The sequence below is a fragment of the Myotis nattereri genome (assembly GCF_964212035.1).
Source record: "Myotis nattereri genome assembly, chromosome: 4".
In the NCBI taxonomy this organism is placed as follows: Eukaryota; Metazoa; Chordata; class Mammalia; order Chiroptera; family Vespertilionidae; genus Myotis; species Myotis nattereri.
The window spans coordinates 38,204,071-38,492,428 of NC_138079.1; the positions used below are offsets into that span (position 1 = coordinate 38,204,071).

The 288,358-nt window shown below is 41.6% G+C and overlaps 3 protein-coding genes and 1 pseudogene across 4 annotated transcripts; all 4 read left to right on the forward strand.

Annotated features, from left to right (window-relative positions):
- Positions 1 to 42,417: 42,417 nt before the first annotated feature.
- FCHO2 (FCH and mu domain containing endocytic adaptor 2) lies at positions 42,418 to 160,539 on the forward strand. The gene is made up of 26 exons (XM_081090047.1): positions 42,418 to 43,014; positions 60,992 to 61,083; positions 70,419 to 70,493; positions 74,385 to 74,526; positions 74,619 to 74,771; positions 83,448 to 83,552; positions 89,935 to 90,033; positions 91,001 to 91,097; positions 111,537 to 111,581; positions 113,378 to 113,450; positions 117,630 to 117,654; positions 123,748 to 123,805; positions 124,070 to 124,245; positions 125,931 to 125,942; positions 126,321 to 126,345; positions 128,029 to 128,071; positions 130,442 to 130,533; positions 135,293 to 135,396; positions 140,033 to 140,162; positions 144,071 to 144,182; positions 147,557 to 147,712; positions 150,390 to 150,522; positions 153,622 to 153,821; positions 154,556 to 154,620; positions 158,490 to 158,654; positions 158,936 to 160,539. Exons 1-26 carry the CDS (start codon positions 42,982 to 42,984, stop codon positions 158,956 to 158,958), a joined length of 2,433 nt encoding a protein of 810 aa, XP_080946173.1. The 5' UTR covers positions 42,418 to 42,981; the 3' UTR covers positions 158,959 to 160,539.
- LOC308518051 (Golgi SNAP receptor complex member 1-like) lies at positions 75,604 to 78,487 on the forward strand (annotated as a pseudogene). Its single transcript has 3 exons — positions 75,604 to 75,621; positions 75,736 to 76,172; positions 78,194 to 78,487. The product of its transcript is annotated as a Golgi SNAP receptor complex member 1-like (transcript).
- A 26,772-nt stretch (positions 160,540 to 187,311) lies between the features above and the next one.
- Positions 187,312 to 197,963, forward strand: TMEM171 (transmembrane protein 171). The gene is made up of 4 exons (XM_081088607.1): positions 187,312 to 188,225; positions 190,716 to 191,422; positions 195,231 to 195,372; positions 197,683 to 197,963. The coding sequence occupies exons 2-4, from the start codon at positions 190,783 to 190,785 to the stop codon at positions 197,876 to 197,878; spliced, it is 978 nt and encodes a 325-aa protein (XP_080944733.1). The 5' UTR covers positions 187,312 to 188,225; positions 190,716 to 190,782; the 3' UTR covers positions 197,879 to 197,963.
- Positions 197,964 to 220,936: 22,973 nt separating this feature from the next.
- TMEM174 (transmembrane protein 174) lies at positions 220,937 to 222,986 on the forward strand. The gene is made up of 2 exons (XM_081090466.1): positions 220,937 to 221,582; positions 221,771 to 222,986. The coding sequence occupies exons 1-2, from the start codon at positions 220,957 to 220,959 to the stop codon at positions 221,874 to 221,876; spliced, it is 732 nt and encodes a 243-aa protein (XP_080946592.1). The 5' UTR covers positions 220,937 to 220,956; the 3' UTR covers positions 221,877 to 222,986.
- The last annotated feature ends 65,372 nt before the right edge of the window (positions 222,987 to 288,358 follow it).

Genomic DNA, 288,358 nt, shown 5'->3' on the forward strand with positions numbered 1-288,358 from the left:
CATTTGCAGAATAAATACTGAATAACCATTTTTATAAGCAGTTGCTCCTCTTTGCATGGTTCTATTCTTCTAAAGGTGTTGAATGATACAGCCATTGCACTGAAGTTTGAGCTGTATGTGTGTGAATTTATAAATACCGTTTTAAAAAATTTCAAATGCATGGTAGCATGCAGAAAGGTTTTTGTTGTGTATGTGTATGTGTGTGTGTGTGTATGTGTATGTATTTTTTTTAACATGTTCTTTCACCTTCTTTCCTGTATTTTGGCTTTGCAAATTTCAGTCTGTAGAGCCTGAAATTAAATGCTGTTTTCATATCCAAAATTTTTTTTAGTTATAAGTTGGATCCAAAGGGGATGTAGCATTTTTCTCTTTTTACTACCATTACTTCGCTGGGAGCTCAAAATTTGCTTCCTAGTTAGTCTCTAAAACCTAATTGGGATAGCTGTTTTACCCTTAAATTCTAGTGATATTCTCTAGTTTGTTTTTTAAATACTTTTCAGAATTTAATATGGGAGATATTTTAATATTCTAGAATAGGTAATATTTTAAATTGAAAGAAAATGGCAAAATTCTTCTCTAAAAGCTTTTAAACAAAAACAACCTTCAATAAAATTATTTGGACCTGTAATTATATGTTGACTGAAAAAGCAATATTGTCACCTGGTTGATTAAAAATTGATTTTAGTTAGGCAGATATGTCACATAGGAATATGCTCATTTGATAATCACTTAACCTGTTTTTTAATTAAAAGGAAATTTAATTTAAACATAGAGAATAAATTAACTAAATATAATTGGCAACCTGAGATTGGGTTGGGGTTTTTTTTTATTCCCCACTCCTCCCCATGAGGTATTGTTTTCCTAATTTATATTTCAGATACTTAGTATAGCATAAGAATTTGCAGAAGCCATTTAAGTTCTTTTGAGGTAAGCTCTGATTTAGCATTCTAATAATACATCATGGGATATATATGTATATATATATATGTATAAGCAACTTAATTCTTGTGGCATAGTCTTAATAGTTTTGAATGTTGACTGAGTGTCTCTGAAATTGTGAGTTTGTCTTTGTTACATTCCAGTGTTTCTGCCTCTTGGCATGCTTAAAGCACGGCTTACTTCATCTGCTCCTTACACACTAAAGTGCTGTTGGTGTGCTCAACTACAGACATAGCCGCTGCTAAGTGATGTAGATTTTCTACTTGAATATTTTTATGTTGTAGGAACCTCAGGAGGTCAGTGTTTACTGTTTTATATATGCCTTCTTTTTCCTGTTTGAGCTTCTCTCTTTGAAGGATTCTAACAGAACAAAAGCTGCTGATCAACCTAAGTTGGAAACAGAAAGTGTATTTAATATAATTTAAATGCATGTTTGGCAGTTCATTTTTTAGTCCATTAGTAAATAAACTTAGTGCCACAGATACTCATTATTCAGGAAAGAATTTTGCTTTTTGTATTGTCTAATCTCATTAATAACTTCATACTATGTAAAAAAAAATCACTTTTTTATATTTTTTGGTTGATTATTTCCCAAATAATCAATATGTAAATAATCTTTAAGAGCCAGTTCTGATGCTTTACATTATTGCTACTTGATTTTGTGACGCAAGTTAGATTTCAGAAGAATAGATTTTAAAACACTTAACCAAGCCATTACATCTTTAAAAACAAAATAAGTAGCATACACTTTGTAATTAACATATTGATAAACACTGTGATTTTTTGTTAAGACTTTTTCATTGATCTGAATTGCTTAAATTGCATATATTGTAAAATAGTATCAGATGTATATTTTAAAATAATTTCCGCTGACTTTCCTCTATTGAAATGCTTTGTCTACTCAGTTACAAAATATTCAGATACAAGTTTTATCTCAGGTGAATACTCTTGTATCCTGTTTGCTTTGGTGACATATGCTTATAAAGGATCATTATACTTATAGTCTTTGTTTTTTAGTGTATTTCATGAAGAATCTTCCCATGTAGTCTGGTTTTCCCTTCCTTATTCTAGCAGACTAGGGTGGTATAAATTCCTCCTGTAGGTTTACCTTGAAAGTGAATTTAATTTGGTCCTCCTTTTCTTCAAACCCTCAAGATAGCAAAGTGGACATTTTTCTATTCTGTATTAAGTTACCCTGCATAACTGAAATGCCAGAATTTGTCTCAAACACTTGAGTTAAATTTAACAGAAATATTTTGCCATAAATAAAAAACAGTGGAGGTGTGTGTTTTTTTCATTGTGTAATTTATATTATTCATATTGAATGTATTAACAGATAACGGTGCAAAAACATTCTTCCCAAGAGAAGAGTGTATCATGCATAACTGCAGTTTAAATCCTTCCTTCAGTAGTACCTTAAAGTACAGCTTTGCTTGAATTACTTTTTGCAAATAGTACAAGGAGGAAGCACTAACTTGCCAGTAGTATTGTTATTGAAGTGTAGGCATTAAAATCTTTAAGAAAACTGGTTTTCAGATTGTTAAAGGCCTGGGATAATCTAGATAAAAAATCAGATCAATAAAGAACTGTGTGACAATATTATCTAGTAGTAATACCATGCAAGAGCATTGTATATCTACTTAGTACCTTTCATACTGTATTAAATATTGTGGTATTTCTGATGTCTCTTAAAAATTAAATTTTACATAAAAGTTTCATTCACTTGTACACCCTCCAGGTGACTTGTGACTAATTTTTCAGTCTTATGTAGATCTTTCCCCCATTGGTATTACATGTATAGAGTTCTTTATCTTTACTCCTAATTACTATACATATTAATTTTAAGGTATGCATTTAAATTATAGCAACTGTTTATTCTGATTTGTATCCCAGGACGTATTTTTCAATGTATGCATGATTTTGAGGGAAGTTAAATGATTTTTTTCACCTCTTGTACATTTTTAAATCAAACCAAATCAGTTTGCCAAGCATTATATCACTAATAAGGAAAATATTGTTTTCCCTTTTATTAGAATTTTTGTTTAGCATAGAATCCCCTTATACTATGGCTTGGAATTAAGCCAACTTTGCTATTTTGCAAGTCTAATTCTGTAACATGGTTAGCCTTCAAGGCAATGTTGGTCCCCTCCTGCTACCAGCCTCATAGAGGGGTTCCACTGTCCTTTCACCATTCACTTCATTACTCTTTTCCTCTGGATATATAACAAAGATTGGATGATTTTTTATGGAGATGATAATTAGACAATACTGTATAATTTTACTTAATAGATTATCTGTGAGAAGAGATGTTTAAACGTGGTTAATGACTTCACTTATAAAAACGTTTTACACTTAATATTCATGTTAATAATGGGTGCAATAATGTAGTAGTTTTAGCTTTAATTATAAATAACTGGATCTTTCTGCTGACAACTTAGGTTGTATGAGTTATGCTTAAAAGCTTTAAATCTGATGTTTCCTGTACCTGCCACACTATGTTAGAATGTGTCCTTCAAACATACCCTCCTGCAACTTCTCAAACTGTACTAAATTGATATTTCTTGAAGTCTAACTCTGTGCTAACAGATCTTCATTTTAAATAGAATACGGTTTTAATTTTTGATAAGCTGCTGAATTTTAAAGAGAGTTTTTTGGGGCCACCAAATATTTTGGATCATGCAGAGAATATATATTGTACTGTAGTAATTTTGTATTTACATTTGTATGATGTGACATAATAGATGTGAATGTTAATCACTGCTTGACTATGTTAATAAAGTTGTTTAACTATAGATGTTTTGCTCTGATTTTTAATGAAGGAAATGAGCTTTCTCTCCCTCCCCCCATTTTGGATTCAGATAGGTCTTTTCTATTGTTTTTGTTGTTCGGGGGAGGGCTGTTTTGGTTTTTTTAGGGGTTTTTTTTTTCCTCTTAGTTTACACATTGGTGCACTCTTCTTTATTGAATATTTTCTTATCTGTGTAGTAATAGTTAAGAACTATTTTCCCCACATTTTAACTCCTATTGATGTGTGTCTCAACAGTTGATTCTACCAGCATTTGGTGGGGGAGGAGGGAATGATAGTGCTCTGTAAAAAATAATTAAAAGGTAAAGTTTGAATAAAGCATTATAAGGATAGATTGCATGAATGTGTATGAATGTATCCTATAATTTTGGGAATTAACATTTATAAAGTACTAGTTTATTCTAAATGTGTTATGTTTCAGGGGAAATATGTGCATAACTGAAGAGTAGTTTGGTTTTTTGAGATTTACATTTTCCAACAGGGAAGGGCCTGAGATTAGATCAGTTTAACCCAGGAAATTTTAAGGGAAATGGGGTTTGGGGTTTTTTTCCCTTTATTACCTGCACGTGAAAATATTTGAGAGAGCTCAGGTGTGTTGGAGATGGGCTGGGGCTGAAACTTGGGTATCATGTCCTAAAATACATCTTCAAGAAATACATCTTCAAGAAAGAGTTTAAGCCGTGGTCGGTTTGGCTCAGTGGTTAGAGTGTCGGCCCTCGGACTGAGTCTTGGGTTCAGTTCCTTGTCAAGGGTGCATACCTGGGTTGCAGGCTCCATCCCCGGCTGGGGTCAGGGTGTGTGTGGGAGGCAACCAATCGATGTTTCACTACCCCTCCCCCTCCTGCCTCCCTTCCACTCTAAAAATCAATGAAAAAGTATCCTCGGGTAAGGATTAAAAAAGAGTTTTAAGACTCCAGAATTTAGGTTGTGGGAGAAGATAATAAAAAGCATAATAGTTAAAGTACAAACTTTAAGTTGTTTTTACTTGATATTATATCTGTTTTTGACACCATTTTAATTTTGTAATGAGTTAATCAACCTGACTCCCAATAGTTTACATGTAACACTTTAGGAATGCTTGGAAAAGTAGCATATGAACTACACAGTTCTGAGTTTGGACTTTCTTATAACTGTAGAGTTGGAATATAGAAACTGCTGAAGCTGTGACTATCATATTGTAATACTTAATCTCAGTCTTGTGTTAACTTGATATAAAACAATCTTCTGAGACATCAACATAGGTCAATGTTCAGTTCAACATAAATTAAAATTTAGAAACTAAACACAATTTCTAAACCATTGGTAAAAGTGATATGGTAAATACTGTTACACTAAGCTTTAGATTTTTGTGCCAGTCATGAATGAAATTCATTTCTATGCAAATAATAGCACTCTTGGTCTGACAATTTAAATTTTATTTTAAAGTATTCCATTTCAAGCTTATGTTGCTTTTTTAAGAACTTCATTAAACAATTTAAAATAAATGAACTATTGTTAGTGAATTTGTACATTTTTATTATCTAAACTTGCCTGTTAATAAATATACGTTGACTTGGTAGCTACACTATATTCTATGAACAATTTAGACAACCATCTTACTGTTGTTGGATATTCACAAGTTATTTCTCCAGAACATCCAATGATACAGCTGATAAGGGGTTAATATCCAAAATTTATAAAGAACTTATAAAACTCAACACACAATTAAAAAATGGGCAAAGAACCTGAATAGACACTTCTCCAAAGAGGACAATATAGATGGCCAAAAGAAATATGAAAAGATGTTCAACATCACTAATCAGAAAAATGCAAATTAAAACCATAATGAGATGTCACCTCACACCTGTCAGAATAGCTATCAATAAATCAACAAACAAGTGTTGGTGAGCATGTGGAGAAAAGGGAACCATTGTGCACTGTTGAAGGGAATACAAATTGATGCAGCCACCGTAGAAAGCAGTATGGAGTTACTTCAGTAAGTTAAAGATGAATTGCCTTATGACCCAGCGAGTCCACTTCTGTGAATATATCCAAAGAAACCTAAAAGAATTCAGAGGTGGGTAAAAGTACATTTACAGTTGTAATACAATAATAAGTAATACAAGAATAAACTTTTGTGTAGTCACAATTATAAACCTTTAAAATCATTTTTTTTTCATTTACACTTGACATACATTATTATGAGTTTCAAGTGTACACCCCAGTGATTAGACCATTGCATAACTTACTAAGTGAACATCCCAATAAATCCCACACCCATCAACACTACATATACTACCAGAACATCATTGGCCACATTCCCTGTACTTTACATCCCCATGACTATTCTGTAACAACCAATTTGTACATCTTAATCCCTTCACCTTTTCACCAATCCCCTCAACTCCCCCCCCTCCCCCCAACCACCACCACCACCATGCAACTGTCAAAGTGTTCTCTGAATTTGTTTCTGTTCTGCTTGTTGGTTTATTTTGCTTTATAGATTCAGTTGTTGATATGTATTGCCATTTTATTCATGTTTTGTATCTCTTTTTTTCTTCTTAAAGAAGACCCTTCAACATGTCATGTAATACTGGTTTGGTGGTTTTGAATCCTTTAGCTTTTTCATATTTGTGGAAGCTCTTAAAGACAGGCCAAAGTGACCTAAGATATCTATATATATAAAAAGCCAGAGACTCTAACGAACAGTCGCTGACACCCACTGGCCAGCGAACTGGCCTGACCCGGGCCAGATCGCCCCCAACACCCTGATCAGGTTGGGGCCAGCCGGCCAACTGCCTTGACTGGCAGAAATTTGGGGTCTGGGGACCTTGGAGTTGCTGCACAGGCAAAGCTCTCCTTTGGCAGAAGTGGACCTGGGATCAGGGTGCTGGAGTCGGGGATGGGGTGGGGAGGCTTTCCTGGTGGCCACAGTAGTCCCCGCAGGCCGCTCACAGCACCTGGGCGTCTGGCCTAGGTCGGAACAGTGGCAGGAATAGGGGTCACAGGGGACAGCGGCACACAGGAGCCAGGAGGTGCGAGGCCTGATGTGGGCTCTTACCCCACCCGCTGGGCCCAGCAGCACCAGCAGGTGGTCTATAGTGCAGTGAGGCACTGGGCAGCAGACGGGAGGGGAAGTGAGCCAGGAGGGCAAGGCCCCTTGCCAGACAGAGCCCTGAGTGGCGTGGGCAGGGCCGGAGCTAGAAACCCGGGGGAGGGTGGGGGGGGGGGGGTGCTGCAGCCCCGCACCTTTTCGGCCTTGGCCTTGGAATTCAGAGGTCAGCCCCACTTCAAGAGAGAGGACTTGGCGGAAAGTGGCAAGGCCACAGGAGGGATAGGAACTGTGGCCATCTTCAGGAAACACAGCTGCCATGGTCTTCGGTAACTATGAACAGATAATCTCTGGTCTCGGTTCTACAGAAGAGGAAGCTCAGACTCAAAGAAGGGAGCCTTCCGCAGCACCTCTCCCACTTCTCAGACCTGAGTCTGTGCAGCATTGTTTTCATTGAAAGTAGAGGACCTAAATGTTTTTAAATCTTTGCTATTTTAGGCAGGAAGAAATTAGCACAGGGAATTAGTGCTTGGGAAATCATCGGAAAGCTAGAGGAGTGGGTATTAGGGTTAGCCCCCAGGAAAGACTCCCTGCCCAGTGGGAGGAGGTGCCCTCTCAGCCACAACTGAATTCTAGGACACTCTGGCACAGCTGTGACCCAGGGATCAGGAAACTGCTGCCCCCGCAAGTGCCCTCCAGCTCCCACAAGACAGGTCACTGGGCACTGCCTCTGCCACAACTGCCTGTGCACAGCCTGAATTCCAGTGCAGAAAACCTCCACGTCTCTGCAAACATGATCACCAGCAGCAAACAGCCCAGACTGCGAGAAGATGCCTCTATCTCACTTCTGCCTTCAAAATATTGTGCAAGCGCATCCAATTGGCAGAAATAAATTCATATCCAGAAACCTAGCTGCAAAGGAATTTGGGCAATTTCAGACTTTCGTCTAGGAGTGAGATCTTGCCAATGTACCTCATGTGCCTGGTATTGATAAAAATGGGGCCCGGCTGGTGGGACTCAGTGGTTGAGCATCGATCTATGAGCCAGGAGGGCATGATATGACTCCTGGTCAAATTTCAGGCTTGATCCTCAGTAGGGGCAGCTGATCAATGATTCTCATCATTAATGTATCTATCTCTCCTCTCCCTCCCTCTGAAATCAATAAATATATTTATTTTTAAATGGGGTCATGCTGTATATATGTGTTATAACAAGTTTTTCACTTCCTAGATCACTGTCTTTTCTGTTAAAACCATACTTAAAGAACATTATTTATCATTAATTTTAATTGATCTCAGAGAGAAGAAGGGAGAGAGAGAGAAACATTGTTCCATTGTTTCCTGCACTCACTGGACTAGGTGTTGAATCTGCAACCTGGGCATGTGTCCTGACTGGCAATCGATCCACCACTTTCTGGGGTCTATGCTGGTACCCTGACCCCAAATTCCAGCCTCCAGAACTATGAGAAAAATACATTTCTGTTTTTTATGCCAAACAAATTTATGATATTTTGTTATGGCTATCTAAGCCAGGGGTCCTCAAACTACAGCCCGCGGGCCACTTGCAAATACAAATATTGTATTTGTTCCCGTTTTGTTTTTTTACTTCAAAATAAGATATGTGCAGTATGCATAGGAATTTGTTCATAGTTTTTTTTAAACTATAGTCCGGCCCTCCAATGGTCTGAGGGACAGTGAACTGGCCCCTGTTTAAAAAGTTTGAGGACCCCTGGTCTAAGCTGACTAATCTATACTAATAAAAGGGTAATATGCTAATTAGACCGGGTTGACCGGACATCTTTCAGTCGTCCTTCTGGACAAAGCCACGGTGGCGGGGGGGGGGGGGGGGGGGGAGGCGGTGCAGAGGTGGTTAGGGGCGATCAGGTCAACAGGGGAAAGCAGTTAGGGGGGATCAGGCTGGCAGGGGAGAGCAGTTAGGAGCAATCAGGTAGGCAGGCAGGTGAGCAGTTAGGAGCTAGCTGTCCCAGATTGTGAGAGGGATGTCTGACTGCCGGTTTAGGCCTAATCCCAACCCCAAGGGGTCCCAGATTGGAGAGGGTGCAGGCCGGGCTGAGGGACTCCTCCCCCACCTCCCCACCCCCATGCACGAATTTCATGCACCAGGCCTCTAATATACTAGTATTTCCCTAAATGATTATCAGCTTGTGGTGTCTACATTTAAAATTAAAAATGTGAACCAAGATGGCGGCATAGGTAAACACCGGAGATTCCTGCCTCACACAACCACTTCAAAAATACAACTAAAAGATGGAACAGACATCACCCAGAACCACAGGAAGGCTAGCTGAGTGGAAATTCTACAACTAGAAGGAAAGAGAAAAGCATACTGAGACTCAGAGGACGCGCAGTGCGGAAGTAAAATACTAAGGTGCGGAGGTGCGCACGGAGCGGGCTGGCGGCTCAGGGCGCGGTTGTCTGTTTCAATAGGGAGGGAATCTCAGGCTCTGAGCTCCAGATCCGGGCGAGTCTCTAGAGACCCAGACTCAAACGAGAGAAGCGGACTGTCTGGCATCGGTCGGAACTCGAGGGCATCTTTCTCTCCGAGGTTTGCAGCAGTTGCTGGGACACAGAGGCAGGGCCTCTGGGGACGGGACTGAGAGCAGCCATAACTGCTGGCTCCGCCCGCCCTGTAGATCCCCGGGGACCTGCCCCGCCCAAGCCCTGCACAGAGCCATTTGCCAGATAGCCTCAGGCAAAGGCTAGATTAGCACCTCCCTAGAGGACAGAAGTTCTCCCACTGCAGACACAGCTGATTCTCACAGCCAGTTGGCCTGGAGGTCAAATCCCCCCCAGTATTACCTATAACTACAACAAGACTGCACACAAAGACCACTAGGGGATGCACCAAGAAAGCATAAAAAATGCGGAGACAAAGAAACAGGACACAAATGTCAGAAATGTAGGATATAGAGTTCAAAACCACACTTTTAAGATCTCTCAAGAACTGTCTAGAAGCCGCCGTTAAATTTAGTAAGGCCCTTGAAAAGACTGGTGAGACCGCCGATAAATTTAGTAAGGCCTTCGAAAAGACTGGTGAGACCGCTGATAAATTTAGTAAGGCCCTCGAAAAGACTGGTGAGACCGCCAATAAATATAGTGAGATCCTCAAGAAATCTAATGAGACCCTTGATGTTGTGATAAAGAACCACCTAGAAATTAAGCATACACTGACTGAAATAAAGAATATTATACAGACTCCCAACAGCAGACCAGAGGAGTGCAAGAATCAAGTCAAAGATTTGAAATGCGAAGAAGCAAAAAACACCCAACTGGAAAAGCAAAATGAAAAAAGAATCCGAAAATACGAAGATAGTGTAAGGAACCTCTGGGACAGCTTCAAGCGTACCAACATCAGAATTATAGGGGTGCCAGAAGATGAGAGAGAGCAAGATATTGAAAACCTATTTGAAGAAATAATGACAGAAAACTTCCCCTACCTGGTGAAAGAAATAGACTTACAAGTCCAGGAAGCGCAGAGAACCCCAAACAAAAGGAATCCAAAGAGGACCACACCAAGACACATCATCATTAAAATGCCAAGAACAAAAGACAAAGAGAGAATCTTAAAAGCAGCAAGAGAAAAACAATCAGTTACCTCCAAGGGAATACCCATTTGACTGTCAGCTGATTTCTCAACAGAAACTTTGCAGGCCAGAAGGGAGTGGCAAGAAATATTCAAAGTGATGAATACCAAGAACCTACAACCAAGATTACCCAGCAAAGCTATCATTCAGAATTGAAGGTCAGATAAAGAGCTTCCCAGATAAGGAAAAGCTAAAGGAGTTCATCACCACCAAACCAGGATTATATGAAATGCTGAAAGGTATCCTTTAAGAAGAGGAAGAACGCCGAAACCGGTTTGGCTCAGTGGATAGAGCGTCGGCCTGCGGACTGAAGGGTCCCAGGTACGATTCCGGTCAAGGGCATGTACCTTGGTTGTGGGCACATCCCTAGTGGGAGATATGCAGGAGGCAGCTGATGTTTCTCTCTCATCGATGTTTCTAACTCTCTATCTCTCTCCCTTCCTCTCTGTAAAAAAATCAATAAAATATATTTTAAAAAAAAAGAAGAGGAAGAAGAAGAAAAAGGTAAAGATACAAATTATGAACAACAAATACGCATCTATCAACAAGTGAATCTAAGAATCAAGTGAATAAGTAATCTGATGAACAGAATGAACTGGTGATTATAATAGAATCGGGGAGATAGAAAGGGAATGGACTGACTATTCTTGGGGGGGAAAGGGGTGTGGGAGATGCAGGAAGAGACTGGATGCCGGGGTCCAACCCCAGCAGGTCCAGGGGTCCCCAAAGGCGTAGATGGAGTCGGCAAAGAAGGAAGGACACGGAGACAGTGTTCAGTTGATCAGCAGCCTAGCCAGGATCTCCAGCCAAGTTCTGGTCTGGATCTCCAGAGAGGTTCTGCTCTGGATCTCCAGCCAGGTTCTGTCCAGGTTCTCCAGCCAGGTTCAGTCACCAGGTTCTAGTCAGGTTCTCTTGCCAATTTCTGTAGTCAAGTTCAGTCCAGGATCTTTTGCCATGTTCTCTCGCTAGGTTCTGTCTCTAGGTTCTGTTGCCAGTTTCTGTCCAGGATCTTTTGCCATGTTCTCTCCAGCGAAGTTCTTCTGTCTCTAGGTTCTGTGTAGGTTCTGTCTTCTTAGTTCTGTCTTCTAAGTTCTGTGTTGTTACATCTGTATTTATACCAGTTTATTCCAATCCTATCAATCTCTATTCCAAAGGTTAGGGCGTTTCTTATCTCCATTCCATGGAGTAAAGATTATGTAGCTTAAGCATGATTGTTCGTAGTTAAAGTGATTAATTACCGGCCTGGCACTTAGTTAAGAGGTTTTATTCCCTCCCTAACTTCAAGGGAAAATCCCTACTTGGGGAAACAACCTTTCTCAGAGACCTTGGTTAAAACACATAGTGCCAAGAAGGTGAGCAAACATTTTAAGAACAGTATGCCATATATGCCAGGTCCTTTGAAACAGCAAGGATGGACCGGCTCCCGGCAACTGGACAAAAATTGTGCACCTATGGATGAGGCCAGTGGGTGGGGAGTGAGGGCGGAGGGTGGGGTGGGAACTGGGAGGAGGGGAGTTATGGGGAAAAAAAGAGGAACAACTGTAATGTGAACAATAAAGATTTAATTAAAAAATAAAATTAAATTAAAATTGAGGCCCAAAAAGATTAGTATGATTTTTTAAATTATGGCTCTAGGAATTAAAACTACCGATTCATGAATAGGCAGCTCAAAAGAACTACCTGGAGACATCTAAATACACGTGAAATAAAAAAATAAATAAATAAATACATGTGAAATCAGTCCAGCAGTTCCTCAATGTTTTAAAATTTTGTTATAACATTACTGAGATGCCTAAGAACGTAATTCTTGTTTATATAAATCAGCCTGTGGTTATTCATTCCCTTAGTACTTAACCTATAGGATCGCCCTTAAATAAATGAAAAGATGCTCAATATCTTCACATTCACTAACTTCACAAAAATTGGAAATACCAGTTGTTTCTAAAGGTAAACCATAGAGGGACAGAACATTAATAATGCCGACTTAGTATAAATACTTCATTTTTTAAAATTAAATCATTGTGTTTTTTTTTAATTAAATCTTTATTGTTCACATTATTGCAGTTCCTCGTTTTTCCCCCCATAGCTCCCCTCCACCCAGTTCCCACCCCACCCTCTGCCCTTACCCCCCGCCACCCACTGTTCTCATCCATAGGTGTACAATTTTTGTCCAGTCTCTTCCCACATCCTCCACACCCCTTTCCCTCCCGAGAATAGTCAGTCCACTCCCTTTCTATGCCCCTGATTCTATTATATTCACCGGTTTATTCTGTTCATCAGCTTATTTATTCACTTGGTTTTTAGATTCACTTGTTGATACATTTGTATTTGTTGTTCATAATTTGTATCTTTACCTTTTTCTTCTTTCTCTTCTTAAAGAATACCCTTCAGCATTTCATATAATACTAGTTTGGTGGTGATGAATTCCTTTAGCTTTTTTTTTTTTTAATCTGTGAAGCTCTTTATCTGACCGAATTCTGAATGATAGCTTTGCTGGGTAAAGTAATCTAGGTTGTAGGTTCTTGCTATTCATCACTTTATATATTTCTAGCCACTCCCTTCTGGCCTGTATAGTTTCTGTTGAGAAATCAGCTGACAGTTGTATGGGTACACCATTGTAGGTAACTGATAGTTTTTCTCTTGCTGCTTTTAAGATTCTCTCTTTGTCTTTTGCTCTTGGCATTTTAATGATGATGTGTCTTGGTGTGGTCCTCTTTGGATTCCTTTTGTTTGGGGTTCTCTGCGCTTCCTGGACTTGGAAGTCTATTTCTTTCACCAGGTAGGGGAAGCTTTCTATCATTATTTCTTCAAATAGGTTTTCAATATCTTGCTCTCCCTCTTCTTCTGGCACCCCATAATTCAGATGTTGGTACACTTGAAGTTGTCCCAGAGGCTCCTTACACTATCTTCATATTTTTGGATTCTTTTTTCTTTTTGTTTTTCCTGTTGTTTTGCTTCTTCATATTTAAAATCTTTGACTTGATTCTTGCGATCCTCTAGTCTGCTGTTGGAACTCTGCATAATATCCTTTATTTCAGTCAGTGTATGCTTAATTTCTAGTTGGTCCTTTTTCATAACCTCGAGGGTATCACTAGATTTCTTGAGGGTCTTACTAAATTTATCAGTGGTCTCACTAGATTTCTAGAGGGTCTCACTAAATTTATCGGCGGTTTCTAGACAATTCTTGAGAAACCTTAAAAGTGTGGTTTTGAACTTTATATCCAGTAGTTTGCTTTCCTCCATTCCTGTCATTTGTGACTTGTTTCTTTGTCTCCACATTTTTTTTATGCTTCCCTGTGTTGATAGAGTGGCTTTCTGTGTTAGGTGACCTGTAGGGCCCAGTGGCTCAGCCTCCCCAGTTACCTGAGGTGGACACTCTTGGTGCACCCCTTTGTGGGCTTTGTGCACAGTCTTGTTGTAGTTAAGTCTTGATTGTTGTAGGTATCACTGGGAGGAATTGACCTCCAGGCCAATTGGCTGTGAGAATCAGCTGTGTCTGCAGTGGGAGAACTTCTGAGATGGAGACACTCTTCTGGGGCAAGACTTGCTTCAGTGGGGCTTTGGTGCTCACTGAGTCTGCCCCCTGAGTGTGTCCCTTATGGATCTGAGGAGTTGTAACCTGGATGGTCCCACTCTGACCACTGGGTACACTGGCTCTTGGATCTCTAAGGAGGTGCTAATTTAGCCTCTGCCTGAGGCTACCCATCAGGAGCTATGGAGAGATTCCTCTTCTTTGTTTGGGGTTTGGAGGTGCCCAGATGAGGCCCAGCTGTGAAGCAATGCAAGCTGCTGTGGGGCCTTGGACCTTCTTTTGGAAGTTCTGGGTCTCTTTGATTCAGCTGCAGTTTGTTAGGTAATTTTCAGATTGCAAAGGACCAGGCCTTTCATATGCAAAAGCCTCTGTGCACAGCTTGGGTGGGGCGGGGTCTCATGGGATCAACAGAGCAGAGCAAGCAGCTATGGCTGCTCCCCAGTCCTACCCTAAGAGGCCCCGTGTCTCAGTGTCCCGGTAATCGCTGCAAGCACCTCTGAGAGAAAGCCACCCTCGAGTCCTGCCTGATACCAGACAGTCCAGTTTCTCCCCATATGAGTCTGGGTCCCCAGAGACTCACCCGGAACTGGAGTTCAGAGCAGTTGGGAGCTTGAGACTCCCTCCTGGTTGAAAAAGACAACCGCGTCCTCAGTTGCCAGCCCTTTCCACGTGCACCTCGGTACCTCTGCACTTTACTTCCGCACCTTCTCTGAGTCTCAGTGCTTTTCTCTTTCCTTCTAGTTGTAGAATTTCCACTCAACCAGCCTTCCTGTGGTTCTGGATGATGTCCGTTTTGTCTTTTAGTTGTATTTTTGAAGTGGTTGTGTGAGGCAGCAATTTCCGGTGTTTACCTATGCCGCCATCTTGGTTTCCTCCTAAATCTTCATTATTGAAAGTATTACATATGTCCTCCTTTTTCCCCCATTGACCCCTTCTAGCCCACCCTTGTCCCCAACTCCAGGCCTTCACCACCCTATTGTCTATGTTCATAGGTTATGCATATGTGCATACAAGTTCTTTAGTTGATCTCTTCCCACCCATCCACCGTGCCTTCCCTCTGAGAGACTGGAATCTTCTGTCTCTGGATCTGTTTTGTTCATCAGTTTATTTTGTTCATTAGATTCCACAAATAAGTGAGATCATATGATACTTTTCTTTCTCCAACTGGCTTATTTCACTTAGCATAAAGTACAACTACTTTGGAAACCAGTTTGTCATTACCAAGTCAAATTGAACATCTGTCTATGCTAAGACTCAGCAGTTCTCTTAGTCATATAACTTACAGTAACTCCTTTATGTGCCAGAAGACACAAGAATCTTCATATCAGCATTGTAATAGCAAAAAATAAAAAGGAAGAACCCAAATGTCCCGCAGGATAGATGACTTTTAAAATAGCACTAAAAAAAGAAGCCAATTTCAGAATACCTATAGAGAAGCCAGTTATATAAAATTCAAAATTTTTAAATAGGGAATCATAAATGTGTAATACAAAATGATTACATCTTGGAAGGAGAGAAGAGGGTACAATCATGAAAAATCTGGGTGGTGGATACATTTTATTGTTACGTAAATGGTACATAAGTATACTCATGTATTTTGCACATAACTTCCTAGCACCAGAGGCCTATCAAGTAACCATCTACAGTCATGCCAACCTTCCTTATTTTTTAGCAAGTCCATCTTTTAAATAAAATCAGTGTGGCTTTATGGTTGAGCATCGACCTATGAACCAGAAGGTCATGGATGATTCCCGGTCAGAGCACATGCCTGGGTTGTGGGCTTGATCCCCAGTGGGGGGTGTGCATGAGACAGCCAGTCAATGATTCTCTCTCATCATTGATGTTTCTATCTCTCTCCCCCTCGCTCACTCTGAAATCAATAAATTATTTTTTTAGAAAAATAAGTAAAATCAGGCCTGAATAAAAAGAAAAAACAGACAAGTTTATGGTTATACTTCAGAAGTGTTATCTCAAGGTGATTTCAATTCAATGTACTTAGAGTGTACTCACAGTGTACTCAGGAACTAAAGATCCACGAGAGCTTTTGTTATTAAACTTCTGAGGTATTAAAATACTTTCTACTAGACCAAATAATATACTATATTCACAATTGTGGCATATTGACTGGTAAACTTCTCTAAGTACGTTATTTTTTACATTTTCACTTTGAAAGCACATTTTTTCATACACACACACACACACACACACACACTAGAGGCCTGGTGCACAAAAATTGGTGCACTCGGCGGGGGGTGGGGGGGTTCTTAGCCCGGCCTGTGCCCTCTCGCAGTCTGGGACCCCTCAGGGGATGACGACCTGCTGGCTTAGGCCCGCTCCCCAGAGGATTGTGCCTAAGCTGGCAGTCAGACTTCCCTCTGGCAGCCCGGGAGCCCTCAGGGGATGTCCACTTGCCAGCGGAGAGCAGGTCTAAGCTGCAGTCAGACATCCTTAGTGCTGCTGAGGAGGCGGGAGAGGCTCCCACAACCACCGCTGTACTGGCAGCCGTCAGCCTAGCTTGTGGCTGAGCAGAGCTCTTCCTGTGGGAGCGCACTGACCACCAGAGGGCAGCTCCTGCATTGTGCGTCTGCCCCAATAGTCATTGTGTGTCATAGTGACCAGTCATTCCCAGTCGTTCTGCTGTTAGGGCCAGTTTGCATATTACCCTTTTATTATATAGGATAGAGCCCTGGTACATGGGTGGGGGCTGGGTGGTTTGCCCTGAAGGGTGTCCTGGATCAGGTGGGGATCCTGCTGGGATGCCTGGCCAGCCTGGGTGAGGGGCTGAGGGGCGTTTTCAGACTGGCCAAACCCCATTCAAGGTGGGGGTCCCCGCTGGGGTGCCTGACCAGCCTGGGTGAGGGGCTGATGGCTGTTTGCAGGCTGGCCAAGCCCCCCAGTCACCCAAGCTCCCAGTGGAGGCTGGCTGGAAGCAGGTATCTGGGATTTATTTATCTTCTAAATTGAAACTTTGTTGCCTTCAGCGGAGGCTACAGCCGGCCAAGGCAGGCAGGAAGCTTGGCTTCCTCCATCGCCTGGGCAACCAAGCCTCCTGCTTGCTCCAGCTCCGTGGCTGCCAGCCGCCATTCTGGTTGGGTTAATTTGCATATAGTCGCTCTGATTGGCTGGCTGGCGTGGTTTGGGGCATAGCAAAGGTGCGGTCAATTTGCATGTTTCTCTTTTATTAGATAGAGGCCTGGTGCATGGGTGGGGGCCAGCTGGTTTGCCCTGAAGGGTATCCCGGATCAGGGTGGGGGTCCCGCTGGGGTGCCTGGCCAGTCTGGGTGAGGGGCTGATGGCTGTTTGCAGGCTGGCCACAACTCCTTCAGGGTGGGGGTCCCCACTGGGGTGCCTGGCCAGTCTGGGTGAAGGTCTGATGGCTGTTTGCAGTCTGGCCAAGTCCCCCAGCGGGGACCCTCATCCCATGAGGGTGTGGCCAGCCTGGGTGAGGGGCTGATGGCTGTTTTCAGGCTGGCCACAGCTCCTTCAGGGTGGGGGATCCTGCTGGGCTGCCTGGCCAGCCTGGGTGAGGGGCTGATGGCTGTTTGCAGGCTGGCCACGGCCCCCAGCCACCCAAGCTCCCAGTGGAGGCTGGCTGGAAGCAGGTATCTGGGATTTGTTTATCCTCTATAATTGAAACTTTGTTGCCTTGAGTGGAGGCTACAGCCGACTCAGGGCAGGCAGGAAGCTTGGCTTCCTCCATCACCTGGGCAACCAAGCCTCCTGCTTGCTCCGGCTTCATGGCTGCCAGCCTCCATCTTGGTTGGGTTAATTTGCATATAGTCACTCTGATTGGCTGGTGGGCGTGGCTTGGGGCATAGCAAAGGTATGGTCAATTAGCATCTTTGTCTTTTATTAGTGTAGGTATATATATATGTGTGTGTGTGTGTGTGTGTGTGTGTGTGTGTGTGTATGTGTGTATTTAATATATTTTTATTGATTTTAGAGAGGAAGGGAGAGGGAGAGAGAGATAGAAACATCAATGATAAGAGAGCCCCCTACTGGGGACTGAGCCCGCAACCCAGTCATGTGGCCTTGATGGAATCGAACCTGGGACCCTTCAGTCGGCAGGCCAACGCTCTATCCACTGAGCCAAACCAGCTAGGGCCCAAAAAATATATTTAATATGTCTTCTTAACACATGTCCTTATCACAAGTGAGACATTCAGAATTTAACTTGTGTTCAAAGGCTCACTCTTTATACGTAAAAAAGAAGGAATTGAGGTTACTAAACCTTTTTTCCCTGTACACTAGGATTTTTACAAACATTTCTGTTTTTGTTAAGCTTCATCCTTTTTGTCAATTGTAGGCATACCCATTTTCTTTAAGATTCTTAGAATTTTCATTTTCTTGAGATCTTCTTAAGACTAGTTTAAATTATACTTGATGTAAAAATCAAAATATTTCCACTAGATGGAGCCATTTACCTAGATTAACCCTGAAATATTAATATTTTTTTTAGGAACATAAGGCATATGCATATAATGAGCAGATTTCCACCCTTTAAGCTCAATTAACGTAAGATTTTACATGAAAATAATCTTGAAAATGTTTTTCTTTAGAGCAATTTTTATTTTTATTTTTTTTAAAATATATTTTATTGATTTTTTACAGAGAGGAAGGGAGAGAGATAGAGAGTTAAAAACATCGATGAGAGAGAAACATCGATCAGCCACCTCCTGCACATCTCCTACTGGGGATGTGCCCGCAACCCAGGTACATGCCCTTGACCGGAATCGAACCTGGGACCCTTCAGTCCGCAGGCCGACGCTCTATCCACTGAGCCAAACCGGTTTCGGCTCTTTAGAGCAATTTTTAAATTTCAATGCCATTCTTCCTTAGAACACAGGTGTCTTCAAGATGTTTCCTTAAGTACAGGTACAGAGTTTATGATTTAAGTTAGACATCACAAACTTTAATGTGCACACATCAGCTGACCATCTGGTTAAAATGCAGATGCTGATTCAGTGAGTCGGGTGGGGCCTAAATATGCATTTCTAACAGGTTCCTAGGTGATGTCATGCTGCGAGTTTATGGACTTTGAGTTAGCAAGGACCTGGAGAACCTGAAGTGATATCAGGACTTAAATTATTTACAGGTGTATTTTGTATTTTGTTTGCTTGAGTGTCTGCAGTGCCCTGAGCAATTCCTGAAATAAAGGTAGGTCTTAATAAATACATGCTGAATGAATGAATGAATGAATGAACTAATGAATAAGAACAATGTTTAAGTGCTTTATGTATATTCACTCATTGAACCTACCTGAGAATCTATAAGGTCAGTTCTATTATTATGCTTGTTCATACAGGAAGAAACTAAAAGTCACATGTAGTAGAATCAGGATTTGAACTCAAATAGTTGAACTTGTCAGTCTGGCTCCAGAGATTATGCTTTTTAAAAAGTCATTTTTAATTTTTCAATTACAGTTGATATACAATATTGTATTCGTCTCAGGCGTACACCCCAGTGACCAGACACCATACAACTCTCCAAGTGATCATCCTGATAAATCCCACACTCTTCTGACACCACACATAGCTAACAGAACATCACTGGCCACATTCTCAATGCTGTGCTTTACATCCCTATGACTATTCAGTAACTACCAATTTGTACTTCTAAATCCCTTCACTTTTTTCACCCATGCCCCCAAGCTCTCTCCCATCTAAAAACCGTCAAAAGTTTCTCTGTGTCTATGAGTCTGTTTCTGTTCTACTTGTTCCTTTATTTTGTTTCTTAGATTCAGTTATGTGTGTTTTTTTATAGATAATTTTTTTAATATATATTTTTATTGATTTCAGAGAGGAAGGAAGAGGGAGAGAGAGATGGAAACATCAATGATGAGAGAGAACCATTGATTGGCTGCCTCCTGCACACCCCACACTGGGGATCGAACCGGCATCCCGGGTAATTGCCCCTACCAGGAATCGAACCGGTGACCTCTTGGTTCCTGGGTCGATGCTCAACCGCTGAGCCACACCCGGCTGGGCTCAGTTGTTGATTGATATGGATTTATTGCCATTTTATTGTTTATATTTTCTTTTTCCTTCTTCTTCTAAAAGAAGACCCTTAACATTTCATGTAATACTGGTTTTGTGGTGATGAACTCCTTTAGCTTTTTCTTGTCTGGGAAGTTCTTTTGGGGGCAGTGGGGGAGGAAGCCCTTTATAAGAACTTCAATTCTAAATGACAGCTTTGCTGAGTAGGGTAATCTTGGTTGCAGGTCCTTGCTTTTCATCACTGAATATTTCTTACCACTCTCTTCTGGCCTACAAAGTTTGTGTTGAGAAATCAGTTGTGAGTCTATGGGAGCTCACTTGTAGGCAACTAAGTGCTTTTCTCTTGCTGTTTTTAAGATTCTTTCTTTGTTGTTAACATTTTGCATTTAATTCTGATCTGACTTGGCATGGGACTCTTTGGGTTCGTCTTGTTTGAGATTCTCTGCACAACCTGGGCATATGCCCTTGACCAGAATCAAAATAAGACCCTTTAGTCTGCAGGCTGTCGCTCTACCCACTGAGCCAAACCAGGTAAGGCAACATTGAATATTTCAGTAAAAATATTTTTTTTATTAAATCTTTATTGTTCACATTATTACATTTGTTCCTCTTTTTTTCCCCCCCATAACTCCCCTCCTCCCAGTTCCCGCCCCACCCTCCGCCCTCACTCCCCACCCACTGTCTTCATCCATAGGTGCACGATTTTTGTCCAGTCTCTTCCCGCATCTCCCACACCCCTTTCCCCCCCAAGAATAGTCAGTCCATTCCCTTTCTATGTCCCTGATTCTATTATAATCAACAGTTCATTCTGTTCATCAGATTATTTATTCACTTGATTCTTAGATTCACTTGTTGATAGATGCATATTTGTTGTTCATAATTTGTATCTTTACCTTTTTCTTCCTCGTCCTCTTCTTAAAGGATACCTTTCAGCATTTCATATAATCCTGGTTTGGTGGTGATGAACTCCTTTAGCTTTTCCTTATCTGTGAAGCACTTTATCTGACCTTCAATTCTGAATGATAGCTTTGCTGGATAAAGTAATCTTGGTTGTAGGTTCTTGGTATTCATCACTTTGAATATTTCTTGCCACTCCCTTCTGGCCTGCAAAGTTTCTGTTGAGAAATCAGCTGACAGTCGTATGGGTATTCCCTTGTAGGTAACTGAGTTTCTTTCTCTTGCTGTTTTTAAGATTCTCTCTTTATCTTTTGTTCTTGGCATTTTAATGATGATGTGTCTTGGTGTGGTCCTCTTTGGATTCCTTTTGTTTGGGATTCTCCGCACTTCTTGGACCTGTAAGTCCATTTCTTTCACCAGGTGGGGGAAGTTTTCTGTCATTATTTCTTCAAATAGGTTTTCAATATCTTGCTCTCTCTCATCTTCTGGCACCCCTATAATTCTGATGTTGGTACGCTTGAAGCTGTCCCAGAGGCTCCTTACACTATCCTCGCATTTTTGGATTCTTTTTTCATTTTGCTTTTCCGGTTGGGTGTTTTTTGCTTCCTCGCATTTCAAATCATTGACTTGATTCTTGCACTTCTCTGGTCTGCTGTCGGGAGTCTGTATAATATTCGTTATTTCAGTCCGTGTATGCTTAATTTCTAGGTGGTTCCCCAATATAACATCGAGGGTCTCATTAGTTTTCTTGTAGATCTCATTAAGTTTATCGGCGGCTTCTAAACAGTTCTTGAGAGACCTTAAAAGTGTGGTTCTGAACTCTATATCTTCCATTGACAATTTTGTCCTGTTTCTTTGTCTCCGCATTTTGTTATGCTTCCTTGGTGCACCCCCTAGTGGTCTTTGTGCGCAGTCTTATAAACCTTGATTGTTGTAGCTAATACCAGGGAGGGTTTGACCTCCAGGCCAAGTGGCTATGAGAATCAGCTGTGTCTGCAGTGAGAGAACTTCTGTCCTCTAGGGAGGTGCTAATCTAGCCTTTGCCTGAGGCTATCTGGCAAATGCCTCTGTGCAGGGCTTGGGCGGGGCGGGTCGCACAGGATCAATAGGGTGGGCCGGAGAGAGCAGTTATGGTGGCTCTCAGTCCTGTCCCCAGGGGCTTCCTCTCTGAGTCCCAGCAATGGCTGCAAACCTCGGAGAGAAAGCTGCACTCGCTCTGACCAAAGCCAGACAGTCCCGCTTCTCCCGTTTGAGTCTGGGTCCCTAAAGACTCCCCCGGATCTGGAGCTCAGAGTCTGCGACTCCCTCCCGATTGAAAATGCCAGCCGCGCCCTCCACCGCCAGCCCGCTCCTCGCACTCCGCACCTCAGAATTTGACTTCAGCACTGCGCCTCCTCTGAGTGTCCGTATGCGTTTCTCTTTCCTCCTAGTTGTAGGACTTCCACTCAGCCAGCGTTCCTGTGGTTCTGGGTGATGTCCCTTCCGTTTTCTGGTTTCACTTTTGAAGTAGTTGTTCAAAGCAGCAAACTCCGGCGTTAACCTATGCCGCCATCTTGGTTCTCTCAGTAAAAATATTTTTATTAAATAGTTTAGGAAGACCCTTGGTTATCTCAAAAGCTCCTATCTTAGGAAAATAAAAGACAGAACATATATAAGTTCAAATTTGTGTACAACCTTTCTCCTTCCTTTTAGATGTTTTTGTTCTCTGTGATCCCAAAGTCCCTGGAACATGTGTTCTCCAACCTCCTCTCCCATGATGAGTAATTAATTAGCCTACCCCAGTACTTTGAAGAAATTCTTATATTTAAATTGCTTTCTTCCTATAGTTCTTTTGAGCCAAATCAAATTTTCACAAGTTTTTGTGTCATCTGGCTTTTCCTACATCTCTCAGCTCACCTTCAACCTTTTCCTCAAAGCTCCTGCCACACTGACCTCTTTGCTCCCCAAACACATGAAATAAGGAAAGCCTTACAGTCTTTGCACACATGATTCAATGTCTGAACTGTTCTCCCCTTTTTATTCACTGGCTCCTTTTGGTTATTCAGATTTTAGTTTGAATATCACCTCCTTACAGGGGCCCTTTGTCACCACCCAACATAACCTACATGTAGTTTCCTGTCGTCTCTCCATTTAACTTTTGTGTATCACTCTTGTTCAGTCATCATGTCTCCTGAATCTCCCCCAATCTTTGACAGTTTCTCAGACTTTCCTTGATTTTGATGATCATACAATTTTAAAAAGTATTGTTCAGGTGCTTTGTGGGATACTTATCCATTTCGAGGTGTTTGATGTTTCCGCATTATTAAACTGGCATTATGGATTTTTTGAAGAATACTACAGAGGTGAAGCATCCTTTTCACTGCATCGTGTGAGGGGATACATGAGAACAGTGTAACTTATCACAAGTGATATTAACTTTGATCACTTGGTTAATGTGATATCAACTAGGTTTCTCTGTAGTAAAGTGACTATTTTTTTCCTTTCCATACTTGGTTCTTTGGAAGTGAGCCATTAAGTCCAGCCCACAATTAAGAGAAAGGGAATTAAACTTCACCTCCTGGAAGGGGAGTGCATACATATTATTATTTGGAAATACCCTCTAAAGAAGATGTTCCCCTTCTCCCTTACTTATTTCTTTATTTAATCATTTATATCCATATATTTGTAATATTCATATCAGCATATAACTCAGGATATTTATTCCTTGGGTATTTGTTTGTTTGTTTGTTTGTTTGTTTATTTATTTACTAGAGAGAGCTATTTGTTGTTCCACTTATTTATGCATTCATTGGTTGATGAAACCCAAGACCTTGTGTATCAAATAGGACCAACTGAGCCACCCAGCCAGGGTCCTTGAGTTATAATCTAATACCATCACTATTTTGTTGCTCAAATTGTTCCAGCTTTGACCATTGGGAACACTTTCAGTTTGGTTTCTGTGTGCTTTTGACATGTCCCATCCTTTTCTTTTTTTATTTTTAGCATTTCCTTACTTTCTGTCATTAAGTGATGCTCCAGGCTCATCATCTATATTTCCTGCCCCAGTCATAGAACCAACTATTTGTCTAAGGAGCCCTGGTTCCTTATTTGGAGAATGGCACTTCAAAACCAAGATCTGGGTGCTGGGTATGCTAACTGTTACTGGAATGTCACTGTTCCTGGCGTCCTCCCAGACAAAGCAAGGAAATAAATGTTTGTATACTAACCCATTTTTCCCCACATATCTAAATTTACAACTGAAGCAGTATATAAAAAGACAGCAGTTGGTGAGTTCAGATTGACATCTCCAACTCTATGCTAGTCTTCACCTTTGCCCCTACTTGCTTATTTATAACTAGAGGCCTGGTGCACAAAAATTTGTGCACTTGTGGGGTGGGGGATCCCTCAGCCCGGCCTGTGCCCTCTCGCAGTCTGGGACCCCTCAGGGGATGACCACCTGCTGGCTTAGGCCTGCTCCCCAGGGGATTGGGCCTAAGATGGCAATCAGACATCCCTTTGGCAGCCCAGCAGCCCTTGGGGGATGTCCATTTGCCAGCGGGGAGCAGGCCTAAACTGCAGTCGGACATCCTTAGCGCTGCTGAGGAGGCAGAAGAGGCTCCCCCCACCACTGCTGTACTGGCAGCCGTCAGCCTGGCTTGTGGCTGAGCAGAGCTCCCCACTGTGAGAGCGTACTGACCACCAGAGGGCAGCTCCTGCATTGAGCATTGCCCCCTGGTGGTCAGTGTGTGTCATAGTAACCAGTCATTCCCAGTCGTTCTGCTGTTAGGGTCAGTTTGCATATTACCCTTTTACTATATAGGATAGAGGCCTGGTGCACGGGTGGGGGCCGGCTGGTTTGCCCTGAAGAGTGTCCCGGATTGGGGTAGGGGTCCCGCTTGGGTGCCTGGCCAGCCTGGATGAGGGGATGATGGCTGTTTGCAGCTGGTCGCACTCCCTTCAGGGTGGGCGTCCCCACTGGGGTGCCTGGCCAGTCTGGGTGAGGGGCTGAGGGCCGTTTTCAGGCTGGCGGGTGACTGAAGCTCCCAACCTCTCCTTTTTTTCTTCTTTTTTATTCTGGGATATATTTACCTTCTATGGCTGTCACTGGAACTGAGAGCCGGCTTTAGCTCTGAGGCTCGGCTCCAGTCTGAGACCTCGGCTGCTGAAAGCAGGTATCTGGGTTTGTTTGGCTTCTATAATTGAAACACTGTTGCAACTCCAGCTTTGAGGCCTGGCTGGCTGAAAGCAGGTTTCTGGGGTTCGTTTGGCTTCTATAATTGCAACATTGTTTCTTAGAGTGCAGCTCAGAGGCCGGCAGCAGCAGCGGCAGGCGGGGAACCTTGGCTTCCTCCATCACTGGAGCAAGCAAGCCTCCTGTTCACTTCAGCTGCCTGGCTGCCAGCTGCCATCTTGGTTGGCAGTTAATTTGCATATCACCTTGATTAGCCAATGGGAAGCATGTCAGAGGTACAGTTAATTACCATGTTTGTCTATTATTAGGTAGGGTTTCTTTCTCTGAAAGTAATAAACCTGCCTCCAATTATCTTCACTGTATTTAATTGTTTGTTCAACCCTTGTAAACATGTAGTTTCAGGATTACTAACCCATACCCTATGAGAAACAACTGACAGTGTTTACTAATGGCTCTCTTTGTCTCCTGCCTTACAATAGCCTGTTAAAACATCATTTTATAAAGTTCATGTAGGTCAGCTTTTTTTTTTCTTACCACCCCCTATAGTGAGGTTATGTCACACACTTGTCATACAATTAGAGTCACTTGTCTCAATCTGCATTTCACACTGTGATCCTCACTCACCCCCCTCCCTCGACTTCCTGGTTCATTTTTAAAAGCTGCATACTGTAAAAGTTCTATGGGTTTTGACAAACATAAAAAATCATTTCTCCACCATCCCAGAACCATACAAAATAGTTCCATCACCCTAAAAAATTTTAATCATGGAAACCTTCGTAGTCCCTTCCTCCAACCTTTGACAACCATTGATCTATTTTTCAACCTTGTTTTGCCTTTTCAATAATGTCATATAAATGGAATTATATAGCCTTTTGAGTCTGGCTTTTTCTCACTGAGCAAATGCTTTTAAGATTCATTCATATTACATGAATCAATGGCTCATTCCTTTTTATTGCTATACTAGTGACTCAGCATGCAAAAATCGCGTGAGACCCAGGACTCTGCCCACGCCACAGGATGGCCCCGAGTCCCAGAGTCCTGCCCTGCAGTGCGCACGCAGCCTCCTGCTTATCGGTCTTTACGGCATGATGGCATGATGACCACAGACTTTTTATATATATAGATTGTATGGATATATTACGGTTTATTCTTTTACTTGTTGAAGAACTTCTTGGTTGTTTCCAATTTTTGGAAATGATGAGTGAAGCTGCGGTGAACCTTGTGTGAACCTGTGTCAACACCAGGTATTCATTTGGATAAAATTAATGGGTAAATGTTACTGTTGTTTAAGCCTCTAAGTTTGGGGGTAACTTATTACAGAGAAATAGATAACATACTTTTTCCCCCGAACCATTCGAGAGTAAGTCGCAGATGCCCTTTATCCATAAATACTTAAATATGTATGTCCTAAAATATTCTCTCATGTGACCATGGAAAAATATCAATATTAGGATCTAATTTGCATCTTTATTCAAATTTTACTCATTGTTCCAATAATGTCTCTTATAGCTAAAGAAAATTACCATATAACTCATTATGCTCAGGTGGCATGTCTCTTCTTTCTTAAAATCTGGTAAGATTCCGCCTGGCTGGCTTGGCTCAGTGGTTGAGCGTCAACCTGTGAACCAGAAGGTTGCAGTTTGATTCCCTATCAGGGCACAAGCCTAGGTTGCGGGTTTGATCCCCAGTGAGGGGCGTGCAGGAGGCAGCCAATCAATGATTCTCTCTCATCATTGATGTTTCTCTCTCTCCCTCCTCCTCCTTTCTGAAATCAATAAAAATACATAGATTTTTGAAATGTGATAAGATTCCTCAGTCATTGTCTTTCATGATAAACCAACTATTTTACAGAATGTCCCACATTTTGGGTTCATCTACTATTTTCTTACTATTGGATTCAGAAATATGCACTTTTGGAAGAAATACTGTTATATTAGGAGACACATTATACCAACCTGTACTGTTATTAGCTATGTCAACTTAATTAAGATGCTATCTACCATGTTTCTTGAATGTGTCGTTTTTATTTCCCCCTTTGTAATTATGTAATAAGTATCTTATGGGCCAATACTTTGAAATTATGCAACTATCCTATTTCTCACTAAACTTTCTTCCTCTAATATTAGCATTTATTTATTATTCTTTCCTGAATCAATTGTCACTATGTGGACTGCCAAATTGGTTTTTCTACATTTTTGGTTGTCACTGTAAGGAAGAGCTTTCTTTACCTACTGTTTATTTATTTGTGTCAATATCAATAAGTGTATCCTTAAAAAATCCTGGCTTTCTATATGTCAAATTAAAATTTGGTAATTTTGGTAATAGGATTTTCTTTTCTCCTCTTTTCTGCCTTTTTCCTCCCCATCTCTTCTCTCCCACCCACAGATTTCAGAGGGCATTTATTTGCTTCAGAGGTGGGCTCAAAGAACTAAAGTAAATAAAAAATCCAGTTGGATTTCTGAATAATTTTTTTTAACCTCTGATATCAACTATACCTTGATACCTTGTAACCTAGGGACTAAATTTTTAAAAGTATCTACCACTGATTGATCTTGTATTGATTAGCAACAGAAAGAAAGAGGTGAGAAAGAAAATTGGTTACTATATGTATTTTTTAAAATATATTTTTATTGATTTCAGAGAGGAAGGGAGAGGGAGAGAGAGATAGAAACATCAATGATTAACATCACTGATCGGTTGCCTCCTGCACGCCCCACACTGGGGATCAAGCCCGCGACCCGGGCATGTGCCCTGACCTGGAATCAAACCATGACCTCCTGGTTCATAGGCCGATGTTCAACTACTGAGCCATGCCGGCTGGACCTATATATATTAGTAACAAGGCAAAGAAAAGACCCTGGGGGGCTGCTACAATAATTTTTCTTTTGCAACTCGTTAGAACACAAGTTGATATGTGAACCATCCTTCCTCCCCTACTCATCCACGTTCTCTTCCAGCTTGTGCCTCGGCATGTTGGACTTCTTCAGCTGGTAAGGTTAACCATACTTCTTTTCCAAAGCTATATTCGGTAGTTGGTCAGTATAGCAGGTACAGTTGGTGCCCACCCAGATCCCCTGCAAAACCACTTAACCATCCCCCAGCTGATGAAGTGTAGGCTGATAACAGCCCACAGTTGCATCCTTCTCCTGAGCATTGCCCTTGACTGATAAGCACTGCCTCACCCAGCACATGTCCCAAAAGAACAGAATCCATGCCAGCAGTCCCCCACCCCGTCACTCACAGTCACCCACTTGGGGAAGGTGTGCTTCCTGTTCCAACTGTAGCTTCTGTGGATGTAGAGGTCTTGTTTCCCAGAGAGGAGTTACTTCCACAGGGAGCCCAGGAAATTTCATTAAACTTAAAAGCGACCACTGCTACTGAGTCACTTGAGGCTTTTCAAGCCAGTAGACCAGCAGGCAAGGGCACATGGCTCTGTTGCAGGCTCCATCCCCAATTTCTGGCCCTGTTGGGGGTGGAGGGGAGGGAACATGAGGGAGGCAACCAATCCATGTGTCTCTCTCACATCAATGATTCTGTCTCTCCCTGTCCCTTCCACTCTCTCTATAAATCAATGGAAAAATATCCTCCGGTGAGGATTAACAACAACAAAAAGTGTTATTTATTTGACTGGCCAATTGGTTCTGGCTGTTTGTTGCTGGGAGCTCAGCTGGGAACCTGTTCCTTCTGTCTCAGTTCCTGACTATATGCACCTCTCCATGGGCTACGGGCTTCTTCCCAGCACAGTGGTTGGGTTTCAAGATCAAGTGTCCTGTTGTACTGCTTTTTATGAGCTAGCTTCTAAAGTCACATAACATTATTTTTACTGTGGTCACAACCCTGCCCAGATTTAAGGAGGAAACACAGATCTCACCTCTCCTTGGGGAAAAATACATTCTGTCACAAGGAAATAGGCTTGCTGTAAACTTGCTTCTTTCATATGACCTGCGACATAGTCTGCTGAGTTTACAGGTGACCCTGCACACCTGGAAAGGACCTGGAGCCATTGCCACCCGCTTGTTTCACAGTGCTTTGGGAATTTTCCATTAGAGGAGAAGCCATTGTATACCTGCCCACACACCTACCTGGAAGCCACCACCACTACTGACTCATTGCAACTGCCACGGAGTTTTCGGGTTTAAATCCTACCTCATGAACTTATGGACTGTGTGACCTTTCTGTGTCTCAGTTTCTTCAACTGTAAACTGAAGATAATAAAACCGACTTCAGGAGACTGCATGAAGATTAAATGAGTTAATTCACGTAAAGGCTCAGAGTAGTGCCTGCCACGTTGTTAACCTAAAGAGGATTCCACTCCAGGGACAGACTACTCTCCTTTGTGGCCATCTGCCCATGTTTCCAGGATGAAGTAAAATTGCTCCTGGCCAGAAAGGACCTTCCAAGTGTTAGGGTCCAAGTAGCATCAACCAAAGAGTCACCTGGAGGAGATCTGGGGCGGACCATCCTCCGCTACACAGCCCTCTCCCCAGGCCTGTGAGACGGGAAAAAGCTCACCTGGATCCTTCTGCTTCTGGCCACCTGCGAAGACATGTGCTACCCCATGCCACTCACTGTCCTCTATCCGGAGGCAAGGGACCTGCTGGGCTGCTCCTCTCTTTCAAAGAAGGAGATGAAAACCAGAAAAGGTGCTTCCAGCAGACCCATATAGTAAGGAATTTTCAAAAAGATAGAAGAAATGGGAATCAATTGGCAGAGCAGAAGAACCTAAAAACCCTTATAGGGAACAGGGCACTTGAGCAGTTAACAAAAGAGAGAAACAATTGAGCCACACTCCTAAAACCCTACCAACTTGCCAACTCCTAGAGTTGCTTCTGCAGCAGCTGGCTCCCCTGTATGGGCTCAGATGACAGCCACAGGTACAACTTTTGAATTAGTTGTTTATCACAGCAGACTCAGAGCAGTGGTGTGCTAAATCCAGGCTCCTGGGAGTCTATGTGCACAACTCTTCCCAACTCCCATTCAGTGATCTTCTGTTGCCAGCTTGAAATTGGCCAAGGTAGGAGAATTTATACTATGAAATTCAGCAAATACTGCAAATCAAGGCTTCCTTCCGCCACTTCAGAGCTGGCTGTTAAATATTTACCAGCATATCACTGCTCCGGCGTTAGCTAAGATTAAAGAAACAGGGCAATGCCCCAAGGGTCAGAAAAACCACGCTAAGAAGAGAAATTACCTACATAGTTTGCCTGTCCCTCCACAATCCCATGAGGCAGATTCCCGTAATCAAAACCTGCATTCACTGCCGGGTAAACAGGAGTTCTCATCTGAAGTGAAGAAATACATTCCAACCATGAACAAAGTCCAGTCTGGACTTGCACCTACAAATAGGAACAGAAAACCAAGAATCAACAAATATTTTTGGGAAACTAAGAGTATAAAAGGAAGCACCAAATTCAACAAACAGAACTAGCTCACACTAAAAACATCTATAGAGTTAATAGAAACAGATTAAGCATAGCTAGTATTACTTAATATATGACAGAGTTACTTAAAAGCATATCACATCCAAAAAATAGAGACAGCTGCTATGAAACAACCAAAATTGATGGAAATTTAAAAATGAGATTGGTAAACTGAATAGTTGGACTGAATATGCAATTATCAAGTTGGAAAACTGAGCTGAGAGATTCTTCCAAAATGGTATTCCAAAAAAAAAGGAAGAAAGAAAAGAAAGGGAGAGAGGAGAGGAGAGGTTAGGGAGAGAGAGAGAGAGGGAGGGAGGGAGGAAGGGTGGGAAGAGAGAGAGAGAAAGAGAAGTAATGTCAAGAGACCTGAAGGATAGATATAATTAAAATTGTAAATATAGAACTTATAAAACTGTGAGACTAAAGGGAGAAAAATTATCAAAGAACATTTCCCAGAACTAAAGAGGGGCTTGGACTGAAAGGGCCTATTAAATGCCAGGCAGAATTTGTGCAAAATTATCTGCTGAAAATATGTAGATATTAACATGACAAACAAAATTAGGTCTTTCTTGCCTCTTTTATTTATTTATTTTAAAAAATATATATTTTTTATTTCAGAGAGGAAGAGAGAGGGAGAGACAGAAACATCAATGATGAGAGAGAATCATTGATTGGTTGCCTCCTGCACACCTCCCACTGGGGATCAAGCTTGCTACTCAGACATGTGCCCTTGACCGGAATCGAACCCGGGACCCCTCAGTCCGCAGGCTGACACTCTATCCACTGCCAAACCAGCCAGGGCCTGCCTCTTCTTTTAGAAACCACCTATAAACAATAAAACTGAGAAACAGTAATGCCAACTCCATAGCTGATGAACTAGAAGGTAACTGAAGCTAAAATAGGAAGGAGGACTGACAAAAGCAGTGAATGTCAGAGATACGGAGAAGCATGGAGCCCAGAGCTACAGGTCTGGGGGAAAAGCCAGCAGAACCCATGACTTTAAAGTGCGTGGCTTCAGACAAAAATCAGTAATTTCCCTTTTGCAACAATAGAGTGACGTTCTGGTGGTGGAACTTCTCTGAACTTAGTTTGGAACTGAGAAAAAGCTGAGGAAGTAGATTTTAGCAAGAAATATCATAGACTAATCATTTTTTCAGGAAGTAGTCTGTTGTTCAGGGAGGTGGGTGGGGGAGAAAGACTGCATTGTGACATCCCTTGTCCTCAAGTGGGCTGCAGAGAAGAAAAACAAAGGAACTGACACACATATAACCCTGGGTTATGGGAGAGGTTCTGCTGACTGTGATTACAGTCCTGGCCTCTCCGTACAAAACTCGAGTAGATAACTAGTCTGGGGGGCGAGGGGGGCTCACTTTCTTTAAAGTTGGGTAAGTAACCTTTTTTTTTTTTTTGAATAACTGTAAAAAGAGACAAGAAGAATGAAAGGGGTTTAAAAAAAAAAAACCACAGGCAAAACAAATGGCAGATGAAGAATGAAGAATTCTCACCATAGAGCAGATAAAAATTGAGACCAAACTGTCATTAATTAAATTTAGAAAAATTATCTCTATAAAATTCATCTATTTAAACAAGAGCACAAAGCAGAAATATTAGTGTTCAGGGATGATAAGATAAAAATATGAAGACAGGTTTTTCTTCATGTTGATGAAACCTGAGACAGCAGGGCCCAGGGAGAAGTGATAAGGCAACAAAAATTGCAGATGTAAACATGATATTGCAAGCAGCACAAAGGAAAATAGGCATTGCCGAAAACACAGTGAGATAGGTGCACAGGGGGCAGGTGATGAAAGAAAAAAAAAACAATAAAATGAAAAAAACTTTAAGCTACAAAAGGATCAGAGAGGAAAATTATAATTTTGAGAGACAAAAAAATGAAAACTCTATTCAGGCCTGATTGGTGTCTTTTATTCTGAACACTAAAATAAGATATAATCTATTCAAGTGAACATATAAGTAATAATTTAAGATCTATTTAAAATATTCCAGAAATAAAAGACTTGTAACAACTTATTGAAGAAACACAACATATCATTGACAAAATCGGCTTGTCCCATACCAAGTCTGTTCTTCCCTTCTTCCAAACAACCAAGACTAAGGCTAGAGTCCCTGAATCACTGTGTGGAGAAGTGTTGTCCTGTGATTTGGAAAGTGTTATAGACTGTTACCCTAAAGAGAAATATATTCCTATTTTGATACTATCATTTCATTTGGGATCTATCATAATTGGCTAGCCTGTCTTAACAGGGTCACAGAAAAAAATGGATGTGCAACATCCAAAATAAGATATATTGTCATAAATTTATTTGACTTCAAAGAAAAACGAACAACATTTATTTTTTAGACAGGTGGGTTGAAAAAGTGATGTAAAAAAGGAAAAACCATTCAGGCTAGTTTAAGATTTCGCTACAGGTTTTTTACTGTGAGGAGACAGTAAAACAATTCTATAAAATCAAGGAAATAAAGTATGACAATAATTACACACAACTGATACTAATCAAATAGTCATTGAAGTAAAAAGAACAGAAAAACATTTTATTTTATTTTATTATTTTATTTTATTTTATTTTATTAATTTAATTTAATTTATTTAATTTAATTTAATTTATTTTATTTTATTTTATTTTATTTATTTTATTTTATTATTTTATTTTATTTTATTTTACTTATTTAATTTAATTTATTTCATTTTATTTAATTTAATTTATTTTATTTATTTTATTTTATTATTTTTTTTAATTTTATTTTATTATTTTATTTTATTTTTTTAATTATTTTATTTTATTTTATTTTTTTATTTATTTTATTTTATTTATTTTATTTTATTTATTTTATTTTATTTTATTTATTTTATTTTATTTATTTTATTTTATTAGTATACACATACTTTAATACCTTTGGTGCTGATGTTTGTGTTTTCCCCAGTTCCACCACCATTTATTTTTTTTGAATCCTCACCTGAGGATATTTTTCCATTGATTTTTAGGGAGAGTGGAGGAGTGGGAAAGAGATAGAGAGAAACATTGACATGAGAGAGACACAACAATTGGTTGCATCCTGCACGCACCCCGACCAGGGCCAGGGATGGAGCCTGCAACCCAGGAACGTGCCCTTGACCAGACTCAAACCTGGGACCCTTCAGTCCGTAGGCCAACACTCTACCCACTGAGCCAAACTGGCTAAGGCCCACCACCATTTTTTAATGTCTGGGTAAAATTCTGATCTGTTTCTTTCAAGTTTAAGTTTATTTATCCCATTTTAAATAGGTAGCACAATCACATGGAATGAAATTCAAAAAGTGGTAAAGCCAGTCTTTTTATTCTCGTTACCTAGTTTCCCTCTTCAAAGGCAATTGCACTCGCTTCTCAACCTTTTGACTAAGATTAAACGCAAAGGCAGTCATAGTTACCAGTTTCTTACATATCTTTCCCAAGATAGCATATGCATACATAAGAAAATAAACACATAATCTGCCTAGATTTATATATATGTATAAAATATTTCTGTATATATGTCAAATGTTTGTGACATATATGTTTGAATCTATTCACAAACATACACAGATATGATTTTACTACAGGCCCGGTGCATGACATTCGTGCATTCAGGGGGGATGTTCACCTCAGCCCTGCCTGTGCCCTTTAGTAGTCCGGGAGCCCTCGGACATCCTTGGCGCTGTGTCAGAGCGCCACCACCACTGCGCTTGCCAGCCATCAGCCCAGCTTGTGTCTGAGTGGCACTCCCCCTGTGGGAGCACACTGACCACCAGGGGCAGCTCCTGCATTGAGCATCTGCCTCCTGCTGGTCAGTGAGTGTCATAGTGACCGGTCATTCCTCAGTTTGGTCGATTTGCATATTACCCTTTTATTATATAGAATTTTTATGCAAATGAAAATATACCATACATTCTGTTCTACATCTTGCTTTTCCCCCCTTATTAATATATTTTGAATATCACATAGTGGTGTGCTGGTAAATATTTTATAACCAGCTGTCTTGTCCCTGTTATGCTCCACAGAGAAGCTAGGATGGTCCTTCTAAATATTAGGCTATGACACCCCTCTGCTGGGAGCCCTCTGATGGCCCCTTACTGCTCTTTGAACAACAACTGAAGGTTTCCTATGGCCTAAGGAAGGTGGCTGATCTAGCCCCTGACTTTTACCTTATTTCCTATAACTCTTACCCATTTGTTCTACTCAAGCCATGCCAACCTCATTGCTGCCTGGTACTTCTTCCTCCAGACATCACATCATTTTCTCCTTTACTTCATTCACCTCCTCAGGCCATCTTTGAACATTCGCTCTACAATAGCTCCTCACCCACCTGTCACTCCCTGTTCCTCTTAATAACATTAATAGCTTGCACTTACTGAATTTATTATATGCTAGGCACTATTCTAAGTGCTTTCAATATTTTATAATTTATGTATTTTAATATGTTTGTATTTATTTTAGAGAGAGAGGAAGGGAGAGAGAGAGAGAGAAAGAGAGAGAGAGAGAGAGAAACATTGATGTGAGAGGGAAATATCAATTGTTGCCTCTGGAACTCACAACCTGGTATGTGCCCTGACCAGGAATGAAACAGGCAACTTTTCGGTGTATGGAATGACACTCAACCAACTGAGCCACACTGGCCAGGGCATAAGTGCTTTTCATATTTTTTTTATTTTTACTTTTTAAATTGACTTTAGTGAGAGAGTAAGAGAGGGTGAGAGAGAAACATCGATGTGAGAGAGAAAGACTGATGGGCTGCCTCCCATACACACCCTGACGGGGAATCCAACCAAAACCTGGGTATGTGCCCTAATCGGGAATCAAACCCAAGAACCTTCAGTGCCTGGGCAATGCTCCAACCAACCAAGTCACACTGGCCAGGGCACTTTTCATATTTTAAATCAGTTCATCCTTCCAACCATTTGGGATAGGTGCTGTTATTATCCCCACTTTTCAGATGTACAAATGAGTCACACAAATTGTTAAGTAACTTCCCCAAAGGTCACAGAACTCATAAGTGTCAGAGCCAGGATTAAAACCCAGGCAGTTTAATACCAGAGCCATATTCTATATAATTTCTCATCTGCTATTTTTAAATACAATGTTATACTGCCCTTGCCCTGATTTTTTTTACTATAGTACTTACCACTATACTATATTTCTACTGACATATATCAGACATTATACTATATATCTACTTATTTATTTTATAGTATTTTACTCTTGCCCATTATTCCTACTGGGCTATAAGATTTCTTCTGAGGGTAAGACTTACCTGTTTTCTTCATTGCTCTATATCACACATCTAAAACAGTGCCAACACACAATTATTGAATGAGTGAATAATGGTATATATCTGTACATATCTATAGACACCTTTTCCCCCCAATATGGGAGCTCATGGATAAAGTGGAAAGTAGGAAATGATGTGATTTTAAGAGTAAAGAAAGGATGAATTCCACCCCCAACCACCAACCCAACCACATACACATGCAAAAATATAAATAAATAAATAAATAAATAAATAAATAAATAAATAAAACCAAGAAAGATGCTACAAAAAACAGTCTATAGGTTTTTATGGCAAAATAGAAACTTAATCTAAAGGATGGATCAATGAATATGGAGGAAAAGAAATATAAGTGAGATTATGCAGAAGGTGACGACAGTTTAGCAACTTTTGTTGTTGTTGTTTGGAGGAGATATATTTGGAGATAGCTTTGAATAAGGGAAAGGATTGGTTTTAGTTGGCATGTGGGAAGTGGGGAAGAAAAAAATAACATACAGTTTTTTGGACCTAAATGAAAAAAAACAAAAACAAAAACAAAAAACAACTAACTGGTGACAGTTTATTCTTGAAACACTTTTTAAAAAAGTATATCAAGACAAATGTCATCCAGAGGAATTGTAAGGCTCGAAATGAAATTTTACTTCCTTACTTTTGGATCTGGCTAGTTTGGCCCAGTCCAATGGACTCCCTGCAAATAGTTCATCAGAATTTTAGTAGTCTTTCTTAAGGATTTTGATAGAGAACATTGTAGTCATGTCTACAAGCTGACTTGGTTGTGTTTCCTTCTGCCTGTAAAAGGGGACTGGTTTTTAATACAATGACCAGATGTCCTGTTTAGGGTGGGACAGCCCTGGAATTTGATTAGAATCTGAGTTTTTAGACAATTATATTTCTAGCATGTTTCAGAACTGACAGTGAGGAGAAAGAAGACTTTTTAAAACAGTAATATAAAAAAATGTGCTTGAAATTTTTATAGGATCCTTATTAGTTAGCATTCAAATCCATTTATAGCACCTGGCTTAACAGAGACAATAAACAAAGAAGGGACTTCTTTTGGAAAGAATGTGACAACTGATGAACACCAGACCACACTTAAAAAACAACACACATAAGAGCTCTGGGTGGATGAATCTAACTTTCACCCTTGACCCTCATTTTCCTTTGACCTCCTCTCTTGCTAGAGGCCCCACTTACTTTCCTTTGTAACATTTTCCTCATGCCTTTGTTAACAGTTGTTTAATACTGTTAATGTTTACCACAAGTTAACAGTAGCTTACCAATTACTACTTGTATGACCTTGGCAATGTACTTAATCTCCTGGAGCATGTCTCCTCATCTGCAAACTCTGGGATAATAATAGTAGTGACCTTATAGGGCTGTTGTGAAGATTCACTGAGATAATACATAAAAGGTGCTTTTACCATGCAGAACTAAAGTTATGCACACAATTATAGTTATTTTTTCCAATGAATTGATCATCCTAGGGAGTTAGCTGGTCCTAGAAGTACTGAGCTTCAGAAATTGCTTGGTACTCCACTATACCTCATGGGCTCACAAACCACTGCACTAATTGAGGAAACTCCCAGTGAATCCAGGGTAATTTCCTGTAAAAAAAGAAAGAAAAGGAAAGAACACAAACTGAATTTTTTTGAGTTATCGTTTAGAACAGTGATTCATTTTTTTTTTAATGTAATAAACTAGAGGCCCATTGCACAAAGAGATTCGTGCAATAGGCCTTCCTTCCCCTGGCTGCGAGCACCGGTTTTTCTCCGGCAACCGGGACCTAGGCCTTTGCTCCACCTACAGCGGAGAAGCCGAGCCTCTTCAGTCTTCAGTCGTCTTCAGTCTTCAGTCTTCAGGCCAGAGCCTTCAGTCTTCACTCTGCACCTGAATATGCAAATTAACTGCCATTTTTTGTTGGGTTAATTTGCATACTCATCCTGATTGGCTGATGGGCGTAATGGAGTGACACCAATTTGCATGTTTCTCTTTTATTAGTGTAGATGTTTATTGGTCACTAACTATAAGTGAGTTATTCTTGTAGGTACATTATTTTGTAATTATCATCTCTATTAGCGTCTTCATTATGGGTCTATATAGATTTTTAATTTCATTTTTAATATATTTTTATTGATTTCAGAGAGGAAGGGAAAGGGAGAGACAGAAACATCTATAATAATAAAAGTGTAATATGCTAATTAGACCGGACATCCTTCCAGACGAAGCCACTGTGGCGGGGGCCAAGGCAGAGGCGAGGCAGAGGCGGTTGCTGCAGAGGCGGGGGCCGAGCCCCTTGCATGAATTTTGTGCATTGGGCCTCTAGTCAATGATAAGACAGAATCATTCATCTGCGCCTCCTGCAAGCTCCACACTGGGGATAGAGCCTGGATCGAGCCTGCAACCATGTGCCCTGATGGATTGGGAATTGAACTGTGACTTCCTGGTTCATAGGTCAAAGGGCAACCACTGAGCCATGCCAGCCGAGCAGATTTTTAATTTCTTAAGAGCACAGACAGTCTTTTCATTGTATTAAAGACTCAATAATTGCTTATTGCCTGAATAAGAGGAGAGAGTTAGTGAAAGTTTTAAGGAAGATTTGGCTCAGTTATACTTATATTTAAACAAAAACAAAGAACAGTGATTGTTCCTTATATCTTACTATGCTATTACATTAAAATAAAATATAATTGTTTAATAATTGTCATGCTCTCAATACTCTAACACATATACATTTTTCCATGTTTCTTTTTCTCTATTTACATGCATATTTTTACATATTTGTAATTTTAATGTATTTTCCATGTCACCTTCTGCCTTTCCACTTAATATTAATGGCAGACATTAATGTAAGTTTTTACATTAGCATCACCTTTATGACTTCCTGTAATTTAGAAATTTCTGTCTTCTGATTTTTGAAACCCATCTTGGGTTCCATGCGATTACTAGCAGTGTAAACCCTTGAACATTTGTAGGTGTTTTTGTGCTTCCTCCATGGACAGAAAGGTAAGAGAGTCCCTGGTAAAGCACATCGCATTCTGGAGGAAGAAATGATGCCACATCAGGGAACACACAGTCATTCCCAGGTGCACGTAGGAGAGAAAGGTATGCCTAGCAAGCTGCTCTGAACAGAGAAGAGTGCGTGGAGGGTGGGCATTAGCTCCATTCTGCAGTTTGATTAATTTGTTCCTATCTCCCTTCCTGCCTGGATACTATCTGTGAAGCTTTTGCTTTTCTTTCTGTCTTGCATAAAGCGTTTGCTTTTAATATGCTGCTATTTGAGTAGGGAAAAACAAGAGAACACTAGGCTTCAGGGATCTGCCTGTTTCTCTTCTGCCTTTCCATGGAGCTTAGGTCTTTTGCCATTTGTTATTGTCAAGTGCAAGATGAGTAGAGAGAAGAACTACGGTGTCTGACACAGGATGCTGTACCTTGAAGAAATTATCAGGGAGCAGGAGAGGTTTATAGGAGCATCTCCTCTGCCATATTCCTCTTGGAAACAAGTGGAAGTACATTTGCAATGTTATATTAAAAATAATGCGAAAATGAGTTTTATTTTATTGCCAACTCTTCTGGGATAGAACTAGTTTTAAATGAAATAATGAGGAAATGACCTTTGTAACTAAATGTTCATTAATGTGCGGTAAGCTGTAAACCAGGTTTGGAAATGGGAGATGAAACTAAGGGATGAAAAGAGGGAAGTTCTCTGGGTGTTTTGCCCTCAATTCTTGGAGACAAGCCATATTTTGTAAACTAGAGAATTTAGATTTAGGTTATGTTGTGTTAATGTCCCCTCTCTTATTTGCCACCACTTACCAAGTTATGCTTGAGCAGTCCAGGTATGCTCTGGGCTATAACATGCATCTTGGGCCCAGTTTAATAGGGACCAACAGCATCCTCTGGAAGCCAACATGTTGATAGCAGGTATAATTAGGGAGAGATTCTAAGAGGAAGATGAATCTGATGATGGAGGCACCCAAAATTTGTAGGCTAAATTGTTTAGGGATCTCTTCCAATGGAAGATCTGCTAGAGCCAATCTTGAATATTATTATTTCAATTTTATTTTTATTACAAAAGGTAGCTTATCCTTTACAAAGTATACTCAAGCCCAAAAGAAATCTTTTGAAAATAGTTAAAAGAATGTAGAAAATTAAATCAAGTAGAACTCAAATAATAATAGTTTTTTAGGTTTTAAGATCTAGCACCAATTAAAAGTATGAGTAAAAGAAGAATGGATTTATTGTATATCTAAAGTCTCATGCACCTGGGCATTTCTATAATAGGCTCAATCATTCATCCATTCTTTCACTGAACATTTACTGAGGGACTGACTCTTAAGTACTAGGTATTATAGGCAGTGAGTGGAACACTGCTGTTATCTATGTCAGTTTTTAATAATTTCAGAATCTCTTTGGATAAGCAAGGGTAAGTGTGTGTGTGGCACAAATACTTCAATGCAAATGAGTGAGCTACCCCTCAGGGCCTTATCTATGCTCTGCCAGAATATATGTGCATCCCTGGAAACCTCACTCGAGAGGACAGAAGGTGGCTGATACCACCCACATTCTTTTTCTACTGCTCCATCCTGTCTGAAATTTAGTAACCTTAATAACTATTTACCATAAAGTCCCACAATTTAAATACCAGACAATTACAGCATATGGTGTTCTGGCCCTAATAAACCTTGCAAATAACCGAAATACACAGGATATTTGTCTTTGTGGCAGGCCTACGTGATATTTACGGGATCAGAGATAAGAGTACAAAGGGAGGCCAGTGTACCACATGCAACCATTTGAATATGTACTACGGTAAATTGTCAGCGTTGGGAGCACAATTTGGAACACTAAGAGAAGGAACATGTGCTTGACACAACCATGCTGTGCAAAACAATCTTTTGCTCTGGGAGCATCTATGGCATTCAAGCCGAGAGGAAGAATTTCACAAGTTAAATATTTGTCTTCTTCTTCTTCTTCTTTTTCTTTTTTTAACCTAAGCACTTCTGCTACTCAGATTCTGCCTGAATTCCACAGCAGCTTATCTCTGAAACGGGCAGCTCTACCACCTACAAATTTTCAGTGCAGTTCGAGTCCACTTTTTGATTTGAAGACACAAGGCAAGAGATAGGAAGTTTTCCCCTGGGGCCGAACAGCTTCGGTTAGGGAGAGGGTATTTATGGTTGTAGGCCAGTGTTCAACATTAGACCAGGAGTGGCAGAGGCACCCAGGTGTTTTTTAAATAAATATGTGCATTTATGATATGTAAGGTTCTTGAAAGCATGGGTCCAGAGTTAAGTGCTTAGTGATACAGGCAATTTAATGCCAACCCCATTTGCATGGAGATCTAGACAGCTGCATTTTTTCCAGAATTTCTTCAGCATGATGAAAGATAGGGCTAGACTAATGGCTTAGAGAATTGTAGCATATTTCTAAGTTTGACTTTCCCCCAAACTAGGTGTTGATGACAATATTATGAAGACTTTCTAAAGGAAGGAAATAGCAAACATATACAAAAAGAGAGCAGTATAGTGAACCACCATGTTTCCATTACCTAGCTAGCTCCAACAATGGATAACTCATGGTCAATCATACTTCATCTATACTCCTAGTCATCCTCCCTCCCTCCATGAGTTTTTAAGCAAATTCTAGATGTCTTATATCACTATATCCTATATGTTTCTAAAAGATATTCTTTTTTAAAAAAATAGATTGATTTTAGAGAGAGAGGAAGAGAGAAATGTCAATTTGTTCTTCCACTTAGTTGTGTGTTCATTGGTTGATTCTTGTATGTGCCCTGACTGGAGATGGAACCCGCAACCTTGGTGTATCTGGTTGGCCTTCTAACCAACTGAACTCCCTGGCCAGGGCTAAAAGATATTCTTAAAAACAAATAGGCCCTGGCCGGGGGGAGCTCAGTTGGTTAGAATATCGTCTGGTTATGCCAAGTTTGCCCATTCCATCCCTGGTCAGGGCACACCAAGAATCAACCAATGAATGCATAAATAAGTGGAACAACAAATTGATGCTTCTCTCTCTTTCTCTCTCAAATTAATAAGAAAATTATATATATATATATATATATATATATATACACATAAAAGATACAGTAGCATTTTCCAATTATTCCCAATTTCAACAAACACTTTATAGTTTCATCCACGTTAGAGGCACCATGTGGTTTTTACTTCTGAGGATGAAAATAATTTCCAATGAAGAAACAGTGTTGTGTTCATGTTGTTTGAAGTCACAAGATCTGAGGAGGTGTGACGTGTTTTTATGATTGAAGCTACCCTGACTGTTTCTGGGGCTTGGTTGGCTTTAAGAGCTGCTGGCCTGGTGGTAGTGAATTAGAGACCTTTCCACAAAGGCTTAATTTCCCCCCCCCCCTTAACCTTTGGAAGCAAGGCGTGGGAAGGGGATTTAGTTTTTCTGTTATGCTGAGGCATGTTCAAACTTGTTTCTTTTTCCAAAATGTGCAAGTTGCTAAGAGAGCCATGGACTTATACGGACAAGTCCTGGCAGCGATTTTTTTTTTAAAGTCGCCTGGGTCAGGGCAATGCGTTGCTTTTGCGTTTGTTCCTGCAGCCGGTTCGCTCCGGGCGGGCGGGCTAGAGGTCATGGACTCGGTGCCCGAGTCTCGCTCAGCTCCAATGGCTCTTTGGCGACACTGGGCGTTTCCTCCTTTTCCGGCCTCGGAAAGTTTTGTTTTGGTTCTTAGTTCCCGGTCAAGGAAAGGCACCCTGTTGACCAAAGGTTTCTCAGAGTCCCCTCCAGGTGGCTCACGGCCAAGTTTCCTCCATTCCAGCTGGCTCAGACTTGGCATCCACCGGGGTCCTCGGGATCCTCGAAGCGGGGGAGGCGAGTCTTGGGGGGAGAAAGAGAGCGGGCAGCCAGGCTACCGGCTCCACGGCCCTTCTCAGCTCAGTCGCTGGGCCAGTACCCATCGCGCCGCAAAGGGTGCGGGCAGCCTCCCCGCTGAGTCCTCGCAGACCAGCTCCCCACCATTCCCAAGAGAACGCTCAGGCGAGCCCCGCCCGCGCCAGGGATAGCAGAGGGGACTAAACCCCGGGATGGGACGCGGGGCGCATGCGCGCCCTGGCCGCGGCGTCCAAGAGTTCGCCCCGCAGCGGCGGCCGCTAGGTGGCGCATGCGCCCTGGAGGGTGCGGGCTGGGCTCTGGGAAGAAGGCGGTGGCGCTGAAAGGCGGGGGCGCCGTGGGGGCCGGGCCCGTGTTTACACAGCGGCGGGCGGGCGCGGACGCAGAACCCGGCGCGGCGGCAGCGGCACGATGGTCATGGCGCATTTCGTCGAGAATTTTTGGGTAAGAGGAGGATGCTGGAAATGGTGTGGGTTTCGGAGTCCAAGGCTTTCTGCGCCTGACCTCGGCCTGGGCGCGCTTGGGGCCGCGGCGGCGTCGGCTCCGCGGGCTGGGCGAGTCCTCGGACCGCCGGCTGCTGGGTCCCGCCTGGATGAAGCCCGGCGGGCGACAAGTCGGCGGCTGCCCGGACTCGCAGGCTCGCAGCCCTAGTGGGGGCAGAGAGGGCTGTCAGCGCGGGCCCCTCCGCCTGGGGCGGGGACGCGGACGAGCCGCCCGCCGCCCGCGCTGGGACAAAGCGCCGGATGAGGCGGGAGACGGGACCCGGCCCCACCGGAGGCTCCGGGCGCCGGGCGTGCTCGCGGCGGGGAGGCGCACGACGGGCCCGCGGCGCGGCCGCTCCCAGCTGCGCGCGGAGGACGAGCGCGGGCCCCGGCCGGGTGGAGGGAGCGCGCCTCCTGCCCGCCCCGCAGGCCCCCATCTGAGCCCTTTGGCCCCCCACCATGTCCACACGAAACCCCGTGCGCGCTGGGGCCGGCGCAGCATTTCCTCTCGGCTTCGCAGTTGGGCTCGCGGTCAGCGCCCAGGACTTTGCCTCTGGGCCTGCCCACAAAGCGTATAAAAGTGGAGTTTAATGTTCCTGGATTCCTGGGGCTTAAGTGCACCGAGGCTTCCCCTTGCCTCGTGCTCCCTCCCCTTCCTCATTCTCTCCACACCCCGCTGGTAGCTCAGTGTTAGGATTAGGTTCTTGTGGGAAGGGCTTCTCCCTCCCGTGGAGTGTGCGCCGCGGTTATTGTTTGCTGTCATGGGAAGTACAGTTCAGCCATGGACAGGAAAGGAACGTGTTTACCCCGGTGTCTCGGGTGAATCTCATTTTATGTCTTGACAGTTGCAAGTACTGCAGTTCCATGTTAAGATTTAGAAATATTTAAAGGAGTAATCTTCCAGCGAATCAGGATTGTGCCTTAAATACTTATTTCTAAGTGTCTCAGGGATGAACTTGTTTAGTAATCAAATCAGTTCATAGTTATTGGTTTTGTATCTACCTTGTTGTCCAAGCAACATAAATACTACACATAAGGTGTCCCCCCCCCCCCCAAAACGTACCATACAATACACCCATTCAACTGTTACAATTCAAGGATTTTTTTTGTATATTTATAGAGTTGTGCAGACATCGCCACAGTGAATTTTAGAACAATTTTATCACTTCAGAAAGAATCCCTGTATCCATTAGCAGTCACTACTCATTTTCCTCATACCTCAGCAACTAATTGGTATATCTTTGCCTCTGCAGATTTATCTGTTCTGAGCATATTAAATAAATGGGGTCATATATGTGGTCCTTTGTGACTGGCTTCTTTTAGCTTGTTTCCAGGTTCATCCATGATGTAGCATGCAAGTGTCAGTACTTGGTTCCATTATATGGCTAAGAATTCCATTTTTTACATATATATATATATATATATATATATATATATATATATATATGACATTTTATTTATCCATTACCAGTGATGGACATTTGGTTGTTTCTACTTTTTGGCTATTATGAATAATGCTGCTATGAACACTTCGTTACAAGTTTTTGTGTGCACATATATGTTCATTTCTTTTGGAAATGGGATTGCTGGTTCACACGGTAATTCTCTGTTTAATATTTCAAGGAGCCACCAAACTTTTCCAGAGTGGCAGCACTATTTTACAATTCCACTATCAATGTCTGAGGGTTCCAATTTTTCCACGTGCTGGACAATGCTAGTTATCTGTCCTTTTCATTACAGTGGATGGATATGAAGTAGTATCTCATTGTGGTTTTGATTTGCATTTCTGTGGTGGCTAATGATGTTGAACATCTTTTAATGTGCTTATTGCTCATTTATGTATTTTCTTTGGCAAAATGGTTAGATTCATTGCCCATTTTTAGATTGGTTTGTCTTTTTATTATTGAGTTGTAAGAGTCTTTTTTTATATTCTGGGTACATGTCTCCTATTAGATATATGACTTTGTAAGTAGTTTCTCCCATTCTGTGGGTTGTCTTTTTCATTTTCTTGATGGTGTACTTTGAAGCACAGACATTTTTAATTTTGATGGTCTTGAAGTCCTAATTTTTCTGTTATCAGTTATGCTTTTGTTGTTTATCTAAGAAGTCTTTCCTAGACCAAGGTCACAAAGATTTGGGGGAGGGGGGAGGGTTTTTTTATAAGAGTTTATTTCAGCCAAACTGGCAACATATGCTGTGGAGCAAGATCTCAGATACTCTCCAAGATCACAAAGATTTAATTCCATTGTTTTCTTCTGTGGGTTTTTATAGCTTTTGCTCTTATGTTTAGGTCTATGATCCATTTGAAGTTAATTTGTGTGTGTGGTAGGAGCAAGAGGTCCAATTTCATTCTTTGCATGTGAATATCTAGTTGTCCCAGCACCATTTGTTGAAAAGCATCCTTTTTTGCCCTAGCTGGTTTGGCTCATTGGGTAGACTGTTGGCCTGGGTTTGATTCCGGTCTCCATCCCCACCCAGTAGGGGGGGCGTGCAGGAGGCAGCTGGTCAATGATTCTCTCTCATCATTGATGTTTCTATCTCTCCCTCTCTCTTCCTCTCTGAAATCAATACAAATATATTTAAAAAAAAGAAAGAAAGAAAAGCATCTTCTCTCTTCATTGAATAGTCTTGGCATCCTTGTCGAAATTGTTGGGCATACATGTATGGGTTTATCTTTGGATTTTTAGTTGTATTCCATTGTCTTACGTTAGTACTACCTTGTTTTGATTACTATAGCTCTGTAGTAAGTTTGGAATCAGGAGTATGAGTCTTCCAACTTTGTTCTTGTTCAGGATTATTTTGTCTATTCTGGATCCCTTGCATTTCCATATGAATTTTTGATTTAGCCTATCAGTTTTAGAATTTAGGTTTTACAATAGCAATTAGCAATCATTTAAATTGACATTCTTAAAATGTTTTGCACATTTTTGATGCATGAATGTGTTTTGAAAGTTGAACTTAATTACAAATTATATACTAGCATTTTAAAGTTATCTTTTGTTTTCTGTTAACTGAGATTTGGACATAGCCTTGTTTGATGTTCTTGGCTATTATGAATAATACTTCTATAAACACATTTGTACAAGTTTGGTGTAGGTATCCTTTTTTGTGTCTCTTAAAAGAGGAATAAATTTCGCCATCTGAAATCTATAGTGAATCTCAAGCCTAATTTATGTTGCAGTCTTTGCCTTCATTTCACTATTGAGTACAAATAGTTAAAATAGACTGTATTTTATTTTACTTTCAAGATTAGGATTGGGGCTGAAAAGCTCTAAATTAGAGCTTAAAAAGCTCCTAAGGAGGGTTAAATGAACTAAGAATGTCTAGGAACTAAATAACTTTTGATAATTTGATAGCTGTCTGTTTAAAACAACAACTTAAAGATTTACATATTTTAGGATCATTTATAAAATAATTTTCTAAAAAATATTTTTTATTCGAGAGAGAGAGAGAGAGAGAGAAATGTAGACTTGTTGTTCCACTTATTTATGCATTCATTGGTTGATTCTTGTGTGTGCCCTGACTGGGAATGGAATGGGCAACTTTGGTGTATGGGAACGGTGCTCTAACCAACTGAGCTACTCGACCAGGGTTTAAAATAATTTCTTAAAATAGAGAACTTACAATTAACTTCACGTTTCTTTCCGAATGTTTAAAGTGACACTGTCAAAACAGAATAAAACTTGTCAGAGTGAGAATCTTTCAAGTTTTCGATTTGTAACCAAACAACCTATTAATTGTTTTTTTGCTCTACATATAAAAAGACAAACCTTTTGTTGTGGCATTTTATTAGAGGAAAGTTTGACTCATCCATTCAAACTTTCTTCAAGCTTTTTTGAAAGCAGCACATCCTGCCTTTAAGTCTTTAAAGTATGGTGTTTCTTAACTTAAAGCAGCGGTTCTCAACCTGTGGGTGACGACCCCTTCACAGGGGTCGCTTAAAACCCTAAGAAAACACATATATAATTACATATTGTTTTTATCTTTTTTTTCCTTTTTTTTTCTTTATCTTTAAATTCTTTATTAGTTAAGGAATTACAAATGTGTCCTCATTCCCTCCCATTAACCCCCTCCCCAACGCCGCCCCCCCCCCCCCCCCCCTCATGCTCTCATCCCCCTGTTGTCCATGTCCATTGGTTTGGCTTATATGCATGCATACAAGTCCTTTGGTTGATCTCTTCCCCTTACCCCCACACTCCCCTACTTTCCCTCTGGGGATTAATAGTCTGATTGCTGTTTCTCTGTCTTTGGATCTGTCCCTGTTCATCAGTCTATGTTGTTCTCTATAGTCCACAATTGAGTGAGATCATGTGGTATTTATCTTTCTCTGACTGGCTTATTTCACTTAGCAAAATGCTTTCCAGTTCCATCCAAGCTGTTGCAAAAGGCAAGAGTTCCTTCTTTTTTACCACAGCGTAGTATTCCATTGTGTAGATGTACCACAGTTTTTTAATCCACTCATCTGCTGATGGGCACTTAGGCTGTTTCCAAATCTTAGCTATGGTGAATTGTGCTGCTATGAACATAGGGGTGCATATATCCTTTCTGATTGGTGTTTCTGACTTCTTGGGATATATTCCTAGAAGTGGGATCACTGGGTCAAATGGGAGTTCCATTTTTAACTTTTTGAGGAAACTCCATACTGTCTTCCATAGTGGCTGCACCAGTCTGCATTCCCACCAGCAGTGCACGAGTGTTCCCTTTTCTCCGCATCCTCTCCAGCACTTGTCATTTGTTGATTTGTTGATGATAGCCATTCTGACAGGTGTGAGATGATACCTCATTGTTGTTTTGATTTGCATCTCTCGGATGATTAGTGACTTTGAGCATGTTTTCATATGTCTCCTGGCTTTCTGAATGTCCTCTTTTGAAAAGTGTCTATATAGGTCCTTTGCCCATTTTTTGATTGGATTGTTTATCTTCCTTTTGTTAAGTTGTATGAGTTCCCTATAAATGTCGGAGATTAAACCCTTACTGGTGATAACATTGGCAAATATGTTCTCCCATGCAGTGGGCTTTCTTATTGTTTTGTTGATGATTTCTTTTGCTGTGCAGAAGCTTTTTATTTTGATGTAGTCCCATTTGTTTATTTTTATTTTTTTAAAATATATTTTATTGATTTCTTAAAGAGAGGAAGGGAGAGGGATAGAGAGTTAGAAACATTGCCGAAACCGGTTTGGCTCAGTGGATAGAGCATCGGCCTGCGGACTGAGGGGTCCCAGGTTCGATTCCGGTCAAGGGCATGTACCTGGGTTTCGGGCACATCCCCAGTAGGAGATGTGCAGGAGGCAGCTGATCGATGTTTCTCTCTCATCGATGTTTCTAACTCTCTATCTCTCTCCCTTTCTCTCTGTAAAAAATCAATAAAATATATTAAAAAAAAAAGAAAGAAAAAAGAAACATCGATGAGAGAGAAACATCAATCAGCTGCCTCCTGCACACCCCCTCCTGGGGATGTGCCCGCAACCAAGGTACATGCCCTTGACCGGAATCGAACCTGGGACCTTTCAGTCCACAGGCCGACGCTCTATCCACCAAGCCAAAGCGGTCAGGGCCCATTTGTTTATTTTCTCTTTAGTTTCCAATGCCCTAGGAGCTGTATCAGTGAAGAAATTGCTTCGGCATATGTCCGAGATTTTGTTGCCTTTGGATTCCTCTGGTATTTTTATGGTTTCCTGTCTTACATTTAAGTCAATTATCCATTTTGAGTTTATTTTTGTATATGGTGTAAGTTGGTGGTCTAGTTTCATTTTTTTGCATGTATCTGTCCAATTTTCCCAACACCATTTATTGAAGAGACTATCTTGGCTCCATTGTATGTTCTTGCCTCCTTTGTCAAATATTAATTGAGAATATTGGTTCGGGTCGATTTCTGGATTCTCTATTCTATTCCATTGATCTATATGTCTGTTTTTGTGCCAGTACCAGGTGGTTTTGAGAACAATGGCTTTGTAATACAGCTTGATATCTGGTATTGAGATCCCACCTACTTTGTTCTTCTTTCTCAGGATCGCTGCAGCTATTCGGGGTCTTTTTAAATTCCAGATGAATTTTTGGAGAGTTCGTTCTAGGTCTGTGAAATATGCTGTTGGTCTTTTAATGGGAAGTGCATTGAATTTATAGATTGCTTTGGGTATGCTTTAATTATGTTCAATTTGTAACAATGAAATTGGGGGTCACCACAACATGAGGAACTGTATTAAAGGGTTGGGGCATTAGGAAGGTTGAGAACCACTGACTTAAAGTTTATGCTACGTTACAAATTCTTTTACTTAATACTATAGTTTAAAGAGAAAAATATATTCGAACTTCCTACACAACAGGTGTTTTGTTGTTAATAAGTCATTTTTTGCCACAAAGTATAGTGCCATTGATAATCAAGCTGAAAATGTTTTTCTTTTCTACTAAAATTGGACAGCAAATAATATTCATAGCAGATACTACACTATTGTCTTTAATATCAGCTGTTAGCTCATCAGAAGATTGTATAACTTAAAAACGATATCAACAAATATTACAATGAGAAAGCGTCTTGATATGCTGTTTCATTCTCTAAGAGTTGAGTACCAGTTAATAATACTTTCGAGATTCTCTATGTAAGCATTGTATTAGTTATTAAATTAGCTTCATGGTTTTGTATAAATTCAGATTATTAAATTCAGGAGTTAAAAATTTTTTTTAAACAAATGGATTTCATAGGTTATAATTATTTTCATATGTTTTTATTGATTTTTTTAGAAAGGAAGGGAGAGATACAATCATTGATGAGAGAGAAATATTGATTGGCTGCCTCCTGCATGCCTCTGACCTGGAATGGAACCTGAGACCTCTTGAGGCATGGGTCTGAGCCACACCTGCTGGGCATAGGTGATTGATAATTATTGAAGGGGTAAAATAAGTAAGCACAACATATTTGATGAAATACCTTATAAATCTCATTTTACATAGTAGAACTAACCTATATAAGCTGTGCAGCATTTTCTGAAAGACAGCAAGTATTCTTTAACATACATCACATTGTGGTAAACTGACATTTTTACTTAGGTAACTTTTTCCAAAGATTATCTCCAATCAGCACATCAAGAATGAACAATTATCTTAGGTATATTTATCCTGAAGTTTTTCCTTATTTCTTTTCCTTATTTCTTTTACTGATTAACCAGTACAAGAATTTCATTCCATTTGTCTGTTGATTTCACTAGTATTGTCATACTTAAGTTTTTAAATAAAATTAGAGCACTTGGTTACATATCTAAAATTTGATATGTGATTACATGGATGAACAGAGGATTAAAATGATTTTTAAAAACCTGGAATTGCGCCCTAACCGGTTTGGCTCAGTGGATAGAGCGTCGGCCTGCGGACTGAAGGGTCCCGAGTTCAATTCCGGTAGAGGGCATGTACCTTGGTTGCGGGCACATCCCCAGTAGGGGGTGTGCAGGAGGCGGCTGATCGATGTTTCTCTCTCATCAATGTTTCTAACTCTCTATTCCTCTCCCTTCCTCTCTGTGAAAAATCAATAAAATATATTCAAAACAAAACAAAACACCTGGAATTGCTATTAATAGGACATTGGAATCCAAACGTTATAATTTTGCTTGATTATTTTATATAAATTTAGTATCTTAGATGAGAGACTAATAACCACATATATACACACACACACACATTCTTTGGGGTTATTTAAAAATGTATGTCTTTAAAAAATTAGTTGAAGTGACCATAGAAACCCAGGATATAGACTTTCTATTACTTGAAATTTCCAAATATTATAGTTTGGAGTACCTGCTTAGGATATGATCCCATCAGATGGCATATTAAAATTCAAAAAGTATATATGTATGTATATTTACATATCTACATGAACAGATTTGTGAAATTTACACAGTTTAGTATTCAAGTTACAAAAGGAAATAAATACAGTATAAAAAAAAATTTCCTTTTCTTCTGTCATCAAGATCTCCCCAAAAGCAATCACTGTTACCAATTTCTTATATAGCTTTCCTGAGATAACCTATGTATATAAAAGCAAGTAACATCCACTAAATTAAAATGTATAATTTTATAACAGCCAGTTAGCCGTGCCCAAATTGTTTTCAACTGCAACAGGCTATGAAAATGCAAACTACAGATTTCATCTAACTAGGTTCAAGTAGACTTGATGGGCAGACATTATAAAATTACAGTATTTTAGATGGCACCAAATTTTTTGAAGTCCTTGGATTTTTGGGTGGGGGTGGGGGTGGAGGGATGGTTATTTTGTATTTTTTTGCCTTAATCTAGGAGGAATTTGAAAGTAAGAAATTAATACTGATTTAGTCTGCATAAATTTAATTCAGGGGAAGGATTTTAGAGCACTGATATGGAAAGGATAAACATTTTCTGTCTGGGTTCTTTTCTGGCCCTGCACACTAAATCCTAAATACTCTAATCCCTTCAGAACTACTTAAATTATTTAGGCAAAGGCATGGGAGAACAGGTATGCTTTGTATCATCCTGCATATTTGGCTAGCCTAAGCCCTTTGGAAGTAGTTTTTTTGAGTCATGGGGTATCTTTTGAAATTATGAAATTCGTCCTGATTTCATAATTCTAGAACAATTAATCCTAAGAAATCCCTATAGAAATACGGTGTTATACAGATTTATAATGGAAAGGGATTAATGGATTGGCTTTTAATTTACCTAGTGTGGAAAAATTAAAGAATATTAGAGTTTGAAGAATTTTAATAACAATTGGGTCCACAGAAGTTAGCATACGTTGGTCAGATATGGGAGAAACAAAAACAGCAACTGAGATGTATAGTTGTATCTATTGATGAAGATGCTAGATAGAGAATGTTGCTGGAATGACCAGTCAGAGAGGATTAAATTGGGAAGTGATTAGTGAACTGTGATGAAGATGAGGCACATAATTCCATCAGTTCTTGAGGCACAAACATGTTCCTTGATGGAATTTCAGGATTAAAAATTACAGCTGGTGTGGCTCAGTGATTGAATGTCCGCCTATGAACCAGAAGATCACGGTTCAATTCCTAGTCAAGGCACATGCCTGGGTATGGGCTAGATCTCTAGTGGGGGTTGTGCAGGAAACAGCTGATCAGTGATTCTCTCTCATCATTGATGTTTCTATCTCTCCCTACTTCTCTGAAATCAATAAAAATATATTTTAAAAAATTATGGAAAATATTGACAAGCATGCTTGCTTGGCTTTAGGGAAGGAAGGTTCAATATAAGTAAAGCAAATTGGTGGTGCTGGGGTCTTAAAACTAAAAAATGTTAGTTTTTAGTTGGGTGAAACAACAGCCAGTGAAGATGGTTTTTCCTTTTAATTATAACCATAATTATGATGTAACTAGAGGCCCGGTGTACGAAATTCATGCTCTGGGGCAGGGGGGCGGGAGGGTTCCTCAGCCTGGCCTTCCTCCTCTCGCAGTCTGGGACCCCTTGCTCCTTAGCACCCACCTGCTTACTGCTCCTTGCCGCTGGCTCACTGCTCCTTAGTGCTCCCGCCACTGCCGCTGCGCTCACCAGCCATGAGTCTGGTTTCTGGCTGAGTGACGCTCCCCCAGTGGGAGCCCACTGACCGTCAGGGTGCAGCTCCTGCCTTGTTCAGTGCGCATCATAGTGACTGGTCGTTCCGCTGGTCTTCTGCCGTTTGGTCGATTTGCATATTAGGGTTTTATTATATAGATAGGTAAAACAGAAGAATACAGAAGTAAAAATTACCTATAGCCTTTCCCTCTATCGGATAGAATCTATCCTCTAAGATACTTAGAAATATGAAATTTTAAATGGGTTCTACTATACAGTTGTTTTTTTAAAGTCTTTTTTTTAAAAAAAATATATTTTATTGATTTTTTACAGAGAGGAAGGCAGAGGGATAGAGAGTTAGAAACATCAATGAGAGAGAAACATTGATCAGCTGCCTCCTGCACACTCCCTGCTGGGGTTGTGCCCACAACCAAGGTACATGCCCTTGACCGGGATCGAACCTGGGACCCTTGAGTCCACAGGTTGACGCTCTATCCACTGAGCCAATCCGGTTAGGGATACTATATAGTTTTGTATCTTATAATTTTCAAATGATACCAAGCATTTTTCTCATGTGATTAAGTATTCTTGAATATGTTTTTAGTGACTCCATAGGTTTCCGTGGAATAGAGAGGCCATAATTTTTTTTAAAAAACCCGTCCCTTTGGACATTTAGGTTACTTCTAGTTTTGTTTTTTCACTTAAGCATTATGAGGACTTGAGATTTAAGTACTAATGTATACAGGATGCCAGTTTAAGTGGTAGCCTTCAGTGTCTATGCAAGTATAGCTTGAAGAGTTTTTGAGAAAGCTGAACTTGTTAAGTTTTATTATTTTCATTTTGAGAGTAATGAAAATTACATTTTTTACAGATTACAGAAAATTTGAAAGATATAAAAATGAAAATTATCTCTCAACTGTTTGCATCTGTTATTTTTGTAGAATCCATATATAATATTTATTAGATGGCTTTAAGGATTTAACTAACTGGGAAGAGGTGAGTTATAATTAAAACTCATCAGTCAACCAACAAATGTGTTTGAGTAACTTTTGCACCTGCGCTGAGTAGTTTTGACTGCTGAGCAGTGCTCATTCTACATACATTTTTTTAAAAAAATATTTTTATTGATTTCAGAGAGGAAGGGAGAGGGAAAGGGAGATAGAAACATCAATGATGAAAGAGAATCATTGATCAGCTGCCTCCTGCATGCCCCCCAGTAGGAACCAGAGCCAGCAACCTGGGCATATGTCCTGACCAAGAATCAACCGTGACCTCCTGGTTCATAGGTCGATGCCCAACCACTGAGCCACATTGACTGGGTTCATTTTTTTTTTTTTTTTATATTTTATTGATTTTTTACAGAGAGGAAGAGAGAGAGATAGAGAGTTAGAAACATCGATGAGAGAGAAACACCGATCAGCTGCCTCCTGCACATCTCCTACTGGGGATGTGCCCGCAACCCAGGTACACGCCCTTGACCGGAATCGAACCTGGGACCTTTCAGTCCGCAGGCTGATGCTCTATCCGCTGAGCCAAACCGGCTTTGGCGTCATTTTACATATTATAATCAGTTTGGTTTTTTTTTGCTTTAGTAATATCTTGTCAATAGTTCTGCAGAATCCTTTTAGTGATCATGTGTGAAAAACAGCTTGAATATGTTTTATTCTTTTTTTCCTAGCAGTTTTTAAGGCAAAAATGGTACTGGAAGGCTGTCATTGTATATTTGTTGAATTCCTATCAAAAGTGTCTAGAACAGTGGTTCTCAACCTTCCTAATGCCGCGACCCTTTAATACAGTTCCTCATGTTGTGGTGACCCCCAACCATAAAATTATTTTCATTGTTACTTCATAACTGTAATTTTGCTACTGTTACGAATCATAATGTAAATATCTGATATGCAGGATGTATTTTCATTGTTACAAATTGAACATAATTAAAGCATAGTGATTAATCACAAAAACAATTTGTAATTATATATGTGTTTTCCAATGGTCTTAGGTGACCCCTGTGAAAGGGTCATTCGACTCCCAAAGGGGTCGTGACCTACAGGTTGAGAACCGCTGGTCTAGAACAGGGGTGGGCAAACTACGGCCTGCGGGCCGTATCCGGCCCGTTTGAAATGAATAAAACTATTGAAAAAAAAAGACCGTACCCTTTTATGTAATGATGTTTACTTTGAATTTATATTAGTTCACACAAACACTCCATCCATGCTTTTGTCCCGGCCCTCCGGTCCAGTTTAAGAACCCATTGTGGCCCTCAAGTAAAAAAGTTTGCCCACCCCTGGTCTGGAAGCTTCTTCAGTAGAGGGGCCATTCGTCAAAGGAGAAAGAGTATCTTCAGAATTGGTTAAATGTTTTATTTTGTTTTTCAGAGAAGTCAAATAAAGTGAGACCATCAGAAATGTATTAATGCTATACTTTGCAGTGACTTATCCAAGGTTAGCTAATAAATGGTAAATGCTAGAGTAAAAGAATATAGAGAGGTAGGAAGTGACATTTATTTATTTAAGCTGTCTGGAGTTCAGAGGAAGGTTAGGCATGTTGTTGTTATTCACATGACAGTAACTCCTGACCTTTCTCTTCCCTCCCCCCCAAATATATATTTTTTTAATTGAAAAAGAAAATGGGTAAAATCAACTTTTTAATTCATACAGTCTACACTTTATCTTTTGCCTACTTTTCAGCTCTTGGACTCATCAAAATTGAAGTGTTTAACTTACTGTTGCCCTTAAAAGATTCTTTGAAGTTTCAAACCATTAACTATAATCTGTGGGGTTTACCCTGGCCAGTAGCTTAGTTGGGTAGCTCAGTTGGTTAGAGCATCATCCTGATATGCCAGTGTTGCAGGTTTGCTCTCCAAGCAGGGCGCACACAAGAAGCAACCAATGAATGCATAAATACATGGAACAACAAATCGATGTTTCTCTCCCTTCTTTTCTCTCTAAAATCAATAAATTAAAAATCTGTGGGGTTTATAGCTTTATGCTTTTCTACTATTTTTGTGGCTCTTAAAACCTAGGTATTTGAATTCCATTTTAGTTAAAATGGGAATTTCATAGCCGTTTAAATAGAGATATTCATTTCTTTTCAAGTGGAAATATGTTAGATTGTATTTTATAATCTATTAAAAAACTTTAGGTATAAAGTTGTGCTACAAAATCAACCAGAAAAAGATAAAGGTGCCTTTGGATTTCTAAAATAAGTTTGATGATTTATTTAAACTTTTTAATTTGATATTTCAAGGATGTCTTACTTGTAGACTGTATTAGGCTAGGAAAAATCTGAACATTTTCAGTGACTTGTGACCTTACTTAGGTTATCTTTTCAGTTAAATTTCAGTTCAGATGATAATTTAGGTCTAAGACAATATGCATAGACCTCATTTTCATATTAAATTGTAGCATGTTACTATATGTATGAGAAAAGGAATCTGGACTGATAATACATCAAACTGTTAACTGTAGTAGTCTTAGTTAAATTGGAGTGGTAAGAGGAAGTATGATTCTGGGCTTTCATCTTCAAAGGATGGCAAAACTTTTTTTTTTACTTCATACTAGGAATATACAAAGATTTAAAAAAATGTTTTCATTGATTTCAGGGAGGAAGGGAGAGGGAGAAAGAGACAGGAACAATGATGAGAGAATCATTGTTGATCAGCTGCCTCTTGCACGCCCCCCCCCCTTCCCCCCCCCCCCTCCCCCGGGAACAAGCCGACAAACCAGGCATCTTCCCTGCCGGGGAAACAAACTCTGACCTCCATGCTCAACCACTGATAACACTGGGCTATCCAGAGTTTTTTAAAACTTATTTATATTGGATTATAGGACAATTTTATTTGCCCTAGGTCGAAGGTAGTGGATGTTCTGTGAAAGTGATACCTCTTTGTAAAGTGCATTAAGATGAGCAGATAAAAGATGCTATCTTGTGCAAACCTTCTTAGCAGTTGTTCTCCTTGGGCCAGCAATGGTGTTAATGTTTTTGTCGGTTAATACTGAAAAGTTTCTCTGCAAGAATTTATTGATTAAAGAAGATAATATTATTTGCTGAACTTTTTGGGTAATGTTATTGAGCTATATTTTACATGCCATGTAATCCACTCATTAAAGTATACAGTTCAGTGGTTGTTGGTAATATTCACAGTCAATTTTGATAATATTTACAACCATCATCAATTTAAAACCATTTTTATTACCTCAAAAAGAAATCCGGTACCGTTTATCATCCCTTACATTACCTCCAACCTCCAAGCAACCTATTAATCTATTTTCTCTTTATTTTTTTATTCTGGACTTTTAAAATGAATGGAATCATTACAGTATGTGGTCTTGTGTGATTGGCTTTTTTCTCTTAGCATAATGTTTTCGGGGTTAATCAGTGTTGTTGCATATATCAGAGCTTTATTCCTTTTATGGCTGAATAATATTCTAGTTCAAGGCTATATCACATTTTGTTTATTCATTTGTCAGGTAATGGACTTTTGGGTTGTTTCCATCTTTTGGCTATTATGATTAATGTTGCTATAAACATTCTTGTACAGATGTCTTTGTGGACATATGTATTTACTTGTTAAACTAATGAATTAACCACCTGAAAAGAAGCTCATCACTGATTAGTAAATACTCTTAAAAATCTAATCACAGGTGTACCTCATTTTGTGCTTTGCTTTATTGCACTTCACAGATGTTGTATTTTTTATAAATTGGAGGCAAGTCCCTCCACCAGCATAAAGCTTACGACTTGTTTTTTTTGCGATACTCAGTTTGTTGCAATGGTCTGGAACTGAACACACAGTATCTCTGAGGTATGCCTGTATGTGGATATGGGGTTTTTTTGTTTGCTTGGGTGGGTGACAATAATGTTCTAACAATGATTGTGGTGATGGTTGCACAACTCTATAAATATCCTAAAAGTTATTACAGTGTACAGATTTTAAATGGGTGAATTATATGGTGTGTGAATTATATCTCAATAAAACTGCTGTAAAAAAGGAATAATTTAAAAATTTGAGCAGAAGGAAAAAAACAGTCATTGATAAGCAAAATTTGATATCAATAGTTGTGGTGTACTTGGAAGAAAATTGCATTTTAAAACTGTCATGATAGCTCTTAACTCTTATATATTGAAGACTTGGTTTATTTTTTTATTGGAAAGTTAGTCTATGCTCATTATTCCACTTTCCAGAAATAATTTGCTGTTATAGTTTGCTGTATATGCTTTTAGACTCGTTTTGTATAAGTACAAGGTGGGGCAGAGGTTTACAGTTGTTCATATGGAAAATAATAAAGTAGTTAATAAATAATAATTCAAGATTAAACTGCGTTTTGCATACTCACAACTATAAACCTACTTTTGCCCAACCCTGTATATACAACATGTTGTTTTTTTCAGAGAAAATGAAATTCGATTAGGGATACTGTTTTGCACCTTCCTTTTTAATTCAATCCAATTTACTTTTTTTACCTAAAAAAAGAAAAAGCAGGATCAGGCCTCCATAGAAGAATGGGTCATTATGATTTCTGCAGTCATCTGTTACCAATGAACATAAATAGCAACCATATTCAACTGTTAGGGAAAGCTGACTTTTCTAACTGAATAAGATTTGACCAATTTAGAAAACAAAATCTTGCTTATATGTAAAACCTTCCTGTACATTTTTCAGCCATTTCCTATAAATCTACAGCTATTTCAAACTGAAATTTAAAAACATATTGCTTTTATTAGGAAGATACCAACTTTCAGAAATTGAGGTAGCAAGAACCAATTTGTTAAGAAAAGACAAAACCAAGCAAAACTACTCTTCAAGAGAAAAAGGGAACCTCCCAACTTCTCTTTTTCTTTCTTTCAAACAACCTTGGGGATCGAGCCCACAACCTGGGCATGTGCCCTTGATCAGAATCGAACCTGGGACCCTTCAGTCCACAGGCTGACACTCTGTCCACTGAGGTAAACCAGCTAGGTCTGGGTGCTGGTTTAAATAGCCCTTCACTCTCAGCTCTTTTCCATTTTTGCCTTTAAATATGCATAATACACTTTGGGAACTCAGATAACCTGGACTTGTTAGAATTATTTGCAAATGAGAAGTAGTAGGTATGTTAGGCGAGAAATTTGGGGCATAAGAGCTTTAGACTTTGGATTTTAAGGTTTTAGATTTCAGGTTTGTTTCTTTCAGGATTCATATTATGAGAGTTGGTGGGTCCTCTAATCATTTGTAATTTCTATATTACAGTCAGATAATGGGATGAATCCATCAGAAATTTCAGGCCTGTTATTATTTGTAACTTTATTTACTAATCTGCGTGATGTTATTTTCACTTGCTATAGACTAGTGATAATGGTAATTTCAAAAAATGTTCTTATTTTGGCTGGAATAAATTTGCATGCAAAAGCCAGGGAAAGTAAAAACTAGAGTTAGATAATAAACTTTATATTTATCTTAAACATGAAAAAGTTGTAGAAGCTAAATGGATATGTTTGGATTCATAAGAGACTGTAGTTTATGACCAGGGCCAGGAGTCGAGCCTGCAACTGAGGTATGTGCCTTGCCCTTGAGCAGAATTGCACCTGGGATCCTTCAGTCTGCGGGCCCACATGCTATCCCTTGAGCCAAACCGACTAGGGCTAATGTTACATTCTTCCTGAAAATTGAAAGTGGCTATTCATAATGTTAAGGATATTATCTCCTTATGAATATAGCTTTTTATTTTTTTTTTAAAGCTTACAGCACCCGGTATTCAAATATGACATTTTAATTGTGTGAATGGCCAACTAATTACTTGGTATATTAGTTGACAAGTTTATTAGGGATCACGTCAACATAACTGGAAGTTCCTATAATATGTTTCCTGTTTTTGGCAAACTTTGGAAAAATTAGGTTTCAGGTTGCATAGCACTTGCTTATGATATTGCTTTTTACTTCCAGTAAATATGTTCCATTCTTTATTTTCACTGAAGGAAAGTAACACTGACATTTGTGAAGAGAGTTGTTGAGCTTGGTTTATTGATAGTCTTTTACTTCACCTATAACATTGATATTTCTAATGTTTTCTTTGCTATGACTAGCTAACTTAGCATTTATTGGATTAAATAACTAAAGGTTTTGTAGGATTGTGTAGTGGTCTGGTTCTCTTAATTTCCCATTAGTTGAGGACTAGCTAATAGACTGTTAATTCTCTTTTTAAAATTTTATCTACTTTCTCACTTCTCAAATTGCTTAAGTTTACTGAAAGACTCATATTAGCAATTATAAAGTAGCTTGTATTCAATGCTTATATGATTAGTAATATGCTGACTTGACTAAGATGTCAAGATTTAGTAATTTTAAAGTACAGACTTTTGAGTTAAATTAGTGATTTTCAACCTTTTTATCTGAGGGCACACATAAACTACTAAAATTCTGCAGCACACCAAAAAATATATTTTTTGTGGATCTGCCAAAAAATAGGTGTAATTTTGATTCATTCACACTGGACGGCTTTTGTTGTGTTGGCTGTTGTCATTTTTTTAATTTTATTTGATGATATAAGGGAAAAGAGGTCAGTTCTCCTGACTAAATAGTCAAGTACTGTATGTTTTAGAAATTCTTGCAGTACACTGATTGAAAATTGCTGTGTTAAATAATTAGGGATCCCTTAATGCCTATTCAAGGAATTGAATTTTGGTATTTAGTAATGTATTTAAAGAGGTCCATGGTTATCTTTTCTAAATTACACTACATATTATTCCTTAAAATTTCAGACTTAATTTCATTAATATACCCTTGAGTGACTATAGATAGAATGCATATATACATGATTGCATCTATGTACATAAAAGCCTAAGCAACCAAATGACTGAATGACCGGTCGACTGGTCGCTATGACGTGCACTGACCACCAGGGGGCAGACGCGCAATGCAGGAGCTGCCCCCTGGTGATCAGTGCACTCCCACAGCAGGAGCGCTGCCCAGTGAGGTTATTGAGCAGCGGCAGCAGCAGGTGCAGTGGTGCTGGGATGAGTGGGAGCAGCGTGGCCCAGCCTGGGCTTGGGCTCCTCCCTGGCCGCCTGCCCCTTCACACACTGCAACATCCCTTGGGGGATGTCGGACTGCTGGTTTTGGCCTGATTTCCGCAGGCCTGCGGCAGTCCGACATCCCGTGAGGGATCCTGGATTGGGAGAGGGTGCAGACCAGGCTGAGGGACCCCACGGGTGCACTAATCCATGCACTGGGTCTCTAGTATGTAATAAGTATAAACTTTATGAAACCTTACAATATCCATTTGATACAGTTTAAAATCTTACAGTGACCAACAATGGTTACATTTAGGAAAGATAGCTTACCTGACTGTTAGAATTGCATATTTGTTAATGTTATTTTGATCTCTCTCTCTCTTTTTTTTTATTAAACTAAAAATCTTTTTAAATTGTAGGGGGAAAAAAATAGTGGCTTTGATGTTCTTTACCATAATATGAAACATGGACAGATATCGACAAAAGAGCTAGCAGATTTTGTAAGAGAAAGGTATGTATTTTTTCATGTCATTTAACAATTTATTACAAGTTAAATTTTAGAATATAAATGAGAAAATTTTGATTGTATTCAAGTACAGTTGTTAAAAGTATACTATAGTTATACTTTTAAGTAATGGTTATCTGTGATCTACACACTGAGGGCTAAATAGTGGCTCTAATTTGCATTGTTAAACTGATTTATATATCACTGCCTGAAAATATTTTTCATTGAATGTGCTAGCAAGGTGATACAATAGAAAAATTGAGGAACTTTGAAGAATGAAATATTACAATTTCTTTAAATAAACATGTCAGTAAAGAAAACACACTAAAATAATTTGAAAAGACTACGTTTTCTGAACTTGTAGTTAAGGGATGGGGAATGTTCAGCCTGCGGGTTGTATAAGGCTTGCGAAATCATTTGGTGTGGCCCTGCCAAAGCATTAGGGGTGAGTTAATGAAATGTTTGACCAAATATAGCAGGCACATTTTTAAGTTGATAGTTTGGCCTGCGAATGATGTTATAAATATCCAAATGGCCCTTGGCAGAAAAAAGGTTCCCCACCACTGTTGTAGTTTAATTATTATTATAACTTTTATTTTTAAAGAGGCCCTAAGTATGTATTTTTAAATTCTGCAAAATTACAAAATATGATTACCTTTAAGACTTTATAATATACTAGTTAATTTAGAAACTATTAAAAATCATTATAATTTTATTTGATTAAAGTTGTTTTATAGTTGGGCCCACTTGATGATTTTTATATGAATACATTTAAAGTCTTTACCTTGATTATAGAGGGATATATGCCTTTAGATACAATACTTCATTTATTCTTTCAACAATATATATCTAATGTCTGCTGTGTGTCAGACCCTTCTTTGGATTCTGGGTGTATAGTGGTAAAGATACAACTTCTGTCTTCATACAGTTAACTGAAAATGGAGAACAAACTTTTTATGTAACACCAATCCTCTTATGGCTTCCACCTACTGGAGTTAAGAGGGAGCCCAAAAGCTCTAAATACTATGGATAAAGCTATCCCTCTCTGGCTTCTATGTCATCATTGGCATGTGTAAAGGAGAGGCCCCAGAACTCTGCATCTCTGACATGTCCCCTAGCCTGCCTTTTGCACCAACACTTGCATCACTACTATAACTACCTTGATACCATTAGGCAGTAGTCATGCCTTTTAACCCTGTTTATATCAGTAACCATAAGAAGTCCAGGACTCCTGGGCCATCTCTTTGCCTAGAATCTAATCCCTTTATGATTCTGTGAGCAGTGAGACAACCCCTCCTTCCACGCCCCCTTCCCTGCTTTATTTTTCTTCATAAAACTAAAGCCATCTAATAGAAGCAACATTTTATTTATTTGTCTATCTTAGAATATAAATCTCATAAGAGTAGGGTTTTTTTTTGTGTGTTGTTTTTGCTTATTACTCTATTTCCTGCGCTTGGGGGAGTGCTTGCCTCTTTAGTAGGCCCTCAATAAATATATTTTTTAAAAATAATTTTCATTTTTCAATTACAGTTGATACACATTATTATATTAGCCTGGTCTGCACCCCAGTGATTAAACATTGCATAACTCACTAAGTGATCACCCTGATAAATCTCACACCCATTTGACACCATGCATAGTTATTATATTATTACCTATATTCTGTGTGCTGTATTATACATTTCTATGACTATTCTGTAACAACCCATTCCCTCAACCCCCTTCCATCTGGCAGCCATCAAAATGTTCTATGTATCTATGAGTCTGTTTCTCTTCTGCTTGTTCATTTATTTTATTTTATTTTATTGTTTAAAATATATTTTTATTGATTTTAGAGAGGAAGGGAGAGGGAGAGAGGGATAGAAACATCAATGATGAGAGAGAATCATTGATCAGCTGCCTCTTGCAAGCTCCATACTGGGGATCGAGCCCACAACCCGAGCATGTACCCTGACCGGGAATTGAACCTCTTGGCTCATAGGTCAGTGCTCGACCACTGAGCCATGCTGGCTTTCATCACTTTGAGAATTTCTTGCCACTCCCTTCTGGCCTACAAAATTTGTGTTGAGAAATCAGCTGACAGTCTATGGGAGCTACTTTGTAGGTAACTAACTGCTCTTCTCTTGCTGCTTTTAAAATTCTCTCTTTGTCTTTAACCTTTTGCATTTTAATTTTGATATGACGTGGTATGTGCCTCTTTGGTTTCATCTTGTTTGGGCCTCTGTGCTTCCTGACTTGTATGTCTATTTCCTTCACCAGGTTAGGGAAGTTTTCTGTCATTATTTTTTCAAATAGGTTTTCAATTTCTCGCTCGTTCTCTTATCCTTCTGGCACCTGCATGATATGAATTTTGGTTGGTACGCTTGTAATTGTCCCAGAGGTTTCCTACACTGTCTTCATTTCTTTGGATTCTTTTTTCTTTTTCACTGTTCTGATTGGGTGTTTTTGCTTCCTTATGATTCAGATCACTATTTGATTCTTGGCTTCATCTACTCTAATGTTGATTCCCTGTAAATTATTCTTCATTTCAGTTAGTGTATCCTTCATTTCTATTTTTTAAAAATAATAATTATTTTTCTTTCTTTATTTTTAGGGAGAGGAAGGGAGAGAGAAAAAAATATAGATGTGAGGAGAAACATTGATTGGTTGCCATACTCACGTGCCCCACCTGGGGGATTGAACCTGCAACCTGGGTATGTGCCCTGACCGGGAATTGAACCTGCCACCTTTTGGTGTATGGGGTGATGCTCCAACTAACTGAGCACACCGGCCAGGACAGTGTATCCTTCATTTCTGACTGTTCCTTTTTATGCTGTTGAAACTCTCACTAAGTTCATTGCGCATCCTTGTAACCAGTGTTTTGAAGTCTTCATCTAGGACCGTGGTCAGCAAACTCCGGCTCGCGAGCCACATGTGGCTCTTTGGCCCCTTGAGTGTGTCTTCCTAAGCCTTAGGATTACCCTAATTAAGTTAATAACAATGTACCTACCTATATAGTTTAAGTTTAAAAAATTTGGCTCTCAAAAGAAATTTCAATCGTTGTACTGTTGATATTTGGCTCTGTTGACTAATGAGTTTGCCGACCACTGATCTAGGAGATTGCTTATTTCCATTTTGTTTAGTTATTTTCTGGAGTTCTGTTCTGCTCTTTCATTTGGGACATGTTTGTCTCCTAAATTTGGAAGCCTCCCTGTGTTTGCTTCGATGTATTAGATAGAGCTGCTATATCTCCCAGATATGGTAGAGTGGCCTAATGTAGTAGGTGTTCTGTAGGGCCCCGTGACACAGCCTCCCTGTCACCCAAGCTGGGCACTTGAGGTGCACTTCCCTCCCCATGTGGGCTGTTTACACCCTACTCTTGTAGTTGAGCCTTGATTGCTGTTGGCACATCAGTGAGAGGGATTTACCCCCAGGCAGGTCAGCTGTAAGGATTGGAGCTGTGCAGGTGCCCACCCCACAGAGCAGGATTTACTTCAGTGGGGCTCTGGCGCTCATTGAATCTGCCCCTTGAGTGTGTCACCTGTGGATATGGTTGGGTGGTGATGTTTCGATGTGGTCTGAGGCTGTCCACTGGGTGGGCTGGCTCTGGAGCCTTCTTGGAGGTACAGGCCAAGGTCAGCCGCTGCCTTTTTATCTGCCTGGTGCCACCCCACATGAGTAACAAAGTAATATGCAGATAGCTGCTATGTGCTGGCCTTGGAGGTGTCCAGGTGAGGCCAAGATTCGAACCAAGGTCCATTCCACCCCTCTTGCCCGTCTCTAAATCCCTAGTTGTAGGACTTTCCTTCAGTCAGATTTCAGGTGGTTCTGAATGATGGTTTTTCTGTTGTTTACTTTAATTTTGCTGTGGTTGTGGGAGGAGGTGAGTACTGCATTTACCTACCCATCATCTTGACCGGAAGTCCAGTAAACATTTTTTGATAGAACGAACCTGTAACTTCATTATCCTAATCCAAGATGATATTATAATCTAATCCATTGTTGTTGCCTGAACTGCAGTGATAGCCTCTGACTGGTCTATCTACATTCATTCTTGTTATCCTGCAATTTATTCTCTGCACTATAATTGGAGTACTTTTTAAAAACTACAGATCAGTTTGTTACTTCTCCAGTTTAAACCATTTCAAAGGCTTCCTGTTGCTCTTAAGGTACGCCTGCATAGTCTGACCTGAAACTGCTTTTCAGATTTTAGGTTACACCAGTCTACTCTTTCCTCTCCAGGGACATTGGCCATATTATTGACAGGCTTCTTCTAGTCCAGGCTTTGTACATGCTTATTCCTGTTTCCACTTAGTTAATACCTACTTATTTTTTGGAGCTCAGAATTGTGCTCATTTTGCCAGGAATCCTTTTATTAATGTCTTGACTAGGTAAAAGCACCTATTATAATCTTTCTCAACATCATATAGCTTTTTCTAGTATTTATAAAATTTTTGATTATTCATTTTTGTTACTTGTTTTTTTGTTTTGTTCCCCTATAAAGGGAACAGTATATAGTATTTTGTGCCCCAGCACCTAGCACAGAGCCTTGTACATCTAGATACTCATATTTCTTGAAAGAGTTAATGAGAAAGAAAGTACTATGCACTAAGGATTTTGCATACATTATCTCATTTAACTCTCAAAACTGTTAAGCTGTCTTGGCCAGTGTAGCTCAGTTGGTTTAGTGTTGTCCCATGCACCAAAAGGTCACTGGTATGATTCCTGGTTAGGGTATATACCTGGGTTGTGGATTCAATCCCTAGCCTTGGGGTGGGTACGGGAGGCAACTGATATTTCTCTCTCACATTGATGTTTCTCTCCCCTTCCCTTCCCTCTCTCCCTGCCCTCCCCCTCCCACTTTCTTTCCCTCCCTCCCTCTCTCCCCCACCCCCTTCTTTCTCTAAAGCAATAAAAACACATTTAAAAAAGAACAAAACTGATAATTTATTTACTGGGGGCCCAATAAAGGTTAAATAACTTCCTAAGTCAGCCATTCAGACTTTTTTCTTGCTCCTTTCTTTCAATAGCTTTATTGAAGTATAACTGACATACAATATACTGTATATAGTTAAATCATATAATCTGATACATTTTGACATATCCATACACTCATGAAATTACCATAATCATGGCAATGAACATACTCATCATCTTCTTTGTAATTCCTCCCTCCTGTCCCTTCCCACCATCCCTAAGCAACCACTCATTTCCTTTTTTTTTTAACCCTACATTTGCTTCTGACACTTAGGTTAGTTTGTATTATCAGTATAAATTGAATCATGCAAGATATACTCTGTTGTCTGATACTTTGACTCAGTATAATTATTTTGAGCCCTAGCCTGTTCGGCTCAGTGAATAGAGCGTTGGCCCACAGACCAAAGGGTCCGGGTTTGATTCCAGTCAAGGGCACGTACTTTGGACGCACATCTAGATACTCATATTTCTTGAAAGAGTTAATGAGAAAGAAAGTACAGGACTGGCCAGAGCCTGTGTGAGAGGCAACCAATACACGTGTCTCTATCACATCGATACTTCTCTCTCAAATTGTATAAATATGTCAAAATGTAATTGTCACTGTTTACAGAAATTTGGATTGTTTTCAGTTTTTTGCTCTTGTAGATAATATTGCTTTGAATATTCTTTTTTAAAAAATATTTTTTTTTGATTTCAGAGAGAAAGGGAGAAGGAGAGAGAGATAGAAACATCAGTGATGAGAGAGAATCATTGATAGGCTACCTTCTGCATGCCTTCCACTGGGGATCGAGCCCACAACCCGGGCATGTGCCCTTGACCGGAATTGAACCCAGGACCCTCAGTTCGCAGGCCGACACTCTATTCACTGAGCCAAACCGGCTAGGGTGCTTTGAATATTCTTGCACATATGTCTTGGTGTACATATGCACATATGTCTTGGTGTACTTATACACATATATATTTATATTAGTTGTATACCCTGCAGTAGAATTGCCAGGTCATAGAGTATGCATATGTATAGGATAAAGAATTTTCCAATGCTCCACTGAGCCAAACCAGCCAGGGCTCTTCTCATTTTCTTGACATCTTTCAAAGAGTAGAAGTTTACATTTTCGGGGGTGGGGGGAGGTTGGGGGTTAATGGGGGGAATGAGGACACATTTGTAATACCTTAACTAATAATAATAAAAAAAAGTTTACATTTTAATGAAGTCCACCTTAATAATGATTTCTTTCACAGGTCATGTCTTTGGTGTTATATCTAAAAAGACATCACTATACCCAAGATCAGATAGGTTTTCTCCTGTGTTATCCTCTGAGAGTTTTATGGTTTACTTTTTTGTCATTGATTTTCTCCAGTTTTACTAGTGTGTGACTAGGTGCAGATATCATTTTATTTATCCTCTCAAGGTTCGTTGGGCTACATGGATCTATGGTTTGATATCTTGTCAATTTTGGAAAATACTCCACATTTTTATCTCTATAGACATTTCTTCTGACACATCCATTCCCTTTTTACACATATGTTAGACTCTTTTGCTGTGTTCTTTTCCTTTATTTTTACATTCTTTTGTCTCTTTTAATTTTATTCCAGGAGATTATTCTCACCTGTCTTCTAATTTACTAATTCTCCCTACAGTGTTACAGTGTATTGAATTTGCTGTTAAACCTCATTCATTGACATAACTTTTTTCAGATATGGAATTTATATCTTTGTTCAAATTTGCTATGGTTTCCTCCACTTTTTTTTTTTAAACAGCAGAAATTTATTTTCTCACAGTTCTGGAGTCTGGCAAGTCCAAACTCTATGTTATAACAGGTTTTGGTATCTGGTGGGAGCTCTCTTCCCAGCTTGCAGATCACTACCTTCTCTCTGTATCTTTAGATGGCAAACAGAGCTGGTTTCCTCCACTTTTAAAAAATGATTTCTAGTTCTCTATGGAAATTTTTGATTTAATCTACTATCTCCTTAAACATAATACATAAACTCATAAGGTCTGAGTTTTTTAATCTCAGTTTTTAGAACACTGCCAGTTTGTCCCTGTTGGGTTTTGTTAATCATGTCTTGTCTCCTACTAGAGGCCCGAAGCACGAAATTCATGTAAGAGGCTCAGCTTTCAGAGCCCTGGCTGCCTTGGCCGGCCCTCACAGCCCCGGCTTTGTCCGGAAGGTCGTTCTGCTACTCAGTCTAATTAGCATATTAGCTCTTTATTATATAGGATATTATATAGGACAGTGATGGCGAACCTTTTGAGCTCGGGTGTCAGCATTTTGAAAAACCCTAACTTAACTCTGGTGCTGTGTCACATTTAGAAATTTTTTGATATTTGCAACCATAGTAAAACAAAGACTTATATTTTTGATATTTATTTTATATATTTAAATGCCATTTAGCAAAGAAAAATCAACCAAAAAAATGAGTTCACGTGTCACCTCTGACATGCGTGTCATAGGTTCTCCATCACTGATATAGGATGTGCCTGTGGTTTTATGAATGTGTATAAACATCATGTAGGATCCAGTATCAGGATTTGAAAAGATATGGGTTGCAGTCCCTTTGAGGTTTTGCTTATTTATGGTTCATCCTTACTCTTGAAGTCTCAATTTGAAGGATTTGGAATTTCCCATAATTCCCACCTTGGCAGGTCTCAGTCTATAGTTGTGTCTCCCTTGCCCTGTGAGGCTGTGAAAAGCGCTGTTCCATTTAGTCTTACCTGCCTCGTGTAGATGCCCCCAAGGGAAAAGCTGCCCTACATGTCTGACTCACTTCTCTGGATATTCTTCTCTTGGATCTTGGCCCACTGATTCTTAACTGTCTCTTTAGCTCTCGGATGCCTTTCAGTCACACACCTCTTCCTCTGTGTTTTTCTAGTTTTCCTCATTGGGAGGATTTTGTCTCAATTCACTATTTCTGGAAATTGAACCACTTCTTATTTCTTGCTGTTAAAACTTATCCATTAAGATACTAATATTTCTTTCTGTATTAACTTTTTAGATGATCAAAGTACTACCTATGTAATATAGTTTATTAAAAGGATAAAAAAGTTAAGGAGCAAAAAACAGTCACAATGCCAACAGTGAGAGGCAGATACTGTGAATAGTTCCTTTTTGTTGGCCTGTTATGGGTGTGGGGTAGGGGAAGAGTTTGGAGATAAGCTTAGTTTGGATAATCTGAGTTTGAGGTGCTCAAGATATTTTAAGTAGAGTTGTGCTTGAGGCATTAAGATATTAAACATGATTTGATGCAAGAGCAGTGTGAGATCTGGATTTGAACATTAAAAGCAGGAAGTTAGTTCAACCTAAGTAAATGGAAGGGCAGTGGTGGTTGTAGGCTGTTCCGCTGTTAAGGGTAGCACAGATTGAGAAGGGACAGGGTAATTACAGAGGTAAGATGGAACTTAAAGTTTTGTAGTGTGAAGAAGGCCAGTATATACAACAAATACTGTCTCATATGTTGTATATGTAGGTTATGTGTCTATGGGAAAAAAATTTTTACCTCATGCTTTTAATGGCTTTGGTTGATCTTTTTTTTTTTTTTTTTTTAATATATTTTTATTGATTTCAGAAAGCACAGGAGAGGGAGGGAGAGAAACATCAATGATAAGAAAGAATCACTGATCGGCTGCCTCCTGCATGCCCCACACCGGGGATCGAGCCCGTAACCCGTGTATGTGCCCGTGACCAGAATGGAACCCACGACCCTTTCGTCTGCAGGCCAACGCTCTATCCACTGAGCAAACCAGCTAGGGGTGATCTTTTTTTTAAAGCCTAAAATCCTATAAGCTGAACAGTAGTTATATAAGGCAATATTACAGTAGGGAATACTTGTTTGTGTTTTAGATTTAATCACAAAATAGATTAAACCTTGAAGTTCAGGATTTCAGACATGCTAATAATTAATATTTAGTATTGTGCAAAAGAGTGTTATTAATCTCTTGTTCTAGTAAATGTGTATAATAATGAAATCACAATGTTGAAAATAAACTATATTAAGTACACTAAGTAGGTATTAAAAACAAATGACTTTCACACTGAATCATTTTACATAGAGAGAGAAAAATACAAGAAGCAGCACTCTTGCATTTCCTGTTTAAATAACCATTGGTACTAAAGGTAAAAAGAGTGGTGACTTCATGTAAGTTTTTTGGTGATATGAATTATTTTAGTTCTATACCAGATTAATTCTTTAAGTAGATGTGCACAAAGGGCCAGAAATTCATGACCACATACTTATTTTTAGCATATACTTGGAATTATCTTTTTGTTTCTACAGTTTTAATTGTATTTTGATAATTTTGCTATGTGTTTGGTAATTAAAGGAAATATTATAATATGAAAATTTTATTTATTTATTTAATTATTTTTTTGGGAAATTTTATTTAATAGAGCCACAATAGAAGAGGCGTACTTCAGGTCAATGACAAAACTAGCAAAATCTGCAAGCAATTATTCACAACTTGGGTGAGTTAATTTCTTTGGAGAACTCTTTTTTTAATGCTGATTTAGGCAGAGTTCTTCAGAATATTAGATTCATTGAGGATATAATAGCTCATAAATGTAAAATATATAATGTACTTATTTATTGACTTGATTGAAAATATAATTGAGCTTGTTGAATTACCGAATACAGTCAAAGTATGTAAAACTTATTTTTTTGCCCTTTATTAAATGACATAGTAGTATAATTTGGACATTATAAATATTAAGTGTAATGCATGTTATTCTAGTTTTCTGTAGGTTCATTTTTTTTCTACCTTCATTTAAATTCTGCTACACAGTGAGCTTTAAAAACTCAATTAAATGATTGAAATGTTAAAATTTGTTTAAAATGTTTGATTATTTATAGACTATCATTAAATCTTTTAAGAAATGTATTCTTTGGAAAATGAAAACTAATAAAAATTTGTTTAAAATGAGATGTGTTCATAGCCATAACAACTCTGGGAAGAATAATTGTATAATTTGCAACATAACAACTCTGGAAAGAATACTTAATCTGATTTAGTTATCTAAAGTTTGGGGAGAGATATTTTAGCTCAGATGTGAAAATAATTTGTGTAACATTTATAAAGATTTTTATAGTGATATTTAGTAAAAGATTCCTCTGTATATGGGTTTCTGATGCATCTGTGAATCCCCTGAAATTTACTGTAAAGTTTTGGGTAGGTATTATTAACTCATTTCTGATGAAGAGGGTCTATACCAGATTGACATATGGTTTTGCAATTCAAAAAACTGGTTAAGGACGACTATTTTATGAAAGTATTCTCTAGTGTCATTGAATGAGTTTAAATAAAAATCTGACTATGGCCTGCATAAAGAGGAGTTGTACTCTTCAGTTCATCCAGACCGTAGTGACACTGTCCATTATATAAGTGCTGATACACACACACACACACACACACACACACACACACACACACATATACTAGAGGCCTATTGCACGAAGAGATTCGTGCAATAGGCCTTCCTTTCCCCTGGCTGCTGGCACCGGTTTGCCTCCGGCACCCGGGGCCCAGACCTTTACTCTGGCCAAGTTCTGGCCGGAGCCGGCCCCGGAAACGTCAGGCTTCGCTGCTTCGCCAACCCCGGGGCTGTGAGGCCTTGCTGCTCCACCAGCCCCAGAGCCGTGAGGCCTCGCTGCTCCGCTGGCCCAGGAAACCTCAGGCGTTGCTGCTCCACCAGCCCGGGGCTGTCAGGCTTCCAGTGGAGCCTACGTATGCAAATTAACCGCCATCTTTGTTGGCGGTTAATTTGCATATCCTGCTGATTAGCCAATGGGAGGCATGTTTGTCTATTATTAGGTAGGATACAACTACTAGAGGCCCAGTGCATGAAATTCATGCATGGGCAGGGTCCCTAGGCCTGGTCGGCAATCAGAGCTGATTGGGGCCTTCTGGCTGCTGGTAGGGCCTCCCCCAGCTCCCGGCTGCCAGCCTTTCTTGATTCTGAACTGCCCCTGGTGGCCAGCACACATTATAGTGAGAGATCGAACTCCTGGTCTCCGAGGAGATCAGACCTAAGCCAGCAGTCAGACATCCCTCTCGCAATCCAGGATCCCTCGCTCCTTACCGCCCATCTACTCGCTGCTCCTTACCTCTTGGCTCACTTCTCTTTAGTGCTGCTGTGGAGGTGGGAGAGGCTCTCGCCACCACCGCTGCACTTGCCAGGCATGAGCCTGGCTTCTGGCTGAGCAGTGCTCTCCCTGTGGGAGCGCACTGACCACCAGGGGGCAGCTCCTGCTTGAGTGTCTACCCCCTCGTGGTCAGTGCGCATCATAGCGACCGGTCATTCCGGTCGTTCCACCGTAACGGTTGCTTAGGCTTTTGTTTCATAGATTCATGTGTGTTATTTAACCAGAAAAAAGTTGTATGTATCTAATTTTTGTAAATGGAATAATAATATTTGAAATTCCTTAAAGGAATCTATATTTAAAGAAATCTTATGTTGAACTGCTTTTCTCTGTAAAGAATCCTTTGGTAAAGTAAAGGGACACTCCTATCTTACCTGCTTTGTGAAATCTAGACTATCATCATGTATCAGGTTTACATGAAGTGATGCACAAGTCTTTTGATGCTGTTGTGAGTGGATTGTTGTAGTGTCTTTTTTTTTCTTTTGAAATTTTCCATCTACTTGCCAGATTTAGGGCTGATGAGATTTTAAAGTGTGAAATGATATCTAATCAGAACAATCCTAAGTGTTTCTTTTTAAAGTATATATTTATTGATTTCAGAGAGGAAGGGAAAGGGAGAGAGAGATTGAAATATCAGTGATGAGAGAGAATCATTGATCGGCTGCCTCCTGCACGCCTCCTACTGGGGATCAAGCCCACAACCTGGGCATGTGCCCTTGACTAGAATTGAACCCTGGACCCTTTAGTCCACAGGTCGACCCTCTATCCATTTAGCCAGATTGGCTAGGGCCAATCCTAACTACTTTAATAAGCTTCTTTAAACTTCTTTACTATTGCTTAAAATGAACATTGTTAGTTAGCTTTCCTACTGGGTAGGAAATGTAGTAATTGGCACAGAGTACATATTAGGATAAGTAATTTCTTTCTCTGTTCTCTTGACTTAGTGATCAGTGCTGCTATTTGCTTTGTTTTTGTTTTTTATTAGAAATTTTGTCATAAAACAAAGCAGATACTGTTGAAAATATCGTAGGGAGTACCTGAGGAAATTATAGGGTAAAGTTATTCTTAGATCATTCTCTATTGACCAAATTTAACATTGGCATTTTAAGTACTATCTAAGCTATTATAACATAGTAAGTAATTCTTGGAAGTACTTGAACCTGCTGAAAATATTAAACTATCAATATTGAGAAAAACTGGTAGGAAAGTATGTCATGCATCCTGAACTATGTAGTAAAAAGGGGACTCTCTTAGTGTTTACTGAAGTACACAGATATAATGACCCTCAAAAGGTTTTAGATAATGGTTGTTTTTTAAAAAATATATTTTATTGATTTTTTACAGAGTGGAAGGCAGAGGGATAGAGAGTTAGAAACATCAATGAGAGAGAAACATCGATCAGCTGCCTCCTGCACACTCCCCCCTGGGGATGTTCCCGCAACCAAGGTACATGCCCTTGACCAGAATCGAACTTGGGGCCCTTCAGTCCACAGGCCGATGCTCTATCCACTGAGCCAAACCGGTTAGGGCTTAGATAATAGTTTTAAAATAATCTTCTATATATATAAAAGCCTAATATGCAAAATGTCTCCTCGGGAGTTCAACCGGGAGACCGGGATTCAATCACTCGCTATGACACGCGCAGACCACCAGGGGGCGGCGCGGAATGAAGGAAGGCCCTAGCAGCCTCTAGGGACCCTACCCATGCACAAATTTTGTGCATTGGGCCTCTAGTTCTTATATAATTATTAATGATGACACTAAAAATTCATGTGCAAGTTTTAACTTTTCCATGTTTAAACTCAAAGGAACTTTCATTTCTGATGAAGTATTTAAAATTTTTTTTGAATCCTCACCTGGAGTTTTTTTTTTTTTTTAAGAGAAAGTAGAGGGGAAGAAGGAAGGGGGGGAGGGAGAGAGAAACATTGATTTGAGAGAGACACATCTGTTGATTGCCTCCTGCATGTGTCCTTTACCCGGGCTGGGGATGGAGCCTGCAACCGAGGAACATGCCCTTGACTGGAAATCGAACCTGAGACCCTTCAGTCTACAGGCCGACACCCTAACCACTGAGCAGCCGGCCAAGGCAGTCATTTAATTTTTCATCTTTTACCTAATTAAAATTGCTGAATATAACATTATTAATTCCATTGGTTCTATTTTGGAGCCTTAATTTTTTTTTCTTTTAGTAAATTATTCCCATATTTTCTTTCCCTTAGAACATTTGCACCAGTATGGGATGTGTTCAAAACATCTACAGAGAAATTAGCTAATTGTCACTTGGATCTTGTTAGAAAACTACAAGAATTAATAAAGGAAGTTCAGAAGTATGGAGAAGAACAAGTAAAGTCTCATAAAAAGGTATCAATTTTTTCTCGATAAAGGATTAATTGGTCAGATATTGAGTGCTTTACAGCTTGATCATTTTTGATGAATCATTTCATACCAAACAGACTAAAGAAGAAGTTGCAGGAACTCTGGAAGCTGTTCAAACCATTCAGAGCATAACTCAGGCCCTCCAGAAATCCAAGGAAAATTACAATGCCAAGTGTGTAGAACAAGAACGTTTGAAAAAGGAAGGAGCTACACAAAGAGAAATAGAAAAGGTAATTATAATAAAAATAAATCCTCTGTGGTTTCAAAGTACTGTCATATACAAGAATGCATTTAATATTCAAGAATGATCTCAGATTTAAGATGAAGACACTGTACCTCTGAGTATTAGTGATATACCTGAATGAAACAGTAGACTTACAAAATATGTTGTGCATGGTAAATAGATTAGCAAATACATAGAAAGGAATGATTTCTTTTTGTCTGTAACACTTTACAGGATATATTTATAAAAGATAATTGATGAGATACTGCTTGGTATAAGATTTAACAATGAGGTAAAACTTTTTGAAGCAAGAAAGGCATAGATACTTGAAGATAAGCTTTAAATACAGGTTGTGGTCAATTTATTGCTGACTTTGAGTACATTTATGTAGTATTGTGGTAAACCACAACCCTTTCCCCACTCATGTTTTAATTGAAAGTAGTTTTTTTCCCCTCCTTTCAAAACAGTTTAACCATTCATTTGTTTGATGTGGTATAGTTTCTATTAGGAATGAGCCATAGGGGGCGATAATTTTAAAAGCTTTGTAAAGTTTTGAAATATCCGTAAAAATTTTAACCATATTACAATTATAATAATTACAGAAGTGTGCATACTTGGGCAGAAGCTAGAAGAGAATATTGAAAAATCAAAAGTTGATAGAATTTGGGTTAATATATTTCCTTTAATGTTGTGCAATAAATAAAAATTGTGAGAGGGAGAAAGATGAGGCATAGTAAGTTCACAGTTTTAAAGTACCCTTAATTTCAGACAGCAATTATGAATAAAATGTAAAACCAAATAACAGGGTCCAAAAAGAATACTACCTCTGTGAACCAAAAATGGAACAGAAACCTGAGGTGGCATGTAGAGACTTATTATGCAGGCTTGTCGGACTCAAAGTCCTAAAATAAGTTAGGCAGTGGATTTTGGCTTTTGTGTGGTAAAGGGGGACTAAATGTTCCATATTTAAGATAATCACAAGGACCAGCAATTACTGGGAAGATCTCAGGAAACAGGCTCAACAGCTGGAAAATGAACTTGACCTGAAACTGGTTACAAGTTACAGTCACAGCAGTGTCCAAGATGGAAGACACGCGGGTATAGCTCTGACACAACACCCTTTTTAAATGGATCAAGCCAAGACAATGTTTGAAACAATGGCAGTTGAGATTAAATAGCTTTTTGGCAAGGCTTACAGTAATAAAAGATAAAATGGTAGAATACACCAACAGTGTGGCTGTCCCCTCCTTGAATGCAGCACTGATGCGTGCATTACAGCGACATAGATATTGCTGGATTATACATGTGAATTCCATAAAACCAAAGCAAACTTTATGGCAGTATGGGAAATGGAGAATCTCATGGGATTAGTACAAAAGGATATGAGTCATATAAAAGTGGGTCTGGAGTAAACAGAAAAACAACTATTTTTAAAATTTATATATATATACAAACACACACACACACATATATATTTTTCCTTTTTATCGAATTTATTGGTGCTGACACTGGTTAACAAATTATACAGGTTCCAGGTGCATAGTTTCACAGCACATCATCTTTACACTGTATTGTGTGTTTACCACCCCAGGTCAAGCCTCTTTTCATCATCATTTATCCCTTCTGTACCCTCAGCCACCTCTCACCATCCTTCTTATCCTTGGCAGTCACCACACTGTTGTCCATGTTCATGAGCTTTTTTCTCTCTTTTTTGCTCAATCTCTCCACCCCCTGCCACCAAACCCCTGGAACACCTGTCTCCTCCCCAACCCGCCCTCACTCTAGTTGTTAGCCTGCTCTCTATGAGTCTTTCTCTATTCTAGTTTGCTTCTTGGTTCATTAGATTCCACATGAGTGAAATTATATGGTACTTGTCTTTCTCTGATTGGCTTATTTCACTTAACATAATGCTCTCTAGATCTATCCATGCTGTTGCAAAGGGTAAGATTTCCTTCTTTTTTATGGCTGAGTAGTCTGTTTTATAAATTCATGACTGCTTTTTTTTTAAATTGATTTCAGAGACAGGAAAGGAGAGGGAGATGGAAACATCAATGATGAAAAAGAATCATCAGTCAGCTGCCTCCTGCATCCCCCTGGGGATTGAGCCCATAACCCAGGCATGTGCCCTGACGGGGAATCAAACCATAACCTCTTGGTTCATGGATCATCCCTCAATCACTGAGCCACACTGGCTGGGCATGACTGCTTTTTTATCCACTCATTTACTGATGGATACTTGGCCTGCTTCCAAATCTTGGCTATCTATAATAATAAAAGTGTAATATGCTAATTAGACTGGATGTCCTTCCAGACGACCTGCTGGACAAAGCTGGGGCTGTGAGGGAAGCTGGTGCCAGCTGGTGGGGGAAGGAAGGCCTACTCTTGTATGAATTTCATGCATCGGGCCTCTAGTTATAAATAACACTGCAGTGAACATAGGGGTGCATGTAGTCTTTCAAATTAGTATTTCAGGTTTCTTCAGATAAATCCCAGAAGTGGAATTGCTGGGTCATAAAGCAATTCCATTTTTAATATTTTGAGGTAACTCCATACTGCTTTACACAGTGGCTGCACCAATCTGCATTCCCAACAGTTCATGAGGGCTCCCTTTTCTCTACATTCTCCCCAACACTTGTTGTTGGTTGATTTATTGATGATAGCCATTCTGACAGGTGTGAGGCTACATCTCATTGTGGTTTTAATTGTCATTTATCTGATGATGAGTGATGTTGAGAATCTTTTCATATGTCTATTGGCCATCTGTATGTCCTTATTGGAGAAGGGCCTGAATAGTTCTTGATATTAACCCTTTATCAGAGATATTATTGGTGACTATGTTATCCCACTCAGTGGGTTGTCTTTTCATTTTGTTGGTTTCCTTTGCTGTGCAAAAACTTTTTAGTTTGGTGTAGTTCCTTTTGTTTATTTTTCCCCCCTTTGTTTCCCTTACCCAAGGAGGTCAGAAAAAAATATTGCTATGAGAAATGTCTGAGATTTTACTGCCTATGTTTTCTTCTAGGATTTTTATGGTTTTGAGTGTGACATTTAAGTCTTTATTTCATGTCGAGTCTATTCTTGTATCTGGTATAAGAAGGTAGTCAGGTTTATTTTTTTGCATGTATCTGTCCAATTTTCCCAACACCATTTATTGAATACACTATCTTTAGCCCATTGTATGTTTTTGCCTCCTTTGTCAAATATTAATTGACTAATGGCATGGGTTTATTTCTGGGCTCTCTATTCTTTTCCATTGATCTATATGTCTGTCTTTATGCCATTACCATGATGTTTTGATTACTAGAGCATTGTAGTATACTGGTAGTTTGATATCAGGCGGCGTGAGTCCTCCAACTTTGTTCTTCTTTATAAAGCTTGTTGTGGCTATTTGGGGTCCTTTGTGGTTCCACATCAATTTTTGGAATATTCTAGTTTTGTGAAATATACCATAAACAACTATTTTTGAACGAACATGATTACTTTCAAAACTAAGGTTGTCTAATAGAAGAGACAATAAGCATTGCTATGGCAACAAAAGAAAATATGACTTTACAGATTAGAATGTTGTAGTAGATTCAGAGCAAAATGAACACTTTGACCAGTCATTTTTCTGCTGTGAACAGCCCGGTCCAGCGAATCAACCTTTTGAAGTGGTGAGACTCGCTCATCCTGGGTGGTGTTATTGGTGTCTATATTTTCCTATTACTGCTGTATGCTTTACATTGATAGGACATCTCCAGGGACTTTAGCGACAATCACTTTCAGGCTGTGATCTGGAATAAGGAAAAATAGGAAAGAGTAATTGACTGTCCTGATAATTAGCCTGACCATTAAAATTAATTCAAGACTAATAGTGATGAACTCTGACATGGTCAGGTTGAACTGAAGCCACAGTTTTTCTGTGCTGTTTTTTCTAACATACACTGTGTTCTGTTTTTAGTTTTGATCAAAGAAAGATCAGAAAAAAAAGATAATCACAAGAGCTCCACTCATTGTATCAAACTATAGGTAGGGAAGAAAAAAGGCTCTTGGGCTGCTAACTAGGGCTAAAGCTTTATGGGAAGTAGGGGTTTGGGGCATACAGTTCTGACTGTGGTTCAGTCAAGCCAAGTAATCAATTCATGACTACTTTGGCCATGTCCCCAGTATTCTTCTGGGGAAGTAATGAAAAATGACTTTTATAAGACTGATAGTAAACTGGGGCTTTGCTGATAGTAAACTTGAAAACTGCTGGATGGGAATGGGTGAGCATAAGGATAGAACATAACACAATTCTAGGAGGTACCATTTACATTGTATTCTATGGAGTTGTCCAGCAGGACTGTTGGAGAGAGAAGAGGCAGGAAAAAACAAGAAACCTCCCATTTGAAATGAGTAAACAACCAAATTTTAGAGCACATCTAAGAAATCTAATACTAAGACAGACACCAATAAATTTAACAATTGGAATAAGAATGCACTCCAGATGATATTTAAATTTATAAAACAGATGAGCAAAAACATTTGTGTGTCGAGATTCAATGAGGTAAGTCAGTATAAACTTACTAGAGGCCCAGTGCACAAATTTGTGCATGGGTGGGGTCTGGCCGGCCCACCCTGATAGGGGCATTGGGCTGGTTGACCGCTGCAGTGTGAGTCATAGCGACCGGTCGTTCCAGTCATTCCACCGTTCCGGTCGCTGGGCTTTTATATATATAGATGTTAAAGAAGATTAAAAAACTAAAAGAAGCATAATGAAATAAGATCTACTAGATAGGAAAGTAGCTAATTATAAAACTTGGAACTGAAAAAATGTGCTATTGAAATAAAAAAAAGGAATAGAGAAGATAAACTGGATTTGATATAGGCAAAGAGAATTTGGACGATATTACTGCGGGAATCCACCCAGCATAATACAGAGAAATAAAGATTACTAACATTCATCTAATATGGAATTCAGAAGGAAAAAATGGAGAGAATGGTGGGTAGGTAGTGTTTGAATATAACAGCTGAGAATTTTTCAGAATTGGAAGAAATTCAAGAGGCCTCAGATTTAAGTACATTTTTGGTATTAAGCATGTTAAATAAAGTTAAATTTAGACCTAGACACCAGAGAAAAAGGTTGTTAAAAGCTACCAGATATTTTTTCCCCCTCACATCTCTGAAATCAGAATGCATTTTCAGTCAATGGTATCATATAATCACTGTTGTTAATGTGGCATTTGTGGTGTAGTTTCATTGCCCATGAGAACTTAGTTGTTATGCCAGGCGGCATGATTGGGCAACTGCATTACTTTGATGCCTCAGTTAACACATCATTTTAAGACCAGTTGAGGAAGGAATAATTCTGACTGTTGTGTGAAAACCTTTTGTTGAGACGTTTTGGTAAGATCAAGAAAATGTAAGCTCCAGTGTTTAAAAGAAAGTCTGGAGATATAGTGGAACACTTTTGCTCTTGATGATATAGAGGATAATATGTGGGGAAAAACAGATATCAGTGATCCCTGAATTGGAAAATAATTGAGTCAGAACCTGAATATGAAGATTTAGGAGTATCTCAAATGATTCATTTTCCTTTCCTTCTTATTCTGTCGTATAGGAGTGGTATAGAGTAAAAACTTACCTCAAAGTAAGTCTAAAATAGCTCTTTGAATAAGTATAAAATAAAATTTTAAGTTATAAGAAAGCATTATTTCATGGTTTAATTGACAGAATTTTTTTATTTTAGTGGTACACAATTAATGGTGTGCTTTACTGTTAATGGTATATTAGATTTAGTAGTAGCCAAATATGTACATTAAGTGTATGTACTAGAATAAGTATGATAATACATCATCTAAATCAACAAAGAGAAGAGGATATTAAAATTTATCAATAAGGAGAAAGGAAATAGAAAGCAAAGTAAAGAAAACTCAAAATAAGTTGTTAGAAATAACTTTAAATATATAAGTCAGGGGTCCTCAAACTACGGCCCAGGGGCCACATGCGGCCCGCCGAAAACATTTATCTGGCCCGCCGGGTGTTTTTGCCGCCGCTGCCTGTCCTGCTTAGCAGCCGACTCGTCCCGGGCCCGCAGTACGCATGTGTGGGATGTCTGAGGGACAGTGAACTGGCCCCCTGTTTAAAAAGTTTGAGGACCTCTGCTATAAGTAACCATATACATATAAATACATTAGATTTCTTTAATTATAAATAGGTTGTCAGGTTGGGGAAAAAATCTTATGTAAGACAACTATAATGTTCAGCAGGAGGAGAATGTTTCATATAATGAGATTATTCTGCAGTTTAAATAAATGGGTAAAATAAGTAAAAGGGTAAACTGGTAGGGGAATACTCTAGCAAAAGAAAAAATACTAGAGGGGGAGGAATAGACAGAATCTTGAAGTTAGGTTCATGGGAGTTATTACCCTTTATTTATGTGTGTGCTAAAATTTCTATTACAAAAGTAAAAAAAGAAGAAAATAAAAAAAGCTAGAATGACCTGAATGGGTACATCTGAAAAGTATAATGTTGAGGGAAGAATATGTAAATTTTGATGCCTTTGACATAGTCTTTAATGTAAGGGTTCTTTGTCAGAAAACCCTTTTTCTTTATTTGCTAGAGGCCCGGTGCACAAAATTAGTGCAAGAGTAGGCCTGCCTTCCCCTAGCTGCCGGCACCAGCTTCCCTCTGGCACCAGGGACCTGGGCTTCCCTCACAGCCCTGGCTTCATCCGGAAGATAGTCTAGAAGGACGTCTGGTCTAATAAGCATATTACACTTTTATTATAGATAAGCATGGGAACAGTAAACACTAAGCCACATGAATGGAATTACCTTTGCAGAACAAATGGAGGGAATGAGACTGGGAAAAAAATGGGGCTGCATTTGTCTGTGTAATATTTAATTTTTTCCAAAAATTTATAAAAGACTATGAGCAAAGATGCAATAAAAAGTTGACATTTCAAAAAAAATTACTTAAAAAATTGTGAGCTACATCCCAGCTGGTGTCACTCAGTGGTTGTGAGTTGACCTATGAACTAGGACGTCGCAGGTTTGATTCCCAGTCAGTACACATGCTCGGGTTTAGGCTGGATCCCCAGTAGGGGGCATGCAGGAGTCAGCCAAGCAATGATTCTCATCATCGATATTTCTATCTCTCTCTTCCTCTTCCTTCCTCTCTGAAATCAATAAACATATTTTTAAAAAGTGAACTATGGGAACATTTACCTATAGTATATACTGTAACATACACATCAAACAGTGAATTGATATGGTGTTCATGTCATTAATGCAAAAGTTTCTTAGCTAAATTAGTTGAAACTTTTTGGAGTTAAAATACTTCTGGGCTAAATACTGATCTTGTGTGTGTGTGTGTGTGTGTGTGTGTGTGTGTGTGTGTGTAGGGACCATTTGAAAAGTACATGGTAACTAGGGATTACACTTAAAGAAATGATTGAGCCTTGATATAAACCAGAAAAGGTTTAATATAAGGTAATAATTTAGATGAAATTAAGGGATTTATTTTTAGTTAACATTTTGAGCAAAGCTGTAGCATATAGTTGTGTCCAAAGGTTGTGAGTTGGTGGCTGAAATACAGCCTGTGGTTCACTTGCCTTGGTGGGGTCGACAGCTCAGAGGAAGGGTGCTTTTTTCTGATTGTTCTGCTCAGAGGTGATGTCATACTAGATGTGTAGTGGGTCTCTGATTTAGATATATTCAAATCCAAGTCTAAGTAAATTTATTTTGCCCTATAATAGATTATTATCATTATTTTAATCCTCACTAGAGGATATGTTTTCATTGATTTTTAGAGAGAGAGGAGGGAGGGGGGGGGGAGAGAGAGAAACATTGATGTGAAAGAGACATCAGTGGGTTGTCTCCCGTGTGAACCCTGACCAGGAATAGAACCCGAAACCTTTTTGGGATACAGGACGATGCTTCAGCAACTGAGCCACCCAGCCAGGACTATAATAAGCTTATTATTAGTATGAAGGTAGTTTAAAAAAAGTGTGCCTAGATCTTTGAATAATTTTTCCTTTGGTAAATTTGAAAACAAATACTATTATGACATAGTATGTGTCTTACCCTTACTCACAAACCTTTATTTTTATAAAACACCATTTAGAAAGCACTCATATTTGTGAAATGTGACTAAGTACTTATTTTATATGTCTATATTTGCTTCATAGGACTTTATTATAAAAGTTATAGGCACTTAAGCGGAAACATTTTTGGTAGTATATCAGTAAATTTATTTACAATGTTCTAATGAATAAAATGAATAAGATATAAGATTTATTTTATTATCAGTAGGTAATCTGTTAAAACCCATCTTTTATTTATGAGAAGAAATGTAGTTATTGCTTTTAAACCATAATTTCCTCATTTAAGAACAAATGCCCCAACTTCCCTTTTAGTAATGACTTTACAAAAGTGGTCAAGTATGTTACTACTAGGACATTTAGTTTCTGTAATTTTATTCTAAGAATTTATGGTATTACTAAGCATATGTACTACTTAGAAAATTGTTTTTACTTAATATAGTATTGGTATTTGGTTCCTATGAGAGATGTTTCTTGCTTTAAAAAAAATAGATGTTCCCAGTACAATTACCTTCTAAAATTGCCTCATCCCTTAACATGCATTAAATTGTTATTTCATTTTAACTTATATCAAGAAAGAAGAAAGGTAATTTTATAGTTCAAAATGTTTTTGTTTTGTTACAGGCAGCTGTTAAATCTAAGAAAGCAACAGACACCTATAAACTCTACGTGGAAAAGTATGCATTAGCAAAAGCTGATTTTGAACAGAAAATGACAGAAACAGCTCAGGTTGGTATTTTTAAGGCTTTAAATCTAAGATAGGATATTTATGTATATTGATTAAATATAATTTTTCTGTCATATACTTCTTTAGTATTAGAAATGTTAAAATGCACATTCTCAATGTTTTAATAATGCTGTTTTAAAAATACACATTTTGTTTTGGAGATTGAGGACCAAGATGCAATAATTATAATATAATGGATTATTCAGAAGAGGCTATTTAAAGAGAATTGGGGAAAATGAGGACATTGGTAAATGATGAATCCAGGCCTTATATATAGATTTTAAAATTGACTTCTGCTTAAGAAGAAAACTGGAAATGACTTCGTGCTGAGGTGCTGAGGATATAGCAGTTAACAAAACAAAACTCTGCTTAAATAAAACTTCCATTTTAGCGAGAGAAGACCGGCAGTAAAAAAATGTCTGTATTCCATAAGCTTGGGGTAATTATATTTGATTTGTTGTTCTTAGAGCCTAATTAAAGGCCTAGGTTTAAGATGGGTGCCTTTTATGAATCATTCCTAAAACTTCCATCCCCACCCTCTTGTCCTCTTGCGCATCCCCCCACTGCCCTGCCCCATAGCACCTTTCATTATATAACATACCATGAATTTTATTTGTTGTATTAGTCAGGATAGGCTGGGTATGCTGAGGTAACAAAGAATCCCCCCCCCCCCCCAAAATCTCAGTGACTTATAGTAGCAAGGATTTATTTGTTGTGCTACTTGTTCTTCATGGGTCAGCTGCATCATCATCACTCTGTTACTGAGGATGGTGGAGGAACGCTCTTCTTAGAACATTATTCTTAGTCGTCATGTCTGAGGGGCTAGAAACATGGTGAAGCACGCGTACCTGCATATGTGTGTGTGTATGTATGTAAAAAATATATATATATATATTAAATTTTGTCTTCTACAAAAATGTAAGTTCTTTGAGAGCAGGTATTGACTTGTTCACTGCTATTTCCTCAGCACTTAAAACAGTTTTCAGATGATGATAGGCACTCAATAAGTGAAAGAAGGACTTAACAAAATCTGACTTTTTGGACTCTAGGGAGTCTTCTCATTGGGAGTGGTGAAGGACTCACATATCAGAAACCAAAGGCTTGCTTGTGTGTAGGCATACATACATCCATCTTTACTTACCCTGTTGTGGGCTCTGTGCTGGGTGTATATTGTATCTACTTAAATAAAACAAGTATCTCCCTGCTCTGGGAGTATAGAGGAGGGAGGCAGACCTTAAATACATGCCTAAATATAAAGTTATAAATTATTACAGTGTTATAAGGGAAAAGAATAGGCTTCCATGAGATAGAATAATAAAAGTTAACCTAATCTGGAGTAGGGAGTTAGGAAAGGCATTTTTTGGAGAAGAGACATTTAAAACTGAGATGAAGAATAAGTAAGAGACTCATTCTAGGGCCAGAGTGTTCCAGGCATTGGAGACCATATAGCTATGAAGACCCAGAGATGTAAAAGGGCTGTCACATTATATAAAGTGTAAAATGCTTGCTGAAACTGAGTAAGGAGAGATGATGGTGAGGCATGAGGTTAGGGAGAACATAGGCAAAGACCAGGCTTAAGTAAGGGTTTGGTTTTCTTCTAAGAGTAATTTGAAGACATTGGAGGGTAGTATGCAAGTATGTGACATGGTCTGGTCCGAATTTTAAAAGATAATTCTTGCATTTTTGTGAAGAATAGATTATAGTGAGGACAAAGGAGAATCAACTCTCCCTCTCCCTTCCTCTCTGAAAGCATCAAAAATATTTAAAGAAATAAAATTCTGTTGTTCTACATTCCTGCCCATGAGACAAAAAATCATTGGAAAAAAAAAAAAAGTCCAGTTTAGAAGGCAGTTAATAGTGAGATGAGAAGGATGAGGGCCAATGTGGTGGCCTTGGAGAACGTGAGAAGTGAATGCATTTGGAGATGGCAGGAGTGGGGTGGATGGAAGAATTCTAGAGAGATCAAGATCTCTTCTGAGTGTTGGCTTGTAAGTCTGTATGGGAAAGACTAGATGAAGAACTGTTGTTAGTTTGAGGAGTCAGAGGGGACCAGATGCTCAGTTTTGAACAGCCTACCTAAGTGGAGACAACAAACGGGCAGTTTTGGAGGACCTAAGTAAGCTGGATTCCAAAAGCTCTGAAAACAAAAAGCGTTTTTCTATAACTCATTTTGCAGCAAAACTTGACTTAAACTGATGTGAGGCTGTTTCTATACTCTTTATTTATATTACTTAGACGAAGTGTACGTGTTTTCTTTTAGAAATACTAACGTTTTTGATAAACAGATGCCACTGCAGACTCTGCTGGTAGTATTATGAAATATATGGTAATAGCATCATATTATCTTTATTTAAAAAATCCAAAATATTGAATTCCCAAACACCTGGTCCCAGAGGTTTTGAATAAAGGATTGTGAGCCTATATAAAATAGGGGCTTGTCAGCACACAAAGCCATGATGACATCACCTTTGTCAGAGTGTGGGAGAAGAAAGGGCCACCCACACTCTGAGAGATTCATCATTGACAATTTGATAGAGGAAGAGATGCTGAAACCCAAGTAGGAGAAGCCAGAAAAGGAAGAAAACTGGGAAGTATGATATCATGGCAGTTGGGAAATGATAATATTTCAAGGAGGGTTTATAGTTAGTTGTGTTAAGGCTCTAATTCTAGTGAGATAAAAAGTTTTAATTTCTATAGCAACTAAGATCATTGTAGACTTCAGCAAGTGCCCTTTTGTCTTCTAAATCAGAACACTCATTTATAAGGCAATTATTGTTGATTTTGTATTAAAATGACTAGTTCCTATCAGTGAAAATATTTTGCCTTTCAATTATTTGTTTAAAAAAACAGGAATTAGAATTAGCTAGAATCAGGGTTTTTTGTTAATAGTACTTTATAAAAGTATTTTCTTTTTTAAAAAAAATATTTTATTGATTTTTTACAGAGTGGAAGGGAGAGGGATAGAGAATTAGAAACATCGATCAGCTGCCTCCTGCACACTCCCACTGGGGATGTGCCTGCAACCAAGGTACATGCCCTTGACCGAAATCAAACCTGGGACCCTTGAGTCCACAGGTTGACGCTCTATCCACTGAGCCAAACCGGTTAGGGCCTTATTATTATTTTTTTTATTAAATATATTTATTAATTTCAGAGAGGGAGAGATAGAAACATCTATGACGAGAGCGAATCATTAATGGCTGCCTCCTGCACACCCCCTACTGGGGATCGAGCTGGCTGGGCTATAAAACTACTTTTAGCATTCATTTTTTTTCTCTCCTTATCCTTATCTTTTGCTTTCTCATTACATTTTCCCCCCAAAATTGGCATTTTAATTGTTTATCCTGACATTTCCAAGATGGGAACAATAATTTATTTGATCAGATATATAAATAGCCATGCTGCTCTTAAGTAAAGATGGTATACTGTGCTAATGCGCTCTCTCTCTCTCTCTCTCTCTTCCTTTCTTACACTGGCAGAATAGATTAACTATTGTTTGTTAATAGACAGTAGACTTTAATTTGGGTTATTTAGAAGTGAAAAGAATTATTATACATCTCCACTTTCCTTTTGTTCCAGCCTAAGCGGTTGACTTAAATCCCAGTAGGAAAGGACCTGTCAGTCTAATGAGTATCAAATTTGGGTGGCAGGACCTATATTTACTAGTGGGGAAGGAAATTGAGTCCCTGGGGTGAAAAAGGTTAGAATGTACTTGGAGTATTTGTGATTTAATTTTTTTCATTTGCGGTGAGAATAAACATGATTAAAAACGTGACTTCTCTTTGTGTTTATGCTTTTTACCACTGTCAGTTAATGACACTTGAAAAACTTGAAACAATATGGAGATTTTGTTCACTTTTAACAGTTTGATGACTAGTTCAAGGAGACTGAGATTTGTTTAAGCAGCACCCCCAGAATAAGGTTTTAGAATTAGAGTGCTTCTCTGTAGATATCTCTAGTATAACAGTACATACAAACAGTGAATTTGAAAGGAGAAAAAAATATCATTTGTTCAAGGAAGTTCACTTATTTATATTCAAATACTTGAGAGTATATTTCCATTGCTGAATTGCTCTGAGTTTAGCAGTCACTAATTTTGAGGATATTTAGCAGTATCTACCCACCAAGAAAACGCAGCACAGTTTCAGAATTGCATTTGTATTATGTGTTGAGTTTGTGTGTGGTTTCATGCTCAAGATTTTTCTAAATAATTAAGGATCTGCCTTATTCACTGTAGCTGTTTCAAAAGAGACTGAAAAGGTAGTACAATTTTCTTGGAATTAGGGGTCATCATATGCAGTTTTGACCAAGCTTTCCTGGATTTTGGTCTACCTATCTATGAGACAATCTCTGGTTCATTAAGTTACAGAAATTTGAGGGTGACTTTTATAATATGAACATAAAGTAGAATCATGCTCCTGCTGAATATTCCTCAGTTCTTAAGACTAATTCAGGATCTTGCACCATTGGTATTCTCATTGACTTGTTCAAAATTAGTCAAAATAAGCACTCTAACTCTGTTATTTCTCATGAATAAAGCTGATTGAAGTGTTTGGATTATTATTGTATTATTGCCCAAACTGTAATTGCACTTTTTTTTTAAGTTCAGAAGCTTAACACAAATATGGACATGATCATTTGGCTTATTGATTTTTGATCATGGAATTCAGTGTTGAAGAAAACTAGATATTAAATATGGGGTGATGGAATTTAATTTGATAAACTAACCAGAGGAAAAAACTGAAGCATTTAGACCTATTTCTTAAAACTGATTTAATTTAGGAGGAGAGGGGGTCAGGAAGGGTAATCAATCAGGCTTGTGCATGGAAATGACAAATGTATTTTCTAGTGTGTTTATTATTTTTTTAAATTTATCTTTATTGTTGAAAGTATTACAGATGCTTCTCTTTTTGTTGTTGTTGTTTTCCCATTGACCCCATCCACTCCACTCCCAAGCCTGATTCACCATACTATTGCTGTGTCCATGGGCTATGCATATCTTACTAATAAAAGCCTAGGTGATCCTCATGCCCTCACGCTGTTACAAGATGGCTGCGTGCACAGTGGAGGCGGGGCCCAGCGGCCACTCCGCACAGCTTCCGCCAGGGTTCTGCGGGCTTCTCTAGTATGCATTATAAGTTGCCCAGTTAATTTCCCCCTCTCCCCCTTCCCTCTGAAATTTTGTTCATCAGATTATTTTGTTCATTAGATTTCACATATGAATGCGATCATGTGATTTCTCTGACTGGCTTATTTTGCTTAGTGCATAATACTTAACAAATGTATTTTGTTTGAAAATGGCTAGTTCAGCATTTCCCAAATCCTGTTTTGAGGAAGATTGTTCTGTGAGATATTAATAGATATTCAGAGATGAAGAAAGACAAACAGGGTGGTTTGGTCAAAAAATTTTGGAAAACACTGGGTTAGGCAAAATAAATTTTGGTATGCAATAATTTTCAGACTTTTTAATATTTATTATGAAGCCAAGTCTAGCAGTAGTTTTCTTATTGGGGAGTAAATACAAGAATAACCCGGGAATTTCTTCCAAACAGCATTCTCACCTCTTTCCACCCCCACCCCCAGGTAGTAGTGGAGGATCTGTGTGTTTTGTAGTTTGAAAACATTCCCCTGGTGATCTGATGTATCCCCACCTTCAGCTGAGAACTGCTAAGAAAGAGTTTATAGACTTCCCAAATTTATTTGACCACAGAATATCTTTTGAAGACTACATATTAACATTTTTGAGGATTAGAAAGACATTTTGAGAGCCTGTGGGCTAGATTGTAAAGTGTTTAGAAGTAAACTACAGTTTTTCAGTTTTTGAAACACTTCTCCCTTGGTTTTTATGACAGACACCCATATCATCTGGGTCTTCTTATTTTCTGACCATGATAATAGGTTTTAATTTGTGTTATGTTCAAACTGAAAAAGTTCATGTTTACCTGAGAAATGGCACAACAAAAAGGTAACTTTTCTCTGTTATATTTCAGTATGTTTACTAAACCCATTTGTCTAGACAGGGGTGGGCAAACTTTTTGACTCGAGGGCCACAATGGGTTCTTAAACTGGACCGGAGGGCCGGAACAAAAGCATGGATGGAGTGTTTGTGTGAACTAATATAAATTCAAAGTAAACATCATTACATAAAAGGGTATGGTCTTTTTTTTTCAATAGTTTTATTCATTTCAAACGGGCCGGATCTGGCCCGCGGGCCGTAGTTTGCCCACAGCTGGTCTAGAAGCATTGCTAAATATTACATAATGAATAACTTGCTAAATTTGGTTAGCTGTATAGAGATAACTTCTAAAAGATCTTTTGATTTTAGTATTTATGTGTATGTGTGTATACATATTTTATATGTTACTTTTTATATTTGTTACTCAGAAATTTCAAGACATTGAAGAAACTCATCTCATTCACATAAAGGAAATTATAGGATCCTTGTCAAATGCTGTAAAGGAAATTCATTTGCAAATAGGCCAGGTAGGTTTTTACTTCATGAACTGATTCATGAACATTTTATGTTCATTTATGACTCTTTAAAAATTCCAAACTCATAACATGATACTGAATTATTTCAGATAAAAAATATGTATTTACAGTCCTAGCCAGTTTGGCTCAGTGGATAGAGCATCAGCCTATGGACTGAAGGGTCCCAGGTTCAATTCTGGTCAAGGCCACATGCCCAGGTTGAGGGCTCAATCCCCCGTAGGAGGCATGCAGAAGGCAGCCTATCAATGATTCTCTCTCATCATTGATGTTTCTGTCTCTCTCTCCTCCCTTCCTCTCTGAAATCAATAGAAATATATTTAAAAAATATGTGTTTACATGTATTAACTGTAAAATAAACTGGATTTTTGATTGGTCATCAGGGATGATAATTCAAATTAATTTTTAAAGTTAACTATGTTCAGTTCTCTTTATGTTAAAATTCTGAAGTTACCAATTTTTTAATATATCTTTTTTGAAGTTTTACTGTTTTAAAATTTAGAACAGCAGCTGTAAGTTATAAAACTTGTACTTAGAAATTTTCCAAAAATGTAAAGGCAGTTTAATGATCACAATTTGGGATGCATTGAAACTTAGTAGAGAAAGATGAAATCTGTTATTCTTTATTATTAAAGATCTAAAACTTTTAATTGCCTGTGCAATTTTTATTTATCATAAGGATTATGTTCCAAAACATTTCAAGAAACAAGAAGCTGCATTTATTTCTAAGGTTGTGCAGCCATATCTAAGGGGTTCATGTAAACAGTGATTGGTACCCATAGTACTACTAACAGTGTAAGATAGGCAACAGACCATGTTTAGTAAATGAAAGTTCTTAAAGGCTCTGGCTCAAAAAATGCACATTTGGTGTAATGAATTTTTATTGCTTTGTGGAAGTTTTGTCTGACAGTAAGAATATGTACAGAAAAAGAAAGAATTTATCTTTATCTCATTTTAATAGGTCCATGAAGAATTTATAAATAATATGGCTAACACTACAGTTGAAAGCTTGATACAAAAATTTGCTGAGTCAAAAGGCACTGGGAAGGAAAGACCTGGTAAGATGATAAACTCTGCAAGGAAATGTATTCATGTTTCCCATCCAGCAACTAATGTGTTTGCCTTTAAATTGCAAAACTGCAAAATGGAGCTTGGGAGATACCTGAAAATTTGTGTCAGATCTTAGGTATCATTTACTTTGTGTCTGATGACATGTTGAAAATTAAGATTTTTGTTTTAACCTTTAGTGGTTAACAATTTAGTATTACTTAAAATGGTTATTATAACCTTTACTAAGTTAATATGTTGCAGTTTATATATTTTTAAAATAAATTAGCAACAGAAGGCCATTTTTAAAACAGAGTAGAGTGCTAACAAGTATTCCCGGCAATTGTGTACCGGTAGACACTGAGGATACAGCAGTGAACAAATGAATACGGGAATCCTGGTTCCTGTTTTATGAACAGATGTTTATAGGTATCCTGAATCTTACTTTTAATAAGCATGTTATAATATATCAAATATAATAAGCTCAGTCCCTTCTCCTGTTTGTCATAGTCTTCCACATTTCTTCAATCTGTTAGTTACTCTACAATATTGGTTTCACAGGTAAAAATAATTCAGTCCAGTAAAGGAAGTATGGTTTGGAATACAGGAAAATAGACAAGTTGTTTTTAGAGAAGTACAGGAACCATTTTTCCTCAGTGCAGTTCACAGAACTGAGGCTTGAAACCAAAATCTTCTTTACTTTATTCTTCCCACATTTCATCAAGTTTCAAGTCATGTTAATTCAATTGTTAGATTTTCCCTTCAGCCCTTCTTTCCATGCTCTCTCTACCTACCTGATTAATTGCAGCAGCAGGTTTCTAAATACTAGCACAGCAATCCACTTTACATGTTATAGCACATTCATGTTTTGACTCTACAATTTTGAACTCGTAATTGTGCTACTCATAAATCTTTAACTTTTTATTATAGACAGAGTGAAACTTAGATTCTGGACTTGGATTCGAAGCCTTTCAGGATTAGGCCTTGACCAGTCTTCAGTCTTATTTTCCATTATTCCTTTTATAGCCACCCTTCAGTGCAGTCAGCCTGAACTGTTTGCTGTTTCCTATACAAGTCCCTTCTTTTCTCTTGGTATCTTAGTTGCCCTATGTCCTTATTCTAGAAAATGTTATATCCCACTCCTTTTCTACCACATGTCTTCCCATTTATTTGTCTAAAGAAAAAATTCTTAAAGAGTCAGGTCACATGTTACTTCCGCCATCAAAAGTGCCAGAGAACTTTAATAGCACTTTTTTTTGGCATTGTTGCCATTACCTTAAATTTTAATAATTGTGTGCCCTAGCTGTTTGGCTCAGTGGGTTAGAGCGTTGGCCTGCGCACCGAAGGGTTTAGGATTTGATTCTGATCAAGTGTATATTATTATATCTTGGTTGCAGGCTCGATCCTTGGCCCTGGTCAGGGCTTGTGCAGGAGGCAACCAATCGATGTGTCTCTCTCACATCGATGTTGCGCTTTCCCCCTCCCTGCTTCTCTTTCCCTCTCTCCCTCTCTCTCCTCTTCCCTTCCATTCTCACTCAAAAAAATCAGTGGAAAAAAATATCCTTGGGTGAGAATTAACAAAAAAATTTTATAATTGTGTGCTTGTGAAGAAAAGTTATATATTTGATTCATCTGTTTATCATCTTTATGTGTAAACAGTACATTTTTGTGATGAATTAGTGACAAAATGGATAAGGTTAGCATATTACGGAGGCTGGAATGAATGGATTTGCTGTTTGAAAAGTTTTGGTCAACAAATAGTAAATTATAGTTAAAGTTTAGTGAGCACTTAATTCTGCTAAGTTAGCCAGGTACTGTTCTAACTACTTTGCAGGCAAACTGATCTTCAACAACTCTTTGAGGGTAGGTTGAGAGAAATGTTGAGAGGTTAAATGATTTACCTAAACTAGTACATGTCAGAGTTGGAATTAAATGCCAGGATTCTAGTTAGTTTACATATATAGAGAGAATAGGATATTGAGATACATAATTATTAAACAACGAGAAACCCTAAAATTCCTTAAAAAGAGATTAAATTATAAGTGAAGAGCAATTAAGAGAGTAAAAACAATTGGGGAACAAGTAGAATTTTATATAGAGCGTTTCCAAGTGTTCATAGAATAAAAGCAAAGATGTATCAGCCGCTTAAAAATGCCTTAGAAATCTAAACAAGATTGGTAGATTTTATCATTATCATTATCAGTATCTCGTTTGCTACGTTATAGTGTAGTTTTCCAAAATGTAGGAAACCAAGCACAGGTGTACAAGGGATCACCATGTATTTTTTTTTAAAAACAGCTGTATGTGAATCTACAATTACCTCAATAAAAATTTCAGTTTTCTTATTTGTGGTACAGCACAGTATTTAGCCCTGTAGTTTGTGGTCCACTCTTTACTAGCATTGAGATCTTTAAGCCTTAATGCCCTCATCTGTAAAGGGAGGATAATAATAGTACTTAACCTCATGGGGTCGTGAGGTTTACATGAGATAATGTTACATTTATTGAGTACTTAATAGATGTTATTTTCAAAAAATTAATACATTCCTAATTAATAGGTAGTTAATAATGGATATTATTTCTTTATAAATTTAAATTTACTGGCCTCAGGATATACTAAGATGTAGAAAATTTCTGAAGCTAAATGGTAAGAGGGAGTCCAAGAATGGTGATGACATGGGCTTGTCTAGAATCACCAGACCCAGAATTAGGTGACTGTTTCAGGATGACTGTTGACATTGTGACTGACTTTCAAAAAGCTGGTCCTAGTACTAACCTTAAAAAAAGGAGGGAGAGTGTGGGATTTATTGGAAAGATAAATATCACTTCTCTAGTTGACTTGCTATGGGTGACTAGTTTTAGCTCTTACACATGTATTTCTTCAGTTTGTGAACACATGAACAAATGAGCCTTGGAACCCATAACGATGAAAATTTTGAGTTTCTCAGAAAAATAGCAATCAATTTTACATGTGGTTGTATGGAATTCATAGACTTAAAGGATTTTGCTTTGTAAGATGTATTCTAACCTTCAATTTGTATACTATTGATTGCTGTTAACATTTTTTTTTCCCTCCTGTTTTGTAAGTGCCCCCTCTGGTGGATGAAGTACTTTTAAAATTAGTTTTAGTCCTGTGGATTACACATTTTAAAAAGAGGCCCAGTTCTTTAAACATTTTGTAAGCCACCCTAGCTGGTTTTGTTCAGTGGTTAGAGTGTCAGCCTGTGGACTGAAGGTTCCCGGGTTGGATTCCGGTCAGGGGCACACCTCGGTTGCGGGCTCGATCCCTGGCCCCTGTCGGCGTGTGTACAGGAGGCAACCAATCTAGGTGTCTTCCTCACAGTGATGTTTCTCTCTGTCTCTACCTTTCCCTTCCATTCTCTCTAAAAAAGAAATCAATGGAGAAAATATCCTTGGGTGAGGATTAACAACAACAACAATGAGAAAGCTTTGTAAATCAAAAAGTTATTTATCTTGTGGTGTAAAATGACTTTTTTTAAAAAAATATTTTATTGATTTTTTGCAGAGAGGAAGGGAGAGGGATAGAGAGTTCGAAACATCAATCAGCTGCCTCCTGCACACCCCCTACCGGGGATGTGCCCGCAACCAAGGTACATGCCCTTGATCGGAATCAAACCTGGGACCCTTGAGTCCGCAGGCTGACGCTCTATCCACTGAGCCAAACTGGTTAGGGCTAAAATGACTTTTTTTTAAGTCAGTTACCTGTTGGAAGATATAACCCCTAACTTCGTCTCCAGTTATTCTGTGTCAAACACTGAGAGCATTGACATTTTTTCCCTATTCGTTGAGACTATTTTATACTAATTATATGCAGTGACATTTTTGTCATTACTTTTTAAATTGATATATAATTGACATATAATATTGTATTAGTTTGTAATGATTTGATATATTGTACTTATTGCAAAATGATTACCAAAATAAGTTTAGTTTAAATATCCATCCCCACACATAGTTACAATTTTTTTTTCTCATGGTAAGAACTTTTAAGAACTACTTTCATACCTTTCAAATACACGGTACAATATTGTTAAGTGTAGTCACCATGCTGTGTATTACATCTCCAGGACTTTTTGACTTTGTAACTGGAAGTTTATAGCTTTTTTACTACTTTCACCCATTTTTTCTAATCTCCCACTCCCCACCTCTGACAACCACTAACCTGTTCTTTGTATTTCTTTTTAGATTCCACATATAAGATTATACAGTATTTGTCTTTCTCTGACTTATTTCACTTAGCGTAATACCCTCAAGTTCCATCCATAGTGTCATAGAACAGACTTTTCTTCTTTGTTATGGCTGAATAATATTCCATTGTATATATACACCACATTTTTTGATCCATTCATTTGTAAGTGGACATTTAGGTTGTTTCTGTGTCTTGGCTATTGTAAATAGAGCTGCAGTGAACACGGGGGGCGGGGGGTGCAGATATATTTTTTGAGATAGAGATTTCGTTTCTTTCAGATAAATACTCAGAATTGCTGGATCTTATGGTGGTTCTACTTTTATATTTTTGAGGAACCCCCATACTGCTTTTGACATTACTTTGTTTAGTATAGTACTGCCTAGGTCTTCTGGAATTTGAGTCACTGTAATTGGATGCTTGAAATATCAAAGCACCTCTCATCTGAAAGGGTCATGAAAAAACAGGTGTTTTCTAATTTTGAATATCTTTTTATGTTCTAATAACATTATCTAGTATTTCTACCTGTTCTCATCTATTTTAGTTGCCAAAGGAGATTAAAGTCCATGTTTTTAAAGTTTCCTGTTTTATAGTCATTCTGCTTAATTAATTAGTTAATTAATTTATTTTATGATTTTAAGAGTATATTTATTAAAGCTGGGGACAGTGAAACAAGTGCCTAAGAAGCAGCAACAGGAGAGAGTCTGGGCAGGGCTGCTTTGGCTCTCTAGAGCTGTTATGGGAAAGAAGGGAGCCAATGTGGGGCTGCTGTCATGTCAGTATACTGGAAAGTCAGAGAAAAGGGGGCTTGGAGACAGGACCCAGGGGGTTAGCCCAGACAAGCAGCCACTCCCCATTGCTCCCCTGGTTGCAAGTCTCATGGAGACCCTTAGAGTTTAGAAGAAAGAAAATTCACTTGAAAAGGAGATTTGTATGGGTGTGCCCCAAGGAGGGCACACCATCTTTCTGTAAAATCTGTATATTGTTTATAATTCATAAAAGTTAAGCAAGTTTTTAATTTATAAGAAACAAAAGGGTAACTTAAAATGAAAAGTTGGTAGGCCAGTTCTTAATATGTTTAGAGAAAAGGTTATGTTGAAATGCTTATTGTATTTTCATTATATAGCAATATAGGTGTATAGCTTCAATTTTTTGACTTCCAGAGATTATACTGTGTTTGAAGATACAAATAGGAAAAGCCTGAGAAAGATAGATATAAAAAATAATCAGCAACAAAGAAAAAGGGAAAAATGATATTTCTGTGGTCAGACTGCTTAAATGAAATTGACTAGTTTAGGTATTTGGAATATTTTGGCTTCTACATTAGGTGTATTATTTTAAAGTATAGGGTAAAGCAAATAATTAAAAAAATAAAATTTAGTGATCTTTTTAGACCCATTAAGGATTTGGAATAATGTCAAACCTGTTAATAGAACTTCTTACCACTACCCTTACCATTTATTATTTTCTTAATCAGAGAAGCAGAAACCCTTGTGTAGAAAGCAAAATTAAAAATAGCTAAGAGCCAGAGACCCATAAACCATACCAGATATCCTGTGATTACTTGGTTTTTCTATTCAATAGTAAGGGGCAGTGACCAGAAAAAGAGGAAAGAAGAATGAATAATGATTAGGGGAGAGAATAATGTAGATTAGCACAAACAGGAGAGTAAAGGAGGAGAGCCCTCACAGGAAATAAAATAGAAAAGCTCTACTCTGTGAAGGAGTACACTTCTACCTATTGTGTCCTAGCCACCTAGGGCAGAGGTGTAGAACTCTGCCCTGTGGGATATATGTGCCATTTGATAATGATTCTTTTATATCTTTTAGAGCAGGAGTCGACAAACTATGACCATTGAGCCATATTTAACTCTGCTTATTTTTGTAAGGCCTATAAGCAAAGAATGGTTTTTCATTTTTAAATGATTAGGGGAAAAATTAAAAGAAGAGTAGCATTTATGATATATGAAAATTACAAAAAACCAGATTTGAGTGTCCATAAAAGATTTTTTTTAACACATTCACATGTTTGTGTATTGTCTGTGGCTGTTTTCACACTACATACAACAGTAGAGTTCAGTAGTTGTGACAGAACTTATGGCCCACAGAGACTAAAATATTTACTGTCTTACTCCACAGAAAGTGTTTGACTACCTGTGTTAGAGAGAACATGTCTTGTGTAGTATAGTAGCAGAGATGTTGTAATACACTAGAGGCCTGGTGCACGAAATTTGTGCACTGGCAGTGGGAGGGGTGGGGGGGGGTGTTCCCTCAGCCCAGCCTGTGCCCTCTCTCAGTCCGGAACCCTCGGGGGATGTCCTACTGATGGCTTAGGCCCACTCCCTCCCCATAGGGGAGCGGGCCTAAGCCAGTAGTTGGACATCCTTAGCGCTGCTGTGGAGGTGGGAGAGGCTCCTGCCACCGCCGCTGTGTTCACCAGCCATGAGCCCGGCTCAGGGCTTCTGGCTGAGCGGTGCTCCCCCTATGGGAGTGCACTGACCACCAGAGGGCAGCTCCTGCATTGAGCGTCTGCTCCCTGGTGGTCAGTGCGCATCATAGCGACTGGTCATTCTGCCATTTGGTTGATTTGCATATTACCCTTTTATGATATAGGATAGGATAGGATAAGATTAGAATTTTGTACCTCATAACCACACATAATCTTTCTTCAACAGCTGATTTTGCTGTTCTTCGGTTCAGAAACCATTTAATTTGACATTCTGTACCAGCTACATCTGCAGTCATATCACAGTAACTGAACCTCATAATACTAATCCTAAATTGTGAACTAAAGATTAAACTGTTTTTGTGCAGGTTTTGTTTAAGGAAAGCTGAATTCTCTAATTTGAAATAGCTATTAAAATGTTAATATATAAACAGTGGCAACAAAATATGAAAAAGTAAGCTGATTATAATTTTTACATGTGCATAATAACAAGGACAGAGTTTTAGTTCTTTTTGCATTATGTAAAAGAAGCTAACTCAAGCCAATTTGAACTTAAAAGGAAATTGATTGGAAACAAACCAAGGTATCCCAAGGATCCAAAATCAGGAATGGAGCCAGGCTGCAGAAAGAAACCCATACCTGTAGGCATACTAGGTATCATTTTTCCTTTATTTACTAGTAACCTCTGCAGAATGGCTTTCTTTGCTTTCTCAGGCACCTCCCAATAATTTTTAGGTACTTTTATTTTTTGTTCATTGCAGTCACAGCTCAGAATTAATCCAGGTTTTTGATCATTTCCAAATTTCTGGGAGAAAGAATCTGGTTCAGGAAATCTTGAGTCAGGTGATCTTTCTAGTCCAGTCAGTTCTGACTAGGTCATTCAGTATATGCATGGCTTCTGCAGCACCTGTGGAGAAGGGGGAAGTAACTAGAGAAAAGTGAGTGAGTATAATTGCCCAAGGTTTTATCAGGATCACAGAGGGTGAAAACATGACTCAGTTTGGGGGTATGAAGGCATTGCCAGATTTTGGATACAGGAGGAGATTATATTTCAACTAGAGACCCGGTGCACAAAAATTTGTGCACTCGGGAGGGAGGGGGGGCCCCTCAGCCGGGCCTGTGCCCTCTCCGCAGTCTGGGGCCCCTCGAGAGATAACGACCTGCTGGCTTAGGCCCGCTCCCGGGTGGCAGAGGGCAGGCCCAATCCCTAGGTGCAGCCCCTGGTCAGGCTCAGAGCAGGGCCAATTGGGGAGTTGGGGCGCCGCCCCGTCATGCACAGAGCAGGGCGGATCGGGAGGTTGCGATGCCACCCTCAGTCACGCTCAGGGTAGGGCCGATTGGGGGGTTGGGGCACCGCCCCCTGTCACACTCAAGGCAGGGTCCATGGGGAGGTTGCGACGCCACCCCCTGTCACGCACAGTGCAGGGCCCATCGGGGGGTTGGGGCTCCATACCCTGTCACGCACAGAGCAGGGCCAGTCGGGGGTTGGGGCACTGCCTCCTGTCATGCACAGAGCAGGGCCCATCAGGGGGGTTGGGGCTCCGTACCCTGTCACGCACAGAGCAGGGCCCATCAGGGGGTTGGGGAGCTCCCCCTGTCACGCACAGAGCAGGGCAGATCAGGGGCTTGGGGCTCCGCCCTCTATCACCCACAGAGCAGGGCCAATCAGGGGGTTGAGGCGCCGCCACTCTCACACTCAGGGCAGGGCTGATCAGGGGATTGGGGTGCCGCACCCTGTCACACACAGAGCCGCAGAGCAATCGGGGTTGGGGCGCCTTTCCCTGTCACGAACAGAGCAGGGCGGATAGGGAGGTTGTGGCCCTGCCCCCTGTCACACACAGAGCCGCAGGGTGATCAGGGGGTTTGGGCGCTGCCCCCTGTCACGCTGATCCCGGTGCTGGGAGGCATATTACCCTTTTACTATATAGGATAGAGGCCCGGTGCACGGGTGGGTGCCGGCTGGCTTGCCCTGAAGGGTGTCCTGGATCAGGGTGGGGGTCCCCACTGGGGTGCCTGGCCAGCCTGGGTGAGGGGATGATGGCTGTTTGCAGCTGGTCACACATCTTTCAGGGTGGGGGTCCCCACTGGGGTGCCTGGCCAGCCTGGGTGAGGGGATGATGGCTGTTTGCAGCAGGTCACACACTCTTCAGGGTGGGGGTCCCCACTGGGTTGCCTGGCCAGTCTGGGTGAGGGGCTGAGGGCTGTTTTCAGGCTGGGGATGACTGAAGCTCCCAACCGCTCCTTTTTTTCTTTTTTTTTCTTTTTATTCTGGGCCAGCTTTAGCTTTGAGGCTTGGCTCCAGCTCTTAGGCCTCCGCTTCTGAAATCAGGTTTCTGGCCTTTGTTTACAATGTTGCGATCCTGCTGGCTGAAGCCGGCGGACTAAAGGAGGTTTCTGGGGTTTTGTTTAGCCTCTGTATTTGTTACATAGTTGCTTAGAGTGCAGCTCAGAGGCCTGCAGCGGCAGGCGGGGAACGTTGGAGTCCTCCGTCACTGAAGCAAGCAAGCCTCATGTTAGTTTCAAGCTGCCTGGCTGCCGGCCGCCATCTTGGCTGGCAGTTAATTTGCATATCTTGCTGATTAGCCAATGGGAAGGGTAGCTGTCGTACGCCAATTACCATGTTTCTCTTTTATTAGATAGGATGCTAAGATTCTGTTTGGAGAACTAGATGAAAATTTGGAAGGTTTCACAGCGACTGAAATTCCATGGTTAAAATTCTGTTTCTCTGATTTAAGAACAGGGTTCTTTTTTTTTTTTTTTTTTTTAATATATATTTTTTATTGATTTTTTACAGAGAGGAAGGGAGAGAGATAGAAACATCGATGAGAGAGAAACATCAATCAGCTGCCTCCTGCACATCTCCTACTGGGGATGTGCCTGCAACCCAGGTATATGCCCTTGATCGGAATCGAACCTGGGACCTTTCAGTCCGCAAGCCGACGCTCTATCCACTGAGCCAAACCGGTTTTGGCAAGAACAGGGTTCTTAATTTTGCCTCATCACTGGTTCTCAAGCCTTGGGTACATATGAGAATCATTTATAGAAATATCTTCCCTTTTCATTTCTCTTTTTAAAAAAAGTGCACTTCTGGTCAGTGTGTTCAGTGGTTAGAGCATTGGCCCCATGCACTGAAGGGTCTGGGGTTGATTTCCTGTCAAGGACACATAACTGGGTGGTGGGTTTGCTCCCTACCCTAATCTGGGCACCTTTAAGTGTGTCTCTCTAGCATATCTCCATCTCTGTCTGTCTCTGTCTGTCTCTGTCTCGCTCTTTCTTCCCCTCCCCTTCCCTCCTCCTGTCCCACCTTCTCTTCCACTCTCTCTGAAAAGCAATGGAAAAAATATCCTCATGTGAGGATTAACAACAACAAAATAAGTATAGACATACAGACAGTGCACTATCCCAGAAATACTGATTTCATTGGTCTAGGATGGGCCTTGGTACCACTATATTTTTTAATTTCTCATCTGCTTGTAATGTGCAGCCATTGTTGAGAACCTGGAGCATTACATCTTTGGATGCTTGTTATAAATGTAGAATCTCAAACCCTATCCCAGTCCTACTGCATCAGAATCTGCATTTCAATAAGATTCGCCCGCAGTTTGTATTCACAATAAAATTGGAGAAGCACTCTCTAGATGTACTGAATATCTGGCAATGGACCGAGAGGTTCGCTAGGTCTGTAAATTTCAAAGTGTGATCCCAGGGCCATGGGAATTTGTTAAAAATGCATATTCCTAAGCACCAACCTAGACCTTCCAAGTAGGACACTGTGGGGGTGGAGCCCAGCAGTTTGTGGTTGAACAAGACCTCTTGTTGATTCTGGTGCAGGAAGCATTGTACTAGAAGTTGGGATTTGGAACCATTGGATTGAGGGAATTTTTTTTTTTATTTTTTATTTTTTATTTTTATTTTTTTTTTTAATTAAATCTTTATTGTTCAGATTATTACATTTGTTCCTCTTTTTTCCCCCCCATAACTCCCCTCCTCCCAGTTCCCGCCCCACCCTCCGCCCTCACTCCCCACCCACTGTCCTCATCCATAGGTGCACGATTTTTGTCCAGTCTCTTCCCGCATCTCCCACACCCCTTTCCCCCCCAAGAATAGTCAGTCCACTCCCTTTCTATGTCCCTGATTCTATTATAATCAACAGTTCATTCTGTTCATCGGATTATTTATTCACTTGATTCTTAGATTCACTTGTTGATAGATGCATATTTGTTGTTCATAATTTGTATCTTTACCTTTTTCTTCCTCTTCCTCTTCTTAAAGGATACCTTTCAGCATTTCATATAATCCTGGTTTGGTGGTGATGAACTCCTTTAGCTTTTCCTTATCTGTGAAGCTCTTTATCTGACCTTCAATTCTGAATGATAGCTTTGCTGGATAAAGTAATCTTGGTTGTAGGTTCTTGGTGTTCATCACTTTGAATATTTCTTGCCACTCCCTTCTGGCCTGCAAAGTTTCTGTTGAGAAATCAGCTGACAGTCGTATGGGTATTCCCTTGTAGGTAACTGAGTTTCTTTCTCTTGCTGTTTTTAAGATTCTCTCTTTATCTTTTGCTCTTGGCATTTTAATTATGATGTGTCTTGGTGTGGTCCTCTTTGGATTCCTTTTGTTTGGGGTTCTCCGCGCTTCTTGGACCTGTAAGTCCATTTCTTTCACCAGGTGAGGGAAGTTTTCTGTCATTATTTCTTCAAATAGGTTTTCAATATCTTGCTCTCTCTCATCTTCTGGCACCCCTATAATTCTGATGTTGGTACGCTTGAAGCTGTCCCAGAGGCTCCTTACACTATCCTCGCATTTTTGGATTCTTTTTTCATTTTGCTTTTCCGGTTGGGTGTTTTTTGCTTCCTCGCATTTCAAATCATTGACTTGATTCTTGCTCTCCTCTGTTCTGCTGTCAGGAGTCTGTATAATATTCTTTATTTCAGTCAGTGTATGCTTAATTTCTAGTTGGTTCCCCAATATAACATCGAGGGTCTCATTAGTTTTCTTGTAGGTCTCATTAAGTTTATCGGCGGCTTCTAAACAGTTCTTGAGAGACCTTAAAAGTGTGGTTCTGAACTCTATATCTTCCATTGACAATTTTGTCCTGTTTCTTTGTCTCCGCATTTTGTTATGCTTCCTTGATGCACCCCCTAGTGGTCTTTGTTCGTGGTCTTATAGTTAAATTTTGATTGTTGTAGCTAATTCCAGGGAGGGTTTGACCTACAGGCCAAGTGGCTATGAGAATCAGCTGTGTCAGCAGTGAGAGAACTTCTGTCCTCTAGGGAGGTGCTAATCTGGCGTTTGCCTGAGGCTATCCGGCAAATGCCTGTGTGCAGGGCTTGGGCGGGGCGGGTCGCACAGGATCAACAGGGTGGGCCGGAGAGAGCAGTGATGGCGGCTCTCAGTCCTGTCCCCAGGGGCTCTGCCTCTCTGAGTCCCAGCACCCGCTGCAAAGCTCGGAGAGAAAGCTGCACTCGCTCTGACCGAAGCCAGGCAGTCCTGCTTCTCCCGTTTGAGTCTGGGTCCCTAAAGACTCGCCCGGATCTGGAGCTCAGAGTCTGCGACTCCCTCCCGATTGAAAATGCCAGCCGCGCCCTCCACCGCCAGCCCGCTCCGCGCGCGCGCACTCCGCACCTCAGAATTTGACTTCAGCACTGCGCCTCCTCTGCGTGTCCGTATGCGTTTCTCTTTCCTCCTAGTTGTAGGAGATTGAGGGAATTTTTTAACAAGCCCTTTATTAAAGTAAATATTCTAGAAATGAAGTGGCATTTTGATGTAACTTACTTGTAAATGACTTGGCAGGCAAGAAAAGAAAAAGAATGTGTGTACTATTAGGTATGTGTTGAGAGAAAGAGAAAGCAAATATGGCAAAAGGTATTATTGTTAGCCCTCATATCATTTTTATAAATGATATGACTTAGGTTCCGAAAGAGAAGGTAACTAGTCCAAGGGTAATCAACCAGTAAAACCAGAACTTGAGCCTCCATGCCCTTTCCATAACACCAAAAGCTGGAGTTTGACGCCCCTTTTCATGTTAGCTTGCCTGGTTGACCATCCCAGGCATGTGGGAATGTGGCTGTGTTGAGTTGCACAGACCCAGGAGCAAGCCTGAGAACATGACATTGACTCTCATTATGAGTCACAGGTGTCTTTCTCTCCTCCCTCTTTCCCTACCCCCTTCACTATCATTCTTTTTGTTAAATTTTGGGGTCTGTGCATGTTTGTTTTGGCTTCTAATTAGAACCAAGTGTTCTGTGGTTTTGGGGATATGCAGGAACATGCTTGATTTGAGTAATCCAGATTTACTATTTGAGTTTTGAGGCTAGTTTTTAATTAGACAAAGTTGTAAACTTGCCCTGTTGGTGACCTGAGATTTAGAAATGATACCAAAACAATGGGAACTATTAAATATTCACCATTTTTTATACTTTCCATCATTCCACAGAATATTTGTCATGATTAAAGATTACTGTTAAATAAATTGTCTTTTTTTTCCCTCTAGCATTTCTTAAAAGTTTTGATACAAATTAGATTGAGATGAATTTTTTTTATAAGAAATTTTTTTTAAAAAAATTTTATTGTTTAAGGTATTACAAATAGTAGTACATATGTCTCCCCCTTTGTTTTCCACATTGACCTCCCCCAGCCTCCCCTACCCCCCCCCCCCCCGCACTTGCCCTCATCCCCCCCACCCCCCTGTGTCTGCACGTCTGTTGGTTGTGCTTATTATGCATGCATACAAGTCCTTTGGTTGATCTCTTACCCGCCCCGCCAACCCTCCTCTACCTTCCCACTGTAGTTTGACAGTCTGTTGGATGCTTCTTTACCTCTATTTTTTTTTAATAATTTTTATTTCTTGAAGTATTACAAAGAGTATTACGTATGTCTCCTTTTTTCCCCCCCTTGAAATTCCCCCGGCCCCTACCCCCTAGTGCAGCCGTGGGCAAACTACGGCCCGCTGGCCGGATCCGGCCCGTTTGAAATGAATAAAACTAAAAAAAAAAAAGACCGTACCCTTTTATGTAATGATGTTTCCTTTGAATTTATATTAGTTCACACAAACACTCCATCCATGCTTTAGTTCCGGCCCTCCGGTCCAGTTTAAGAACCCACTGTGGCCCTCGAGTCAAAAAGTTTGCCCACCCCTGCCCTAGTGTCTTGTGTCCGTTGGTTATTCTTATATGCATGCATATAAGTCAGGCGTTTCCTCTTGTGCCTCTGGCACAGCCTGGATGGGAATGTAAATTGAGTAGGGCGGGGTCTCAGGGAGTCACCAGGGCAGGGCAACTAGCAAAGGCGGAGTCTCCGCGGCTCCTCGCCTCTCTGGGACATCGGGACTTGGCATCCCCCAGTGTCGGCGAGCAGCTGCGCACCAGAGCCTCCCTCGCTTTTTGCAAGGCTGTGCCGCCTCTCCCCGTGGGGCCTGGGGCCTCAGAGACCCGCCCCGAGCAATCCGATTGAAAAAAAACCACGCATCCAATTGCAGCCCGCCTGGCGTGCGACTGTGTACCTCTGTTTTTGGCGCCTCTGTAGCTCCTACTCAGTCTCACTGTGCTTCCTTCTCTCCTTCCAGTTGTAGAACTTCCACTGGGCCAACTTCCCCATGGTTCTGAATGGTGGTTGTTTGTCTTATAGTTGGTAGTTTCAATGATGTTGTGGGAGGCAGCAGTACAGGTCTACTCCCTACGCCGCCATCTTGGTACTACCTCTGTCTATTTTTGTTCAACAGTTTGTAATATTCTTTGGTGGTTAACTTTTTTTATAGCAGTAATTTATTTCTACCTGGTTATTAAAGCATCATATGTAAGAATTGTTTTGCTTTCGATAGTTGACTTTTTGGAGGTCTGCCTTTAATTTCTTCTGCCTTTAATTGATCTCATGATAGCATTTTTAGATAATGTGTAAAGAGCATCAGGAGACAGCCAAAATGGTCTTATTTACTTTTATGCAAACTAAATTGCCCTTGTGACCTAGCATAAAATCTAGGTGCTAAGAGAAGTTACTTATTTTGACAACAGAATTAATTGAGCCTAAAAGTTGAAATTCCAGTTGTAGCAAACTATTCTTTCTGGCTCTCAGTCTGGCTGTGGTACTGTCAAGAAGAGTAACTTGTTTATGATTAAATAGCGGAATGATGGGCAGTGGACAGCGTTTTAGGGAGGTGCTGAATAAACCTTCTACTTCTGAAACAGTTAAGAAGTGACAAGCTGCAAGGGGGGTCAGAGCGTGTGCATTGATATCCAGCTGAGGTGTCAACTGGCACTTGAGCCAGGCATGCAAAGCTTTGCCATGTGAAACAGCATGTGGAGCATACGCAATTTGAAAAGAAAATCTTTTTCATGCATGATTTAATGTATTTTTTAAAGAAGGGTATATTTAGTTTTATTAGACCACAAACTGTGTTAGTATTCTGATCTTTTATAGAAAAGCTTATGTATACATGGTACTCAGCTTAAAATTTTTAATACGTATTTTACAATTTGAGAGGATTTGACATCTTATATTTTAAAAATGTCATTTTGAATGATTTATTGGACATTTTCATATTTCAAATGAATTTTAAGGAATGTTTAGAAAAGATAAAGAGACGAGCCATCAAGATATATCTGGTATAGGAAAAGATTTTGTGAAAAAATATATAGAATTTTGTTTAAAGGGATTAATTTTTATAGAGTTAAGGCATGTTCTTACTATTTTCACAAATATAAAGCTATCCAAAAATCTTTTTTTTAAATCTTTATTGTTGAAAATATTACATATGTTCACTTTTTTCTCCCATTGACCTCTTCTAGCCAATCCCCACTTCCCACCCCAGGCCTTTACCAACCCCTTCACTCCCCTATATCTGTGTCCATGGGTTATGCATGTATGCATACAAATTCTTTGGTTAATCTCTTTCCATCCACCCATCTTTTTCTGCCTTCCCTGAGATTCGACAGTCTGTTCCATGCTTCTATGTCTCTGGATCTACTTTGTTCATTAGATTCCATCTATTGCCGGGGTCCAACCCCAGCAGGTCCAGGGATCCCCAAAGGTGAGGACGGAGTCGGCGAAGAAGGAATGTCACGGAGACAGCGTTCAGTTGATCAGCAGCCTAGCCAGGATCTCCAGCCAAGTTCTGGTCTGGATCTCCAGCGAAGTTCTGTTTAGGATCTCCAGCCAGGTTCTGTGTCCATGGTCTCTTGCTAGGTTCTCCAGCCAGGTTCTCCAGGTTCTCCAGCCAGGTTCTGTAGCCATGTTCCCTTGCTAGGTTCTCCAGCCAGGTTCAGTCACCAGGTTCTAGTCAGGTTCTCTTGCCAATTTCTGTAGTCAGGTTCAGCCCAGGATCTTTTGCCATGTTCTCTCGCTAGGTTCTATCTCTAGGTTCTGAGGCCAGTTTCTGTCCAGGATCTTTTGCCATGTTCTCTCCAGCGAAGTTCTTCTGTCCCTAGAGAACGTTCTGTGTAGGTTCTGGGCCTAGATTCTGTCTCTCTCTCTGTTTTTTGCTGTCTTGTTACATCTGTATTTATACCAGTTGATTCAATCCTATCAATCTCTATTACAAAGGTTAGGGCGTTTCTTATCTCCATTACAGGGAGTAAAGATTATGTAGCTTAAGCATGATTGTTCATAGTTAAAGTGATTAATTACCCGCCTGGCACTTAGTAAGAGGTTTTATTCCCTCCCTAACTTCAGGGGAAAATCCCTACCTGGGGAAACAACCTTTCTCAGAGACCTTGGTTAAAACACATAGTGCCAAGAAGGTGAGCAAACATGTTAAGAACAGTATGCCATATATGCCAGGTCCTTTGAAACAGCAAGGATTGACCGGCTCCCGGCAATCTATGAGTGAGATCATTTGATACTTGTCTTTCTCTGACTGGCTGATTTCATTTAGCATAATACTCTCCAGGTCCCTCCATGCTGTCTCAAAGGGTAAGAGATCCTTCTTTTTTACTGCTGTGTAGTATTCCATGGTATAAATGTGTACTACAGCTTTTTTATCCACTCATCTACTGATGGGCACTTGGGCTGTTTCCAGATCTTAGCTATTGTTAAATTGCACTGCTATGAACATAGGGGTGCATACATTCTTTCTGATTGGTGTTTTGGATTTCTTAGGCTATATTCCCAGGTGATTTACTGGATCAAATGGCAGTTCCATATTTAATTTTCTGAGGAAACTCCATACTGTTTTTCATGAAAATCTTAAAAGAACATCCTATATAATAAAAGCCTAATATGTTAAGTGTCCAGTCGTCCGTTCAACCAATCAAAGCATAATATGCTAATGATATGCTTTGGCTCTCAACCGCTTGCTATGATGTGCGCTGACCACCAGGGAGCAGACAGACCAGTCGACCAATCTCTATGACATGCACTGACCACCAGGGGGCAGATGCTCCGACATGTACGTTAGCATGCTGCTGGGGTCCGGCCTATCGGGACAGAGGGAGATGGGCCAGACATGTCCTGGAGCCCTCCCATGGTCCCTCCCCAGCTAGCCAACTGCCCGCATCCCTCCCCAGCCCCGATCGTGCACCGGTGAGGTCCATCAGCCTGGCCTTTGCCCTCCTGCAATCCGAGACCCCTCAGGGGATGTCGAAGAGCCAGTTTTGGCCTGATCCTGCAGGCCAGGCTGAGGGATCCCACTGGTGCACAAATTCGTGCACCGGACCTCTAGTATACTGTATTTGCTAAGGTGATATTATAAAAGTCTTTCTAGACATATTTTTACATACTTGAAAATAATGCAATTTGTTTGGCATTTATGTTTTGTTTTTCTCTAAGCCAGTAGCCTAAGTATTAGAAATTCTATAAGTGGTTATTGGGCACAAATTATATGCTGTGTTACTGTGTAGGAGAATTTTTGAGTAACCACATTTCTGGTTCTTTTTTTGTAAACTCAGATTTATTTGACAGGTGGTTATATTCTCTCAAGTTTTATTAGTGAGTGATAAAGCTCATAATACATAATATAGCTGTTATTAATTTAGGAGAGTTTTTTGTTTTTATTTTTTTAATATATTTTTACTGATTTCAGAGAGGAAAGAAGAGGGAGAGAGAAAGAAACATCAATGATGAGGGAGAATCATTGATCTGCTGCCTCCTGAACGCCCCACACTGGGATCGAGCCCACAACTGGGGCATGTGCCCTGACTGGGAATCAAACCCGACCTCAATGCTCAACCAGTGAGCCATCCTGGCCAGGCTCTTTTTTTTTTTTTTTTTTTTTTTAATCCTTACCGGAGGACATGCTTGCCGGGGGGGGGGGGGGGGGGGTGTTAGTGTGGGGGAAGGAAACATTAGTGTGAGAGAGATACATCTACCAGTTTCCTTCTATACATACGTGCCCTGACCAGGAATCAAACTGGCAACGTTCAGGTGCATGGAAAAATGCTCCAACCAACTGAACTACTCCAGTTGGGCAGATTTCTCTCATTCTTTATAATATTTACACCAAGTACAAAGTTGCTAATTATCAGATACACACACCAAAATTCTTTACATTTATTGATCTTCCAATTCTTATCTCTTTATCAATCATTAACATAGGCCTTGAAAGGAATCTAAGAACAAGCTCATTACCCTTTAATTTAATGAAATCTTAGCTTTACATAGAGTGGATTTTTAATTCCTAAATTTTTAACTGGGCCATTTTCTTTGACTTAAGTTTATATCATAAGATACCCTAGTAAGGAAGGTATTGCTAATTAATTCATTAGGACCTTGTTTACCAGCTCACTTTTTTTTTTTTTAAATATATTTTATTAATTTTTCACAGAGAGGAAGGGAGAGAGATAGAGAGTCAGAAACATCGATGAGAGAGAAACATCAACCAGCCACCTCCTGCACATCCCCCACCGGGGATGTGCCCGCAACCCAAGTACATGCCCTTGACCGGAATCGAACCTGGGACCTTTCAGTCCGCAGGCCGACGCTCTATCCACTGAGCCAAACCGGTTTCGGCCACCAGCTCACTTTTATGACTTTTATTCTGCTTATCACTAAATGTTAATCTGCTCTATTTGTATAGAGATGAACTGAAGAAGTAAACCTTAGATTGGGAGACATTTTAGCCAATATTTTTAGATGCTCCTAGTTGTAGAGCAATGTTTCTTTCATAATGGAATGATCAATGAGAACTCTGATCATGAATTTGCACACAGTTAAGCTTAATGTCTCAGAAGAAATAGTAGTGAAATCCTCTATTATCTAATCTTCAAACTCTATTTTTAAATATATTGTTATAACAGGTAATTGTTATAACGGAACCAATTACCATTAATGAATTAAAAATTATTTCACAACAATGCTGGACTTGTATAAATGTATGTATTGTAAAGCAGGGCTAAAATGATATTTAGCTTTGGGGATAGTTCGATAGAAGAGTAATTCATGTTTTTGCTACTTTCTCTACTAAAATAATTTGGTATTTTTACATACATGAAATACACCATATTCTATGGCATTTAAGGCTAGTCTCAGCAGGCCTGTCATTTCAGGGCTATTTTAGTTGTTTTCTGATTTCTATTTTATCATCTCCTTTTCTACAATCTATCACTCATGCAACTACTAAATTAATTTTTCTATAAACCTCTTTGCAGGGGTGTGTGTGTGTATGTTTGTGCATGTGTGTTTGTGTGTGTGTGTGTCTTCTTACATGAAAACTCTTCCCATTGCTTGCAAATTGCAGTTTAAATTCCTTAACCTGCTATGCAGCTAAAGTAATGATTTTGAACCTCTTTCATCTCATGGTACATAAACTACTAACATTCTGTGACACAACAAAGATATATTTTTGCTGATCTGACAAAAAATAGGTATAACTGATTAATTCACACCAGACTGCACTAGCAGGGTCACATTCTATTGTTTTAATTGAACAATCTGAGGGAAAAGAGGTCAGGTTTTGCATTTAAAAAAAATTCCTGTGGCACACCAGTGTGCCTCTTACATATAGCACACCAGTTGGAAAGAGCTGAGTTAGATCTGGGTTGTAATTCCAAGCATTACCACTTAGCTAGTATATAATTAATTAATTTGTTCAGTAAATATAGAAAACCTTTTATTTGCCTTTTACAGTGGTGCATGAGACAGACAAGGTCCCAAGCTTACATTCTAGTAGTATTTTATTTACTATCTTGGCCTCCTGTCCTTCCCATGAACACAACCGAGGATTCAGCAACTCCCTCTTACTATGTTTTCTCTCAACTACACTGCAAGCTCCTTAAAAGCAGAAACTGCATGTTAGATCTCTGTGTCTCCAGTTCTGTGAGATCATATATAAAGGGCTTTCAGTAAATTGTCATCATCATAATAAACTAGTCAACTATTTTCACTGTTAAGATTACTTGATTTTTAAAATCATTACTGATATTAACACAGATAACACTGGAACACACATTTCAGAACATTTAAAAAGATACAGTTGGCCCTTGAACAATGTGGGGGTTATGGGTGCTGACCTTCATGCAGCCGCAGATCTGTATATAACTTGACTACCCAAAAACTTAAGTGGTCTCTTGGTATCCATGGTCGGATTGGTTCCCCGACCCCCACAAATACCAAAATCCACAGATGCTCAAGTCCCCTATATAAAATGGCGTAGATCAGTGCATGCAGCCGGCCCTCAGCATCTGCGAACTCCTGTGGATCAAAAACAATACAGGTATTTATTTAAAAAAATCTGCATATAAGTGTCCCTGCATCGTTTAAGCCCATGTTGTTTAAGGGCCAACTTTTATTGTAATGGGATTTGATCTGATTGTTTTCTACTAGCTTTTTCTAGCAGTTGTTTATATATATGCATATACATATTTTTTTAGGCCTTATTGAATTTGAAGAATGTGACCCTGCTAGTGCAGTTGAAGGTAAGTTGACTAGTTGTAATGTGTGATAACTAGCTAATATCTTCTGTTTATTGAACAAATAAAGAGGGGCTGCTATCCATTGCTAGAGCTTGTTTATGGAATGATGTAAAAAATCTTAATGTGGTTTGAAGGCTTGCAGAAACTAATTTTTACTTAATAAATAAACAGGTTAGTCAAAAAGATGATTAGTGATTAGAATATATATTTTAAAAGATTAAATATAACATGCATTTTCTTCAAATATACATTGAGATTGTTTTCTCCATTGACACCCATTTTTAAACATTCTGTTGTCATAAATATGAAACTCATGTATAGTGCTTGTTCTATAGTAGGTAATATTTCAGTAATTAATGAGGTTATGCATTAATGTTAATATTAGTATCATTCAGAATGAGTAATGATTTGACTTGAGAAAGAGTCTACATATACTCTATTTAAATGGATCTTTTTCATGTTATGAAACCCAAGAGATGCCTGCTATTCTTGTCATGTTTTAGAAATCTTACTTTGTCAGCAAACTTCTATTTTTTCTAAGTCCTGTGTAAGAATTTGGAGAAATAGTTTGCTGTCATGTGTAAGTTTACTATTGAAGCAGTCAGGAGCTCTGGGGCCTAGACTTCATATGGTTACTAGCTGTTTGTGAGCAGGAATGATTTCAATTCTCTGTGCTTCAGCTTTCTTTATTGTAAAATGTAGGTAGTAAATATTACTCTGTGAGAATAAAACTGTAGTTGGTTTAAAAAATATAACATGATAAAGGTATGCCGTGGTCGGCAAACTGCGGCTCGCGAGCCACATGCGACTCTTTGGCCCCTTGAGTGTGGCTCTTCCACAAAATACCACATGTGGGCACGCACGTACAGTGGGATTGAAACTTCGTGGCCCTTGCGCAGGAGTCGGTATTTTGTGGAAGAGCTGGTATTTTGTGGACGAGCCACACTCAAGGGGCCAAAGAACCGTATGTGGCTCGCAAGCCGCAGTTTGCCGACCACTGGAGGGAGTTTGTTTTGCTTGAATGCAAGTACATTATTCTAAGACACCTGAATTCTAATCCTGGTTATAGTGTTTACTTAGTCATATAACACTGACTTAAAAAAACAAGAACAAATAATACCCTGGAGTTTCTTCACCTATAAGATGAGAAGTTAGCTTAGGTGTGCTCAAATTCTCAAAGAGGAAGCAGCTAAGCTTTAAGTGCTGAACTCCATCAACAATTTAATAGCACGACTGACCTTTAAAAATTAATTTGTCATGTAAGAAGAGGAGGAAGAACTGCCAGATTAGTCCAAACAAAAATATTTGTTTCTCATTTATGGTAAGGTCCACTCATAATATTGTTTATATTAGAGATAACATATGGATGCCATATTATAAGCTTTCCATGTTATACTATTAATGGATATGTTGAGTCATCCTTTTACTTAAAATAACACATTTATATTTTGTGACCTTCTATTTCCTTATATTTATAATAAAATCTAATATAGCAAATAATGTACTGAATTGGGGAATACTTAGAGAAGAAAAGAGAATTTCATTGATCAAGTGAATCTTCTAAAACCTTTTGGTGAATAATAGGCTATGTTATGTTAATATAAGTCTAAAGAGAATATAACTGATTTCAGTATTAGGGTTTAGCAATAGATATATTCATTTCTATCATCCAAATTTAGTATCGGCAGTTATGAGCAAATTATGTGTCTAGATACAAGATGCATTCATAAATTTAATATATCAGGATCAGTTAATGTTTCTGTAACAATACACATTTTTTAATACACATTTATTTTAAGGTATAAAACCAAGGAAAAGAAAGACTTTTGGCTTGCCAGGAATAATTAAAAAGGAAAAGGATGCAGAGTCTGTGTAAGTATAATAAATATTGTCAGAATACTTTCTTTTGTTAGAAATAATTAAGACCTTTTTTGAATTTGAAAAGTAATTCTCTTGTAAATAGCTCAAATTATATATGGCTAAGCAGCGGTTCTCAACCTGCGGGTCACGAACAATGAAAATACATCCTGCGTATCAGATATTTACATTACGATTCATAACAGTAGCAAAATTACAGTTATGAAGTAGCAATGAAAACAATTTTATGGTTGGGGGTCACCACAACATGAGGAACTGTATTAAAGGGTTGCGGCATTAGGAAGGTTGAGAACCACTGACGGGTGAAAAATACTAACTTCTAAATGTATTTGCCAGCTCCTCTGGTTTTACTTAAAAGTATTCACTTTTCTTATTTTAAAATTTAAGATGAAAACTTTAGTGTCTTATAATTGAAACTTTAAAACTACTCGTATATTATAAAATTAAGTGCATTTTTAGTTATTTTTTTAAAATATATTTTAAATGCATATTTTTAAAAAATTAAAAATGCAGAGCAAACTATGAAATCTTCTAAGTCTTGATGTGCAAGAAAAACCTATAGTCAACAAATTGATGAAAATCCTTCTAGACAATTCTAAGCATGTGAGGGACATAGCAATTATGTACAGGCCATCTTTGACCATATGGGGGCAGCCATCTTGTGTATTGGAGTGATGGTCAATTTGCATACTGGTTGTGACTAATTAGCATATCAAGGCTAATTAGCATATCCCTCTCTTGTGTTGGAGGGTCAATTTGCATACTGGTCATGACTAGTTAGCATATCTGGTGGTGACTAATTAGCATATCTGATCGTAACTAGCATACCCAGTCATGACTAATTAGCATATCTAGGCTAATTAGCATATCCCTCTCTTATTATATAGGATTATTCATTTTTAATACTCACCTGAGAAAATTTTCCTTTTCTCTTTTTGTGTGTTTTTCTTTCTTTTTCTTTTCTTTTTTTTAAAAATATATTTTATTGATTTTTTACAGAGAGGAAGGGAGAGAGATAGAGAGTTAGAAAAATTGATGAGAGAGAAACATCGATCAGCTGCCTCCTGCACATCTCCTACTGGGGATGTGCCCGAAACCAAGGTACATGCCCTTGACCGGAATCGAACCTGGGACCCTTCAGTCCGGAGGCCGATGCTCTATCCACTGAGCCAAACCGGTTTTGGCTCTTTCTTTTTTTTTTTTTTTTTAAATATATTTTATTGATTTTTTTTACAGAGAGAAAGGGAGAGAGATAGAGAGTTAGAAACATCGATGAGAGAGAAACATCAATCAGCTGCCTCCTGCACACTCTCTACTGGGGATGTGACCACAACCAAGGTACATGCCCTTGACCAGAATCGAACCTGGGACCCTTGAGTCTGCAGGCTGACGCTCTATCCACTGAGCGAAACCGGTTAGGGTGAAACCTGGGCCAAGGAAATTTTTCAATTGTTTTTAGGTAAAGTGGAAGGGAGGTAGGGGGAGAGAGAGGAGTGAGGGAGAGAAATATCTATGTGAGAGAGACACACATAGATTGGTTATCTCCTAATCATGTACCTACTGGGCCCGGGATGATCGAGTTACATGCCTTTAACTGGGAAGAGAACCCACCACCCTTTGGTGTGCAGGCCAACGCTTTAACCACTGAGCAAAACCAGCCAGGGCTATATCTATGTTTTTAAATAATTTTTCATGATGAGTAATTTCTCAGTATGATCAATAGGCCATTTGGATATTGTAATATTTTTACCAATGAGAATGCTAGAGCAGAAAATTATCCTTAAACCATTGTACCATGATTGCCTTCTTTCAACACTTCCTGGCAGAAAAAATGTTAGAATTCACTTTGCTTAAAATACCCAAGGTTCTTGGCAGAATTATTCTCATAGGCTCAGGCTTTTGAAATGCCAGCAGTTGTGGAAGAGGGTTCTGGTTAGAGTATGCTCTTCCTGGGGCTTCATCTGCAGGTCACATAGAGCCCGCTGTGAAGGCAAGCAAATGAGTGCTGTGACATAAACACCGCAGAGTTCTGCTTAAAGCCAGAGAACAAACTGTTTGGAAGTTGTACCCTTGCTTTTATATTTAAACTGTACTTTTTAAAAAAGGTAGAAAGTAGAAATGTTCTAACATCTTAATTGATTTGATTCTGTAGAGATTGAATTTATTATTACAGTGCCTTTTCTGGTGGAACATTTCCTCAGAGTATACTTAGGTTTCCTCATTTACCAATAATAAGGAAGCTCTTTTTAAAAATTTGCGATTTTAAGTGGATATAAAGACATGAGATTTGTATTTACCCTGTCCCTTTGGTGCTTCAGTTTGGATTAAGAGCTGTGTAGTCATTCCACACTGTTTTCATTTATTCAGTATATTCCATTATATCTTCCTGTAACAAAAATTTTTAATTTGTAGATTTTTCTGATTGTGCTTAGTCTTTGGTTAGATAGAGATTGCTTATCCTATATGTTAATTTAGTGCTTTTTATTGTTCATTTGGCTCTTAAGGTGTACTTAATGCCTATATTTTCAGTCTGTTAAAGTGGCACATCTTGATGTAATGTGCATTATCTGTCTCAAACCCAAGAATATGTAACTAATCCAAATGCCCTTTAAATATGCACTCTAATTTTTATTTATGAATTTTTAAAGAATGCATGCATAGAACTTTTTCTAATCTTATTCCTCATGACTTCACTGTCTTTAATTTTACATTATAGGTTAATTGAGAAGGTTGTTTTTTATGTTTAGTTTTATATTTAAAGTAATAGTTTTTGCTTATTTATATCCAAAGTCATATTTGTTTATCAGTTAAATCATAAAATACCAGTTCTGAACTACATATTACGTTAGACTAGAACAGTGATGGCGAACCTTTTGAGCTCGGCGTGTCAGCATTTTGAAAAACCCTAACTTAACTCTGGTGCCATGTCACATATAGAAATTTTTTGATATTTGCAATCATAGTAAAACAAAGACATATATTTTTTATATATATTTTATTGATTTTTTTACAGAGAGGAAGGGAGAGGGATAGAGAGTTAGAAACATCGATCAGCTGCCTCCTGAACACCCCCTACTGGGTATGTGCCCGCAGCCAAGGTACATGCCCTTGACCAGAACTGAACCTGGGACCCTTCAGTCCGCAGGCCGACGCTCTATCTACTGAGCCAAACTGGTTAGGGCAAAGACTTATATTTTTGATATTTATTTTATATATTTAAGTGCCATTTAACAAAGAAAAATCAACCAAAAAAATGAGTTCATGTGTCACCTCTGACACGCATGTCATAGGTTCGCCATCACTAGACTAGAAAGTTAATGAAGTCTAACCACTCACTTAACAAATTTGGAGAAAAGTCGTTTTGAAACCTTTTATATAGACTAATTTATAGAAAGTACTGCACTTGGAAATGTCAGTTTTGAAAGTATAGACTTTAAAAAAAGTTTTAAAATTTTATTTTAAAATGTTTTTTTACCATTTTTCTTCTTCCCTCCTCTTCCTCCTCCTCCCTCCTCCCTCCTCCTTCCTCCTCCTTCTCTTTCCTCCTCTTCTCCTTCCTCCTCCTTCATCCTCTTCTTCTTCTCTCCCTCCTCCTCCCTTCCCTCCCTCCCTCCCTCCCTCCCTTTCTTCTTCTTCTTTTTCTTCTTCTCCTCCTCCTCCTCCTCCTCCCTCCTCCTCCTTCTTCCTCTCTCCCTCCTCCTCCCTTCCCCCCTCCCCTCCTCCTCCCTCCCTCCTCCTCCTCCTCCTCCCTCCCTCCCTCCCTCCCTCCCTCCTCCTCCTCCTCCTCCTCCTCTCCCCCCCCCTTTTTTTTTTTTTGCATTTTCTCTCCCTGAAGAATTAAATACCACTAGAAATCTTTGTAGGACTGACAGCTTCCTTGATATAATTCATGTGTATGTTCAAGGAAAAGAAGTACTTTTTAAAGTAGTTTTAAAAACACTTGTGTTGTTTTATTTTGTCATGGATTATGGGTACAGAAATGCCTTCTTTTGAATTTAAAAATCATTTTTAAACATCATTTTTAAAAATCTTCATGAAATAATTTCTCTAAGTATTTTTGTAGCGTTTAAATAAAAGTTATGCTTAAATACCAAGCTAGACACTTTTAATATTGCATTATTTTCAGATAGTTCTGATAGCTTAATGTTTCTAATACTTCGTTTGTTTTAATAGGGAATGCCCAGATGCAGATTCACTTGTAAGTAGATTTTTACTTTGATATAAACAATTTAAATGAGCCTTTTTTTTTAAATTAGGAAATACCCAGCATATTTGGGTTGAGTTGTTTACAAATCTTTTCAAGAAAAATAATAATCATGTTATTGTAAATCCACTATTAAAATTATTTTACAGATGCATATTTGGCTTTATATTGCCAGATGCTTTCCTGTTAAATTGAAGGTGTTTCTAATTACCTTTAAAAAATGGTCATTTTACTTTTAAAATTGGAGTAGTAGCATAGCATATTGCTTTTTGGGGGGGAAGTATGTCAGATCTCAAATCTTTATTTTTAAATATGGTGCTGTTATTAATTTATTCTTAGATCTCTTAAAAATAGTACTTTATCTGTTCATGTATTTAAGTTTTATTTAAGAGATTGATTTTAGAAAAAATAACCATGGTTCGTATTTTCCTGTGCTTTTTATTTTGTTTGTTTTTTTAAATTTGTTTTTCTTACATATTTCTTTATATATAATTAAAGAAGATATCAGATGGAGCTCCCTGTGGTTACAGTGGAAGAGTAGACTTACCAAATGGTATATGTAGTATGTAAACAGCACATTTTTTGAATTGCTCTTTAAACACTGGTTATGTGAAGTGTAGTAGAGCCAAGTTTTCTATCTCCTCTGCTTATTGTTTTTGCTTGCATAACTATTATTTCTTTTGGCCCCAAAACAGTTTGATCTGTTACAGCATAATGATATATCAAAAATAAATAACTAGATATTTTGTGAAACACTGTGTTTTATATTAAGATAAAATTAGTATTTTGTTTCATATTTCAACTTTAAAATAAGAAAACTATCATTTGTTAATAAATTTATAGTGAAAATAATGAAATAGACTCCTAATGAGCTCTAGGAATCATTAGTGTTTTTAGTTATAACATTTACCTTACCACTTACTTACCTATTTTGATAACCTTGATTTATTAATTAATGGAAAAGCCAGCAGATGTTTGACATTTACTTTTATTTTTAAAAAATATATTTATTGATTTTTAGAGAGGAAGGAAGAGGGAGAGAGAGACAGAAACATCAATGATAAGAGAGAATCATTGATTGGCTGCCTCCTGCACGCCCCCTACTGGGGATCAAGCCCACAACCCAGGCATGTGCCCTTGACCGGAATCGAACCTGGGACCCTTCAGTCCGCAGGCCGACGCTCCATCCACTGACCAAACTGACTAGGGCTGACATTTACTTTTAGTACTCACACATTTTATTTCTGAATTAATTATGTATAGTATTTGTTTGATGATTGCAACATTGCATGAAATCCTTTAGTACTTAATGTTTTATTTTATATATATTCCCTTAAAACATTTTTAATTCTCTTAACTCATTGATTCTATTCTATAATGATCACTATGAACCAGTTTTGAACTTTAGTCAGTACTTACCTGGAATTAGAAAAGGACTTTTAAAGAGGACACAAAATTATTATGCCATATAAGAAATGATTGATAAATTTGATTGTGTAGAAATAAAAAAACTTAAAAAATTAGAAAAAATACATCATAGGATTTGAATAACTAAAGATAAATTGACAGAATGTATTTGCAAGACATGTAACCAGGGGCTAATTACTTTCCATTGTAAAGTTTTTATACAAATCCATATAAAAGGTAGGCAAGCACCCAGTAGAAAAAGGGCATTAAGTAAAAACAGGCAATTTTCATAAGACGGAATAAAAATGGTGAGTAAACATAAGAAATGTTCAAAATAGTAGCCTCATTTTGATGTAAATTAGAATGAGATTACTGTGTTCACTATCATGTTGGCCAAAATAGGAATGCATTGGTGGTATCTCCCCGAATAAGAAATACATGTTCTTTTGACCTTGTAATTCTACTGCTATGAATTTACTGTTATCACTATGTTGACAAACTTATATGTGATTACTCAAGATATGCGTAAAAAGAGGGGGATGTGCCCTAGCCAGTTTGGCTCAGTGGATAGTGTGTCGGCCTGGGGACTGAAGGGTCCCTGGTTCGATTCCAGTCAAGGGCGCACATGCCTGGGTTGCAGGCTCGATCCCCAGTAGGGGGTGTGCAAGAGGCAACCGGTTAATGATGTTTGATCATTGATGTTTCTATCTCTCTTTCCCTCTCCCTTCCTCTCTGAAATTAATAAAAAAAATACATTTTAAAAAAAGAGGGGGAGAGATAGAGGTAGAGATAATTGTTTATATTAGAAAAAAGGGGAAACAAATATACATCTGTCAAGATGGAACTGGTTAAATATATTATTAAACATTCACTTGATGAAGTAACATATTATAGTTACCTTGCTCTGTGTCTGCTGACATGGAAAGAGCTTACTACATAAATAAAAGCAAGTATGAACTTTTAAGTAATTGCTGTTTTAAAAATATGAATGTGTGGGTACAGAAGTCCCTCCCATCCATGATTTTGCTTTCTGCGGTTTGAGTTATGCAGTCAGTTGCAGTCAGAAAATAATGGAAAAATCCAGAAATAAACAATTGATAAGTTTTCAATTGCGTGCCATTTGGAGTAGTGTGATGAAATCTCATGCTGTCCTGCTCCTTCCCACTTGAGATTTGAATCATCCCTTTGTCCAGCATATCTACATTGTACACGCTGTTCATCCTTTAGTCTTGGTTGTTATCAGTTTGTAGCTGTCTTGTTTATCAGTTTGACTGTCATAGTATCACTGTGCTTGTGTTCAAGTAATCCTTATTTTACTTAGTAATGCCACATTCACATAACTTTTATTGCAGTATATTTTTATAATTGTTATATCTTATTATTGTTAATCTCTTACTTTGCCTAATATATAAATTAAACTTTATCATAGTTGTGTATGCATAGGAAAAAATGTGTACATAGTATTTGGTACTATCTATGGTTTCAGGCACCCACTGGGGGTCTTGGGATGTACCCCCTAAGTTTTTTTTTGGTGGGGGGCTAGTGTATATGTGTTCTCTTTATAAAAGAGAATGAGTTACAAGACAACTTAATTGTGATTATCTTTGGGGAGAAGGGTTACAGTGGTGCTGAGCAGGGAAAGGAGGCTTTCTTTTTTGTTGTTTTCTATTATTTACAGCTAGTCTTACTAATTAGTAAAAATATTAGTAGGCTACCTTGGAAGGGAAATTGTTTATTTTCTTTTTGGTTTAATGTCTATATAATTTAAAAAATTATTTTGAGGTCCTGTGTATTTTGAAAGTTTACCAAGTAAGTGTGACTTGCTTTTATTTTGGTTTTGTCCAATTCCCCCATTTCAGACAGAGATTGAGAAACATTCCATTGACTTGTGAGCTCTATCCAAATATATATAAATGTATTTTTTTAAAAAAAATTTTTATTGATTTTTAGAGTGAGAGGAAAGGAGAGAGGTAGAGAGATAGAAACATCGATGAGAGATCCTACATGCCCCATTGGGGATTGACTCCACAACCCCAGGCATGTGCCTTGACCAGGAATTGAACCGGTGACCTCTTGGTTCATGGGTTGACACTCTACCACTGAGGCACACCGGCCAGGCCCAATATATATTTTTAAATCATTACCACTATCAACAATCCACCAAAACTACCTTTAAGATTAGTGAGGGAAATAAACTGCTCTTTTCTTCTTCATACTGCTTTTGACTTAGTGCTTTGCCTAAGCATTGTTGGGCCCTAATAGAGAAATTACGGTTGAACGGACCAAAGTGCAGACAAGGAAACTGTTAGGTTGTTGTTTTTTTGTAATGTATTGGGGTGCAAAACATAGAGGTTTTAAATGTACAACTCAAAAAAAAAAATCACCTGCAAATCCCAGATAGAAGAACCTCTGGGAAATTAAAATATCTGGTATGTTTTTAGGGTACTTGGGATTAGGAATAAAGTATTTTGGGAAAAATATTTATTTTGTTTTCTAATGAATCTACTTTTGGCCACGTTTATTTTTAAAGTATTTTTAACTGTTATTTGCATATTAGCAAGCAATATGTAGAAATAAATAAAGTGCTCTATTTTTAGGGTCATAACTACATCACTGGTCATATTTTTATCTATGTAATCTGCTCTTTATCCTATATTAGATTTTTTACTTCTAGAGTTTAATCTAGCCTGTTAACTCACTACTGGCTACATCAGAGTGTTGATTCTGCTTTTAGTTCTCCTTGATCTTGTGCTATGCCTGACTCAGATTAGCAATCCTTTATATTCCTCTTGCTGAGGTTTTAGCAAGTGATTGGAGAAAGAATGGCAAACTTTACCAATTGAAGGATGTTGGCTGCCCAATAATATCTGATATCCTGGCATTTCTTGACAGTCTCTTTTTTTCCATTTTAAAAACTTTTATTTTGAAATCGCTTCTAATTTACAAAAAAAATGCAAGATTAAAATAGTACAAAGAACACTTGTGTATCTTTAACTTTTTACTAATTTGTTTTAACATTTGCATTCTCCCCACGTATGTACATGTTTATGAATGTGAATATATTTTTCTGAAAGTAGCAATGTTCTCTTACCTAATTACAAGAGCATACTCACTCCCTTCTGTATTCCTTCTACTCCATTGCTCTGCCTTGTAGATGACCAACTTTGTGTTTTGATTTATCCTTCCAGTGATTTTTAAAAAAAAATAAAGATTAGCTGATAGGCATGTTTTTTATTTTTCCTTTTTCTTACTTAGAAGATACTATACTATATATTCTTTCATACTTTTTTTTTTTAATCCTCACCCAAGGTGTGAGGATATTTTTTCCATTGATTTTTAGAGAGTGGAAGTGGGTGGGGGGAGAGAAACATCAATTGACCTGAGGGCAGGAGTGTGTGGGGTGGGGGTTAAGAGGGGGAGAAGGATGGGACCTGCAACCCACATATGTGCCCTTGACTGGAATCTAACCTGCGGCCCTCCAGTGCGCAGTCTGACACTCTGACCACTGAGCAACCATTGCCAGGGCTCTCTTTTTAAATAGCTGTACTGTTTTGTGTCTGTACCACAGTTTATTCAACTATGCTTTCCAGTAATATTTGAGGTATAATCTTGATGAATAATTTTGTTGCATATGTATTTTTAAATAGTTGGGGGTGTATCTTTGGGGAAAATTCCTTGAAGTGGATTTCCTGGGTGGAAGATTAAGCACATATGTATTTTTGTTAGATATTATTAAATTTTTCTTTATAGAGGTTGCAATACATTAAGTACTCCATGTTGTTGATAGGTTCTGCGACCTTAAGTGAAACTATATAACTAAATCAATTTCACCATAGGCTAATTGATATAAACAAGAGTTAAGTTCCCATGGCATCTAGTCATTGTTAAAACAAAATGACCTTATTCAAGGACCTGCAGTATTTTGTATTTATAACAGTGAAATATAAGAGTACATTTCCCCCACAGCTTTGCCAACAGTTTTGAAATTCAAAATTCAAGCTTTTGAATTTTTGCCAGTCTCATAAGAGAATAGTATTTTAATGTAGCTTTACTTTTCTTGATAGTCTTTTCTTTCTATTTTTTGTTGTCTATTTTTCCATTAACTTAAGCTGTCAGTCCTCTGATTTAATCATTTCCCTTCCCCAGACACAGTCTTGTGCTTTTATTTTCTTACTTTGAAAATTTGGGTGAATAATGGTTGTCTACAGAACTGCTAGCATTTCTACCTGAACACCTGTTCGATTCCTTTCAGTGTTTCTCCTGTTCATTTTGCAATGCTTTTCTATTTCAGACATCTGAAGCATGGAGTATGATTTGAAGCTAATTAAAAAGAATAATTTCCCCAGAGTATTAGAATTTTGTTAACCTATTGACATTTGATATATGATAGTAATAGTTAAGACTATTTTGCTAATCCTGTATAATAAAAGCCTAATATGCAAATTGCCCTTTTGACTGGGAGTTTGACCTGGGCGCGGGGCCTGCGGCGGCAGGGGGAAGGGAGGCCCCCCTGGCTGGCAGCGACAGGCAGCCAGGGCAAGGGAGGTGCCCTGGCCGGCAGCTAGCAGCCTCTAGGGACCCTACCTGTGCATGAATTTTGTGCACTGGGCCTCTAGTCTCTAATAATATTTTTGTAGTTGGAGCCATCATTACAGAGTTTTCTTTTTCTTCTTTCCATAGAACATTCCTGATGTAGATGAAGAAGGCTATAGTATAAAACCAGAAGCAAATCAGAATGATATCCTTTTAACATTTGGATATTTTTAATGGCATATAAGTAGACAGTCAAAATAATCTATTTAATAAACAGTCTTCAAATTTTTAATTATAATAAAATGACTCCATATTCTTCATTTGACATGTTTTTATTAACAAAAGTTAGTTGTTATATTTCTGTTAAAGTCTATCTTATCTCAAAGGTTTTTGTTACTTTTTTAAATATGTAAACAACTGGTTTTGCATTAAGACAATTTAAAAACTAAATTTTTTAACTGATACTCACATACCAAAGAGAACCATTTCTACTCATCTAGTGATTCTGATTCTGAAGATGAAGAACCAAAGAAGTATCGGATAGAAATTAAACCTATGCATCCAAATAACTCACATCATACAATGGCTTCCTTGGATGAATTAAAAGTATCTATAGGAAATATAACGCTCTCTCCAGCAATATCTGTAAGTAAGAAAATGAGCAAGTTTATACTTAAATAGAAGTCTTTCTTTTTTAATTCCTTGTCTACCTGCATTTGGTTAATTTTAGGAATAATAAAAAGTAAAACATCACTTAGCAGTATTTAAGCATGTTGGATGAGGAAATATTTAATGTATATATATTTTCTTTTTATTCAGCTTTATTGAGGAATATAGTCTATAATTTTTATACAGTCAAATGAACTGAGTTTGGCTTAGTTTGACTTCCTTTTGAAAGTGTATTACAAAGGAAGCAAAAATGTAGAAAATCCACTATTTCTGCCATTTGTTTTATTTTATAAATACTGCTGTATGTCTCAGGCAGAATTTTGTGAACTAGCAGTATTAATCTTTTCCTCATCGAATTTTAAAGTTTTTGTCCATGTTTTGTAAACTTTATGTGGAAGGGAATTTTGTAAAAATGAATTTAAAGATTAAACGATCTCTTTGCATTTTTTTGTTTGTCACTGTAACATTTGTTTTCTATACTTTTCATAGAAGAAAAGGGAAAGATAAGAATTTTTTTTAAAAAAGAATTTTTCGTTATAATTAATTTCTCAGTTCTAAGATATCAAACCTTAATAGCTTTTGAGGGAGAAAAAAATATAATACATCTTTCCATTGATGTCTTACTCTAAATTTAAAAATGTTAAACTATGGGGGGGAAGCATGTGTTGTTGTTTTTTTAGTATATTTGTAGTTATTCATAATTGATTTTAATCTGTTCATCTTGATAATAGAATAAAAGTTCTCACTATTTCATTTTGTTATTTAATTATATATTTTAAGTAGTCTGTATGCATTCATTTGGATAAAAGTTTTTTTTCTCTCATTCACTTTTAGAATTTAATTTTAGAACCTTTTTTCCCAACAAAAAGACAGATTTCTGAAGTGAAGTTTTATTCTACCATTACTAGTGAACATTAAGATTAATGCCAAAGTTAAATTATGATATATATCTGAAGTAGAAAGTGTGAAACCATTCAACATTTTTTAAAATATATTTTTATTGATTTCAGAGAGGAAGGGAGAGGGAGAGAGAGAGATAGAAACATCAATGATAAGAGAGAATCATTGATCAGCTGCCTCCTGCACGCCCCACACTGGGGATACAGCCTGTAACGTAGGCATATGCCCTTGACCAGAATTGAAGCCGGGACCCTTCAGTCTGCAGGCCAACGCTCTATCCACTGAGCCAAACCGGCTAGAGCAACTATTAAAAATTTTTATTCTGTAAGAGCATAACTGATTTAAAATACATATGTAAATAAATCAACTAAAAGCCTAGAGAAATATGTATCAAAATGTTAAGCATCTATTGCTGAGTTGTGAGTTCATTGATGGTTTTAATTTACTCTTTTGTGCTCTTCTTTCTTTTATATCTGTTAAAAAACTGTGAGCACATTAATTTCATTCTCAGAAAATAATCATCATAAAGTTTTTAATTATTAATATGGTTTGTGAAAAGAAGATATTGTGAGTATATTTTTTTGCCCAGTTTGCTTATTTAGCCTAAGTATTTCCCTCTACCCCCCAAACAGTGTATGTGTTTTAAATTGTATAAGTTTCAAGTATGCTTCAGAAAGGAATAGACAAATTATTAGAGTTGGAAAATAGGATTTTTAAATTCTAAAATGATTCTTTTTTTTTTTCTTTCCATGTACTACTAGAGACACAGCCCAGTAAGTGCAAGATTTTATGTTTTTATCTATTGACTTTAAAAAAAAGCACAGCACCATTGTAATGTTTGAACATTGATTTTCAAAATATGTGTTAAATTTTTTAAGTTAGCAAGTCATAAGTTGTTTTAGATATTTAGTCTAATATTTAAAAATATTTTATTGAATGTTAAAAGTAAATGTATTATTTTTTTTACTACAAAACAAAAACTACTGAAAGTTTTTCTGTATATCTTTTTATGTAAATACAGTTTACAATTGAGCAGATATACTAAAAACAACTTAAAATTTAGGTTCCCAGAATTAACATTTTACGAAATATTTCATTGCCAAATTAAATTATTTATTTAATGGCACTTGGTTTTTTCATTTCTGTTTTAGGTGCAGATGAATCGGAATTCGTCTAGTAAGTTTGACATTTTAAGTTGGTTATTTTATTTCTATTAAAATTTATCAGGCAATTTACTAAGCTTGTAGCCTTTTTAGCCTTATATATGTAGTTACAGAAATAGTCCTTTCTCATCATGAGCCTTCACAACAGACTAAGAGGATACTTATTTTATAACAGAAGACAATTTATCTCTTTTAGCTTTGAGACATGTCATAAACTTTAATACCTGACTACAATATAATTTTATATATATATTATTGATTTCAGAGAGGAAGGGAGAGAGATGGAGAGATAGAAACATCAATGATGAGAGAGAATCATTGATTGTCTGACTCCTTGCACGTCCCCTACTGAGGGTGGATTGAGCCCGCAACCAGGGCATGTGCCCTTGGCCGGAATCAAACCTGGGACCCTTTAGTCTTCAGGCCAACACTCTATCCACTAAGCCAAACCAACTAGGGCAATGTTTTTTAGAAATCAGCAAAGCTAGAGAGTAGCTTCTGATTAAAAAGGTTAAACTGTTTAATTGGTATAACACTCCCTCTTGAGCTGGAAGGCCTTTATGAGTAATCTGTAGTTTAACCTATTTTTCAGTCAGATCACAATTGCAATTTCTATTACATGGTTTTTAGGATAGCACTTTATATTAAAAACATTTTGGGGGTGTTAATACCTTGTGCAGAATCATGCATAAAAATAAGGGTTGTGGGGAAGAGTTTGGGCAGCACAATCAAAAGCTATGCAATTTTGTAAACAATGCTTAATCAGCATCAATCCTAATAAAAATTCTAGCTCAATTAAAAATATCCACTAAATTTATAATAAATACTAAACAAAAAGGATTTTTTAAAAAACGGTGAGTAACTTGATGATAGGGGATTTGAAGAAAATGAGGATAAAAGGAGACTGTCGACTTACAAAGATGAGGGCAGTTTGCAAAAAGATGGAGAACAGCAGCACAATAAGCACTTTGAGGCAAAACAAACTCTAAACTGAGCCAAATGGGAGAAGGTGGTGTGAATGGCATCACGTACAGTGAGGTGTTCCTCATGGTTTGTTGCAGTTACCCATGTCGATATAGTTTGTAATCTCCAGCTATTGCTTAATGATGCAAAACATTGAGGTGCACTGAAGGTTTCTTATGAACCAACATGACTTTTGCATTACTGATGCCTTTCCCCTATGTATTAGTTCCTTATGAAATGATTCATGTTACAAAGGTAGCAAAACTAACTGTCTTACAGAGATTTTTGCTATAGATTGTTATACAAATTTTAATTTTTAAAAATAGGATTTTTTTCAAGAGTTGGTAACTACTTTTGGCCAGTAAAATAATCACTAATGATATTCTTAGAATTTGAAAAATGCTTTCATGATCCATCAATTAAAATTCTTGAGTGATACTTACATAAGTATTTAAACATTTGTTCTAATTTTTCAAGTTGCAGCCCATATTTTTCTTTTCAACAGCCATTTTATTTTAATAAATACGAGAAGTCAGTTGATTTGACTTGTCATTTTTTATGAAAGATATTAGAAGAAATAAAGATTTAGCAGAAACTCTAAATCTTATTATTTTAATAGTCTTTACAGTAGAAAACTTGTTAGAGGTTTATTTTTTCTTTTTCTAATTGTTTATATTTGTTATTAATTCCAGAATTTTTAAATTGTTTATTGTAATGAGATAATTTTTAATAGGTGAAGAGTTAACAAAATCGAAATCATCTGCTTCATCCAATGAGTAAGTCCCATGTTTAAATTTTTAAAAAAATCTTTATTTTTTTTAGAGCAATTTTAGGTTCACAGCAAAATTGAGTGAAAGGTACAGAGTTTTTGCATATACCCTGCCCCCACATATGCTCAGCTTCCCCCATCAGAGTAGCACATTTGTTATAATTAATGAACCTACATTGACACATCATTATTACCCGAAGTCCATGGTTTACACTAAAGTTTACTCTTGGTTATACATCCTGCAAGTTTTGACAAATGGATGATAATATGTCCACCATTGTAGTAGTAGTCAGAATAGTATGACTACCCTAAAAGTCCTCTATTTCTTCCACCTTTTTATTCTTTCCTCCCCACTACCTTTAAAGTATCCTTTGTCCTGTTTTCTAGAATTTTATTATCTCTTCAGTTTTAATTCCAGTAGGGTGTTATGAATTACCCTGTTTCCTAAGCTGTCAGATGCCATGTGGAGTTTTTCATTGTTTTAATTATTTCTCATTTGACAATATTTTTTATAATAATGTAAAAAATCCATTCAACTGTATTTTGCCTTGATGGCTTTATTGCTTCTAAATAATTGATAGTATTCCAAGTTCATACATACCTGTATTTCAACTAGTTATTCTCATGAAAAATTTCTTACTTTTTCCCTTCAATTTTGGCTGTGACCTTGTAAAACAGACTGTATACTGCATGAGCTTCAGAGTGAGGAAGTGTCTCAAGTTGAAAAAGGAGAGGCTAGAAGGAATGTTGCCAGCTGTTAAAAAGAAAAAATAATTTAGGCCAATGTGGCATGGGTCTTTTTTCACTTCTGTATCTATCAATAAGAATACTTTGTTTTAATGTTTTCTGCATGATTAAAAGTTAAATAATAAATGGATAGTTTAAAATTATACTTTTCAAGCTAAGCACTAGTTTTATAAGTTTTTAAACTCTGTTTTTAGGAATCATATGCAATTGTAATTCTAGGCTTTATCATGCAAGATGTAGTGTGTCCATGTAGGTGCATGTTGAGATACAAGATATGTGGCTATAGATCATTGTAATGTTTTTATTATGTAGTGGATATGTTTTCTAAGATTTTAAAAGATATTTAAGAAAATAATGGCAGTTTGATACATTAAAATATTGTTTTATGGGGATTACTCTCTTTTTTTACACTTTAAATACATACAATTTTAATGTCAAGTGTACCTCAATAAAGCTGGAAAAAATTTAAAAAGGAGATAGTGGCTAAGGTGGGCTGCTTCAAGACTAGAGGCTATCCTATCCTATATATAATAAAAGGCTAATATGCAAATCGACCGAATGGCGGAACAACCGGTCGCTATGATGTGCACTGACCACCAGGGCAGATGCTCAAAGCTGGAGCTTCCTCCTGGTGGTCAGTGTTGCTCCCACAGGAGGTGCACCACTCAGCCAGAAACTGGGCTCACGGCTAGTGAGCACAGTGGGGAATGGGCCTAAGCTGTCAGTCGGAGATCCCCCGAGGGCTCCCAGACTGCGAGAGGGCGCAGGCTGGGCTAAGGGGACCCCCCAACCCTGAGTGCCTGAATTTCATGCACCAGGCTTCTAGTATTTATATAAAAGTTTGTATTAAAGTAAAGAGCCAGGTGTTGAATCCAGAGAGTAACCAGTACAGTGCATTGATTCCAAGAGGTCAGTGGAAGAAAACTTTGGTTATGCAGCACATAGGTTTTTGAAACTAGGATGTCGATTTCCTTGATGATTTTGTCATTGGCTTGGTTATGTCTCAGAAAGGCAGGTCTGCCCCAGATACTTCACCAGACTGCTTTAGTGTCTCAGGCAGTGGCTTGTCCAAGGGAGAAACCCTGCCCTTGCATGATCTACTGCAGTGATAAGATCTTTGAAGTTTATATCAAGTGTTGGGTTTACTTAATGTACATGAGCAATACTTTTTAAAAAACCCTTTCCTCTTTTTCTTTGAAAATAAAGTATGATCTTACAAAATTTCTAATTTCATATCACTTAAGACCTGGCATTGTTATAGAATTAAGTAGCTGTGTGTCCTTAAGCAGGTTGTTTAGAGACTCAATGCTGCTTTTTTCATTTGTAAAGCTGAAATCATTATATCCATTCTGACAGCCCCTAAGATTGTTAAGAGTATAACAAGGTGCAATTGGTGGGGATTAATCTTCTATCTCTTCCTATCATCTTCACACAATAGATCCTGCTTATAATGGTTAACAAATTGGTTTATTACATTTTTTAAGTTTCTTCACATATTCCAGTGGCAGAACATTCAACTTTTTAATCATATATGTTGAACTATTATAATTCTGCAAAATGATAGTGACTAAATTTTATATTAATAAAATATTCCTTTATTAAAATCTTTATTTTAAAAATATTATGGTAGGAAAGGAACCAGTGATTTACTTGCTTGGGATCCCCTGTTTGGTGGACTTTCTCTTGATTCATCTTCAGCTTCACTAACTTCATCATCATCAGGTAAATATATATATACATACATATATATTTTAAACTGAGGAATTCAGTAGTTTTTCTAATTGATTTATTCATTATGTATTGTTATACTTAATGATCAAAAATGTTTTAACTTGTCCTCAGATCATATTGCCAGATAAAAGTGATTTTATACTGGTTTTATTAACTTAAAGAGCCTATGGCTTAAACCATAAAAATTTAACATATAAATGGGAAAAAACCTGTTGTTTATTTGTAGGCATCAAATCTTATTGCTTATAGATAAAATTCAGCTGTATAGATATGCATAAATGTAAACCAGTGCATTCTTGATGGACATTTACATTAGGTCGAATTTTCTAATATTATGAACATTCATGAATATAACAAGTTTTGTGCACATGTCTCATAATATCCTTAAAATTTTTCAATATAAGATCTATGAGTTACAAGGTATGCTCATTAATACTTATTGCCAAACTGCTTTCCAGAAAGGTTTTAGCAATTCCCAAGTCTGAAAGGACTTGATGAATGCTTTTTAATTGTTTTGGCAAGAATATGTTAAAAGTTTCTCTTTTCTTCAAAATATAAAATCTCATTTGCCTATACTCAAAGCAGGCATCAAAAAACGCATCCTATTTAATAAAAGCCTAACTAAGTGTCTGGTCGTCCATTCAACCAATCAAAGCGCAGTATGCTAATGATATGCTAAGGCCGCTCAACCGCTCACTATGGCGTGTACTGACCACCAGGGGACAGTTGACCAGTTGCTATGATGTGCACTGACCACCAGGGGGCAGACGCTCCCCCGGGAGGTTAGCTTGCTGCTGGGGTCTGGCCAATCGGAACAGAACAAGATAGGCTGGACACGCCCTGGAGCCCTCCTGTGATTCCTCTCCTGCTGGCCAACCTCCCGCGTCCCTCCCCAGCCCTGATCATGCACCGGTGGGGTCCCTTGGCCTGGCTTGTGCCCTCTCGCAATCCAGGACCCCTCAGGGGATGTTGGAGAGCTGGTTTTGGCCCGATCCTGCAGGCCAGGCTGAGGGGGACCCCCCCCCCCCCCCCGTGCACGAATTCATGCACCGGGCCTCTAGTGTTAAATAAAATCACTGCTTGTTCAAAGCAAGGAAATAAAATTTCTCTAAGTTGATCTTCAATCTTCTCTAGGATTTTAGAAATGCCATACATATAGTATTGGGGGTTAAGGGAGTGCTGGAACGGTGGGAAAGAACTTGAATCAATTGAGATTCTGCTATCTCACTCTGCTGGGAGTTACATATGTGTTATTTCACTTCATTAACTGCTGCATGAAGTTTTTATTCCCATTTTATAATATTAGGAACTTCTCTAAGATTATATAACTAGGAAATGATGAAGCATAGATTCAGACCTGGGTCTTACAAATTCTAAAGTCTTCTGCACTCTGGCATTATTAACAAAACAATAAGCCTTGTTGAAACATTTTACTATTGATAATAAAACATCTTACTATTAACAATAAAACAAACACTAGTATTTAAAATTAGACTGTTTAGAAATGAATATTTATTAAAAAAAACATTTTTGTTGATTTCAGAGAGGGAAAGATAGAAACATCAGTGATGAGAATCATTGATCAGCTGTCTCCTGCATGCCCCCTACTGGGGATTGAGCCCACAACCGCATCCGGGCATGTGCCCTGACCGGAACTCTTGGTTCTTGGGTTGATGTTGGCTTAACCTACTGAGCTAGACAGGCCAGGCTAGAAACTAATATTTTAAAACAAATTTTTAGATTGTGTTTTAGGCAACCTGAACCTGAAACAATTTGGAATTTGAAGGGAAAGTGATCTGTACCTAATATTTGTAAAACAGCAAGAGATAGTCAATGGAAAGTTGAACATACTCTGAAGTGTCATTATATCCTTTCTGAATGGGCATTTGTTACTAGTTAGTTTTGTAAAAATAACCCTACTAATAGCTTGTATAAGGAAACTAAAATCGTACAGGAAAACTGAAGTTGTCGTTAGGTCTCTTTTTTGGTTAGTGATAATGTCAGAATGGTGTTTTGTATTTAGAATAAAGAGGGTCCTAAGCAGTGTTTTTCAATTTTTTAAATATTCTTTTATAAATTATTTTTTCAAATCTTTGATAAAAATATTTACATTGGTATCCCAGAGGCTTTAGTTATGTATGCAACTCTGCCCTTTGTTTCTCACAATTTTCTTTAGCAGTCTCTTCATTTTCAAAAAAAGCTCTTTCCTCTTGCTACCTGTCTAAAGAATGTTTTGCCCCTATCACTTTCAATTTCAGGTAAAAAGGTATCATTTGATATTTAGTAGCTAGGATATGATAAAGCACTTACTAACCTTTGATTAGTTTTAAAATTAACTTTGGTATGTATTTTTAACCTTCCTATATAGTCTGAAAAATAATGTCACAAATTACTTTGCCCTTCAAAGAATATTAGTGATATTGATAGAGATAATTATTGTTTCACAGTAATTAACAGCACCACCAGAGAGCACATATCAGTTTCCTTTTGCTTCATGGTCACAAAGTCAGTGATTTCCTTTATTGATGAAGGTGTTACAAGTTCATCTCTCCAGTGTAGCTCAGACAGCATTCCAGAGATTGCATTGGAAAGCTGAGCATCCCTTTGGGTTTCCTGATGCTTTGGATGAGAGATCTTCCAACACCCGCATCTCTGAAGATCAAAGTGGCCCTTGCCATAATGTCACATGTCCTGAAAATTACTGACAGAAGAAGCTAACAGTGTTGCTGATTTTTCTTTTGCATCTTCATCATTGCTTCTCGAGTCTAGATTAGTATTTTCTTTATTTATGTAAAGAATGGTATGGGAAACATGCCTTGTCTATTCTCTTTAGGCATTATCAGAGGGTAGGTTAGCTCCTATCTGCTGTTACTATCCTTCTTATTTACAGGCCACTTCTTATTTCTTCATATACTGTGTCTAATATGGGTATTTCTTGGAAGTGAGCTTCACCATCAACATCACCACTACTCCTACCAAAAATCCACAATTAAGACTCGTAAGCTTGTAAACAATTATAGTAATCTCCTTCAAAGGCTTCTGGAAGCAGTATCTAATTGGCATATGCAGGTAGATTCATTTATAATTAATAGATTCATTTATAAACAGTTGTGTTAGTTTTATTGGCTTTCCTCAAACAGCAATTTTTGATTATTTGAAGAAGCTGAACTTAACACTTCTACTAGGCTTAGTTTTGAGTCAGTCTGAATGCTATTTGGAAAAGCAAATGAAGTTTCAGATGTAAATGTCTGTTATGTTAGTCTCTCACACGTTTGAAATAACTTGAGTATTGGCCAGTGCTGGTTTCATTAATAATGAACATGTCTTTAAAGCAGATGTGTCATAGCACAGGGAAGAGATATGGTCTCAGGTTAGTGCACATTTCTTCCAGTGTATAGCTTAAAGTAGGAGTGCAGCATGAAAGAACTGCTGCTGACTGGAAAAAGGCAGCAGCCTTAGAAACTAACGATTTCTTACCAGCTTTCTACTGTTTTTCTTCAAGCAACCTAAAAGATGCCTATATATGTTATCCCTTCATATGATAGGATTAGATAGCCCCACTGCATTTACTCTCTGTCCTGTGTCAACTACCTCTTTTCTTCAGGTTGCTTCTTACCACCTCCATGTTCTTCCCCTATTCCTCCACTGCTGACCAAGGGCCTCAGCTTTACCTCTTGTTTCCCCATGTATCCTTAGACCATTTCACATATTTTTAACTTTACACATCTGTAAACTTATAAAACTTACTGAAATATATTTCTTCCCATCCATATTATATTCTCCAGTTTCTGAATTATGTTACTTTTGATAATGTATACTTGAATTCCATTCATTAATTTCTACCATGATGAGTTATTTTTAATTAGGAATATGGAGGTTAGTATTTGATTTATAAAATTTCAGAATTTGCAACTGGCATTGAAAAACAGTAAACATTAAATTTATGTAGGATTTAGGGGAGGTTAGATTATTTTCAATACTTAACAAAAATGAATTAGAATGATTTAGGGAAATTTTATTTATTTTTAAATGTATTTTTATTGATTTTAAAGAGGAAGGGAGAGGGAGAGAAAGATAGAAACATCAGTGATGAGAGAAAATCATTGATCGGCTGCCTCCTGCACACCCCCTACTGGGGACTGAACCTGCAACCCGGGCATGTGCCCTTGATCGGAATCGAACCCAGGACCCTTCAGTCCGCAGGCCAACACTCTATCCATTGAGCCAAACTGGCTAGGGCAATTTTTAAAATAAAGATAAATTTAATACTTTTATCACAAAAAATGTTACAATGTGGTTCAATTTAAAAGTCAAATTACAGTTTTAAAGGTAAGTGTTTGATTTAGAGTTCATGTTCCTGTTTTGAAGGTATTGTTTCAAAGGCTTGGTCTTTCATTACTATCTGTAAAGTAGGTGTATGGGCAATAAACTAAAGACCTTAGGCCTTAAATTGTTTGTTTACATCAGCTAATAACTGTATAAATAATTGAAACAGGAATATAACTTATGTGTGTCAGTTTTCTTGAAAATTTAATGATTTTTCTCCAGGAATAATATTGGTAGTTTCAAAAAGAGTGTATTTCATTGATAGGCTCTCAGTATTTCACCAAGTATCTTTAAAAAAAAAACAAAAAAAAACTCTATAAAAATGAACTTTGAATCCTAACAGTTCTCTATAATAGAATGTCTTTTTATGTCAGGATTGCTACATACTAATAATTTTCTTCAAATTTTCTTTTCCCCCCACCAGCCAGGCCCACAACTCCTCTTTCTGTAGGCACCATTGTCCCACCTCCAAGGCCTGCTTCCAGACCAAAGCTTACTTCAGGCAAACTCAGTGGGATTAATGAAATAGTATGTACTCAGGTGTTTCTCTTTTTTAAAAAACTATAACTGTTTTGATTTAAGATGCAAATGATATCTTTCTTTATGCCCCCTTTACAGTTAAATGCTTGGAATTTTCTGCTGGAGTTTTCAAAGTATAGAAGGGTTTTCCCAAACAACAGTTCCTTCATTCCCCCATCTTACCTCATTATCATACCTGTGGAGCAAGACATTGTTTAAGACAAAAAAGATTTTCTGAGAAAGTTGGCACATTATAACAATACCATTCAGTACCCATTGTTTCACAGCTGAAAAGCAGTTTTTATATAATTCTCCTTGGTTCTTATGCCTTAGAAGTATATTGCCAGGAAAGTCCTAGAGGGCATCTAGTTCAGCTTTCTTTATTTTGTATAAAAGGATACTAATTCACATCACTTAATTGACTTCTTTATATTAAATACATATTGCTGTAAAAGAAGAAAAGGAAAAAGAGCATTGGTTGTCAAAAGTTGTCAGATAGTGAAAGAAATTTTATGGGGTCTAGTCAGAGTGAGGCTCTCCCAAATCAGTCTTTTTGCCTCTGATCTAATTGCCAGATTTAATTTCTGAAAGTCAAGCTTAATCTTTTTCTCCTGATATACATATCCAGTGTTTCATGTGATTGAATATGTTAGCTGCATGTACAAGGCTTTTGATGAACTGCCTGCACTACCAGACGAACTGTCCAACTTTCTCTTCTTTGCAGCCTATGTTCCAGCCACTTAAAACTTTCCACTGTTCCCCAAACACATCATGCTCTTTCATACATCCATGTCTTACTATGCCACCTGTATCTGAAATGCCCTCAGTTTTCTTTTAGATCCTGTTAAATACCACCATGTAGATAAACCCTCTGTGATCATTACTTCTCCCCCACTGGATTTGATCATTCTCTTCCTCATACTCATATTTTGCTTATGTTTCTCTTAGTGCACAAATCACATTGTATTTCTCTCCCTCCCCCTAATGAGCCATACTTTCTTTGTGTGTGCCCCCGTTACTGGACTGTGCCATATTTAATTTCATATCCTTAATGCTTTGCATAATGCCTGGCCTATTATGAAATATTTCATGACTAAATGAAAGGCTTGAGCACCAAGCGTTGAAATGGTGACATCTTTCTTTTACATCCCTATTCCCAATGAACAGACTCAGTGGAAGTGAAATGAAGGACTAAATATCAGCTGCTAAGGAGATAGTATTATTTAAGTAATACAAAAATTGTTACATCTTAATAACATGGATGTTTTCCTGCTTACAAGAGCAGTGCCTGATCATGTTGTAAAATTTGGAAAATAGAGAAAACACAAAGAACAAAAAATTCCTTCTATATTTACCACTCAAAAGAGTAACTGCTGTTATATATATATATATATATATATATATATATATATATATATATATGCTTTCATAATTTTTTGAATGCATAGGTACTTAAATATTCAGAGGTAGTAAAATATAGTTGTTAAAAGCACAACTTTATCAACCATTAACTACCTGAGCAACAGTAGGTAGGTTACTTATTTGGAATCTGTTTCACTATTGGTAAAATGAGTATAACGATAATAGGTTATTGTGATACTATATGTAAAACACCTAAGAACATTGTCAAGTGCATTAATTGCTCAAAAAGTTATGAGTAGTATGTGGATATTTTTCTTCACTTGAAAATATTTTGGGAATTCTATATCACGAATTATATAGAATTGAAGTGGTAGAATTCTTTGTTAAGTAATCTTAATGTTGTTAAGTCTATTAAATAAGTAAAAGACTTTAGTAGTTGAATCCTTCACTCTCTGCCTCGGCCTTGAGAGCTTTCTAGAAACCACTCTCTAAGGGACCCAGGGAGCGCATTTGAACTGGCTACATAGCATAAATGCTCTATCTTAGACACTACTGCCAGCATTACATTTCCAAAAAAATTTTAGGAATTTGACATTTAGTTTATTTCCAAGTTTCCATGATAAACAGTGTCTTAATGAATGTCCTTATGTTTACTTCTTTGCAGACATTATTTCATTAAAAATTTAAAGAGTGAAATCCATGAAGTAAATGGAATGCACATTTTTTTTTACAATATATTTTTTACAGAGAGGAAGGGAGAGAGATAGTCAGAAACATTGATGAGAGAGAAACATCGATCAGCCGCCTCCTGCACATCCCCCACTGGAGATGTGCTCACAACCCAGGTACATGCCCTTGACCGGAATCGAACCTGGGACCTTTCAGTTCGCAGGCCGACGCTCTATCCACTGAGCCAAACCGGTTTCGGCTGGAATGCACATTTTTAAGACTCTTGATGATTGTTGCTGTATTCCCCATTTGAAAGGTTATGCTGATTTGAATTCTCTCCAGTTGTACATTGGAGTGCCTATTATCTTGCATGCTTGTATGTGCACTTTTGTCAGAAAGTCTATAACATCTTCCCCACGCTCCTTCAGAGAGCCCTCATTGATCTAGAGCAGTGGTTCTCAAAGTGTGGTCCCAAGACCAGCAGCAGCATTAGCATCTCTTGGGAACTTGTTAGAAATTCACTTTATCTGGCTTCACCCCAGACAAATCAGCAATTCTGGGGAGTGGCCTAGCAATTGTGTTTTCATAAGTTCTCCAAGTGATTCTGATGCATGCTAATGTTTGAGAAGCAGTGCTGTCCAAATAAAAATATAATGTAAGCATATATAATTTCAAATGTTCTAATAGCCACATAAATAAGTAAAAACTTTAAAATGTTTTTATTTCATATAAAAATATCAATTTAACATGTAATCAATATAAAAGTTATTGAGTGTTTACATTATTTTTGTGAATGTACTAAGTTCAAATCCCATTATGTATTTTATAGTTGCATCTCATCTCAAATTTGGACTTGCCAAATTTAAGTGCTAGACAGTGATGCTCTAAAACAAGCAAAAACCACTTGAGCTGTTTTTGCCTCTTCTTAAAAACTTGTAGTAAAAGGCACATTCTAAATTATAGAATTGCAGCCACATTATAGAGGCCATGTTGCCACAGGAGAATTGTCCCTCACAGTAGTTGATTTCAAGACTTTCCTAAGCTTGTTAGTTTCACATCAGCTGTTGAATTTAATATTTTATTTGGTCTCAATACCTTGCAGTACCCCAATCTGAATACAAAATACTAAGATTTTAAGAATAGTTAAGTGGGGGTTTACTGATTGTAAAACACTGGTCAGTACTTTCTAATTTTCATGAAAGTTATATCTGTAAATTTATATTCATGGAATGAAGAGTTGACTAATTTTAGTGTATGAATGTTTATAGGGTTTGTTTGTTTTTCTTTTACCTTTTTTATTTTTTTAATAATGTTTTGTTTTTCTATTAGAGTTGAGGTACAGTATAGTTTCAGGTGCATAACCCAGTGATTAGACATTTATATAACTTACAAAGTGATCATCCCGATAAATCTAGTACCATTTAACACCATACATGTAGTCAATTATAATATTATTGACTGTATTTCCTATACTGTACTTTACATCCCCATGACTATTCTGTACCTGCTAATTTGTACTTTTTTTTTCTATTCTGATTGTTGAAAGTATTACCTATGTCCCCATTATCCTCCACTGTCCTCTCCAAGCCTATCCCCTGCCTTTTGTTTACCAAATTCCTCAAATAGCTAAGGACAGAAACAGCGTCTTGTTCACTGCTTCGTATGTAGTAACTAATCCATGGCCTGATACGTAGTAGGCACTAAGTAAATATTGTATTTGCTTAATTCTTTTATAAACAGGAAAACGTTATTTTTAAGTAAGCTAAATATACCTTATTTTAAAAAGTGGTAACACCTCAGGAAGTATTGCTAATGTATTATTGGAACAATTAGGAATTTGGGAGGGAAAAATTCATTTACCCTGGTAAAAGATAAATGAATTAGAACAGTGTTTTTTATATTTGTTTTTATGTTAAACTAGAAAAGTGGGAAGACAGTAAAATGAAGATTTTCTCAAACCTCTGTATGGTGGTAACTTTCTCAATGAGGAAGTGTTAAAACGAATTATAAAGGAAAATGTGGAGATTTGTAAAGACTAGAAATAAAGGGCAAACAATGGGTTAGTGAAAGCTCAGGTAATACTAAGTCCTCCCAAAACTTAAGCAGACAGTGCTAATATATACAACTCATAAAAGTGGAAATGCCAATTTTTTTTAATCTATCAAATTGGCTAAAAGTTAAATTATTTTCTTCTTCTCCTAAGGCCTATATATTCATTGTTGGCAAGGGTGCAGGGAAATATTGTCTTGTATTTATAAAGTGGTAAAGTCAGTAAACCTTTTGGGAAGCAGTTTGGCAGTAAGTGTGGAAAGTCTTCATACTGTTTAGTCATTTGACTTCTGAGATTCTATCTTAAGCATACTTTTTGAAATACAGAAAATGTTTTATGTACAAAGATTCTCTTGACAGCATTATTTTAAAATAACCTTTTCAGCTTTTAATACAGCCTCAAAAATTATTTGATCTATGCATCTCTAATTTTGAGTTACAAGAAATTCACATTATAAATTTGTTTTAAGTATATTAAAATGAAATATACCTGATACCTAATAATCTTTTTCTGATAATGGAGGAATTGTCTTACCATTTTGATAAATAACTCTTTGTTTTTAAGCCCAGGCCATTCAGCCCACCTGTAACTTCCAATACCAGCCCACCTCCTGCTGCTCCTTTAGCCCGGGCAGAAAGTTCTTCCTCTATCTCATCTTCTGCTTCATTGAGTGCTGCCAATACTCCCACAGTAGGTAAGGGATTATCATGGATTACATGTGAGAGCTGGCATCCAAAGTATGATCAGGCTGAGGGTTTGTTGTTGTTTGTTTAATGGGCTGGTGATGACTTTAACGTTAGAAATTTGGGTTTCCTGGAAACACACCTGGCATTATCAAACTAGTCACATTTTTCTTTTCTTATTCATAGTTTATGTTATCTAAATAGGAGAATTTTAACCATGGTTAACACTGTTAATGCATCAAATTTACCTAAAACGAATACAAAATAACACTGAATATAAACTGTAATTGAAAAAAAAAGCAAATTTATAAACTAACCAATATAAATACTGTAGTTGAGGGCAAAATATAATGTAGCCCTTTCTACTGTGAATTGATACTTGCATTCTTAAGGAAGTTTGTATTTTAAAAACAATTCAATGAAAAAAAAGGTGGGGGGGAGTTTATGTTTGCAATGAATAATTTTTTTTTACAATAATTTAAATTACAAAGATTTAAAAATAGGTATTAAGGCATAGCCATACAAACCTAAACCTCACTGAACAAATTCAGTGGTACATTTAAATGTTGTTCAAGAGTGTTTTATTATACCTTTATCACCCACTGTTAGTACAATAAACAAAGCATAAAGCCACTTAAACACAGGAGCTGTGTTTTGGGAGTAACAACTTCTCATCAAAGTTATAACTGTTCCTATTGCTGCTGCTTCTAAGTAATAATGGGTTTATCCTTGATAATGTATATCTCTGATTTATATTAACTGAACATAATTCAGTAGTGCTCAAAGTGTGGTCCTTGGACCTGCAGCATCTGACTGCATCACTTGGAAACTTAATAGAAACTAAAGGCCCAGTGCACTGATTCGTGCACCGGTGGGTTCCCTCAGCCTGGCCTGCACCCTCTCGCAATCCAGGACCCCTTGGGGGATGTAGTAGTGCACAAAGCGGCAGGCCAGGGAAGAACCCGATCCCGGCTCTGCTGCGCCTGCTGCCACAGCTTGGTAGCACTGCTGTGGAGGCGGGAGAGGCTCACGTCGCTGCAGCTGCGTCACCAGCCCTCAGCCCGGTGTCTAGCACCCATCAATCAGCTGAGTGGCACTCCCGCACACTGACCACCAGGGGGCAGCTCCTGCGTTGAGCATCTGCCCCCTGGTGGTCAGTGCATGTCATAGCGACCAAACAGTCGTTTGGTCACTTAGGCTTTTATATATATATATATATAATCTTTTAAATCAGAAATGCTGAGAGTAGCGCTAGCAGTCCTTGAACAGGCCTTCCAAATAATTCTGATGTATGCTAAGTATGAGAATCACAGCCCTAAGTAAGCTGATTTAAATATGTCTAATTAGATTTTCAAAACACAGGAGAAGTGCCTTTGTGTCTGTGGCCATTGCAAAAATGGCATAAGTAATATAGGCTAAAATGAGATAAAAATGATTTCTAAATGTCTGAACATGATGTTAACCATCTTACTTCATATACCTTTGTGAACATAGCATTTTCCTATCTTTTAATTTTATGTAAACACAATATGTCTAATAAGTTTGTCTTTGCTATAACAGCCAATTTCTTACATTATTTTGTAAATGTGGTTTTGTTAATTTGTTTCTACGGACTCTACATTTTAGTCATAAAATACATAGATGAGGGTCCTATTAGAAATCAGGCAGGTGGCCTGTACCAAATTTAGTTTTAGTTCTTTTCCATTACCCCTAGATTATTCGGAAGGTTTTCTCTTTGTGATGGAAACGTTAATTTTGATTGAGTTGGTACATAGTTTATAGTTTGATTCAGTGTGACCAGTAGAACCACAAGTAGGTAAGTGACTGTGATGATGCAGGCAGGATGTGTGTGGATTTTGTATGACAAAGGTTCTTTAAGGTCTACCTAAAAATTATCTTTCTTTATTATAATGCTTATTCAATTCTTTGCTTAGATACAAATTTTTGATACTTATTGTTTCTTGAAAGTATTTTCTTGCGATATTTTGTTTTATTTAAATATGATAGAAGATGGTAATTTGATTGGGACACTCTCTGAAATTGAAAAGCACTGTGAGACTTCACAAGGTATTGTATCAAAAGCAAATGTATATGTTAACTAATGATCCTAAAGTGTATCTAAAAATACTTTGTTATCTAAAGTTTTCTTTTCCAGCATTGTATGGTGTCTCAGAAATCAAGAATAACTCTTAAGATTTAACTATCTCAATTTTGTACTAATAATGTTTAGTTGCTATACAGGATCTATTGATATCAAATCCCCAATGATAAAAACACAATATCCATCTCCCTGTTCTCTCAACATTGAGAAATATCAATAGGTCTTAACTCTAAAGCTATTGGAACCACAGAAAAATTACAAAAGAAGCAGAAAGAATATGTCAGTTTTAAGGCATTGTTTTCCCATGCCTCCTCAGTAAAGTGTCTGGCACATGTTAGTGGCTAGTAAAATAACTAGTGTGATTTTGTGAGTAAATTTTTATATTACTGGAATTTTAATTTTCATCTGGAATTTTAAGTTTTCTTGTTTGGGTGGGGAGTTACTTTTCCTAGTGACATAGAAGCAGCAGTTCTTGTTGCCAGGTATTTTTCTCACTGAAGAACTTTCTAAGTCAAAATGCCTTCAAATTCTTGAATATCACAAAATCTTCCTGGCCTCTAAAGCTAACAAAAGATCTTTCTTACTATTTGTAGGATCTCAGGTTTAGTTGTGAGGCAGAGAAAGCCAGTACTGATTTTTGTCAGAATTGATTCTCGCCCTTGCTGGTTTATCTCACTGAATACAGCCTTGGCCCACAGACTGAAGGGTCCCAGGTTCAAGTCTGGTCAAGGGCACATACCCTGTACCTTGATTGCAGGCTCAATCCCCGGCCCCAGTTTGGCCTGTGCAGTGTGCAACTAATCCATGTGTGTCTCATAGTGATGTTTCTCTGTCTCTCCCCATCTTTTCCACTCTCTAAAATTCAATGGAAAAATATCCTCGGGTAAGGATTAACAACAACAAAAAAGTCACTCAGTCTTTCACTTAGGTTATCACCTCTGAAATGAAAAATAACTGATGGCTATTAACATTGAGCAACATTCGTATAACAAAAGTGTACATTCAAATTTCAGAGCTATATGTTGACCTAGGTTACTCATTTTTTAAATAAGAATGAATTATAATTATTTTATTGATGTTTACAAATTGCATCACTTTTATAAATTGTATCACATTACATATTAAATGAAGGATAAATGGGAAGAGGACATTAGTAAGGAAAAAATAACCCCAGGGCACTATTTGGTGGGATTTTTTCTATTATGAAGTAAACCAGATACTTAGTTTACATTTTTAAAAAACTTGAACAAATGCATAGATTTAACTTTGTTTACATTTTATTATGATTTTAAAACACTGTGCTTCATTATGATTTTATTCTAAAGGTATCCAAACTTTGTCAGGAAAGTTATAAAAATGTTATTAGTTACATTTATCAAGACAAAGTAATGTGGGAATATAATACAAGTATTAGAGGAAAAAGAGGTAAAAGAAAATAATAAATAAAAAAATCCAGTTTAATGCCCTGATGTATATGATGGGTAGAACCTGAAAGAATTTAGTATCTGAATGATTTTGAAGCCATATTTTAGTAATTTTAGTTCTTCAGATAAAGGACTTTACCTTCTGACATTCTTTAACCCAACCCTTCTGTGTCTTGACATTTAAAAGAAAAAGTCATTGTGACATGTTTTCCTAATTTTTTTTTGTCCTTTGTATTATTTTATGCTATATTTTTAATCCTCAGTTTTTACTTGGGGCGTATTTGAAACCAGTAATGGAGTCGTTTGTGACAAGCTAACATTGTGAATATATCTGTCTTGGTATTTAATAAATATTTTTCGGCAGGATTTAACAAATGAATTGTCTGTATTCTAGGTGTGTCACGAGGTCCCAGCCCTGTCAGCCTTGGAAATCAGGACACCTTACCTGTGGCAGTCGCCCTTACAGAATCTGTTAATGCCTACTTTAAAGGAGCAGATCCCACCAAGTTAGTTTTAAAAAGATACAAATATATGTTTGTGTGCTGGGTGGAGGAGTGAGATGGTCAATTTTAAGAGTTACATTTGAATCTGTGTAAGTTAGGGTTTTCTACTTGTTTTACTTGTTTTTTGCTATCAAATATAATCATTTAAGGATTGTCTTTCAAATTGAAAAATCACTATAATCAGCAGTAGTGATTTTTCCCTCAATTAATATTCTTGCCCAGGCTTTATGACCAGTATGACACATTTGTTGCTTTATATAGCTGTAGAGCAGGATGATGTTTTAGATGGGGATAGACTATGAATCTTGGCCTAATATATATCTTTTGTGAAAGTCTGACATTTGCAAGAGAGCCCTAGAATGCATGTTTAATATCTGAGACCTTATTTTAAGAAAATGATATTTGGGTGAATGACCATCTCTACTTTTCATGGAACATTATTCATTCAACCTACATTCATTCATTAAATATTTGAGCACCTATTATGCATAAGACTGTTACAAGTTTGCATTATCATGTGAGAAAGTTTCTTTGAATATTAGTTTTCTCTCACAATAATGCAAGCTTAGGAGAGAAGAACTAAAGTATCCTCAGCACAGACAGTTTTACACATAGTTGGCACTCAAATACTAGTATTTGATGACTGAATATATATGGAATGAATAATGTTATATTAGGGGTATTGCTACATGCTATGAAGAAAAATAAACCAGGGTAAGGGGTTGGACAATTACAATAGATGGCTACTATTTTAGATAGAATGGTCAACGTAATCCTTTTAAACAGTTGTTTGAAAGACTTTGAGGAGTAAGCCATGCAGGTATTGGAAGGAAGAGCATTCCAGTGAGTGTAAGGGACTGAGGTAAAAGCATGCTTGGCATATTTAAGAAACAGTAAGGAGAGCCATGTCACTGAGTAGAAGCAAGCAAGGAGGAGAGTAGTCAAAGATAAATCCATAGAGGGACCAGTTTAGGTTAGGCATGATGGATGGTAATGAGTTTAAAATTTTACCTTCTTTTAAAAAATGTTTTTATTGATTTCAGAGAGGAAGGGACAGGGAGAGAGAGATAGAAACATCAATAATGAGAGAATCATTGATCAACTGCCTCCCTCACACCCCCTAATGGGGATCGAGCCCACAACCCAGGCATCTGCCCTGACTGGGAATTGAACCGTGACCTTCTGTTCATAGGTCAATGCTCAGCCACTGAGCCATACCGGCCACACTGGAATTTATTTTGAGTGAGGTGGAAAGCCAGTGGAGGCTTTTAAGCAGAGGAGTAATGAGGTTAATGTTTTTGATGGAGCCAGAGTAGATGCAGAGAGAGAGTTAACCATAGAAGTTCAGGTGAGATGATGGTGGCTTCTATATATGAGTATTAGTAGATGAGATGCTGTACAGAAATAAGATTCTGAATATATTTTAAAAACAGAGTTGTCAAGATTTAATGAGTGAGTAGACTCCTAAGTTTGAAGCACTAAGACAACTTAGTGGAGATACTAAGTTGATAGTCAAATGCATGATTCTGGAGTTCAGGGTATAGATGTTAGAGATAAAATGTCTAGTTGTCATTAATTTGTATACTTAAAACCAGGGGCCTTAGACAGTAGAGAAGACATCTGATGAGAACTAAGTCCTGGTACCCTCCAGTGTTTAGAAAACAGGATGAGAATGATACATCAAAGGAATTAGAGATAGCATGCAACAAGAGAGGTGAGGAGAGACCAGTAGAGCAGTGTCCCAGAAATTAAGTGAATAAACCCTTTCATGAAGGACGGTTGTGAAGCTATATCTGATGCCACTAACAAGTCAAGAAACATTGACCATTCACAATTTGGAGGTCATTGGTAACCTTCACAAGAACAATTTTAGCAGAGTGGTAGATGAAAGCCTGTTCAGGAGCAAATAGACAACTGTATTTAGGAAAAGCAAATGTAGACAGTTCTTTGAGGATGTTTTGCTTTAAGTGGAAGCAGGAAAATGGGGTAGCAGAAGAGAGAGAGTAGAATTAGAGGAGGATTTTTATTAATCTAGTGGTTTTTAAGGCTATTGTTCATTTTAGCACATCTGTATGCTCATGGGAAAGATCCAATATGTATGGGGAAAATTGAACCTTCAGGAAAGAGAGGGACAGCTGCAAGAGTGAAATCCTTCAGTGTGTGAGAGGAGAGGCGCTTCAGGGCACAGGTGGTGCACAGACTCATCAGTTGAAACAGGAGAGTCAGATAGATTAAAAGTTCTGTAGTGAGAGTATGAGAAGGTTCTTTAAATTTTACTAGAAAAAAATCAGCAAAGTAAAGTGGCTGTGAGAGGGGGAAGGAATATTGCAGATTAGAGGGAAAGGGTGAAGGTATGAAAAGATGTAGGGATTATAGAATTGTCAGGGAACAGTAAGGGGTCCCAGTTGGGAGTTTTGGCTCTAGTCATGCTCAGCTCTATAGATGTAGGTGAGGAGCTGAACTTGGCAAAGACTGTGTTTTGCCAAGTAAGCATGATCAAGTGAGAGAGAAGGGAGGACTTATGCATGCGAGTGTGTGTAATGCGGGACATTCCAAGATGGGAGGAAATTCAGATAAGAAGTAATGAGTGAAGGTTAGTGAAAAGGTTGGTAGGAATAACATTTTGGAAGTTTTAATGAGGTTGGAGAATTGTTGTAAATGCCATACTAGACAGGATGAGTTGGGAAAAAAAGAAAGTGGTGATTAGATAAGTGGGGATTCTAAAGTTGAGATTATGGAGGTGCTCTGGCATAGCTGAGGTGGACTGGAAGACAGAATCATTAGAGGTGAGGGGCTAAAGAACTAGGGGACCAAAATATTGAAAGGATTATCTACATGGATATTGAAATCACTAAAAATTATAATGGTCTGTTTCTGTACCAGTACTTACTAACAATAGGCCATGAGCTAAAATTTTCTGAAAATGAAAGGGAGTGAAGATTACTTGAAAGGGATGGACGAGTGAGTAGTATAGTTCAATGGTATGGGTTTCAAAGGAAGCTGGTAGTTTTTAGGAAGGAAGAAGGAACACAGAGTTGGAAGAGGCAGTGAGGAACAAGGAGGACATTTACCACCGACTGCCACCCTGAGGCCTAGGACTCTGGTGTTTAGAAGGAAAAATGGCTGCAGTGGGGACAGTGTTACCTTCCAGGATGGCCAGGGGATGGTTTTGTAAACAAGTAGAGGAGTTATCAGTGTGCCTACATTTGTGTTGAGTATGCAATTTCACAAAGGATCATTTAAAAAATAAAACTGAAAAAATAATTCGTTCATAATTATAAATATACGTAAAGTCCTTTTTAAACCAGATATGCTTTAAATGGAGATTAAAGTGCCTTACTTAAACTACTTAAAATTTTCAAAATCTCTAATTTCAGGTGTATTGTGAAGATCACTGGTGACATGACAATATCATTTCCAAGTGGAATTATTAAAGTCTTCACTAGCAATCCATCTCCAGCTGTGCTGTGCTTCAGGGTGAAAAATATCAGCAGACTAGAGCAAATTCTTCCAAATGCACAACTTGTGTTCAGGTTTGTGTGCTTTTGCTTTAAAGGTGGAATTTCTTTTTAAGAACATTCTCCTGCTTTTTTGAAGCAATAATAATTTAATTTGAAGACAAAAACAAAGTTATTTATGATTGAACAGCTTTGTGCTGTTTTTTTTGTTTTTGATGGTGGTAGTAATTATTACATTCTTAAGTTCTTACATCATCTCATCTTTCAGGCAAACTTCTGGTATGTTTATTCTTTATTCCCTAACTTCAGCTTTCCTCCATCCCATCTTTTTTTTTTTTTTAATTCTTTATTGTTCAGATTATTACAGTTGTTCCCCCCATATAGCTCCCCTCCACCTGGTTGACACCCCACCCTCTGCCCTTACCACCACCACCCACTCTTCTCATCCATAGGTGTACAATTTTTGTCCAGTCTCTTACACCCCCCACACCTCTTCCCACCCCGAGAATAGTCAGTCCACTCCCTTTCTATGCCCCTGATTCTATTATATTCATCGGTTTATTCTGTTCATCAGATTATTTATTCAGTTGATTTTTAGATTCACTTGTTGATAGATGTGTATTTGTTGTTCATAATTTGTATCTTTACCTTTTTCTTCTTCTTCCTCTTCTTAAAGGATACCTTTCAGCATTTCATATAATACTGGTTTGGTGGTAATGAACTCCTTTAGCTTTTTCTTATCTGTGAAGCTCTTTATCTGGCCTTCAATTCTGAATGATAGCTTTGCTGGGTAAAGTAATCTTGGTTGTACGTTCTTGCTATTCATCACTTTGAATATTTCTTGCCACTCCCTTCTGGCCTGCAAAGTTTCTGTTGAGAAATCAGCTGACAGTCATATGGGCACTCCCTTGTAGGTAACTGATTGTTTTTCTCTTGCTGCTTTTAAGATTCTCTCTTTGTCTTTTGCTCTTGGCATTTTAATGATGATGTGTCTTGGTGTGGTCCTCTTTGGATTCCTTTTGTTTGGGGTTCTCTGCGCTTCCTGGACTTGTAAGTCTATTTCTTTGACCAAGTAGGGGAAGTTTTCTGTCATTATTTCTTCAAATAGGTTTTCAATATCTTGCTCTCTCTCCTTCTGGCACCCCCATAATTCGGATGTTGGTACGCTTGAAGTTGTCCCAGAGGCTCCTTACACTATCTTCATATTTGTGGATTCTTTTTTCTTTTTGTTTTTCCGGTTGGGTGATTTTTGCTTCTTCGTATTTAAAATCTTTGACTTGATTCTTGTAATCCTCTAGTCTGCTGTTGGAACTCTGCATAATATCCTTTATTTCAGTCAGTGTATGCTTAATTTCTAGTTGGTCCTTTTTCATAACCTTGAGGGTATCACTAGATTTCTTGAGGGTCTCAATAAATTTATCGGTGATTTCTAGAAAATTCTTGAAAAACCTTAAAAGTGTGGTTTTGAACTCTATATCCAGTAGTTTGCTTTCCTCCATTTCCGTCATTTGTGACCTGTTTCTTTGTCTCCACATTTTGGCTGCTTCCCTGTGTTGGTAGAGTGGCTTTGTGTGCTAGGTGTCCTGTAGGGCCCAGTGGCTCAGCCTCCCCAGTTACCTGAGGTGGACACTCTTGGTGCACCCCTTTGTGGGCTTTGTGCACAGTCTTGTTGTAGTTAAGTCTTGATTGTTGTAGGTATCACTGGTAGGAATTGACCTCCAGGCTAATTGGCTGTGAGAATCAGCTGTGTCTGCAGTGGGAGAACTTCTGAGCTGGAGACACTCTTCTGGGGCAAGACTTGCTTCAGTGGGGCTTTGGTGCTCACTGAGTCTGCCCCCTGAGTGTGTCCCTTATGGATCTGAGGAGTTGTAATCTAGATGGTCCCACTTTGACCCCTGGGTACACTGGCTCTTGGATCTCTAAGGAGGTGCTAATTTAGCCTCTGCCTGAGGCTACCCATCAGGAGCTATGGAGAGATTCCTCTTCTTTGTTTGGGGTTTGGAGGTGCCCAGATGAGGCCCAGCTGTGAAGCAATGCAAGCTGCTGTGGGGCCTTGGACCTTCTTTTGGAAGTTCTGGGTCTCTCTGATTCACCTGCAGTTTGTTAGGTAATTTTCAGGTTGCAAAGGGCCAGGCCTGTCATATGCAGAAGCCTCTGTGCACAGCTTGGGTGGGGCGGGGTCTCAGGGGATCAATAGGGCGGAATAAACAACTATGGTTGCTCCTCAGTCCTACCCTAAGAGGCCCCGCATCTCAGTGTCCCGGTAATCGCTGTAAGCACTTCTGAGAGAAAGCCGCCCTCGAGTTCTGCCCGATGCCAGACAGTCCAGTTTCTCCCTGTATGAGTCTGGGTCCCCAGAGACTCGCCCGGAACTGGAGTTCAGGGCAGTCGGGAGCTTGAGACTCCCTCCCGGTTTAAAAAGACAACTGCGTCCTCAGCTGCCAGCCCTTTCTCCGTGTGCCTCCATACCTCTGCACTTTACTTCCATACCTCCTCTGAGTTTCAGTGCTTTTCTCTTTCCTTCTAGCTGTAGAATTTCCACTCAGCCAGCCTTCCTGTGGTTCTGTATGATGTCCGTTTTGTCTTTTAGTTGTATTTTTGAAGTGGTTGTGCGAGGCAGCAATTTCCGGTGTTTTCCATCCCATCTTTTGGTTCCTTTCTGCTAGTTTTTCCCAGGTCATCAAATTGTTACACAGAGGCAAAGGATAAATAAAAGTCAAATAAATAACAAAAATATTTCTTATGCATGCAGTGATCCATCACAGTGTGATTCTAACACAAAAGATTTTTGGATGAACATGCAAGCCGTTACTGTCTACCTCAAGAAACTATCAGAGCAAAATCCAGCTGCCTCTTATTATAATGTAGATGTATTAAAGTATCAGGTGAGTGTCCTGTCATTGAAAAAATCCTGTCTAAAATAGTAACACATAGAATATTGTAGATCATTAAATGAATACTATGTCATACCAAATGAGGTTCATTTCAGGAATGCAAGGATGTTTCAGAATCAGAAAATCTGTTAAGCCTATGGAGATTTTTGACCATTTGACTAGTAGCATTTCAAGTGAATGTGGACTTATATGTGGGATATAATGATCAACATAATTTGATGAACAGGAATAGATCCGGAGACAAATGGCAGGGGAGGGCGGGTTAGAGAGCAACCAAAGGACTTGTATGCATGCATATTAGCATAACCAGTGGACACAGGCACTGAGGCGGTGGGGGTTTGCCCAGGGTAGGAATGGCTTGGGAGGAGGGCGGGGGTGCAAGCAGGGAAAAAGGAGACATATGTAAAACTTTAGACAATAAATTTTTTAAAAAAGACAATGTGGAAATAATGAATTTTTCAATAAATGGTATTTATGATCAAATTCATCATCTATTTCTGGTTAAAATTTTGAGTAAATATAAACATGAATGCGTCCTTAACTTGAAAAGACCAGCAGCATCAGACTTAATAAACCACCGAAAGCAATTAATCACAGTCAAGAATGGCTAAGACAACCATTATTTCTATTAGTATACAAGATTTTTTGGATGTGTTAGTGCAGTTAGACAAGAGAATGGAATAAGTGGTAATAAATATTGGAAAGTAGAAACCAAAATTATTACTTATAAGGAATCAGTTTTTCCTGGGAAAAACAAGAAGTCAAGTAAAAAACTTGAATATAGGAGAATTTAGTGAAGTGATCAGTTTAAAAATGAATGCAAAAATCAATAGATTTCAAAACAATCAGGAAAACTAATGCAGCAAAACATTCACAATAAAAAATATCAATTAGGAAGATACATAACACAACCTCTACTGATTTGAATATAGTTAGAAATGAATATTTCATTGATTTTCAGGAAACTCATGTAAAAAAGTTTAGCTGTTTCTAAATTAACTTAAAAATTTAGTATTTGTGTTTAGAGATTTGACAGTTACTTTCAAGTTTTCTGGAAGAATAAAGTTAAGAAGTGCTTTAAACAGTAATGTGGAGTAATGTTTTAGTTTTAATGGGAAATTATTATAAGGCAACAGTATTTAAAATAGTTTGCAACTGGCACAACAATAGATGGCCAGATGAATGGAACAAATTAGAGTATCCAAAAATAGATCTAAGGATAATGGAAAATTGTTTATATGACAAAGTAGCATTTTAAGGCAATGTGGAGATGATGAATTTTTCAATAATGGTATTGGGGCAGAAGGCTAGATATTTGGGAAAAAATTTAAGCTAAATTCCTAACTCCAACCAAAATAAAATCTACATGTGTCAAAGGTTTAATAATAAATGAGACCATAAAGATAATACAATAAATTATGGGTGAATATATGTATATTTATGGGTATATAAGTGTGTGTATATATGTATAATATCTACTTATTAGTAATGAATCTTGAAGTATGGAAGACCTTTCAAAGAATGGTACAAAACCTAGAAGCTATGCAAGAGATATTTGACACAAAAATAAACTTGTGTATAAAATATTTAGCTAAAACAAACCCTGAACAGAATCAATATTTAATTTGAGGGAAAAGTATTTGTAATATATAAGACAGACCATAAGGCTTACTCCAAAGAGCCTTTATAAATTTGTAATTAAAAGGTGAATAACTCAATAGATAGCTAACTTATGGACAGAAGCTCCATACCAGTAGAAATCAGAGCAGTGAATATTTTTTTTTATTGTTTAAAGTATTACATATGTCTCCTTTTTCCCCGAATGACCCCCCCAAGAGCAGTAGGTATTTAGACAACAATGATATACTGGTTTTAGCCCATCAGATTGATAAAAATTAAAAAAGGTTGCTTTATTAAGAGTGTGATCGCTTGTTAGTAGTACAAATTAATGGACTCTTAGAAGGCAGTTCTGTTTTTTTAAAAAAATATGTTTATATTGATGTTTAGAGAGAGAAAAAACATCGATCAGTTGCCTTCTGCACCCCCTCCTCCCCCCACTGGGGGCCCTGACCCAGGACCAAACTGTCGACCTGTCAAACCAGTGAGTGATCTTTTGGTGATGGGACGACACCCAACCAACTGAGCCAGACTGGCCAGGGCAGATTTAACCTTTAACTCAACAGTTCCACTTCCAGAAATCTATTCTTCAGAAATCACACAAAAGGGGGGAAAAATAATCTAAAATACAATGGAAACCACTGAAGTACACATCCACAGAGAGATTGATTACATGAATTATAGCCACTAAAAAGAATGAGATGTCTCTCTGTTTGCATATGCCTAAAAAGTCTACAAGTATATATGTACTACGATGCTAACAATGAGGAGGTAGAATGCCAAGGGATTAATTTCCTGTTGCTTATACTTCTATAGTGTTTGAATTTTTAATAGGATAATTGTATTTAAATAGCTGTGTTTCTAGGAAATAAATACCTAAAGAGTAAAAAAGTGCTGCTGCCATTTAAGTTAGCTTAAAGTTTATTCCAAGTATTAATTTATCATTCGTTCAACAAACATTTATTATTCAGTGCTTGCTAATTGCTGAGAGTTGGATGGGGAGATAGACAGTAAAGAAGTAAATAATATCATGTGTTTGAAAATACGTGGTATGGAAAAAGTAAGAAGTGTGAAAGTAAGCTCTGAAAAATTGCATTTTCAATGTAAATTTAAACAGGGTGATCAGAGTAGGTCTCACTGAAAGGGAATCCTTTGAGCAAGGAACTAAAGAATTAGAATTGTAACATTTACCTATGGGTCGTGTGATTAAAATTAGCCATTTGAAGTTGGAAAATATTCTAATTCCAGACTTGCAGAACTTTATGATGACACATCCATTTCTCTTGTTTTAAATCTAAGTTCTTAGAATTCTAAGATTCTTTATGAATTATATGTTGAATGCTGAGAGGTATTCAAACGTTACAAGCATAAATAAGAATCACTGGATAACAACAGATTCTGTGAACTTACATATGTCATTAACTGACTTGTTTACTTTTCAGGCCAAGTAAATATTTGTTTTTCTCTTTAAAGGTATCATCAAATGGTATTCAGTCCACGCCTCTAAATCTTGCAACATACTGGAAATGTAGTGCTGGCACCACAGATCTTAGAGTGGATTATAAATACAACCCAGAAGCTATGGTGATACCAAGTGTGCTTTCCAACATACAGGTGATGGTACCTGTGGATGGAGGGGTCACAAACATGCAGTCCCTTCCTCCTGCAATATGGTAAGTTTAGGAGACTTCTGAATTTCTGCTAAATGTGTTTTAACCTCCAATTTTTAGAACCTAAGTTATGAAAATTGTATAAGTTTGAAAAGTTTTGGTGCATTTTCCCATAGAAACTATGCTATAAAAAGATGTTCATTTTACTAGTTAAGCCACAGTAGCCTCAATCCAAAATAAACAAACTAGTTTTGATGTCAACATCCAGACTTGAATGATTCAAGACAACTTTACCCTTAGGCAAATTACTTAGCCTCTCTAAACATTTTGTTTTTAAAAATAAAGATCATAATAATTATTTTATAGGATTAAATATAATATCTGGCATACCTATAGGAACACAGATTAGTGTTTAGTAGTATTAGATATTCTACTCTCATCTCTTAACTACCTCTCTTGTGCTCTCTATTAATATTAGTATAGACTCTAACATTTAATAAAAGTGTGTTTTTCTTGAGTAATGAACTGAGCCATCTACACATTTTTCTCTAATTAGTAGGAATGAAAATTACATAATTTGGTAAAAAGTCCATTAATTTAATAAAAATTGCATTAATTGAGAGAGACATATAACATTATATTTTATATCAAATATTTTCACCAGGTGATACTATTGAAAATAAATTTAGTATTATAGTTGTTCTAGTGAAATATTTAAAACACATTTATTTATTGAGTGCCCTTTATGAATAAGGTATAATACTAGCCACTTAATCTGAAGACACTTGTTATTATAGGAATGCAGAACAAATGAAGGCCTTTTGGAAACTGTCTGGTGTTTCAGAAAAATCAGAAAATGGAGGTAAGTGTGTGCTGTTTTTCTTTTTTTAAATAATGTGAGGTCACAGAAAATGACTTTTTAAGGCATGTTTATGGAAAGTTTTTTTCCTGAAATTTCATGACTTCAGTTCTAGAATTCACCACTAGGTGGAAGTTAATACCTTAAATAAGAGTGGACCAGTTAAGATTCAGAACAGATTTTTTCTCCTCTACATTGAATATGCTTTCTCTGTAAGGAAAAGAATTTGTTATGCTGTCACTTTATAAATGTAAATGCTTATGTTCACATGTTAACATACAATTTAATTCAGTAGGTATTTTCTCTTAAAGAGGTAGAACTGTTTATTCCAGCTAGGTAACTTGGTAACTAACTGAAAGTGATTTAACACACTCTTTTGGTCACTGTTAATGGAGTCCTCCCGGCCTCCCAGAAATCATGTAGAAGTTTTCAGGCTTTAAAAAGCCCTTTTGTGAAGTAAAAGCAAAAATAAATGAATGGGACTACATAAAACAAAAAAGTTTTCTGCACTGTAAAAGAAATCATCAACAAAACAAAAAGGCAACCAACTGAATGGGAGAAGATATTTGCAAACAATACCTGTAATAAGGGGCTATTTATAAAAGTGTAAATATGCAAATCGACCGAACAGCCAAACAGTGGAACGACTGTCCAGACTACCACGCTATGACACCCACTGGCGCCAGGCCAGCCAAGACAGGTGTGATGCAATTGGTCGGGCCCGGCCATCGCCCCATGATCGCCCCCGCAGAGGGAGGCCCAGGCCACCCACCAGCGGGCTGCAGTGGGTGGGCAGGGCCTACCTCTTTGGGGCGACCGCAATCAGTGGCCCCAAAGAGGGAGGCCCAGGCTACCTGGCTGGCAGCACTGCGGTGGATGGGTGGGGCCTCCCTCTGAGGGGCAATCGATCACTCCCGGACTGTGAGAAGGTGCAGGCCAGTCTGAGGGACCCCCTCCCCCACCTCCAGTGCATGAATTTCATGCACCGGGCCTCTAGTTATCCATAATATATAAAGAACTCATACAACTCCGGGGGACATCTGTAATGCTCTCAAAAATAAAGATAAATTTTTCAAAAAAAGAATACAACAAAAAGCCAAGCATTCCCATTAAAAAATGGGCAGAGGACTTGAACAGACACTTCCCAAAAAGACATGCAAAGAGTCAACAGATGTATGAAAAGATGGTCAACTTCGCTAGCTATAAGAAAAATTAAAATAAAAATCACAATGAAATGCCACCTCACACCTGTTAGAATGACTAATATCAACAAGACAAGAAATAGCAAGTGTTAGGATGTGAAGAAAAAGGATCCCTTATACCAGGTGCACCAGTTAATCGGATTTTTTTCAATAGATCGAGTTACACATATGTTGATATATATGCGATTTGATATGTATGCTATTTTGTATTGACAGCAAGCTGCAAAACTTCATATGTCAAATTTTCTGAAGGTGTTAACATATTTTTACGCTTAAAAATGTCCAATTTCAAGCCAAAAAAAGAGCATTTGTGGGAAGTTTTAATTCATTACTTTATTTTGAAGAAAAGTGCTGTTGAAAGTTATCGTACACCTCGGGAAGCTTATGGTGAACATGCTCCATCTCAACATACTTGTGAACGCTGGTTTAAACGCTTTAAAAGTGATGATTTTGATGTGAAAGGCAAAGAACGTCCAGGTCAACCGAAAAAGTTTGAAGACCAACAGTTACAAGCATTATTGGATGAAGATGCCAGCCAAACTCAAAAACAACATGCAGAAAAATTAAACGTTGCTCAGCAAACAATTTCCGATAATTTACAAGCAATGGAAAGATTTTAAAGGAAGGAAAATAGGTGCCACATTAACTGAACGAAAGACAAATGGAAAACCGAAAAGTCATCAGTAAAATGTTGCTTCAACGGCACGACAGAAAGTCTTTTTTGCAACGAATTGTGACTGGCGATGAAAAGTGGATTTATTTTGAGAATCCCAAATATACAAACTCATGGATTGATCCAGGTCAACCATCAACATCGACTGCAAGGCCAAATCACTTCAGAAAGAAGACAATGCACTGCGTTTGGTGGGATCAGGAAGGTGTGGTGTATTATGAGCTTCTAAAACCAGGTGAAACCATTAATACTGATTACTACCAACAACAAATAATCAATTTGAACCATGTTTTGATCGTGAAAGGACCAGAATGTTGCAGAAGACACGGCAAAGTAATTTTGCTTCATGATAACGCACCATCACACACTTCAAAACCAGTTAAAGACATGTTAAAAGATCTATCTTGCCTGGGAAGTATTAACACACCTGCTGTATTTCACCAGACCTTGCTTCTTCAGATTGCGTGTGCCATCGATCAGAACTAGTGGTACTTTCTGAGCAGCACTTCTAGATATATGAAGAAGTGGAAAATTGGGTCTCTGAATGGTTTGCCTCAAAACAAGAAAAGTTCTGTTGGGACGATATCCACAAATTACCAAAAAGATGGGGAAATGTGTAGCTAGCGATGGACATTACTTTGAATAAAACACTTTAGATGTTTCTCTTGAAATTACCATGTTTTCTTTGAGTACAAAATCCACATTATTAACCGGTACACCTGGTATGTTTAAGGAGGACTTGGACAATGGTTAAGAATTAGGTAGCAATTCATCTTCCCCACTAGCAAAATAGTATAGGGTGGATCAGTGTTACGACATCTTCCAGATTTTTCTCTGCACTGTTCAATTTCTGTGTAAGGAATCATAGAATGTGATTCCTGCTACCTAGCAATTCTGCCCACAGAAACCTGGTAACTTCCTAGTAACTCTTCCTTTCTCACCTCTTGATTCTAGCTCTTAAATATTTATCTTTCAAATGCATTCCTTTCCCTTCCCTTAGCCTAGTTCAGATTCCCTTTTCCTGTCACTTAGAGTCCTAGACTGTTTTATTGACTTTCAGTTGATTTCCCTACCTTGTATCTTGCGCCCCCCTCCCTTCCTAAAACATTAATCTGAAATGTTTCTGTCTTTCTTACCTTTGGTGGTTCCCTATGGTTATTTCTTATCTTGGCATGTAAAGATATTTAGAGCTTGTTCCTTACTGTCATTCTAGTCTCATCTTCTGCCATTCTCCGGCTTTCTCCGACTCCTCTGGTATAGAAGTAGTTCCCTTAAATGCATCATGCTCTCTCCAGTCTCCCATCTCTGTAGTTCCCTCTGCCTGAAATACATACGGGCATCCCCACCACCATTTTATGTGCTTTTGTGTTCCATGGCTCCTGAGAGTTCTATGGCATTTACCATATTCATCGTAATTGTTTGGTTTACTCTTTCTGCCATGCTATTAGGCATGAAGTGTACTGAATAAATGGTTATATCGAAAAGGAAGCACCTCAGAAGTACCTATTTTGCATGATGGTTTAGACCTGTTAAGTTTTTAAAGAGAGGTGAATAGAAAATAGTAATGTTGATAGAGTTCTCCCCAGTCTTAGTTGTCTTTCCTTTTTCCCCTCTCCCACTCCCATGATATGGAAACATTTCCCTTTTACTTTATTCCTACTCATAGTCCTCCTAGGGCTTCCCTCTGACCTACCCTCACTGACTTCCTTCTTCTCTTTTGACTCACTTCAGCATGCGTATAGCATAGGAACCTCAGTAGTAAAGAACTCATACTCGTATTAAGTCAAAGAGGAGCATGGGTTAAGATTATTTACTTAACAAAAATTCAGATTCACTGAATAAAGTCTAAATTTGGAAAAAGGATCATGATTTGTTTACTGTATACATGTCATGAATTTGGCATAGGACTGATAATAGTTTATCTTAAGTGTTCATTTGATTTTTTTGGTATGAAATGTATATTATCCTGTGTAAATTCTTTATTCCTTTCCTTGTAGGTTCTGGGACTCTAAGAGCAAAATTTGACCTTTCAGAAGGACCCAGTAAACCGACAACACTTGCAGTGCAATTCCTCAGCGAGGGAAGTACCCTCTCAGGAGTGGATATTGAACTTGTAGGCACTGGCTATAGGCTTTCCTTAGTAAAGAAGCGGTTTGCCACTGGTGAGTTGGGAGATTTCAAGTTTTTTAATGTACATGGGAAACATTTGTATTCTAATCTAAAGGCATGCAAGTTTTTTTTCTTTGATCTTTGGTATAAGGTGCCAGGTAGAGAGACACCTGGGAAAGAATACTCATGGTCAGTATAGCTGAACACCTGTGATCTAATTCTAATATATTGTAAACAGCAGTTGGGAACTGGGGTTCTGTATCTGTAACCACAATGAAAGTGTGTTTGAGTTCATTTGAAATTATAATCACAAAGCTGAATTTGTGTTTTTCAGGACGATACCTGGCAGATTGTTGATGGACGACCTAAGCAAAGTGGTTGGCTCAAGGGAGTAGTACAAACCTGCCATTCTGCATTATCTGTTTTTCAAACACTATTCTAACTTGTAGTATGTCTTTAAAATGTAGACATATATGAGAGCTGACTGTAAATATTAAATTGCACCTTTGAAGTGAGTCATCGAAAGAAATAGCACTGAAATGATTTTCAACGCTGTAAATGATCAACTGCAATATTCAGGAAGCATATTGACTCAGATTCTCAGTAAAAAGTTTTTATAGGCTTAAATTTTAAATTATCTTCAGTGTTTATATTGAAAAAGGGGGTTATAGTATAATATCAGGCCTAATATTTCAGGAGAGCAAGCACAAAGTAATTTAGCTTTCCATAAATTTTTTTAGTCAGATAGTTTTAAATTTCGTAAGTTTGATGTTGAGTGGATATAAACAACATGAATTCTAAGTTTTGGATAATGTTAATTTAGAACACTCAATCAAATTGAGTTATGTGCCATAAAGTAATCAGACTGTAGTCCGGGTTGTATGCAAAAAATTTATCATTTGATTTTTTTAAACATATAACTGTAAGTGGTGTTTTATGATTTTTTAATCCTCAAGTGCAATGTGTTTTAAAATAAGCTTGCAAAGGACAGCAGAGAAATTTACTTCTGCAGTTAACTTTATAGAAGTTGTGATTGTTTTGATGAATTAATGCTGTAGATTTAATTTATTTTTATATGGATTGCATAATGTGTGCCTTTTAAAACAATAACAAAAAACCAGAAATGTGCCTATCCAGTTTGTGTTCATAAATGTGCCTCACTTTTTTTCTCACAATCTGGATCTTCTGTTCAGAGTCTTAAGTGATCAGGCATTTTTACAAGATAATTGCAATTTTTTATAAATAACTCTGGCTGGAATTGGGAAGGGAATTCGGGATAACTAAATAATTTGTACTTAAGAACCCTGGCTCACTTCTTTAGTGAAACACTGTAGCCACTAGAAAGACAAAGAGCTACCTAACGGCTTGTTTACAGGGGAGAAAAATTACCTTCAGATTTTGGACCATAACCTATCAAAAGTATGTAAATCTTAAAACAAATTCTGAAAAACTAAGTTAAATTGGTAACTGGGATTTTAACTCTCAATCTAACATTTCCTTCTACTCTGTTTACCATTGTGAATTTATACATTTATTTACTGAATGTGTTGTGAGCATGAATTTTGTAGCATTTTGTGAGGAACACATTATAGAAAAGATTAGTTTTGGCATTAGAGAAGTCTATCATTTGTTTTCATTTCAACAGTTGGAAAAACTATCAATTTGTATGTTTTTAAAGTGATGGATTGGGTTAAGCATTTCTTAAATTACTAATATTAAATAGTAAAAAACCTAACTTTATGGCAAATCCTAATTAATTGAAGGAATTAAATATTTTGGACAAAGTTTCATAATTTAAAATTGGAAATTTTATTTATAAGGATAAATACCAGTGTCATGCATTTCGCATAGAAGTAATAAATTGTGTTATATATGATAATTTATATAAAACCACTAATTGTTCTGTTAAGCTTTACAGAAAATAAAACTCCTACTACTAGACATTTATGTAACGTCTTACTAAATAAAGCAGAAAATCTACTCGTTAGCTATATACATATATATATATATATATACATATATATATATATATATATATATATATATATATATAGTGCTTTTTTATATATTCAGTGTTAGCCCAATTCTAAATTTAGATTTGACTAAGGTAATACATAAAATAATTTACTGAAATGTTCATCTTTACTAAGAAGTGATCAAAATTAGAAATTCTAACTCATATTGTGCTCTTAAATGCCAATTGCAGTCCCTTACTGAAATCATAACTGTTAACTGCATTGTAGTCAAACTCCTCTTATAGAGCAGTTAATATTTTATTATTGAAATTCAGACACCATTATACTTACAGTATTTGTTTTTAATTAAACATTACCTTAAAGTGTACAAATTAGTGAAATGGTAAAACTTCTTCACTTTCTTAAATACCGCAACGGGTCAATACATAAATATGTATTGGGTGCAGGTTACAATTTTGAAGCCATATGAGTTTATATTGATTTTGTTTTTCATTTAAAACCCCACTAATGTAAAAAAAGACCAGTAGATTTTCATGGGAAATGTATTTAGCAAGCTGGTTCTTGCTTATGTATAGTGGTAAACTTTCTAGCTGTCTCTTTAACCAAGAATTTGTAAACACAGAACTCTAACAAATGTGAGTTTTTAAGAATTGTTATTTACTACTTTGAGTTGTAATTAGAACAATGCAAATCTATCTTACAAAATTTTGTAAATATTTTTGATTTTTTCATAAAATGTAAATTTTACATAAAAGTTGTACCATTAATAAACATGTAATATATAATTTACCAGTTAGTTTATGTGACTTTGTACTCCTATTGATAGTAATAGTCATGTCATAGATGTTAGGACAAGGCAAAGTAGGTAAGTAAGGAAGAAGTAATTGATTTGAATTTTGTATCACTGTTTGGATAGGCATACAGGTCTATGCCTTATTTAAAATTAACAGCCCTTACTATGACTATTTCAGGTTTTATTCTGGTAGTTGAACTTAACCTTAATCACACAAAACTATTAAACACTGGCCTGCACATTGTCATACTTTCAGTAAGCCAGAAATCATCATCATTATTAGGCTTAATTTAATTAGAAGTGTATTATCAAAATCCATTTCTCATTTTCAAACAAAAATCTCAACACTTATCTCTGACCGAAAGGGCCTAATTATATTTTTTTCTTTTTTCATTAAATAGGCATAGGCTTAGGGCTAGTGTAATTTCCATAAGTAACTTCTAATAAAACCGGGTACCAATAAGCAATGATCAACCAGTTACAACCACCAATCAAATTCCATGGCTATGTAATGCAGCTACCCCTGGAAGTGCCAGAAGTGCCAGAATCTCCTAATTCATTAAATTTAAATACAATCTTCACCTCATCATTCTTCAAAATACATCAAACAACCATAGTAGTCTCCATCAACAACCCCAAATCAAATAGTCTGAAGATAGTTATTAGAAACTCAAAACTCAGGGTAGTCCTCAGTAGCCATAGCTGTTGTATAACCAAACACTACCAGCATTCCCTGCAAATAAATTTTAAAACTACTAAACCTAAAAAAGACCTAACAAGATTTATAATACCACAGCCAATTCTACTCATGGCCAACCTTAAACCACTATAAAGATCTTGAAGAGAAACCTACAAAACTTAACTACAAACATAGTTAAAATAAATACAGTATAGGTCATCATTCTCACAGGGGATTTAACCATAACTAATGATGACATGAAAAATAATTGTATTTCAACTATAAGCATATTAATGACGAACATCTGTAATTCCCACCCACTAATTAAAATTATTAATAACTCATTCATTGATTTACCAGCCCCATTAAACATTTCATCATGATGAAACTTTCTCTTTCAGGAATCTGCTTGATTTATATCTATACGTCACATACAATAACCACCTTCTCCTTCATAACCCATACCTGCTGAGACATGAACTATGAATGAATTACTTGATACCTACATACCAACAGAGCACCTATAGCAGTGGTTCTCAACCTTCTGGCCCTTTAAATACAGTTCCTCATGTTGTGACCCAACCATAAAATTATTTTCGTTGCTACTTCATAACTGTAATGTTGCTACTGTTATGAATCGTAATGTAAATATCTGATATGCAAGATGGTCTTAGGCGACCCCTGTGAAAGGGTCGTTCGACCGCCAAAGGGGTCACGACCCACAGGTTGAGAACCGCTGACCTATAGTCTTGTTTATTCTTTCACTTAGGACGAGGCCTATATTATGGATCGTATCCCTCCCTAGAAACATGAAACATTGGAATCATCTTACTCACAATAATAGCTATAGCATTTATAGGCTGCATTCTACCATGAGGTCTTTTGAGGAGCAACAGCTATCAAATCTCTCAGCCATTCTCTACATTGGCGCTAGTCTAGTCGAATGGATCTGAGGAGGATTCTCAGTTGACAATGCTATACTCACACCTTCTACTTCATCCTCACATTTGTTATTTTAGCCCTAGTAATTATTCACCTACTATTTCTTCTCGAAACAGGACCAAATAATCCATCAGGAATTTTATCTGACAGACAAAATTCCATTTTACCCCTACTGTACAATCAAGGATATTCTAAGACTTTTATTTTTCCGTACTAGTCCTGTTATCTCTCAGTCTTCTAAGAGATCCAGACAATTGCATACAGCTAATCCTCTTAATACTCCACCACACATTAAACCAGAATGATACTTCCTATTTGCATATGCAATCTTACAAACCCTCCCCAATAAATTATGTGCATATTGGCTCTAATCTTCTCTATTCTAATTCTGGCAATTATTACAATACCTCTTACAACAAAACTACAAAGCATAATATTCTGGCCCCTCATCCAGTGATTATTCTAACTACTAGTAGCAGACCTACTAACATTAACATGAACTGGAGGACAACCAGTCGAAGAGCCATTTAATCATCATTGACCAACTAGTGTCAGTCTTATATTTTCTTCTTATTCTTGTACTTAAGCCACTCACAAGCTTAATTGAAAATAATCTTCTAAAATGAAAAATATAGTTTATTTATTACTCTGGTCTTACAAAACCAGAAAAGGTGAAAAATCTCCCTAGGTCATCAAAGAAGCAGCTCCAGTGCCACCAACAGCAACCAAAACGGAAACTTAAAGTATTCCATGAAAGTTGCACATGAACAGTAAAACATGATCACATGCTATGTCAGCATTAGAAACAAATTCTAAACCCATTGCTATGTACTTCATGCATTAAATTACCTACCCCATTACAATGTATTAGTACCTACATGCGTGATCGTACATGACACTACATATAACTGTATAACTTTACCCCATGCCTATAAGTGCATTAAACTGAATATTATATAATACATAGAATGGTTTATTGTACATAAAATTTTCTACCACATGGCTAGTCATAAACCAATAGATATAATCGATATTACATGGGACATTTTTTGTGGGTTAAAACAATTTGTTTTTTATTTTTTAATTTATTTGCTCACAATTCTACAGGTCAATATTTTTAAAATTTATTGGGTGACTGGTTAATAAGATTATAGAAGTTTCAAGTATACAATATATCACCTGTATATTGCATTGTGTGCTCATCACCCAAAGTTTAGTCTCCTTTCATCATATATTTGACCCCCTTTCGGAGAGCATAATAGTACCAATTGTATATACCCTATTAAGTCAAATCAACTCTAGTCACTATGCTTATCACAACCAACAACTTTCCTTAATCACCAAGTTTTGGGAAACCAGCAATGCATCTACAAATGGGCCTCTTTGCACTCTAGGTCCAGAACATTGGTTTTTTTTACAAAACTGTATCTGGCATTTGGTTATTTCAGGACCATCTCACCTAACATCATCACTGTTTCCTCTTACATACGACATCTTGAGGGACTAATCAGCCCATGTTCACACATAGTGAGTTGTCAGACATTTGGTATTTTTTAATTTGGGGGGGATGCTGAGACTCATCATCCAAGACCTTAATACAGTCAAATCACTTGTAGTTGGGCTTATATTGAACATCATTTATCAACATTAACCAAAAGTGGTATTTAGTCTATGCTTACAGGACATAAGAGAATTTTACATGTATAGTAGTCCCCCCTTACCTGTGGGGGATATGGCCAAGACTCCCAGTGGGCACCTGAAATCGCAGATAGTATTGAATCCTACATATACTATGTTTTTTCCTACCCATACTTACTATAATAAAATTTAATGTATAAATTAGGCACTATAAGAGGTTAACAACAATAATGAACTAGAATAATTATAACAATATACTGTAAAAAATTATATGAATGCTTTGGGGCCCTTATTAAATAAAATGTTAAGCAAAGCACTGTGGTACTACAACAATGATCTGGTAGTTGAGATGGCTACTGTGATAACAGGTGAGAAGTTTATATAGGATTGATGTACTGAACAAAGGGGTGGGATGAGATGTAGTGGGACAGTGCAAGGTTTTTTTTCATGCTATTCAGAATGACACAATGTGAAACATTTATTTCTGGAATTTTCCATTTAATATTTTCGGACCACAAGTAACAAATCATGGAAAGCAAAACCACAAACGGGGACTACTGTGCACGTACAAATGTGTTTAGAAATAAAAATTAACTTAGCAAACCTCCCTTACCCACTGTAGACCTTAAGCGGTATATATTTATTAACAACCTTGGCAACCCCCCCCCCCCAAACAAAATTAAAATATAGCAGTACATAAAAGATAACAGTACATAAAAGTGTACTTACCCCATTCTATAATATCTAAACCGCAAATTAAACTAAGACATATTTTAGCCAAGATCCTTAACTAAATAAAAATTTCAAACACCAAAATTCTAACTAAAATCGATGGACTAGAAAAACTTACTTCCTCAGTACTTGAAAATACTTCCACTAATGCTAGCATGCAACTTAAATTCACAACATTTCAATGGACAGGGAGTCCCTTGTCTTTATGTTAATGTAGCTTCATAGATAAAGCAAGACACTGAAATGCCTAGATGAGTACTAATTCCATAAGCAGGTTTGGTCCAGCCCTTCCATTCATTTTGAATAAAATTACACTTGCAATATCTGCATCCTAGTGGCAGTGGCCTCTAGCTGACCAATGATTAAAAGGAGCAGACATCAAGCACACTAACAGCTCATAATGCCTTGCTTAACCACATCCCCACCAGAAATAGCAGTGATAAAAACTAAGCCAATTAACAAAGTTAATAGGGTTGGTATATTTTGTACCAGCCACCACAGGCATTATGATAAACTAAGATTTTTTGCATAAACTGTGTTAAAGATATTTTCATAATTAAGTTTTAATTAGGCTGTAAAAAGCTACAGCTAAAACAAATAAATTGTGAAAGTGGCTTTGTTATTCCTATTTACTTAATAGCTAATACTCTACTATGCTTAGTCCTAAACCCAAATAATTATAACAAAATTATTCGACAGAGTACTACTAGCAAATGCGTGAAGCTCAAAAGAACTTAATGGTGCTTTATATCCCTCTAGAAGAGCCTGTTCTATAATTGATAGACCCCAATAAGCCTCACCAATCTTTGCTAGTACAGCCGATCTACCATCCTCTTCAGCAGAACCTAATAAAGCCTAACAAGTTACCCTAGGGATAACAGGTTAGATCTATTCTAGAGGTCACATTGACAATAGGGTTTATGACCTCCATGTTGGATCAGGACATCCTAAGGCAGTGGTTCTCAACCTTCCTAATGCTGCGACCCTTTAATACAGTTCCTCATGTTGTGGTGACCCCCAATTTCATTGTTACAAATTGAACATAATTAAAGCATAGTGATTAATCACAAAACAATATGTAATTATATATGTGTTTTCCGATGGTCTTAGGCGACCCCTGGGAGTTGTCAGACCCCAAAGGGTTCGTGACCCACAGGTTGAGAACCTCTGTCCTAATGGTTCATTTGTTCAGTGATTAAAGTCCTACAAGTTCCGAGTTCAGGCCACAGTAATTTAGGTTAATTTCTGTTTCCCATTTCTCGTAGTATGAAAGAACATGAGAAATAAGGCTACTTTACAAAAGCACCTTCAAATTAATAGATGATATAATCTTAATCTAATTAATCTATACCAACCCTGCCCAAGAACAGGGTTTGTTAGGATATCAGAGCTTGGTAATAGTATAAAACTTAAAACTTTATAATCAGAGGTTCAACTCCTCTCAACAAAATGTTTATAATTAACCTTTTATAAATTATTTGCACTTTAGTCATCATAGCAGTTCTTACACTAACTGTACAGAAAGTACCAGGCTACATTCAGCTCTGTAAAGGACCAAAATGCTGGACCTTGTGGCCTGCTCTAACCCATTGCCAATGCCATCAAGCTATTTATTAAAGCACCATTGCAACCATTACCATCATCAATGTATTTATTATTGCACCAATCCTAGCCCTCAGTTTGGCCCTAACAATATGAATTCCATTATCCATACCCTATCCATTCAGCATAAACCCAGGTGTACTATTCTTTGGTTGGGATGAGTAAGCCTTAAATTCAAAACATGCATTAATTGGGGCCCTACAAGCAGTAGCACAAACAATTTCATATGAAGTAATACTAGCAACCATTTTATTATCAGTTCTATTAATAAATGCATTATTATGCTCTCAACATTAATCACCACTCAAATATTTGTGACTAATTTTTCCATCTTGATCCCTAGCCATAATATGATTTATCTCAAACTTAACAGAAACCACTAAGCTCCATTTGGCCTAACAGAAGGAGAATCAGAACTCACTTCTGGCATCCACGTTGTGTATGCAGCAGGCCCATTAGCCCCATTCTCCTAGCAGAATATGCCAACACTTACTACTACTACAACTACAACTTTATTCATAGGAGCAACAACTTTATTCCTTTTTCTATGAATTTAAGCATCTTGTCCATGATTCTAATATGACCAACTTATACATCTTCTATGAAAAATTTCCTACCATTAACACTAACCCTTTGTATATGAAGTGTGTCATTATATCAAGCATCTCACCACAAACAATATGTCTGAAAAGTTACTTTGATAGAGTAAATTACAGATGTTTAAATCCTCTTATTGCTAGAATTAACCTACTCCTAAGGATTGAACCTACTCCTAAGAATAAAAAAAATCTGTGATACCTCATTCTACCATTCTCTATAGTAAGGTCAGCTAAATAAGCTATCAGGCCCATACTCCCAAAATATTGGTTTATATTCTTCCTGTACTAATAAATCTCATTTTTACTATCATCTTACTATAATTTCAGGGACTATGATTGTTATATAAGCTCACATTGTGTATGCAGCAGGCCCATTAGTCCCATTCTTCCTAGCAGAATATGCCAACATTTACTACTTACTACTACTACTACTACTACAACTTTATTCATAGTGATTAATATTCTGAATCAGCTTTGAAGTAAACATATTAACTATTATTCCATGTTTAATAAAAAACAATCAACTGATGAGCCATGGAAGCATCCACTAAATATTATTTTACAAAAGATCTATACTTTTAATAATACCTATTATTGTTAATCCAATATATTCTGGCTAATAAACAATTACAAAAATTTTTATGACAATAGCCTTCATCATAAAACTTGGACTTTTCCCATTCTACCTTTGAGGACCCAAAGTTACACAAGGTATTCCACTAACATCTGGCCTAATTTTAACAACATGACAGAAACTTGCACCACTATCAAGTTTATATCAAATTTTACCATCCATTAATCTAAATAGGCTACTAATTAGAGCTATTTTCTTTCTTTCATTTTTAGAGAGAGAGAGAGGAAGGGATAGGGACAGAGACATAGAAACATTGATGAGAGAGAAACACCAATCAACTGCCTCCTGCAAGCCCCCCACTGGGGACTGAGCCCACAACTCAGACATGTGCCCTGACCGGGAATCAAACCAATAACCTCCTGGCTCATGGGTCGACACTCAACCACTAAGCCACACGGACCAGGCACAACTATTTTACCAGTTATAGTAGAAGAATGGGGAAGACTCAACCAAAACCAATTACAAAAAATCATAGCCTATTTATCAATTGCTCATATAGGTTGAATAACAGCTATTATAATTCATACTCCAACTATAATAATTATAAACTTATTTGTATTATAACACTTGCTACAATTATTTATATACTAGTGGCCTGGTGCACAAAATTTGTGCACATTAAAAGGGGATTGATTAGAGGAAATATTTTAATATTGCTACTTGCCCTTTCTCTATAATAGAAGTGTCAGAGATGAAAGAAAATTAGTAAAATGTATATGAAAATCTTCCTCCTGTCAGATTCTGGGGCGCACCACGGGACCCAGAGTCAAGTCTCCGCCGACCCACATGTGCCTCAAAATCACGCGAGACCCAGACCTGGCTGGCCTCCCTCCATTGGGCTAGACCCAGACCTGGCCGGTCCTGCCCTTGTCAAGTCCCGCTGGGCGGGGGGCGCAGCCTCAGGTCCCCCAGCCTGGGCCGGGGCGCGTGCCTTGAGGTCCCCTGTCAAGCACCACCAGGTGGGGGACGCAGCCTGAGATCCTGTCAAGCCCTGTTGGGTGGGGGGGGTGCAGCCTGAGGTCCCCTGTCAAGCCCCGCCAGGCGGGGGGGCGCAGCCTCAGGTCCCCTGTCAAGCCCCATGGGGGTTGGGGGGGGGCACAGCCTCAGGTCCCTGCTGATTGCTCATTAAGGCTCATTACAGGAACTCGGCCTCCGCTGTGGGTGCAGCCATCTTGTGTTATGGAAACACCGCCTCTGCTCTGGGCGCCGCCACCTTTGTGGTGGAGTGATGGTCAATTTGCATATTCCCTCTTTATTACATAGGATAATTCACGCACAACAGCACTTTTACTCTCCCTGTGTATGAAATAAAACACCTTAATTGCTATATTTATCCTCACTATTGTATTATTAGGAGGCCTCTCACCACTTTCAGGGGTTTTATCTCAGTGAATGATTATTCAAGAAATAAAAAGAGACATCAACAAGATGGCAAAATAGATCATTCCTGAACAAACACACAGGGAATTTATCACCACTGGACCTGCCTTACAAGAAATGCTACAGGGAGTTCTTAAATGGAAATAAGATATGCTAATTATCACAAAAACATAAGGCAGTATAAAACTCACTGGTAATAGTAAATACATAGTCAAAGTTGGATTCTGTAATACAGTAATGGTGGGGCATAATTTACTTACAACTCTAGTTTAAAAATTTAAAAACAAGCATAGTAAAAATAACCATAACTACAATCATCTGTTACTAGTTAATACAATATAAAAAAATTTATAAATTGTAACATTAACCTAAAATGTCAGGGGAAGGATGTAAAAATATAAAGCTCATGAATTCTAGTTATTATTTTAAAGTAGGATTTTATAATTTTAAGATTTTATGTAAGCCTCATGGTAACCACAAGGGAAAAACCTGCAATAATTGCATAAACATGATAAAGAAATCAAAACATACTAATATAAGACATCAAAGCACACAAAAAGATAAGAAACAAGAATAACACAATGACAAAACAAACAAAATGGCAATAATTAAGTCCTTACTTTTCAATAATTAAACTTTAACAGATTAATTTATTAAATCAAAGAACATAAAATGGCTAAATGGCTTTTTTAAAAATTCCAATGATATGCTGCTTATGTTAACCTTATAGACTGACAGTGAAGAGGTAGAAAAAGATATTACAGGCAAATGTAATAAAAAGAGAGGGCAGGATAGCTTATATCACACAAAATGTACTTTAAAATAAGAGATAAAGGTTATCATATAATGATAAAGGGATCTATACATCAAGAAAATATAACAATTGTAAATATTTATGCTCTCAACATCAGAGCACTTATATACATAAAGCAAAAATTAACAAAACTAAAAGGAAAAATTAACAGCAACAGTGTAATAGTTGTTAATACCACACTCTCAAAAATAGATCCCCCAGTCAGAGAAATAAGAAACAACAGATTTGAACAACCTTATAGAATGAAGGAACCCAATAGATATATGCAGAACATCTGACAACAGCAGAATACAAGTAAGTGCACACAAAATGTTTTCTAGCCTAGACCATATGTTAGGCCACAAAGCAAGGCTTAGAAAATTGAAGAAGATTGAAAATTATACCAAGTATCTTCTCTGACAATGGTATGAAACTAGAAATCAACGATAAGAAGAAAATTAGAAAATTCATGAATACATGGAAATTAAACATTACTCTTCTAAATAACCAATGGATCAAAGAAGAAATTAAAGAGGACATTTTAAAAGTATTTATCTTAAGACAAATGCAAATGGAAACACACATACCAAAACTTATGAGATGCAACAAAGGCAGTTCTAAGAGGGAAGTTCATTGCTATAAATGCCTACATTAAGTAAGAAAGATTCCAAATAAACAACAGAACTCTACATTTTAATAAACTAGAAAAAAAAAACTGAGCCAAAGGTTAGGAGGAAGGAAATAATAAAGATTAAAGCAAAAATAAATGAATTAGAGAACAAGAACACAATAGAAAAAATTAACCAAACTAAGAATTGATTCTCTGAAAAGAACCAGTTGACAAACCTCTAGGTAGATTAACCATGGAAAGAAGAGAGGACAAAAATCAACAAATTATGAATAAAAAAGGAGACATTACAACTGATACCAAAGAAATACAATAAGTCATAGACTATGATTTATGACTATGAACAAATATATGCCAACAAACTGGACAATCTAGAAGAAATGAAAAAATGCTTAGAAACATATGAACTACCAAGACAATCAGGAAGAACTAGGAAATCTGAATCAACCCATTACAGTAAGGAGACTGAATCAGTAATCAATCTCCAAAGAGGAAAAATCTAGGACCAGGTAGCTTTACTGGTGAATTTTACCACAGTCAAAGAATACAATTAATATCTCTTCCAAAAAAGAAAATCAAAGAGGATGGAATATTCCCAAATTCATTTTACAAGGTCAGCCAGATACTAAAGCCAGAATAGGACATTATCAGAAAAGAAAATGGCAGAACAATACTCCTGATGAATATAGATGCAAAAATTCTCAATAAGATACTAGCAAATCAAATTCAGCAGCACATTAAAAGGATCATTCATCATAATCAAGTGGGATTTATATCTGGGATGCAAAGACAGTTTAACATATGCAAATCAATCAATCAATGTGATTATCACATTAAGAGAATGAAAGAAAAGAATCATATAGCTTTTCACCAAGATGGCACCAAAAGTGAAGAAGGAAGCTCCTGCCCTTCCCAGAGCTCAAGCCAAAGCAAAGGCTTTGAAGGCAAAGAAAGCAGTGCTGAAAGGCATGCACAGACACATGCAAAAAATGACCTGCACACCACTCACCTTCCAACAACCCAAGACACTGTGGCTCTGAAGGCAGCTCAAATATCCTTGGAAGAGCACCCCCAGGAGAAAGAAGCTCGACCAATATGCCATCATCAAGTTGCCCCTGGCCACCTAGTCAGCCTTGAAGAAGACGGAAGACAATATACTTGTGTTCATTGTGGGTGTCAAGGCCAGCAAGCACCAGATCAAGCAGACTATGAAGAAGCTCTATGACATTGTCGTGACCAAGGTCAACACCCTAATAAGGCCTGATGGAGAGAAGAAGGCAAATGTTCAATTGGCTTCCAACTGTGATACTTTAGACATTGCCAACAAAATTGGGATCATCTAAATCGAATCCAGCCAGCTAATTCTAAATATAAAAATGTTTTACTGTAAAAAAACAAACTCAATAGATACAGAAAAAGCATCTTAATAGTTACAGAAAAGGTATTTGATAAAATTCAACATCCATTCATAATGAAAAACTTAAACATTGGCTATAGGAAAAATTTATCTCAACATAATAAAGACCATACACAACAATCCCGTGGCTAAACTTATTAATATAAAACCTCCGGCTGTATCTCAGTACCAAACACCACTATTTGTTTAATTGGTCCTATAATGGCTGTGCTATTACTATGGTCACTCCCAGTTCTAACAGCTGGAATAACTATATTATTAACAGACCACAATCTTTTTTTAAAAATTTAACCAAAGATGATTTATTTGACCAGCATAGTTCTGAAATTTAGTTTGACAACTTTTAAAAAATTGGAAGACCTTCATTAAAAAAAAATCTAGATTTCTGGTTTCTCTGGGGAGCAGGGTGGAATATCAAACAATGTGGCAACACTAGGCCCTTCTCCAGATGGCAACAATTGGCCAGAGCTGGGTAGTACCTGCCTATTTATTTATTTTTAAAATATGTTTTTATTTATTGTAGAGAGGAAGGGAAAAGAGGAAGAGAAGGAGAAAGAGAAACATCAATGCAGCAACATCAACACTGATTAGCTGCCTCCTGAATGCCCCCTGCTGGGGATCAAGCCCGCAACCCAGGCATGTGCCCTGATTGTGAATCAAACCAGGGCCTCTTGGTGCATGGGTTGATGCTCAACCATTGAGCCACACTGGCTAGGCTGTTTATTTATTTGTAAATTAATCTTTTTTTTTCCACTAACAGTCAACATACAGTATTATATTAGTGTCAGGCGTATAACAGTGATTAGACATTTATGTAACTTATAAAGTGATCCCCTTGATAAACCTAGTACCCCTCTGACACGACAATTATTATAATATTATGAACTATATTCCCTATGCTATACTTTACATCCCTGTGACAGACCACAATTAAATAACACTTTCTTTGATTCTGAAAGAGGAGGTGATCCAATATTATAGCAACATTTATTATGGTTCTTTGACCACTCAGAAGTTTATGTTCTTATTTTACCTGGATTCAATAATTTCACATAAAATCACATATCATTTCATGGGGTAGAAAAGCACCTTTCAGGCATATAGAATAGTCTGAACCATAAATCTATTTATTGGCGTCAATTGTACGCTCTCACCACATAGTCACAGTAGGAATAGATGTTTATACATGAGCATATTTTACATCAGCTACTATAGTTATGGCTCTCCCACAGGAGTAGAAGTATATAGTTGATGAGTAACCCTCCATGGAAGCAATATTAAATGATCACCAGCTGTATTATAAGCCTTAGGTTTTATTTTCTTATTTCCTGTAGGAGGTTTAACAGGAATCACTGTAGCCAATTCGTCCTTAGACATTGTCCTTCGTGATACATACTATGAATCCTCCTACCATTTACCATTATAGGAGGATTTGTCCACTGCTTTCCATTATTTTCAGGCTATACACTCAGCTCAACCTGAGCAAGATTTCATTTTACAATGATATTTGTGGGCATTAATATCACTCTCTTGCCACAAGATTTACTAGGCCTTTCAGGAATACCACAGTATTACTCTGGCCATCCAACTGCATATGCAACAAGAAACACCATCTCATCCTAGATTCGTTCATTTCATTAACAGCAGTAATACTAACAATGTTTATAAATTGAGAAGTATTTGCATCTAAACAAGAAACATCTATAGAATTAACAAATTAGTAATGTCAAATGATTGCATGGATGTCCCCAACCATATCATACATTTAAAGAACCTACTTATTTAAACTTAAAATAAGAAAAGAAGGCACTGAACTGTCTGCAAGTGATTTCAAGCCAATCTCACAATGACTACATCTTTCTCCATAAGATAATAAAAATTAACATAACTTTTTCAAAGTTAAAGTATTATAGTTTCACACCTTTTATATCTCTACTAGAGGCCCGGTGCATGAATTCATGCACCAGTGGGGTCCCTTGGCCTGGCCTGTGGGATCAGGCTGAAACCGGCTCTCCGACATCCCCCAAGGGGTCCCAGATTGCGAGAGGGTGCAGGCCAGGCCGAGGGAACCCACCAGTGCACGATCGGGCTGGAGAGAAGCGCGGGAGGTTGGCCAGCCAGGGAGGGACCGTGGGAGGGCTCCAGGGCATGACCGGCCCATCTCACTCAGTCCCGATTGGACAGATCCCAGGAACAAGCTAACCTACCAGTTGGAGCGTCTGCCCCTCGTGGTCAGTGCACATCATAGCAAGTGGTTGAGTGGCCTTAGCATATCATTAGCATATTATGCTTTGATTGGCTGAACGGATGACCGGATGACCAGACACTTAGCATATTAGGCTTTTTTATTATATACTAGAGGCCAATCACAAAATTCGTGCAAGAGTAGGCCTTTCCCCGGCTGCTGGCACTGGCTTCCCTCTGGCACCTGGGACCCGGGCTTCCCTCACAGCTCTGGCTTCATCCAGAAGGATGTCCGGAAGGTCGTCCGGCCTAATTAGCATATTAAGCTTTTATTATTATAGATGATGGCATATCCATTCCAACTAGGATTCCAAGCAACATTACTTATTATAGAAAAAAAATTTATGTTTCATAATTATACACAAACTAGTGACCCAGTGCATGGATTCGTGCACATTGAAAGGAAATTAATTAGAAGTTGGCTGGTGGGATGGGACTGGGTGAGATGGGCTGGACATGCCCTGGAGCCAACCTCCTGCAGTCCCTCCCCAGCATCTGCGGAGTGAGCAGGGTCCCTCCGGCAGGCGGGGTCCCTCAGCCTGGCCTGCAGGGATCGGGCCGAAATCAGCTCTCCGACATCCCCCGAGAGGTCCCAGGATGCAAGAGGGCACTCTGCAAAATTGCTGTTGTACAGGATGTGGAAGGAAAATGCAAGCGTGCAGTAAATCAGATTCAGGGCCAACAGTGCCCCAGCAACAACATAACCCACAGCCAAAGGTGGAATCACATGGCCCCACAAGGAATCGGGCTCCCTCCTCTCTGGTTTTGGGGTGCTTCACCTAAGAACCACTGTTGCCAAGTCACTACAGCTCAGCAGCTCCTGCGTTGAGCATCTGCCCCCTGGTGATCAGTGCGTGTCATAGTGACCAGTCCGATGGTCAGACACTTAGCATATTAACCTTTTATATATATAGATAATTGTTTTTCCTGACTAGTTCTTTAGTCCTTTACATCAATTCATTAATTTCATTAATATTGACAACTAAGCTCACACAAATACAACAGATACACAAGTAGAAACAGTTTGAATTTTTCTGCCCATTATCGAATTTTAATTGCTCTAGCATTACAAATTCTTGATACAATAGATTAAATTAATAATCTTTCCTAACTGTACAAACCTATAGTCACTGTTATACACAGACTATGAAGATCTATATAATTCCTATAATAGGTCAAAAGCCAGAACTATGACTAGTAGAAGTTGATAATGAAGTAGTCCTACCAATAGAAGAAACAACCTGAATACTAAATCTGTCCAAATGTGGTCTACACTCATGAGCTATTCCCTTCTTAGGCCTAAAGACAAATGCCATTCCAGGATATAAACAGCCCTAACATGACCAGGCTTATACTATGGACAATATTCAGAAATTTGTGGGTCAAGTCATATCTTTATGCCTATTGTCTTCAATTTGGTTCTATTAAAATATTTCAAAGAATGATCTGCTTCTGTAATATAAAAGCAATAAAAAACTAAATAGCCTTAATCTTTCAAGTTTAAGACAGCTTCAACCTCTTAATGATATGCCACAACTAGATACATCAACATGCTTACGTTATATCAATAATTATCGTACTATTCATTATATTTCAATTAAAATTTTCAAAACATTCTTATCCTTTGGCTCCAGAACTAAACAATTAAAACATCAAAACATTATTCTCCTTAGGAAACAAAATGAACAAAAATGTATTTGCTTCTTTCACTATCCCAACAGTAATAGGATTACCTGTTGTTAATCTATTTCCAAGCATTTTATTTCCCACACATAACAAAGAACCGCTTAATTTTTTATTCAGCAATGATTAATTTACTTTACTTCAAACCAAACAGTAGCCACTCACAATTATAAAGGACAGACCTGATCTCTAAAACTCATACCACCAGTCCTTCACCACATTCACTTACACCTACTACACAGATCTCAATAAATTTAAGAACGGACACTCCCCTAAGAGCTGGAGCAGTAATTGCTGGGTTCTGCCATAAACCAAAAGCATATTTAGCCCATTTTCCACCCCAAGAGTCACCCACCCACTTATTCTGTATCAGTAATTATTGAAGCCATCAGCCTACTTACTCATCCAACAGCCTTAGCTGTATGATGAACTTCCAACATTCCAGCTGGCCACCTACTATTTCATTGGAGGAGCAACCTTTGCCTTAATAGGCATTAGCCCTGCCAAGGCTTTTTCATGTTCATTTTTTGATCTTACTATTCTTGAACTCACACTAGCTTTCATTCAAGCTTACACATCTACACCACCAGCAAGTCTTTCCCTACATAATACTCACTGGCCCACCAGGCGCATGCATGTCACGTACAGGGGCCCCTCATTTCATTGCGCTTCACTTTCTTGCACTTCAGAGATGTTGACTTTTTTACAAATTGCAGGTAAGACCCTCCCTGTCAGCAAAAGGATTACGACTTTGCTTTATTGCAGTATTCACGTTATTGCCAGGTCTGGAACCGAACGTGTGATAACTCTGCATCGGCCTACAGTAAATCCCAGTCCAGCCACTTACAGGACCCCTACACTTACTGGAACCCTCACTTTGAAGGGTCCTGGCGCTTTCCCCTCTGTGGCAGAGTTGCTGTGAAGAAAGTTCAGCTTTCTGCCGCCAACCCCATTTCAAAGGACTTAACCCCTTTCCAGACTCCCCACCCCCTTGTCCCATGGACCTCCGTTTCCCCTCTTCCTTGGGAACAGGTGGACTCATTCCTCCCTCAGGAGCTTGTCCCCGGAGCTGGGGCTAACGGGGGTTCCCTCACTCCTTGTTGCTTACCTTGGGCTGCCTCCTCTGTTGTCTTCCCACTTCTGGCTCATCCTGAAACATACCTTCAGCGCTGGAGAAGACCTCTGGACAGTTTCCATTTTGTACTGGCTTTTCGGGGGCTAGCTGGGTGGCCCTGCCCGTGCACGGTTTCTCCGGACCTGTTTCCTCATGCGCAATAGAAAGAGCAGGCCAGATGGGGTCCACAGACCAGGCCCAGTGGGGTCCACAGACCAGGCCAGGTGGGGTCCAGAGAGCAGGCCAGATGGGGTCCACAGAGCAGGCCAGGTGGGGTCCAGAGAGCAGGCCAGATGGGGTCCACAGAGCAGGCCCGGTGGGGTCCACAGAGCAGGCCAGGTGGGGTCCACAGAGCAGGACTGATGGGGTCCAGGGACCCGGCCAGGTGGGGTCCACAGAGCAGGACTGATGGGGTCCAGGGACCCGGCCAGGTGGGGTCCACAGAGCAGGCTGTGCTCAGAAGTCCAGCCCAACCTTTGTTTCACACACTGGGCTTTCCTGGCACGGCTGAGCTTGAGGAAAGGGTTTTAGGCTGAAAAAAGACTTTCTACACCTGGGCCCGGCCCTTCCTACTCCAGCCCTGGGCATCCGCAGTGGAGTGGGGTCCAGGGTTCCTTCGGAGGCTCTGCTCTTCTGTGCGAGGCCAGCACGACCGTGCTCTGGTCCTTCCCTCACATGAGTTCAAGTCCTCGGCCCACAACACGGAGGCCCACGCGTGGGTTCGCCTGGCTCAGCTCCAGGCCTCCTGGCCCCTGAGCGCTCCTCCTGCACCAGGAGGCTCCTCTCTCCCGTGGCCTCCGGGTGGGCAGACAGGGAAAGCACTTTCACTCCGTGTTGCAGATGAGGAAGCCGAGGCATAAGAAGAAACAAGTAGCCTGGCTCCGCTCGGGGCCAGGACGAGATTTGGGCCTTCTGGGTCCCCGTCCAAGTTCCTTTTATTGGCCCCGAGGAGAACCCAGGCTCACACGTGTAGCTGATGCTCCCCAGCTGCATCCACTAAAGGGCTTTCACGTGGGAAATGAAAGTGTCTCCTAAAAGGAAAATGCCAGAAAGATCAAAGCAGGTTAAGGGGAGCTGAGGAGAGCAGGCCCCTCCTTTCATATGCAGACCCTTCTGCAGGCCAGGGCCGGGAAGGGTAGCCCCATCCCGTCATTGCTGTGTGTGCTGCTAGGCCCACCTCCCCTTACACTTGGAAACACCCCAGGATCGGGCCTGGGGGTTATTAGGCCCGTTATTAGGTCCCTCCCAGCAAGGGGAGGCCACCGCTTTCCCCATGGCTCCTGTGGGCCTGACTTGGCCGGCCCTGTATAGACATGTTCCTCGTGATCAGCCAAATCGCTCAGATGTGGCCTCAGCAACTTCCTCCTCGAGGTCTGTGGGTAGAGCCAGCATTCACCTGGCACCGTGAGCCAGTTGTAGGGGCCCGGGCCCAGGTCTCCCCTCCGAGGAAGCAGCCCGGGCGGGCGTCAGGCTCACTCGCTTTCCCACCCAGCAGACCTGGCCTCGGGTCGCAGGAAGGATGGATGGGAAGAGAGCGCTTGCCCTGCCTGAGGGGCATGGGCAGCAATGGCTGCGGGGGCGGGGAGGCATGTGGGGAACCGGCTCACTTCGATGTGGCCGGTGGGGCTACTTCTCCCCACACCACACCGCGGGCCCATGCTCTGAGGGCCGGTATTTTCAGGCCTTTCCTTTTCCTTCCCTCACAAACCCCACCTCTCTGAAGATACACTAGGGCAGGGGTAGGCAACCTTTCTGTGAGTGCGTGCCAAAACTAGCAAAATCTCTGACTCAAAATTCTTCTGCGTGCCAACCCTAATTTTTTGAGAACATGTTACGCCTCCTTGATATCTCTTAAGGTGTACGTATGTGAAGAACCTTGAAGAAATAATAAAATTCACTTGAGTGACAAAAACACAGTATATGATGATGAAAAATACATTTATTTTTTAATGTATACATGTACATGATAGTCCGACAGAAAACTTTATGACTCCGTTTGGTATTATCAGTGGGACTTTTGCTGCTGCATCACTGATGACAGAGATTTTACATCAGGTTTATATTTCGTGACCTTCAGAGATATGCATGAGCTACTACTTTCATCTGTCAGGCTACTCCTATTGCGAGACTTAACAAAATTCATCACTGAGAACAAAGATTCACAAGCGTATGTGGATGAAACCAAAACACTGGTCAGATCTAGGAAGGCAGGGAGAGTTAAGGCAGAGGCATAGAAATTACTCTTCCCCTCCCTCATCAATCCATGTCTATGGTCTTTAAGATAACTTGTTATGTAAAATTACTTATTTATCTAAGATGCACCTACACTGAATTTATCTGAAAAATAAAAAAGTCGATATTAAGAAAAAAATTGTAAATGTAAGATTATAAGAGAGGGTTTTGCTTGCCAGCGAAAGTTACTGGCGTGCCATGTTTGGCACATGTGCCAGGGGTTGCCCACCCCTGCACTAGGGTCTCTCCTCTAGTCGTGGTTCACTGACCTGGCCACCCTGCTCATTCTATGGGTTTTAGCCCCTGCACTGCTGTCTCCACTGCGATTACAAATAGTGATGTCCTACTCAGAGGACTTGGACGTAATATTCATCAGCCTCCCTTGGAATAGTTCAGAGTTAAACATATCACTTAATAGCCAGCTACTGTATCTCTAAGAATTTACCTGATGGGAAACCACCTCATATACACATATATTCTCTTTGAATGTGGCTGTATCTCTATTTAATCCATTTATGATTTGTGTTGTAAACGGGTACCTTTCTTTGGTATCTTTCAATTCTTGGATGTTGAGAGAAATGGGTCTAATTACAAACACTATAGAGATTTGAGGGTAGACTTTTCTTTTGAGTAATAAAGATTGGGTGGAAATAAAACTCATTGCAACTCTGCAGTTGGTGATGGGAAGTCAAGTTTACCAATAAACTGTGAAGTTGTACAATTATTTTCAAGATGCCTTTTTCTATCTTTCAGTCCTTGTGGCTGGAGTCATAAACAGCACAGTTGGCTAGCCAGGGATATCAGAAATATGAGCCAATTATATTGTCCCATCTCCCAACTAGTGAGACAGCAGCGTCTGATAGACATACACCCAACCTATCAGCAGAGAATGTTCTTCACTGAAGTCGCTGTTTTCTACCTGGTCAAGCCTCCTAGCTGAGCCAGCAGAAGCGGATCAGGAGCACCCCGCCCCCAGCTCCCAGAGGCCATGGGCACATGTGGACACAGTCCACCAGCGTCCAGACAGTGGTGGCACTGACTGCCTGGGAGGCTGCGGGGGCTCCCTGGGCACAATTCCTCTGGCTTAGAATCTAAACTACACAAGAAGGAAGTGAAGAAAGCGGGTGAAAGTCGACTGGTGCAAGCGAAGGGTCCAGTTGGGAGTCAAGGATCGTTGCAGCAGGAGCGGTTAGACGAGCGAGATGGAAGGAGATGCTCCAATTCCTGCTCTTGCAGGAGGAGCCGTTTCAGGTCACAGCTGGTCCAGGTTGAGCTGAGGGAGGGGCCAGCTGAGGTGGACGGCGGGGAAGGACTTGCAGAGGAGAAGGCCGGGTGTCGGCTGGGTCATCCCTGTGAGGTTGAAGGCATCCAAGATTAAGGCAGGGTTTGAAATAGAAGAGACTTGAGCCCCAGGTGCCAAAACCCGAGCTGGGAGCTGGGAGATCTGGGAAATCACTGATGATAGCGACAGGAAGGGCAGGGGGTGACACAGTGGCTTAAACAGCAAAGGGTGGGACAGAAGTGGTCTCAAAGGGCTGATGAGTAACTATGCCGATGATCAGTGCCCTGAGTGAAGAATGCCAGGTGCTCTGAAAATAACGGGGGCGAGGGGGGAGGCCAGGGCTTGTTTAGCTTAGGAGGTCTCTCTGGGAAAATGACATTTAATTGGAGAATTAAAGAGTGAATGGGCGTTTGTTAGCTTGCCCTTGAATGACTCTAAGCTGACATTGGGAAAAGAGCCATGGCTCCCTCCACGTGCAGTGAAAAGGTGCCTCGCCGGCCGGGCTCTCGGGACCGGGGAGAGCTTGGTGCGTCCGTGCGCCCGGCCGCAGCCCGTCAGGTCAGGTCAGGCCCGGCCGCCGCCCTCCGCGTGCCTGCGACACGGGCCACAGCAGTGCTTACCTCCTGGGCTTGTTAGGAAATGCAAGCGAGGGAGGCGCGTGCATCACGAGAAGCACACGGGAGGTTTTACGGAGGGCTTACCTGCTGCCATTATTTAGGATAAACTATTTCTCCGGGAACTGCATCCGGGCACAAATCTCAGCAAGACTTTCCGTATTCATGTAATCCTTTCCGTAACCCTGTGAGGTAGGTTAGCGAGAAAAAGCCCAAAAGGAGTTTTCTTTTTCTTCTTTCTCAACCAGCCCTGCCCCGAGCCCCGGCTTCACCTGCATTCCGCGGCTGCGACAAGGCGCCTTTTGTTAAAATCTGGGGCAAGCAGGAGGTGGCTCCCTGCCCAACCGCCTTTCATCTATCGGCCTCTCGGCTCTCAGGTGTGCGGGCTCTTGTTGCTTCACTTTTTAGGCCAGCGGCTGCTGTGAGAGCAGCCGAGTGTGTGACCATGAGGAGGTGACCAATGCCACCCGGTGGGGCTGCACCCCGCCCACCAGACCCCCAGCCAGGCGCGGAGGGCCCCACCGGTGTCTGGGTCGGGCCATTTTGAGAGCCTTCTCCACGTGTCTTAGGTTACCACATCTGGTCCTAAAACAGGTGAGTTACCTGTATGGATAATGTCAAAATGTTCTTACCCCACCCTGCACACTACCAGCAAGCTGTTGGAACGAGGTAGGAAATGCTGCCAACCTTTTCTTTCTTTTTTCTTTCTTTTTCTCACTTACTTTTATAATTAGTTCACCTTGCTGTATTTCGGAAGCACTGTAAGCTGACTTGAATCCTTTTTGGAATCGTAAGTGTCAACCAGGAAGTACGGGGCCAGAACCCAAGGGGAAGTGATGGGGTAAAGGCAGGCAGGTAAAACCAGAATAGGTGAGGCAGGTGGAGCCCTGACCCCCGGCTGCTGACTGGCCTCACATACCTCTCCAGACACCGGCAACAGCGAGACGCCTCACAGTTTTGGTGGCTGCAGGCGGGGGAGGAGCAGGAGAAGGAAGGTAACACAGGGTAACCACTGGGACAGCAAGTTTTTGCGATCATGTGATCCACACCTTTGAGGACGCCTAGGAACACCTGGGAAACGCGCTGCAGGGAGAAGCCAGGTGGGCTGGCAGTGGCTCCTGTCATGGCCAATTGAGCACTAAAAGTCAACACTCCTCGTTCTGTTCTCACTGAGAATCCCAAGCTCCCTCTTCTTGACTTTCTCCGTGGACTCATCAGGTCCACCTTCCTGAAGGGGAGGAGCCACAGATGGAAGATGAGGTGAGCAGCCAGGGGCCGAAGAGAAACACATTAATCAGTGCCCACCACGTGCCAGGAATGTACCAAGACATCCTTCGAGGTGGGTCTGCACAGTCCCATGTTCCAGAGGAGCACAATGAGGCACAGAAAAGTCGTTTCCTTGGCCGAGGTCACACAGCTAGTGACAACGCCAGGTTCTGAACTCAGGTCTGTCTCGTCCCCGTGTTACACGCTGTAGAGAAATAATTCATTCCTTGGGGCCCATTTAGTGGTAGGTGTTCGATGAATCCAACACAAGATGCCAGGAGGTCACTACATTTCTGTAAACTCTTACTACCAACATGGTCTCCTCGAGCCTGCTGCCCAGATGCTGGTGCCACTGTAGAAGTGCTAACTCCCTCGGCCACGCGGAGGCCTCTACCAATGAGACCATGTGAGCTCCAGGCAAACCCTCACTCTCTCTGAAACAACTCCTTGCATCTCCTACCCCTGGCTCCAGCCAGCTGCACTCAAGCTATTTACAAACCTTGCAAAAACAACTGCACCATCCCAGGCAATAAAATGACTGCAAAAGATTAGTCTTTGCACTGGGCGTCAGCTAAGGGGTCAAATCTACACCCTCAACTCAAGCCTGTCAAATCAGTCTTACTCTGGACATGTGTCTCAGGTCCCTGGGTCTAAGTCCAACACAGGGTGGGGAGGAGGAACATGCCCCAGGAGCCCTGGCCGCCCCTCACCCCAGCACCCGTTGCAGGAGTAGGCAGCCAGATGGGGCCCAGCTAGGTTTGCGGGCATTACTGGCAGTCCTGGGAAGATTAGCTGAGACGCTAACCCAAGACTGAGCACTGGAGAGCAGATTGCTGTATACCAGCCCCAGTGCGGTCTCAGCAAATGTCCGGAATTGGAGGAGTGGAAAGCATGCTCTGGGTGCTAGGGTGAAGGGGGCAGGACCACTGAGAGACCAAAAGAGAAACTAGAGGCTGGCAGACTTAATGACTGACTGTCTTTCTGTAATCTTGTGAATTCTGAAAAAATGGTGATAGGCATTTTACAAGCCCCAACACACCACTTGCCCAGAACTTCTTTTCCGGGTTGGCAGTGCCCTGGGAGTGCCACGGGGCAAGGAGCAGGAGGCCCTGCCCCGGCAGAAGCCCATCCCTCCCAGCGCTGCCCCCTGCCCTGGAAACTCCTGAACCCCCGCATCGGTTGGCACCAGTCTGTCCTTGCTTTGGGCCTTGTTGGAGCCCTCAGAGGCAGGTGTAGCCACGTGTCAGCTCTTCCAGAGGAGGGGCCAGCCTTCCTGATTTTGTAATAAACATCACTGACAGGCCACGGCGAAGTATTCCTCCCAGAGTTCCTGAACTCCAGGCATGTATATTCAATCGCCTACTCAACTTCGCTCAGATGTCTAATGGACATCGCAGGGTTAACATGCCCCAAACTGAACTCTGAAACATCCCCCTCCAACTTGGCCTGCCCTCCGTCTCCCCTACCTTGGTCAATGCCAGAACCATCCTCCCATGTCCTCAACCAAAAACCCACATCCCGTCCGTGGAAAATCCTGTGGACTCTATCTTTGAGACATACCAGCACAGGGGAATCCAGTCATTTTTTATCACCTCCAAACACTAGCCACAGCCCTCTCTCTCCTGGGTTATTACAATAGATTCCTAAATGGTCTCCTCCCCTCTACCCTTCCTCCTCCTCCTCAGGCTATTCTCACCCAGAAGCCACTGTAGTTTTTTGTTGTTTTTTTTTAAAACGTCAGCTCATATCACACTCTGCTAAAAACAAAACCAACCCCAAACCCTCCAAAGCTTCCCATCTCAAGTACAACGGCCCACGACAAAGCCCCACTCAGTCTGGTGCATGTGGCCACACACACACTTTCTCTCCCTGATCCCCTTTCCTACCCGCCTCCCTTTGCTCACCTGCCCCATGCACCTGGCCTCTTGTTCTTCTTTGAATACACCTGTTCCTGCCCCAGGGCCTTTGCATTTGCTGTTTCCTCTCTGGCAGGGCTCCTTCCTTCTTCCCACCCATGTCATTGTATTTCTCTGTAATAGTTTTAAAATATGTTCAAATTCATAGTTTTAAAGTATATCAAATTCTTTGATACTCCCCTCTCCCCCTCAAGAGGTGGAGCCTAATCCCTTGCCTTAGTGACTCAGTTCCCGGGAACAGAATGTAGTAGCAGTGGTGGCGTGGGGCTTCAGAGACTACGTCACAAGAGGCTCTGCCGTGTCCACCTCCTTTGCTTTCTCTTGGTTCACTCACTCCAGGGGAAGCCGGCTGCCATGTCCTGAGGACATTCAGGCTGCTCTGTGGGCAGGTCCACATGGTGAGAAACGGAGGCCTCTACCCACAGCCAAGGAGTGAGCCACCTTGGAGCCAGCAGTTGGGCGTGTAGATGCGCCCTAGCCAACTGCTTGACTGGGAGACCCCGAGCCAGAACCACCCAGCTACTAGTGCATGCCCCAGACTGAACTCCGAAACCTCCTCCTCCAACTTGGCCTGCCCTCAGCCCTCCCTGTCTTGGTTCATAGTCACAGATTCTGACCCTCAGGAACCGAGAGGATAAATCATAGTTGTTTTAAGCTTCTAAATTCGGTGGTTATTTGTTATGCAATAACGGTTTATCAATATGCTTGCTTCCTCATTCCCTTCAAGTTTGGCTGCAATGTCACCTTCTGGGAGCCGCCTTCCTTAACCACGCACCCTATTGCAGCTGAAATCTCCCAGCTGCCCTCTGGGCTTTCTAATACTTTGTGTAACTTACGTGTTTCTTTTATTGCCTTTCTCCTTCTTAAATTATAGGTTCCACGTGGGCAAAGGATTTTTTCTGTTTTGTTTATTGGCACATGGTCAGCACTCAAATACTTGCTGAGTGAATAAATGAATGCTTGCCTTGGCTTAACTCTGTCTTTACTTCCTGAATTCAAGGTTCACCCATTTTTAAAAGCGTGTGCTGAGGCTACTTTTCGAAGGATTTTGTCTGGGCTTATCTTTTGTTCACAACCACCCAGGCAGGAAAAGGCCTCTTGGTATTAGGTAGTGACAGGGTCATGCCTTCTCTTTCCTAAGAATAGGTCTGCTCCCGAGACAAGCACCTCGAAGGCTGGTGGGTCTGTCTTTCCTACTTGACCCATGACTGGATTCCCCGGAATTTAATTTAGTCAAGCGGGCTCCAGAAGACACAAGCAGTCCAAGCCGCAGATACTCCAGGTGGAAGCTAATCTGATTGTCCTTGATGCCAGTACATTCAAGCCTGTCATGTGTGGCCAGCCCGCAGTCATGTGGCACCAGAGGGGCAGCTGTATCAACAGGTCCCTTGCAGGTCCGCACACAACTCCACTAGAGACTGAGTTTTAAATGAGGGAGAGGGGAAACATAAGGAAGGAAGAGCTAGAAAGGCTCTGGTACCAGGAGTGGTTAGCAGGCCCGCGTGGGGGACGGGCCAGGGCTGCGGCTGCTGTGCAGTCACCGTGGCTGGTTGCCTGCTGGCTAGCCAGGTGTACTTTGAGGCCCTTCCCGAAGCGGGGATATCCTGACTTTGACCAGAGTTATCTCCACCCTCCACGCAGATTGCTGCAATGTCCTTGGGCTACAGTATCTGTATTGTTACAATGATCGAAAAGCCACGTGATAAAAAGCCCTTTTTTGAGTTTGTGGCATGGTGTGTCCTCTGGGTGACAGGTGGACAATGGGTGACAGGAACCAATGAAGGCTCAGTCCACGGGGCTCACATTAACCAGCTGTGGACTAACTTTATGTCTTTAGGTCTCAGTTTTCTCGGATGAAAAACGGCTGTTTTAGTTCACCTGCTGCCTTCGGGCTCCAACCTTCTCTGAGGCCTGTAACGAGCCACAGGCTGCAGGTAAAGCGGGAACACGGAACCTGGCAGGTGCACGGGGTCAGGAGGTTAGGATCCTTCACTAGTCATAGCCAATGTTCTTCCCTCAGGGCAGAGATTTGCAGAGGCCAGAGCACGCAGCTGTGGGAAAGGCCCCCGTTGGCCCCTGAGGCAAGTGCCCCCAGCACATTGCAACGCTGTCACTTGTCCCGATGCCTCCCTGGGAAAGCCTCCTCTTACCACCCAGAGATCCAGGCCTCAGAGCCCAGCTAACAGCGTCCCTCTTTGCCTCCCTCTGACCCCTTCCTGGAGACTCTCCTCACCTCTGTAACATTCTTGACCCTCAGTGAGAACTACTGGGTACAACTTGCTATGTTAGGTCTGCTAGGTGTTTGTACTTTCAAAAGGTTAATGCAACTGGTGCGAACCTGTGACTGGGTGTCGGGCCAAGTGGACGGGGAGCTGGGGAGAAGCGGGGACGGGATGGGGAAGTCCCCAGGGCTCCTGGAGACCGGGCTGAGCCCTTTACTCACCTTCCCCAGCGCCCTGACCTCTGGGGTGGAAACTGGCACCGCTGAATCCGAGTCACGTGGCGCGGGGCAGGTTACAAATAGCACGGGGATTAGCAAACCCATCCTGAAACTTCAGGTTCAAGGGCAGGGAAAGTTACCAGTTTAATTCCAGCAGGTCATTAGCGATTGGGAACTGGGAAGGGGGCTCCGGGGCCCAGGCGGGCTGTGAGCACACCTGGGAGAGGAAGGGCACGGAGACCGCCAGGGGCCCGCTCCAGGCTGGGAGCGAGGACCTCACGTCTGACCGCCTCGGCCAGGAGGACCCCGGCCTCACCTTCTAATGGCGCGCGGTCTCTGTGAGCTGGCACCTCCATAGCCTGTTCGTCGGGGAGGTCTCAGCGAGGACTGGCTCCCGGACTTGCTCCCGTGACCCAAAGGCAAAGCTTGCCGAACGGCAGGACACTGGGCGGACCCTCCCCAAGCCGCGCGGTGGTGGAGGGCGCAGCGGCGGGAAGGCGGGGACCCCACGCGGCGCCCACGCGGGTGGGGGAAGACGCTTCCCTTTCTCACGCCTCCTCCCCGAACCCTGGAACCCAGCCCCGAAGGAAACGCGCTCCCTTCCCGCTGCGGGATCTCGGCTGGCGCAGCGCCGCTCGGCCTGCCAGGAGGAGACCCTCCACTCGCCGCCCCGACTCCCCGAGGGGTTTTTCTCGGATCCCTCGTGCCCACGGTCACGGGCGCGGGAGCGGCCAGGGCTGGCGGACCCTCGCTCTGCATTCCCAGGCCTGGGCGCCTTCCGCCCCGGAGGGAGCACCCGGTGGCAGCCAGCTCCCGCCAGTCCGCCCTGCCCTGCCCGCCGCCCGGCCGCCGCGCCTCCTGGCACCGCCTCCTCCAGTAAATACAGTGGCGGCCCGCCCTCCGCGCCTGGACCCGCAGGTGGGAGTGTGCGGTGCGGCCCCGCCGAGCGCCCACCCGAGGCAGAGCCGGGCTCGGAGCAGCGCCCGGGGCAGACAGCGCGCCCGCAGGACCAAGTCGCAGGTAAGCGGCTCCGGCCCGGCCGCGCCTCTCGCGCCCCAGGCTTTGCGCCGAGGCTGGGTGCGCAGAGCGGCGCCAGCGCCGAGGATCCCGCACTAACCTTTCCCGGGGAGACGCGCACTCAGGCTCCCTAAAACCCACGGAGCTTTTCCCGTAAAAGACACTGGCCTCTCCTCCTGGACCCCCAAACACACCGGAGCGTTGGATGTAGTTAGGCGCTGCTGATCTGGAAATGTCCTTTGGAACACGGACAGTGTGAGGGAGGCGAATTTGGCTGTGGGAAATTAGGGGTAGGTTGGTGTTTAGGAAAGGCTTGTCTATTCATCTCTGTGTCCGGTCGAGGGTTCATGTGCGAGAGAGAATGGGCAGACTGACTGGCCCACTACCCACACACTGTTCTGCATCAGGGATGAGCACCGATGCAGGCCCTTGATCCACTAGGCCCTGGGAAGAGGGTACAAGTCCACTTGGGGCTTCTGTTTTCTTCACTGGTGTTTGGGAATTTGCCTGTAGAGTCGCAGCGGTTCTCAACCTGTGGGTCGCGACCCCTTTGGGGGTCGAATGACCCTTTCACAGGGGTCGCCTAAGACCATCGGAAAACACATATATAATTATATATTGTTTTGTGATTAATCACTATGCTTTAATTATGTTCAATTTGTAACAATGAAATTGGGGGTCACCACAACATGAGGAACTGTATTAAAGGGTCGTGGCATTAGGAAGGTTGAGAACCACTGCTATACGGTTGAAGCTTGTCACTCACTCCAAATTTGAAGGTGTCAGGAATACAGTGAATTCCTGATAGGACTTTGTAGCAGAGACGCACCCTCATCTCTGGGACCAGCAAAAGGGATTACATGATTCAGAAATTTTAAAAAAAATAGTGCAATACTTTACGTCTTTGTCTCAGCTGAACTGCATCGTCATAAACAGTTCTTCCAAGTCTAACAACGAAAACATACATCGCCTTCTTCCTTCAGCTTCCTTTTGATTCTATCATAGTTTTCCTGGAAAATTACTTCCTCGTGGAAGACAGTCCGTTTGCTTTCTTTACCTGACCTGACCCCACTTGGTCATGATTGTCAAGATGGCCTTGGCTTCAGAGCCTCGGGCTTGAGCGCCTTCGTGTGACCACGGATGCAGGTGGCACAGCTACTTTAAAAGCTTTTCTTCCCTTGAGCAGTGAGGACAGTCTTCACCCTCGGGTTGTCCTTCCCAGCGCCCGGACTTGAATATCCCATTCACTAGAGCAAACAAGATAACTGGGTAGCAGTCAGCCTGCGTAAACCAGTCCACCCTTCAACCACTGCTCCGGATACTCAATCCGCGATACCCTTGAAGCGCAGGGCTGGGGTGATCTTGGCGAAAGTGCGTTCCCACTTGACTCACTTGTACTCTTCTTTCCAAGTCAGGTCCTATTGCTGCTTAACTGGTGATTTTATCAGCTGCTTATTTTTAACAGCCTAAACCTCTTTGTGGAAGTGGGTGGCACCATGAAGGAGGGTGAGCGCCAGGCTGCCCGGCCACCTGTGAGACAGGGCTCCACCCCGCCCCCCGGCTGTGCCACGCTCCCTGGGTTCATCCCAGGCCCACGCAGCCAGGCCACCAGATTTCAGGCCCAGGAAGGCCCTGAGTGAGAACTCAAGCATCACATTTTGACAGGATTAACTTAATACCCACCAAACTCGCTGCGTTCCTGCACTGCCTTCCCAGTCCATTGACACTGCTGAACTTGGCTGTCCTGGAGATGCAGCCTTAGCATGAAGCACGGAATGGAAAGTTGCTGCGGGTCTAAAACAGGAAATGGAAAGTTAGTGACCAAACCAAAATTTACCGGCGTGGAAATGCTCAGAGCAGCTGTGATGAAATGTGGGATGTCTGTAAATCAACAATAATCCCTGTGGTTCTTCCCTCACTTACCATTGTTTGTTTGCCTGGGTGAGTGAGTTTGTAAGACTCAGAACAGGAAAAGCCACACCCAGTTACTTTTGCTATATGGGTTTTAAAAAATTTTATTAAAATTAAAAAAAATTTTAATTACAGTTGATATTCAATATTATATTAGTTTCAAGTGTACAGCATAGACATTTAAATAGCTTATGAAGTGACCCCCGATAAGTCTAGTACCCCCCCTACATCACACATGGTTATTATAATATTATTGACTATATTCCCTATGCTGTACATCCCCATAAGGAGTTTTTTTTTGTCTGTTTGTTTTTTGTTTTTTTTTTAAGATACTCTTAGGTGCATGGTAATTGCATTTCTTCTTCTTGAATATCTTCATAAAATTAAATATTCAGGAGTTTCTGAATGCCCGTCCTTCTGACTCATAAACCAACTCTTTGTTCTACACCAGTGTAGCAGTGGGGTGAACTTCTATTCCCCATGAGTTCATCTTGGTGTGACTTCTGAAATGGCCAGCAAAAGAACAGGGGGGGTGAGGGACACCTGTGCCCGCTTTAATTCGGTGTGTGGTTCTGTTTGCAGGGCTGCTGAAGCCACTGGAGGGAAGGAAACACTGCCCACCCCTCTCCGGGGAGGGGCCCCCCTGGCCATGTCTCCTGCAGCAGCGGAGCCAGATGGGGTCCAGCGAGACAGGCACGTCAGCATGCTCATCTTCTTCCTTTTCGTCTTTGGTGCCATCCTGCTGTTTGTGGGGGTCCTGCTCTCCATCTTTGGGTTCCAGGCATGCCAATACAAACCCCACCCAGACTGCAGCCTGGTGCTGAAGGTCGCTGGGCCCGCGTGTGCCGCAGTTGGGCTCGGGGCCATGATCCTGGCCCGCTCCCGGGCACTCCTTCAGTTCCGGCAGGGGCGCCGTCGGGGCAACCGGACGGACCCCGACCGGCCCTTCATCTGCGGAGAGAGCCGCCAGTTTGCCCAGTGCCTCATCTTTGGATTTCTGTTCTTGACCAGCGGCATGCTCATCAGCATATTGGGCATTTGGGTCCCTGGCTGTGGCTCAGACTGGGAGCAGGAACCACTGAATGAGACAGACACTGCCGACGAGGAGCCCCAGATCTGTGGATTCCTGTCCCTGCAGATCATGGGACCCTTGATTGTGCTCATGGGACTGTGTTTCTTCGTGGTCGCCCATGTTAAGAAGAGAAACAACTTGAACGAGGAGGGCCAGAATGCCTCTGAAAGCGAAGAGAGACAGACCCAGAACACGGAGCCTGTGCAGGTCACTGTAGGTGCGTGGCTTCATTCCTGTGCGTGCTCACATCACAGTGGCTGTTCATCAAGGCTTCCCTGGGCCTGGCCTAGGATATCTCTCTCTCTCTCTCTCTCTCTCTCTCTCTCTGTCTCTCTCTCTCTCTCTCTCACACACACACACAGTTCTGCTGCTATGGTAGGCCCCATAGAAGTCCTTGTATACATCATTTGCCCCAGGAATTCCATATTATTTAGCAAATGCTTTGGGACATTAAGTGGTAACCTTGAGTAATGCCACAGAGCAAATTTAGAGGAAAGTGGAAAGGATCTCAAGGACAGCCTGCAAGTCCTCTCTCACCTTAGGGACCGGCCAAGCGGCCCTCCTCCCCCTGTTATTCTCACACTAAAACCTGTGGCACTTCGCCTTGCTGGACGCATGAGTTCGCATCCCATTTATATATCCATAACGTGAGCGTTTCTAAGATTCCTTCCAGCACTAACTTTCCAGGATTCTGAGTCTGTCCCCAGTCCTCCGGTCTTCTATGTTTTGAGGGGCCTCCTGTTTTCTGCATTGTTCTTTATTTTCTGTAACTTCAGGATTAGGGCAAAGTTGGGAAGCAGTGGCATAAATGAAGATGAAATGTGGCAACACCTGTCCCTCCTTTCCCCCATGGAATGCCTAGGAATTCCTTTTGGGTCCCTTGGGTGCTGCTGAATAGATGGATTACCATTTCCCAGAGTCACCCTCCCTCCACCCCCAAGAACAATGTCAGTAACTTTGGCCTCAGCTTCACACAACCAAGAAAAAACCCTATTGCTACTCGTTTTTGCAAATTACTGTACTGCGGTTTCCCCCCAGTCTCCTTTAGAAAGCTCTGAAGCCACATCCTTGGCCTCTAAAAGGCTAGGCAAGGAAAACCGCAGAGCAGAAGCCATGGAGGGAACAGAGGAGGAGAGTGGCGAGTGCGAGGCTCCTTGCGTCCGGGGCTGTCTACAGAGCCAGCAGTGCGCCCAGCAGAGACTGGGCGGTCCCCGGGCTGCGGGCCCTGCAGGGCACCAGCCTCAGAGAGGAAGGGCAGATGGACTTACAGACAATCCTCGCATTGAGCCAGGGTTGATGCTCCCAGCTTATTTCATTGTGTATTTATATACTATGGTGACGACACAAATACTAGTTATCTATTAATAACAGCTAACACATATGTCAAGTTTACTCCTGTGCTAAACACGCATCTTAATGTTCTTCAAGGGCCTATTGTGTGAAATTCCTTCACTTCCCCAAGGACCAACTGAGGCAGGTACTCTTAGTATCTCCATGTGAGAGATGAAGAAACGGAGACCCAGGGATGTTAAGTAATTTGCTCAAGGTCGCAAAGTAGCAAGCGGCAGAGCCAGGATCCAAACCCAGGCGGGTGGGCACTCATGTACTATGGCCCTGGCATCGCACCTTCCCCAGGGCACGGGCTGGAGTTGTGTTTCTGCTGGTTCTGTCTTCACCTGGTGTTCTGGGTAGTTGTCACATGACAAAAGGGCTCACCCGGTATAGACGGTCTCAGTCCTTTCGGGGAGCACAGTGGGGCCCACGTGAACACCCTCATGGGATGCTCAGTGTTCACTTAGCTGGGGGGACATTTTGAGGTGTGCCCTTTGGATTTGCTACCAGGAGAGTTTGGGGGCAGCCTCTGTCCTGGAATGTGGCGGGCAGTGGTAGCAGGGCTCTAACCCCTGGGCAGTTCTGTCCTGCTGTCGGCACTGCATAGTTTAAAATCTTAAAATCTTTTCTACTTAACCCTTTAAATCCCATCAAGCCTGTGAAAATCGGGCACCCTAACTCCTTGTTTTTCTCTCCTTTATATTATGGCATGGGGTTTCAATTTTTAGAAATCAAGACTTTTAGTACAATTGATAAGACTCTGGACATTGTCTCTAATGGTCAGTTCTGCCTAATGAGGGAAACTGGGGTGATAAGAGGCAGTTCTTGGCTCAGTCCCAGAATTCAGCTGTTCCCCCTACACCCGCTGGTAGATAAACCAATGGTGTCCTCTCTGTGAACATACTCAGTGCTGGACCTGGGCACGCGGCAGGCATGGGAGACAGCCCTCCCTGACGGGTATGATGCCAAGTCATGGAAGACACCAAGCCCTGCAGGGCCTAGTGACAGGGAAGCCCCGGGGGGTTGGGGGCGACTTTTTTCCTGTTGAGAGCAGATGGTGAGTGTGGGAGGCTGGGAGCTGACTGGCAGATGGACAAGCCCAGAGATAACTGTTGACTTTGCACATTTCCTTGTTTGTGTCTGATGTTTGATAGGTGAGTGGCCTGCGTTAGAGGCTTATTCCCAAGTCCTATGTCCTACAATGTGTAATTAAAGCGAACACTTAACCTTACTTCCTCTGACCTACCCTGAAGAAAATGAAAAGCCAAGCACTATGCTTTATCAATTTAGATTAGCAAGGTAAGCTCCAACAGCTAGGAGCGGCGGAGTTCACGCCCAAGGGGCAGAGTGGAGCCATTGGCCAGGACTGCCAGTTGGGAGTGTTTCTCCAGACATGCAAATAAGTGCCACATGCTGGCGGAGGGTGAAGAAAGCAGCTGTGAGGGCGTGGGGCAGCTGAGAGGGTGTGCTCTTTGCCCAGCACTGTTTTAATGGCTGCCCGTGATCCACTTCTCCTGCCTGCCCCGAGGCAGGTTCAGTGATGGCCTACAATTGGCAGATGTGGCAGCTGAGGCCTAGAGGGGTTCAGTAACTTGGTCAGGGCCATGCTGGGTTGGTAACTGGCAAATGGGACCCGGGGGCTCTAAAGAATCCTGTCCTTAGCTAGGCAAGCATCAGATCTGCTGCCCAGCACAAACCCGGCTCCGTCCACAGAGAGGAAGCCATTCAGAGCTTGCATCTGGTCCCTCGGTGCTCCTCCCCAAAACACAGGTGCCTGGCTAGAAATGCTGCAAAGTTTGAATTTGTTTTGTGAAGCTTGGTGAAATATTGGCAGGTAAAGACTCTACAAGAGCATAAACCACAGCTAATAGATGGGATGTAGGGTAGCTAATCTGTTCAGAGGTGAAACTGCATTTGAGGAACAAGGCACTTGATCCAACACTAACTTTTGATGAATTAAAAATGTAAGTTAAGCCCAGCTGGTGTGGTTTAGTGGTTGAGTGTCGACCTATGAGCCAGGAGGTCATGGTTCGATTCCCAGTCAAGGCACATGCCTACGTTTTGGGCTTGATTCCAGGTGGGGAGCGTGCAGGAGGCAGCCGATTGATGATTCTCTCTCATCATTGATGTTTCTCTCTCTCTCCCCCACTCCCTTCCTCTCTGAAATCAATAAAACAAAAAGAAAAGAAAACAAATTGTAAGTTAAAAACAAGAAAAACTTTAAAGCTGTACACATCCCAAGGGAGGCACACGGTTAGAAAATGCTTCACTGAAATGCTTTAGCTCAGACTTGCAATGAGAAAGGCCTACTATTTTTTTTAAAAATTGTGGTAAAACATATATAATATAAATTTTACCATGTTGACCGTTTTTAAGCGTATGGTGGCATTGAGTACATTTCACAATGTTGTACAACTGTCACCACTCTCAATTTCCAGAAGTTTCTCCTCATCCCAAACAGAAACTTGGCACCCATTAAACACTAACTCCATCTCCCCCTGCCCCCAGCCCCTGGCAACCTCTACCTTCTGTCTCTAAATTTGATCAAACCACTTTTTGATTCTGTAGTTGGCATAGGGGTTGTGACTATTTCTGTAGATGAGCCAAATCCGTACTCAGTTTATTCTGCGCTTGCTAATTTGTTTGCACTTATTGCTTATCCATCTTCAACAAAACATTGTGTGTCTCCTTAGGTGATGCTGTGATCATATTCCCGCCCCCTCCGCCTCCTTACTTTCCTGAGTCTTCAGCTTCTGCCGTGACCAGAAGTCCTGGAGCAGACAGTTTGCTTCCAAATGAAAGTCCGCCTTCGTATTACAGCATTTTTAACTACGGGTAAGACTTTGCCTTTGAACTCCAGGAGAAGCATCTTCATCGCTGCAGGCCTGTACCTCATGTTGGGCCAGATGAGCTGGAAGGCTGCAGTAGAGGAGGAGTAAACACCAGAGTGTATCTTTCCTTGCTGACGTTATGTCAGAATTATTGCCTAATGTTAACAGTACCTTTCAGGAAACTTTGGGCAGCACATAAGTTAACAATTATAAAAGTGGTTGTGCCTGGTTAATGTGGAGCCTTCTCCAGCCATCTTTCTGTGCTCCTAGCAGGGGCGACCCTCACGATGTTTAACAACCCGTCCGCCAAACTGAGCCGGGCTCGGGAGGCCCCTGCTTGCTGCTTTAGATTGTAGGAAGTGGGGGTCCCAGGGCACCTCCAGGAGGTACAGAGGGTGTTAGTAACTGGTGGACATCCTTGAGTGACCGGCTAAAGTCACTGCACCCTGACCTGACCAAGCTGCATTTTCCCTTTAATATTAGGTTGTTTCCCGGGCCTCAGAGCCTCTCAGGTTAACTGAAGAGACAAAGAACATCCCCCATGTGCCACAAATTAAGAGGCGTGCACATGGGGGATGAGCAGAAATCGAAGGGCTTTTCCTTTAGGCAGAGCAAAGCAGTTGAAGGTTTTGGAGTCAGAGCGATGGGCTCCGAGCCGTTGGTTAGCACAGTTCACAACGGGAAAGGCTGGCCGTGGCCAGACCGGTGGGCGCTGAGTCTCATGGACAGGCTGAGGTACCAGGAGCCAGACTGTGCGGTGAGTGGGGGGATGGGGGAGGATGGAGAAGACAGTGAGGAGGAGCAGATTGTCATGTAAGGGGAGTGACAGGGACAGTGGATGTCCCTGGCAGAGGAGGAGGTGGGACTGAGCGCAGGGTAAGTGGGGGAAGATGGTGCACAGGCTTGTGGTAGAGGGGCAGGTAGACTGAGAGGCTAGGCCTGGACAGAGGAGTGGAACTGGAAGAGGTTGCTGAGGCAGGAGAGCAGTGGCTTAATGACCTGCTGAGGATCCATGGCGCCAGGCGTTACAGGAAGGAGTCCTGGGAAGTGCCAGGCAGGAGCAGTGCTGGCAAAGGCTCTGGTACCTTCTGAATGGGTGACCAGGATGTAGGAGGTGAAATCTTCGCTGCCAGAAGGTTTTACAGGGCAGGGTGAGTGGGCGAGCAGATCAGTGACAGCTGACTTCTGAGACATGGAGACGTGCATTTTTGAAAGCAGTGGGAAGCAGGACACGAGAGTCGCTGAGAGCCAGCGGGGATGGGTGCTGCCTGGGCTGGTCACTCACCTTCTGAAGCACTTGTTCTTGTGCCGCAGACGGGGCGGTGAGCTGGAGAGCTGACCAGAGACGAATGTAGAAACTGCCCTGCTCGGATGAAGGGGCGGTTAGGGGCTGGACATTTGTAGAATTCTGTTAGTGACTTTTTCTACTCTTTTCTCCAGTGATGAACTTCTCCAAGCCCCAAAGTAAATGTCTATTAACTTTAAAAAAAACACACACAAAAAACGACTCCTGCTGCTGTGATGATTTCTGTGTGCCAGTCAGGCTTTTCTTGCATTACCCCGTATAATTCTCACAGTCTCAGGAGGTCTGCACTGTTATCCCCGTTTTGCATACGAGGAGCCGAGGCGTAGCCGTCACACAGCTAGAAAGCAGCAGACTGGAAATTCAGATGAGGTCTGCCTGGTGCTAACGCTCACTCCATTAATGACTATGCCTTCCTGCCTCCCTCACGTTTTTGGCCCAGTGATTTAATTTTCTGTTTGCTGCCCACCTTACGTTAGCTGCCTCAGAAGACACAGCAGCAGAGAACAGTAACTGTGTGTGTGCTCTTTGGGGGACGGCACCTGTACATTGTGCTCCAGGTCTTTTCAATGACAAAGGAAATGACAACAGGAGTGAGACTGTCCTAATGTTACCATCAGCTCTAAGGAAAGTAAGGGGCAAGGAATGAAAACATATCTATATATATAAAAGGCTGATATGCAAAGTGTCCCTTTGGGAGTTCGACCAGGAGACCGGGAGTTTGATCACTTGCTATGAACTGTGCTGACCACCAGGGGGCGGTGCAGAATGAAGGAAGGCCCCAGCCGGCGGCAGCCAGCAGCCAGGGAAGGGAGGCCCCGGCTGGCAGCTAGAAGGCCCTGATTGGCCCTGATCGCCAGACAGGCCTAGGGACCCTACCCATGCAGGAATTTCATGCACTGGGCCTCTAGTCTATAAATAATAGAATAGAATGTGAAAAAATGACTCCTTACGTCCTTGCACATTGAAAAGAACCTTCTCCTCCCTTTCATGTTCTCTCTCTCTTTTCAGCAGGACCCCAGCTCCTGAGGGCCAAGGCACAGCCCCTGAGAGAGAGCGTGTATCCATCTACACCATTTCGGGGACTCCTTCGTCCTCTGAGACCTCCCAAACGCCACATCTCTCGTCTGAATTGCCTCCCAGATACGAAGAGAAAGAATCTGCTGCAGCCTCATCCTTGTCTCCCTCTCAGCCTTCCCCACCGTGAACTAGTGACTCTGGTTCAATTTTATATAGAACCGATCACTATTTTATTTAATTTGTTTTTTAATAAAAAGCACAATAGCATTGCCTATGTTCTGATTTCCCTGGTGCAGCGTCAACAGCAGTGACAAACCTTCACATACATGATAGGGCCAGGGACAGAAAGTTAAAATGAGGCATATATGACATTCTGAGCTAGGATGGGGTAAGGCACTTTGGGGGCTTCAGAGGTCATTGCAGGATGAGAAGAAGAGCAGATGTTCAATAATTAGTAATTTGCCCTGCCCTATCTATATATATAAATCCCTAATATGCGAAAAGACTGAATGGTGGAACAACCAAAAAACCGGTTGCTATGTTGTGCACTGACCACCAGGGGGCACATGCAGAACATGGCAGGCGTCGGCAGCAGGCAGCAGAGTGCAGAACATGGAGGGCGTTGACCATGGGGGGATGCTGGAGCAGGTGAGTGGGGACGCCAGACCAAGGCGGGGTGCTGGTTGCTGTCATCAGGGCAAGCCTCTGGTGGTTACTGAAAATTCTTTGCTCCTGTGACCACGGTCCCACTCGGTGCTTGCACCTGCTGCTAGCGCTGGCCCCACTCAAACCCGCTGCCAGCTCCGGCACCAGTCCCGATCACTTGGCACCATCAGTGAGTGTGAGCAGTGGCTGCCGGCCATGATCGCCCCTGAGGGCTTCTCCACCTCCCCCTGCTCCTGAAGGGTGATCGGGGGAGCAGTGGCCTCTCACACCCACTGCTGGCGCTGGCCCCAATGGCTCTGCACCATCAGCGGGTGTGAGTGGGGCCAGCGCCATCAGCACATGGGAGCAGCAGCGGTGGGAGTGGGGCTGCCGGCTGACGGGATCAGGGGCAGCAGCAGGAGGGGCCAGGCAGGGGCGTGGAGGATGGACCAAGACCTGCCCCTGTGCCCACTGCAGCCTTGTGGCCCACAGTTCCTTTCAAGGTGCATATATTCATGCACTGGGCCCCTAGTAGGTAGATAAAATTATCTCTGATAATTTCTTATTATGGGCAAGGCCCCTAATTCAAGTTCTTGTAATCTAGGCAGTTAAAAAGAGAGAAGGGCAGAAGTTTCTCTTGAAGTGTTTTGATTGCCTTTAGCTCAAAATAATTTGCATACCACAGAGCACATCTTGGGGTGACTCACACAGGTTAAGCTGTTAGGGCGTCACACCCCGGGAGAGGCGAAGTGCCTCTAGCCGGCACAGACATGTAAGCAGGTTCTCTCACTTAGGCCTCTATTCCAAGGGCTTGGTGGGATCATTCCTATTAGATGAAGAAGAAAAGCCTCAGAGAAGCTAATTGACTCACCCAAGGTCACAATGCTTATAAATGGAGAGGTGGGGCTTGAACCCAGCTAGGTGGTTTCTGAAAGCCAGGCGCACGCGTCAGGACCCTGTGCAAAGGCCAACCAGAGTGGGTGTTAATGTTCAGCTCCGTCCATTCCGCCTCCAGTGTTAATTGCTTCTGGGGCCAAGAAACCAGATTGCTCTCCTAATTTCGTTATTATTTCTTCTTCCTTATCTTTCCCTTTCTCTTCCTCTCCTTCCGCCTCCTCTTTCTATTCCTTTTTTTTCTTTCCCTCATTTAGAAAGACAGTAATCAGGGTAATAATTTACACTGGGCAGTTACCAGTATGCCGACATCCTGACGCCTCCTTACAGTGAAGTGACACTTTAAGAAAAACATTTCTCAGGGTACTGTGGGAGCAAGAGTCCCTGGAGAGGTGGGGCAGGATGTGCCTTTCTGTATTATCACAGCCCGGTGCCAAGCTGTCTGGACCCACTTTTGTTCTCGTAAGGCTGCTGCTGAACACAGACTTTTGTATAGTTGGGTGCAATGATAAAAACATGTATTTAATTCTAGATTACATAAAGCTTAAGAAATAATCTCTAAGTATTAGCAGTTCTGCCTTGGAGAAACTGATTTAAATATATATATATATATATTGATTTCAGAGAGGAAGGGAGAGGGAGAGAGAGATAGAAACATCAATGATGAGAATCATCAATTGGCTGTCTCCTGCACGCCCCCTGCTGGGGATTGAGCCCAAAACTTGGGCATGTGCCCCTGCCTGGAATCAAACCCGGGAGCCTTCAGTCCGCAGGCCGACACTCCATCCACTGTGCCAAACCAGGTAGGGCGAGAAACTGATTTTTAAAATATGAAATCGGTAGTAACTTAGCATTTTGGGTAACAAAATTTGATGTAGCAAAAGTGTGAACTTTTTATGCCTTTTACACATGCCACATCCCCATTGAAATCAGTATTATCCAGCATGGAGGTGCCTGGAAGCAGAACTTCAGGGCCTTACTGCTCCAGCAGTTGAGCTGAAGTAATGACTGCTCTCATGGGAATCGCCGCCGCAATAAATCAGGCCAGCAGCCTGCCCCAGCAGTGCCCATCCAGTCCTAAATTGGACATTTATTGGATTGAACTGCTCTTAAAATTCTGCGCTTTTTTCCTGGAAGGTTAATTATTCACATTTTAAAATTAGAACAGAGGGTAGTTTATCGCCACTTCCTCCTGCTGTTATTTGTTTATAATGATTAAGCTGAGACTTCTAGGTAGGATTAGTTTTAAACATTTATGAGTTTTCATATACAATCAGAAGCCCCTTTCACGACTCTGAGCTGGGGTTTGACATGAAGTATTCTACCTTTGCATGCTAATCAACCTAAATAAGCTTTTAGAAATGCTCAGGTGTAAGTTTGACCTCCTGGTTAAGGAAGTCTATTCTATTTCCATGAGTCTCTTCGGTCCTCAGTAAAGTGGGGACTGAAGCCACAGCACAGAAAGGGGGCTCCCAGTGGGAGGCTGTTAACGGCAGGACTGACATCACAGGCAGCAGAGCTGCTGTGACTCATACAGTCAGAGGAAGAGGCGGCCTTTGCCAGCCAAGGTTCCGGCAAAGGATGGCAGCATCTGAAAACCCACCTGGCTGCTGTTCCGTCTTTTTTCCTTATGGTTTAATATTTCCAAAAATCGAGGTGAAATTCATATGCAGGCATACCTCGTTTTATTGCACTTTGCAGATGTTGCATTTTCTGACAAATTGAAGGTTGTGGTAACCCTTCAAGGAGCAATTCTACCGGCACCATTTTTCCAACAGGCTCAGATGAAGGTTAGCATTTTTTTTTTCCTTTTTAGCAATAAAGTACTTTGTGTAAACAGAACTTTTATATGCGTTGGGAAACAAATTTGTGTGGTTCCTTTTATTGCAATATTCCCTTTAGTGCGGGAGTCTGGGGCTGAACCTAAGTATCTACAAGGTATGCCTGCACCCTAACATTAACCAGTTCAAAGTGAACAGTTCAGTGCATTCAGAACATTCACATGTTGTACAGCCACCACCCCTCTCGGGTTCCAAAACATTTTTATCACTCCAAAATAAAACTCATTCCCTTTAAGCGGCCACTCCCATTCTCTTCCTCCTTCCCACCACTCCCCGCCCACCAGCAACCACCCATCTGTTATCTGCTTCTATAGATTTACCCTTTTTGGGTATTTCATGTAAGTGGGGTCATGTCCTATGTGACCTTTTGTCTGCCTTCTTTCATTTAGCACATGTTTTTGAGATTTATCCACGTTGTAACATGTATCAGTGCTTTATTCCTTTTAGAGCTGAATAATAGTCCACTGTATGTATGTGCCACAGTTTTGTTTATTCACTCATCCGTTGATGCACATTGGGGTTGTATTTGACTTTTGGCTGTTGTGAGTAATGCAGCTGTGAACATTCGTGTATAAGTATTTGTTGGAGTACCTGTTTTCAATTCTTTTGGGTATATACCTAGAAATGGAATTTCTGGATCATATGCTAACTTTTTTTAAAAAAGATTTTTATTGATTTTTAAGCAGAGAGGAAGGAAGAGGGAGAGACAGAGAGAAAAACAATGTGAGAGGGAAATATTGATCAGCTGCCTCCTGCACGCCCTACCAGGGATCAAGCCCACAACTCCAGGCATATGCCCTGGTCAGGAATCGAACTGGCAACCTCCTGGTGCACAGGACAATGCCCAACCACCTAAGCCACACTGGCCAAAGCTCATATGCAAACTTTAGTCTGAATTTTTGAGGAACGGTAGTTGTTTTCCACAGAAATTGCACCTTTTTATATTCTCACCAGCAATGGATAAGAGTTCCAATTCTTCCACACCCTTACCGATAGTATTCTATTTTTTAAATTAAAATGATATTATAGCCATCCTAGTTAGTATAAAGTGGTAGCTCATGGTTTTGATTTGAATTTCTCTAATGACTGATAATGTTGAGAGTCTTCTCATGTGTTACTCGTTTTTGAATATTATCAGTAGCCTAAGAAATACTAGTATTACCCAGATCCTCCTCCTATGGTGTTGGATGGTGTGATGACTCACCTCATAGAAAATACTAGTGAGGAAGTCTGCAAGTTCAAGGGAGACACCCGCACCAGGCGGGCGGTGCCGCCATCTGCCGCTACACTGTGAACACCCTTCTTGTGAATCCTTTATCCTCCCTGGTCAGTTCCTTAACTGACCCATCAACCAATTCAACTGAAACTAAAGCAATTTTTGACAAGGGAAGGTACCTTTGGTATTTCTTCAATTTATGAACTAAGGAGGAATGGGGCAGGCCAAGAGAAACAGGTCTCAGAGAATGAGAGCCCGAGGGGAAGGTAAACATGTGTCCATACAGTTTCCACCTGAGAGGTGGGATTGGGGTGGGGAGGGACAGGAGGAGTTAGAGTGACCTCTGTGGCATCCTCATGTGGTGTGACTGCTGGTCTTCTGGCATCGTTGCTGTGCAGAGAGGACTGCGTTTCCCATCATTTTAGGGCAGGTTGTAGGAAAGGAATGGATCCAAGAGACAGGAAATCAGCCCTGGAAGGTGGCCTGACGTGGGCAGAAGAGGGAGGGTACGTAGTCTGGATGGATCTTTCGAGGACCCAAGATGATAGGAACTATGGTAATTACTGAAAAAAAATAAATTCCCGAGTCCCATTCTAAACTAGCCCAAGAACCCAGATCTCCAGGGGAACAATGTTTATCGTGTGAGGAAGCTGGGAAACACTGCCCGTGGGGATAATAGAAACCGCAGAGGCGATGACAACGTGTGGGCTCGATTGTCTGGGTTAGGAGCACCTTGTAATGGCTAGGCCCTCTGGGAGTCCTGTTACACACCCAGCCTGTGCTAAGGTCCTGAAGGGAAAGGTGGAGGTTCACAGTCGGCCCCAGTGTTGATGGTGGCTTCGCACAGCCTCCTTGGCCCAGCCTCACAGCAGCTCTGTTGGGGATTCACGTGAGAGCCACCCGTGGAAGGGGAAACAAAGTCTGAGTTGCTCTTTCCTCTCTCACCCGGGGAGTTCTCCTATGTTTTCAGACTGGAGGACCTTGAACTCACTTATTAAAGAAAGCATGGTTTTATCTTTGCTTCTTTGTGTTGGAAGACAAGATCGCTGCATGTCTACATGATACAGATGAAGGGAACATAGTTGGGTTCACAAGGAAAATGCCCAAGAGTGTGCAGGTGGGGGGCAGTAAGAGCACTGCCCCTGCCATCCTCTGGGGGACTCCCAGCTCCAGTGAACCCAGCTGAGAAAGTTCCCCCATCAGTGTGATGGGCTGGGCTCTGCCAGGTGCCATTCTGGACACAGAAAACCCTGATCATTGAGCCTCTGGTGTAGGCGTTTCTCCCAGGAGGAGGAAGTCAGGAAGCACGCTGTGGAGGTGGTGGGAGAGCTGGAGGGGAGAAATGTCCTCTGACTGTTGGTGGGGAACCACGCATGGCCGGTCAGCTTCATGCCATGAGCCTCCTGGGACCTGGCATACCTGGGATTCCTGGAGTATCATGCATGCTGCCACCAACCCGAGCACCCCAATGGGGACAAAGTGGAGAGCCTGCATGCAGCTCTCCCTAATAAGGAATGCTTTGGGGAGGGCGGGGAGAGTCCAGCTGGATGAAGCATGGGACTGCTGGAAAGTACTGTTGCCCTTTACCTCCCTCCCTCAGGAGGTGCCCCAGGGTCTGGCTGAGGTGGGGCAGCCCTGGGAGTGCAGAGTGACTTCATCCCTTCCCTGTCTGAGGGTGGCAGACAGCAATGCGATGAGGAAGGCTGGTGGGCAGTGTGCTCCTGGAGGCTGCTCGGGCCTGAAGGAGCCGGAACTTGGGCAGGGTGTGCTTTGGGGGCTGGTTGAGCCACCACTGCTCTCATGTGCAAAAAATCACTCATAGGACTTTTCCTTAAAGGCCTTTGAACGAGCGAGTGAATCCAGCCTACCGGTACTTGGTGGGCCAAATGGATTATTTATTAGGAGGACTGTGCCTCTTCCATGAGATTGAGGGGCCAAGACCCAACATGATGGAAAGGTCCTGGGCTGGCCCTGCAGGAGCTTGATTCTTTCTCAAATTCAGAGCCACCCCTGTGTCCCCAACCCCACACAGGAAGTGGCCATTTCTCTGTCTGTCAGGTCTCTTGGCCTGGCAGACACTTCCTGCGGTGCCCAGCCTTCACCTTAAGGTGCCTCCAAGACCCCCTTCTGCAGGCGCTGACGCTCTGCCCCCTCCTCTTGGAACTGGGCAGTAAAGCTGCCAGCAGCTGCTCGCTGTCTTCCTGGCAGGCTGGAGTCCCCAGGAGCCTGCAGGCTGGGGTGAGAGCACAGCTCTGATAGGTGTCCGGGCGAGCTGCTTCTCTGCTGTGTCCCACTGACCCCTCCCTGCCGCTCTGGGAAAAGGAACAACTTCCTGTAGGTCCCATGAGTGGGACCTGGCAGAGCCTGATGTCCTTCACCAGGCCTGTGTCCTTCACGGCTGTGCACTGGGAGGGGACCTTGGTGCCAGTCACACGAGGCCACAGGCAGGTCTCTGTATTTCCATCCCTGCCCACCACTGAGCCGTCCTTCCCTGTGGAAAGGAGCTAGAATTGCGGTCTAGCTCTCATGAAGGTCTTCTCTTTCTAGAGTAGGTTCCTGGCTTTGGAATTCTTCCTTTCTTTGAGTTACAATGTAATAGTACTACTAATTAAACGGAGTAAAGTAAAAGATTTTTTTGAATTTTTAAAAAATCCTTAAGATGTATCTCACTAAGTACATATGTACAATTTGAGTAGTATGTTGAAAGTCCTTGCCCTAACCGGTTTGGCTCAGTGGATAGAGCGTCGGCCTGTGGACTGGAGGGTCCCAGGTTCGATTCCGGTCATGGGCATGTACCTTGGTTGTGGGCACATCCCCAGTACGGGGTGTGCAGGAGGCAGCTGATTGATGTTTCTAACTCTCTATCCCTCTCCCTTCCTCTCTGTAAAAAATCAATAAAAATATATTTTAAAAAAGAAGAAAGTCATTTAACGAATTGGTTTTATATTACCAACCTGATACGTAATTAGGGTCATTTATTCCCATTTATACTCAATATTAAGGTTAATATTGTTTTTCATTTAATAAATAATTTATTAATTATTTTATTTTCTTATTCTTTTAAAATAATTTTTTTTATTTTTTAATTACAGTTGACATACAATATTGTATTAATTTCCAGTGTATAACAAAATGATTAGACATTTATATAACTTATGAAGTGATCACCTTGATAAGTCTAGTAACTGTCAACGAAAGAATGTCCAGCCTATGAAAAAGTTTTATAAGAGTTTGAGCCAAACTGAAAATTGCCAGGATGCCAAATCTCAACAAATTGAGAAAATGCTCTGGAGAATGGCAATTTTACACATTAAAATTGAAAGAGGAGATGTAAGGAGGGTTACCTGAAATCCACTGGTGGTGGATGAGGGAGGCGGGAGAAAGCAAAGCGGGGAAATCTCTGAGGCTGGATAAAAAGTAAAACGAGACACATATTTCTTCTCCATCGGAGGTGCAGGGAAGTTAACATTTGCAGCACGCAGACATGGCATGTGGGCAGCAAGATAGCAATGTGGTCTTGTGCTCTGGCGCCGGCGGCTGTGCCGTGGGGGGCCTGGAAAAGAAGCTTACTCTGACATTTCACAGGTGTGTTACCTTAGAAGCACAAAGACAACCGGCATTTTCAAAGTTAAAGATTGACCTTTGTCAAGGAAGCTACAGGCTTAGGACTTGACTACCCCCCATGACCCGCTCCCAGTTAGGAATTTTATGTTCAGACCACCCTGTGCGATGACTTTGGTTTCTGGGTTTGTAAGGCCCGCCAGGCAGGCCTCTCCGGAGCTTGTCAGGTTTCCTACATGGCCTCTTTTTTGTCCACATATTCATCTGACACCATGCATAGTTATTATTGACTATATTCCCTGTGCTACTTTACATCCTGTGACTGTTTTTACAACTGGATTTTGAACATCTTATTTTAAAATGTTTTTATTGATTTCAGAGGGGAAGGAAGAAGGAGAGCGATATAGAAACATCAATGATGAAAGAATCATCGATCAGCTGCCTCCCGCACGACCCCTATTGGGGATCCAGCCCGCAACCCGGGTATGTGCCCTTGAGGCTGGAAACAATCCAGATGTCCATCCATGGGTGAAGGATAAACAAACTGGTGTATTCATACAATGGAATATTACTCAGCAATAACAAGGAACAGACTACTCACATATGCAACAACATCGATGAATCTCAAAAATACCATACTGTGTAAAAAACAGGCAAAAGAATATCAACTGTGTTATTGGATTTATGAAGTTCTTGACTATTTCCCTATAGGTAGCTTATAGGCAAAGCTATCTATAGTGTAAAAATTAGATCTGGGGCAGGGGCTGAAGGGGTGGTTGGTTGCTAAGGTGGCATGAGGGAACATTTTCTGTATTTTGATTGGGGTAGTTGTTGTACTCTTAAAATAGAAGCATTAAAATAGAACGTTAATTTTACTATAGTAAAATATGTTAGACTAAAGAGAAATAATAACCAAATGCAATATGTGAATCCCAACTGTACCCTATCTGCTGAAAACAAAGCTCTAAGAGATATTCTTAGTGTGATGAGGAAATGTTGGCTATGGCTGGCTGGTAGATGACGTTGTAGAATTATTGCTAGTAGTCTTGGTATGCTCCTGTGGATGGGAGGAAGCATGTCCTTATTCCTAAAAGATGTGCCCAGAAGTGTTTAGAATTGAAATGTCATGATGTCTGCAACTTACATTCAAATGGTTCATGAAGAACAAAAATATGTATACAAACACACAGAGATGAAGCAAATCTGGCAGATATTAATAACTGTTGAAGAAAAGTAGGGAGTATATAGATGTTCATTGTACTTGCAACTTTTCTCACTTTTCAACATTCCCCAGCAACTTTCTGTAATAATGATTGGGGTAAGGAAAGTTAATATTGAGGTATAATGGCTTACCCTGAAGTCTACAAATTCTTCCTTAGAAGAGGACCCTTATAAAGACATGGCTAGAGTTATTTTCTCTCAATGCTTCTGAGTGCGTTTGTGCTTTTGAACAGGATCCCGAGAACAAAGAGCATTACCTGGTTGCAGCTCTGCTGACTTGGCTTCCTCGGCAGCTCGCTGGGCCCGGGAGGGTCTCAGAACACACTGCGTCAGGAACGCCAGGCTGGGCCACTTCTCCGCTGCCCCGGTCAGAGGGAGGTGACTGGGTGACTAGCTGCCCACCCTGCATGTTGAAGTGTTCTCTGAGCCTGCCCAGGTCACCCCCTTGCTTAACTCTGCCAGCCAAGCTAAAAGTCTCAAGCTAAACGCACTGAAAAAACAAGGCCCAGGTGGCCCTGTTTGCTGGAGTGAAAATCAGGTTTACACAGGCACCTTACGGAAGGTTACATTTTTGCATAAAAATGTCTCCCCTCCCACCCAAACCCACTAATGCCCTGGAGACTCTGCCTAGAGCCTGGGGCAGGTGAGGTCTTGGGGATGGTGAGAAGGGTAGGAAATCCTGAGCCTTCTCTGGCAGGGGCATCTTTAGCAAGGCAGGGCAGAGCCAGTGAAGGGAGGAGCTGTGGGGTCTGAGGCCAGGAGGAGAAAGGGATGCAGTGAAGTCCACATCTTGACCGGGAGGGAACTGAGTTCAAGGCGCCTGAGTGCAGACCGTGTGAAATGTTACGGAAATGTCCCAGCGTTAAAGGCTGAGAAATGTTCCCTGGACATGGCTGCTCCTGGGCTGGGGATCAGGGCCAAGATCTCCTGGGGAAAGGGGGAGGATATGGGGGCACAGGTGCAAACAATTTTTCCAGAAGTTTAGTGCAACACCGTGATGGCTGTGGAAGAAGCAGGGAGAGGGGAGAGGTTTTCAGCGGCTGGAGCCCGAGTGTGCTCAGGACTGCACTGAGAGGAGTGACCCGACCCCGAGGCAGGAGAGTTAAGAGAGGAAAGGGGAGGGGTGTGCTCATTCTCCTGCGGTTTGTTTAACAAGGAGAGACCTCTCTAGATGGAGCGAATGCGAGAGGGGCAAAGAGGGAGGGTAAGACACGAGTGCCACCCAGCTGGTGTTCCCACTGCGCATTCAAATTTCATGTCTTTGAAAATAAAGAGTGACCATACTTACAACCGTAGTGCATATCTGAAAGTCGCTAAGAGAGTAAATCTTAAAAGTTTTCATCACGAGAAAAACAATTTGTAACCATATATAGTGACGAATGTTAACTGGACTTACTGTGGTGATCATTTCATGATATTTACAAATACCAAATCATGTTGTACACCTGAAACTAATATAATGTTTTGTCAGGTATGCCTCCAAAACAATAAAGAACCTCATTTTATGTAGCTGTAGATCTAGGCCTACTTCTTATCATAGTTAATCCAGGAAGAAAAGGAGAGAGAGAAATAAAGAAACCAACAGATATGTAGGGAGTCTGAGATAAAGGGGAAAGTCAAGCCACCAAGTGATGGAAAGAGTGGCAAAGCAGAGATACAAAGAAGAAATCACATAAAAACCCACCAGGAGATGGACATCTGGGTCCCACACAGACCCGCTATGGGAAAGAGATTCGGATTGTCCCCCTGGGTGAATCATTGACTTTCATAGGGTAACACCCCCCTTGAGGGTCTTTTCAGTTTGCCGCTGCTGCTTTCCTGCATCGCTAGGGAAAAGTCACATGGTCTGTAGCCATTATACCCAATTCAAGTATTTCAATCCAATAAATCTGTTTTTCTAACTTGACTGGGATCCATTCTCATTTGGAAGAGACTGGCAAAGAAGGTAGATCAAATTATCTATCTATATATATATATAAAAGGCTAAGTTACCAACTGTCCATCTGTCCGACCATCCGACTGGCCAGCCAGCCGGCTGGCCAGTACATATGATATGCACTGGCAATTTAAAAATAAACGTGGCTCACACATGCATGGTACATATAAAGCTCTTGCTGGCGTTAATTGCACAGGTGTGTTTTCAATCTGTCATTGTCGATTGTGAATTTTATTGACACTTCTATTATAGAGAAAGGGCAAATGGAGATATTAAAATATTTCTTCTAATTAATTTCCGTGCACCAGGCCACTAGTGTTTTATAAACACCGACTGACCTCCTATGTGCAAACCTATTGTCTTAGTGCCCAGATGAAAAAATAACTAATAGCGGCCATGTCCCTGAGGCCCACGGTGCCGGACTCAGGCTGTGAAGTGGGCTGCAGCACAGAACCTGCTCTCCGGGGGTGTGGCCAGCTGTGTGGGCTTGGGGCTCAGAGACAGTGACTACCTGCAGGGAGGGGGTGGGTACCAGACTGGGCCTTTTCTACCTGAAAATGGTGCCGTATTAACGCTAAACAGGCCAAAGCTGTTTCTTCTCATTCCTGCAGCCATTTACCATTAGCAGGTCCCTGTGGTGGCTGCCATAGGTATATAACACAACGGTTTTACTATCAATGTTTGGGGCTATAATTGGGCTTCCTTTCAGAAATACACCAGTTGGAAATAATATTATCTTCTGAGAGTTAATCCCGAATAAAATCAACTGAATACATAAAGGACAGAACAGAGATAAGCAAATTTGCCAAAGGAGACAGGATGTTCCTACATATGGCAGAGAACAGACATGAGCCCTCAGCAGTGTGTGCCTTTTGCATGTTGTTCCCTCTGCCGGAATGCCTTTCCCTGCGTCCTCTAGCTGCCCAAGTGCTACCACCTTTGGAGACTCAGTTGAAACGCTACCACCCCACGTACCTTTCTTTCCTGATCCTCTCAGTCAAAAACAACACTCCTTTCTCTACACCAAGCATGTCAGACTCGTGGCCTGCTGGCCACATGCCTCGTTTATTTGACCCGTGTTAGCCTTTGAGTTTGACATGCTTGCTGTACACTCTAAAAGTGTGTGTTTAGCCTTGTTGTCATACATATTTTCTTCTCTCCTGGAGTAGAGTTAGTGGGTTATATATAAGTCCCCCCTACTCCAGTATAAACTCCTTGGCCACAGGAACCAGGTCTTATTCCACACTCTATGTGTATCACGGGTCAATAAATGTTAAATGAAAGACTGAGTAAATGAATGCATGTGAGATAACCAGTTGACTATGCATTGAAAAGTCTGGAAACCAATCCCAGTAGAACACATTGCCAGAAAGAATGCATTCTTACTAGTAGCTAACTACATAAAACCACACACAGATTTCAATAAATAGTGCACAGTTGTTACTTACTTACCCCAGGAGAAGTCTGTCCTAGTTGGGACTCCCCAGAAATAATCAGGGATGGGGGGTTCTTGTCCATGTGACATGTTGAGGACGTGCTCTCCGGGAAAACTAGTGCGGGAGAAGGAGGGGGTGGGGCCACACTAAGCAAGGCCGTGCCTGAGCTGGAGACCAGTGTCAGCCTGCTCCCACAGAGCACTGGAGCATCAACTGTGCTCCTGCGTTGGTACTCCGTGAAGCAAGGAGGCTGGCCTTTGGTACCCCCACGTCAGCTTGACTTTGGCTGAGGTTCCCTTGGAGGTGGGTGTAATTTCTAGGAGAGAAGGCTCCCATTGGCCAAGGGCAATGATCTGCATTGGGAACAGCTGTGAGCCATTAGCAGCCTAGCTGAGCTTGGGTAAGGAAATCCAGGCCGGGATATTCAGTCCATTTAGAGTTCATCGTTAATGCTCCACAGGTGCTCCCCTCCCCGGGTCTCCCTTTTTCTTCCTTTCCTCCCTCTCAGCCAGCCCTACAAGGTCTCAGTTCCAACCAGCTGGGACCATGACTGGTGCTACTGACAGGACCACAGGGCATTCATGCAGCTGGTGGTCCCGTAAGGCTCAGGTCCAGTTCTGTGGAGAGGCACACCCACAGAGAAAAAACATTTAGCCACTAATAATATTCACCTGTCACACTGTAATCCTGAGGTGTCCTTCAGCTGAAAGATCTCTTCCTACCAGTGGTGAGGAGGGTGGGGAATGCCAAGAACAGAAGAGATCAAGATGCTAACTTAGAATTTCCCCTCTTCGGTAAAAGATGATCATTCCTGCAACCTGTGACACTGGTTAGGGTTTGATCTAAGTTGCTATAATATACCTCCAAGTGTTAGCTGAATAAGACAGATGTGTATTTGTCTCTCACAAGAACAGGCGGGAGGTAGGCGCCTGTGGGCTGGAGAGATGGCTCTGCTCCTTGAGGTTGTCCAGGGACAAGGACAAGTCTGTATTGTCGCATTCCCTCCTCGATATGAAGCTGCATTGCACAGTCTGACGGCTGCCCCCGCTCTTGCCATTATATCTATATTGTAGCCAGAGGAGGGGGAAAGGGCCAGAGGGGGGCATTTCTTCTATTTGTTTATTTGTCTGTTCATTCATTCATATAGTGTTAAAATACACATAAAATACAACTTATCATTTTAACCACTTTTAAGTGTACAGTTCAGTGACATTAAGGACATCCCCATTGTTGTACAACCATCACCACTGTCCATCTCTGGAGCCTTGCTCATTTCTTTTATGGGCATAATCCAGAAGTGGCATATATCACTTCCACTCACCTCCCAGTAGCCAAAAATTAGTCATGTGGCTATACCTGTCTGAAAGGGAGAATGGGAATAAATGGGTTCTCTACCAGACAATTATATGCCCAGCTGGAATTTCCCTCATTAAAGGATAACACAACCCTAACATCCCCTCTACCTTTCACCCACCTGGAGGCTCTGTTCCTGTGCCTGTTCTCCTGTTTGGTCTATTATCCGTATGCTCTCTGTGTGTCTGCCGGCACCAGGGCTGGCTGCCTGGGGTTCTGATGTCCAGAAGACACAGAAAATGGCTGCATAGATAAGAGAATATGTTTATAAATCATTTGGTGAAACAAATGATTATTTTTTTGGTGTTGGCCACGCTAATCTGGTATTCACGGTAACGGGGAGTCACAGTCCTCACGTGGTGTGGGCTGCCTACGGCACTTAGCTAGATGCTTCTGGTCCTGCTGTGGCAGCCATGGGCTTTATCACCTCTTCAAGGCCAGTGCTCCTGGTATCTATTTATGTGTAAAAGTCACGCCCAAACTTAGTGGCTTAAAGCACAAAGATCATTTTATTATCTCTTATAAATGATGGGTCTGTGGTTCAGGAATTAAGGAAGGCTCGGCCGGCCGCTTCCAGCTCAAGGTCTCTCATGCAGTGTAATCACATGCTAGCTGGAGTTGGAAGGGGCTGGGGGCTGGCCAGGCATCTGTCTCTCTCTTCATGTGGTCTCAGGACTTCTCTGGGCAGTTTCCCCAGGTGGAATAGCTTGGACTTCCTCATAGCATGGCTGCCCGGGCAGTCATAGTGACTAAAACTTCCAGAGAGAGAGGGCTCCAGTGAGCAAGGCACAAGCTGTGTTTGAGGACTTAGCTTTGGAGGTCATGTTGTGTTGCTTCCTCCGTACTCATGGAGACAGTCACAAAAGCCCACCAGTTTCAGGGGCAGGGGAGGTAGACGACCTCTTAATGAGAACAGTGTCAAAGTATCCATGTAAGATGAGAATGAGCAATATCGGCACAGCCATCTTTGGGAAAAACAATCTCCTACCTCAGCTTTGGCTGATTAAGAGCGTCATGAGCTCCAGAAGGTGGAAGGGGGAAATCCCTTAGAGTTATCCTTGGGTTTCCCAACTTGAAATGTCTAGGTGTCCTGGACTTGGCTTACTTCTTTCTACTTTGCAAGAGAAGAGTCTCTGTGGTACCCTGTCCGTGGCAGTGAAGCCAGCAGCAGCAGCAACAGCAAGCAGAAGCATCTGGAAAGAGGATCTGCAATTGGCCACGGTGGATTTCAGGGAAGAAGCTGCTGGAAGCCAGTTTCCTAATAATCAATGTCCTCTACTTGCTCATCCTTTCTGCTCTTTGAGTTTTGTTTCATATGTGACCAGTACGGTAGGTCCCAACTCTCTCTGCCCTCTTTCTATATTAGGGCACATCCATTGCAGCCAACAGCCTCAGTCTTATAGTTTTCTAGTTTCTAACTAGAAATCTGATTCCCCATGTTATGATTTTCCACCTGGCCACACAGGTCATAAGTCCCTCCCTGCTGGCGTGACTAGCCTGTCCTAGTATGCTCAGGACTTTTCCAGCATTAGCACTAAAAGTCCTGCGTCCTGGGAACCCCGTCAGTCCCAGGCAAACCCGGATGGATGGCCACCCTTCCCTCCATCTATGGAAGTGCTGCTCTTATGTCAGATGCCCACCTCAAGCTGAGGAGACCTGGGCTACCAGGTGTCCAGCGGGGCCACCGTCTTTCAGGAGCATGGGGCAGTTTCTCTGAGGATGCGGTATGAGTTGGGCCAGCAATGATCAACCTCTCTAGTTAAAACCAGACCTGGATGAAATACTCATTAGAAGGGAAGGAACTAAGGTATTATACATACACGTGCAGCAGTTTGGCATCGTAGAAAGAGTAGTGAAGTAGGACTCAAAATACCTGATTTCTGCCACTGACTTCACCTTCCTGAGCCTCAGTTTCTCCATCTGCAAAATGAAAGGATTGGACTAGGGCTTGATTCATTTTTTCCCCTCTTGTTTTAGAATTTCATTCTAGAGCAGTGGTGCTCAACCTTCTGGCCCTTTAAGTACAGTTCCTCATGTTGTGACCCAACCATAAAATTATTTTCGTTGCTACTTCATAACTGTGATGTTGCTACTGCTATGAATCGTAATGTAAATATCTGACATGCAGGATGGTCTTAGGCGACCCCTGTGAAAGGGTCGTTCGACCGCCAAAGGGGCCGCGACCCACAGGTTGAGAACCGCTGCTCTAGAGGGTAAAGCTACTCATCCTTCTCAAGACAAGGTCTGCTATTATCAATCTTAGAGCAAGTCCCACCCCTCCCATCTCCTCCCACCCTTCCCTCCTCACTTCCTGCTTTTACTCAGCATTGTTTTTAAATATCCTCATGGTGCTGGGTGCTGGTCTCTGATCTTCTTCCCACCGTAGCATTTGGAGAACGGTGTTTCAGGATCGCAGAATGCTCTGTTATCCAGAGTTCTAGCCACCAGGAACCAAGTTATTGGTGGGCTTTCTAGAGTGGCAGAAGAGAGAAGAAAGTATCTTTAATTCCTCCCCAAATTGTAGCACTTTGATCTGCATGAGGGGACCGAATGGGCTGATATGTGGAGCACATTAAGGAAATGAATGAGGTGCTGAGTGGCAAGAGCAGTTGTGAACGCATCTTTGGGCTTCTAACTCTCTGAGCTTGAAGCCTTCTCACAACCTCCCAGATCTGCAGTCCTACGAGCTCTCGCTGGAGGAGCTCACTGCCTACATAAAGCTGGTAGACATTACTCCTGGAGAAGTGGGAAGGCGCGTTCCCTGGCTCTGGCTCTCATTTCACCAGGCACGGAAAAGCACCGCAGCTGCTTAAGGCCTCAGCCAGAGATAGACCCCAAGTAGCACATACGTCTGCAAGCTCCAGCCCCTCTTCCCCCGGCCGGCCAGGAGATGCTGTGGTTGTTAGTGGTTATTAGCAGAGCCATGTGCCACAGGCTGAGACGCTCTCTTGGTGGCATTGAGGCTAACGGAGCCATGTGGTGTCTGGGAACCGGCTGCGGGTGGGGAGCAGCTGTGGGGACCGGCCCCTCATGTCACTGCCTGCCTACGCCTGGGAGGATGGGTTCCATTTCAGGCAGCAGTGATTCACGCTGGGTGGCCTCGGCCCTCCCTCCCGCATCAGCGTCACTGAGAGCTACCCAGAGGGTTGAGAAGGGCACAGCTCCCCTTGGAGAAAGCACGCCCTGCCGAAGGGCCTCTCCTCTCTCCATGTATCTGGCTCAACAAGGTCTTAATCTCCACTCAGGCCTCTCGGCAAGCTCAGGCAATCCCTGAAGCTGGACTGGTGAGGCCCATCAAAATCAGAGTGGGTGTGGGGGGCTTTAGCCACCCCCCCCCCCCCACCGCAAGGGATACACTTTCTCACCTAAACTTCATACAGAGACACATCTTGAGTCCATTCCAGGCCTTAAGTATTTTTGCTTCTTGGAAGATGCAAAACAAAAAGAACAACAAAATACTAAAAGAAAAATAAACAAATAAACACACACACACACACACACACACACACACACAGCAAAGGCCTATGGTCTCCACCGAGTGGTTGAGTCTCTCAGAGGAGGAGATGAGCGCGTTTTCAGGATTATGTACACACTTTACCTAAATGTCTTCCTTTGCAGCAATAGGACTTCAGCTGATGCTAGAATTAGAGAGGAGTCACCTTGGCCTTCAGGCCTGGCAGCCCAGCTCCTCGGTGCCCAGGCAACAGCTTCAGGGGCCTCCTGGCGAGGGCCTGGTTCCTCCTTACCAGGGACCGAGCTTCTCCAGTACCCAAGGAGAAGGCTTTCAAAAACAGGAGTAAAGTAATCACAGCTGATAGTCCCTGAGCTTACTGTGCTGCGTGCTCTCTATATCATCTCACTGGGTCTTCATACTCCAAAGAAGTGGGTACTATTCTCAGACTCTTTTATAAATGAGGCTCAGAGAGTCGAAGCCGCTGATCCAGCCACACAGCTGGTAATTGGTGGGGCCAGGATTTGCTGGCAGGAAAGGTTCCAGAGCCTGAGCTCTCAACCACCATGCATGTGTAAGCTCACATACATGCTTGAAGGTACATGCATGTACCCTTTGGTTTATACAGTGTAATTATTTTATAATATCCACAGAATCATAAATGATTGGGAGTGGAAGTCACCCTAGAGATGACCTATTTGACTCCCTTCCCCATTTTCGATTTCACTCACACACACACACACACACACACACACACACACACACACACACCAGTAAAAGAAATTGAGGACTTGCCTTATTGCAGTGGTTCTCAACCTTGGCTGCACATTAGAATCACCTGGGAATCTTTTTAAAATCCTGATTTCTGGGCCTCATCCTCTGGAAATTCTGTTTCTTTGTTATGGGGTGGGGCCACAACATTAGTAACAAAGAAACAGAATTTCTGGGTGATGAGGCCCAGAAATCAGGATTTTAAAAAGATTCCCAGGTGATTCTAACGTGCAGCCAAGGTTGAGAACCACTGCCTTAGAGAAATAGTTCTCAAGTGAGCAAGTTTCAAAATCACCTCCTTAAAGCCCAGATCTCTGGATCCACAACAGAGCATCTAGTTCAGCAGCTCTGGGATCTGCATTTCTGCAAAATCCAGAGGCTGCTGACACTGCTGGTCCTGGGACCTCACTGTGAGAGCCACGTGTGACTGTAAACTGGACATGTTAAGGCCCATAAGCCCCTCTGCAGTGCTGTTACCTAAACGCTCCCAGTAAAGCCTGGACAAACACATTCCCAATGGGGTCACTCTTACCCGATCACTTGTTCTTAAATAACTCTCTTTGGCTCCCAGCAACAGAACCAGAAGGTGGTGGGCAGATTCTTCTCCAAAAAGGAGTCCACACTCCTCATCCCCCAGAACCTGAGACTGTGATAAGAATACCATTCCTGTGACTGTGCTGTTATAAGGTACCGTTGATGTAAAAAAGGGATTATCTGGGTGAGATTTTAATCACACAGGTCCTTAAAAGCAGAGAACTTCTATGGCTGTCGCAGCAGAAAAATAAGGCAAAAGGGGAAGGTAGAATGATTGGCAAGGAGATCTGGATTTTGAGAGGGTGCAGCCGTATTGAAGGTGGGGAGGGCCACGGGAGAAGGAAAGTAGGTGACTGCTAGAAGCAGAAGTAACCTCTGCCAGGAAAAGGGGCCCGCAGTCCTACTCTGCACAGGGCTTAACTTGCCAACAATCAAAATGAGCTTAGGAATAGTCTTCCCTAGGACCTCCGGCTAAGACTGACGTCTGATCTACAGAACTTTGAGCTGGTAAACGAGGGTCGTTGTAGCCTCTGTGTGTGGTCATAACACAATAGAAATCAAATACACAAGCACACAAACCCCTGAGATCAGGAGGGAGCCATGCCCAGTGCAGACCCACCCCGTCCAGAGAGCCTCAGACCACGAGCTGGGCCCCTGGGAGGCTCACCTTGTTGTTTGCTGAAAACGTCAGTGGCTGTGACCTACATTCCATCTCCATCAAGGTAACATTCAGTTTCATCTAAAAAAAAAAATCTAAAGGTTGTCTGAGAGAACACCTTGAGAACGGGTGGCCCCAGCAACCCTCAGCCGACACAGGCTGGCCCTAGACCACAGACGGATCCCCTCGTCAGCAAGCGTGTGCCCTTCATGGAAGAGCAGTTTGAAAACAGTTTAGCAAAACAGATTGTCCTCCTGCGCTGCTGCTCGGTCACATAACATCCTTTCCTGTTTCTGAGATTAATCATCTATAGAGCTGAGTCCTGTCCCTCAGCAAGATGCGAGGAATCTCAAGCGAGAGGATGGGATGAATGTGCAGGGTCGTTCGGCAATGATTCCTGCACCCCCAGGTATTCTTATGATTCTTGTAACAAAGTCAAATGCGTGAGGACAGTTTTGGTTCTCAGCATGACCGCTATGATAGTATAGCTATGGTCCAACCACTGTGTCTTTTTACTGTAAAAGGTGGATATAACTATCTGCCACCATAGTCAGATACACTTCAAGTAAAGGGAACAGGTAGCGGTGGATAATCCCTACTATGAGGTTTTCCCCCAACACCTCCCTCCAACTGACTGACAGATGCCAGACATTCACTGAAGTGCAGGTTCATCTCTCAGGGCCGGGGTGCCATATCTGTTCCATCAGGGCCTTTCCCAGATGCAGCCATCCTCTCACCACAAGGCCTGGAGGGCGGCCGATCAGCACATGGGGCTTTGCTCATGTTCCCCATAAGCCTGTACCCTCAGCACGCTGCAGGCGCAGAGCTGGTCAGGCATGGCTCTTGGACCCTCTCCATGACAGCTGCCCGCTTTGCTGCTTTGGCCCTGATGACCAGCCATGACAGGGAAGACTCAGTGTGAGGCCCCAGGACCAGTCTAGCTCCCAGATCCCCAAGCAGAGCCAGGAGCTGTGCATGCTGGTATTTTCCTCTCACAGTAACTGGATTCAGAGTTGAATCCAAGGACCAGCTTCCTTGATGGATCATACCCTCCTGACCACTTCCGCTTTGGTTGATTTTCTCCCCATTGCAAACGATGGTGGCCAGTGACAGGGCTCTGCTGTGCAGAGCAGAGCACCCAGCCCCTTCCTGCTGCTTTGTTCTTCTCCCCCAGCCGCCGCGCTGAGCCCCCCCTCCCACAGTGTGGAGGGATAAGGGAAGCCAAGCAGTGTCATTTCTATTCCAATGCTTGGGAAGAAACTCTTTTTGAATTCTGGAAATCTTGAAGGGTTTTGAGCCACATATTTGAAAACAGAACTAGCAGCTCGCTGTTTTTCCATGTTATCCAAGCTCATGGTTTTGTTTTATTTTATTTTGCCTTTTCCGTGCCTCGAGTGGTTGAAATATTTGGCACTTTTTTTGTTATGGGAGATCTGGTGGTATTTCATGTGTAGTCAGATCAAGTGGCTATGGCCCACACTGCTGTGAAATAGGTTATACTGTAGGATCATGGTCTGAGCACACACACACGACCTCCACAAAGCAATTTACTTCCTGCCATGACATATTCAATCAACTGTTTTTGCTAACAAATACAGGACTGTGCTAGTTCCATTTCCCAGGAGTTGCCTGATAAGCTCTGAAAACTCTGTTTTTGTCATTTTAGTGTCACTTTTCATTCATCTCTTTGAACTGTCATCATTTAAAAATTACAATTTTTAACTAGGAATGCGGACTGGTGGTTAAAAGCAGGAGGTTTGAGATGTAGGTCTGAGAAACAGTGAAAATATACAAGAAACTCAGGAAAATTCAGAACGTGACATTCTTGATGGCTGTGACAGAGTGTTGCCCCCACGGGTCCCATCAAGAACTTGCCAGTAAATAAGAATGAGTGAGTGAGGACACAACACGGTTGATCTAAAGTCTTGGGACACCCTTGGATGTCCACACGGACAAAAATTCAAACAGTATCACAGACTAAACAGTGACGAGTCAACAACACTCCTCTGGGCAAGACTGTATTTTCCAGAGAACGGCAGGGATATCTCCTACCCCACATGTTCTTCTGCACGGTGACATCGACATTCTTCCCGGAAAGGAAGAACCTAATTTCCTTCCTTTAGTGTCTGGCTTGGTTAGTGACTTGCTTAAGCAATAGACTGAAATGGGGGAGACCACTCCAATTGCAACACACTGCATCCTTGCTGCTCAAAGACATATCTGGGAAGATACCTGAGGGGGTCATCTGCTTGGTTTCCCACCTGGTTGGCAGTGAAGTTGGAGACTGCAGGCTTTGTCCTGTAGCAGGAAGAGGCATTTTAGTGGACAGAAAAGTTCCCTGGTCTCCCAGGAGCACTCGGGATGAACTTGGAGTCGGTTTCCAAAGATTCCTGATGACAAGAGCCACCCGGGCACTATTCTCCCCTGGAAATTTTGGTTCTGTTTTTCTGAGTTGGGAGCTCAGATTTTACTTTTTTAAAAAGTGGCCTGGATGATTTTTATCACCAGGGAAGTCTGGGAAGCCTTGACTTAGGGCAAGAGAGCAACTCTTTTCCTTCTGCTCAATGTTGCAAAAGAAGGAGCTGATATAATATTTAACCACTGAAGAGAGACATCTGCTTGCATAAGCTCTGTCGGGGAAAGAATGAGGGCCACAGTTACTATTCTGAGGAGGAGGAAATTCGTGGGGTTGCTTTGAAGCGGTTCTGTGGTTACAAATGACAGGTACTGTCGCTGAAGATGGGGCTTTCTTCTCTAGATGAGCTTGGGTTTGACTGCAAAACACAGCAGGCTTGACAGTGCAGCTGTTTACTTCACCCCGAGGCCAGGGACTGTGCTGCCACCATGGAGGGAGGGCCGGAAGCATGTGCCCCCAGACACTAGGTCATGCCTGTGCTCATTCAGCCTCCGCCAATGATGCCGTGCATGGGAAGGTTTTCTGTGGCACCCCTCCTCTCCTGCAGTTGGAATCAGTCCCCAAATGCTGAAAGCAAAAGGCACATGGGAAGTGGGGAGGAGTGCACACATAGTCAGGTCTGCTCATTTCTTTAATCTTCACCCAGATATATTTTCCACTGATTTTTAGAGAGAGTGAAAGAGAGAAGGAAAGACGGAGAGAAATATCGATGTGAGAGAAACACATTGATTGGTTGCCTCCTGCGTGCGCCCTGACCAGGGCCGGGTCTGGGGAGGAGCCTGCAACCGAGGTATGTGCCCTTTAACTGGAATTGAACCTGGGACCCTTCCATCGGCAGGCTAATGCTCTATGCACTGAGCCAAACCAGCTAGAGCAAGTCTGCCTATTTCTAATGAGCTGACCAGCAGGAAAATTCGGGATTGATACATCAAGGGACCCTGGAGGTCCTGCTGCCATTTCTACAATCCTGGTTTTGGTAAGACACAGCAGGGCCTTGGAACAGTGCCTAAGTGTCTAGAAAAGCACCTCCTGGCATATAAGGCAGCTCAACAGACACGCTGTGAATGAGCGAATGAATGAATGTGAATGAGAGACAGCTTGAATTGCAAAACAGAGACCTTGAATTATTGACAATTATGAGAAAACTTCAGGCTTCATTTCTCAGAACTTTATTCTTCTACACAAAGTTCAGGCCTCTGCCTGTTCTACTCTGTTAACCACAGGAGCCCAAAGTTCTCCCATAACTAATCTGAACCTGTGATCGCTTGCTGTGCTCTTAGGAGCTCTCACACTCCCTTTCCCTTCTAAGGAACAGGTGATTGTGTGAGGACGATGGAGCAGGGCAGCAGGCCCTTGGAGGACTTCCCTGTCAACGTGTTTTCCGTCACTCCTTACACACCCAGTACCGCGGACATCCAGGTGTCCGACGATGACAAGGCAGGGGCCACCTTACTCTTCTCAGGAGTCTTCCTAGGACTGGTGGGGATCACGTTCACCATCATGGGCTGGATCAAATACCAAGGGATCTCCCACTTGGAATGGACCCAGCTCCTCGGGCCCATCCTGCTGTCGGTCGGGGTGACGTTCATCCTGATTGCTGTGTGCAAGTTCCAAATGCTCTCCTGCCAGTTGTGCAATGAGAGTGAGGAAAGGGTCCTTGACACGGAGCAGACGGCAGGAGGACAGTCATTTGTTTTCACTGGTATCAACCAACCCATCACCTTCCATGGGGCTACTGTGGTGCAGTATATCCCTCCCCCTTATGGCTCTCAAGAGCCCATTGGGGTGAACACCGCGTACCTACAGCCAGTGGTGAACCCTTGCTGCCTCACACCACCTGGAGTGGTGGCCGCTGCCACGCCAAGCCCTCCTCAGTACTGCACCATCTACCCTTCGGAGAACTCTGCCTTTGTTGATGACCAGGACTACCCTGCCTTCGCGGATGGTGGAGATGACAGGTACGGGGTCTGTGGTGGGGATCCTCCCCTTCCCGCAGTCACAGCCATAGTCGATGGCTCTGTTTGCTCTATAAGGAAGGTGGTGGGCGAATGCAATCTCTGTGTGGCCTATTGCCAGGCAGGTGGCGTTGGTTCTGGGAGCGGTTCTTTGGGCTGTAACGCATCTGTGTTTTCCGCTCACATTTCAGGTCCAGCCCTGATGCTGAGCTGCTAGAAGAGACGCAGCGGGGAGGTGAGGACTCTGCTGGCTTCTCTCCTCCCCCCTATGAGGAGATATTCTCCTTCCCTCGATAGAGACAAATGCTGAGGGAGTAGCCTGAAGTCATTGTTGCTGACAAATGAAGTGTTCTACGCTGCAACCTTCAGGAGGCAGACAGCAGAGCAGCCCCAGCAGCCTGACAGACACCATTCAAGGGGGGGTGGGAGGTGAAATGTCTCAAATTGGTAAAAATGAGGCTGGGGTGGAGAAATTACCTTCTGATACAGCGAGGGATCCCCCGCCTACAGTTCACCAGCAGCATGCCTACCAGCAGGAATCTCAACTGTTTATCCACAGCAGTGAGAGTGGGGGTGGGAGGGAGGCAGGGAAGAGAAAACTGGCTTTCCCAGGGCCCTTCTCAGTTCCCAGGGTACATTTGCATATCCCATCAGGTGTCCCCGAGGACTCTGGGTATCTTAAAGGCTGCAATAAACAAACGAATAAATGGAGTAAAAAATAAAGAATATGTTCTGTTAGGATATTGGTTAGGTGTCTAAGCCATTCAAAATAAGTAAGAATAGGACAATGATGTCATTAGCTACTTAAGTTATCATTGGGGCGCAGGGACGCTGGGCTGCTGATGCTCTTGTGGGAAAGTGTAGGCTTGATGTGTCCGCCCAGGATGGGATCCGTGCTGGGCACGAGCTGCCTGGGTGCAGTGCCGGCAGAACCCGGGACTTCTCTCAGCACCTCACAAGAGTTCCGTGGAGTTAGACAGAACGGAGCTGCCATGCCAACACCTGGGGAATCATGGATCGTGGAAACAATCATTATAGCCAAGACAAGCTCATCTCTTTTATAAAACACACACACACTATTGCCCTTAATTTCCATGAATCCGGACTATGCAATAAACAACCAGAACAGACTCCCAGACTGTGGAAGAGACAGTTAAAATCATCAGGTTTTAAAATTCCTTAGGCTACAAAGGGAGGCTTACCCAAACAAGACAGGATTTAGGCATTCTTTAAAATTTTGGTACTATTTTTATCAGAAATATCTAGTTTTCCAAGGATATGATTCACATAGGCCATGGTATATTATTGTGATTTGTATTCTATCTCGGGAACAAAATCTTTTCCTATGAGAATTCATTTTCATGTTTGATGATAGGATGTGATGGAAAAATATAGTTCTGTTCACAGAAACTAGCTTTATATTCATTTCATGAAATACTGGACTCCGAGCTGGGGGCCATGGGCTCTGGGCAGGAAGTTAGTGACGGGGACATGGTTGAGCATCACCAGCAGCACGCCTACCGGTAGTGACACTCAGAGGCCTGCATGCCCGCCTCCCTCACCCCTTTCCCTCCTCACTCTCACCCACCCTGCAGCTTGATATCCCTGGGCTGGGGTTTGGCATGAAGGGATGCCCAAATTGGAAAAAGATGTTAGGAAAGGATGTCTCTGTGTGAAAGCTGGGAGGGTAGGACAGCCAATTTGTCTGGGTGACGCCAGGAGTCCCATATGCAAGGGCGTGGCCCGGGGGAGTTTGTAGCTCCAGAAACTGTCCCTGTTCTAAGACAGTGAAAAAGCGCTAACCGTAGAGGTAACTGATGCTTCTGAGGACAGTGCATCAGCGCTAACCGCTTCGGGAGCTCAGGGTGGGGGGCTGGCCTGTAACAGTTGGGGGTCAGCAAATGGGAATGTGTTCATTCTGTCAGTATTTGTTGACTGAGCATCTACTCTGTGTCAGGACCGGGGCCAAGGGGCATATGACAGTGAAAAACCAAACCAACAGACGAGCAGATATGGCTCTGCCCTTGCAGAGCTTCACTGATCATTATTCTCTGACACCAAAGAGGGGTCCTGAACTAGTCAGGAGAGTCACAGAGTTTGCTTGGGGAGTGCAGTCAAGGCCCTCACCACACCTAGCCCCAGGGAGTCACATTTACAAGGGTAGCCAGGTGGCTGGTGTTCTGGCCTCAGAGGACTGTCCTGGGAACTGAGTAGCTGATACCTGTACAAGGAGGAGGGGACGCCTAGCACATCCCCTGAGTGGGAGAGGTCTTAGGGCTGCCCTGCAGGCTGTGTAAGCCTGTATATCGCTGCTGCCACCGCCCTCAGAGCTGCCTTCCAGTCCCTGACCAGTTACACCCACCAGCTCTCTTGCCTCAGGACAATCCCACAATGCTCTTTCTGTCTTTGTGTGGGGATTGCAGGGGCCAACATGACAGGAAGCTCCAAGTGGCCCCTGAACTCAGACACCAGGTCTCTGCCTGGTCTGTGACCAGCGAGGGCGCATTCCTGGCCGAGTGTCTGGTTTGTGGTCTGGGTGTTGCCATTCTCTCTCCTCTCAACATCTTATGGAGCGAATAGAGAACTGGGATGTGGGAATGATGGACTGGAGTTTGGCCCAGCCACGTTATCCACCCCAAGGTTATGGTGTGGGAAGGGCCCTGCCATTGCCCACATGCTCAAAGGCTCAGTGTCCAGGCCAGAGCCCAGGGCCTCGTCAGCCTTGTCGAGCATTTTGGTAGGTGTTCGCAGGGCAGCTGGGAAGCCACAGAAGGGTTTTAATAATGCCCGTGACCTGACACTGCGCACTTGCTCACTCTGGGCAAGACCCAGAGGCCTGGAGGGTGAAACATTGGTCTTGCTGGCAAAGCTCAGGCCTAAGTGACCAGAGCACCAGTGGACCTCGGTCTCCTCCACCTCAGCCTCCCTGGGGCCATGCAGGTAGGCACTTTCTGGTGAGCTACACGGAATTCAAAATAAAGCTACGAGGTCTTGTTAATCCAAGGAGACAGGTTTCTTAAGAGAGTGAGGTTCTCTGGAAACCTCCTGCCAGCCCCTTGGGCTCCTTTTGGCTGGAGAGATGGCAGGCAGCTAACAGTCCTGATGGACCGGGGAAGGGGTCCTCCAGGCCTGGGAAGTGAGGCCCAGACACAAGGGGAAGACCCTCTCATGAAGCTCTCAGCCCTCCTTTCTCCCCTGGGACCAACCTGTGGCCCAGCACCCGCCCTGGGGCAGAGCTCCGAGGTCTTTCAGGGGCGGAGAACTTCCCAGGGATTGCAATCGCCTTCTCTTTGGCTCCACTGAGCCAGGCACGGGTCTAAATTTCAAATGCGCCGTAGCTCTCTGCAACACAGCCAGCCCTTTCACTCTACCTATTTTTTTGGGGCGGGGGGGAGGGAGGCACGGGGTACAGTATGAAAACAAAGACTCTTATTTGTGAAGAGCTGGCCATGGGTGTCTGTTTTCAGCTTCTGACCCCGGGGCCTCCTCCTCAGCGTGTTTACTGTTGGGTCAGTGGAGTAGGGTTGCCATGAAGCCCCACACCCTTGGGCAGGTGGTGTTTCTCCTCCAAACAGAAACTCCTCGCAGTGGCCGAGAGGTGGATACCTTCTTACCCACGGAGAGAAGAGGGGTCCCCACACATCACTGAGGTGACTGGGCCTAGCGCTCAGGAGTGTGCCCGTCTGTCCCGGTAACCAGGGCGCTGTCTGCAGCTCCAGCACTCAGCACTCACCAAAGGCCTCATTCAGAGCCCTCTGCACAGCCCACACTCTTGGTGCCTGTTGAATAACAAATGTGAAATGAGTAAACGAACTCTTCAAATAGGTAAGGACTGCTCTAGCTCAACTTAGCTGTTTCATTGTTTTCTACGTTATGAAAAATTTCAAGTAAATACAAGAGTAGAGAGAATAGTATATGAAACCTATGTAGCCATCACCTAACCTCAACTCATGGCCAGTCTTTTCATTTATACCCCAAGCACAGTCCCTCAACTGGATTTGTAAAGCAAATGCAAACCGTTAAATCATTTCATTCTAAAAATACTTCATGTATATTCTTTTTTTTTTTTTTTTTTTTTTCTTTTTTTTTTTTAATTCTTTTTTTTTTATTGCTTAAAGTATTACAAAGGGTATTACATATGTGTCCATTTTATCCTCCCGCCCTAGACAGTCCCCCAGCCTCCCCTATCCCCCAGTGTCTTATGTCCATTGGTTATGCTTATATGCATGCATACAAGTCCTTAGGTTCATCTCTTACCCCCCTACCTCCTGCCCCCCAACCCTCCCTGGCCTTCCCGCTGCAGTTTGACAATCTGTTTGAGGCAGCTCTGCCTCTGTATCTATTATTGTTCAAAAGTTTATAATGGTCTCTATTATCCATGAATGAGTGAGATCATGTGGTATTTTTCCTTCATTGACTGGCTTATTTCACTTAGCATAATGCTCTCCAGTTCCATCCATGACGTTGCAAATGGTAGGAGTTCCTTCCTTTTTAGAGCAGCATAGTATTCCATCGTGTAGATGTACCACAGTTTTCTAATCCATTCATCTACTGATGGGCACTTAGGCTGTTTCCAGATCTTAGCTATGGTGAATTGTGCTGCTATGAACATAGGGGTGCATATATCCTTTCTGATTGGTGTTTCTGGTTTCTTGGGATATATTCCTAGAAGTGGGATCACAGGGTCAAATGGGAGTTCCATTTTCAGTTTTTTAAGGAAACGCCATACTGTCTTCCATAGTGGCTGCACCAGTCTGCATTCCCACCAGCAGTGCATAAGTGTTCCTTTTTCTCCACATCCTCTCCAGCACTTGTCGTTTGTTGATTTGTTGATGATAGCCAGTCTGACAGGTGTGAGATGGTACCTCATTGTTGTTTTGATTTGCATCTCTCGGATGATTAGTGACTTTGAGCATGTTTTCATATGTCTCTTGGCTTTCTGAATGTCCTCTTTTGAAAGGTGTCTATTTAGGTCCTTTGCCCATTTTTTGATTGGATTGTTTATCTTCCTTTTGTTAAGTTGTATGAGTTCCCTATAAATTTTGGAGATTAGGCCCTTATCAGATATGACATTGGCAAATATGTTTTCCCACACAGTGGGTTTTCTCGTTGTTTTGTTGATGGTTTCTTTTGCTGTGCAGAAGCTTTTTATTTTGATGTAGTCCCATTTGTTCATTTTCTCTTTAGTTTCAAGTGCCCTAGGAGCTGTATCAGTGAAGAAATTGCTTCGGCATATGTCTGAGATTTTGTTGCCTTTGGATTCTTCTAGAATTTTTATGGTTTCCTGTCGTACATTTAAGTCCTTTATCCATTTTGAGTTTATTTTTGTGTATGGTGTAAGTTGGTGGTCTAGTTTCATTTTCTTGCATATATCTGTCCAATTTTCCCAACACCATTTATTGAAGAGACTATCTTGGCTCCATTGAATGTTCTTGCCTCCTTTGTCAAATATTAATTGAGCATATTGGTTCGGGCCGATTTCTGGGCTCTCTATTCTATTCCATTGATCTATATGCCTATTCTTGTGCCAGTACCAGGCTGTTTTGAGAACAGTGGCTTTGTAATACAACTTGATATCTGGTATTGAGATCCCACCTACTTTGTTCTTTTTCAGGATTGCTGCAGCTATTCGGGGTCTTTTTTTATTCCAGATGAATTTTTGGAGAGTTCGTTCTAGATCTCTGAAGTATGCCGTTGGTATTTTAATGGGAAGTGCGTTGAATTTATAGATTGCTTTGGGTAGTATGGACATTTTAATGATGTTGATTCTACCAATCCATGAACACGGTATGTTCTTCCATCTGTTTATGTCTTCCTCTATATCTTTTTTCAATGTCCTGTAGTTTTCTGAGTAGAGGTCTTTTACCTCTTTAGTTAAGTTTATTCCTAGGTAGCTTAATTTTTTTGGTGTGATGGTAAACGGGATTGTTTTTATAATCTCTCTTTCTGAAAGTTCACTATTGGTGTATAGAAATGCCTCAGATTTCTTGGGGTTAATTTTGTATCCTGCTACATTGCCAAATTCATGTATTAAGTCTAGTAGCTTTTTGATGGAGTCTCTAGGGTTTTGTATGTATAATATCATGTCGTCTGCAAATAAGGACAGTTTTACTTCCTCTTTTCCAATTTGGATGCCTTTTATTTCTTCTTCTTGCCGAATTGCAATGGCTAACACTTCCAGTACTATGTTGAACAGGAGTGGTGAGAGGGGGCATCCCTGTCTTGTTCCTGTTCTTAGGGGAAATGGTGTTAGTTTTTGTCCATTGAGTATGATGTTGGCTGTGGGCCTGTCATATATGGCTTTTATTATGTTGAGGTATGATCCATCTACTCCCACCTTGCTGAGAGTTTTTATCAAAAATGGGTGTTGAATTTTGTCGAATGCTTTTTCTGCATCAATTGATATGACCATGTGGTTTTTTTCTTTCAGTTTGTTTATGTGATGTATCACGTTTATTGATTTGCGGATATTGTACCATCCTTGCATCCCTGGGATAAATCCTACTTGGTCATGGTGTATGATCTTTCTGATGTACTGCTGGATCCGATTTGCTAAGATTTTGTTGAGGATTTTGGCATCTATGTTCATGAGGGATATTGGCCTGTAATTCTCTTTCATTGTGTTGTCTTTACCTGGTTTTGGTATTAGGGTGATGCTGGCTTCATAGAATGAGCTTGGAAGTGTTCCTTCCTCTTGAATTTTTTTTAGTAGTCTGAGGAGGATAGGTTTTAGTTCTTCCTTGAATGTTTGGTAAAACTCCCCTGTGAAGCCGTCTGGTCCTGGGCTTTTGTTTGATGGAAGCTTTTTGATGACTGCTTCAATTTCTTCCATAGTTATTGGCCTGTTGAGATTTTTAGATTCTTCCTGATTGAGTTTTGGAATGTTGTATTTTTCTAGGAATTTGTCCATTTCCTCCAGGTTGTCTAGTTTGTTGGAGTAGAGCTGACCATAGTATTTTTTAACAATCATTTGTATTTCTGTGGGGTCTGTTGTTATTTCGCCTCTATCGTTTCTGATTTTGTTTATTTGGGTCCTCTCTCTTTGCTTCTTGGTGAGTCTGGCTAGAGGTTTGTCAATCTTGTTTATCCTTTCAAAGAACCAGCTCTTGGTTTCATTGATTTTCTGTATTGTTTTTTTGGTCTCTATGTCATTTATTTCTGCTTTAATCTTTATTATCTCCTTCCTTCTGCTCACTCTGGGGTTTTCTTGTTGCTCTCTTTCTAATTCTTTGAGTTGTAGAGTTAGCTGATTTACTACCATTTTTTCTTGTTTTGTGAGATAGGCCTGTAGAGCTATAAACTTCCCTCTCAGGACTGCTTTCATTGTGTCCCATAGGTTTTGGATTGTTGTGTTTTCATTGTCATTAGTTTCCAGGATGTTTTGAATTTCTTCTTTGATTTCATTGGTAATCCAATCAATATTTAATAGCATGCTATTCAGCTTCCAGGTGTTTGAGTATTTTGGGTTGTTTTTATTGTAGTTTATTTCTAATATTATGCCATCGTGGTCTGAGAAGATGCTTTTTATGATTTCAATCTTCTTGAATTTGGGGATACTTTGCTTGTGACCCAATATATGGTCTATTTTTGAATATGTGTCATGAGCACTGGAGTAGAATGTATATTCCGTGGCACTGGGGTGAAGTGTTCTGAAGATGTCTATTAAGTCCATCTGATCTAGTGAGTCATTTAGGATTGCTGTATCTTTGCTGATTGTTTGTCTAGAGGACTTATCCAGTGCTGTCAGTGGTGTATTAAAGTCCCCTACTATGATTGTATTGTTGTTGATCTCTCCTTTGATATCTTCCAGGAGTTTTTTTATGAATTTGGGTGCTCCTGCATTGGGTGCATATATGTTTACCAGGGTTATATCTTCTTGTTTAATTGATCCCTTTAGTATTATGAAGTGGCCTTCCTTATCTCTTGTTATGGCCTTCACTTTGAGGTCTATTTTGTCCGATATAAGTATTGCTACCCCAGCTTTCTTTTCCTTTCCATTTGCCTGAAAGATATTTTTCCATCCTTTCACTTTCAGTCTGTGTGAGTCCCTTCTAATGATGTGGGTTTCTTGTAGACAGCAGATGTATGGGTCATGTTTTTTTATCCATTCAGCCACTCGATGTCTTTTGTTTGGAGCATTTAGTCCGTTTACGTTTAAAGTTATTATTGAAAGGTACTTATTTGTAGCCATTTCTTTTTTTGTGTGTGTGGCTGTTTTCTTTCTGAGCTTTTTATTATTTTTATACCAGTCCCTTTAGCATTCCTTGCATTGCTGGCTTGGTGGTGATAAACTCCCTTAGCCTTTTTTTGTCTGTGAAGCTTCTTATTTCCCCTTCAAGTTTGAATGATAGCCTTGCTGGATAGAGTATTCTTGGATTCAGTCCTTTGCTTTGCATCACTTTGTAAATTTCTGTCCATTCTTTTCTGGCCTGATGTGTTTCTGTTGAGAAATCATTTGACAATCTAATGGGAGATCCCTTGTATGTAACTTTCCGTCTCTCTCTTGCAGCCTGTAAGATTCTCTCTTTGTCCTGAACATTTGCCATGGTAATTATGATGTGTCTTGGTGTGGGTCTTTTCGGGTTCACCTTGTTTGGGACTCTCTGGGCTTGTGTGACTTTTTTCTTCCCCACCTCAGGGAAGTTTTCTGATATTATTTCTTCTAATAGGTTTTCTAATCCTTGTTCATCCTTCTGTTGTTCTGGTACCCCTATTATTCGTATGTTGTTTCGTTTCATGTTGTCCCAAAGCTCCCTTAGGCTCTCCTCCTGTCTTTTAATTTTTTTCTCCAATTGCAGTACATTTTGGGTGTGTTTTGCTTCCTTGTCTTCTAATTCACTAATTCGGTCCTCCGCTTCTCCTAGTCTACTGTTGATACTTTCAATGGAGTTTTTCATTGCAGCTATATCACTCTTCATTTCTTCTTGGGTCTTACTTAAGTTGTTGATTTTTTCATCTGTTTCTTCTAGCTTCTTCCATATGTTATCGATTTTTTCATCTGTTTCTTCTTGCTTCTTGCAGAGGATGTCGATTTTTTCCTCCATCCGGTTTATGCACTCTAGGACCCTTATTCTGAATTCTTTGTCTGTCATGTTGCATGCCTCTGTATTACTTAGCTGCTTTTCTGGAGAGTCCTCCTTCTCTTTCCTTTGGGGGTTTCTTTGTCTACCCATGTTTGATCTCACTGACATATCTAGACGTTGAGTCGTTCAGTGGTTGCTCCCTTGGTGGCAGTGACTCCTTGGTCTGTGGTTGCTCTTCGGGCAGTTGCGGTAGCAGCTGCTCTTCAGTTGGCAGCAGCTCCTCTGGTGTGTGCTGTTCACAGCTGAGGTGGCTCTTCTGGCTGGTGGGGCGAGGCTTCACATACAGCTGCTGTTCCTCAGCAGAGGGTGTGGTGCTCTGGAGGTTGCTGTAGCTTCGATCTGCTTTCCAGGGGAGTTCTGCTCTTCCCGGCTGCAAACCGTCTCACCAGCTGAGCAGTTTCGCCAATTCGGGGTGGATGCTATTAGTTTCAGCTGCTCTCTCCATTTGCTCCGGGACAGGACCTGGGACGCGTCTGCCTATATCGCCGCCATCTTCATGTATATTCTTAAAAGGTAAAGATTCGAGAGAAAAAACCCCAACACTATTATTACACCTAAAAAATTTACAATTCCTTAATGCCATTAAATATCTAGTCAATGTTTAACTTTCCCCAATTTTCTACTTTAAAAAAAAAAAAAATGTTTTTATTGATTTTTAGAGAGAGAGGAAGGGAGAAGGAAAGAGAGATAGAAACATTGATCAGAGAGAAACATCCTCAATTGGCTGCCTCCTACATGCCCCCTACTGGGGATTGAGCCTGCAACCTGGGCATGTGCCCCAACTGGGAATCAAACCAGTGATCTCTAGGTTCATGGGTCTACACTCAACCACTGAACCACACAGGCCAGGCCAGCCAATTTTCTACTTTTTATTTTTACCTCTTTGTTTTGTTTGAATCAGGATCCATTCTGCTAAATGTGCCTACATTTCTAGTCGTAGTACATTATGTTTTGGGATGTAGACAATTGGCACCCTATTATGGTAGCAGATCCATATTTATTAAATTTCACTTTCCAAACAAAAATGTTTTTCAAGATTTTTTTTTTACTCCATATCTCCTTCTCTGTCGGTTCCCTGAAACTCTAGGTATCCTTTGGAATTGGAAACTTTCCCCCCCTACTTTTAGCATTTTATAATATTTTTCTAAATACAGGCCCAGAAAAAATTATACATGAAAAGAAAAATACCTTTAAGTGAGTGTTTAGTTGACAAATATCTGTTGCAGATTAGTTTCAAAAGTATCAGAAAACGCTGACAACCTTTAGTATTTTTGGCTTGGTCAGTAAAACTTAAAAAAAAATTTTTTTCCCTCCAGAGACCAGAAAAACTCCTTTGAACTTATCTAAAGTGGGAACTAGAGTCTCCTCCTTAAGAAATAAAGGGCAGAGCCTCTTGCTCTATATTAAAATGTTACCTGATGTAATTTAATTTCTATAGGTTGTTGACTGTGGGCCTCTTACCAATAAGTTCTCAATTTCAAGTTAAAAGTGAATCTATTTTCTGCATATGCCTGCAACTCTTCCTTTGAAGGTGAATGTGTGTGTGTGTGTGTGTGTGTGTGTGTGTGTGTGTGAGAGAGAGAGAGAGAGAGAGAGAGAGAGAGAGAGAGAGAGAGAGAGAGAATGTGATCCCCTACACTCCCTTCATATAGCATGTGATTTATGGATTCCTTGCTCACTTACTACTTGTAAATCATCATGAGTTTTATGTCCCAAGCAGTCAGCAGTTGGTTATAAAATCAACAGCAAGTGAACTAAATAAACCCTGACTGGCTTACTCTCAGAATTGATGACAAATCAGAAAGTGAAGACAACGCCACAGAAACATTCTCACCTGCCTCTGGGATGCCGCAAAGGTCTCAGATAGGGGAATTTTATTTGTCTTGAGCTTTTGGGAAGATTAATAACCAGATGAACTGGGAAGGAAATCCTTTTTCTGGATTCCAGAAGTTTTCTTATAACAAAGAACTTGTCCTCCGGCATAAAACCAACACGTGTGTAAATCACAGGCCTGTGTGCTGGAATCTGTGCTACACACCAGGGGCTGCACACAAAGATGAGGGAAGACAGAAATCCTCCTATTAACCCTCCCACTCATTCATTTAAAGAACACTTTTTAGAAAGGGGGATGAATGTGTGTATTCTTTTTGAACATACAGAATATCTCTTGAAGAATGCACAAGAACTGGTGATAATCATTTCCGGGGCAGAAGATAGGAGACTTATTTTTCACTTTACTCCATGCTAATGAATGAAATTTTTTTTAACCAGGTTCATAAATGACCTGTTTATAAAATTATTTTTAGAATAGAGGAAGGAGAAAAGGAAATGATCTTACTCTATGCACTTTTACTGTTAACATCATCTTCTTGGTCCTAAGGTAAATCATTTTCATTGCCACTGCTGCCTCTCTATGTAACAGGTAAACATACATAAGGCATACAGATACTAGGGTGGTATGTATACATACACCCACGTGGACAAATACCCTGCCATATGAATATCACTTTTACATTTAACATATATATATGTTGTTGCTAGAGTCCTCTGCTGGCTAATGTCTGACACTAGGTAAACACTGACCAATAGCCATGATATCAACATAACAGCAGCACATAACAGAGTCACGAGTCGGATTCCACATAGTTCTTTCCTCTGAAGTTTTTCTCAACCCAGCCTCCACCTTCACACCTAGAAAACAGCTCATAGCAATTCGCTTACCGAAGAGCCACCACCTTTGAACCTTCAGAGGTGAAACCAGGGGAACCCAAGTAAACTGATTCCTCCTCAGAGCAACTACAGGGGTCAACTCTGCCGCGGTCCCCACTCTGGACAAGTGGGTGTGAGAGAGATCGGTGCCCCTTCCCCGCAGGCTCCCCCTGCTGCCGGGCCGGGCCAGGCCAGGGCTCCTCCTGCTGGACTTCAGGGGGCTGGTCTGATCCCACTTCAGCCAGGAAGGAGCCTCCATCCCTCACCAGCCAGAACAGGAGCCACACAAACACGCTTGGAATTTTTCAGAGGGAAAGTAGGCTGCAGAGGGAAAACAAAAGCGCTGTCTAAAAGCTCCAAGCGGAGGACAGGTTTAGATTAGAGTGTGTCTGCACCTCGTTTGCACCCCGGAGAGGCCACTGGGGACTCACTAGTGGGGTGGGGGGTCACCTTTCTGGTCCCTCTGCTCAAGTAACACCCTGACTTCCCAGCTCACTCTGTGGTCCTTGAAGGCCTGTGGCAAGAGCCACGGTGGTTATTGAGACTTACGTTCTTGGCAGACATTTTCTCAAACTGAACAAAATCAGCCCATTACTCCAAGGGAAATAACTGACAGTATTTGTTGCCAGTGATAACATTCAATCTTTCAAGTGAAAACTGAAATTCTTGAGAACTTATATTTGTTATCATGAGCTTGACAACATCTCCCAAAGTGGACTTTTCTTTTGAGATCCGTAGGGGTATTTTTTTTTCCAAAATGTGATTTTAAAAGTTTTATATCATGAAATATATCAACATTTGAGAGGTCTGCATAACTCAGTGAACAAATATTTTCCTCGTGACCACAACACAATATTACAAAACCATGCTCAGGTAAAAAATCCATTCACAGTGCAAGATGAACCAATGGGTTTTAATGTAAGAGAGTACAAAGTATTCATTGATGTGACTTCAGGTGTCACATTGCAACTAGCCTTTAAGAAACAATTATGTGAGTTTTGGTATTGCATCAAAGAATAATATCCACAATTATCTGAAAAGCTTTTAAAATAGTTCTATATTCTCTAACTATGTATCTGTATGAGGATAGACTAGAGTCTCTTTATATAATTCAACCAAACTCTGCAAATGCAAGGTAGCATGAAGAAGAATGCAGAAACAAATATGAGAATCTGGCTGTGTTATGTTAAGTCAAATATTAAAGAAGTTTGCAAAAATGGAAAACAATAACACCCTTTAACTTTTTAAATTTTTTGCTTTGGAAAATACATGTTATTTAACATGTATGTGTTTTATAGTTGTAATTTTATTTTTAAAAGTTTTGGAGGTCTTGGAGCTGGGTTTTTTGTGTGTATGTTTTATTGAGGAATAGTTGACATACATTTTTAAGGTATTTAAAGTGTAATGAATAAATATTTTATTTGGTTTTAATTCCTAACGTGGTAAATACTGATAGACGTTACTCACATAAAAAATAGCATTTGGGGCTCCTCAATAAATTGTAAGGATATAATGGGTTCACCAGATCAAAAAGGTTGAGACTTCTGGCCTATATTATTGAGGGGGAGAGGGAGTGGCAATGTTCCTAGTTAAAAGACTGTTTCCCAGCCTCCTTTGCAGCTACATTTGGCCATGTGGTTAAGATCTAGATCACTGGAAGAAGTTTTCAAAAGGGCTTTCCTGAGAGACCACTGGAGAAGAGATAGCTGGGGGCGAATTCCTTTCTGACTTTCTGCTTTTCGCATCTTGAACACTAGAACTTGTATGTGACTACAGAAACCCCAGCAGTCACCTTGACCCAAAAGGTGACCGTGAGGATTAAGGCTACTTGTTACAAAGATAGACAGAAAGATAAAGGCTGGGTCCCCAATGACTATGAAGATGTCTGACTCCAGATTTCTTTTAAATGAGAGAGAAGTAAACTTTTAAATCTTGTATAAGCCATGAGTATTTTGCTTTTCTGTCACGTGTGGCAGAACCCAATTATTCTCCCTTTAAGTGTGATAATATGCTAACACGCAAACTACGAACGGTCCAACTTTATGTGGGTTATATGTATTTCTAAGATTGGGTTTTATTCTATGTCAACCACTGTCTTAATATTTACAAAAACATTATTCAGGGTTAGTATTATAAACACCCAGAAATTTGTTCAACTCTTTGAGCAACAAGCATTTAGGAAGCCCATCGTATTGGCAGGCGGGGAGCCAGCACTGGGTATACCTGCCCTCAGAGCCTGGTGGTCCAGGGAGGGAACCGCCTCACTGCAGGGCCTAACACTGTCCTCACAGCTCTGCTGTGGGCCCCGCATTAAGATAACAGACTATGCTCAGCATCTAGAGAGAAGCAGACAGCTTGTCACTTAATTGGTATTTCTGGGGCAGGAATTAAAATTCTCTTGAGTACATTTTATTGTCACCCGTACTCAATGAACCAGAATGGCCTAAATAAACAAAGAGGCTTCCCTCTCCCCTCTCCCCACTCCCCTCTCCTTAGTTTTGGTGGGTTGACATATCTCATTTCCCCGATTACCCAGGTCAGTTGTTGAGTGCTCTCTCATGTTACGGTATCAATAAAGTAACTGACTGGCTTTGAAAGCATAGTTGTAGGAGGCCAACAAATCTTGTCCATGGAACCACCTGTAATTAAAATCCTCTAAGCAAAGGTAGCTTTCTGTGGAAACTTGAGCTCTCCCTTCCTTCCTGTTACAGAGTCTATTTCCACTTATTGGGGGCATCGTAGGAGTGGGTTGGATGAAGGATACACAGAAGCCTCACTTAGAAAGCCAGCAAATTCCAGAAGGGGTAGCATCTTTGGCGTAAGCAAATCTCCCCCAGGCTCGTTGGGTTTGGGATGGATTCAGGCCAGACCTCACCACTGCACAGCCTGCTGAGGATCAAACATAAAATATTGTTGATAAAGTGGCATTTTTCCTTCATTGACTGGCTTATTTCACTTAGCATAATGCTCTCATACCACATGATCTCACTCATTCATGGATAATAGAGACCATTATAAACTTTTGAACAATAATAGATACAGAGGCAGAGCTGCCTCAGATTGTCACACTGCAGCGGGAAGGCCGGGGAGGGTTGGGGGGCAGGAGGGAGGGGGGTAGGAGATCAACCTAAGGACTTGTATGCATGCATATAAGCATAACCAATGGACATGGGACACTGGGGGGTAAGGGAGGCTAGGGGACTGTCTAGGGCGGGGGGGATAAAATGGACACATATGTAATACCCTTTGTAATACTTTAAGCAATAAAAAAAAATATTGTTGATAAAAAACTGCAAACGCTACAGAGCTGTAGCTATTACTCATGCTCCCCTTATGGGGAAAGCGGGTTCAAGGAGAGCATGGGCTGAATTAGAATACTGGCTCTGTCACCTGTTAACTGGGTGACTTTCGGCAAGTTGCTTAACCTTGCGGAGCACAAGAAATAGTTATTTACATTTTTTTTCAAATAATGCTGTTCACTCCAGCAGATGGACTAACACGGGCAAAAATGTGCTGGTATAGTTTGAGGAATGGCTTTTCTATTAATTTTACTCTACTATAATCTATCACTTAGCATTAGATTTGTTTTTATACAACTAAAAGACCCAAATAACTTAAGCAAGTTTACAGTCAAACCTCATTTCTCACATGGCTCCCATCTCCAACAATTCATTTCTCAACTCGATAAACCTTTCATGCTGATACCTGTATGATCAGTCATGCGTCTCTCAGGAAACCAACAAAAGAGAGAACGTCCAAGTATGAGTCACTTTACCGCTGTTAACATCTCAGGATATTGTGTTGTGAATATTTTCATGGTGTTTTTTGTTTTGTTTTGTTTTTTGCTTTTGTTGCTGCTTATTACTAAATTTTCATTTTTTTATTGTGCATTTCTTTTCCTTTTTGTTAAATTTTCATTTATATTTCATGTCCTCTTTGTTTTTAAAGTGTTTATTTATAGATTAAAAAGTATATTAGGCCAGAACCGGTTTGGCTCAGTGGATAGAGCGTCGGCCTGCGGACTCAAGGGTCCCAGGTTCGATTCCGGTCAAGGGCATGTACCTTGGTTGCGGGCACATCCCCGGTGGGGGGCATGCAGGAGGCAGCTGATCAATGTTTCTCTCTCATTGATGTTTCTGGCTCTCTATCCCTCTCCCTTCCTCTCTGTAAAAAATCAATAAAATATATTTTAAAAAAAAAGTATATTAGACATGTACTGCATATAAGACGGGTTAAAACATTTGGGGTTCTAGAACAGATTAATTCAATTTACAGTATTTCCAATGGGAAAAATGCTTTTTGGTTTTTGAACAGCCTTCCGGAACAAATTAAATCCAAAACCGAGGTCCCTCTGTATTTCTCTCTCATGTATAAAAAGCTTAGAGGTAGGTCGCACAGGGCTCACCCCTTGGTCATCAGGAGCCCAGATTCCTATCTTTCTGCCGTCTCCACTTAGCACCTGGCTTTCCTCTTCAAAGTCATCCCCTGATCAAAGATGGTTGCTGAAGCTCCATTATGTCTCCATTCCAGAAGGCAGAAGGGAAAAGAAAAAGGGGCACACCTCGCACCAGATCCAACTCTTGTAAAGAAACCTTCTTGGGAGTTCCAGGTTATCCTTCCACTTCCACCTCATGGACCATCATTTGGTCCCATGGCCGTACTCGCAAAGGCGTCTGGGAAACGTGGCCGTGTTCGTTACTGTTGTTCCATTACAAAGGGGAAAGAGTAGAATAGACATTAGCTAAGCAACTAGCAGCCCCTTCCATACTTGGTTCTCTCTTTCTCTCATTTTGGTCTAGATTCAAATATCTGCTCAAGAATGTGGAACTTTTCAGAAAATGTTTGTTTTGAATCCCTCTGCTGAACCAGAAATATTAATTTTGAAATGCCAAGTATAAATACACATGCCAGATGCAAGGTTTTAGCCAAAGAAGCTGGACTTGTAATTTTAGAACGGCAGATGCATTCATCAGCAGGGGACAGTCAATGAGTTACAGAGCCTCTGAGTTGTAAAACAGGCAACCTTCTGACTGAACCACGGCAGCACGGACTTGCATGTGTCACATATTTGTCTCATTTCTCTGGGTCTTGTGGTATTTTTGGTCTCCCCCATCTTCCCATTTGAAGGGCATTAGCTGTTATGGGAACAGAGACATTCAATTCACATGGCAGGATTTGATGATACTGACACATGCAAAACACAGTTCATTCCAGAAGCTGTGATTTAATAAGCTTGAATTGCTCCCTGAGTTTGGGGAGGTGGAAGGGGGGAGCGTGGGGGAAGCCAGACACCTTTGGGAGCTGCCATAACTTCTTTGGAGCATTGGAGCTATATTTAGTGCAATTAAGTTGCTAATTCAGTAAAAACTGCACAGTTCCCTTGCGGCCTGAGAGAGTAACATGCAGCTGCTAATGGTGGCTGATTTATAACCAGGGGATGACCTAGGCACCAGGGGAAATGAGCCAGATTCTTCTGAAGGCCTAAATCATGCTTAGCCCGGGGATCAAAACAGCATGCTCACCCTGGGCAGAGCACCAGAGTTGGGCGGCCTCCAAAAGCAGCCTTGAAAGGGTCCCAATTTTCCACAGGATTAGACCCCTGCCTCTCCCTCATCCCTCAGAAGGATGCAGAAAGTGTAAGCGAGCTTCCAAAGGCTCAGGAGGCAGGACCTACCCCTTCCTCAACCTCAGGCTCAACCTTAGGGGCAAAAATGACTCCAAAGGCAGAGAAGTATGAACTTAATCTGTGATCTCTCCGACTAGCAGTTTCAGGTCTCTGGAGATCATGTATGGGGGTGAGCAGGCAAATCTGAAGGGCAAGCAGGTTGTATGCCATTCACAGCATAGTCTAATTCAGTGGTTCTCAAACATGTCTACATATTAGGATCACCTGGGCAGCCTGAAGAAGCATAATGCCCAGCCTGCCCCCTTAGACCAACAACATCAGATTCTCTGGAAGGGGAACCAAGGCATCAAAAAATATTTAAAGTCCCCCGAGGGATTCCAATGGATAGCCACATTTAAGAACCAATGGTCTGACTTGCACAGACTTTGATATGAATGACTTCCCCTGCAGCTGCGTGGGGGACAGCCTGCACAGACATATGTCCCAGCCTGCACCGGGTGGGGTGGAGAAGCAAAGAGGTGACAGAGGACAGCAGGAAGATGGGTTGGCCTTCCAGAAAGAAAATAACTCAAAAGCAAATCTAGACATTGGGCCACAAACCAGCAAAACAATTTGGGTTCCTGAACAGCTTGCATGATCCTGAATTTCACTCTTAATCTGCCCAGATCTGGAGCTGTCCTTGGATATTTTCTAAGACCCGTGTTTTATGTAATTAAGACAGCAACCACACTCAAGTATCACTTCAGAGTTTGCAAAGCACGCTTTCCATACCCGTCATCCCTAGCAGATTGCACAACTCAGGGCTCTGCCCCCATCTGTGGAGGGTCTGATGCCCTCTCAGATCTGATGCCATTAAACCCAGAAGGTTGGTTTTCCATGTGTGGTTTCTACTGGGAATTTGTTTTCTTTTTCTGTGTTTTTTCTCTCTGAGTTTTCAACTCCTATGGAAAGAATTAGGAAATAAAGTTTAAAGGCAAAATCAAGCCTTATCCTCACTCAACTCCACCCTCAAGCTGGGGCTCTGCTGACCCCCCACCCCCAAAGGCCCACTGTTTGGATCCAGGCAAACAGTGATGCTTAGGGGAACATGTGCGAAGGTGAATGATGCAGCGGCAAACCCCGCTGGGAGGCTGAAGGTGTGCGTGGTGCTCTGGGTGTGGGGAAGGAAGCCGTGGCCGCACAGAACATGCTGTGCTTCATTAAGTAGTGTAGGTGTGGCTGGGCTCCTTCTGGCCCCAGTCTGCCCACAGCCTTGTCAAAGGCAACAGTCAAAGGGGACTCCTGCGCTGTCCTGGTGAGCCAGCCTGCAGGCCCAGGTCTCAGTCCTGGTCCTCGGTGGCCCTGGTGCTCACATGCAGCAGAGCAGAGCAACCAAGAGCTGACTTCCATACCAAAGGACAGCCCCTTCGCGGCTGAGTGACTTTGATAAATCACGGAAATTTGTCCCGCCTCTGTGTCTTTTTTCTGTCGAATGGAATAGTCTGGGCTGCTTAAAGCTGCTGGGAGGCTCAGCTCGATGCTCAGCTCAGGCCTGCAAGCCCTGGTAGAGCTCTGTAAGTGGTGGCAGTGGCTTCTCCCACTGCTGCAGGTCTCAGAGTTCACTGCCTTCGTCTGGTCTGATGGGCCTGTCACTGTGCATGATGTATGTTTCATGAGTCCAGTGATAAACACTTTTAGCAAAAAACATCTGAACTCTAAGGTTCTGGTTCAGTCTTTTTCCTTAAGGACCACAGACCGGTGTCTAAGAAAGTAGGTTCTGGACTCGAATGGCCTCATCAGGTTCCATCATTCTGCTCTGACCTTTGGCAAGTTCTTGCCCTTCCTGAGTCTCAGTTCCCACATCTGTGAGATGGAAGCAACAATATTATTCATGCCCTAGGATTTTTTTAAATGTATCTTTATTATTGAAAGTATTAGGAATGTCCCCTTTCCCCCATTGACCCCCTCCGCCCTGCACCATGCCCTAAGGTTTATTGGGAGAATCAAGAGATAATGCCTGGAATATAATTAGCATCTGGTTTAAAAAATTTTAAAAGCTCTGATATTTTGGGGCTGCCCTGTCAATCCTCCATCCCCATGAGCCGGGCATAAAGGCTCTCTTCGCGGCCCCATGGCTTTCCATGACAGTTCCTGCCAACTTCAGGTCTACTCAGCTCCAAGGACCCCAGGAAGCCCCAGCGTCCAGGAGTGCCCTTTCCAAAGTGGCCCCACCTCATAGAAATGCCTTCTCTCTTGAAAGAGTGCTTGCTTCCTAGGGCAAGAGCCGCTCATGAAAACGTTCCAACATTCCATCACCCATCTCAGTGTGCCCCAGGGAGCCACTCTCCCTTCCCCCACTGCTCCTGGGGGCCGGCCGTGTCCTATCTCGGCAAGGCCGAGACACCTATTCCAAGATGCTCGAGCAATTTAAAATGGACACTTTCTCCCAAGTGTGCCATCCACTGCCTGCCAGACCGCTCCACCCAAAACACAGGGCTGGGGAGGGGTGGCCTGCACAAACTGGCCACTCCCACACCTAATAATAACTCCAGTTTATTCACGGCCCAGAGCCCCACCCAGATCAATTTGACATCACTGTTTCCATAGGAAACAATAATCTTCAAATGGAATAGAGCAGGAGCTGAAAGCCCCACAAAATGCAGCCAGATGAGACCAACATGTTCCTGAAACAATGGCCGCAATGGTGTGGTGGGACCGCAAGCCTGTGAACGTCTCTTCCAGATGACTTCCACATCCCAGCGCGACGTTCCTCCCCTGCGAGGAACGCGGGAGCCTGGCAACTATGAAAGCAGCACAGCGCAGCCTCACACAGCCTATGGGAGCCGATCTTTACAGAGAGGCACGACTCTCGCATTAAAAGTCAAGACTTACTCTGGAGCATGTGTTAATCCTCAACATTTCAAAGTAAGTATGTGGACGCTAGTTCTCTACGGAATTCAAAATACACCCTCGGCTTGCTCTCTGCCACTGTCTGTAGCCCTCGGCACCCAGGACAGGGGGCTGTCTGCCTTACTAGGTTTAGGTGCTGAGTACAAGCTCCTTCAGAGGAGGGGCCCTGCCTTATCACAGAGCCTGAGCCCCCAGAGTCCACACAGGTAGGTGCTTATGTTTGGTGATAAACAGGATGACATAATACTGTCCAAGAGAGAAGGGAATCCACATGAAGGTATTATCTGAACACATTCAAGGGCATTTTGTTCCAGGAAGTCCTAAGAGGATATTAACTTATCTTCACCCTCAAGCCTTGAAGGGAGGTCCCTGAACCGGCACTGTGACATCGCTGGGAACGTGTCAGAAATGCAGAATCTGGGATTCAGCCCAGACCCCGGTCAGAACCTGCATTTGAATAAGATCTTCATTTACTACGGTCATTCATATACATCCTACAGCTTGAGAAGCTCTGTCAGTCCATCCACCTTCATAGCCGAGAGAAGTACTCAAGTAAGATTCTAGGGAGAGAGAGAGGGGCTGGGGGATGGGGTGCGGGGGAGAGACAGGGAGAAGCCAATAATAATAGCTAACATTTATTGAGTGCTTATAAAGAGCCTAGGAGGTCGGCACTGTCAGTCAGCACTGACTGCAAGTTGTGGAGATACAGTCACACCTGCAGAGCGCACACCCGTAACCATTCTGCTATATATAAGGAGGTGCTGTCCTTACCTGGTCTCTGCCTGGGAGGCCCAGGGTGTCGGGGTCCCTGCTGTCTGCATGACCATCTCTCCCACGAGGCTGCTGCCTCCCCGGCCTCACTCCGGCACAAACACTCCAAATTGCTCAGTGGTGTCAGCCGTGCCCTTGTTCTGAGGGCCTTGTTGTAATTAGCCTCCTCGTTCCACCAGCTTGCCGGGGAGCACGTGTGGGATCCTGCTGGCAGGCTCAGCCCCGCTTGGGATTCTGGCTGCATCCCTTGCTAGTTTGTGTCAACTTCTTTGGCTTCTCAGGGTCTCATTTTTCTCACCTGTGAAAAGAGGATAATAAGAGTGCCTGCTGCACTGGGGAGTTTTCAGACTTAAATAGACTCACCCAGAACGGGGCCCAGAACACAGAAAGCCGTGCCTAGAACTTACAAAATCTGCTTGAAGGCACTGACCACCACCTCTCTCTCCTCTCAGGACTCGGAATAGATGCCTGGTGAGTGAGGGGCGGCGCCTGGGAGAGACAGAGACAGTGGTTTCTGCGTTAACTGCACAGACGGCAGTGAGGGCAGGCGAGTGAGTCGGGGCCTGACGGAGGCCGGGTCAGGGGGAGGCTGTGCCCCTGTCTCCTAGTTCCTGACCACATGCATCCCACCAAACCCTCCTCCCCGGTGCATTTCCATAAAAGGACCCACGGACATTCATGGACACCCGCCTCTGGAAGCCTCGGACTGAAACACCACGAATTTCAGAACTCTGGAAAAGTGCCCTCACTCCCTCGGAGTCGCTTTAAGCTCCAAGGGCCTGGGAACAAACAGCAGGCATCGTAAACGGCAGGCTCTGACAGCTTCAAAAGCACTCAGTTCAAACATATACAGAGATTCCAGATTGATGTCTAACTTCTGAAGATCTGCGCAATGAAGGGCAGGGAGCAGGAGGGGCTCCGCAGGGAGAGAGGCTCAGACCGGCAGCGCTGGGCCGGGCTCCTGAGTGGCGCAGGCTGGGGCACACGTGTGACTGTTTCCAGGCCTCCCTGGCACTTCGCAGCCTCTCCATCAACATCCACCAGCAGTGGCCCCCAACAGCTTCACTTTCATCTCGGCTACCCCCTGTATGCACCACCATGCTTTTCATATTTAGTTTCATAATAATACATGTTAAGCTTATATTTAGCTCTATTGTCATAGAAAAGATGTGGAACTCTAACAGCAGGCACAAATGCGCGGTGGTCCCGGGGCGGGCGGTGGTTGGCGGGCTTGCCCAGGGGTTAGCATTCTCACTGCTCCAGCTCTCAGTGAGGATTTCCCCTAAAGATACAAGATGCTGGAAACTTCTGCCAGGGGGATGCAGCTGGCATGCATTTTTTGCAGGACCAGCTACATAAGTTGCATGTAAATACAAAATGAAAATGTGGGGCATCTTGTTTAAAAATTATTAAGAGTATCATGGAGGCGACAGCAGTGTTAAACCTGGTGCCGGGCTCTTCTAAAGGTGAGTCTCAGGTGACAGCACGGATCACACAGCCATCTGGTCAACCCTGCATTTTAGGCCGCAATATTGAATTCAAGCGATGTCATAATCCCTTTTTCCTCCAAAATTAAATTTTAAAAATTAGGGTGCTCCCTCCCCCATCCTGGGAGCCTCAGGAAAGCTGGGCTTCCATGGTGCTAACAATGGCAGGGGCAGGAGGGAGGCCCCCATTGCTCCTCTGGCCACACGGAGCTACAGCCAACCCTGGTCCTCACCGTTGGGGCACTCAGGGGCTCAGAGAGGCCTACACAGACTTGGCTTCCACCAGCCACCAAATCTCTGCCGCCCATGTTCCTGGGGCCCCACTGGCCCTCCTCACATTGGGAGAAGTCAGGCCCTCTTGCAGGATCTGGCTTCACACAGAAGCCCCTGCTCATGCCCTGGGGTAACTGGTAATACAGTTGTAGGGTGCTTCCTCCAAGTCCTTTTTGCGTTTTGATTATATATTAGTATGTATGTATATATATATATATATTCCATGTTTTGTGCTTTTAACATATACATACTCTTCATAGTTCATTACACGACTATAGCACCTTCTAGTACCCAATTTCCTGTTGATTTATGCTATGGTCTGAATGTTTGTGTCCCCCCAAAACTCAAATGTTTAAACCTAATTCCCCAGGTTATGGTATTAGGAGGTGGGGTCCCTGGGAAGTGATTAGGTCATGAGGACAGAGCCCTAGTGAATGGGCTCTGTTTTTACAGCAAATATATATGATATAAAAACACAAAAAGGACTCAGTGGAGGCACCCCACATTTATATCAGCAGTTACCCGCGGGCACAAGGGTAGGGATGTGTGTGTGTGAAGCAAATACAACTGCAGAGGGTGTTGGACGCTGGGCACATGCTCCAACTATGACTGTAATGTTTTATTTCCTTCATAAAAAGATCTAAAGCAAATGTGACAAAATTTTAACAACTGTGAGTTCTGAGTGGTGGGAGCTGGGGTGTTTGTTATTTATTTTTGTCCTGGTCTTATTTTAAATTTTTCTCCAAAAGAAGTAGAAGAAGGGGGTCGGGGGGATGGAAGACCAGTTCTGGCAAACATAAATGCACAGCCATATGCCACCATATAACCACAGACCTCATGGCTCCAGAGGAAAAAATTCATAGAGAGAGTGTGGGAAAATGGTATTTTAAAGCGCCATGAAGCCTCTATATTGAAGAATGTAGGGAGCTGGCAACTTGCCTGTACAAGGACAGAAAATTAAGAGACAAGGAAAGGTGAGTATATTAGTCAGGGTAGGCTAGGCTTTGCTATACGAACAAACCACCCTGAATCTCAGTGTTTAACACAACAAAAGTTAATTTTTTCTTTCCTGCGAAGTCCACTGCAGATCCAGCTGACTTTCCAGGCAACCTCCTCCAAGAGGCAATTCTGTGGCTCCACAGTGTCACTCAAGGCTTCCAGCGTAGCCGGGGAAGAGGGAACCTGGAGAGCCACACAGGGGTTCAGTGCCTCAGGCCAGAAGGAATGGGGACACTTCCACTTGCGTTTTACGGGCCAGAACTAGTCACATATCCTGGCCCAACTACAAGGAGCCCTTTTAAACGAGGATAGAGCTAAATGTATCTGTATGTTGCTATTACTCTTTAAAAGTAGTCATATGTGGCTTTGTCTAAACATTTGTAATCAGATTTGCAACGTGTTTTTAAAAATGGGTAAAATGATCTTGAAATAATTTCTGGGTCTGTTTAAGCAGCTTATTGTTATGCAAAGAAACTACATTCAGAAGCAGGAAACCACTTTATTTGCCTAAGAAACCATTTCACTGTCCCAGACAGTGGCGATGTGCATTTCTCAAACTTAGGGAACGGACTCCGTGGGAAGTAGGGGCTGCACTGACTCCACACCTCCTCTCCTTTCACGTGAGCTTCTCTAGGTAAATCCCTGCTGCTCCTGAAGAGCACACTTCCGTCCCAGCCATTTCCCGACTTCCACCTAATGCCAGAGTCATTCGTGGCTTTGTTTTTATTATTAAATTTCATATTTTGAGTGTTATGAAGACACTCTGCATGGATCTGCAGGGTGCACCCTGCCCTGGAGTTGCGGAAGTCGCTTGCCTATGTAAAGAGCCCGAGTCGTACATTATGGTGCCATGTCCTCGCTGGAAAAAGCAGGAGCTCCCAGAATCAGAACCTCCTCAGGGAACACAGGGCCAGGCGAGCAGAGGGCCCTGCCTGCAGTGTTCGTCTTCTAAGAACTACCAGGACTCTCCTACTGGGAAGAAGCACCATTGAGATGCGGTATGTGGTGAGCCTGCCTGTCGCCCCCCGAGGACAGACGAATGCAGAACTTGTCTTCACCTTTCAGGCCCTGTGAGTTCTGGTTCTGTCCGTGGAGCCATCATGGCCCATCACCCTCAGGCAAAACTAAGTGTCTCATCGCTCTCCCCTGGGCCCCTAGGGATAGCCCTACGGTGTTGGAATCTGCTCTTCCCTGGCCCTTGTCAGGCTCTCCTTGCACTGCCCCTGGCATTTGTTTCTGGGCGAGTCTTCCAGCTTCCAGTTTCTCCCATCCCCAGAGTCCTTCCCGCAGCCCCCACAAACACTGCTGGGACGCCAGTCCTTCCTTCAAAATTGCAGCAGCTCCCCCTACAGGACAAAAGAAGACACTCGGTGAGGCCAAGAGCCTTCTCCAATCGACCCAAACTAACAGGTCTATTTTCCCAGCACAGTCCTTTAGCCACCCTGTGGCAGGGTCTACAACTGGGTGAGGGTAGGTAGGGCCATTTGGTAGAACCCCCATTTTCACATAGAGCCCAAATTTAGACTTCTGACATAATTTGCAAATGAGGTGCTGCATATAGTCCCAGGGATAAACTGTCCTGAGTTCCCAGGCAGCTTTATCTTGGGCCCGTTACTGGACCACATTACCTGTGGGAAACTTAAATCAATATATATTTTAAAAGCTCTAATTTTTGTGAACAGTACAATTCTCTAGCATTATGTTTTGTATGAAAATAATTTAATTGTTCAATGTAAACATATTTTTAAAAGACCACAAAGGTTATCACTTTCATGAACATTTCTTTCTCTTGGTCTTTTTTTCTTTTTCTTTTCTTTCTTTCTTTTTTTTTTTTTTTTTTTGGTGGTGGTGGGGAAGGATCCTTGTTTGTGCCCTGCGTGTGGCTTTCTCTTCTTTTCCCCCAAAGTATCTCCAATTCCCCTCTTCCCAGAATGCTCTTCTTCCTACCGAGCTCAGGCCAGGCTCCTCCAAGGCTTAGCCTCACCGCCCAACCTCTCAGTCCTCCCTCAGCCCTGACACCTCACTGGGCTGCACGTAGTGTCAGCCCTTGTTTGGACTTGCCATAAACTACCTTGAACTTCATACTATCGTTCTTCCTGTGCAATTGTGTCTTTCCCACCAAACTGTCTCATCCTCATTTCTTGTACCCACAGCATCCCCAACGTGCCCTGAAGTCCCGGGAACCTCACAGTAAGTGGCTGAGCCCTTACTCAGGCTGCCGAGAAGCCAGCTCATGGCGCCTATTTGTGGACTCCCCTAGTGAATGCCCTTCACAATGGGCATTTTTAACCAGAGGTCCATGGGTGGGCTTCAGGATGCTCCATGAAATTGTGCAATATCTTATGTGCATGTGCAGTTTTATGGCGAGAGATTTGTAGTTCTTGTCAGTCTCAAAAGTGCCTGTGGTCTCAAAAACATGGTGGACTCCTGCCCTGAGACGATCCAGGATACAGCAGAGAGATGGATGAAAGGACTCTGTTGCCTCATCTGCAAAATGGGAATAATCACAATGGGCACCTGCCTGGGAGGGGTGCTCGGGAAATGGCCACTGTCAGTATCCCTGACCCAGTCCCAGGAACGCCCCAAAGGAAGGTGTGTCTCCCACACCCAGGCCTTAGACAGGGCGATCATCAGAATCACCTGGACAGCTTTAAAAAGACAGGCTTCTGGTCTCCCTGCCAAAGAATCACAGTCGCCAGGAGAGGGCCTGGAGAGCTGCGTCTCCACTGAGCCTCCTCCCTCGGTTCCAACAAACAGCCTGGGCTCCGCGCTCCAGCAGGCATCCTCACCCCTGCTTGTACTCATTCTCCGAGGGACATATGTTTAAGGAAACTGCCTGCGCCTCTGAGGGAACAGTGGGCTGCAAAAGTCCTTCAGAACAAAGAATTAAGTATCTTTATAATTATATCCAGGCCTATATTTAGGTCATGGCTCATATGGCCTCTTGAACTTCAAATAAATACCTATTCTGCTCCTTGTTTGAACAGGTGTGAGAATGTCGGGGGAGACGAGACGTGTCAGGCAGGAAGCAGCTCCCCCAGCTGTCAGAGAGCACACTGCCCTTTCATTCCTCGCCAGAGAAAAAGCTCATCACACTGTCACAGCAGAATGGACGGGCGAGCTCTAGCCCCGAGCTCACGGAGCCGCTCAGGGCAGCTCTCCTCTGGCTGCCCTCTGGCAGGACTCAGGGCCAGCCCTCGGATGGCTCAGAGGCCACCGCAGGGGGCCACGCAGGGGGCCACACAGGGCTGGCAAGGCCTGCCATCCCCAGAATGCCTACACTGTCACACACACACACACACACACACACACACACACACACACACACATGCATACAGCCCCACACACCAATGCACAACTTTCACACACACTCATGCAACACACACACATTCTCACACACCCATGCACACACTCTTGCACCACCACACCCCTCCCCACCCCATATGCTACCACCCAACCATGAGAGTTTACTTCTGGGGACCTCAGACTTCCAGTTCCCTGTTAAAATGCCTAATTTTATCATTAAAATCTCATGTCCTGGAACACCCTCTCCCCCGAAGTCCTGGGCAAACATCAATGCTGGTCACCCTAACACACACTTACACCAGGAGAGCCGAGGCACTCCTCAGCCACACCGTGTCCGGTGACTAGGTTTCTCCCCGTCTTTCGAGAGGGCCACCCGGGCGCTCACTGGCTCACTAGAGCTGACGCACCCAGACAAGCACTCACAGTGGCAGCACCCATCTGCAGGTCTCGGGTGAAGGGTAGAACCTGACTGCACGTTAGAATCACCTGGGAGACTGGCCGGTGGAGCCAGGCCCCACTGTCATGAGGGAGGTTTAATTGGCTGGGACGGGGCCTGGCCACGGACAGTTTTCGCTTGGTCGTGTTTCAGCGACTCACAGGCCCTGGCTCAGTGCGGGCAGTGAGTAAATGGCAAATGACAGCTGTTAAAACAAATGTCCTGTCCTTGCTCTGTGTGTGTGGACCTGTTTGCTGACGATTGTATAGTGCATGACCTTTTTGGAAAAGTAGGGCCATGTTTTTTGCTTGTAAAATTGTTCCTACACATCGAAGGGGACTAACCTGGAGAGGTGACCTTTGCAGCCACTCTGACCTCTGACAAGTCTGAGGACAGCCCCTGCGCGGCCAGGCTTGGAACTTTACGAGACCATCCCTCCCTGGAGAGGGGACCGCGGGCCATCTGCGCCAGAGAACAAACTTGACTCTGCAGCAGCTCCCATGCTCTTCAGATGAGTGGAGAGCTCAAATCTGGAGTTTGGACGAGGAACCTGGAACTTAGTGGGAGGTCTGCAAGGGTGGAGGATGGGGGTGCTTCCAGGCTTTCAAAACACAAAGCAGGTGGTTTCAGTGGTGCTGGCTGACTAGGGGGAGAGGGGAGGGGAGGAGTGAACACAAAGTGGGCAGGCTCCTGGGAGGGGAGGGCCAGTGCCCACGCCTGGGCTGGCGGCCTGAGAGGAGAGAGTGACAGATGCGGGCTCTGCGCCTCCCTGCATGCCACGCAGGGAAATCTTGGAACTGCCAAGAGGTACAGGGAGGAACCCCAACAACTGGACTGGAAAATGCTTTTCTCGGGCTCAGAGGCCATCTGTGGGGGGTGCACAAAAGTGGGAGTCCAGCCAGGCCGGAGGCCCCCCAAAGAAGCCCAGGGAGCAGGGTGGCGGGAACTAACCTCGGGTGAAGCAGTATTGATGTGGGTGACGAGGAATCTGAAGCCATGCGCCCCGCCAGAGGCAGGACCGGCCAAGTCTGACAGCCTTTAATTATTTTAGGGTAAGAAAGCTGTGCTTTGTAAACATGCCAGATGTCTATGCCTTTGTATATTTTGATTTTTTAGTTGGTTTTACTTTGTGTTGTTGTTGATGATGTTGTTTTAGTAAAACTCTAAATAAGAAAAGGGTTACTGGGCCCTTGCCTGGGAAGGCCCAGCTGGAGACTCTGGGGTCCTGGTGCCCTGGAGGCCCTGGTGAGGCGAATCATTGAAATGTGACAAATCTCAACTCCAGAAGTGGCTGCTCTTGAATCTCCCAGGAAGCTTACCTCTTCCACACATTGTGTGAGGGAGGGAAATGGCGATTTTAGCGGCCTGTTAGGTACGGCAACAGGAAGAGCAGGCACCAAAGTGGACAGCTTAGCCATGCCCCATCCCGCTCACACAGAAGGCGGGATGACAGCGATTTTTGTTTTGTTTTGTTTACGTAGCTTGGCAGATCGTGCAGAATGCCTCCTGGACTACCAAGGGTCTTAGCTGCCCATTTCCCCTTTACCCTCTCTAGCCCTTATGCAAACAACAAACAAATAGAAGTCCACAGGCATCACAACAGACTCGCCTGACACCCATTAGCTGTGGCCTCTGACAAGAGCCAGCCCTCAGAGAAGTGCCAAGATGTTTGCATATGAGGACTGTAATGTGTTCTCTGAATGAGGATTCTAATGGCCGTTTTCCTGACAAGGCAACCAGGCTCAAGAAAGTAAATGGTGACACTCGTTAAATGATCCTGCAAGCAAGGGATAAGTCTGTGCACAGAATAAGTCCAATTCCCTGACTATTCTGTTAGACGTTTCGTAACCTCTCTGTCAAACAGGTAGCAAATGGACTGGCGGCTGATGGCTGTGTCCCAGAGCTTTTGTTCCAAGCTATTTTCTAGGGACGTTTCCACGGCTCACACTTGAGCGGGGCAGAGGGAGTGGCAGCTGCGAGAAGGGGCAGGCAATTTATTCAGGATCTTGAAGCTGAGAAATAGATTTGGTAAAAAATACTTCAGAGCCCCCTGGAGAACTCCCATAAAACACAGACCCTCTGCAGCAACCGGGGAGTGATTTAAATCCACTTGGAATTTCTCAGGGGAAGGAGTGAGACTTATCAACTCCGTTCAGAGCCTCATGAATAATTTCACCTGACATGGGACACTGAGCCAGCAGAAATCTGAGATGTACAAAGGAAAATAGGTTTCCAACTAATCTTTGTTACTCTAGTCTCTTTTTATTTATTTATTTATATTTTTTAATCCTCACCTGAGGATACTTTTTCCATTGTTTTTCAGAGAGAGTAGAAGGGAGAAGAGAGAGAGAGAGAGAGAAACACTGACTGTTTGCCTAATCAGGGGTGGGGAGGAAACCTGCAACCCAGGTACATGCCCTTCAGGAATCGAACCCACGACCCTTGGGTGCGTAGGGGGACCTCCAACCACTGCAAACACCGGCCAGGACCATTACTCCAGTCTTATTCCTAAGTGGGAGCTGGGGTGGGTGAGGGAAGCTCAGACAGGAAGTTCCCCACTTTTACGGACACATTATATTTTGTCCTTGTGCAAGAGTGTTGGATGGGAAACACATTTTCTGGCAGCCAAAACGTGGCTGGTTGGCTTGGTTAAGGGAAAGGCCATGCACCTTCATGCTACCAGGATGTGGAAGTCATTTGTAACTCCCTCTGGGCTAGTAGAGGCAGAGTGTGTGTGTGTGTGGCGGGGGGGGGGGGGGGGGGGTAAATGAAATAAACACCTCCTCATGGCTCTGCAAAGGTGGTGGCCACGTAGCTATTCATGCTGCCTTAACCCCCAGGCTGCGACGCCCAGGCCCACCTCCGACCTGCACCCGGCAGACTCTCGCTTAGTAGGTCATCAGGTCATTGCCGAAGGAGCCGCTAGCCCAGGCCTCGGGAAGGGTTTCCCAGCTGGTCTTCGCCGCTCTGGGGAAGCAGCCTTAGCGGGGCGGGTGGAAGGGGCGGTGCAGAGTTGCCTGAACCTTCTCGGAGATCCCAGGGGGCCTGGGTCCCGCAGGAATCACCGCCGGCCGCTGCGAGCGAAGCCTTTTCTGTCCCGCCCAAGCGCGGCGCACCCGCGCGCAACCGGGTGCCCGCGGACCAGGTGGCAGCCGCGGCGACCCTGGGTGGCCAGGGCCCAGGGCGGCGGCGCTTTCCCCCCGATGGCCGCAGGGGGGCAGGAGAGAGGACCGAAGGCAAAGGCCCGCCTAGGAGCCCGCTGCTCGCGGAGGGGCGGCCGGGACCCGGTGGGAGGACGGCCTGGGACCCGTCGGGATCCCGGCAGCCCAGCCCGAGACACCCTCCTGGGCACGCGGCTCGGAGGACGCGCGCGGTGACCCTCCGCCTGGTGTCCCGGAAGCGGCCGCTGCCCGTGCCGCGGGAGGACCGGCTGCCCAGGGGCCGGGCAGCCACCGCAGCGGCCGCCAGGAGGCCGCCCGCCCGGGGAGAAAGCGGCGGCTGCGCCCTGTCCCTTCCGCCTAAGACCGAACCCAGCCTCCCAGCGCCTGGCGACCCCGTGCGCCCCGTTTGCGGAGACCGAGGCCCGGCGACGCCGCGAGCCTGAAGGACATGATTTAGAACAAAAGCTGATCTGAGCTCTGAATCAGAACCTTCACGTGCGGGAGCCAAACCTAACGGGCCGGACACCGCTCTTCTCTGTTTGTTTGTTGTTTGTTTGTTTGTTTGTTTTCCCCCCAGCCGTGGCCTCTCCACACCCGCGGCCCCTTTATTAACGTCTCCCCCAGCGGGTGGGCAGGACAGCAGGGAGCTTGAACCAGCCAGCGTTGCCCTTCTCAGGGCTGTGCTTGGTGGGAAAAGAGCTGTGCTGGTGGCGAAAATGAGATTTTGGGATTATGGGTGGGTTTAATCTGGTCTTCTCACATCGAGCATTTCCACAAATAATGAGAGATTAGTAGATACATTCACAAGTTGCATTAGCCTTAAAGAATTTGGAGAAAATCTAAATAGGCTTAAATATCATCTCGGAGTCCAGAATGTTAAGCTCTGGGCTCCAGTTAATTAACATGTTTAAGGCATTTCCCCTCTGGGGCTACAATCACTCCTAGGTAACACTTTACTCAGCACATGTTAAACATAATATATTTTGCAGGAAGGGTGCGCTTGGTAGAAAAGCAGCTAATGCACTGCGGTAGCATTAAGAGAGAGCGGGCCAGACAGCATCGGCGACTGGAAACTTCTCTGTTCTCCACAGGCATGCGCTGGCCTTGGACGTTAGCAGAGCTTTAGGACTCACATGCGTGGGAGGTAGAGGGGGGCTCGTGGAGGCTGCCCTCTCTGTGCGCAGGCCTGTGCTCAGCCTCACCCTGGAGGATACTCTGGACGCGGCGTGCCCGCTGGGAGAGGGGTGATGCTGAGAGAGGGCCATGGCCGCCCCCAGTGCCCACAAGGCCCCTTCCAGAGAGCCCGAGTGGAGGCAGCGTGTTCTCCTGGCTATTCTCTTCCCAGTGGGAGCCCTCCCTCGGCACCGACATGAAAATGGCACCCCATTATTGCAGGGTGCTTAAGGATATGATGACAATAGTATCTTGTGTGTAGCATTTGACAGATCTCCAAACAATATTTTATTGTTCTCTTATTGAATCATCATAGTATTGGTGAGGTCTTTCCGATAAGGAGACAGCACAGTGAGAAAACTAGTAAGAGCAGAGCAGAACCAGCACCCAGGCCTCTGACCTCTGCCCCACACACCATTAAAGCTCCTTAAGAAGACACCACCAGCGTTTCTAATTTGACTACATTAGCAGGCCTGCCACGTGTTCGTCAGAAGGTTCTTTTAATGGTTACTGGACTCAAGCATGCTAGTTTGACACTGGTTTAATTGCGTAAATTGTATTTATAAAAATGTTTACATGTTATTTTTAACACACTCTCTCCCCTTTGGAATTCCATTATTGCAATTCAGCCTACTAGTTGTATTTTCCCTCCATAATAATCAGCAAGGTTTTAAGGCAGCCGTGTGGAGTTTCCCAAAGTCGCTAAAATTCCCTTATAAAATATCACCCAGCACTCACTGTATCCCACTGATCTTCTTTCCCATCGCTTCTAGTGCACACTGAGATATTCCTCAAAGGAATGGTCAAGTTCACTACTTACAAAAAAAAAAAAAAAAAAAAGCCCACAAAAAACCTGGAACAAATAATGTGTTAGTATATAGAATAACTTCAAATATTTATATCTATAGATATTTTTAGAAGGATTGATAAAAAAAAATTCTCTGACATACCTCACACGGTGACAGTCTAATTCACGCTCGGAAAAGCATTTCAGCTTTTTCCATCAGCACCATTCGTATCTTAGAAGACAGACTTTGCTGGGGCCTCCCCAAAGTGTTTCCTTAAACCTCTGCCAACCTGGGGAGAGAGGCGTGGAGATATGACATAAATATCTGCACCGAGTTCTTGGGTAGAGTTGCATAATGGCCATATATGGTGAGAGGTAGATTTCCCCCTGGGACTGTGTTCTTGGAATATGTTAAAATGCACATGTCTCCATTTCTGCTCCCACAAAGCTGGTGTACAGATGTTAAGTGTTGGGGTGGTAGAAACGCTGCTGCCTGCAGCTTACATGATGTCTAATAGGCCTCTAGAATGTATTTAAAAGGCAGTGTTCAGAATTAGGCCCCTAACCTGCTTTGACATAATTGTCTTTCTTTGGAGTCACATCTTGAAGGAAAGAATGAAGATTTGGACAGGAATTAATTTTCTCAACCAAACTTACTATTCCTTCCTCCCCACCCCCACACTTTCTAGTTAATCCTTAAACTCAAAATAACTCAGCTAATTATGGATTTCTACCTGAATAATGCTGCCATGTGAGTGGCTGCATGTCACGGTTTCTGGTTCCTGACTCCCTGTCAGGCCAATTCTGCCTGATTTCACTCATGCGCTGCTGCTTTTTATAATCTGAACATTATTTCCACCTAAAGGTTTTCAGCTTGCAGAAAACCCAAGAATTTGAAAGGAGGCAGGAACCTTTATCACTATCATTTGGATAATTAACTCTTTGAGCTATTCTGATTTTTGCTATAAAAAGGACACCCTAAGAGAAGCCTTTGAAAAAAGTTAGAAGTTTGAGTTTAACAACTAAATTTTCTCATTTCCATTTAAAAACCAGAGCTTAGGCAGTCTCTCTGATCATTAAAATATGATTTCCCTTCTATTTTCTATGCTCAATAAACTCTGTTACAATGTATTTGGAAATGTAGGACGTTGAGTCTAGGGCATTAAACAAAGAAGTTAAAAGGCTTTGGGAGGATTTTTTCCTAAATGTGTAAAATGGAACTTGGAAAGACTTCATGGTGTTTAATATGTTTTTTTTCCCTATCTTCTAAATGCAATAATCTCTAACCGCCGCTTGATCATTAGAGATTTATATTCACTATAATTTATGTCAACTTATATCTGGGACTTTTTTTAAAATAACGTTTGGCAGCCAACTGCTGGTGGAAACTAGAATGTTTTACATTAGTCAGCCGCCCTCTTAAATTCTGTCTACAAAATAATTTACTGTGGATTACAGATTCTTATATGGCACTTGAAGTTAATGATTAGGCAGAGAGATATATCAAAAATATGATTAGTCACATATGTACCTGACTTGCATGGTTTTAACTCTATGCATGTTTTTATAAGAATTATAAAAAGGTATTTTAAAAAGATATTTTAAAAAGATATTTTATGGCTTATATATTTTTCCACTAAACATTTTTTTCTATTTTTAAAGGGAAATAAAAATAGATATACAGGTGCTTATAAACTCTCTCTTCTAACTAAATTTCCATAAAATTATTTTCTATTTCATCATGGCCATTTATGGCATAGGTACTGGTGTGGGGTCTGAAACGACAAGAACTGACAATGATAAATATCTCTTGCAGCATCATTTGAAGCCAAGATGTAGAAATCCTAACAAAATATGAGATTTCCAATCAGACTTGTAATTTGACTCTTTTTTGCTGCAAGGAGTGAGTAACAAAGTGATATGCCTCCAACAGAACAAAAATGAATGCAACCCAGAGTTCCTCATTCAAATCTCAGAATGAGTCACTTCCTAATTCATTTTTATTTCTCTACATAGGCCAGTGAAGGCTTTTAGATATTTCTTTGTTCGATTTCATTTATCACCCAGGAAAACAGGATGTAGAAGGATGGCCCTGAAAGTTGAAGTGAAATTTTTATTTTTCATGGAGTGGCTCCTAGAGCATTTCTTTTGTATCTCAAACAAATATGTCTTTTTCTCTTCCCTTCTTCTCTCTTCCTATTTAACAGTGGTTGTCTTCACTCAACTATTTATGATTCATTTCATGAAAGGCCAGGTTTTCTCTGAGGGCACTAAAAAGTCTTAAAGTGGTTTTAGAGACTAGCAGCACCGAGGAACTCTTTTCCTTCATGCTGTAAAATAAAGCCATTGTCAATAGCCTACAACCTGCAATAAACTATTAAAACAGGAATTTATGATGGCTGGTTATTATCCTCCTGAAATAATGTTGTTACAAGTCTGCCCTTGTCAGTCATCTGCAACAGTCACGTGCTGGATTTCAAACAAAGGGAGGGTCTGCATCCACCCAGAGTAACACCGGGATGGTCTGGCCTCCTGGTCCCTTATGCCCTTCATCACCTTTTCAAAGCAACCGAATGATCGCCACACGTGTATTTTATCCTGATTGCACAGAAAGGCACCTGTTGCTGAGGTGGAGATTGCAGTGGGAATTAGAAAAAAAATATTTGCATGTCTGGTAACAGCACATTATGTGGGAGTGCCTTGAGGGTGGGCATTGGGGGAGTAGAAGGCAGGACTTTACAAAGGTAACTGGAAGCATGCTCCACACACTTAAAGCGGCATGTCAACTCCTTTCCTTGTTTTTAATGTTAATCTAAGTCCTCCCTCTTCCTCTCTTTATCCTGTGAGCAATTTCCTTTGCTGAATCTGGGTTTATTGGACAAGCCCCTTGGGGAGTCCTCTTTGGTGTCAGCAAGGAAGAGAAAGAGAGCATGCTCTTTTGCTGCTGAGAGTGATGTGGAAAGGAAAGTGGGGGTGTGGGAGAAGAAACAGAATTATTCACCAGTGGTTGGATAGGTCTAAGGCTCAGGTCAAGGAGGAGGTGGACAAGGAGGAAGAAGGAGGAAGAAGGTGGAGGTTTAAAAAGGAGGCAAAGGCCTGAAAATGGTTTGATTGCATTCCAGGAGCTGAAGATAAAAAATTCCATGTTCTAAACCTTTATAATAAAAATCAACATTCCCCGAAGAAAGCAATAGAATTTCACTGGTAAAATAATGGCTTTGCTTATATGAATATTGATTGTTTAATAGTAAATGCAAAAGCAAAGAAAGTTGGTTTTAAAATGAGAATAAAAATGTGAAACTAAGAACCATTACCTTTTGGACATTAATTTACATAAGCATACTCTAACATACTGTCTTGTTCCTTACTTGTTTCAGAAAGTTATCAGAAGCATATGTTGAGTATGTTTTGAAAACAGAATGGCTTAGTTCTGAGAAGCAATGTCTGGAGTTAGAGTCTAGAAACAGAATAGCACACACACGACTTTAATCCCATCATTTTGAAAACTTAGAAACACTTTGGTATCATCTGAAATGGTTGACTTTCTTATTTTGTTTACCTAGACAAACACTAAAGATTTATTTAGGAAAAAAAATTACATAGTTTTAGGAAACTGAAAGTCAAAATCTACAATTAAAATTGTCAATTAAGTCCGGCTGGTGTTGCTCAATGGTTAAGTGTTGACCTATGAACTAAGAGGTCACAGTTTGGTCAGGGCATATGTCTGGGTTGTGGGCTCTATCCCCAGTGAGAGGCGTGCAGGAGGCAGCCAATCAATGATTCTCTTTCATCATTTCATCATTGATGTTTCTCTCTCTCTTTCTCTCTCTCTCTCTATCTCTCTCTCTCTCTCCCCTCCCTCTCCCTCTCCCTCTCCCTTTCCTTTCCTCTTTGAAATCAATACAATTTTTTTTTTAAATTGTCACATAATACAAGGCTTGGATTTGTAATTGTCTCAATATGTGACACTGCTTTTTCATTCCCTCATAGCATTACTTCTCCAGTTTAAACTTTCTAAACTCACCTCTAAAGGAAAATCTGAAATCTACTAAAATATTGTTATAAAATTTTGAAAATTAAAACCTAGTGGAAATAAATATAATGAGACATTAAATGATGCCATCTTCCAAAGTAATGCTAATTTATATTAGCAACCTGTTTAGCTTTTCTATGCAAAATTTCAGAGCAGCCACTATCCACTAACATTTATGGAATAATGGTCTATGTAGCAGTGCTTGACCTTTAATTAATCACCTTAAGGTCAAAGTTGGAATATTTTCAGCAACATTTATCAAGAGTCACCTTTAAGTGATTGAAATTGTCAATGATGGCCTTTTAGTAGACTATCTAGTTTTGGTCAAAATTTTACTATAGAAACCATCCCCCTTTGAAGGGCCCTGTATTACATCTGCAATCATGCTGTCAAAATAAAATGCACTTAACACATAAGGAAGAGAATTTCTTAAGTAAACATAGAAAAAAGCCACAAAAGACAATGTTCATTCTTGTAACATGGTCCTATCCCATGATTATGTGTAACAGCCAGAGCAAAGGAAACTCAAACCAGTGACCTTCTGGCCAAAAGAAGGAAAGAAACTCTGATATGTTTGGCCATTGAAAATGTATGAGAACTTGCCATTGTCCTGGAAAAATAAAGTCCAATAAAAACTATTATTTTCTAAATATTGTTCTAATTATCACCGTAGATCTCTGTGGTTTTGCAAATATGAATAAATAGGATGTTAAGTCCTTCATTTCTTCCCAACTTCAAGCTTAGCTACAAAATTAAATGAAAACAGTTTCCTGGTATTCTAGAAGCCAAGAGTGATGAAGAACAGAAATGCAAGAATTCCAAGAAAGACTGCGGAGCAGCTAGGGGTGTGCTGGAGAAGGCTCCTTCATAGCAAAGCGGGCGTTGCTGAAACACCATTTGGACAAGTGGAGCTGCTAATGCTGGGTTCACTGTCACAAGGAAAACTGAACCAGTGGTCACCCATGTTGCCATGACTCCTTGGTAGCAAGAAAATGTCAAAATGAGAATTGTTGCATCCAAGTGTTCGGGCTGGAAGGGACATCAAAGTAGTTTCTCTGGGTACAGTTTCCAGCTAACGTGGGGCTAAACTGAGAATAGAATAACTTTTGACTCTCGATCTACAGCTGTTTAATATGTAAATATTAAAAATGGGTTTAGTTAAGGGAATATTGATTAGAACATATTTTGTTAGATTTATTCCTAACTATACCAAAATGTGGGTCCAGCTCCCCAGAGTCCCAAATTAAACCTGAAGCACCTTTGCCTCATCTGAGACATAAAAACCAATGCTATCAAGTAGAAATATAATGTGACCCACACATGTAACTTAAACTTTCCTGTGGCCACATTTTAAAAAGTAACAAGTGAAATTCTTTTTAATCATAGTGTGTTAGTTATTTATTGCTGAGTAACAAATCATCCCCACGGTTAGCTTAAAACGCATTTATTATGTCACAGTTGCTGTGGGACAGCGTGCACGGGCTGCCTAGCTGGATTGTTCCGGCTCAGGTTTCTCCTGAGTTTGCAGTCAAGTTATCAGCCTCTGAAGCATTGACTGGGGCAGGAGGGTCTGCTTCCAAAAGGTGTCACTCACGTGGCTGGCCGTTGGTGCTGGCTATTGGCTGATGGGCCTTAGTTCTTCTCCATGTGACTTCTCACCCTCCAGGCCTCTCTTCTCTATTTGGCATCTTTGTCACGAGAGTCTGTTCTTTATTGGTGGCTGGGCTCTGAGACAGAGCTAGAGAGGGAGCAAGCTAATGGGTGAGAGAAGAAGCACTCAGTCTTTTAATCTTGGAAGTTATATCCCATCACTCCTGCCATATTCTGTTAGAATTGAGCCATTGAGTCCAGCCTACATTCTAGGGGAGGGAATTACTTATGGACATGAATGCCAGGAGGTTGAAGTCATTGAGGGTCACCTTAGAGGCAGCCTACCACAAATATATTTTAACTAGAGGCCCGGTGCATGAAATTCATGCATGGGTAGAGTCCCTAGGCCTGGTCAGTGATCGGGGCCAATCAGGGCCTTCTGGCTGTGCAGCACTGCCCCTGGTGGTCAGCGCATGTCATAGTAAACGATCAAACTCCTGATCTCCCCCTCAAACTCCTGAGGGGGCACTTTGCATATTAGCCTTTTATATAGAGGGATTACCACCCAAAGACCCTAACTAAGGGAATCTTTTTAACTAGGAACTTAAATGATTTAAGTGATTTATCAGACCTGCAGCAAGTGCTTACTATGTGTACCAGGTAGCATGCTAAATGTGGGGAACCCCAAATCAATAAATCATAGGACCTACCCTAAAGGAACTTGGATAAATAGTTAAATTCTGAATCTAGATCTACCATGCTGGGTTCACTTCAGAGAACTCTAACCTGTGGTGGGTTCTGGAACAAAGCAGAGCTCAGTCTCTCCACAGTCCTTGGGAAGGTGGGTAACCCAGAGTCTGTTTGGCCCAGCCAGAGCCTCTGACAATGACCACACACATGATTCACTCCCCAACTGGAGGCCATGTCTCCAGCCCTGAGCTGGAGCCCATATGTTGGCCTGAAATCTGATTTGCCTTGGACATGGAGCAAGTTAAATATTTGTTTAACTCAGTACATTGTACTTTCCACTATTCTTCCCAAATAGGCCTGTAGGGGAAACGAGATATATGGGGGTACTTTCAGTATTTTAGGATTCTTGGGTGTTTTGGGGGGACCCCACAGAAATGCTGGTACATGTCATGCTTGCACCAAGCTTCATGTATATGTGACTTAATTTATATAGGCAAAGAATGTCCTTAATATCTCACCAGCTATGAATGGGTTTTGGATCAGAGAGAATTATTTTTAGTTATTCTCTGTCCTAACTTTGATAATGCAAATTTATTTGCTTTTGCAGAATGTACTTATGTACTTGACTTGCATTTTCTCACAATGAATGTCCTGAATTTTATTCATGGTAAGTTATAAGAATCTTGAGAGTATAACTCTGCTGCCAGGGCCTGCCAGAGGAGCATCCCATCTTCCAAAATAGCTATTTATTTAAAATGCTACTTAAATAATGGTGCTGCAACTGGCAGTTCAGTTAAAGAATTCTGGGTTTCATCTGGGAGAAATGTGATATGCTTTTCATGAGCAGGAGAGGTACGCAGCTTTCTGAGTAGCCATTCAACCAATGTAACTAGTAGTCATTTACTTTAAAGTTAGAGGAAAACCCACACATACCTGTCTCAATGAAAAAAAAATTAGTTTCATTCAGATGATGTCTGGAAAAATGGTCTTGAATACCTTCTTTATTTTTTGTCTTCATAAAAATACCGTTTAAAGAATAAAAGAACGGTGTGAAGGCATTTTCGAGAAAAGGACTACAAAGAAAAGATATCGTTTTTTACATGTAAAACCCACCTCCAAATTTGTATCAGTGCTATAGTAGTTGCATCTTTAACATAAAATGTCCTTGGTCCACAACATGGACATAATAAATAAAATGACACATCTTATTGCTGTGTCTAATAATGTCATGATTTTTGTTGAGCTGCCACTGACTATGGCTCAACCACAAAACCTGGAAAAACATTCAGGGGGTCTGGAACATAGAAAAATCTCCAAAGCTCTTTGGCTGGAATTTGAAGGATGAAGTGAAAGCTTCTGTTCTGTGTAAATCTGTCCAGATTTAGTGTTTTACAGCATCAGACACTGCTCTGGGAGCCAAGAACTGCTCTGCCTAAAGGCCCCCCCAAGAAGAGAAACCCCCATACCCTGAAGTCAGGGAAAGAAATGAATTTTAAACATTCCATTGTAAATACAATTTATGTACGTCATCCCTTCACATGTACAGTGGCTTCATTCTAAAAGTTCAATTTGTTCCCGTTTGGGAGGTTCTAAATAAAAACTAAAAGAAAATATCATTTTCATTGGTCTTTGTGAAGGCCTGTATACTCAAGCTTGGCGAATGTGATGGGAATGCATGACTATTTTTGCAGTTTTATTTTTTTTTAATATATTTTATTGATTTTTTTACAGAGAGGAAGGGAGAGAGATAGAGAGTTAGAAATATCGATGTGAGAGATACACCGATCAGCTGCCTCCTACATATCTCCCACTGGGGATGTGCCCGCAACCCAGGTACATGCCCTTGACCGGAATCGAACCTGGGACCTTTCAGTCCGCAGGCCGACGCTCTATCCACTGAGCCAAACCGGTTTCGGCTATTTTTGCAGAGTTTTAGAATGCAAATGGAAATCCACAGAATATACTCTAGCAGATATGTATATATCTTTGTCTCCATAGATACACATTCGCACATGATGTGCATGGAGACACTGGTAAAAATCCGTCTTCTTTTTAAATGATAGGTTTTATTGTCATTTATTCTAACATCCCACAAAACAAATATTTCGTTGCTGCAGTACTGCAGGCAGCTATGAAGGGTGGGGATGTGCAGCTCTTTGGAGAAAGAGACTCAAAGGTGAATAACATCTTTTAGTCTTTTCCATACAAACTGATTTGCTTTTCAAAAGTATAAGCTGAGTTCGTCCGCTAAACCGCGACTTTAGGGATTTGCTTTAAAAAGGGAACTCACCCTAGCCGGTTTGGCGTTGGCCTGCAGACTGAAGGGTCCCAGGTTCAATTCCGGTCAAGGGCACATGCCTGGGTTGCAGGCTCGCTCCCCAGTAGGGGGCGTGCAAGGAGGCAGCAGATCGATGATTCATCATTGATGTTTCTTATCTCTCCCTCTCCCTTTCTCTCTGAAATCAATAAAAAATACATATTTTAAAAAATAAAATGGGAACTCCCTCCATTTGGCTGGGAGGGCCTGCTTGCCCTGCTTACCTGCTTGCGGCGGGAAAGGGTGGGGGCTGCCCATCCCAGGAAAGACCTTGTTGCTGTCCTCTCCCGCAACGCCGGCCAACCTTGCGGTGGGAACCGGGAGATGTGAGCCCTGGGCGGGCCGTGAGCCCGCTGCGCCCGCCGCCTCCCCGGCGGTAGGCGGCTGGCCCTCGCTCCAGGGCTCGCTAGAAGTGCGATCTTGACGTTGCGTCCTTCGGCCCGGACACCCAGGTCACAGGAGCAACTGCAGCGGTCCGGGCCGGACTAGGAGACCAGACTGCGGGGGCAGCCTCCGGGCCTCGGAACAGCCGGCCGGGCCAGAACGAGAAGAGGCGCGTCTAAGCCCCGGGCTCCCGGCTGGAGGCGCCCACGGCCGGGTCACTCCACTCAGACCTTGGAGGGGGTGGAGGGAAGAGTTCCTCAAAACGTCCTAAACTTCTCCGGGCTTTCCTAATTTCGGCGCAACGTCCTCACCTCCGAAGTGCCACGTCCACGCGGACCCGACGCCAGGGAGAACTGGCCGGCTCCCGCACGGGCAGGAGAGGTTCCGTGGCCGGCCTAGCGGGGACCTGTGGGGCAACAGATACCTTTTTAAACCCCAAAGCGAATGTCTGGTACAACTCGCGAAGATGACGCTCTCGGTGCCTTCACTTGCACCATCTACCCCTTCCAAGTGCCTGGGAGGGCCTAGCAATTCTGGATTGCGCGATGTGCTCTAGATTTTAAGCCTCTCTTCCCCTCTGTCTGAGCTCGGGTCCCCACTCCCCACCCGCCCTGCCACCGCCGCCCGCTGGGATCCGCCCTCCCCCTGCAAAGCACTCTGGTTGCCCGCCGGTTGGGGGCGCGGCCGGCAGGCATAACCGCCGGGTAACTCCTCCACGTCAAACTGGCTTTCTCAGGGCACAGGATCAGACGTATTACACCACTCTCACACCTTCTCACACCGCCTCTTTCGGATTGTCTCGCCTGTGTCGAGCCCATTAAGGAGCAGGCCTATACAGCAGCTTAAGCAACAGTGCTGCAATGCCAAGGAAGTATAGATTCGATGGAAATTCTCATTTCCCTGCGAATCTTTTATTTTTCTTGGTATAGTAATTTCATCTCGTGGCCAAGGTTCTGAAATGCGATATTACATTTCATGGCTTTTATATGTTGTTGAGACCAGTGTGGCGTGATGAGATATATGAGCTATATATGAGATGAGATATATGAGATGAGATATGAGATTTAATAATCTCCAAAACAAAACCCCAAACCAAAGCCTCCTCTTCAGGGCCGCCTGATTAAGCAGCTGGAGAGGGACGAGGGAGGGTTTTGGAATCCCAGGAAGGGAGCAGGGAGGTCTCCCTGGCTGTCATCAGAACCACACCCCCCTCCGGAAACACACACATAAGACACCGATTGCCTCTGAACCCGAGGCCTAACCTGAAACCTGTGATGCTGCCGGCACATTCGGAGAGCATCACCCCTTTCTATGCAGGACAGCCGTTGAGCACTTTCCGAACCCAGGCTTTTAAATTTCCTGACTTTTTATACCCACAGAAGGGAGGAGGGCTAGGCCATCCTTATTGGCAGAGCATCACAATGCCTGTCCTTATTTAGAATCTTCCCAAATAGTCTTTGGCCAAGAAAATAATCAAAGGCCTACAATACAGACATTTTAAACCTACCTGCAGTTATAACCTTTGTTTTGTATTTAATCCTCAACAGGCGGCGAGTATTTTAACAAAGGCTGCAATTAGAAGTAATATGAAAATAGATGTTTGGCAAATAACATTCTTCCTGTATGTGTTGCTTTCATGGGGCTTTTCCAAAACCATGAGGGAAACGTGGGCAAGTGCGCCTTGTGCCTGGATCGGAGCCCTTCCGTCTTAAATCTTTGTCTCCATCACAGTCCTGCCTGGTGAACCCACGCTGACTCTGCTTGGCTTACTAACCCAGGTTTCTGCTGTGTAGACTCAGAGCCCGGGGGAGTTTAGGCCAGTCCTGCAGGGCGGGTGCGACACCCAGAGCCACCGCGGAGGGCCCAGGTGCTGCGGCCAGCCAGCCGGAGGCCCAGAAACCGTCCCAGCCACTTGCCTCGGTCTCAGGCCAACCGGGAAACGTTTAACCTTGAGCCTTATTTAAAGCTCACAGTTTTCGCCAGCCAGGTCCCCGCCGCTAGCGCAGCCAGCAGGCCCCAGCGCGCTCCCGGGCAGCGTGGGGAGGGCGAGGCAGCTGGCGGGTCCGTCTGGGCCACAGCTGTAGGGTCGGGAGCTTCTCCTCAGACTCGGGTCCTTTCAGAAAGCTCTTTTCTTGTCGGATGTGGTTTCCCTTTAATTAATCACTCACGTCTGCGTGTCCGCCGCGCCGCTTCCCCACTCTTCCTCCAACCCCACATATGATCCGTATTTGGGAGCCGGAGCGCAGGCCGAGCATCTGGGGGTTGAGCGGGTGTGGGCTCTGCCAGCCGCCATCGAGAGACCCCCGTTGGTGAGACTCCGTAGAACGGTCTCTGGAAGGTCCCCCCTCCTACTCAGGCCTCAAGGCGCGCAGTTCCAGGCTGCGGCGTGGGTGGTCCAGGTGTCCCTGGTGGTCTCCATGGCTACGTTTCAGGTTCTCTCCCTCCTACCCCCCCCCCCTTCCCCAGAAGATGGCATCTGCTGGCACAGCCACCTCCGGCCCCCACCCACCCACGGCTCCCAGGCTCCCTCCAGGCCCAACGTGGCCTTCTCTGGTGCTGTGGCTTCCTGAGCTACGCAGGGCCCACCAGCCAGCCTCCCTCCCAGAGAGGCCGGTCCTGGAGATTGTTGGCCCTGAGCCGAGGCCTGTGGAGTCTCTTCCCCGGGAAGCCCTAGTCCCAAACCCCAAATCCCAGCTATTCTCAGGCCTGCGGGCCGTGTTGGCGAGTCCTGGTGCTGCGGGTGAACATTAAACACGTTCCCGTGGCTGCGATTAATTCTCCCGACACTTCCAAACCGCGAAGGGAGGCCTCCTACGCGGGCCTCGGCTTCAAGGGCGCCGCGCGTGCGGCGGGGACCACCCTGGGAACACGGTGCCCGCAAATGTGGCGCAGGCCGCCCCGCGCCCAGCGAGGATGGATCGGATATTCCCGTTTGGGAGCTTTGCTGGGGCTGAGGCGACCACCTGGGGCTCGGGGTGCAAACTAGAGGAGCGTGGGGACCGGACTCCACCGCACCCGGCGCCTCGGCACCTTCCGCCGCCCCGAGCGCTGGGCGCGGACCCGGCTGGCCGGCTCCGAGGCGCAGGAGCTGGGCGCGGAGACAACCCGGGACGGCTGAGCGCACTCGCGGGGTCCCGCACGTGGACTCGGCCCGCCTGGGCCTGGGCCTGGGCTCCCGCCCACCCACGGCCCGCCTCGGCGTTCCCAGCAGCCGGGAGCGCTCCCTCCCTCCCTGACGGATCCAGGCCGCCGGTCCAGCTGTCAAAACAGGGGGTGTCTCTTTCATTCTGGCTCACCGAGTCGCAAAGGGGAACAGGGGGCCTTAATGCTTGTGTTTGGACACAAGCAATTATCCCTAATTATTCTTTTTCTTTTGAGCCTGCCCGTCCCGCCGGCGAGCTCGCTGCGGAGCAGGCCCCCTAATCCCCCCGGTCCGCGGAGCGCAGTGGGTTCTGCGCAGCCCGGCGCGCGGGCGCTTTCATGTCACGGAGGGTTTAGAGCTGATTCAAACTCATCGCGATGGGGAATTAACCCCGGGGCCCGGGCTTTCAGGGGCCTCTGATAAGAGATTATACGTGTTGATGGCCAGCTTTTCTTGGCAAAATGTTTTCAAAGGGCTTGGAGTTGTTAAATCAAAGCGCCATTGAATTGCTCCGACCGCCTCCCCCCTCCTCCTGCCCTCCCCCCCAACATCTCTTTTCCCTTCATCCCTCCGCCTCCCACCGCCGCAGGGACTGCCCAGGGCGCGCCGCCCGGCCTCCCCGGAGCTGAGAGTCACTTTCCTGAGTAAGTTTCCTCTGGTGCCTCACCACCCGAGGACTGTTTTTGTAGGTGCTCCTCTGCTGGGCACCTTGGCACCCTTTCTCCGCCCTCGCTCCCTCCCTGCTCTCCTCTCACACACTTCGCGGGTAAAGAAAACACATCCCAGATGAAAGTCGCCACCCCCCCCCCCAACATACATGTGTTTTGTAGAAAACGGAGGTGACGGGCGGGACCAGGAGGAGTAAAGGACGGGTGGTTTTCTTGCGCCCGCCCCCGCTCCCCCCACAAAGGTCAGCGCAGCCACAGGGGTAGCCTTAGGGTTAAACAGTGCAGTAGACAGAGTTCAGAGTCTCACGGCCTGGCCCTGGAGGCCATCTGGGGCCGCCCCAGGAAGAAAGCAAGTGCAGGGAGGACTGCGCGATGTAGCTTCTGCGCTGCGGAAAGCCTCTCTATCCGGGGAATGGGCCCAGTTGACAAATTACAAAGGCTTATTGCGTATTCGGCGGGTCCTGCTAAGTGGAATGCGGAGCGCACAACTCAAGCGCCAAACGTGTGAAACTGTCCGCTGTCATCTTCTCTTTCCCAGTCCCCCATACACCACACTACCCCGCTGTTCTGGTCAATTCCCACAGCTTCACTTGGCCCTCATCCCTTACCTGTCCCCCCCCCCCCGCCCCCGTCCCGGCCACCCCCCCATCCCCTGGACGGGGACCCTGCCCTCCACCTATTTGTCGCCCGACACCCAGCCCAATCCTGCGGGGAACCCCTGGTTTCTGTGGGATGGGATCTTGCTCTTGGTACCTTGGCCAGTGTTTGGGGCCTGGCTCGACGGACTGGTTGTGGGGAGAGCTGCCTGCCTGATTTCGCCCCGCTCGGGACTGGACCCCCTGGCGTACCAGCTGCTGCCTGTGTTCCTGAGACCACTGGATCTCTTCCCTGCGTCCGGCCTCGAGGCTGCTGGCTCCCCACCCCCATTCGCCCTTTCCTGTCTCCTGTCTCCTTCCCGCTCTAGCTCTGCGAAGACCCAGGGTGCCTGTGCCGAAGCCTGCCCATGAGCCGGCCCAAGTTACAATAAAACCTGGTGCCAAGTCGGCACCCGTTTGTTTGGTCTGCCGGCTTTCTGGAGGATAAAATGGTTCCTTGGTTTGTTTTTCTGCTTCTTTCACAGTAGATGAGGTATGGGCCCTGTAGGATGCAACATCCAGTTACGATTTTTTTGTTTGACATTGCTGTGGAATTTTTGGTCCTGTGCCTCCAGTCACTGGCTAATATGTACCTAGTTTTGTCTTTTTTACAGCTTATATTATCTATCTAAGATACACATGGTTTTTGTAATCTTAATCTGTTTCACTGGTAATATATTTTTTAAAATATATTTTATTGATTTTTTACAGAGAGGAAGGGAGAGGGATAGAGAGTTAGAAACATCAATCAGCTGCCTCCTGCACACCCCCTACTGGGGATGTGCCGGCAACCAAGGTACATGCCCTTGACCTGAATCGAACCTGGGACCCTTCAGTCCGCAGGCTGACGCTCTATCCACTGAGCCAAACTGGTTAGGGCCACTGGTAATATTTTATTTAAATGTTTTATTCTGCATTGATAACTGAGACTCACTTATACTTCCCTTTTCCACACACTGAAAACTTCCTGGTTTGGGTATCTGTTATACTAAACTCATTTCATTCCAATTCACAAATATTTATTGAGTACTTCCTATGTTCTAAACACTCTCAACAGTGAACAAAACAGATGAAAAATGGCAAAGATCTCTGCCTTCATAGAGTTTACATTGTAGAGGAGAGACAGACAATCAAAAACTTAAGAAAGCCCCTAGATAGTTTGGCTCAGTGGATGGAGTGTCAGCCTGTGGACTGAAAGGTCCCAGGTTCGGTTCAGGTCAAGGGCACATGCCTGGGTTGCAGGTTCAAATCTCCAGTGTGGGGCATGCAGGAAGCAGCCAATCAATGATTCTCTCTCACTATTGATGTTTCTATCTCCCCCTCCCTTTCCCTTCCTCTCTGAAATCAATAAAAATATATTTTTTTAAAAAAAACTTAAGAAAGAAGTGATATAGCACCATGGAAAGTGATAACTGCTATTGTAAAAATAAAGCACTGTCTATTAAAAAGATAGACAATAAAATGTATTGGAGGGGATATGGAGGAATTGGAACCTTCATATATTGTGGTGGAAATGTAAAATGGTGTAGCCTCTTTGGAAAATGACTCAAAAGGTTAAACATAGAGTTACCATATGACCCAGCAATTCTACTCCCAAGAACAATGAAAACATGTGTCCACACAAAAACTTGTACACAATTGTTCATAGCAGCATTATTCATAATAGAAAAAAATGGAAACAACCGAAATGTCCATCAACTGATGAAGGATAAACAAAATGTGGTATATTCATACAAAGGAATATTATTTCACCATAAAAAGAAATGAAGTAGTAATACAGGTGACCACATGAGTGAACCTTGAAAACTTAATGCTAAGTGAAAGAAGCCAATCACAAAGGACCTCATAGTGTGTGGTTCCATTTATACATAAAATGTCCAGAATAAGAAAATCCATAGAGACAAAAAGATTAGTGGTTGGCAGGGGCCTGGGGGAGGGGAACTTGGAGGAAATGGGGAATGACTGTCATGGGTATTGGGTTTCTTTTGTGGGTGATGAAAATGTTTTAAAACTAAGATGATGGTCACACAACTCTGTGAATATACTAAACATCATTGAATTGTATACCTTGAATGAGTGAATTGCATGGTATGGATTATCCTATATAATAAAAGGCTAATATGCAAATTGTCCCCTTGACCAAGAGGGAGTTCGACTGGGAGTTTGATCAAGGGGTGGGGCAGGCCAGCCAACCACCTGCCTGTGGTCCCTCCCCCTGGCTGGACCCGCCCCCAATTCGTGAGGGCTGGCCAGACACCACCCATGCACGAATTCATGCACCGGGCCTCTAGTATCTCAATAAAACTCACAAAACTAAAAAGCAGGCTATGGTGATTAGGAGTGTGGCATTGGAGGTGGGGGTTGCTTGCAATTTTTAATAGAGAAGACCTGTTTGAGAAGATGACATTTGGGCAAAAATTTGAAGCCAGGGCATTACCCATGCAGATATCTGAAGAAGAACGTTAAAGGGAGATGAAACAGCTACAGCAGAAGCTCTAAGGTGGGAGCCTGGCTATTTGAGGAAAGGTGGGTGGGCTAGTGTGGCTGGAATGGAGTGATGGAGAAGGAGGAAGAGGGTTGAAGATGAGGTCAGAAATGAAAGGGAGGTAAGGTGTGGGGAAGGGTGTGTGGGTGGTGTAAGCCTTCTGCCCTGGGCCTGTGGTTTCAGTAGAGGAAGCACATAACCTGACTTACTTTTTAAAGGATTTCTGAACTGCAGGAGGATAAGGATGCTGCAGCAGGAAGACCAGCCAGGAGGCTATTAGAGAAATCCAGAAGAGAGAGAGAAGCTCGGAGCAGGGGGTAGCAGTAGAGGTAGTGATAAGTGGTTATACTTTAGATATACCTTGAGGAACAGCCAACAGAATTTTCTGATGGATTGGATGTGGAAAATAAGACAAAAAGCATTTAGACTACAAGATTTTAAGGCTGAATTACTAGAAAGATGGCACTGCTAGTAATTGAGATGAGGAGGACTAGAATGGGAGAGGGTTGTGGGAGAAGTTCAGAATTTCCATTTAGACATGTTAAATTTGAGGTTTGTATTGTATATCAAAATGGAGATGTCTTTTCGGCAGTTGGACATATGAGTCTGGACACGTGGGAGGGGTGTGGTCTGGAAATAGAATTTTGGTAATTGTTGCATATTGATGGCATGTAAAGTTATTTGACAAAGAATGTGACGGCATGAACATGGATAGAGAGAAGAGGACGAGGGGCTGAGTACTGGTGGCACTCCAATGTTGAGAAGTCAGGGAGAAGAGGAAGACCCAGCTAAGGAGGCTGAGGAGTGAACGTAGGAGGAAACTGAGAGAATGAAATATCCTGGAAGCCAAGTGAAGAAAAGGTACCAAAGAAAAGGGAGTGATGGGCTGTCTTTAAATGCTGCTGAGAGATCAAATACAAATCCATTGAAATTAGCAGTTTGGAGGACTTGAAAATGAGCATTTTCAGTGAAGTGGTGCAGGTGAAGACCTGGTGGAAATCTCCATTTCAAAGAAAATGAGAGAAAAGGAGATGGAGTGAGTGTAGACATCACTTTCAAGGAATTTTGCCATATAATGAGCAGAGAAACTGGATGGAGCTGGTGGGGGAAGTGGGGTCAAGAGAAAGTTTCTTTCAAGATGAAAGAAACACTCATATGTGTATATGCTAGTAGAAATGATGCAGGAGAGAGAGCAATTGTTAGAGAGATGTCCTTTCCGAGCCCATAGGTAGGTAAGAGGAAACAATACCCAGTTACTATAAATGAACTATCATTTATAGTAACAGGTAAGAAGACAGAATATGTGGGCCCACAGGCTGGGTAGAGGGCAAAGGCAACATGGAAATCTGTGCAAGTTCGCTTCTGATTGCTTCAGTTTTCTCAATGAGGTAGAAAGCAAGATTGTCAGAGAGGGAGGATGTGGGAAGAGGTGTTGGAAATATGAGAACAAAGGAAAAGGTACAAAATAGCCAAGTATGAGAGTAGGAGATAAATGGATTAGGAAATATAATATGTCTGCCAGGGAGTGTTAAGGGCTCACTTGAAGTTCGTGATCCTGAATTTAAAATGAGCCAGTCAGGTGGCCATGTGTTTTTCTTCTGCAGCCTCAGAGTAGGTGGAAACTCGGCTTTAATGAGGATCAAGGTTTTGGCAACTGAGCAGGACTAAGAGAAAGGGGCAACAGCGCTGAGGAATTTGGGCTGGGTTAAGTGAGAAGACAGGGCATGAGAAACGATGAAAAGGTGGCAGGATCAGTGGAATGGATGTCTTGGTGGGTCAAAGGGCTTATTAAATTTAGAGTCCTAGAAAAATGAGCTGGAAAGACACAGGAGGTTGTGCTTAGAGAGGGGTTACGTGGAATTGAACTTGTGGAGGGTTCCAGTTACAGTGGTGAGTAGGTGGAGAATGAGATCACAGGGGGAGAGGAGCTCAGGGAACCATGAGCTTAGACTATGAGAAGGGTCATATTCGTGTGTGTTGGAATGACCGAGGATGGGGAGATAGTCAAGGAAATTAGAGAGATTGAAAAAACAAACAAACAGCTTTATTGCTAATAAATGCTGTATTGGAGAATGTGGCTTAGATGTGTGGCAATCATAGATCTTTCAGAAGTAAACCCTACACTTAGAATGATTCCCACCCTGTGCTGCAGGCAGTACTAGATTACCACATGCTCCCACACAGAGCTCGCCCTGTGAAATGTGTGGCAGGTTCTCTGTTTGCAGCTGGCTCCCAAGAGGAGGGCAGGAGGCAGGGGCCTGCTCGACCCCAAACTCAGATGAACTGTCACACTGATGTCTCTCCATATGCATGCAAAGCTACCTAGATTATTTGATGAAGCGAACACATTCTGATGCCAAACCCAATAAACAAATAAAATATAAACAAATATATTTTGAAAATGCAAAAGTTTGGAAAACGGAATAAACATTTTATGTTGAATACAAAGAACATCAGATATCATATTTATCCAAAATTCAGGGTATTACAATGTAAAGAAATATATTATAGTGATATAAATGTATATTAATGAGCCACTAAAAGAGAATATGATCATTTTAATAGCGATTCCCATAAAAACATGAAAGGACAACAGAAAAGAAGGGTACTAGTATAGAAAAACTATACAAAGATATATTCAACATGTTCATTTAGAAAATCCAAAACATGGTTTGGCCTCAATAATGTGAATATAATTTGGAAATATTGGATAATACAAGGTAAATTTTAAAAAGATGAGTAAATATTTCAAGTAATCAGTCAAAATGTAATTGTTGGTAGATGACTGTATAAGAAGAAGAGACAAAGGAATTAACTGGAAACTGCCTTGGACTGAAGAGTAATCAGAGGAAAATGCCATTTCTCCCAAAATTAACGAGTAGTTTTGACCCAATCCCAGAAAGAAAGAAAAAAAAAGTTCAACACAATCTTTGAAAATTTTTTAATTCAATTAAATTTTAATAAAATCGATAACAAAATATAAATGGGTAGGAACAGCAAAGAATATTTCAAGAAAGAGGAGCAATGGGGGCTGTCAGCTCTGAAAACATATTTTTAAATAACAATAAAATAGGATCCTAATGTTGAAATAACACTAAACAGAGATATCAATGAAATAGAACAGAAAGCTCTGAAATAAATGTTATCATACATAGGAATTTAATATGTGATAAAGAAATTATAACCAAATAAAGGTAGAATTTAATAAATTCTGTTGGGATGGCTGGTTACCATATTGGGGGGAATTATGTATGTGTTTCCACCATCCCTTCCACTCCAGTTTTAAGTGTAACTAAAGAATTAAACTAAAAAGAAAGAAAAATCACAGAAAAAATAAAGAAAATATGAAAGAACACTCCTTAGCTCTTTGGAGTGGTGAACACATTGTATGCTTTGAAGCAACAGAAGAAATCATAGCAATAACAATCAACAGATTTAACACTATAAGAAAGTTTGCACTTTTGTATAAACAAACATAATTAAAATAAGAAGGCATGGAGAAATGCATTTGTGAGAGAGAGAGAGAGAGAGAGAGAGAGAGAGAGAGAGAGAGAGATAGGGTTAATACATATAATTGTATAAAGAGTTCCCTCAGAGTGGAAAAATAATTTACGGTATAATCATACAGTGGAATTCAACCTAGCCATTAAAATGAATGAATTGTACCTTGTCAAAATGGATATATCTCAGCAATATAATATTGAATTTAAAAAGAACAAGTTGCAGAATGCTGTTTATATTTTAAAACTTATAAATCAATTGTGTGTGTGTGTGTGTGTGTGTGTGTGTGTGTGTGTGTGATGACCAAAGACTAAAAATATTAAAATGTGGAAGGGAAAGATATATAGCAACTGCAAGTGGTTACCTCTGGAGGAGCAGATGGGAAGTGGGATTCAGTAAGTTTACAAAGGAGTGTTAACTTTTCCATATTTCTGAAATATTTGGTAATAAAAAAAAGAGAACTTATGAATTGCTAAGGAAAAAAAACCCTTAAAACTCTAAAATATTTATGTGAAAACAACATGAATAAACAATTCACAGAAAAGGAAATACACACATAGAAAGATGTAGAGCCTCCTTAGTAATTAAAGAAGTTAAGACTAAAATGAGATACCAATCATATTTATTAAATTCTTTTTTAAAATTTTAAAGAAAAAACAGTCCCACATAGTCCAAAAGTTAGTGTGATGTTTTAAAATACTTACACAACATATAGACTTTTTAAAAAAATATATTTTTATTAATTTCAGAGAGGAAGGAAGAGATAGAAACATTAATGATGAGAGAGAACCACTGATCAGCTGCTTCCTGCACACCTCCTATTGGGGATCAAGCCAGCAGTCCAACGCTCTATCCACTGAGCCAAACCAGCTAGGGCAACATACAGACTCTTAAACCTTTAGAGTGGAAGGTATGGCCATCTAGTGCAAGAACTTCAAGCAAAGTTTGAGATTTTTCTTCTCTTTTCTTTTCTTTACAGCTAAGACTATACTTATCATCACTCCTGAATCTCAGGAGCAAATTTCTCTTTTAAAGAACTTCAGACTTCCTGGAAACAAAGAAGACTCATGAAAGTAAGGACAGAATCTGCCCTAAATGTTTCCTAAATAACCAACTCTTAATCTTTAAGTGTCCCTCAAATAAAACTTCTAATTCTTAAATATCCACCACCAAGTCCTCAAACTTTTCTCAAAACATTTAAGACAATTCATAATCCTTACAAATCAAATCCAGACTCTTGTGGCGACCCCTCCCACCTACCCGTGAACAGCTTGAGCTCTCGTGTGCGCGCGCGCGCGCGCGCACACACACACACACACACACACACACACACCACCACCACCCCACCCCACCCCAGCCCCCTGCATTTACTTGTGGTTTTTTGTTTTTAAGGACTTGTCAGTCAAGACAGAGTTCCTCTTTTGTGAAAGAGCTGCCTCTTCTAAATTGGGACATTCTCTAGCTCATCCCCGCCCCCTCCCCACCCCCCAGCGACTACCATCAACACTTGGCTTTTTCCATTTGTTTTTAAAGAAAATGGTGAGTGTGTGTGTGTGGGGGGGGGGGGGGGGTGTCAGTGAAATAGAGATGTTGAAGCAGTCGGAGGCATTTTTATTTTTGTTTTTGTGTTTTCACAAGGGAGTCCTAAATATATTGAATTTCTGGCTTGCCTCAGCTCCTAAAGCTGTTTCTTTGGGATTCCATTCTCCTTTGAGGTTCTTCAACCTCCCCCTCCTCCGAGGTGGCTAAAAAGAGAGACAGCAAAGAAAAAGTTGCACTTCCTTTGGAATCTAAATATTTGAGTTCACGAGTAAACGGAGACATGTTTGTGTGACAGTTCTCACCAGCTCATGCCTCACAGTGATTTCAAACCAAAAGAGAAGTGAAGCTGGCAGTCTGCAGGTTCAAAGATGTCTCAGAGAGACTTCCCAGACCCTATGCATTGATTTAGCAGGGGGGGAGGCAGGTTCCTAGGCTTAGTAACCAAGCAGTTAGCTGGCGCTAAGGTGACCTGAAGCTGAGCAGAGAATGCAAAGCCGGTGACTTGCTGGGGCAAATCCTTTTCAGTTCAGGCTGAGGACGCAGATGGCAGCGCTGGAATGATAAGAGCTCGCTCTCCTAGAGGCTGTCCCTGGGCCAAAGCACTGTACATGGGTCCACTCCTTTAGTCTTCCTAAAAACCCACGATGAGGCTATCATCACCTCTCCTATTTTACAGGCAGAGAGGCCGAGGTCCAGAGAAAGTGCAGGACTTGCTCAAGACCACACAGCTAGGAGCGGCGGGGCCTGGCTTTCACCAGGCGTTCTAGTTAGAAGCCACGTTATCAGCTCCTGTGCTGTAGCGCCAGAGACTTGATCAGAAACCAGATGGGAAGAGGGGAAAGAGAGCTATGATGAATGTTCTGGGTGAATCAGTCCCAGGTGTCTTCCAGTGTAGAGTAAGGATTCAACACTTCGGGCACTCTCTCTGCCCTCGGCTGTGAGGGGCTCGGTCTAAGCCTGTGCTCTGCGCCCCAGGGCCTCCCGCTGGTGAGATGGACATCTCAGCACAGCTCTGGGGATCTGGGAGCACTGGTCTGTGAGTTCCAGCTGTTAATATTTAGGAATATTTTCAAAAGAAACTTTTTCCATTGTCGACCAGTTTTAGATTTACAGAAAAATTACAACGTGCAGTTTTATACATGCTGCATCGTTTCTCCCATTACCAACATCTCATATTAGTACGGTACATTTGTTACAATTAATGAAGCAATATTGCTACATTACTATTGAAGTTCATACTTCATTTGATTTTGTTAGTTTTTACCTAATGTCCTTTTTGTGTTCCAGGATCCCATCCAGGATACCGCGTTACATTTACCTATCATTTCTCCTTAGGCTCCTCTTGGCTATGGCAGTTTCTTACACTTTACTTGGTTTTGATCATCTTGACAATTTTGAAGAGTGCTGGTTAGGTATTTTGTAGTCTGGCCCTCAGTTGAGATTTATAGGATATTTTTCTCATGATTAGATTAGGGTTTAGGGTTTAATGATTTTGGGAAGAAGACCACAGAGTTAAAATGCTATTTTCATCACATGAAGGGTACATGCAGTCAACATGGTTTATCACTGTTGGTGTTGACCTTGACCACCTGGCTGAGATAGTCTGTCAGGTTTCCCCACTGTAAAGTCCCCGCCCCCGCCCCCCCTTTCCACACTGCACCCCTTGTATATGTGCTGCTGAAGCGAGCACCACACTGCACTCTTTGGAAGGAAGTCATTATGCACAGCCCAACTTACTTTTGTTAGCCAGTTGTTAAAACTTTGGTAGCTTGACACCAGCCAATGTAGGTGTATGTACACCGTGGAAGTCAGTAAACTATAAATCTGGGCTCTTTTTGGAGAGCTGGGCGGCCAGGACACCATTGGATGTACAGCTTGGGTTGAGTCTCAGGAGATGATGGGTGAGCCGGTGGAAAGGCACTTGAATGAAGGGGCTCACTGGGTGGAAGTGAAGAAGATGCAGAGACAGGATGGGGTGCTATGCTTGTAAGACATGGATTGGGGTTAAAGAAGCTTGGTACAGGCATACAACCAGCTGGGAACCTGACAGAAGCTGTTATCTTTGTTTAATATAAACAAGGCTGGGACCTGATAGACCTACCTTTTTTTTTCCTTTTCTTATACATGGTTGTAATAGTTACCATTTATTAAGCACCTCCTTCATATAAGGCATATTTTTGTGTATAAGGTATATATATATATATATATATATATATATATATATATATATATATATTCAATTCTTACAAATTTACAAGGTGGGTATTGTCATCTTCATCTATATATTCACTGAGTGGCCAGATTATTATGACCACCCCATCAGTGCTTCATTGACACTTCCAAAAATACTGAATATTGAAAACTTCCTAAGCAAATACTCTCAAGGTTTTATTATTATTATTATTTGCATAACTAATTCACTTCATTGTACTGATGGGATGGTCATAATAATCTGGCCACTCAGTGTACAAAAGCCTAAGCAACCGAATGACCGTTCACTATGACACGCACTGACCACCAGGGGACAGACGCTCAAAGCACAGGATCGGGCTCCCTCCTGTCTGGATTAGGCCTGCAGGGATCGGGCCGAAACCAGCTCTCCAAAATCCCCTGAGGAGTCCCAGATTGTGAGAGGGCGCAGGCCAGGCCGAGGGACCCCCGTTTACAGATAAGAAAACTTAGGGGTTCAGTGGCCTATCCAAAAAATACAACCAGCAAGTAGCAAAGCGGGTTTAAACCTCCTGTGTAACTCCAAAGCGTGTTCCCACCAGCCATGCTCTCCTCTCTGTGTTCTCCCGCCTTCCCCTGGTATTGGGTACTCATGGGACCTGTTTCAGGAGGGTGGTATCATGATTGGCGGGGAGTTTCCATAGTTGATTCTTGATGAGCGTGCTGCCATTTGAGTTCAGGACCCTCCCTCGTGGTTCCTGTTCATGGCGATGAGTGAGCACTGGGACATGCACCTCGCTGTGGACTCTCAAGGTTTTGTTTTGAGCCAGGTGAAGCACGCTCACATTTTACTGTGTAGTCTTCCAAACCAAAGTCCTCCTTCTTGATAATTTTCTTTACTTTTCCTGTGAATGTATCACTAGGGAGCAGAGATGATGACACCCTTCCACTTTGCATCTCCACCGAACTCTGTGTCTGCGGGGTCCTTCTGGTTTAACTCTGGCGTGACTTCATTCTTCTCAAAGGCAATTTTTAAGAAACAGACATAAAAAAACACTCAGCACCAGAATTAATCATTAGAGTATGGGTAATCTCTACAAAACTGTACAATCTATATGCATCCTGAACAAATACATATACAAATGCAAACTATTCCATTAAAAATTCAGACATTAAAGTCACTTAGAGTTCATGTCATATTTAAGGCAAATGGAATGTTATTTGACCTGTTTCCATTTGAGTGATCCAGGGAGTTTAAAGATATTTTAGAATAAATAATCTCAAAGAAGCTTTAAAAGGCTAGAGGGACCTGCTTGAATCATAAAGAATATTATATTGCTTTACTAAATTTGAGTTACTATTTTAAACTAAGACTTCATTGGACGTATTAAATCTGGGCCATATTTAGGAACTATTCTTAAATGATGGTAATGCTATTTTTACTTTCTTCTTCTGGCATCACCGAGACCGGATTTAACAGAACAACTACAGGTGGGACGGTAAAAGGGTTACATTCAAGAGAACTTTGTTTTATTTGGCCCACTTCCCTCTCTGCCCTCACTCCTCCTCCCCAGCCCCAGCCCTAGCCGCCTCTTTTATTCAGAGATCTGGCCTGAGCTGACTGGACTAAGGACAGATGCCTGACCCAATGGGGAGTCAATTTAAGGACCAGGAGAGCCAATCCTTCTCCCAAGAGACAGACTGAGTAGCCATTTACATTTAGAGACAGACTGAGTGGGCTTATTGAGGGACCCAAAGTCATATGCAGTCAGAGAGCTGGAGTCAGTCATATACCAGTTGAAGTCATGAGGGGTCAACCACAGGAAACAGCAGAAGCTGCTCTATGGAGAGCAGTGGGAGAACAGAGCCAAGGCACAGAGACCCAGGGCCGGAGAGGAGGGGGGGGGGGGGGCCGGTTCTTTGTTTCCTGGTCCAGAGCCCGATGGCCAGATGACACCGGTGTTCTAGTTCTGAATGCCTGTGAGATTGTGTGTTATTCATTTTATTACATTTTCTAGCTAGGCTTCTCTCACTTACAGTCCAACTGATTCCAGTCAAAGATAACTCCATATATCAAATTCAAACTACAAAATAGTTCCCCATCACTTTCGCATCACACTAAGTCACTCAGACTCTAAAAGTCCATGGGGCAACACAGGGATGAATTCGGGTGATAAGCAGGATATAGGAAATGGGTATAGAACAGCCGTGGGCAAACTACGGCCCGCGGGCTGGATCCGGCCCATTTGAAATGAATAAAACTATTGAAAAAAAAGACCGTACTCTTTTATGTAATGATGTTTACTTTGAATTTATATTAGTTCACACAAACACTCCATCCATGCTTTTGTCCCGGCCCTCCGGTCCAGTTTAAGAACCCATTGTGGCCCTTGAGTCAAAAAGTTTGCCCACCCCTGGTCTAGAAGGAGCTTTACCCTGGGTGTAGCTTAGAAATATCCAACTTGACATTTTCTGATAGCATTTCCCCTTAGTCTTTTTCACCTGTAACTTCTGTGGGTCAGTGAGTATATTCTGCTAAGTTCAGGGCTCAAGGTGGTCTCTGCCAAGTCATGAGTGGCATCATTCCAAAAAGGCAGTTTCCCCACTCTGCTCTTGACAGGTAATGCCAGAACTTTCCAGGGATGCCTGCCTGAGACAGAGGTTCATTCATTCAACAAATACTTATTAACTACCTGCTATGGTGAGGCACTGTGCAGGGGACACAGCAAGGACTAAACGGCAACTCTCTTACCTGCATGGAATTACATCCTGTGGGGTGATCAAGGGCACTTGTACCGAACACTGTGAAGAGCACAAACTTGGGCAGTCTTAGAGAAGACTCGTGACGGTAGGGCTGGATGAGGAAACTAACTAGATGGGCTTGTCAATGAAGACCTCTCCAAGGATAGAGAAGGAGCCAGCGATGAAAAAAAATTAAAAATAGGGGGAAAGGAATGCCAAAGGCCCTATCATGGGACAAATCTGGGAGAGATCAAGGAACTAAAAGAATGTAGGGTGGTTGAAGCACAATAAGAGAGAGCAAGCACAACCGGTGATGAGATAGGCAGGGGCCAGATCTCATAGGCCATGGTGTGGCATTTGGATTTTAGATTAAGTACTCATCAATTTTTTTATTATAGGAATAAAAATTACCCTTTCATTATATTTTATTATATTTTTCAAGGGCCTCATGTTTTTATAATCTTTTGTCCATCCTAATTCACCTGGCATTATGCTAATTATTCCTTATGCTTATAAACATTGTGGAAAATAATTTAGATTATAACTTAGGTAGGAAAATCCCAGCTTTTAAAGGAAAAGAAATGATGTTTTAATTGATGTGCTGATTAAACATGGTTACAAATTCTTTGATAATCTTTCTATTTCCCTTCCCTTTGAATCTGGGCTGGCCTGAGACCACTTTGACCAATAGAATGCAACATGAGTGACGTGATGCAAGTTCTGGGCCGAAATGTGAAGAAAACTGGCAGCTCTGCCTGGAGAAAGAGGGCCCAGTTGAGCCCAGCCTCCAGCTGTCCCCATCAAGGTGCCAGGCATGTGAATGAAGCCGTCTTGGAGCCTCCTGACCAGCCTGACTGCCAGCTGAATACTTCCCCATGACCCCAGTTAATGCCACCATGGGGTAAAAGAATTGCCCCTCAAGGCCTGCTTAAGTTCCATGCAACGTGAGATACAATAAAACTGTTGTTTAAGTCAATAGTTGTCTAAAGTGTGGAGTAGTTTGTTACACAGCAACAGATTGAATAGTTAGCATCTGCATTCTTAACATGAATGACTAAATGCATAATTTACTTTCAGCTTTTGAAAAACTGAAAATAAGCCCATGTACTTTCCTTATCAGTGGGAAACTCAGAGTGGGAGGTGGGCTGGCATTGCTGACAGCACCTTACAAATACACCTTTCTAAAACTGTCCACCGAGAGTGCTTAACATCAAAACTCAGTATTTTGGCACTACACGGAGTGGTAAAGCATATAATGTAGTGAGACTCTTCTCATTGCCTTGATTTCCTTAGATGTGGATTTATGAAATGCCCATTGTAAGGCAGCCATTGGGTCTGTCCCTGCCCATAAAGAACTCCCTCTGTTCCCGTCCAATAGTCTCCCATCTTACCAGTGAGTCTTGGCCAGCTCATTCCTGAGCTATTTCGTGATCCTCCTTTTGACCAATTGCATTTTATGCTTCCTAACAGTTGCACTTACTGACCTTTCCCAAGATTCAGAAGGAAATGCCTGCTCTTTCACACGCAATGGATACAGTTTGACTCCTGCAACCAAAGAAAATCTCTCCTTTGCTGCTTTCTCCTCTTTCCCCCTAAGCAAAATCCTGAATCTTTTTGTGGCCAAATGTTCCAGTTCTAGAATTTGCTCTGCCAGAATAATCTTCCTAATGGGAAATCTAATGGGGCCTCCCACTGACAGCAGAGACCACCCCATCTGCAGCAAGGGACGAGAGACACTCCCAGCCCAGATGTAGAGATGCAGCTGATCAGGGCTTGATGCATATTCATTGCTTCTTTAATATTCAAGCATCTTTTCCTAAAGATATTTCTATTGAACTCACTTGTGGTGTCACCATCTGGAAAATATCAAGCCTCACCCCACTGAGGTAAACCCCTAGTGCGTATTTTTCTCTTTAATGTGAGCCCAGTGGGCACGGAGTGTGTATCTCTATGTTTAGCACAGCTCCTCACCAAAGCAGCTCTCAAACACATGACGCTCTAAATGAATTAATGTTGTATAGACCCATTAACGATCCATCCTCATTGATGCTAACGGAATGGAACATTTAAGTGGGGCTCTACGGAGACTCTGTGACTTCTCGATGTGAGGTCCTCTTTACATTTCAAAGTGATGAATTCGGGTTTAAGAGAGAGTAAGCTGTCCTAAAACTCATTTATTTCATTACATCCAGTTTTGTAAACTGGGCCAAATCGTCTTACAAGATTCAGAATCAGACCTGTGTCTAAACCTACAAATAAAGGGTTTATATTTAGTTCACTCTCATGGATACAGGCCAACAAGGCAAGCAATGTGCCACAGACAAGCCAACCAGTGGAAGTTAGAGAACCATCCATGTTAGACAAGAGGGACATTTAAGGTTAACATTTCTATTTGGGTGGGGAGAGTACTCATATCTTGCTCAGCAGATTTATTGTCTTTGTATTTTAAAGAGTGTTAATAAGATTAATTTCTGTCCTCTGGATGTTCATACACTGCACGTGTGGGGAAGTTTCTCAGATATGGTCTAGTTCGCAGATGAAAAATGAGTCTTGATTTTTAAATTTGTTGCAGATAAAGCAAAAGTGGATAAAATTTATTCATTCAAAAATGTATGAAACACTTGCTATATGGCAAGTAACGTGGTTACTAGATATACTAAGAGAGCCCCGCCTTCCTCAAAGGGCCTGTTGAGTTCACCTCAGGTAGAGATGATATGGGGCAAGGTATTTTGTCTTACAATAACATGTTCCAGGCTACTGCACCAAAATATCATCCATCCATTTGGCGGTAAACTCATTTTCTTCTATACCTAATAGTATTGCACAGAGGTGTTGAAAGGTGATTCTAGGTTAAAAAGGACAAAAGCAAGATTGAGTTAGAAAGGAGGAAAGGAGATAACCCTGTTCTACTTTTGACCTGAAATCACCAGGAGAGGAACTGGTGAAGCTGCTACCAAGTAGCTGACTCACAAAGGAATGATCACTTTGCAGGCCTTCTCTTCCCTCTCCACCAGCCTTGCTTTGAATTTCAAAGGTAAACCAGTGAGTACACCAACAGGTTTGCCTACGCAGTGCATGAAGTTGTTACCTCACATCCTTACACTTCCATTCTCCTCGTACCACTTGCGCCCACAGATTTCATGGCTGAACCTCTCACACTCCCCTTGAGAGGCCCTCCACACCATCCCATGCTCCTATTTCTGTCACTTGGATCAGCATGGTGCTCTTCTTCAGGCCCTTTGGCGGTTCATCTGGTAGGGCACTTGGCAAACATTTACCAAACAGCATGAAATCATATCGAAAACCATTGTGTTGGCACATTAGAATCCAAATGTGATATTATGTCACCTATTTTTCATATATAAATCTGGTGGCTGAATTCTGATGGTTTGCCTGCTGTCCCTAAGATAGACATATCAAATCAAAAAGTATTGTCCTAGCACAGATTTTGGACATTTCCTAATATTGACATAAAATAATGTTTCTCAAAAGGGAAGTGACCCAAGTGAAAGTATTGTATGTGTTTCTCCTTTCCTTTAGCACTCATGGACCTGGAAGATGTGAGAGAGAGAGAGAGAGAGAGAGAGAGAGAGAGAGAGAGAGAGAGAGAGAGAACTGACAAGTCAGCAGGTCATGACCCCACAGTGTGGAAAACCCTGGAACAGAGGTCTGTACACGTACTTTGGAGGGTCTGAAGAGGAGTTACTGAGGCTCCCCAAGAGAGATCAGTAAAGAATCAAAGATGGCTGAGACCGGTTTGGCTCAGTGGATAGAGCGTCGGGCTGCGGACTGAAAGGTCCCAGGTTTGATTCCGGTCAAGGGCATGTACCTGGGTTGCGGGCACATCCCCGGTGGGAGATGTGCAGGAGGCAGCTGATCGATGTTTCTCTGTCAGTAATGTTTCTAACTCTCTATCTCTCTCCCCTTCTTCTCTGTAAAAAATCAATAAAATATATTTTAAAAAAAAAAGAATCAAAGATGAAGTTTTAATATATTAACCTTGCCATACACACTTAATAATTTCAGGAATATTTTATAAATTCTTTGGGGTTTTCTACATAGATGATTGTGGCATCTGCAAACAAAGACAATTTTATTACTTCCTTCCCAATCTGTATACCATTTCTTTCTTTTTCTTGTCTGTTTCCATTAGCTAGGACTCACAGCACCCTGTTGAAAAGGAGAGGCGGGAGGGCACATCTTTGGCTTGTTCCTGACCTGAGTGGCAAAGCTTTGAATTGCTTACCATTATAAATTATGCCAGCTGTAGGTTTTTTGTAGACTTTTAAAAATCAAGTTTAGAAAAGTTCCCCCCATTCCTAGTTTGCTGGAAGATTTCATCATTAAATGGGTGTTGGATTTTGTCAAATGTTGTGGAGTTTGTTTTTTTTATCTGTTGATATGATCATCTGAATTTTCTTCTTTAGCTTGTTGATGTGGTGAAATATATTGACTGATGTTTATATGTTGAATAAGCCTGGCATACCTGGAATAAATCCCACTTGATCATGGTGTATACTTCTTTTTATACATTGTTGGATTTGATTTGCTGACGTTTTGTTGAGGATTTTTTGCATCTATGTTCATGACAGATGTTAGTCTGTCGTTTTCCTTTCCTGTTATGTCTTTGTCTGGTTTTGGTATTAGGATAATGCTGACCTCACAAAAGGAGTTAGGAAGTATTTTCTCTGCTTCTATCTTCTGGAAGAGACTATAGAGAATCAGTATCATTTCTTCCTTAAATGTTTGGTAGAATTCACCAGTGAAACATCTGAGTCTGGTGCTTTCTTTGTTGGAATGTTCTTATTTAGTCAATTTCTTTAATGGATGCAGGCTTATTTAGATTATCTGTTTCTCCTCGTGTAAGTTTTGGTAGTTTGTACCTTTCAAGGAGTTGGTTCATTTCATTTAAGTCATCAAATTTGTGGGTATGGAATTGCTTCAGTATTCCTTGGTTATTCTTTAAATGTGCATAGGACCAGCCATAATCATGCCTCTTTCATTCTTGACATTAATATTTCTTGTCTTCTCTCTTCTTGGTTAGTAGCAGCTTATCAATATTACTGACCCTCCCTCTCCCACCCAAAGAACCAGCCTTTTGTTTTGTGGATTTTCTGTATTGTTTCAGATTTAATTTATATCTTCTCTAATTTTTATTATTATTTTTTCCTTCTCCTTGTCTTAGGCTTAGATTGCTCTTATCTAGTTTCCTCAAAAAATGAGGCTTTGGGACAGTGAAGCTGGGTATGCTAGTCTGACACTAAGATGGAATTAAATATGTTTGAGCAAACATCTGTGAGGAGATGGGTGGGGGCGGAAAGTCTGAGAAGGCTGGGAGAAGCCACCAGACCACTGTAAAGTCTGACCTGGGGTGAAGAAGAGGGAGAGGTTGGGTTCAGTCTAGGGAGGTTCAGCAAGGCTGTCAGAGAGTCTTCAAGCCAACTTTGGCTGTCAGAAAGGTCTGTGTCTCCTAGAAAAGGACCTTCCCTAACTTTCTGCCAGGATCTTTCACTAGGAACAAGCATCCTGTGGGAAGCACAGCCTCAGTGCCATGCAGCAGCGGGTTCCAGAGCACACCGTTGGCCAGTAATGTATCCTGCAGTGGGAGGTCTGAGACATGCATTTTCATGGCAACCTCCCTAGGTTTGGAAAGGGGGAGAGAAGGCAGAGGCTCCCAAAGCATAAAAAAAAATCAGTACATTTCAAAGAAATGATCCTGTTGGCTGGAGGTTAGGTTAAATGGTAGGAGGGACAAGAGATTAGTGTAAAGTAGGCTTTAGAGGACAGCCAGGGCGGGACCCGGTGATGGGCTTTGTGGGCCATGGTGAAATTTTGGATTGTATCCTGAAAGCAAAGAAGAGCTACTGAGAGATTTTAAGAGTGACACGACTAGATGAGACCAGTTATGGAAAGAGGATTCTGGTGGCTGCGTAGAAGACTGTGCAGGGGGCAGAGTGGAGCTTGGGGAGACTGCTGAGGACAGGAGACCTTGGTGTAATGAGAGATGATGAACCAGGCAAGAGGTGATGCAGAGGGCCCAGGCCTAGGAGTTCTTTAGGACTGAGGTGGATTGACATGACTCAGCATGGGACAGACAAAGTGTAACATGAGCCCCAGGGGACTTAGGGGACTCAGAGGTGTGGGAGAATTCACAGGGAAAAGGAATTTCAAGAGGGGAAGCAGGTCTGGAGGGGGAAATCAAGGATTTGGTCGGTGTGGGACAGGTGGCTTCTGAGATTTGTCTGTCTAGCTGTCATTTGTTTATATGGGTCTGGGACTCAGCATTGTTGACTAGACTAAAGACAGATGTTTGAGAGTCAGAGATGTTTAGGTGCATTTTGAGACCATGAGTATGACTGAGATTTCCCGGTCATAGAATGTAGTTTTATAAGAAATATGTGGAGCCAAGTACTGAAATCCAGGAAATTCAACAGTAGAGATGCGTGGAAGGAGAGAAGTCAGGAGGAATGCGGAACCTGAATCTTTTCTAATGCACTGCAAGAAAAGCTGCCTGCTATACAAACATCCTTGAAAGAATAATCCAGAACGAGGGGCAGTCAGTACCTCATTCACAACCATACAGAAAAGTGACACTCACTGGGATTGTCTCCCAGCAACAGCCACAATCCAAATCAGGCCATCCAGTGGCTCCCCAAACCTACAGAACAAAGTTAAGTCTCATAGATGGACACTGTCCACCTCTGTCAGCCTCATTCCTCACACTCCCTGCCTCACAACATGAGCCGGAAATAACTCTCAGCCCCTCAAATAGTCTGTGTGAATTCATTTATGCTCTTCTAAGGCTCAGAGGCATTCTGGGTGTTGTTGAGTTAATGTTTGTCTATAGGTGCAGGGGGCCCTCAATCCTTACTCGTTATTGAACTTCTATGCATGGTCAGGTACACACTTAATGTCTATTCTCACTCCTGGTTCGAGTCTGCCTCTTGGCTGTGCCGTCTCCCAGCAGCGCTGGAGCAGGTTCTGTGTCTGGTTGTTCTCACGATATCAATGCCCTAACCAAATGCATATTTTCACTTATAAAATAGCCCTTCATATCACAATCTATAAATCTCTGACCGGAGTCCTACTGTGTGCCTGGAGAAAGGTTTGGAATGGTGGCCAAGCGCCATCCACTTCCACCTCTCCTCCTGGTGTTGAACAGAACGTGTCACAAGAATACATTAGCTTTGGATAAGATAGCTTTGAGAAATGCTGTGAGGAAACTACTAATTCCCTCCAGAAGTGAACTCTCGTGGTCATGTAACCATATTTTGAGAATCATTAGTTTCTAAAGAATTCTTAGGAATGGTGGCCAAGCAACACTGACTTCATCTAACTCCTTTCTTTTATTGCCCCAGTTGTTATTTTATTTTATTTGGTTTGTTTGTTTGGGTTTTTGTTGTGTGTGTTTGTTTTTTTTTGGCTTTTTGTTTTTCTGTGAAATGAAGTTAATAGCATGAGTCACCAAACTGGTTCTGAGTAAAGAGAATTAATGAGGAATGATAACACGAGGCTTGTAATGCACTGATGAAACGTAAATGAAAAAATGCTGGATGAGATCATGTCCATGTGTGTGAACTAAAAAGGTACAGTTTTTCCACTTGGCCTTTTCTTTTCAGTTGTGTGAGCACCACCTTCTGGGGTATCTGCCCAGCTAACAAAGGCCCTTTTACTGAGGCCCTTGGTGAGATTTATAGGGTTGGGCTCCTGGCAAGCATGTTTATGGGACATAATTCTGACTCTCATTTCCCACTCCACAGGGATCTTCTTTATTTCCTCATGTACCTCAAGCACCTACCACAGTGCCTGGGACATAGGAAGTGTTCAGTAAATATTTGCTGAACTGATGATCCTGGGGTGGAGACTAATGGAGGGAATCCTCCTGTGCTTGAGGCTGGAGCTGGACCTTGTGGGCTCCGGAGCTGTGGGCAGCCTCACTCCATCAGGGAGACTGAGGAACCAGGACAGTGAAGACCGAGACTTGGAGAGATTTGGAAAGCGAGGACTTGGGCTGCCTCCCAGGGAATCTCTACTTCCTGCTCTCAGGCCTTTCCAAGCTGCAAACTACTGTCTTTGAATAAATTCCTTTGTCTGTGCTTCAACTAGTTCCAGGGTGTTAGCACAGGCAATATAGAAAACTTGGAAGTTGACAAGGCAAAAGTCTGGGTGTGCTTAACAGAA

Bases quoted from the DNA above. Each gene is read 5' to 3' on its own strand.
- FCHO2 (XM_081090047.1), top strand. From the start codon at position 42,982: ATGGTCATGGCGCATTTCGTCGAGAATTTTTGG. The intron at 91,098-111,536 runs GTAAGATGATAA...ATATTTTTTTAG, and splicing joins CACTGGGAAGGAAAGACCTG to GCCTTATTGAATTTGAAGAA. The intron at 130,534-135,292 runs GTAAATATATAT...TCCCCCCACCAG, and splicing joins ACTAACTTCATCATCATCAG to CCAGGCCCACAACTCCTCTT.
- TMEM171 (XM_081088607.1), top strand. From the start codon at position 190,783: ATGTCTCCTGCAGCAGCGGAGCCAGATGGGGTCCAGCGAGACAGGCAC. The intron at 191,423-195,230 runs GTGCGTGGCTTC...GTGTCTCCTTAG, and splicing joins GCCTGTGCAGGTCACTGTAG to GTGATGCTGTGATCATATTC. The intron at 195,373-197,682 runs GTAAGACTTTGC...CTCTCTTTTCAG, and splicing joins TACAGCATTTTTAACTACGG to CAGGACCCCAGCTCCTGAGG.
- TMEM174 (XM_081090466.1), top strand. From the start codon at position 220,957: ATGGAGCAGGGCAGCAGGCCCTTGGAGGACTTCCCTGTCAACGTGTTT. The intron at 221,583-221,770 runs GTACGGGGTCTG...CTCACATTTCAG, and splicing joins GCGGATGGTGGAGATGACAG to GTCCAGCCCTGATGCTGAGC.